This window comes from Rhinolophus sinicus, chromosome 4, assembly GCF_057876585.1.
Source record: "Rhinolophus sinicus isolate RSI-liver-muscle chromosome 4, RSI-T2T, whole genome shotgun sequence".
Lineage (NCBI taxonomy): Eukaryota > Metazoa > Chordata > Mammalia > Chiroptera > Rhinolophidae > Rhinolophus > Rhinolophus sinicus.
In genome coordinates this window covers 556,900-803,781 of record NC_142504.1, presented here as the reverse complement: position 1 = coordinate 803,781, position 246,882 = coordinate 556,900, and the positions used below count along the sequence as shown (strand labels likewise).

The 246,882-nt window shown below is 51.8% G+C and overlaps 9 protein-coding genes, 3 long non-coding RNA genes and 1 other non-coding gene across 24 annotated transcripts; 8 read left to right on the top strand and 5 right to left on the bottom strand.

Moving 5' to 3' along the window:
- Positions 1–12,426: 12,426 nt before the first annotated feature.
- Positions 12,427–12,527, bottom strand: LOC141567031 (small nucleolar RNA U13). Its single transcript, XR_012489431.1, has one exon. It is a non-coding gene; the product is annotated as a small nucleolar RNA U13 (small nucleolar RNA).
- A 1,283-nt stretch (positions 12,528–13,810) lies between these two features.
- On the top strand, positions 13,811–22,306 carry PURB (purine rich element binding protein B). The gene has a single exon (XM_019731561.3). The coding sequence runs from the start codon at positions 13,948–13,950 to the stop codon at positions 14,857–14,859; it is 912 nt and encodes a 303-aa protein (XP_019587120.2). The 5' UTR covers positions 13,811–13,947; the 3' UTR covers positions 14,860–22,306.
- Positions 22,307–29,963: 7,657 nt separating this feature from the next.
- Positions 29,964–39,767, top strand: H2AZ2 (H2A.Z variant histone 2). The gene is made up of 5 exons (XM_074312102.2): positions 29,964–30,116; positions 33,390–33,467; positions 35,756–35,869; positions 37,780–37,909; positions 38,580–39,767. Exons 1-5 carry the CDS (start codon positions 30,114–30,116, stop codon positions 38,639–38,641), a joined length of 387 nt encoding a protein of 128 aa, XP_074168203.1. The 5' UTR covers positions 29,964–30,113; the 3' UTR covers positions 38,642–39,767.
- Positions 39,768–43,926: 4,159 nt separating this feature from the next.
- PPIA (peptidylprolyl isomerase A) lies at positions 43,927–47,419 on the bottom strand. Its single transcript, XM_074312101.2, has 5 exons — positions 47,266–47,419; positions 45,273–45,303; positions 45,101–45,189; positions 44,712–44,884; positions 43,927–44,256 (listed from the first exon to the last, which is right to left on the bottom strand). Exons 1-5 carry the CDS (start codon positions 47,332–47,334, stop codon positions 44,124–44,126), a joined length of 495 nt encoding a protein of 164 aa, XP_074168202.1. The 5' UTR covers positions 47,335–47,419; the 3' UTR covers positions 43,927–44,123.
- Positions 47,420–51,484: 4,065 nt separating this feature from the next.
- LOC109447341 (uncharacterized) lies at positions 51,485–53,023 on the bottom strand. Its single transcript, XR_002137349.2, has 3 exons — positions 52,913–53,023; positions 52,688–52,786; positions 51,485–51,991 (listed from the first exon to the last, which is right to left on the bottom strand). It is a non-coding gene; the product is annotated as an uncharacterized LOC109447341 (long non-coding RNA).
- Positions 51,972–53,295, top strand: LOC141567006 (uncharacterized). Its single transcript, XR_012489404.2, has 3 exons — positions 51,972–52,338; positions 52,921–53,043; positions 53,159–53,295. It is a non-coding gene; the product is annotated as an uncharacterized LOC141567006 (long non-coding RNA).
- A 6,678-nt stretch (positions 53,296–59,973) lies between these two features.
- On the bottom strand, positions 59,974–72,959 carry ZMIZ2 (zinc finger MIZ-type containing 2). 4 transcript variants are annotated; one of them, XM_074341093.2, is made up of 19 exons: positions 72,805–72,959; positions 67,980–68,114; positions 67,729–67,843; positions 67,226–67,410; positions 66,874–67,063; positions 66,481–66,744; positions 66,206–66,337; positions 65,682–65,759; positions 65,316–65,484; positions 64,668–64,812; positions 64,372–64,582; positions 63,813–63,918; positions 63,511–63,659; positions 62,876–62,943; positions 62,541–62,609; positions 62,053–62,297; positions 61,632–61,798; positions 61,320–61,559; positions 59,974–60,661 (listed from the first exon to the last, which is right to left on the bottom strand). In XM_074341093.2, exons 2-19 carry the CDS (start codon positions 68,027–68,029, stop codon positions 60,554–60,556), a joined length of 2,691 nt encoding a protein of 896 aa, XP_074197194.1. In that variant the 5' UTR covers positions 68,030–68,114; positions 72,805–72,959; the 3' UTR covers positions 59,974–60,553. The 4 variants fall into 4 exon arrangements, with proteins under 4 accessions (XP_074197194.1, XP_074168200.1, XP_088653754.1 ...); XM_074312099.2 differs by having other exon boundaries at positions 62,541–62,606; XM_088797628.1 differs by lacking the exon at positions 65,682–65,759.
- An 11,114-nt stretch (positions 72,960–84,073) lies between these two features.
- On the bottom strand, positions 84,074–141,793 carry OGDH (oxoglutarate dehydrogenase). 4 transcript variants are annotated; one of them, XM_019731634.3, is made up of 24 exons: positions 141,767–141,793; positions 128,934–129,182; positions 119,299–119,490; positions 117,812–117,902; positions 112,694–112,738; positions 104,222–104,337; positions 103,504–103,658; positions 103,245–103,391; positions 102,748–102,838; positions 102,256–102,435; positions 99,861–99,989; positions 93,125–93,304; positions 92,684–92,836; positions 92,039–92,141; positions 91,748–91,876; positions 91,343–91,493; positions 91,000–91,127; positions 90,741–90,919; positions 90,405–90,476; positions 89,905–90,033; positions 89,253–89,325; positions 85,388–85,551; positions 85,143–85,297; positions 84,074–85,062 (listed from the first exon to the last, which is right to left on the bottom strand). In XM_019731634.3, exons 2-24 carry the CDS (start codon positions 129,153–129,155, stop codon positions 84,942–84,944), a joined length of 3,105 nt encoding a protein of 1,034 aa, XP_019587193.1. In that variant the 5' UTR covers positions 129,156–129,182; positions 141,767–141,793; the 3' UTR covers positions 84,074–84,941. The 4 variants fall into 4 exon arrangements, with proteins under 4 accessions (XP_019587193.1, XP_019587197.1, XP_019587196.1 ...); XM_019731638.3 differs by lacking the exon at positions 117,812–117,902 and adding an exon at positions 117,587–117,689; XM_019731637.3 differs by lacking the exon at positions 112,694–112,738.
- Positions 141,794–148,400: 6,607 nt separating this feature from the next.
- TMED4 (transmembrane p24 trafficking protein 4) lies at positions 148,401–151,650 on the top strand. Of its 2 annotated transcripts, none has more exons than XM_074312107.2 (5): positions 148,401–149,024; positions 149,448–149,548; positions 149,688–149,813; positions 150,075–150,221; positions 150,636–151,650. In XM_074312107.2, the coding sequence occupies exons 2-5, from the start codon at positions 149,465–149,467 to the stop codon at positions 150,783–150,785; spliced, it is 507 nt and encodes a 168-aa protein (XP_074168208.1). In that variant the 5' UTR covers positions 148,401–149,024; positions 149,448–149,464; the 3' UTR covers positions 150,786–151,650. The 2 variants fall into 2 exon arrangements, with proteins under 2 accessions (XP_074168208.1, XP_019587200.1); XM_019731641.3 differs by lacking the exon at positions 148,401–149,024 and adding an exon at positions 149,138–149,346.
- Positions 151,651–154,202: 2,552 nt separating this feature from the next.
- Positions 154,203–161,236, top strand: DDX56 (DEAD-box helicase 56). Of its 5 annotated transcripts, none has more exons than XM_019731640.3 (14): positions 154,203–154,355; positions 154,442–154,603; positions 155,189–155,349; positions 155,491–155,661; positions 155,778–155,868; positions 156,403–156,647; positions 156,914–157,033; positions 157,566–157,679; positions 157,756–157,850; positions 158,735–158,808; positions 158,886–158,975; positions 159,420–159,525; positions 159,963–160,036; positions 160,379–160,576. In XM_019731640.3, the coding sequence occupies exons 1-14, from the start codon at positions 154,296–154,298 to the stop codon at positions 160,454–160,456; spliced, it is 1,641 nt and encodes a 546-aa protein (XP_019587199.1). In that variant the 5' UTR covers positions 154,203–154,295; the 3' UTR covers positions 160,457–160,576. The 5 variants fall into 5 exon arrangements, 3 of the variants coding, with proteins under 3 accessions (XP_019587199.1, XP_019587198.1, XP_074168207.1); XM_019731639.3 differs by having other exon boundaries at positions 160,355–160,576; XR_016021000.1 differs by lacking the exon at positions 159,963–160,036 and having other exon boundaries at positions 159,420–159,655.
- Positions 161,237–173,799: 12,563 nt separating this feature from the next.
- NPC1L1 (NPC1 like intracellular cholesterol transporter 1) lies at positions 173,800–188,684 on the top strand. The gene is made up of 19 exons (XM_019731697.3): positions 173,800–173,984; positions 174,903–176,443; positions 178,268–178,368; positions 178,719–178,891; positions 179,060–179,188; positions 179,438–179,620; positions 180,078–180,192; positions 180,309–180,436; positions 180,799–180,936; positions 181,166–181,255; positions 183,323–183,513; positions 183,685–183,809; positions 184,368–184,494; positions 184,589–184,644; positions 185,001–185,151; positions 185,275–185,506; positions 185,604–185,717; positions 185,795–185,957; positions 187,493–188,684. Exons 1-19 carry the CDS (start codon positions 173,931–173,933, stop codon positions 187,663–187,665), a joined length of 3,984 nt encoding a protein of 1,327 aa, XP_019587256.3. The 5' UTR covers positions 173,800–173,930; the 3' UTR covers positions 187,666–188,684.
- Positions 188,685–191,397: 2,713 nt separating this feature from the next.
- NUDCD3 (NudC domain containing 3) lies at positions 191,398–229,960 on the top strand. Its single transcript, XM_074312109.2, has 6 exons — positions 191,398–192,152; positions 197,243–197,505; positions 209,746–209,878; positions 220,636–220,779; positions 225,319–225,507; positions 228,493–229,960. The coding sequence occupies exons 1-6, from the start codon at positions 191,961–191,963 to the stop codon at positions 228,601–228,603; spliced, it is 1,032 nt and encodes a 343-aa protein (XP_074168210.2). The 5' UTR covers positions 191,398–191,960; the 3' UTR covers positions 228,604–229,960.
- On the top strand, positions 209,885–213,939 carry LOC141567007 (uncharacterized). Its single transcript, XR_012489406.2, has 2 exons — positions 209,885–211,051; positions 211,326–213,939. It is a non-coding gene; the product is annotated as an uncharacterized LOC141567007 (long non-coding RNA).
- Positions 229,961–246,882: the final 16,922 nt, after the last annotated feature.

The window sequence follows — 246,882 nt, the reverse complement described above, 5'->3', positions numbered from 1 at the left end:
TTTCCACTTGCATTTGTCATTAAAACCGGGTGGGTGTCGTATTGCCCTTCCCCCTCTCTGCCAGGCCCCTGAGGGAGCAACCACAGTGGGACCACAGTGGCCAATGGCGGGCCCACTGCCTACAGGACCCAGGGGGGACAGTGGAGGCTGCAAAGTGGCTGCATCCAAGGGGTCTGTGCCAAGTACACCCCCAAGCAGCAGTGGGATCCCCCACCTATGGGAACTTCTCCCATGAGGGCACCTGGGATAGGTGGGCACCCATGGATCCATCTCAAAGCTCCTTGGGAGCAGGGGCCTCGGGGGGTGTCCCCACCAGAATCAACTTCCCTGTTCACTCTCCTCAGCACCCCAAATGTCCAAACCTGACTACCCTGGTCCCAGGGAATGATACTTCATCCACCCGTCTCAGGTACCCACAGAGAGGTCCAGTTCAGAGGCCTCCTTCAGGAAGACTTTCCCCAGCATTTTATTGTGAAAGTGTTCAAACCTGCAGCCCAGCTGAGAGAATCACACAGTGAATGGCCTAAATTCTCCAGCCCAGAGCCCACCGCCGACACTGATGGGCCCATCACCCTCCGTCCACAGCCCACCCATTTCTCTAGGTGCGCTCCCTGCTGTGCGCTCCCCCCAATACCTTCCCATTCACATCACTGAGGAGGTTTGCTGCCTATTTATAGACTTCTATTTTGACATAAAATTTACATTCAGTGACATCCTAGAATCTTAGCTCTCCCCCCAGTGGCTTCTGACAAATGTATCTACCAAGGTCTATTAAGATCCTGAATATCACCCTTAGTCTGGGATCACCCCCAATCCACCCCACCTCCTGCACCCACCGTTCTCACTTGTTTCCACCCATATATCCCTCACTTGGACCTCGTCCAGAGCTCCAGGCGCCACATGCGGGGCGCGGGCAGGCCACCAGGGGGCAGGCGGGAGGCTGCTGACCGGCCCAGGTTTCCGATTTCTCCGCCACCTGCTCCCTGTTGGCGCGGGGTTCTGCCAGCGCAGCTCCGGCTGGCGGGTGCTCTGTGCAAACACCTCCTGTGGCTTCACCCGAATACAATAGGCATGGGGGGCCCCTCTGGCTACCCATGGACCTTTCCAGAACACCGCATTCAGCAGGGGCCTCATGAATGGCAAGCTGTAGAGGCTCAATGCTGGCTGGGCTCTTGTTGGGGCATCTCTGGTCGGAGGTTGCTCCCCCACCCAGCCCAGACCCAGGGAGCAGAGGGGCACAGAGAGAAGGCCAACCCCTCCTCTACTAGAGGGCCCCAGAAGTCACTGCTGTGATCCCCACAACCATCATTCTCCAGGCTGCTGGGGTGTCACCCTGGCTTTTCCCAGGAACCTGGTTGAAAGCCTCTTTGGTGAAACTGATGTCCCCCCCGACACACACACACACACACACACACACAAAGGGCCCTGGGGGAGGATCTCACTGTGATGGGCCTTCTCAGGTGGAGGAAGGAGCAGTGACCCTTTGTGGGAGTTTGGGGAGCGCCTGGTTGAAGCAGAGGTGAGTTAGGAGAGGTGAAGGCAGGGTAGCCCCCTACCCTCCATCCCACCTGTGAAAACCAATGGCAGAAGCTCCAGGCCGTGGGAGGCTGCCAAGTGGGTCCTGCAGACGGTAGGGGCCCTGCCCCAGGGGTGTGAGCTCGGAACTACACTGAGCTCCCAGAGTTACAGCCAGTTACGAGCTGAATGGTGTCCACCAAATTCGCATGTTGAAGTCTTAACCCAGGACCTCAGAATGTGACTGCATTTGGAGCTGGAGTCTGTAAAGAGGTGATGGAGGTAAAATGAGGCCATGAGTGGGTCCTGATCCAATGTGACTGGTGTCTTTGTAAGAAGAGGAGATTGGGACACAGACATGCACAGAAGGGTAACCATGTGAGGACACAGGGAGAGGACGGTGTCTACATGCCCAGGAGCGAGGCCTCAGGAGGAACCAGCCCCACCAGCACCTCTGGGGCTTCCAGCCTCCAGGATATAAGAGAAGCGCCATCTGTGGTGTTTGTTACAACCACGCAGCCTCCCACCCCACATGCGTCTGTGAATGTGCCTCCTCCTTTGCCCCTTTGCAGCCCACCAGGACCAGGGTCAGGGTTCTGCAGATACACTTCCAGCAGCCTCACCCTCCATCCAAACGATGCCCCGTGGGAGGGGCCCTTCCTTTTGACTCCTGTCCAGCTCCAGCCACCGTCCCTGTGTCCTAGAGCCACTCAGCACGTCCACAGGAGTTCCTGGGAGCCCTGGCCGCTCCTGAACCACCAATGCATGGGAACCCAGCCCAGTACGTGGCACATGGACCCTCAACATGGGAGAGGAAGTGCTCCATCTGGGAGAATAAGAGGAGTGGGTGGGGCAGGGGACAGGAGGATGTTCCCGAGGCCACATAGTGTGTGGGACACAGGGCACTCGGGAGCCCACGTCACAGACTCTCTCTCCCACGCCTTGCAATCTTCTTCTCAAGCTGCCCCATGTAAGGTTATGTTTCTGATCTCTTAAAAGTCATATTTATAACTTTGTCATATTGCTAACACCACAGCGTGCAGCACAGATGAGCCAGAGAACAATCTGGAAAGGCGGGTGCCTGGTGCCACCTTGCAGATGGAGAGTAAAGAGCACCTCCATCGGGCACTGCTAGTAACAGACAGAACTGGCAAGCCCTCCGTAGTGACCACACGACACTCAAGTCAGTTCTGTCGGCTCACTGAGCTTGGTCTTCCCTAAGATTGCATAGAGATATGGCGACATGTGCAACAAGGTAGAGCGGGGAAAAGGAGAAACCTTTGTCGTCGATATAGGCTATCTATAACTACACACTGCAGTTTGAATGTGCAAGAGGTACGAGTGTTGCTAGAAATCAGGAGGAACCAGGGAATCAGGAAGAGGGGAGACAAGTGCATGGAGTGAGGGGACAGGGTAACGTGTGGGATTGTTTTCACTTTTAAATTTCTTTGAATGTTTTCACAAGATTTTTTTTTGCAAGATTTTATTCAATGATACTTTAAAAATATTTATATCTCCTGAATAAAACTTCCATTAAACAAAGAAGCAACTCAACCGGAGGCGGAGAAAGGGGATGACATCTGCCTGCGTGTCCCACCATGCAGAACAACACTCACTGGTGGATGACAGAGAGCATGACCCCACCCTGTGCAAGGAGCAGTGGGCTTTGGAGATGAAGGCACGCCTAAGACTCTGGGCCGTGGGGCTCAGCCTCGGTGCTGGGCTCCATTTGTGGGTAAATTCAGCCACGGCCAGCAGGCTCAGGAGCAGATGATGTGGCTGGTCTCCAACGCTGGGGACAGCCGGGGCTGGGGCTGGAGGGAGCCAGGGGCTGGTCTGAGCCACATGGAGTCCGAGATGGAGGCAAGATTGGCAGCTAGAGCCACCCGCACACAAAGTGAGTGAAGGAGTCCCATGGTGACAAAAGACCAGGGCTGGCAACGAGGGAACAATCCACCGCAAAGCAGTTATGTCTCAGAGGCCCATCCACACTCAAGGGCAAGATATAAGGGGGGTGGCAGTGGGCAGTGACTGAGCAGGAGCACAACTGACTGTGTTAAGAGTCCCTAGCCCAACTGAAACACGGGCAAAAGCCATGACTAGGCATTTCACCAATGAGGAAACACCTACGGCCAACAAGCAGGCAGAGAGCCTTTACCTCCTGGTAGGAAATCAGGGAAATGTCAACCGAGGTGCAAAGACAGTGTGCCCGTCAGCCATTCGATGGCAAAAATGAAGAATCTGACAATGCCCAAGGCTGGAGAACTGTGGACCAGATGTGTCTTAAACATGGCTGAGGGGAGTGGACCTGGAAAAACAACCTGAGAAAACTGGTTGGCTTTTCCTTCTAAACCCAGACATTCACATGCCTGTCAGCTCAGGAAATCACCCCTGGGAGGACACCTGAGACAAAGCCCCACACAGCTACCCCAAAACAAATTCCAGAGAGTCCCCCAGCCTGTTTGTGACAGCAGCTGCAACCATGACACCCATGGACAGAAGATGGAACATGGTGGTGGCATTTTTACACAATGGAATATTATACAGCAGTGAACATGAATTAACTCCAGCTAAACAAACCCCCCCCCCCAAAAAAAAAGTGTGGGCCGGCCTGGTGGCACAGGTGGTTGGAGCGCCATGCTCCTAATGCCGACTGACGATTGGCGACCGACTGCCTCAGCTGGGGGGAGCACAAGGCTCATAACACCAGCATGGGCCAGGGAGCTATGTCCTACACAACTAGACTGAGAAACAATGGCTTGAACTAGAGTGCGGGGGGTGGGGCAGGTGGAAGAAGGGGGAGGGAAGCATTAAAAAAAAACCTGGGGGGAAAAAAAAACTGAATCTTTGTAACATAATGTGGAGTTAAAATAAATCAAGTCCAGGAGACTACTTATGTGATGGCTAATTTTATGTGTCAACTTGGTCAGGCTTCAGGATACAGATATTTGATCAAGCACCAGTCTAGGTGTCACTGTGAAGGTACTGTTTAGATGAGAATAACATTTAAATCAGTGGACTTAGAGTAAAGCAGACTACCCTCCATAATGTGGGTGGGCCTTGTGCAAGCGGTTGAAGGCCTTAAGAAAAAGACTGAGGTCACTCGAGCAAAAGGAAGTTCTGCGTCCAGATGCCTTTAGACTCAAGATGCAACATCAGCTCTTCCCTTATGTTTATCTTCAGAACCCTGACTAATACAACTTACAATATGATTCCCTTTTTATAAAGTTAAAAAAATAAAAATAAATACCATATTTTCTTATAATTTAGGAGTTTGGTCGCCTCTGAGAGGTGGGTGATAGATTCTGGAAGAAACACATATAATAGGTTTAAATTATTGTCTGTGTTCTAGTTCTTGAGTTGGCTGGTAATTCAAGAGATTTTATTAAAATATTATTATTGAATGAACAAAGTAATAAATGATCAAAAGAGAGCCATCATGCAATGACTAATAATAAGAAAACATCATAAACCAAGGATTGTTTTTCTTTAATTTTATTGGGGAACAGTGTGTTTATCCAGGGCCCATCAGCTCCAAGTCGTTGTCCTTCAATCTAGTTGTGGAGGGTGCAGCTCAGCTCCAAGTCTAGTCGTCATTTTCAATCTTTAGTTGCAGGGGGCGCAGCCCACTGTCCCATATGGGAATTGAACCAGCAACCTTGTTGTTGCGAGCTCGCGCTCTAACCAACTGAGCCATCCGGCCGCCCAATAAACCAAAGATTTTGATCAATCTAATTCTGCATTGTGGGGACAAAGCCTGGAGTGCAGTTTCCAGCCTCACGGCCTCATGTGGAAAGGTGCTGGCTCAGGTAGTAAATGGCCATTAACTGTGATTGGATGGCCATCAGCTGTGGCTAGTTGGCCACCAGCTGTAACCAGTGAGCCATTGGCCACTAATATAACTGCTGTGGCTACGCTAGCAGCAAATGGGGGCTGGCAAGAAGATGGTGGCTGGCAAGCGCGGATTGCAGTTAGCATGGCGGATTGCAGGTAGCAAGTGAGGTTGGTTGGCAGAGAAGTGGACGGCAGGTTGCGGATAGTGTGGCTCCTGCTTCCTGTGTCTCCAACCCAGCTGCCAGTGAGAGTATAGTGGTGTGGCTCCCCTACCTATGGCTCCGTGGGTGTTCCTTTTTGGCCTCACCATGTCCTGCGTTCTTGTGCAGGGAGTGGGACTAGAGACCCTGCATGACACCCTGCGTGACATGAGTATAAAATAAAAACTTAACGTTATGCATCAGTGTGCCTGGAATGGTCTTCATTTCTAATATGAACATATGTACACACACCATACGTGTAAATTTGCATTTAAAATTTTGCATAGGAAAAACTCAGAAGGAAAGACACTGATATTTCTGGGTAGTGGGTGGCATTCTGAGTCATTTACATATTCTTAGTTTGCTTTTCTGTATTTTCCAAATGTTCTAAAATAAAAACATATTTTTTAAATAAAAGAAGAGATTTTTGTTTTGTTTTGTTCTTTTCCCCTTCTTCCCCTTCCCCACTCCCCACTCCAGTTCAAGCCATGGTTTCTCAGTCTAGTTTGTAGGACACAGCTCCCTGACTCATGCTGGTATTGTGAGCCCTGCGCTCCCCCCGGCTGAGGCTGTTGGTCGTCGGTCATCGGTTGGCCGCTCACAGCAGCCCACGGCAGCTCACGGGAGCTCACGCTGGCTGCCAGCAGACTTTTAAAAGGAGGAAAACTCACTGACTCCCTGGGATGCCCAGTTGTAACTCAGTTGTGATTGACTGACGTGTACTGTTTCCACACTTTACAAAATGGCTCAAAAAGACCTGGAAAGTTGAAGCTCATGCACTTCTTCTCAGTTTAATTCCATTAGATATTTACTGAGTGGTCACCGTGAAGGAGACACAAAGATGAGATGCAGCCCCTGGTCTTCAGCAGTCAGTAGCCCCTCTGTACCTGTGCTGGTCTTTTTCTGGACCATATGAGTGTAAACTGAGGGCACGAGGCCTTTTTCACTTCTAAATATTCCAGCATTTCCTAAAAGCAGTAACACTCTCTTGTATAACCACAGCACATTGATCAAAATCAGGAAATTAACATTAACACAATATCCACAGCCCTGATTGAGATTTCACCAATAATGCCCTTATGGAAAAGAGACGCCCAAATCCCACACTGCCCCACGTTCCTACAGACTGCCCCTCGCACCTGGCATTCTGTGACTAGTTTGCAGCCTGTGGCTTTGCAGACCCCCCTTCAGCATGAGCTGCTCTGCTGTTTCCCCAAGGCCAGTGGCACGCTCTGCATTTCCGGTCGGAATCTTACAAAGGTGGTGTGTGTCCTTTGCGCTCTTATCAGGAGACACCTGATGTCGTTGTGTCCCATTCCTGGTGACATCCCATGACCATGAGGTTAGGACAGTGGTTGCCAGCGCTCTCCCTTGCAGAGTTACTATTCTCCCCTTTGTAATAAACACGTACTTACAGGGAGGGTCTCTGAGACCAGGTGAATATTCACTCTACTCAACACTTTCACCCACTGGTTTTAACATCTATCGATGATTCTTGCCTCATCAATCATTACTATGAAAATGGCTAACTGATGTTTTTCAAATTCCATCATTTCTTCTTTATTTCTTATTGGGTTTCCTAGTTAAAAAAGAGTTCTCCCTTCTCTCATTATTTGTATCAGCAGGTGTACAAGGATTCTTATTTTAGTCAGTGGCTTATAATTGACAGCTATCATTATTTATTTGATGCTTAAATTGTCCCAGACGTATTTCCCAGCAGGGATGTCGTTTTTGACATCTTCCATCATGTTTTGAGTACTTACTTTCTGACACAAGATATTCTAGGCTTAGCTCATGCTTTCTCTCCTCTGGCCCTGGAATCAGACACTTCTCCCAGGAGCTCTGGTTCCTTTTACTGGAGAATCGTATTGAGAAAACAAGATCCAGGTGCTACTGGAGCATCACTGTTTCTAGAAAGTGTTTTGTATAAATACACCCGTGTGTGTGTGTGTGTGTGTGTGTGTGTATGTGTGTGTTTCTACGTCTGTGTGTTTCTATATCCATCTCGTGTTTATATGTGTGTGTTTCCATATCTACGTGTGTGTGCACACAGGTGTGTTTGTGCAGTAAATCCATGAGCTCATGCTGATACCTCAGTTCTAATCCAGTCCCATAGGCTTTGTTCTAGCCTTCCCCTTCTGGTTTGTAACTTCCTTCAGCTAAAGGTTTCTTTAAAGGCTGTGGCTGTAGTTCAAAATGCCGTCATTACTGCTGAGCCGGAAACCTCTGTCCCTTGACACACAGCCTTGCTTTGTGCCCAATAGACTTGGGCGTCTCCAGCGTGTCTAACTGGGTTAAGGGCAGGTAGAATCTGGCGGGGCCAGTTCTGAGCCAGTCGGCCTTCTGGAAGGTGTGGGGGAGGCAGAAGCAGAGTCCCTAGGAAGTCCCAGGGGGAGGATGAAGCTCTGGGATTTTCTGGATGAAACGAGAAGCCAGAACAGATGAGCATTGTCCGGCTCCATGGAGAGACCACAAGTGACCTCAGGGGCGCCTGGAAAGGGCACACCTGTTCCCCACAGCAGCTGCAAAAGCCCTGCCTGGAGGCTTTGTGGGCACAGCTGGCTCTGTGGAGCTGAGGGCAGCTGGCGGAGGCCCTTGCACCCACTGGGCCGAGGACAGGCCACCCCCCCTGCTGCTTAGGTCTGGAGTGGGGGGCTGCAGGCACTAGTGACCCGAGTTATGGCCTCCTCAGACTTGTTAGCCACAACAGCTGATACACTTTCTGAAAGCTCTGTTTCTAGGGATCCTGGTCCTTTTAAGGTTGTTGGATTGGGATTTCTATTCTCTTATCCAACAAACATACTCCTCGGAGAAAGACAAAGCAGGTCTGGGTTTTTCAAGCATGTGCTCTCCACTCAACTTTACAGAATGTGGAGCCCGTGGGCCCCCGAATAGCACAGAGTAAGCAAGGCCGCACCTGAGCGTGCACACATCCCTCCGTGATGCTCAGGGCAGCGCCCCTCAGCCTCTCACAGCAGGAGTGCAGTGAGGCAGGACAGTCGGTTCCGTCAGTCCGAGGACACCGGTATCTTCTGGAGGCTCAGGGGGCCACGTGGGAGTGCAGTGAGGAGGGGATGGACAGGTTAGAGCCTCTCCCAGCCTCTGCGAGGGCCCAGGAGGTTGTTTTCAAGGCCCAAAGGAGCTACAAGTCGTGGGGAGCTCCTGAGCTGATGGGTAAGCCACTGTGCCCCTGGGGCCCGAAAATCAACACAGGGAGTTGATTTTCTACCTCACAGAAGACAAAAGTCCCAGAATATACAGCAGGTGCGGGCTTCTGCCCAGCCTGGGTGAGGCAATCTCCTCAGACTGTGCAAGGACACACTAGCTTCCAGCCACACAAATCCAAGAAAACATCACTGCCAGCTTCAGCACATACCCGCTGCACCCTGTGCCCAGAGCGTCAGACCCACCTGCACCCGGGGAGGTTGGGGTCAGGGCCCATGGGGATCACCCTCATTACCAGTTTCTCCAAAACCCATCCTGCCTGCTTCCCACGTCCACTGTCCTCCTGGGTAGAAAGGGGCAGAACAGCCCAAGAAGTCGAACAATTTCTTATCATGCACAGCAAGACAGCTCGCTGGCGGTTTCCACTGATTTGATCACACACACACACACACACCCCACCCCTAGGCGCTCCAGGGCACGAGTGTTTCAGGCTGAGGTCAAGAAGTACCTCCAAACCCGAAGTGGGAGACAGTCTACATAGTAACTGGCCTTCACACCCCGGCGACGTCAACTCCAGAAAATGCTAGGAAAGACAGACAGACTGAGGGGTCAGAGAGAAAGGACGCGGCCCACTGAATGCAACAGGATCTTTCACTACAGAGGACATAGTTCACACGCTTGGCAAAATCTGAATCAAATCTGTCAGTTAGATAATAGTGTTGAATCTGTGTTAATTTCTTGATTTTAATCACTGTGCTCTGATTAGGCGAGAGAATGGCCCCGTTTTAGGAGAGATGTTGAAGGGTAAATGGGCATCATGTCCACACCTTACTCTCAAATGGCTCTGGAAGGAAAAATAGAAAAAGAGAGATGATGAAGCAGATGTGGTAAAATGTTAGCATTTGAGGTCTGGATAAAGAAGTATTATTCTTGAAGTGCTCTGCGAGTTTCAACGTTAAGATTAGCAGGGGAAAATGTATGCCCTGCAATGTCCGAACGCTTCCTCTTTCTCCCAACCTGGAACCAGGAGAAGGGGTTGGCTGTCTGAGACCACTGTCCCCAGTCCCTCACTCCCTTACCACCTCCCCAGCCCTGGCAAGGCTGCTCCCATCTGCTCCTGCAGCCCAAGTGGCGGGAAGCAGCAGGTGCTTCTGCCCCAGCCGTGCTGGATTCTCATCCCTCTGGCCTCACAGTCTCTGCCTCACACCCTCCTCACCCCGCAGCCTCACTCTCGGGCCCTGGAGTGGACACAGCCTTTTGGCAGGACCAGCCCCATCTTCTCTCCTCTCTATCAGGAGCCCCTGTGGCTCGCCTTCACTCCCCCTGGTCTCAGAAGAAGGAAGAAGGATGCCTTGTCATTCCCCCCAGAGAGAATCCGACCCTTTCCCTCCATGCCGAATCCAGGCCCTCAACTAACGACCATTTTCCCCAGCACCATGCCCCGAATGGCTCAGGTCTCTCTGGGCAGCCTTATGCTTCCCTCTGCCAGTTACTGTCCTTCTCATCCCTGTGTCACCCCGGCTGCCCCTCAAACCATACTGTCGATACATTCACTCATTAGCACTGTGACATCTGGCTTCCACGCTCCCCCCAAAGTGAGTGTCAAAGCAGGAGTTAGCGCTGGAGACTCGAGTGGCAGTGTCTGCCGCACCTCTGAATTGCTGTGTGACTCTGGGCACATTTCCAGGACGTGTGGGACGTGCACGTGCAGGCGCACCGTGAACTGTAACATCTGACCCCTCAGCCTTTCTCTCTCCCCATCTTGGTCTCCTGTCCCTGACTCCTCTACGCAGCCTCCTGCGAGCTGACGTCAAGTCCACCCTGCCCGCTGGCAGCTCCCAACCTGCATGTCCTTTGCTGCCCCTCTTCTCGACTCCACTTGTCTGGGTCGCACAGCTGCTTGGACATCGCCCCTTGGGCGTCCAGCCAGGTCCTCAAATTTAACACACTGACACTTACAGCCACTCTCATTTGTGCTGGATTTGCCAAAAGGCAGTCACAGCAGGTGCTCAGGCTACCAAGAAGTAATAAACTTCCAGGGAAAAATCTTGATATTCCAAAAATGTATCACAGCAGCTCGTCCTGTGGTGTGTAGTTTATTGTGAACTCTGTGGGGGAGGGGCGCCCAATACTTGCAGTGTCTGGGTCTCTGAGGTCTCAGTCCAGTATGCCCTCACCTCCAACAAGAACGTGTCCTCCCGGAACAGCCTTGGGAGCTGGTCACTCAGAGCATTCTCTCTAAAACCACCCTTCAGCCCTCTCTCACATTCCCATGTCAGGGTTTTAAATCTTGACCCTTCTCCTGCCTCAAAGTCCCACATACTCCCTGCCTCTCCACCAGCCACGTCCAGGCCCTGCTGGTTTGTGTCTGCAACACATCATCGCCTCCTAACAGAGCCCACCCATGCTGGCCTCTGCCATGGGTCACCTCCCCGAAGCACAAAGTAGAGGCATCGCGTCACACTCCTGTTTAACACAGCTCCGGGGACGGCCCCTGACTCAAGTCCAAACTCCCACCTATAAGTCAGGGCCTCTCTGATGGGCCCCAGTCTAGCTGCCTCCACTCTGTTCACTACCCCCTCCTCACAAATCCTGGGCTCCAGCTAAACTAGACTTCTAGCCATCTGGGAACAAATGTTCCCTCTGCCCAAAATAACCTACACCCATCTCCACCTGTTGTGATCTGTGCTTGAAGGGTTATTCAATAAATAGTACTGGGACAATTGGTCAGTTGAAGGAAATTTTTTAGATCTTTCACTTCATACCACACACCACAGTGTATTCCAGATAAACTAGAGTTAAATATAAGTATATGATATAATCACATATATTAAACATCAAACAGTAAAAAGTCTGAAAAAATATATGACTGTCGAATGAATATTTGAGAGGGTAGAAGATTCTAACCTTAAAAGCAAAGAATGAAATTTCAAAGGAAACAAAGCAATTGCTGACCTTGAAAAATAGCCAGCTATTTCTCCAGTAATATGGGTTTATTTGGGAACAACAAAGAATTGCAACTTGGGACATGCAGTCTAAAGGCAGGTAAGTCACCAGCAAGTCCAAAGAATAAAGAAGAGGAATGTTCTTTTATGGAGGAAAAAGAAGTTCAGAGGGTCTGTTGTAGACAAACAGTCAAGTGGAGGAAACTGGGAGTTTGAAGTATAGTGGATTTTCATTGGCTGAGTGGTTGCAGGGCAAGGAGATCCCCCTTCTTCCCGCTGGAGTAAGGTAGAAAAACATCTGCCCGTTGGAAATGGAAGGTACGGCTCTTCCAGGTTGGGATAATTGACGATGAGGGTAGGGCAGGAGAGCTTCCCACACAGGCCTTTACTCCAATGTAATGAATGTTTCTGTTTATTAATCTTCACACAATAAATCTAACTCTAAAATAGAACTTGATTCGTTAAAATCAAACTGATAAGAAGTGAACAAAGGGGTGGAGAGTCCTTTCCATAAAGGGAATGTTGGGATCCCCATGCAGGGAAGTAGTCTGGTTAGCAAGAAATTATAGAAGGAGCTGCATGGATGGCTCTCATGAAGGCCACGTGATACCTGACACCACATTCCTTCCCTTGGGATTCAAAATGTCCAAATCCTCTCCAAGATTGAAATGTCCAAGGCCCCCAAATTTCATGTCTTCCCCTGGATTCTCCTGTGTTTGGCTGATAAGCTAGTCTTCTAATTTTGTTTGATTGGGCCTTTCTTTTCACATCAGATGGGTAATGTGGCCATGTCATAACAAGGTGTTTGAGGGTGATGAACACCCAATAGAGTGAACACCCAATCATCAGGCTTATGAACTACAAAGATAATCTTACTGGGTCTTTTTATGAAACAGGAGACGAGGTGATTAATACTCAGGGAAAGCTTCCTCTGAGTCAGGTTATATGCTTTATATGCTTTATCTCATTTATCAACTATAAAACAAAATTGACTGGGCTTTCTGTCACCAAACAGGATTTTCTCGGGGGAAAAAGAAAGTATTGCAATCCAGTACGAGTACCCACGGCGAGTCACACGAAGAAAAAAAGCAAAAAAGCAGTAAGTCCCTTTCACAGAGAGGAAGAGGACGGCGAGGGGAGGGTTGTGACAGCCGCAGAGCCCCATGGGGAACCGTTTTCCCTGTAGGTTCCCCTGACGACAGGTGGTGACAGCCCCTCCTCCCCCGTCCTCCTGATTCCGGTGCAGGTTACGGTCCTTGCCATTCATTTTCTCGTACGTAATTCTTATAACAGCCCAGGAGACAGGCACTATCATTCCCATTTAACAAATGAATAAACAGATTAACTCAACTGCCCAAGGTCACACAGCTGGTGCGGGATCGGGCCCAGGACGAGTGACTCTCCCCGGCAGAAAGCCGTGGTTTCCGCCTCTTTAACGCATCCCTGTTTCTCCATATACAGTAGGACGCAGGAAACACGTATCTTCTGAGTTAACATGTAAAGTGGCGGTCAGTGCCTGTAACAGGTCTCGGTGACAGCCAAGGCCTTCCCTGAGCGCCCCGTGCCCGTCTCAGTTCAGGCCTTTACCACTGTGCCCGAGGTTGTGATGACGACGACAATGACAGCGACGTTACCGTGTTTCCCAGGCACCGTGCAGTCTGCGAACCAGAGCTGAGGGCACACTTCCTGCGCACCCACCGTACTTTAGGCTCCATGCTACACACGACTCACGGTGACTACCCAGCAATCCCAGCGGGTTGCTTTTGTTTCATTTGAGGGCAGGAGACCCCAGCATCGCCCCCCTTGAATGCCTCCGTGTAAAAGTGACTGTGTGGAGGCATAGCTCGTGTACCGTAAATGCGCTTATTTAAAGCCCACACTTCGACGGGTTTGGGCACATCTGTAAGAGCCGAACCACCACCACACGCGGCGTGCCCGTCACCCCCACGGTCCCCGCGGCCTTCCCACTCCGCCCCGCTCCGCCGTGACGTCACTGCCCTGCGCCCCGCCGCCGCGGCGGGCGGTGCTTCCGGCCGCCAGGACGCGGTGGGCGTGGCGGGTGGCGTCACGCAGGCGCGCGCCGGAAGCGGACGCGGGCCGGGCGGAAGTGGCGGGGCGGAGCGCGGGGGCGATGGGGGGCGGCGGCGGCGGCCGGCTATGAGCGGCGGGAGCGCGTGAGCGGGCCGGCGGCGAGGCTGGGGGGCCCCGGAGAGCGAGCCGCAGGGCAGAGGGCGGGGACGCGAGCGCGGCGGGCAGCGGGCGGCGGCCAGGGCGCGGCGGCCGAGAAGATGGCGGACGGCGACAGCGGCAGCGAGCGCGGCGGCGGCGGCGGGCCCGGCGGCTTCCAGCCCGCGTCCCGCGGCGGCGGCGAGCAGGAGACGCAGGAGCTGGCCTCGAAGCGGCTGGACATCCAGAACAAGCGCTTCTACCTGGACGTGAAGCAGAACGCCAAGGGCCGCTTCCTCAAGATCGCCGAGGTGGGCGCGGGCGGCTCCAAGAGCCGCCTCACGCTGTCCATGGCCGTGGCCGCTGAGTTCCGCGACTACCTGGGCGACTTCATCGAGCACTACGCGCAGCTGGGCCCCAGCAGCCCCGAGCAGGTGGCGGCGGCGGCGGCCGAGGAGGGCGGCGGGCCGCGGCGCGCGCTCAAGAGCGAGTTCCTGGTGCGCGAGAACCGCAAGTACTACCTGGACCTCAAGGAGAACCAGCGCGGCCGCTTCCTGCGCATCCGCCAGACGGTGACGCGCGGCGGCGGCCCGGCGCCCGGCGGCCTGCAGAGCGGCCAGACCATCGCGCTGCCCGCGCAGGGCCTCATCGAGTTCCGCGACGCGCTGGCCAAGCTCATCGACGACTACGGCGGCGACGACGACGAGCTGGCGGGCGGCCCGGGAAGCGGCGCGGGGGGCCCCGGGGGCGGCCTGTACGGGGAGCTCCCGGAGGGCACTTCCATCACGGTGGACTCGAAGCGCTTCTTCTTCGACGTGGGTTGCAACAAGTACGGCGTGTTCCTGCGCGTGAGCGAGGTGAAGCCGTCCTACCGCAACGCCATCACCGTGCCCTTCAAGGCCTGGGGCAAGTTCGGGGGCGCCTTTTGCCGGTATGCGGATGAGATGAAGGAGATCCAGGAGCGGCAGAGGGATAAGCTTTATGAGCGACGCGGCGGAGACGAGTCTGAGGGTGAGGAGGGGGATGAGGATTGAGACTTGCCGCGTCCCCGACGGGCCCCCCACCCCACCTCCATCCCCCAGCCCCCCCAGCTGAACAGCTCCTCTTCCTGCTCATCCCCAGTGATTCACCTGCCGGGGAGCAGGGGAGGCCCCACGGGGAGAAAACAACGTTTAAAACAATGTAGTTGATGATGAGAAATAACCATAAGAGAACAGTCACGGACTATTAGAGAAAAGCAGGGAAGTTGCAAGGAACTGACAGCAACCTGCGGAGACAGGACACAGCGGCTCTCTTCCGCTGAGCAGTTAGTGTCAGCTTCTGTTGCTTCCCAGCCGAGGTTCCTAAACCCATCAGGAGCGCCCTGGCCGGGACAGGTTCTCGCACACCACACCGGGCCCCAAGGAACACCTCTGAGGTCCCCTTACCCCTTGATGACAGCTGAGTATGTGTTGCACTTGGGAACTTGGTGGAAAGATGTCATCAGACCTCACTGTTGCAGTGTCTATCCCTTCTCCTTTGAAATGAGCATTTTGGATCTAGATCTTCATGGAATTCTTGATGAGAGAGGCCTTTGCAGTTTCTGGTACTGAGGGTACAGGTTTCATGAAAAGGAATGCAACTTGAAATCATCAGGGACGGGGCAGAAGAGGAATTCAAGAAGTCACTGGGGAACACAGCAACAAATTGCATCTATTTTATTCAGAATGGTTTTGCACGCTACCTGGACCCTGGCCCATGTCTTGTCTTCACAGAATTGTTTTCCAGGCTGCAGATAGGTTCAGGTGTCAGTCCTTGAACTAGAATCTGTTACTAAAATATTTTAAAAGTTGGCAAAAATTCTTGAAAATTAAAAAGCAGTTTTACATTGGGGGTTGCTGAGCTAGGCACAAGGAAAAATCAGGCATAAAGCACAAGGAAAAAACTGTTTGAGTGGACTGGTTGCTGCTCACTAAAGTTCTTCCCATGATCTCTAAACAGGGAGATCATTACCAAGAACTAGCTTAGGTATGAATGACAGCCAGATCCCTGTGGCTCCGTGGTGTGAGCCAGTGAATTGTGGCTAATTCGGCTGTTTTGGCCACTGGTTGGCTGGATTTTAAACCATAAAACTTGAAAAAGGAACAGTGTGGCTACAAGCCTGAGCTTTAATGGAATATACATCCTCACAGAAAAGTTGGAAGTAACCAAAACTGAAGTCTTCCTCTATCTTCAGTTGAATCTGTGGATTTGTTCAGATACTAAAGATCCTCAGGTCCAGAATTCCAGCATCATTTATTCTTTTAAAATAAATTTTTAAGAACTTGATCCACTGTATCAGTACCTCACAATCAAAGTTGGCAGATGATGGATGCGCGATTCCAGCAACGTGCCCTTTGGAAGCTGAAATCCATCCGCATGGAGCCGGAGTGAACACGAATGTGCTGACTATCTCCTGGAAGCATTTTTATACCATCTTGAAATTTCAACAAACTGTCTTTTGCCGGGTTATCCAGCTGTCTTTCAAGAATAAAAGTTGGGGTTTTCAAGGATCGCCTCTTCTATATTTTAACTGGATTTTCAGTAGAAATGGTTTTTACTAATCAAGTTAATCCCACCCCATCGAAAGGTATTCATTCCTAGAAATGTCACAGACCTAGGTAACGTTCACTTTGAGTCGAATGGGAGCTAATGTTCTTTCCAAAGTTTCAGGTATGCTTTGTGCGACACCTTCTCAACCAGGAGGCAAGTAACCCACCTCCACAATCTTAGTATTTTTTTTTAACTGCATGACTGCCCTTTATTTGAGCTGCCTTTTAATTTATTGCATACCCTTTTTATTATCTTATTTTGGTATTATTCAATATATACAATCTTTTTGTATTTATTGGGAAATAAGTAATATACAAAAAGGTCGTTTTCATGCATTGTGGCTGAGAGGGAGGGAAATAATTGTGTATATAAAATTAGGTTTTTTTAAAAATTAGACTATGATTCAGAATACTGTTAATCTTAGATTTTTTTTTTTTTTAAGTGGAAGAGCCACAAACATCGGTGCCCTTTTCAGACTATTTCTCTACTCATCGTCCACAGTAGACTTTTTAAACAGATTTTTTTTTAAAGCTTTTCTTTTTTAAAAATTTTTCTCCGTTGCAAAGAATGTTTCCTAAATTGTATGGGAGCAATAGTATTTTCGATGTTTTAATGACATCCATATACTTGTACTGTATTTTGTACCACAAGGCAGCTGTTTTCAATAATGTCCTGCTGTATTTACCTATGTGTTGAGTGTTTATTTCTTTGCTGCGGAGAACAAAACCCTAAGTAGTTTTAGTAAAGGAGCTGAGAAACTAGCATTAGGTTTGCAGAAACTGTTTAAGTTTCAAACTCTGAGGCAGCAATGAGAATTAAGGTTGCAGCAGTTAGTTGGCTGCTATAACTTCTTCATTTTCAGACCATGTACAATTCCTGTGTAGACCAACTTGCTTTCTTGCTTCAGCGGTGGTCCTGTTGCTCAGCAGCAGTGAGCCGGTTCAGTTTTGCAAAGGTGCAGTACCTCTCCTTTTTAAGGGGTTGGTTTATTCTTTTTTCTTTTCTTTTTGTCTGGCTGAATTGCAGTAACTAGCCTTGCCTTTCTATTCTGTAGAAATGACAGGGTCTTCACAATCCTTACCAGTGGCTACTAAGCTATAATTAGCTGAATAGAAAGAATGTGGAAGTGGTCTGAGGCGTATAGAGTATATGCCAAGAACACTGCCATATATGGAATCAGCTTTGGTTACCAGAGAAGTTTTCTTAGTCATTAGACCATAGAACAGTAATATATCATATGTAAATCTTTAGATATCAATTGGAAAATCCTCCGAAAAAAGGAGCAAAGAATGCATAAGCTATGTGTTGGAAAAGTAATTTATATTAAAATTTTGACCTGCCTATGTAAGAGTCAGTGGTAAATAAATGTCATAGTGGTGGGTTTTAAGTCTTAACCAATCTCAGAGGTTTGTTTCTCCTGCAGGGGCGGTCGATGGCCTCTCTTCCCACTGCAGGAGGGCTGAGGACTGATGTAGCATTTCACTGATCCTCATTCCAGTCACTAGGGACAATAGAAGTCTGCAAAACACAGAGACTGCACTTCTGATGTGTTCTGTTAAACGAGGCGGTATTAACGGGACATCTTGGAGAATTCGGTCGTAAATATGGCTTATTAAAGGAAATGATTGTTGTTAAATCCAGGCAGAAAATGTAGTGTTTTCAACCACTGCTGTGAACAGTGATTTAGGGCTTGTATTTTGACCTTGGCAAACATCCCAGCTAATGACATATTCAAAATCGTCATATTCCTGAGAAGTAGGGAAGTAAAATTCTTCTCCAATAATTGGTGGAATGTTCCTTTCTCAAACTGCTGCAGTTACAGAAGTGAGAAGTCCAATTTTAGGAACAGAATTGAAAGAGCAAAACTCTGTGACGAGATCCCAGGTTCCCTCCTGGTTTCTATTGTCCCTACCTGTCATTCGAGTAGAATGGTAGTTCTAGTCAGCAGAGGAAGTTGTCAGTGCATATGCCGCACCGAACACAGTGTAAATCTGCATGGCACCAAAAATCAAAGCGAAAACCAAACCAAAACCCAGACACCCTATGTTACTGTGGGAGGCGTGTAGGTGGTACAATGACTGGAGCTGTGATAGTCACACGGCTGCTTGTCAGGTCACTTTCCATAATTATTTACCGCAAAATGATTGAGAGGCTTCCAGTGTGGGCAGCCATTAACCTCCTGTTTCCTTTGTTACCTCTTGATCACTTTGCAGTAAATTGCAGGTCTTTTAAGAGATTCAAGCTTCAGTTTTCTCAAATCAAAACAATTATTCTGTCTTACCTGAAAATGCAGGGTTGTGGGCAAGAGAGGCGGTTATAGTAGTGCCCTCATATTGAGTGGTCTGTAAACGGCTGCACACCTCAGGCGCTCAAGTTGCTGAGGACGCTTTGTTAAATGACCTTGACTGGCTATTTACAGGGGGTAGAATGATCTGCACAAGGTATTAAAAGGTGACAGTTCATTGCGTCTACCTTGTTCTTGAGGTGAACGAAATTAAGAAGCTTGAGTGTGTAAGCCATGCACATAAGTATTCTTCACTGTAGATTCTGTTTTCATTTGAACCCGATTATGATACTTTGTCCAGTGTACAACCGATCTCTCAGTAGATATTCATTTGCAAATAGTGTGGCCTTGATCGGGGAGAAAGGGGAGGAGAGAAGGGACTTTGTAAAAATGACTCGTTGCCGAGTCGTCTGCAGCACTCTTAGTGTCTAATGTGTCTCCTTATTGATTGGGGAAATGTAATGTTTGGATCCTGGAGTTAGTAATCCAATTGAGTTGTCTTCTATTTTTAGGAAGTATCAGAATTGCTCTGATAAGTACAAAGTTCACTGCTTTGGTGTTCAAGCTCAGGTTGTAGAATATATATAATGGTGTAAAAATCCCACCGTTAACTCTTAAAAAGCAGTTTTCATTTTAGTACACCCTGAGTCACGTGCATGAGGCTTGTTCAGAGAGCAGAGCCTCCCATCTTTTTTTGCTTCCCATTTTGTACTTCATTGAGAACATGTGGAGTGATCTTATGTTGTATGTTGTCATTTTAACCCTAACATTTTTCTCAAGATAAGCACTTTTTGATCATGAGAGACGTGGAATCTGTGTGACATGTATCGTGGTTCCTTGGGCCCCGTAGATAAGCTGCTTGTGAAGATTGTTCTGACTGGTAGGAAGAGTATGGCTCATTGCAAATTAGAAAGTTTGTACTATTGATCCAGAATGCATTTTGCTGGCTTCCAGTGGTTGGAGAGTGACAGTGCTGCATTCACAGTGTAGTTAGTTACTTTCCCTTGAGCCTTAAGGCAACTTTTTTTTTTTTTTTTTTTTTGTCAACAGTGCTGAAATTAGAGTCAATGGATGAGCTGACCAGTTGTCAAGGTTGGTTTTAGAGTCCTGTAAGCCAATTAGCTATCTTCCTGAACAGCCACTATTCCCATTGAATAAACTGGATAATGGGTGTGGGGCTGGGGCAGGTGGATGGGGGAGGGGGAGGGCATTGTAGAAAAGAACCACATTTACCTTAAAAACAGAAAATGTTGATGCCCCGTTTGAAATTCCAAACATCAGGTAGAAATGGCAGATTGTAACTTCATTTCCCATTTTTAATCTAGAAAAACAGTCATTAATTTTCAAGTGTCAGACCCGAGGAGTGTCGAGAGCTCACAGGAAAAGCCCCCTGAATGGTGCGTTCTCTTGATACAACTAGCTTTCCTATTTAGTTAAAGTCACCATTCCCAGTCCTCAGTCTTAAAACTTAGTTTCATTACCGATGGATTTAACAGACTCATTTCAACAAATGTGGTCCAATTGCCAGTACTGAAAATTAAATTTAGAAAATAATAAAATTGCATCGTGAAAACTTATTAAGTAATTTCCAACTGATATCCGTATGTCTATCCATGTAAGACCTTTATGAATGTATTTTATATTTCCTAATGAAATAGGGAATATGCCATCAGTGTAATCACCTTTATTGTTTTACTTCTCACTTGAAAATCTGACTCATGCCTCTTGAATTAGACATTCCAGTTGCGAGAGGTAACGCCCTGTGAAAACAACAGCAAATGCCATGTCGTAGTTTCACTGCTCAGTAGGACTTCTAGTAAAGGGAGGACAGAGCTTTATTTGAAGCCCAAATGTTACCATTTTTTTCTACAGGTGATTCTAACAAAAGGTTTGATAAAAGAGAGACTGTCGGTGTAGTTAACATGAGACTTTGGGTCTTGGAGCAAGTCTCACTTTGCCTGTATCATATGTAAAATCTCCCTTGACATGGAGAAGAGGGCTGGGCACATCTCTCGCGTGAAGACACGTGGATTGTTGGAAAGAAAGCGATAGACCCGTCCAAGTTCATTGTCCATGAGCATATTGCAAAAGACAGTCTGTCTTTTTTATCCTACCTTCAATAACTTCCACAGCTAAGTCTGTCAAGACAACTAAGTTAGACCATCTCTTCCTTCTTAGAGACAGACTCATCCCCAGTCTTACCCTGTCGCAGCAACAGGCTGGTTCACAAGTCTGTATATTTGGAAATTGCATGGCAAGTAGTATATTTTTTCCCTTTTAAAATTACTTTTTCAGGGACGTATAACCGCAGGGAGAGTCCAAAGAAAATTGATAAACAGGATTTTACGGTATCACTAAGTACATTTGTATGTAGGAATTTGGGAGTTTCCTTATAAACTGTTCAGATGTGAAGCATAAACCCTTTTCTCCCAGCCCACCTGTCACCTCTGTACAGAAGCTCTGGATTCCTAGAAGTTAATGGATGGGCCAGGCCAGAAACTGGTTTTAAATGAATGCAGAGCATACTCACAAAGTCAACAGTTTTGCATGTTATGGTGGCAGGCAAGCATATTTGAGTTTTTTCAACGATTATCAATATTTGGATAATTAAGATTATTAGTGGATTTGGACGTCTTTTTTCTAAAGTTCTTGAAAAGGTAATAGGGATTTATTCTTCCTTTTGCACCTTCATGCAGGTGTTTTTCCACGATCTTTTTTTAAAATCCATCCGTCTCCTGTGGTGTTTCCAGGTAACGCTTTCCATTCTGTAGGAACCTGCCCGCCAGCCACCTCCCAGGGCTTCCTCAGACTGAGGCTTCGCTCTAGGGTGGGGTGGATGTCCTCCCAGTGGAGAACCCATAGCTGTGATTTCAGTGATGTCAAGCAGATCTCTGTAGCAGGAGACAGTTTCCTGATGTATGTGGACAAGTAGAGTTGGGGCCGGAGGTTACTTGATGGCGGTTTTGCGTTGTCTCGGTCTGTAAATACCCACATACTTGTGTTGTAAACCAAGTGTGTCCTATATGTGAATTTGTAGGACTGATTTCTGCTTCAAGAGAAGCCGCACCTTTCATTTTATAAGGTCCCCTCCACCTGTAACCCTATAAATATTTGTAAATAGAACACTGAAATTTGTAGTGATAGGATCAGTTTGGGAATATCTGCTGAGAGACCAAAAAGTTCATTTTTTTAAGTACCTTGGTTAAAGAGTAAAGATTATTCCTCCTATTTTTAAAAGAAGAATGCACTTTAACAAACAGCTGCATGGGCAATTCAGACAAACCCATTCAGAATCACACTTCCTGGAGACTGTTGAAAGCAGAGTCTCGTGGGCTGTTGATCCCACTGCCTGGAGGTTGCAGCTCACGTTGGGTCAGTGTCCAGACACGCAGGGCTTCTTCAGAAGAGCAATGTGAATACGGCCAGAAGCTTCAGACAGGTCTCTTAAGTGGCGGTCCCGTATTTACCACTAACTAGCAAAACTGACAGAAAAACTCACAGAGAAAGTTTAAGAATCCTTACTGCTGGTGTGTACTCCTTACAATAGCAGACTTTTGCAAATGGAGTTTTACAGTCTATATTTAAAAATTGTATGTTTGTAACAAATAAAGTATGCGGAAAAGAGACCATCTTGTGCTGGTGTCTAATTTGAGGAATTATCTGGGGGTGGGGAGGGAAAGGCCACACACCATCTGCTGAGGCTCACGTGGGCCTGGAATTGGCTGACTTCCCACTGAAATGACTTCCAAGCCATTGCACGTTTCATCTGAACGATAGCCCGTTCTAGAACCTCTGGGTCCCCATAACCCTTTTCTAGTTAGTAAGCAGTCTGCGGAGTAAAAGCAGCAAGTGAGCTTCATGCTTTGGTTCACTTCCAGACAGGCCCCTTGTCGCTTTCCTTAGTTTCTTCCTATTCTACTGGCTTTTCGGCCTTATCATTTCGAGTGGGTGTGAAGAAACTTCCCTCATGGCTCATCATCATAACTGACTTCTTAGGGAGGAGTACGTTGGGCCAGTCTTACCCCAGTGTTATAGGAAAAATAAAGTGTCTGTAGATACCAGCCATGGTCCCCAGTCTTCATCTCAGAAGCCCCTTTACACTCAGTTTACTGAAGACCCCCCCCCCCAAGGAGCTTTTTATCTTTTGGGGTTATGTAATTGATACATATCCTATTAGAAATGAAACCATTTTAAAGATCAAAATAGGTATACATTCCATCCGCTATTGCCAGTGATGCTATCACATCATTTAGTGTCCGGAAAAACTAAAGTGAGAATTAACATGAACAGGGCAAATTACAATATTAAGGCTCCCTGAGAGTCTTGGGGTTCTCCAGGGGTCAGCCTCAGAACCACTGAACTAGACTGGGACGATTCATCACACCTTTCTAAAGATGAGGGATGGGCTGGAGATGAGATTACTCATCCAGTTGTGCCTGTGTTTTCTCTCCATTAGAGGTTCTCGCTATGAAATAATTACTCCCACCCCCACACTGACTCTCCCGTGACTGCCCACTCTGGCCATCTGGCGGGATTTTCAGTGCTGCCTCAGAAGCACCTGGAGAGCCTGGACTAGGCCGCCCAGGCACTGCCCAGGCCAATGGGGTCAGAATCATGGACACAGTGTTGTGTGTGTTTCACCTTGTTAAGCTGCCCCGTGTGAATCAGGGATGAGAGCCTGTGGGGTCTTGTGTGTACCATGTTTCCCCAAAAATAAGACCTAGCCGGACAATCAGATTTAATGTATCTTTGGGAGCAAAAATTAATATAAGACCGGGTCTTATTTTACTATAAGATCGGGTCTTTACAATATAATGTAATATATAATATAATATATAATGTAATACTGTAAGACTGGGTCTTACATTAATTTTTGCTCCAAAAGACGCATTAGAGCTGATTGTCCAGCCCGGTCTTATTTTTGGGGAAACGGGGTAAGGCAGAGAGAGACAGGAAGGGCTGGGAATCTGCTAGAGGAAAACAAGCAGGACGACGGGGACCCCTTGAACAGGTGGCAGCACGTGGCCTTTGCCCCCTGGCTGCATTCCTGCAGTTCCTTCAGCACCACTTAAACCCCAAAAAGAATCGGCGGCATCGCGTGCAAGTGCCGTCCCAGGGCTTTGCTCACACAGCCACCCCAGTTACTGAGCGGGTCCCGCTGGCCTGCGTGGAGCCTGAGAAGCTGCATTTCTAGCAAGTTCCAGATGCGGCTGCTGCTGGTGGTCGAGAACCCACTTGGAGCCTTGCTGCAGAAATCACAAAAGATCTGGGGACGTTAGCCCACTTGTCGCCAACTGCGCTCACCCGATGCATTGGTCCTGCCAAATTTTTCAGCTGGATGTGAAGTTGTCACTGCGCATGAAGTTCTGGGTGCAGCAGCCACACCTCAAGGAATTGGAGTATGACTTCAGAGTTTGAATATTTTGTGAGTGATATTCTATCCCCGACTCTGTCGTAAACTAATGGTGTGACTCCGGGCAAGTGTCTTTAACAGGAAAAAATCCGTAAGGTCCTACAACAGTGTGGTTTCCTGGAGAAGCCACGGGGCCTGAGGGAGGTGAGAGCCACCTGGTGGTGAGCACTGAAATCTTTGGAATAACTGTGTGCCTGCTGGTCATTTGTGAATTCATTCATTCAATTATGGGGTAGCTATGTGCCAGGCGTTGCACTCGGTGTGGAAGATATGGCCTGTGGTCCAAATGGAACTGACAATTTAGTGGGTCGAGAGAATAGGAGAAAGCTTTCCACGATAACTAGGAGGAACTATGGTCCATTGGACAGAGGTATATTTGAGGTTAAAATGTTCTAGTTCATGTGAACCTGGGTCTCCAGGTGTAGGATGGGCTGCAGCTCAAACTTGCTAGACATACCTCCTTCCTCAGTAAAAGCAATCTCTAGTCCTAAGAAGCCACTTCCCCAGACCCCAGGGAGGAAGTGAGCCCAGCGCAGGTGGGAGAATCCGCTCAGAGCCCTGGTGTGTTCTTTCCGTTCTCCCTCTGGCATCACTCATCACACGTTAGGGCCTGGGAGGGGTGAGGTTCCACCGCTGGGCTGTGTACCCCGAGCTTTTGCAGCTGGTGGGCACGAGCGCTGAGCTCTGGCCAGGTCCAGTAGGTGTTCCTTTTCCCCGCCCACGATTCCCTCAAGAGAGGCGACAAACAGGTTTCTCTTGGAACCTGAGTAAACCAGTCTCCAGAGCTAATAAGCAGACCTCAATCCAAGCAACAGAATTGGTTGGCAACTTTGTTCCTGACCCAGGCCTTCTCCTCAGGAGAGAGGGCACTGTTGAAACTCTAAGATATAACTTCTCTTTGACTTTTGTGATACAGTGTAGACCTCTCAGCGGGCCCAATTCAGGTCTCCAGACTAGCTAGTGGCAAGAGTGAGCACACATCTAAACCTGCTCTCGCACCTGCTGCACCATACTGCCACGGAGAGAATAGCACTCCGATGCTAGGAGCCTGAGATGACACGTGACAGCGCCATGGGTACCCCGCAAAACTTAGCATTAGTTCTGATGCTTTCTGCAGAAAGGCCGCCAGACGTAGAAACTGGAGGACACACTCATCAGTGTTCTCAGGATATGGTATCTGAGACCAAAATTAAAATAGATCCCTGAAGTTAAAAAAAAAAAAGAAAGAAAGAAACATGCTGATTTGGTACATCTGTATCAGTGACCAAGACATTAGATGCTATGGTCTTCTATCAGAGTGAATAGCCTGGGACCCAGCCAGCACCCTCTGCATGTTAAAATCATGTTTCCCCTGCCAGAGCACAAATGGTTCAAAGTCGCAGTGCAGGAGGGGACTAGAACCAGGCAGGACTCAATATGAAATCAGTGACATGGAGCCATGTGGACCTGAAAATCATCCCTTTTATGCTATTTTATATTTTCCCCATCCTGGTGTCAATCAAGAAACAGCCAAGTTAATAAATAGGAATGAGATGTGGTCCATTTAATCAACTGGAGATCAGGATTCCCAAGGGTCATTTACACAACGGAGGTTGGAAGCGCAGACTGAGACCTATGGGTACAGGACTGGCCCAGACAAACCATCACACAGGCTCTCCCTCTTCTCACTTTCAGGGCTACCAGGAAGTCCTCCAAGGACCCCTAGACTCCCACCCTCAAAATTGTCCTGTCCTTTGCCTCATTTATTCAGTACCTCTCATAATTGGTGGGCATCGTTTTTGGCAGTTACAGTCTCCAAACTTTCTTATTATAAAAATGCACACTCAAATTCCAACAAATGTGAACAGTAGAGAATCACCGTAAGAAAAATGAATGTGCTCTTTCTCCAAACCCACTCCCTCAAGGTAAGCACTGCTGAACACTCTAGCATGCAGCCTTTTCAAACCTTTTGATAATTTAAAAAATCTCGACAGTGTTATGTGACTCTCACATTAAGGTATGTACTGATGTACTATATTGGGAAAAATTTGTATTAGCTTAATAAGTTAAACGACAGGGAAGTCATGTTAGGTATGTTGATGGCTATTTCCTTTGGTATTTTCTAATGTACATATCTTATTACTAACTGTGCCACAAAGCCAACCACTGTTATGCCAAAATTAAATTGAGAAGTAATTTAATTCTTCATTATTTTAGGTTCCATTCAATCAGGCAAATTCATCTTTAGTCATAAAATAGAAACTTGGGGGCCTCTGGAGTTCAGAGAAAACGTCTTTTTTTCATGAGTTCTGATGAATGGAGCCTTCACTGGTTACACGTCACAAGTCTGTTCTACTCTGTGTATTTCCCTTTTAGGTAAACAACATGCATTTAAAATTAGTCACTAAATGAAGTGATACTCTGAGGAGAATTCATTCAACTGGGTACAGGGATCCAGGTACCCTTAGCTTTTGTGTTATGAAACTATTGTTCAGTTTAGGAATAAGAAAATTTGTTGTTGTTTTTTATGTTATATGACCTACAGTGAGTTCTTTTTGTGTAAAAACAAAAGTCCTGATCCTATCCACATCTAGCTGCTTCTGACCTTGAAGCTGTGGCTTAGAATTCAGAGAAAGGCTTCATGAATATATAGTGTGTCCCATGCAATGCATAGTTCAGAACATAAAGGCAGGGTCCCCACCTCTAGGATAAGTAATATAAAAAGAGAAAATGTGTTCGGTTTTCAGGGAAGAATGGCAGAAAATAGTCTTCTGAGGGAGGGAAAGCTGTTGTCAGCAATGTGGAATGTTCTAGTCCAGCAGCTGCCAATTTTCTGGCAGGGAAAACCCAGCTGGCGATATTGCTCAGGCAAGTGAGTCATCAGCACAGCTCCTCATCTGACCCACACCTTTTCTAGTGGGGACTGCGAGTCTCTTTTGGATACAAATGCTGAGCTCTCCCAGACCTTTGTCAGCTCAGTTTCTCTTTTGTGGACAAGACTTAGGACAGGAACAAGTTTCCGGAGACTCTTGGGGTTTCCATTGCAGCATTTCTACACTGTGACTACCCCTCAGCCTTCAAAGGCCACACTCTGAAGGAGTACTTCATGTTATTTCCTGTCAGTCCGTTTTCTATGTGAATGAATGAATGCAAATTCTCTTTAAGGAGAGATTCAAACACCATTTGTTGAAAACTGCTTTCCCCATTGAATTTTCTTGACATCATTGTTAAATGTGAACTGACCACAGGTGCATGGGGTTATTTCTGGACTCTGAGTCTATTCCATTGATGTATGTCTGTCCTTATACCAATCAGTACACCATCTTGAAGGCTGCAGCTTTGCAGTAAGTTTTGAAATCAAGAAATGTGTCCTCCAACTTCATTCTTTTTTCAAGATTGTTTTGGCTATTCTGGTTCTCTTACATTCCCATATGAACTTTTGGATGGTCTTGTCAATTTCTACAAGGAAGCAAGCTGGGTCTCTTGCAGATCTTTAGTTTTTTCCTGTTAAGAAGTTAACTTTTATTGGCCATTTATTATATACTCGGTACAGTGCTAAGTACTTTTTCATATATTACTGAATTAGTGTTCACTCAAAACTGGTAAAGTAGGTACTGCTATTTTCAGTTTTACAAATGACAAAAGCCTTGGTAATATTAAATACCTTGCCCAGATCACACAGCTGGTAAGCTGAGGAGTCTGGGCTCAAACTCAAGTCTTTCCATAGACCATATTGACTATCTAAGTGGCTTTTTAAAGAAAAAAGTCTTAGTTAATTGGAATTAAATTTTTCTCAATTCGTCTATAAACTTGAAAGCAATCTATTTATAATTAAATGACAGATTATTTTTTTTAAAAAGTATTAGTATTCTTCCTTTCATTCACCAAGTAATATTTACAGGGTGCCTGGTACTGTACCAAGCGAAGGGTGATGACCTATAAAAGATTTCTGTGCACTGAGGGAACCAATACAACTCAGCATGATAAGGACGGATGACAGCAAAACACACTGGGGCTGCAGGGCACTTCGTCCAAGTCAGGGATGTCCAGGGAAGACGATCTGAAGAAAGTGATGTCTTTGCTGCCACTTGAAGGATGACGAAAAGTCAGCCAGGGAGAAGCTGAGACCAAGGGCTGTCTCAGGCAAAGGTAAAAGCATGTGCAAAACAAGATCGAGTTTAGGGTGTGGGAGGGTGACAGACAAAATAGGAAATGTGCAGAGGCCAGAAAATACAGGGCCTCTGCCATGCTAAGGATTTGGATTTTGTCCTAAAGTTGCAGATGTTAAGGAAAATACACTAAGAACTGTATTTTAGAAAGAGTGGAGGGTGGAATGAAGGACAGGGATAGCGCATTCGTTGAACACGCTTTTGCAGTGATGCAGGCGAGAAATGACAAAGGCTAACCTAAAGCAGTGGCAATGGACATGGCCAAAAGAAAACGCCAGACTCCAGATAGTAAATAGATGAGGTGGGAGGGAGCTGGTGAAAATCACAGCAGCTACACCAGCCTTCTTTCAGTTCCTTCACACGGACAAGTCTTTCTGGCTTCAGGGGCCTTCACACTTGCTTCCTTCCCCCTTCTGGACACCACCCACCCCATCTGCGTTACATCCCCTCTGCTTCTCCCTGTCCTTTCTTCTCGCACGGGCACCTACTGATTCACACACGTTTGCTACACTGACACCTGTCCCTGCCGTAAAGGGTTGGAAGGGCAGGGACATGCCTGTTTTGCTAGCGCGAGTCCCCACGATCCAGTGCAGTGCCTGCGAGCAGGAGCCACGCGGCGACTTGCGGAAGGAATGGTTCCCAGGCCTCTGCCTCCATTCCTGAGGCCGGAAGCACCAGAGGGGCGGGGAGAAGCACGGTTATTGACAGCTGACGCTATTAACTCCTAATTCTTCTCCCTCGTTTCCGGGTTTCCCGTTAACCTGGGCGCTTGGCTCCACAGCTCAGATTTCCCTGGACCCTCCTTCCTCACGCTCGTCTCCACCTTCACTCGCCGTTTTCCGCTTAGCTCAGCTCCTCGTCTCCTCGAACTCCAGTGGCTTCCCTTCTTCTCACGTCCCCACGGTGCTCCCCCGTGTCGGATCATTCACACTTGAGGACAGGGTCCGCCCGCCTGAGGACACACTCCCGAAATGCCAGCCTGGGAACCCCCGCGCGGTCGGGGGCCGCCTGCCCGTGGGCGCCAAGACACCGTGAAAAGAAGGAACGGCTTACGGCCGCAACGGCTGACAACACGACCGGAGAAGCCGGGCCGGCCTGGGACAGCCTGCGGGAACTGCCGTGAGCGGACACGCCCGCCCTCGCGCTGGTCCCTCAACGTCGCAGCGGCCGTGGGGACGCCGACCCCACTACCGGGCGTCCCCACGGCTAACGTAAAGCCGCGGGAAGGTGCTGAGGAGGGCCGCCGGCCCGGGAATCAGTGCCCGCCACGACGGGAGTCCCCCTAACACCAAGTCCTGGGAGTCTGTGAAAATCCCCCGGGAAAAGCGACGTCTACAACGCTTCCTTCCGAGCAGTTTTCAGAACCGGGAGAGCCGCCCCCGAGTACGCGCGGGAAAACAACCCAATCGCCCCCCGATTGGCTAATCCCGCAGTCGTTCCCAGCCGCCCGCCCCCTTGCTCGCGGGTGATGTTCCCATTGGCTAACTTCCGCAAACCTTACGCCCTCACTGGTTCGTCCTTCCGTTCGTCAGACTCGGGCCGTGGACACAAGCGGAGAGCGGCGGGTGAACTCTCTCCCCACCTCGCGCACAGGCACGTCTGTGTTGGGGCCGGAGGCCCCGCCCCACGTGCCGTGTGCAAAAACAAACAGCCGTTAGGGAGGCGGTGCCAGGGGCGGGATCGGGCTAGAAGTAGACGCGTGATTGGGCGGCTACCGGGGTTCAAACCAGCAAGGCAAGCAGCCATTGGCTGGGGCGGCGCGAGGCGGGCCCCGGTTATTGTCCGGGCTCCGGCGGCGGCGGCGGCGGCGGTCGGTGCTGCGGGAGCGGCGGCGGCGGCTCGGCGGCAGCGAGGGCGGGAGCGGCCGTGACCATGGTGAGAGCGGCGGGGCGGGCGGCGGGCTTGAGGCGGGCCGAGGCCGGGCGGCCTGCCGCCCCTCGCTGCCCTGCGAGCAAGTCCGAGTCCTGAGGGGTCGTTTGGCGCCGAGACGCAGCTCGCAGTGAAGAGCGTCCGGGACGGCGGGACTCGGCTGTTGTGAAGTCGAGAGGAGGGGTGCCGTGGCCGGTGCTGGCCCGTGGGCAGGAGCTGCCTTCCGGGCACGTTCTCCGTCACTGCGCGGCGGCGCCGGGTCTCTGCCGCGGCGGCGCCTGTGCTGAGGCCCCTCCACAGATTACGTCCGATCTGCAGAATGGGCTCGTGCTGCTGCTTGTGCCAGTCCTTGCGGGTTTCCAAGGTGTCGCGCGTTTCCTCTCCAGCGAGGTGCTATAGATTGGGAGTCCCTTTACCAGCGGCTGAAAATGCCGGAGGCACCGAGTTGTCATTCAGGCTTTTGAGGTTTTAAACTTGACGGGAAGTGAGCTTGTGTCAAAGTCATGCGAATTGGCTTCGTGGTATACAGTTTTCAGCTTTTTCTGAATGAAATGTACTCCATCTCTCTCCACAGGTGCGTTTTCTACCAAGATGCTCAACCCAGGTTCATCCCGATTCAGTTTCTAGTCAAAACTGTTGTAGTGCTTGTGTTTTGTTTTTCAGTCAGTCATCAGATTGTAAAATGAATGCAAAAGTTGGCGGGTACACGGTGTGAGGACGTTATGAAAAGAATAATTGTTCATTTACTGTACAATTTTATATTCACACGTATTTGATGCCATAAAACTTTGGTTTTGTTGAGAAGTTTACCTGCAGCCTCCAAATCTTGGAAATATTTAATGTGTTGAGGTTTTTAAAAACTGGTTTCGTGTCTACTTCCTTGAAAAGCAAATAGATAAAATGAATATGATGGATTGAAACACTAAGGGTAAAATTGCTTAAGACGAGTAAATTGGGAAGCCTGGGGTGTTTTGCAGTTGGTGGCTTTGATAGCGAGTTCTTATTTCCTAATTCAGTCATAGAGAGACGGCTATTATAGTTTTGGACTCATGCACCAGTTGAGAGGTTGTTAAATGTATTATTTCAGGGCAAATAGAGGTGAAAAATCTCTGAGTAATAAGTGAGAACATATGTTCCTTGAGCTGACCTCAGAAATCAAAATATTATGCAGTATCTTTTTCTTGTTTAGCAATATAAAGAGAAATTATTAAAATATACGAGACTTTTTGGGAGAAATCTAGAGATCCTCAATTCTCTCTGTTAAATCAGTCTCTCTTGCTATGTTGTTAAGTGTAAGAAGGAGATATGAATTAGTTCTTAAACTTTTTCCTGCTTCTAATACCTGCTACAGCCTTTTTTTTTTCCCTCATACAGTTTTCAGAGATAAACATTAAATCAACTTAGACATGGACTTAGGGGGACTATACACGGTTGATTTTTCGCTTAAAAATGTTAAGGAAAGCATTACAAAGGGAATATGCCATTTCAAAGCTTATTCTCTACTTCAAAAATATAGACTTAGACCCTCAGCTAGCCAATCTTGTAAACCAATTTCCGTCTTTAACTAGCTTTGTTTACACTGAAGAAATAATAAATTTAAGTGGTACAATTAAACCATCCAAAAGAGAACATTAGTTTTCCCTCTTCTCAGATCCGTTGTATTACCTCCATAGAGGCAAATAAGTTTTTGTAACTATTGTGACCTTCCAGAAATGTATGTGTACACACACTGTAATGCCCCATTTTTACATAAACAAGAGCTCACTGCCTTTGTACATACCTCGCCTTTTTCACCAAGAAATGTGTTTTGTGGATTGTTTCTATCAGCACACATCTGTACCTCATTTGTTGAAATGGCTGCATAATACAGTTAAGTCCTCAATGTTTGTTGGATAGGTTCTGCAGCTTTAAGCAAAACAATGCATAACAAATAATGAAACCAATTTTACCATTGGCTAATTGATATAAGCAAGAGTCTTTTGATGTTATAACAAATAATGTTGGCGTTATTCGAGGACCTGCTGTATTTTCATTGCATTTATAGACCATGTCCTGTTAGTAAATGTTAAGATTATTTGAGAAATACTTTTTTCTATCAATCGAAAGTATTTGTTTAACCCCTGGAGTATAAGTTTGAAAGCCTGTTCTTAATTCTAAAATATACATAACATAAAATTTAGCATTTGAAGTGTACAGTTTAGTGGCATTAAATACATTAACATGTAGCCATCACTGCCAGTCATCTCCAGAACTTTTTCATTTTTCCCCAAACTGAAACTCTGCCCATTAAACAGTAACTCTCCATTCCACCCCTCTCCCCAGCCTCTGGCAACCACCATTCTGCTTTCTGTCCCTATGATTTTGAGTAGGTAACTCATACAAGTTGAGTTAAATATTCCTCCTCCTGTGTCTAGCTTATTTCACTCAGCACAATATCTTCAAGGTTCATCCATATTGTAACGTGGGTCAGAATTTCCTTTGTGTAGCTGAATACTACTCCATTGTATGTATATCATATATTGTTTACCTATTTATACATCAATGGACCCTTGAGCTATTGTGAATAATGATGCTATGAGTCCTTGCTTTCAATTCTTTGAATATATACCTGGAAGTGGAATTGCTGGATCATATGATAATTCTGTGTTTAATTTTTTGAGGGCTTTTTTTCCCCCACATGCTTTTTTATCTCCTGGAAGAGCTAGGTTTTGAATATTTCTGTGGAAGTGATATATGTTGACTTTTTTTTTTTTTTTTTTTAATTTTAAGTGTGTTTTTCCAGAACCCATCAGCTCCAAGTCAAGTAGTTGTTTCAATCTAGTTGTGCAGGGCGCAGCTCGCACTGGCCCATGTGGGGATCGAACCGGCAACCCTGGGGTTACGAGCATCACTCTCTAACTAGCTGAGCTAACCGGCTGCCCCTACATGTTGACGTTTTAAAAAATTATTTCATTTGAAATATTTGTAGCATAAAAGTTATATATACTTAAAATTCTTCATTCAGAGATTTGAAAAATATGTTCAGATTTTTATAAATTTCATTTTAAATAAGCATTTAAGGTTTGACCTCATTTTTATATAAATTAATGGTGATATAACATGTATATTGTTAAGTATATTGTATGTATATTTGCTTTATTATTAATTTATATAAAACTGAGGGAGGAGATCACCTATATATTTTTAACTACCTAAAGTAAAACTAGAAAAAAATTTTGTTTCCTGAATAATTTTGAAACAGCATTTTCAGCTCTTCATCTGGAGCTTTTTTTCACATAGGCTGGAGGCAAAGCTGGAAAGGACAGTGGGAAGGCCAAGGCTAAGGCAGTGTCTCGCTCACAGAGAGCTGGGCTACAGGTAATGTGTCCATGTTGTAACGCATTATTTAATTATTTTCTTTAATGTTGTAATTCATGACCCGTAGATGTTTCATTAATTACAAAAATGTACTCGTATGACTGACCTTTAATAATGAGATTAATTGATCAAAATTTAGATCATAAAACAGTTGGCTTTTAATTTGTATTCTCTTCTTCCAAGTGAGAACAAGTTATGAAGAGATCTTATAATGAATTTGGTAATTTTGCTCTCTTAAAATCTTTTATTTCTAGATTATAATTATGTTCCTGGTTCTTTTATAAATTGTATCATATTGAAATGAGTATTCTGTGGTTTTTCTTTTGAAGAAAGTGTTCATAGTGGTGTGTTAACTTTCAGGATGAGATAGAATTTGGGGTAAAATAATGAACTATCCATTTAGTCCTCTGAATATTTCCCCATAGTTTCGGTTTTAGACTGAGTGATGATATATTCGAAACATTAAATATTTTCAAACTTTATATATTTGAAAAATTGCACCTTTAATCCACAAACTCAAAAGTTTCTGGATGAGTAAGAAATAGTCTCTACATACAAGAGACACTTTAAACAGGAAAGTTTGAAGGCCAGACTGTAAGCTTTCGGTTTTATCCTCTTGGCAGTGGTGAGTCGGTGACAATTTTTTAGCAAGAGGATGATCTGATCTAGGTGGCACTGAAGGAAGGGGGACAAGAACTTAACGGGTACATTCTATGTTTTAGAGCATCATGTAAATCTCAATTAGAATTTATTTGAAGGGTCCTTCATTTGAAGTGGGAGATGGAAGACAGATGGAGGCTATTGCAGTGGTTTTAGGAATAGGTAATACGTACTTGAATTAACGTGGGATGGAAAGGAATTGGAGTCACGCATGTGCTCCCAAAAAGTGGGAGGAGAGGCATAGAGTTGAAAGGAAAGTCAAAGGTTTCTTCAAGAGTTAGAACCGAAGGGACAGAGGCGTCTGTAATCGGGGCAAGTTAGGAGATTGAAGAATTCAAGTGGAGTCATTCCGAACTTCCACCAAAACAGCCATGTGAAAATGTCCAAAAGTTGTAGATTTTAGTCCAGCTTTCCAAGAGAGGTGATCAAAAGAATTAGAGATTTAAATCCACTTCTGTAAAATCGGTAGTTCCTAAGTTGAGCATGACAAAGGAACACACGGACATTGGCGGGCTGCTCAGAAACACAGAATGAGTCAGAAACAGAGAAGATGGGAGTAGTGAGAGTTCAGAGTTAGTATTAGAACTCTGATCTCTGCAACCCAAGAAGAAATGGTTTGGAGTCCTATGTGTCAGACAACACAGCAGTCACTGAGGATGCACCGGGGAAAGGCATGCAGCCTGCTCTTAGGGGCTGGGAATTACTTAGGGAAGGAGGAGAAACAACAAAAAAATCATGCCTTGTCTCCTAAGGATGCGATCTGGAAGTGGCTGATAGATTTGGTCATTAAAATGTCACTGCTGGCCTTCAAGGATGATGGTAAACAGAGGCCAAGTTTAGGAGAAAGTGGGTGACAAGAAAGTAAGGGTTCAGTATTTGCTTTTAAACTTTGCCTTTGGCAAGGAGCTATCTAGACTGTAAGGCAGCAGTTGCTATAGACTTGTGGAGAAGTCTGAAGTGAAGTGTGCAGAAGGAAAGGAGCCCGTGGAAGGAAGTAATTGGAGCTGCGGGAATGATGGAGCCGGTAACAGCATGAGGAGGGTCCATTAGGAAGGTGGTCGAGGACAGTCAAGGACAGACACACAAATGGGATTAGGGTCCTTTGGAAATGAGACAGGACCTATTCTCAGGAAGTGGAGAGAATGGGGTTGGTTTTTCTCAGGTCACCTCTTGAAACTGAGGAAAGAAGAATGGAGTTGGGACCGAAGGAAGGTGGTGGAGGTTGACAGTCGCTGAAGCCGTTGTGTGAAGGAGTTAACCAGACAAAACACAGTTAGTGGGTCATGCGGCACTGCAGTTGGTGACTGCACAGCACAGCTTCTCTCCGTTTTGTAAGGACGCTCCGTATCATGCAGAAATGAATTCACAAGACCCTATGGTGGTTCGTGGCTTTTTAACTTGTAGTCTTTCCTCAAGAGGGTAAAAGCAGGCATGAAGATTTGGGGCTGATGCCTAGGACACCACACACAAGCCCGTGGAACTGTTAGCTGTCAGATAGGATTGGCTTCTAATCTGGGTAACCACATTGTGGCATTTCATGTGTTACTCCTATTACTCGCCTTTGATTACACTTCGCAGTGCCATGTTAAGACCCTTGTGTGCTCCCACTCAGACGGCCTCTCTTTCAGTTCCCCGTGGGCCGCATCCACAGACATCTGAAGACTCGCACCACGAGCCATGGACGGGTCGGTGCCACCGCTGCGGTGTACAGCGCTGCGATCCTGGAGTACCTCACTGCGGAGGTCTGTGGGGGCATCTGTGATGCACAGAAACCCAGGAGGTGCCTAGGCCACACGTGGCTGAAACCATGGAATGAGGGTTTCAAACAAAAAACACACTTATGTTCCTTGGTTTCTTCCACAGCAGTTGTCGGTGTGTCTTAGTCAGCCTATTACCCAGTACCAGCGTCTACTCGGTTTTCAAGGGCTGGCAGTCAGTATTTTTAAGTGACATGACAAAGGAGTGTAAAGTGATTTAAATACTGTACTGTTTATTCAGTGAACTCTGAAGTATGTATAAATCAATAGGTGATAACCTTTTAGGTAATGAAGATTAGGGGTGGGGTAAATAAAGTTTGCCAGTGTGATACATTTTTTAAAAATCACAAATAGAAAATGAAATTAGATAAAAGACCTAATCATTTTGGTTGTATACATAAAATACTGTCTCTTGCTCAGTTTCACACTTATGAAGATAAGTTGATTGGGCAAGAGTTCTTGATTGTTGGGTCGTGGACCACCACTTCCTCCATCCCAACCCCACCCCTGCCCCCCGAAAACAAATGGGAAGCCATGAAACTCCTGCAACTATATTCCAGGCCAGGGAAATGGTGGAGACCGCCAGCCTAGCAGAAACAGAAAGGAGGTTTTCACTTGAGAAGAGAGGTGGTTGTGAGCTAGACTGAATGATTTAGCTTCAACCTGTGTGGGAACTGTCATTGCTGTGATCTCGCTCACCTCACCCGGTCATGCTTGTCCCCTTGGAGATTTAACGTTGAATACCAATAGTTTCAACTTGGCTGTCATGAACCAGGGATTCTGCATCGGTGGCCGTATGGTTCTGGTTGAGAACCATGCTTCCCTGTTGTTCCTTAGCAGCCCTCTGCCAGCTTTTGTTTAGCTGCGGACTTTTCAGAGAGGTATGCGTTTTGTTCGCTCGTGTTGGCATAGTCTTCTGGCTCAGAATGTTGAAGTACCATCTGAACTCCCATTCTCTTTATTCTTGGGAACTTTGATTACAGTTTATTAGGTTACGGTTAGACAGTAAACCTATACAAGCAGTCGTCATATTTTCTGATATTTGAGGGTTTTAAGTCATTAGTAGAAGTAAAGAAAATAATTTAGTCCTGAGTAGACGTAATCACTTTGCAATCTTGGCCACATGCTAGGGTCACTTGGGGAGCTTTCAAAAGATGCTGGTGCGCTCCGGTCAGAGTCCCAGGGACAGTGAACGGAGTGGGGACTGGTGGCTGGTGAAGCGTGTCCCCCGAGGCTTCCCGCTGGCTGTTCCAGTGAGAAGGCTCTGGAGTTATTTCTGTATTGCTTCCATCAAAGGTTTCATAATGCCCTGTATCCTGTGGAGGGGAAAATGAATAAAAAATGCATTTTTAGGGCCAGCTGGGACTTTGAAATTCCTCTAGTTGAGAATTTCCAGTGTGGAATAAAGAGCTTCTAGCTGATCACCTACAGGTTATAGGGCCCAGTTATGTTAAAAACTTTGAATAAGAAAGAAAGTTAAAAATTTTTAATCTTTCCTAAATGTGCTAAGAAATAAATTCCAGCCCTTAAGGGCTATACAGAAATAGACTACACGGAGATATTAAAACTTGTGCTGTTTCCAGATGTTCACATTCAGAATCTTGACTAAGGAATGGTATTCTCCCTGGTCCTTACTTCTTTCTGTAGAAGCAGCTTTTTGCTCAAGTTTCTAGCTCTTGCAAAGAATAAATATAAAAAGGCCAAATGAAGAGTTCTCTAACAGCATTATAGAAATATGACAAAGAAAAAAGATGTGTTGGTTTCTGTATATCTGTTGTGTGTTTTATGTATACATGCTATCTATAGAGACCGTTTCGGCTGTAATTGCGAGTCTACGCCAAATCCTTAAGCCTGTCACCCTCGATTTGATGTGTTCTGTCGCTGGTGCTCTGCAGGTGCTGGAGCTGGCAGGTAACGCGTCCAAGGACCTCAAGGTAAAGCGCATCACTCCGCGTCACTTGCAGCTCGCCATCCGTGGTGACGAGGAGTTGGACTCTCTTATCAAGGCCACAATAGCTGGGGGCGGTACGTACTCTCACCTCTTCAGCCTGGATGTTGTTGGGCATTCTATTAATAACATGTAATTCAGTCAGTGATCCAGTGCATTTGATTAGCCAACTAGGAAACTTAGAAACCTAAATTCTGCAAGTGTTGCTTTCTTACAATTCTAGGCTTCTTTTTATTATCTGAATGAATACTCTTTTCCATGTTCAAAGCTGACTTTTATTTTAGCAAGTCCTTTATCTAAACTTTATATATGATACTTAAAATAATTCCCATGCCCTTTAACCTATGTTTGAAAATGATCTTGAGAAATTGATTAATGTGATGCCTTTGAAAATCAGGGCTGAGATCACTGAAAGAGTCGGGATCAGTGAAAGTGAGATGTAAGTTGGTGTCTCTTAATCCTTTGTGGATCACATTTGGAAAATCTCTTGAAAGCTATGAAATCTCTTCTCCAGGAAAGCACATAAAATCACATCAGTTTACACACAGTTTCAGAGGGGAGGGTTTCCCAGCCCCCAAAATGGGGACTCCCTTGGTGTAGATGGTTAATCAGGATCAGCATGTTAAAGGGGACTTAAGTAAATGTCGCTCTTTGTGTCATTGCTTTCTCCTTTGAGGCACTGGAGTGGTAAGACGCAGCTGGCTCGAAACTTTTGTAATAACACCGTCTCCGTTTATTCCCCCCCAGGTGTGATCCCGCACATCCACAAGTCTCTGATCGGGAAGAAGGGACAGCAGAAAACTGCTTAGAGAGTGGTTTTAACCAACGCTCTTCTTCCCTGTCACTGTACTGTAACTGGGACAGAAGAAATGATGGGGACATGTGGAATTTTAAAAACAGCTAAGTGGAAAAGCATAGAGAATTACTGTAGACATGATAAAAGAAACATTTGTACGTTCTTAGACTCGAAGTTTGATAAAAGTTCCTTTTCATGTGGCAGCAGTTATATGTGGATTGGCTAGGTTTCTCCCACGTTTTATACAAAAAATGGAATTGATAAACCATTTTTTACAAAAATAATTTGTCTCAAAACTGTTCTGTTCGTGATGTGTTGGAGATATTTTGCTCATACTTTGAAATTTTTTTAAATTTCAAATCGGTTATATATTTGGAATAATCTTAAAATAGAAATTGGGAATATTGCTTTACCATGATTGATAGCATATTATATTGAATCTTAGGTGTTATTCATTTGTAGTATGCACCGTTATTTTACATACCACTAAAGAAAGAAAAACTGCCAGTTAAACCATGATTTACTATCAGTAATGAGATGCAGCCCAATTTCAGAGATGTTAGATGAAAAAGTGTTCAGAATTGATGAAATAGGATAATGGAATTATTTGATTTCCTGAGCACCTGATTTGTGGCAGGCCCTGTACTGAGTGCTTTACTGATCCAGAAATTTTGCCTGCACTTCAGAGATGTGAAATCAGGCTCACAGAAATTAACTGGTTTGCCAGAAAACATGGAACTCATAGATAAAAAATGGCAGAGCTAGGATACAAATCTAGATTTGCCTGACCTCAGAGCCCACACTCTTACCTAGAATTGAAGTTAATCAGTTTTCTGTTCTGAGCTTAAAATTCCAACTTTCAGTGGTCTTTCATTGATAACAGTAACATTCAGTAATTTGTATAATATTTTTAAAATTATTTTTCTTTGTCAGTTTCTAAGTAACTGTTGTAAAATTTAAGTTAATGTACCAGTTAATGGTCCATCAGAAAATTATATTTTTCTGCCTGGAAATCTTCATTAAAAAAAAGTTTTAATGTTTTATAATACAACACTATCAAAACAAAACTCATTTTTAAAACTTATTTTATTATGGAAATTTTCAAAGATACAGAAAAATAAAGAGAATAGTATAATGAACCCGTGTGCTCATCCTCCAACTGCAACAATTACCCTGTGGTCAGTTTTACTTGTGTCCCCACCTGAGCCCGCCTCCCAGTGGATTGGTTTGAATCCTGTTCCAGGCATGATTATTCCATGTCTGCATGCTTTAGCATCTCTCTCTCAAGATGGGCAATTTTAGACCGTAACCACAATATCATTGTCTTAAGACAACACATTTTATAATATGAAATATCCAGCTTGTATGCAAATTTCCGATTGTCTCAGTATTTTTTGTAGTTGGTTTCTTTGAACCAGGATCCAGACAAGATTTACATTTTACATTTTGCTGATAATTCTTGTTTCTTTTTAGTCTATAGGTGTCTCTTCACTTTTTTTTTTGTAATTTAATTTTTGAAGAAACTGAGTTACCTGTCCTATAGAATTGTCTGCAAGTGTGGATTTTACTGAATGTATCCTAATGGTATTTCAATTTTTTTCTGTTCCCTGTATTTCCTGTAAACTCTGTAGATAGCTCTAGAGGGGTTGTCACTTTTTTTTTTCGTAAAAATAATTCGTAGGTGATACTTACGTACTTCCTACTGTTGTCATGTCAGGGAGCTCCTAATTCCTGCCTGTCTCTCATCATGTAATGTTAGGAAGGGTGGTGGGTTTGGATGCTGCCAGCCCACTCCATCCACTGTGAAGTTCTCTGGTCGGCTTTTCCTGAGAGTTTTAGCCACCATTAGTCATTATGGTCTAGATCCAGGATTCCATTGGGAATTGCCCACTGGGGCTACCGTCATTCTTTCTGCATCTGAATTCTATAAAGAACTTTTGCTCTTTGCTTTACAAGGCAGGACAGGAAGAAAATTTCAGATTCTGATTGGATTATCTTGGCATGTATTTTGAAGAAGTTTCTATATCGAGAGGACCCACAGTTATCCTTGTGTGAACTTTTAGTTCTCAGAAACCAACGTAGCAATAGGGGAGAAGGCACTAATAGAGAATAAGGTTATTTACTGGAGTTGTCTAAATAATTGCTTCAAATATCGATTTTCTTTGGTAGTGAATCGATTTTCTTTGGTAGTGATTTGACTACCTACTGTGTCCCCAGGATTCTGTTTTCTAATGAGAAAAGCTGAGCAATGAGCCGTATGCTCTGGGCCTCACCCCCACAAATGGGTCCATCTTGCTTCATCTGTGCCCTCCCCGCTGGCTTATTTTAAAGCCTGTCCCAGCCATCACATCAGTTTTTCTCTAATAGGTATCTCTGAAAGAAAGCTTTCCTTTAGGTTTAACAGATCCAGCCTAATTACTTTACATCTAAAATTTGTTCAGTTATTCCAGACTTGTATTAAATGGCATGGCACAGATGTGTGGAGTGGCCCTTCAGAGAGGATGTTTTTAACAAACCGAAGGGACTTGGACCAGGCCTGGGAGTGGGATGCATCTGGGAAAAGTGCAGTGCACGGCAGCAACGTGTCAAATAAAGTCTTGAGAATGAAGAGTGATGTTTCTGAGTTACGACAACTGAAGAGGGAGTTGAAGTGGGACTGTGAAGTCACACTACTGCTTTGGTGCCTGTGGTTGAATGTATCGCTTGGTTCTTTCCTTAGGTGTAAGTGCCATACAACCTATGAGTTTCCGGTGTACGGCATCGTGCTTTAGTGTCTGTATATGTTGCAAACTGATCACAGTCAGTCAGTTAACAGCCATCACCCTACAGTTACAGAATTGTTTTTCTTATGATGAGAACTTTTTAAAAATCCCTTGGCGACTTTTTTTTTTCCTAGAGAATTTTTACAAATTTCTTTGACCCAAACTGAAGACGTTCTGGGGAGTCAGATCTCAAATGCTCCAGTGTGAATTTTGCAGCTTTTTTGTGATTGAGGGTAAGGAGGGATCTTAGCACTTTCAAATACCTAATACTGTATTATCAACTGGAGTCACCAGGCTTACTTTATAACTGGGACTTTGTGCCTTTTGACCCCTTCACCCATTTCCTTACCAGCCTCACAGCTGCTAATAATCATCTCTATCCATGAGCTTCGTTTTTGTTATTAGGTTATTTTTGAACTTTATTGGAACTTGAGAGTAACATCCATACGTCAAGACATGCCCCTCATAATATAGGTGCTTTATCAAAAAATACATCTAATTAGGAAAAAGCACTCCCATCTGGAAACTATTAAAATGGTGACCCTGGAAACGTCAGGGTAGAGGAGCCTGCAGGCCACCCTCGGTCATGTACTTGGCTCTTGTGCTTTGAAGGTCTTGCCTTCTTTACACAATGAAGGTCTATGGCGAACCTCCGTCCAGCAAGTCTACCCATCACATTTCTTCAACAGCCTTGTCCTGCTACAGCTTTCACCCATTAAGGGACACAAGGTCGCCCAAGAAAAACTGCAATTTGCCCAAATGCAGGTCTGAAGTTGAGGGCAGCTATCAGGAGGGCTGCACCTGCATCCATATTGGCTTCGTGGGGTCCTGAATTTCCCAAAACCCACAACATAACTGCTGCACGTCAAGTTGGGGGATAATCAGAGCAGTAGATAACCAATACAATGTGCTTCTCTATGTATGAGAGTAAGTTCATAAACTGGGAGAAATACAACAGGATCTACATTCAAGTCCCACACCATTCACTTACATATTTGCGTCTCCTCTGGGCCAGGGACTAGCCAAGGCACTGGGACTCATGAACAAGCGGGACAAAATCCCGGGGTCCACACTCCTAACTGGGCAACCCCATGAAGCCAAGTGCCCACTGAGACATGACTAATACTGCACTCGGTGCTGCGCCAGGCAAAGCACCACTCAGCTGCGAAACTGCCTCTGGGTGTTCCCTAGGGCCCTGGCAACAGCCTCCAAGCAGCAGCAAGGGCGGACAGGGTACTGGAAACCATATTTCACATATGCAGGTCTTGCTTGAGCCTTTTGCTCCTTAGCTCTTTGGTGCCTTTTTAACTAGGCCACATTACACGTGCTGACACCATAGGACTAGCTGCCAACTCCCAGCACCTGGGCTGCCTGCACCTCCAGAAGCCGAGGCAGGAACCTCCCTCCCCGGTTCCTCATAGTTCTTTGTCCCCAGCACGGCGCCCCCCCCCACACACACACACACTTGTTGGATCAACAAAAGCTATAAATGACCAGACCTAGGACTAGTCTGATCTCCTAGCTCACAGCTAGGACTAGTTTATCAAAGGGAACAAAGGTCAGGCTGACGAAACGTCCTCTGGGCATTGGCACCAGCAGCTCTTCAGTCCTCGCCATCATCCAGAGAACAGTAGTCAACTTAGGACGGAAATTCAGGGAGGCATGGCTGGCCAAGTGCATCAATCTCACACATCTACACAACAGGATTGTTGGGACAATGGAGCCCCCAAATGGGGATCAGCTTGCTGGGAGGGGAGCAGCAGGTGTCCTTGGTTTGCATCTCCACTGGATTGCCGTTCTTTGCATAACTAATCCCAGCACTGCATTTTGCACACTGCACTTGAAAGGAAACCAAGTTCACAAGGGGGGGGCCTCATCTCAACTAGGTTCTCCAGCTCAGGCAGGTCACCTTTGCACCATGGAGGCTGCCAGACCTCGAAAATCACCATGAGCAGTGGGTCTCCACAGCTCAGACCACGGGGAGGGGCCCTAACCCACAGGCAGATTGGTCACCAGGGGGCCTGGGGTTTCAAGGGTACTAAGACAGAGCCAGATGCCCTCACTCCACAGCACCAGGTCCCTACCTGGCCTCTCACCAAGATTCAATTGTCAATTGCACATATTAAGCTTTATTATAAACCTTTAACTGGTCATTACCTTCTCAACAGCACAGTAGCCCCAGGACCCTCCCCGAGCCTACAGCCTGACGGATTTCCCTCACTGTACGCACCGAGTATGTTCCAACAAGCTGGTTTTCAATTTGACAGCAGTAATTTTGATAGCTACCTCTGAAGATGCCATGTGGGAACTTCAGTCCTTGATCCAAACGGGTCAGTCCTTAAGTTCCAGCTCCTTGTTTGTTTCTGCCCCTGCCCACACCTTTAGTGTCCCACTCACAGCTTACCTTGGGGACACAGCAATATTTAATTCTCCTGTCAGGAAAGCAAAAAACCAAGTAACTCTGGAATTAAGCAAACATAGCTAGTATTGTCTTAGAGGTACCTACACCACCCCAACCCAAACAAGGGCAGACAACTGTTGTTTAGCTTTTATTTCATAATCATAAACTTAACTCTGCAACCCAGCTAGACTTGGAGGGGGCAAGGAAAATACGAAACCCAACGAACTGCAGCGAGAGCACAAAGATTATGGGGTGTTCCGAGCAGATGGGACAGGGATGCTCTCCTGACTACAGAAGGAATGGTCTGGTTAAGAGAAAACCAGTCAAATGCATCAGAGTTGTCCACAGTCAGCAATGGTGATCTTCTTGCTCGTCTTGCCATTCCTGGACCCAAAGCGCTCCATGGCTTCCACAATCTTCATGCCATCTTTCACCTTGCCAAAGACCACATGCTTGCCATCCAACCTGGAACGGAAGAACAAGCTCTACCAGCAGGAGCCAGAGGCAAAGGGGCGGCTGCATTTGCACTTAGATGAGAACAGTGCCCCACGCTCAGAACAGTGGCTTATCCAGCCTCCAACAATAGTTCCTGCTGAATAGTAAAACACTGGAAATACTACTTTATCCTTCCACCTAACAGAAAAGGCAACACCACAAATGGCTCAGATTCTCCAAGAGTGGTTAAGAATCACTAAATTTAGAACAGACCCCTAAAAGGGTCAATCACATCTGAGATGAAAGTATCACCCTTAATATGGAGCTAGCCAGCCAAGGGCCATTTCTCCATTACCACCCATCTTCTACCGCAAACCATCTGAACGTGTAGGAATGTGTGCCTTCTACCACCTTCAAGATGGAAACAGCACGGAAAGGTGGGAGCACTGTGTCCCCTGGTTGCCTTTGCTGGGCTCTGCCCTTACCACTCAGTCTTGGCAGTGCAGATGAAAAACTGGGAACCGTTTGTGTTGGGTCCAGCATTTGCCATGGACAGGATGCCAGGACCTGTATGCTTCAGGATGAAATTCTCATCATCAAACTTCTCCCCATAGATGGACTTGCCACCTGTGCCGTTATGGCGTGTGAAGTCACCACCCTGTGAATGGGAAAGAGGAACCTGTCACCGTTGGCAACACATTCAGAAAATACGCCAAGTCTGCAAGGTTCATACTTCAAAGTCAAGTTTAAACTGACTAGGTTTAAGTGGAACCAAAATGGTACAATTAACAGCTCATATGTACACATCCTGAATGGTACTGGCCCAATCCCAAATTAAGGCCACAACCCAAATGACAATCAGTCAATTTCGTACCTGGCACATAAATCCTGGAATAATTCTGTGAAAGCAGGAACCTTTATAACCAAATCCTTTCTCCCCAGTGCTCAGGGCACGAAAGTTTTCTAGTAAAAAAATAAAAAGTATATATTATGTATACAACGCAATTAAAACTGGACTACCTTTATTAAACTTAAAAGGAACTAACCTGCTGTCCTTGGAACTTTGTCTGCAAACAGCTGTAAGACAAAAATGAGTTAATTAATACCTGCTTACAAATTTTACTGCAAAGTACCCATGTCTTTAAGGGGCTTCTGAATCAAATTCATATTCTCACTAGAATAGAACGCTTCTTCAGTCATTACTCTGAATCTCAAAGAACTGCTCCAGATATCCTGGGAGGTTGGGTTAAGCAACATGAGACCCAAAGACATGCCAAAAATCCAGAGCCCGTTAAGACTCAAATAGTGTGAAGCTTCTAAAAACTGACTTAGAACTTTTAAGTGATATCACACCTACTTCTAAGCAGATCTATGACTTCTCAAATGTACGTCACCTCCCCCAACTGCAGCTGGAACCAAAGGACAAGATTTTCAGGAGTAACAAGCACTCCTGCTACATGATCGGGGTAAATTGCTGAAATTTAGTCACTGGTAACGAAAATGCTACTACCTCCAATCTGTTAACATAGCTTTAATGGATTAGATGAGCAGTCACTTCTTGGTTTCCAGGTCCCTTACCTAGTAGTGGAGTAAAAAATATCAAGATTGGTTTCTAGTGCATCTGCTTGGAACCTTTCCTTGCACGTACGTACAGAACATTTTGGCTAGAGACGTCTCAACAGCACAGAAAACATTTACAAGACCTTTCACAAAGACAGCTTAAGTATGTTATTAACAATCCCAGAGATCTGTGACGAATCAGCTTCGCACATCCCTGGATCTTACCATCAGGAAGACAGTAATTGAGCTTCTAAGGACTTGTACCTAAAGCATACGGTCTCTTTTTAAGTCCTGACTTCTCTCAACGCCTTGTGCTCTTTATTTAAATCCCTACCATTTCCCTTTAGACCTTTCCTAAAGCCCTTACTGGCAGTTTCCACCTCCATTCTCACAAGAGGACATGCAGGAGCTCCTGTCTCGTTTCCACTTAGCGCCCCGGCTAACACGACACTAACAAGTTACGAAGCATTAGGCTCAGGCCAAGTTTCCACGCGGGCCCTTGACAACGCTTAGGCAGCCGCGGATAACGGTGGGGTCGATTGGTCAGTGTCCTGTGTACCCAACCCCACAGCTCCGAGCCGGGCGCCGTGGACAGGAAGCAGCGATGGGAAGCCTCCAGCCCTCGTGACCCGCACGAGGGGGAAACCTAGTCCTGGGACAAGGTCCTGACCGCTCACCAGCCGGGCTTTGGACACACGCTCAGAACAGGCGGCCGCCTCCAGTCCGGCCCCTTTGGGGAGCGTGGGGCCGACCGCACTCGCCGTTCTGCGAGCACCCGAGCGGCCCCGCCACCCCGCTGTCAATGCTCCCCGCACCCTCGCGCCGGCCGAGGACGCAGCCTGGGCTGCAGAGGCCGCCGCTGCCAGTCCGGCCTCGCCCAGCGGCGCGGGGGCGCCCGGGCGCCTCCCACGGGCGTCGTCACCACGGCGGGAGGCGGGCCGCGGCCAGCACGCTTCCGCTCGGGGTGGAGGCGGGGAGGGGCGCCCAGGGCCCGTGTCTACTCAGCCGCACGCCTGTCACCGGGGACGCGGAGTCACGGCGGGCCGTCGCGCGAGCCCATCGGCCGGCGGTCTCCGGGGGAGGCGGTGCTCACCCCGTCGGCCCGCGCGGGAAAGGCGGCCCTCAGCTGCGGCCGCCGCGAGGAGCGAGACGAGGCTCACGAGCGCGCAGGGCGGCGCCCGCCGTCCGTTCGGGACGTTGCCAACCTGCGCAGCCCGTGGTCCGCGCGGCGGCCAACGGCTCGCGGTCCGAGCACGTGCGCGGCCGGAAGGGCGCGGCCGCCCCTCCCCCGCCAGCCTTTGTCTGCCCGCCGCCCCCGGCCTCCCAAAATGGCCCCTCGTCAGGAAATGGCGCCGCGCCGCCGCGCTCCTCAAGCGGGGCGCCCGCCCGGGCCCCTCGGCCGCCGCAGCCCCCCGCCCGCCCGCCCGCCCGGGCACGCCCGCCCCGGCCCACCGGCGCGCCGCCACCCGCCAGCCCGACCTCAAAGGAGACGCGGCCCAAGGGCTCGCCGTCGACAGCGATGTCGAAGAACACGGTGGGGTTGCCCATGGCTGAGCGCGGGTAAGTCCGGGCGGCGGCGTCTGGAAGGCAGCACGAGCCCCGCCGCCCGCCCCTCTTATAGCCTGCCCGACCCCGCCCACGGCCGGTCGCGCGCCTCTGCGCCGGCCAATCGTGCCCGCGCGCCGGTCGAAGTGATGGTTCGGCTGGCCTATGGGCGGAGACTACGCCTGGGGGCGGGACTACAGGCGCGCGTGCGCGCTGGCGGACGTAGGCAGGTTCCCGCCCGCGGGCTCCGTCGCGGCACTGCGGCGTGGGTTTGGACGCGGGGTGGGGGTTCGGGGTGGCGGGATGCGACAGGGGGGATGGGCGCCGGGTACGGCCCGGGTGGACCGGTGGGACCCCGAGCGGGGCGGGGGGCACGGAGACCGCCCTGTGGCCAGGGCGTGTCCCCATTGCGCAGAGGGGGCAACTGAGGCGACCGCAGGCCTCAAGGTCGCGCCGCCCGCCAAGGTCGCGCGGGGGCCGGCGCTGGCCGCGCCTCTTGGAGGCCTGGTGGCCTTCGGCATCACCATCTTCTCCAAATGCAGCTGAGGCGCAGCCGCCCCTGTCTGAGCGATTATGAAATGCTTCCCAAATGCCCTACTTTCCGAAAATATCTTGTCGCTCTGCTGGAATTTTCACCAGGAGGAAGACGTTGCAACAAGAGCCGGACGGGCTCCTACCTGTAAAGACCTGCACACTCTGCCCTCTTTTTCAATCTTAAAATCTCTACGCTCCCCCCCTTCAGCGGCAGAGCTGTGCTCTGACTTCTGGGTGAAAGACAAGACAAAGCTGCAATCTGAAGTCCCCCAGGCAAGGACACTAATGATACTTTCGTCACTAGTATTACATGTACTTATGTGACCGTCGTGTTTTGTTCAGAAAACCTTAAACGGGAAAAACATACCCTCCTTTGCCCATTACTTGCCGTATTCAGAATAGTACATACAGAGTATCAAACTCAATCTCATCACCTTCAAGATCAGGGTCAGGTGTGAGAAGCAGATAAGCCTTCCTGTTGTAGATGGAGTCCCGCATCTGGCATGTAGTCATTCATGGTGACATTTAAAGTTTGGTTTTGTTCCCACCCCACTGTCCCACTTACTGATGTGGAAAGTAAGGGTCCTGGATGTCCAGTGGCTTGCTCAGAGCACCCCGCTTCAGAGTGCCAGAGCTGGAAGCTGGGTGGTGGTTTTGTTCTCTCATTCCACGTCACCTGGTGCTTTGTGACCTTGAGGAAGCTGCCTGCCCTTATCTGGTGCAGAAAAAAATGAGCCAAGGTCTTCAGGCCTAAACTTCACCCCCAATCCTCTCGGCCCCCCCAACCTGAGAACAGTGAGGACCCCTAAGTGAATGAGTGTGGGGATGCCTAATGACGTCAAGCTTCAGGACTTCCCTCTCTAAGTCCTGCCTTCTCTTTACCATCCACGTGGTCGCAGGAAGTCCTAGGCCTTCTCACTCATCCCCACAGGATGCAGTGTGCGCACCCAGGAAAATCAGCAGGCAGATGTTTGTTTATCAGGGGGCAGCTACATTGTAGCAGCATTAGCTGTTGAACTGGACTTCCTAACAGTAAAAGCCACAGACAGCACAGGCCCTCCTGAATGCGAGGCCGTCCTGCCTTATTTGGATGATTCAGACCAAAAGCAAATCCAAGGGGACTCAAGAGCGCCCTGGTCTGGGTGGGGGAGGCCCGAGACTGCGTTCATGTTGCATGTTATACACAAACGCTCATCTCAAGAGGTGTCTGAGCAAGAGAGAATGTAACGGGAAGATGGATCAGGTTATCCAAAACTGTAAAAACGGACTCCTTTGGAGGAGCGTGACTTGTCTCTTGAGGGCCTAGCTTGGTACTTCTGCCATCTTGCTTCTGCTCTCAACTGGGTGGAAGCTGCCCCTGCTGGAACTGCCAGTGATGTCACACTCTGCAAACCCAGAGCTTTTTCCAGGCACCTTCTTCCCTGCATCAGGCACCTTCACCATCTCCTGTTTCCACAGCTTCCTTGATGGCCTTGACTTTTCTCCCCTATTTCTCCAACTCTGACCTTTTCCCCTTGAACTGTTTCTCAGATTTCTCCTGTATCACTTGCTCAATTGATCTTATTTTGTTTCTTACACACCTGGCATGGCAAACCCCATCCATTCCATGGCTCAGATTCTCAGGTGATTTCTAGACCAAGCTACCTCCCCTGCCCTCCTCCTATCCTCCCCCCTCCCCTGCCACTCCTGTCCCCTCCCTCCTCTTCCTCCCCTCCCTCTTTCCCTTTCCCTCTCCCTCCCCAGACCTCCTATCTGCAGTCCCTGCTACTACAGCTCATGCTTGGTCTTTCTCAGGCAGCAGCCTCCTAACTGGTTCCTGAGTCCCTGATTTTCCTGGTAATTCCAGAATGAGCATCCTCAAAGCCGTCTGATTTTGTAACGCCCATGCTCTACAGCCTCCTCCGAGGGCTGCTGGGCCCCAGAATGTAAGCAGTGGCTTGCTCCCCAGTCTCACTTCTGCCACACTGGGTTTCTCCTCACCGCCCCCCCCCCACACTGTGTTTCCAGGACTCATCCTTTGTCTGTGCGGTGCTCCCCCCACTTCTCCACCAACAAAGCCCACCCCTGTGGTCCTGGTGGAAAGCGTGCCTTAGCTTTCCCAGAGTCATGAGCCTGCAGCATCAAAACTCGGTAAAAGTGTGTGACTGCATGCATAAATCAGGTTAGTAACCCCACTAGTGGGTGATGAAAGGGCCAAGCAAAACCCAGGCTGGCATGTGTCTCCCCTGGAGAGGCTGTAATTCACACACACTGCCCAGATCCTGTGGCGTGCCGGTCAGCAGGCACCGGCCTCTGGACAGTCAGTGGGCCCAGGAACAAGTCCTCCCGTCTGTGTCTGCTGACACCTGCCTGCACCCTCACTTCCTGGCCCCACCTCTCCAGCCCAGCAGGTGGCCTGGCCTCATTGCTCCTGCCGCTCATTTCAGCGGCTCTTCATTCTGCTCCTCACGCCTTGGGATCCTTCCCAGGCACCAGTCCCTGAAGCATGCCCTATTGCCACCCTTCTCCTCACTCTTCACTCACTTTCAAGACAGACTGCACTGCCTGCCTGCACTTCTTTTCTCCTCGGCAGTCAGACTTCTGCGCTCACACCGGAAGCTCCCAGGGACCGCTGACTTATGGCTGTTAGCATCTGACCCCCACTGAGCTGCAGTCACCTGGCGCAGGGCTCAGAGTGCTGGGCGGCACATAGAGGAACCTTCCCAGCAGTGGCTCAGAGGGAGTTGGTTTATACACGAACATCCAGCACCCAGTAGGGCTCTGCGGCGAGGCCACTGCAGACCCAGCCTGTGCTGCCCGCAGGTCTGAGCCAGGCCGGTTGGCATCACGGACCCCGGTTACGTTAACTATACGGTAGCCTTTTTCTCTTTCTGACTTCTGTATGCATTTTCTGTTTTCACAGCTTTATTGAGATATCGTTTCCATATCATGAAATTCACTTGTTTTAAGTATATGTTCAGTGATTTTTAGTAAACTCAGAACTGTGCAAATATCACCACAGTCTGATTTAGAACACTTCCCTCACTGCAAAAGAACCCGCACCATTCTTAGTAATGCCCCGGCCTGTCCACTAACTACTCTTACAATTGTGGAGTTAAAAATTGATAGAGGGCCGGCCCGGTGGCTCAGGTAGTTAGAGCTCCGTGCTCCTAACTCCGAAGGCTGCCGGTTCGATTCCCACATGGGCCAGTGGGCTCTCAACCACAAGGTTGCCAGTTTGACTCCCGCAAGGGATGGTGGGCTGCGCCCCCTGCAACTAAAGGTTGAACACGGCACCTTGAGCTGAGCTGCCACTGAGCTCCCGGATGGCTCAGTTGGTTGGAGCACATCCTCTCAACCACAAGGCTGCCGGTTCAACTCCCACAAGGGATGGTGGGCTGTGCCCCCTGCAACTAGCAACGGCAACTGGACCTGGAGCTGAGCTGCACCCCTCCACAACTAAGACTGAAAGGACAACTTGAAGTTGAATGGCACCCTCCACAACTAAGATTGAAAGGACAACAACTTGACTTGGGGAAAAAAAAAAAAAAAGGCCTGGAAGTACACACTGTCCCCCAATAAAGTCCTGTTCCCCTTCCCCAATAAAATCTTAAAAAAAAAAATTGATATAGACTGGTGGTTCCAAATTGAAATATTACAAAGTTTATGTATTGAATTTTAACATTTAAGAGAACTTTACATTCGACATATTTAAGAGTTTATCAGAATTATTTAATAATTATTTAATGACATTTTAAAATTTAAAGTTTTCTTTTTAAATTGGACAATTAAGTACTTTAAAAGAAACCAAGTGTATTATATTTATGAATGCAGTTTAAATGTTAAGATGTATTAAAAGAATTCAAGTCAGCTATCCTCCTAGAGACTAATATGACATGCAATCTAAAGAACTACGTAGCTCTGACACACGACACGTCCGCCGTTAAAATATAACAAAATAACCCCTGACTTAGTCTTTCTACGTAAAAGCCGTAGAAGAGCCCAGATCGCCACAACAGGGGCCCCGGGGCCTTTGATCTTTCCGTCCTCAGGCTGGTCACTTCGCGGTGGTTCCTGATGGGGCCGCCACCTGCCCTCCCCTCGCTTCCCCCAAGTTCACGGTCAGGTTCCTCTGGCTTCGGAAAGACTAGGGGAGGGGGCGAGAAGCAGGAAGCGCGGAAGGCGCAGTGAGACGCCGGCTCAGTGGCGGGTTCTCAGCGCTTCCCGGAGCCCCGCCCGCGGCCCCCACCGTGGGCGCAGGGATCCGGGCGGGTAAACCCCTGGCCCACGTGCCGGTCCTGTCGGTGAGGAGGCGGGACCCCGACGCTTCGGGCGGGGACGCCACAGCTGATACACCAGCTGCGGGCAACCCAGCAGGAAAGGGATGGTGGGGCTGGAAGCTACCGGCTTCCCAAGCCCTGCTGCAGCCGCGGCCCCGGCCTCGGGGAATGTGGGGTGTGAAGGCGGCGGGGGGCCTCTGCGCAGCTGGGAAAGGTGAGGTCTGGTGCTTTCACGCTTTGCTTCCCTGTCTCATATGGTGGGAAATTTCCCTAACACGGGGAGGGGCACGGTACCCCTAAAAGGGATGGGGCCGAAGCTAACTCAGAATTCTACAAAGTACTGGATACTATGGTCAAGGTCATTATTTAACTCTCACAGCAGTGCTTTGAAGTACCTGTTTTCCCTAAAATAAGACGCGGTCTTATATTAAGGTTTGCTCCAAAAGACACAATAGGGCTTATATTCAGGGGATGTCATCCTGAAAAATCATGCTAAGGCTTATTTTTGGGGAAGCACCGTAGATAACTCCTATCCTCATTTTCCACAGAGGAAAGGAGCTCACCGAGGTTAAGTAACGTCCTTCGGGTCACACAGGTGCCGCAGGGTTGGCGCTCCTTCTACCTGGCTCTGGGTCCTAGGCTCCTCACCACGGCGCCTTGCCCTGAAAGTTTTAAAAATTGTGGTAACATATACATAACTGGAACCGTGGCGTGCCCAGTTCCACGTCATCGGCACATTCACGCTGCTGTGCAGCCATCTTCTCTGTCCACCCACAGAACTTTCTCACCTTCCCAGACTGAAGCTCTGTCCGGCCCCGGCATCATCCACTTTCTGTCTCTATGACTGACCGCTCTGGGGCCCCCTCACACAGGAACACCTCGCTGCATCGCGGGCTCGGCTCCAGACCACTGTGATAAAGTGAGTATTGTAATAACGTGAGCCACGTGGCTCTCCTGGTTTCCCAGCAACTGTTCGGTGCAAGAGGCCTCAATTTCAGCCTGTCTTGGCTTTCAACATCCTTCCTGTCATGCAGGGTGTCATGTGGGGTCTCTAGTCCCGCTCCCTACACAAGAACACAGGACATGGTGAGGCCAAAAAGGAACACCCACGGAGCCATGGATAGGGGAGTCATACCACTATATTCCCGCTGGCTGCTGGGTTGGAGACACAGGAAGCAGGAGCCACACGATCCTCAACCCGCCGTCCACTTCTCTGCCAACCGACCCCACTTGCTAACTGCAATCCGCGCTTGCCAGCTCAGCCACAGCAGTTATATCAGCGGCTAAGGGCTACCTGGTTACAGCTGACAGCCAACTAGCCACAGCTGATGGCCATCTACTACCCGAGCCAGCACCTTTCCACATGAGGCTGAGAGCCTGGAAACTGCTCTCTGGGACTCTGTCCCTACACTTCCTCACTCAGCTTCCTTGTTTCTAGGTTTTGATGTAAAGTGAGAGACCTATGACTCTTCCTTTCACTTGAACACCTAGAGGCCAATGTCAGGTTATGAAGGGGCCTGATTTCAACATTGTAGTGTCTCAGGGACTGGGGGCCAAGGGAGGGACAGAGGTTGGTCAGTGGAGCCGTCAGGACACACACAACCCCTATCGATTATATTCACCATCTTACATGGGCATGGTTCATGGCGCCCCCCCCAAAAAAAAAACCCAGCTACAATAGTAACATCAGAGATCACTGATCACAGATCACCATGACAAAGGTCGTAATAATGAAGAAGTTGGAAATATTGTGAGGATTACCAACATGTGACACAGACACACGAAGTGGGCACATGCTGTTAGAAAAATGATGCCCGTAGGTATGCTGGACATAGGGTTGCCACAAACCTTCAATTTGTAAAACACACAATAAAGTAAAGCCCAATAAAACAAGGTAAATGGACTCACGCAGTGCTTGTCCTTTTGTGTCTGGCTCATTTCACTCAGCACACTGTCCTCAAGGTCCATCCACATTGTAGTCCGTGGCAGAATTTTATTCCTTTTTATGGCGAAATGATATTCCATGTGTGTGCACAACTTTTTGTTCATCCATCCATCCATGGACACGGGCTGCGTCCGCCTCTTGGCGACTGTGAAGCATCCTGCTGCTGTGAACACAGGTGTGCAAATAGCTGTCCCAGGCCCTGCTTTCAATCCTTTCGCATTTGTAGCCAGAAGAGGAAGCACTGGGGGAAACAGTAATACTGTGTTAGCTTTTTGAGGAGCCGCGATGCTTCTCCCACGGCGGCTGCACCATCTTATGGGGTCCCCACCACCTGTGCATGTCGCTGGCACCTGCTGTCTGTCCCGGTGAGTGTGTGGTGGTCTCTCACCAGGGTTTGGACTAGCGTTTCCCTGGTGATTCGTGACGCTGAGCACTTTCGCATGGCTTGTTGGCCATTTGTTCAAGTCTTTTACCCGTTTTCAAAATTGGGTTGTTTAGGTTTTTGTTGTTGAGTTTTAGGAATTCTTTACATATTCTGGATATTAGTCCTTTGTCAGATATGAGATTTGCGAACATGTTCTCCCATTCTGGGGGGTGCTTTTCACTCTGTTGATGGTGTCTTGATTTTTTTTTTAAGCGTGTCCAGGTGGCGTCCATTGGCTGGATCTCACGTCCGGCTCACACACTCAGCTGTGTGGTGGGCGTGGGTCCTCCCACCGAAGGAATGTCAGCATTTCCCACAAAGCCCAGTTCCCTAAGCTGCTGGCATGATTTTGGCAAAATTTTCCCTGTGGTGACCATCTTGGCCTCTTCCCCTGAGGCTGGTGGACAGCACAAGGAAGGGGACACTAAGGTCATTCAGGGACAGCTGTGTCATGCACAGGGCCCAGAGCAAAATAAAATGTGGGGCCCCTGTTCAAAAACTGTCAAGCATTTCAAGGCACGGATAGCTGAGCATTCAGCCATGCTCGGGCCCTCTGAGTGCGGGCTCCTGGGAGGCTGCACCGTGGGTCATGCATCGGGGCCCACCCTGCCACTGCCTTTGGTGACAAAGCAGCAATCCCTGGGAGCCCCAGACACAGGGAACAGGCCTTAACAGTCAGATTGTTTATTTCTCTTCTTAGATCCGTCCACTTCGTTCTGCGTATTTTGAGGTTATGTTCTTAGATGCATACACATTTTAAATGAAGACAGAGAACCCTGCTGTCAGACATGTCCATTGATCTGACTTTCAGCTACATAGTTTTCAAGTCTTGAAGTTCTGCTAGGTTCTTTTTCAAACCTACAGTATCAATTTTCTGCAGTTTGGAGGTGAATACTCTTTGATTGCTTCTTCGTCTGATTAAGATTTTATAATGTTACTTTCCATGGAAGAATGGCAAGAAAATTGTGTCTTTTTTTTTAGCCTGGCTGATGGAAATTTTTTTCAGTATTTGTAATAGGGATGTATAATGTCCACTTCACACAGATTACCCCATTTGTGTCCTAAGAACAGAAGAATGTTGATGAATTCTATTTCACAAGATTCTCATTAAATAAATAAGTACATACTGCATTCATGATTGTATGTACTGTTTCATAGCGTGTGTTTCTAACAAGATAGAAATGAGAACTGAGTCCTCTATGGAAAATTCTGCACTTCTGATGACAATTGTGGCTTCTGAGGATGGTCTCTGGTGCCAAGAATTTGTTCCCCACTGTGGAAGCTTGTGGTGCAGGCCCGAGGGCACATTGTTATGAGGACTTGCCCTTTGACCGTACTCCTAGACTAGCACGGCACGTCCAGGTGTCTGAGCCATGTACACAGATACACAACACCCGAACTGAATGGATCCCTGACTCAGTTTCCCCTGGGCTGGATCCCACAAATGCATGGCAATCCAGGCTGCTCAGTATGAGATGATGGGCAAGTCAGAGTGGAAAGAGGAAGTGATCCTAGCTGATGTGGTCAAGCTTCCTTTGCAAATGTGACAAGACCCTGTGACACTGTGGCCGTATTTCGAGGGCTCCTCTGGGAGTCCCAGAGGGGCTGACGCAGATGGGGGCCTCAGTCTGTGCACTGAGCTCCCAGAGGGAGGGCGGACCAGGACACTGGCGCCAGACAACCCCGGGCTGCACGCAGCACAAACAGATGGGACCTGAAGTCACACCACTGGCTTTTCTCTCTGCTGACATAGCAGTGTGCCCGCAGAACTGCCAGGAGCCCGGCAGCATGGCCTGCCAGCCCAGCTTTGCTGTATATGGATGGCTTTTCCAGGTCCTGTCCTTCTCCATGCTTCCCCTTATTTCTTCTTAAAGTATAAATCGTGTGTACAACCTTATTGCCTCGTTGTATCACGAACATCTAGTCTGCCTGCTATCTTCTTGATGTGCTTTTGGGAGCAGGCCCTGGTCTGGAAGCCCCGTGACCCGCTCAGGTCCTCACTGCTGAGCAGTCTCTCTCCTGAGTTTTTTTTTTTTTCTTTAAACCTTTATAAATAAGTATGTAGTTTCCCTGTGAAAGGAAACCAAGATCCCTGGGAAAATGCTGGCCCCAAGTCTGAGGCAGGGAAAAAGCAAGGTCAGCCTGGAGACTTGCGCCAGAAAGCAGAGATCAAACCCGAATGGGCTGTGTCCAAAGGACGCAGCCCGGCACCAGGGCACCCAGCAAACTTGGGTCAACGTAAGTGTTAAGAAGAACAGTGACAGGTAGTGAGGAGTGGAGTGAAGGAATAACACGAGTCACCATACTCAGGCCGTTAAATCCTAAAATCAAGAAGGCGGGGCCTGAGGAAACGGTTCTGCTCTGGCTCCAACTCGCATGGGAACCTAACCGTGTGAACTGCTGGTCCTGTGCAGTGCCTGGATGTGCCTCAGACCTCCAGGATGGCCCGTAAGGCCTGACGACAAACAGAACATACATGTATCCAGACCACCTGACGGCCAGAGGATCCCCCTCCGGGACAGTCCAGAGACTACAAATGCAGGACTGAGTCTTCTCGAGTGTCCTTCTCATTGTAAGAACGCCAAGCTTTTCTTTCTTCTTGGGAGCACTCTGGGTATTTTCTAGTTGTGTTTGGGTTTGCAAACCCTAAGACCACCTCGCAGCCCTGTGCCACATTTGAAGTCTCAGCACCCAGTGGCTGGTCTCTCCTAGACCCCTTATCTCATTCTGCCAGGAGTGGCTACAGTCCAGGGCAGAACAAAAATGCAAAGATTTATTCAAAACTCACAAAGAATTTCACCGGGCGTTCCCCCAACGCAGACCTTTCTGCATGAGGGTCCTGTGTGACTTCGAGTTACATCCCCAGGATGGGCTCAGAAAGCGAGTGGATGGTCAGTGCCTTTCTGTGCTGGGTCAGTGAGAACGAGGGGACTCAGGTCTCCGTCCTACAGAAGAAGCTGGTCTGGAAGATGAAGCTCTGAGAGACACGGAGGGTCATGCTGGAAGTGCCTGCTGGGTCCAGCTGTCCCCAAGGGCCCACTGGCCCTTCCTTTCCAAGTTGGTTCTGAGTGGGCTGTTGTCACCTGCAGCCTGAGTTGTGGCTGACACAGCATTGCAAAGGGGTTCAGCAGGGTCCCCCCCAGCCAGAAGAGTCGGGTGTTGGAAGCTGGGAGGTTGTCAACTAACCCCACCCCTCTGCCCCACCCCAGACATAACTGAGAACATACACGGACAGCTTACAATTAAATGACAATAAAAACATGACCTTTAAGTAGGGTCAGTTAGCCAAGGGGTGCAGACCTATGATTCTACTACATCAGGTCCAAGGACAGGTCCAAAGACGGGAACTTAGGCTCTAGTGACAGAGGCCGGAACATGATGGCTGCGGGGGGAGGAGTGATGGAAATGTGTCTTCGTTGGGACGAAGGTGGATGACCTCAGAGAAGTCATTGAACTTAACATCTGTGCATTTCACTGGACGCTGACTTAAAAAAAACCACAATAGATCAGGCAAGTGGCCAAGAAATCCCAACATAAAAGGCAAACTGAAAAAAGGAAAAAAAGGCATCCCGGGCCAGTCAACCAGTCCTTGATCCTGTCCCGAGACTTCTCTCTCCAATGACTGCCCTGACCACCTCCTCTCACTGACCACCTGAGTCACAGGCCCAGCCTGCCTCGCCCCCGTGGCAGGCAGGATGTGCTGTCTCAGTAGCCACCCAGGTGTGGCGGGTGGTGAGGGGAGGGCTGCAGTGGGGGGGAGTCACAGGACAGAGTTGGGAGCCCAGAGCAGGAGCAGGTGGGGAATGGGGCCGTGAGCGCCAGGAACTGCCAGAGCAGAAGTCAGGACATGTCCCCTTCAGTGTCTGGAAGCGTGAGAAGCGTCACTGGAATTCTCGCAGTGTTCGTTGGAATTCACCTGAGCCACGAGTCCTAGCCTTTTCTGTGCTGAGGTTTGGTCACTGACTTCATCTCCTTACTCCTGAGGTTCATTCGCTATTTCTTCTTGGGTCAGGTTGGGTAACTTGTGTGTCTAGGGATTTGTTCATCTAGGTTATCTGATTTATTGGCACAATTCTGTAAGGTCGGTAGTAATCTCCCCTTTATTTCAGATTTGAGTCACTTGTCTTCCTAGTCAATCTAACTAAAGGTCTGTTCATTGTTGTTTCTCACAGAAACTTGTGCTTGTTGCCTCTCGTCTCTGCTTCCATCCTCGTCTCTCCCTGCACTGCTGCTTTCTCTAGTTCTTCTGGGAGTTATTTGATTTGAGGCCCCCCTTATTCAGTTACAGTTATAAATCTCCCTCTCTCACTTTCTTGCGTCTTGTACGTTTTGTATGTTGTTTTTTCATTCAGCTTAGTGCCCTGTAATGTCACTTGTGATTTCTTCCGACCCTCTGCCTGTTGGAGTGTTAATTGCCACACACATGAATTTCCCTTGCTCTTCTATTACTGACATCTAGCTTCACTCCACTGTGCTCTCACGATTTCAGTCTTTTTAGCTGCTTGGGACTTGTTTTGTGGCCTAACCAGGAGAATGTCCCCTGCACTCTGGAACTGTGCAATCAGCTGTTAAGTGTAGCTGGCGTTTTGGTTTTTAATTGCATAGTATGTGGTGCACACGAGTAGGACATGACCCACACTAAGGTGAAAACCCATGAAGCCACCACTCCCCTAGGGATCCGAATGCCACTAACACCTTCACTCTTCCCCAAATACCCTGTCCATCCCCACGGGAAGCACAGCAGGAACCCAGTGAGCCACACGCACGTCTGGTGTCCAGCTTTAGAAGATGGTGTCTCCTGCAAGAGCTTCAGGCCTTGCTCCTCTGTCCCGATTGCTCGGGGTCCACGGGGATGTCAGGGCCGTGGTCCCTGTCCCACTGCTTGCTGCCACGGCAGTCACCGCTCAGTCCTGTCCCTTTTGCCCCAGGACTGAGTAGCTTGCAGCCGTGGCTCATCTTCCCATCTCTCTATTCCTCCCAGAAGCACTCCCAATGCAACAGGCTGGGAGTGCACTGACGCAATGAGGCCACACGTGGAGGGCTGGGCGGGAGCGGCTCAGCTCTGGGCCGGGCTTCCGGGCAAACCCAGCCTGCAGTTCAGGTGCCCCGATCATGCAGCGCAGGGAATGTGGGGCTGGAAACACGGGCTGCACAGGGACAATCAGGGGTCACACTGGGACCCCAAAATGCCAAGGGCAACCCAGAGCTACCCGGATCGGGCACTTCCCTCCCCCACCAGAATACTGGAGAGGAAGATGGGGGCAGCCAGCGCGGGCGGAGGGCCCCTCCCCCGGCTCCTAGTCGGCTCGCCCACGCGAGACGACGACGACGTGGTATCTCCCAGTGCAGCACCAATTCACAAAACAGTTCTCCAACCGAAGCCAATTTGGAAAATTCCAGGGAGAGGCAATGTACCGAGAGCGGGGCTGGCCCTGGTGCGGGCGTGGGGGCAGGGCGGCGCTCAAGGAGGACCGGGCGGCCACCGTGGGGAATCCTTTAATGGAGGGGGGCAGGCGGGGCGTTGCCCACCCGGGGTGGCACGGGGTGGGTAGGTGGGAACACGGGACGTGGCTTTAAAAACGCTGCAGGGCTGACTGCACGTTTATAAGGGCACCTGGGTGGGGGGCGCCCGCGGGACCGGCGCCCGCGGGACCACCGCCCACGGCATCCGCTCCAAGCCGCGTGCTGTACCTCAGGCATCGCCCGCAGCCAGGGGGAAGGGGGACCCAGGGCGGCCGCATGGGTTTTGGGGTCATCTGGACACACGGAGGTTCTAGGGCGGGCCGGGCTCTGAGGGGCAGGACGTGAGGGTTCAGGTGGGGGTAACTGCAAGGTCAATGGCGGTGGAGGCGTGGCCCGGTCCAGAAGGGGCGGGGTGTGGACGAGGGGCGGGGCCGGCTCCACGGACGGGCTAGGCTGGGCTGGACTAGGATGGGCTGGACGTGGTCTCCCGAAAACCCCTTGCAGCCGCCAGCTGGGCGAGGGCAGGGCAGCTGCCCGGGTCCGGTCCCAGCCAGCGTAGGACAAGCAGCTCCAGGTGTGCCATGGGGCTGGGCAGGGTCAGTTGTTCTCGAAGAGAGACAGCAGGTCATCGTTGCTGTTCGCGGGGAGGTCAGGCGGGCCCAGGTAGGACAGCAGCTCATCAGGGTTGGTCAGTTCTGGGAGCAGCTGAGGACGACGAAGCAAACTGGCCTTGGACCTGCCTCACCCCTGCGGAGCCACCCTGCCCCCACGTCCCAGCCAGATCCGGGGTTGGGTTGGGATGTGGAGCGCCCCTTCTCCCCACAGGCCTGGCGCCTGAGCCCCTGTCTGCAAGGGGGAGCTCTCCCTGCAGAGGCAGTTCTGTGACCAGGAATCACTCATGCCAAGTTGCCCAAGGTCAACATTGGACATGCAGTGCCCACCTCAAGTGGGCTCCTGGGCCATAGGAAGCACAAGACTGTAAGGACCCCAGCGTGTCAACAGGGCAATGCAGAAGGTGGGACCCCAGTCCCTAGGATTTTCTGCTTTAGGCAGAAAAGTTCATGTTGAACTTCAGTGAGTTTCGTTTATTATGGTCGGGGGCCGTCACCTGTCTTTTACGCACTGACTTCACACCTGAGTTGGACAGGTGAAATCAGACCCTAAAGCTGGTATCGTCAGCTGTGAGGCCACTCTTCTTGGGGACTGTGCACATGCCACCATGGCACCCAGGTCCCCAGAGCTCTCCCTTGGTCTGGAAGTCACTGAGGTGTCAGTGTTCTCCCTTTCATGAAACATGTGGACCCAAAGAGTACAGAAAAGCAGCCCCCCCACCAGGCTCCCAGGCAGGCGGCCTGGTACTCACGTCCAGGGCTGGTTCTGGGGCCTCCCCTGCCCCAGACAGGTGGGGGCCCATCACGCCTGTGGCAGCATTGAAGGCCAGCTCGCCAACCGGGCCTGAGCTCACAGGGCCCAGGGGCTGCCGGGATGCTGGGGGAGGGTTCGGATGGTGCAGCTGGGGCCCTGGGGGGCCTCCAAGGTTTGGGGTGTGCAGCCCGGGTGGCCCTGGGTTGTGGGCCAGGTCCAGGTGACCCGCTGGTGCCATCTAAGGAGAGAAGGTTCTGGTAAAATCGCACCCTCACCCCCCCACACCCCCACCCTTAAGTCCGGCACTGACCTGGCCTGGGAGGCAGGAAGCAGATTTCTCTGTCGTCAGCAGGCTGCTGGGAATGTCGGACTGGTAGGAGATGGGTGGCCCGGGGGTGAACTCGGGAAGGGTTGGGGTGCTAGCTGTGGTGGGTGGGAAGGCGTCAGGGAAGGTCCTGGGTCCCAGGAAGCTGGAACCTGAGAGAGGAGAGCCAGGTCCTGGATGGGGCCCCGAGGAGAGCAGGCTGGCCGCGCACTGGCGGGACCGCTGCGCTCACCCACAGGTAACACTGGATTTCACGTTAGTCACTACTCGGAAAAGGGCCCTTTTTCTCATTGCTGCTGGGGGAACTGGCCTGCTGACAACGCGCACAAGTTGTGAGGGGACAGAAGTAGGACCCGCTATACCCACCTGGGATCAGATTGGGCCAGTTCATAGACGCTGCACTCACCCTGGCTGGGGTAGTCGCTGGGGGCTGGGGCAGAGGCAGACTGCAAGGGAGTGAAGGGGGCGGACCCCGGGCCCAGCGCTGCGATCATGTCCATCACGCTGGGCACGAGCGCGTGGGCGGGGCTCACGCTGCGGCAGCGCTTCAGCGCTGGCCCATCCGCCTCCTCCTTGACGTGCAAGTCGGGCTTCACAGGCACTGGCTTCCAGCTGCACGTGGGGTCAATGGTGATCTCCTCGCAGTCGGAGCTGGGCAGGGGCATAGGGCTGTCACCGCCCATCCTGCTGCCTCCCGGTCCCGGGGCAGTTTCTGGGCAGACCTTGCACTCAAATGCACATGCCACGTGTCCGTGGGATGCTGGCCGGGTGGGAGGCGGATTCTGTCAGCAGCCTGGCACCAAGCCGCCCCAGGGTGGTCAGCCGGCGTGCCTCCCCACCATCCCCGCCGCCCACTGCGGAGCACAGCCGCTGGCAGCGGGACGGAAGGCTTACTTCTGGATGTAGACCAGGATGCCCAGCATGTACTGGTCCACCTCCAGGCCCTCAAGCAGCGCCGTCCTGCTGTGGAAAGCAAAGGGCGCAGCTCAAGGCCTGACCCCACCTCACCCTGGGCACAGGCCTGCCACTTCCCAGCCCTGTCACTGCACGAGGCCGCCCAGCGTGAGATCACTGGTGTGAGGGGAGTCTGCGTGGAGATGCTGTGTGAGGTCTGGGCCCTGAGCTGCACTGTCCTAGTGTGTGCTGTGACCGCCCCCTCTGGCTGACAGCCTCTGAGGCTGTGCCACTACCACCAGCGCCCATGTGGGGACTGTCCCTGAGACACTCACTTGCACACGGGGCACCTCCAGGTCCCCCGCTCACAGTTGAGCTGCAGGTAGGACTCCAGGTCGAAGCACTGTGGAGGGGACATCATTTCTCACACTGGCCTGGGGCAACCTGGCCACACCCTGCCACCCAGCCGTGCTTCCAGACGCAGGGCTCCTTTCCTGCGTGTCTGAGAAGCCAGGGGCAGCAGGTTCTCACTATGCCATTGTCCCAATTGACCGAGACAGGACAGCTATGCAGCCCTCACTGGGACTGGAACACCGTGGGGCCAAGGCAAGACTGGGCAGCTGCGCGGACAGGGAGCCAGCCCCCGACGTGGTGCTGACAGGAGGGGCAGGGCACAGGGCCATGTGCACGCTTAGGGGCCACCCGGGTGACTTGTGCACATTGGTCCAGAAACGGAACCTATGTGATGCTCGTGGGGGTGTAGGACACAGCACCCACGTTCTCAACTCCCGTCAAAGCCACGGCCTCATGAGTGCAGCGAGGCTGCCATGCTTAGAAGAAACAGAAGCCCAGCCTGAGGGGACAGCAGGGGAGCCAGGTCCCCCCTCACTTGCCTGCCACGCGGTACTCAGAGTCTCAGCTGCTAAAGACAGACGGCGGCCATTCTGGCAAAGCCTGTGGTGCCACCCACCTGTATGTGGCGACAGTCGTGGCCGCGGGCAGGGAGCTGGATCCTGCGGAAGGTGACGGGGCACTTGAGGGACACCTTGATGGCCGTCTGCTCCACCCCGTCCTCTCCGTTGGGCCCAGGGATGGTGCCGCTGCTGAAGTTCCGTTTTACTGGCGTTGACAGGGAAAGGACTTGAATTCAGGGCCACCCACTGGGTCGTGACAGCACCGAGGGACCACCCAGAGCTGACCGCTGCTGCCTGTCCCAGGGGAGGCAGCGTGATCCCACATGGGTCACGGCCCTGGGGAGGGGTGGCCACTCACTCTTGGTGACGCAGTGTTCGGCGGGCAGCAGACGCTTCTTCAGGAGGCCCTGCAGCACGGAGCGGACTGCCGGCCGGTGCACCAGCTGCAGCACAAACAGGTGGGACTGCAAGGGACGCGTAGGTCAGTGGGGCGCAGGGCCAGGCCCGTCACAGCATAATTGCTCAAGGCCCCCGCCCACCCACTGCTGTCTACTCTGCGCACGCCCGGTACCAGGTGAGACCCAGACCCCAAGCCCCCGGAACTGCCTCGGGCTGCCCATCTGAGCGCAGCTCTCTGGGTCCCGGTGCCGGCTGGAATCCGGTGACCCGACAAGCACCGGGCCAACTGAGAACTCGGGGCTCCATGAGCGTCCTCCAGGGGAGAGGCGACTCAACTCGGCTTCTCTGTGATAACGTGAGCGTCAATCTAATGACCAGACCTAACAGGAAGCAGCAAGGGTGGCTTTAACTGGGTCCCTCTTCTCAAAAGGGTCAGAGGCTGGACCGAGCAGGAGTCTCCTGCAGGAGCGAGGCCCACGCCTGTTTCTCGGGTGCCTGGCCCAGCCCCGCCCACTCACGCAGCAGCAGGCGGTGACGGTGATCTGGATCGTGTTGCGGCCCGGCTGGCACACGTGCTTCAGGTATAGGGGCTTGTGGGAGGTCTTGTTGTCCCCGCGCTCGATGGTGAGCGGGGTGGCATTGACGCTGACCTGCACAGAGGCCGGCCAGTTGGTGTTCATCTGCCGGTCCTCGTGGTGGTAGCACTTGAACTGCAGCTCCAGGTCGGGCCTGAGTGGGAGGCCAGAGGCTAAGTGCCAGGCCGACCTCAGGGGCTGTGCGCGGCAGCGTGTGACCAGCGGGCTGGCGCGCTCACCTGAGCATCAGCGTCTTGTAGACGGAGTCGCGTAGCTGGAAGGCATGGTTGCTGACGGCCAGGTTGTGCTGCAGGCGGAAGGGCTCCAGGACCACCCCATCCCGCACGGGGAAGGTCAGCCGCAGCTCGTCACAGGGGCTGCCGCCTGGGAGCAGGCCGCCCGTCAGCACCACCCGAAGCAGGGCAGCTCGGAAGGGCCACCAGGCCGGGCGGTGGCAAGGGGGCTGCGGCCACCAGGTTGGGTCCGGGGCACCACCGCACCTGGGACCTTGGGCTCAGCCAACACGTCTGACAGTAACACAATCTCCTGGCTCAGGGTCCCCTAAATTATGACCCGAGAACATGCCCCAACCCACAAAGAAGTGCTTCTGGTGCTTTCGGTGGGGCAGCCGAGGGGGTGTCAACAGGCTACCTCCCATCACCCTGGTGTTCCAGCTAGGCTTTTAGGACCCCAACTATCGGGGTTCTGAGCCAGCAGTGGGCTTCAGGGCTCATGAGTCCAATCCCGGTTTTGTGTGCGTGGGCATTTTTCTAAAGAAGACCCACATCTGCAGCATCTGCAGAGAGGCCCATGGACAGACACACAGATAAAGGACCCGCCCCATGTTCCCTGCAGGACTCTGGGCCCCAGGAGCAGGTGACACTCACCGGGGGGTGATGGGTGTAAGGAGCTCACGCTGGGTTTGAGATCAGGCAGGAAGGGAGACTTGACCTCCTGGCTGGTAGACATGTAGGGGACGCCGCTGCCGGGGGTCATGGGTGGCGTGGGGCTCCCTGGCAGTGGGGAGCTGGGGTAGCCAGGGATGGAGCGGGTGGGCTGTGGGTTCGAACAAACAGTCAAGGAGGAATGATGGGGCTAGAGTGTTTCTGAGCACCCGCTGGGAACGGTCAGAACAACAGTGGGCAGGGGCAGCCGAGGGGTGCCCAACTGGGTGCCCAAACTTCCTCTTACCTGGGCGCCCTCTCCACACACCCACCCTGGGAGCCTCCCACCCTGTGCCCAGCTGCCCGTACCCCACTCAGGCCAGGCTGGCTGTAGCTGAGGCTCCCCCCGCTGAAGCCGGCACCCTGCCCGGTGAACTGCTCGGCGGGCTGCAGGAGAGAAAGCCGCGTGTGCCTGAGGCTCCGGCCGGGCCCTGGACTTGACCCTAGAAGAGGGCAAGGGGCAGGGGGCCCACCACACACATGTGCCCTGGCCTTTATTTTCTTCTTTCGATGCTTCTGTTTTCCAAAATAATGTACAGGGAGCACGTAGTGATTTCATACTTTAAGAATCATCACTACGGAACAAGGTGACCCCACGTTAGAACAGCTGACAGGGAAGCTACCGAGGGCTGCACTCTCACCGAGGGTCCCTTCAGAACAAGGGCCCCTCCCAGAGCCGCCCTGCACTACTCAGGACCCCCGTGAAGCTCCTGGCTGCTTGGTCAGTGAGCGTATACGGGCATCCCCAGCAGGCCCCGAATGCCTCAAGGTCGTCTGTGTCCCAGTGTCTGATGGGGCGGCCGCAGGCCCTGGAGGAGCTGGCCCTACCTTACCTTGTAGTGCAGTCCCGGGGGACCAGAGGTGGACAGGGGCAGCCTGTGACCAGGGTAGGAGGAGGGGGCAGGGGACTGCCCGGGGCCAGGTGCGTACTGGCCTCCTGGCAGGTACTGCTGCCCTGGGTACACCTGAAATATGAAAGAGGCGAATGCCCGTGGAGGGACAGGCATCAGGCCAGCAGTGCCCCCATCGGCCGGCCTGTCCTCGCACATGCAGACTTGGACCTCCCAGTGGCTCTGGGTGGCGCTCAGGGCGAGGCCCCGACACTCACCTCACTGGAGTAGGCTCTCTTGACCCCCTGTCGGGGCAGCGGCTGGGCCTGGGGGGGGCCAGGGTACCCGTGCTGGGACAGGCGCTGCCCTGCATAGAAGGGTGCCATGCCGGCTGCCCGAGCGGGGCTCATGCCTGCGGAGCTCATGCCAGAAGGGCCCATCAGCCCTCCCACGCTGGCAGGGTTCATGCTGCTAGGGACGCTGGGCCCCCGAGGGCCTCCGTGCTGCAGGAACTGGCTGTTAAAAGACTGTGCGGCCCCCATCTGGGAAGAAAAGAGAGGGGCCCTCGAGGCCCGCCCTTCAGCACCTGGCTCCTGCCCGCCCACGCCCCCTCTGCCTCCCGCAGCCTGAGTGTGGCTGGCCGCCTTCCAGAGCAGTGCCCGTGGCCTCACCGCTCCGTACTGGCCCAGCTCCTGGCCCTGCTTCTCCTGCAGGGCGGCCACGGTGGCCGTGGCAGTGGCTGTGGCGGTGGCAGCGGCAGCAGCCACGGCAGCAGCAGCCGCCGCTTGAGTGAAGTCCGTGGAGGGTCGTGCGGTGTGTGAGGGGAGGCCCAGGCCCCCCGGCCCCCCGGGGCCGCCATACCTGCAAGAGGCAAGGTGGCCCTGCTCTGAGGTGCTCCCCGAGGCTGTCCTTCCCGACCCCTGTGTGGGCTGTGGGAGCCAGCCCGTCCAGATCACTGTCATAGCTCCCAGGTGCCCGCCCCGAGCACCCCAGCACACCTGCCAGGCGAGGGGTCCCGCTTACCCGGTGGCGAAGCCCCCACGGCTATACACCCCCTGCTGCACGTAGCCCTTGCTGGCGCCGCCTTCACCAAATGCTGGCTGTCCCAGGCACTGAGGGGAGCTCAGGGCCGAGCTGCCGCCCGCCATGCCAGGCATTGTTGAGCTGCCGGGGGGGCTCCCTGCAGGGCCCATGGGGTTCCCCAAAACCTGCGAGGACGCAAGAATCACCAAAGGGAACCATGCAAACTTGTTTCACAAGGTGGCTCTTAAGTGCTGGAAAGGAGAGGCCTGGCAGGTGAGATAGCAGGCACAGGGGAGGAGCATGGGGAGAGGGAGGGGCCTGGCAGGGGAGCGGCTCGCAGGTGGGAGTGGAGGCCAGGTGAATACAGGAATGAATCCCAGCCTTGTGTGGAGGGAGAACTACTCTCCAGGGACCTGGACACCAGGAAGCTGTGGCTGCTTTCCCTCTGAGGCCTGAGCTGGGCTCTGGCAGCTTTCCGGGGCGGGGCCCAGGTGTGAGCTCACCTGGCTCTGGGCCGCGTTGCCCACTCCCCACACGGTCGTGACCACGGACAGCGATCCTGCGGGCTGAGTGGCAGTCTGTTGCCAAGGCACGGCCTCATAAGCAAAGGGACCATCACTGCAAGGAGAGAGGTGGCAGGGGGCCTGATCACGAGGCCTGGGAAGGCGTGAAGGCTGGGAGCAGAGGGGTCCGCTCTGTCACCCCACCCACATCCCTGTGGCCCGACAGGGAGGGCAGCAGGAGCCCCACTCACCCGTGTGGCGCAGGGGGCAGGGCAGGTTTCATGGGGTTCATGGGGTTCATTGGTTTGGGAGCAGCCAGAAGGCCAGGTCTGTGGGTGGCAGGAAGTGTCCCTCCCGGGAGTTGCCGTGGGCCTCAGCTGCTCTGGCTGCCAGGATGGTGGAAGGATGACGTTAGTGGAGGTGCAATGGGAACCCTGTCTGTGCCCCCACACCCGCCCTGCCCTCCTCTGCTTCTACTGATGGAGGGTGGGGCAGCTGAGACTGGGGTCCCGGGGGGGGGGGGTAGGGGGCTCAGGGCAGCCTTCCATTGCCTCACCCCAGTCTACCCACCCCCCAGACCCAGCCTAGAGCCAGCATTAACGCTTTCTTGTCAGGCCCTGCCCCGGAGCCCCTAGAACGGCTCTGGAAACAGGCTTTGGAATCCCAAACACTTCCCACACGGAGACCTGGACAATCACAAAAGCCAGGGACATCCAGAGCCCTGTGAAGGCTGGCGAGGAGCATGGGCCTGGAGCGCGGGGTGGGGCCAGCAGGTGGTGGCTTCCAGGCCAGGCAGGACAGGGATACGCACACAGCACCATGGGTGGGGGGTCAGCGAGCACCCAGGGACGTGGCCAGGGGCCAGCGGGGACACGGCAGCAGTGGCTGGCGCATGCTAGTGGGTCCCATGTGCCAGTGTGGGCACTTCCTCCTCCTGGGTAGGCTGGCTGGCCTTCCAGGCTGCCAACAACCCCGACACCCCCACAAGCCAGCCCTTCACTGACAGGCTTGGGGCCCTTGCTGGCTCCCAAGGCCACCTTCCACGCCTACTTCTGCCTGGCCTAACCAGAGGCGTGCTGGCTGTGGTTCTCAGGAGGTCCCCTGGGGGTCCCTCTTGGGGTTGAGGGTCATGCCTTTTACCTTCTAGGGCTGCAAGGCCTCACCCACAGACAGGACTCCTGGGATGTGCGCCAGCACTCCTGGTGCCTCCCTCAGGCCCAAGAGCAAGAAGATGGCCCCAGCACCCACCCAACCCCAAGGCTCACATTCCTGAGTGCTGACAGGCAGCAGAGGGAGGCAGGGTTCCCATCCTGTCCTCTGCAGAGTCCTGGAAATACGCGGGTAAGGGCTACAGTGGTGGTGGTGGTGGGGCTCTGCCTTGGGAGCGTGTGGCCCTCGCTGGCTCATCCCCCCAGAGCAGGAGGGGGGAAGGTGACCAATTAGGAGTGACGGAGGAGGCCGTGGACTGCTTGCCCCCCTCACGCTGGCCCTACCGCATCCCAGAGGAGTCAGGCCCCAGGAGCCGTCTTCCCCACTCCAGTGCGAGTCCCACTCAGGAAGCAGAGGCCAGAAACAGCGCAGGTGCTGGTCCAGAAGGCTCAGGGGCACCTGGACCAGCAGAGGCAGGACGGGGAGCCAAGATCGTCCAGCCAGACAGGGGAAGGCTGGCGACCCCAGTACCCGCTGCCCGACGCTGGGCCGGTGACACTGGGGGTGGGTGGAGAACTGTCAACAGCCAGAAACTCCGCAGGCCTGTGGGGGGCGGCTGGAGCAGCACGCAGGGTTTTCAGGACTTAGGGTGTCGGCGGCTAATTCAGACTGCTGTGTTGGCGACGGACAGAACACAGAAACGCCAAACAGACCCAGCTGATTCCTGACAAAGGTGTACAAACCGCACTGGGGGAAGGACGACATTCCCACATGTGGTGCTGGAGCAGCCGGACAGTCAGCCACAGGCAAGGCCTAAACCTCAGCCTCCCAGAAATCAGCTTGCAATGTGTCACAGAAGGAATGCACAGCACAACATGAGAAAACCTTCAGGGAGATGCGGATTTCTTAAGGAGCTAGGGCTAAGGAAAGGGTTCTTGGATAGGACAGCAAAAGCACAATCCATAAAAGGAAAACCGGAAAACTTTTGCTCTGTGAAAGACACTACTAAGAAGATGAGAAAACAAGCTATAGGCTGGGAGAAATATTTGCAAACCACGTTCCTGACAAGACTGGTATCTGGAATGTATACTAAAAAAACGTCCAGTTAGGAAATGGGCAAAGGACATGAAGAGATATTTCACCAAGGAGGTCGTGCAGGTGGCAGACGAGCCCAGGAGATGCCACTCAGCATCACGGGCCATGGGGAAATGGACATCAAAACTATGTGCGATGTCACTGCACACCTACCAGAGTGGCCAAGGTACGAAGCAGTGACACTGGATCCCTCCTGCACTGTGGGTGGGAGTGAGATGGTGCAACCCCTCTGGAAAAGTCAGCCGCTGCTTCTAAAACTGAGCCTGCAGCTGCCTCTTGCCCAGCAACTCACTCTTGAACATTCATCTTCAAGGACTGTAAACATGTTCATTTCTACGTGAATGTTGTACTCCTAACTGCTGAAGAATGGAAACCCACATGTCCTCCAGGGGTCAAGGTCACCCAAGTGTGGAGCACACACGTGGCCTAAGGCATAAAAAGAGTGAGCTGGTGCAGGCGTCAGCTTGAGAGACTCTCCAGAGAAACATGCTACGTGGAAAAAGCCAGTACCCAAAGGCTACACACTGTACGGTTCCCTTTATGTAACATTCCTAAATTGAAGAAATTACAGAAATGGAGAACAGACAGTGGTTGACAGGGGTTGGCGGGGAACGGGCAGGAAAGGAATTATCTGTCTGTCGCCTCATTCCCAGGCATCCTGCTGTGACACTGTACTACAGTTTTGCAAGATGTTACCGCGGGAGAGCCAGGTAAAGGACACACCGGGTGTTATTTCTTTTAACTGCCCATGAATCTAGAATTCTCACAAATAAAAACTGAGTTAAAAAACCACCAGCACCATCAGCCTGCTCTCTCCAGAGATGCCCATGGCACTCCTTTCCCACCTCGGAGGTGGTTGGTTTGGCTAGGCAGGGACGAGCAGGAGGCTGACTCCCAGGGCAGAGGTCTTCCATTCCGGGCCAGCACCAGAACCCCAGGGAGGGCTGGTAGGAGGAGACAGGGCAGGTGCAGGTGGCCCCTACACCACGTGAGTCTGGGGAATTCCGCCCCCAGGCCTCTCTGCTGTGGACCAGACCACAGACATTTCCAGTTCCCCCAGAGCTTACTCCGCGGGGGTGGTGATTTCCTGTCTGCACAGCTCCTGAACTAGGTCTGCTCTCCTCCCTGAGAAGACCTGCACTCCCCAGGTACCCCTGCAGGTCCCCTCAGGAAGGGAGAGGTGGGCTTCGAGCACTGATCTTCCTCCCTTCTCCTTCCTGGAGGCAGAGCTGCAAACCAGTCCCTGAAGGAACCCCTGCGAAGGAGTGTGCAGGCCCGTGCCTGCCTGTACCAATTCCAGCTGGAAGCCAGGACCCTTTGGCAGAACCGCCCTGGCATTAGGTCAGTCTACGAGGCCACAGGGCTTTCTGGGAATCAGATCACACCTTCCTGCAGAAAAAGCTACAGACAACTCACTACCTAGACCTCTCTTCCCCAGAACCTCAGAGCAGCTGCACTCCAGTCTCTTGCATGCCAACCAAAGACGGCCCCTAATGTGGGTCCACCCTTTATCACCTCCACTCCGTCCCCCTGCCTGGTCACCCAGGAGCAGCATGACCTGACCTCACGACGGCAGTGTGTCTCCTCCTCACAGGGCAGGGATTCACTGCCTCCAGCACAAGCAGGCTACTCCAGAGGGACGCGAGTCAACTGGGAAGGACACGAAGGTGGCTGCAAGTCCTGTCCCCACTACCTGCAAAGCCACAGCATTGCTAGAGCTCATCTAGAATGCCCAGGACCGAGCGTTTATGAGTGCCCTGAGTGTGGGACGTTTCAGAGGCTGGCTAGAGTTTGCTACTCTGAGCCTCAGTTTATACGTAAAATGGGTACGTGGTGGCCAGCCTAGGGCTGAGGAGAGGGGAGGACATGTGACCACCTTTATATCACCAGCCCTGGCTCCTGTCTTGGTCACAGGTGCTAGTGGACACTCCACGGGGAGGCCTGGCTGCCCGTGATTGAGCCAGTGACCTGGAGTCCTCCCCAGGAAGTCTTGCTGGTCCCTCAGGAGTGGCTCTGAACCTGTAGTCCGCCATCTCACCTTCCTCTTTCCTGAGTCCTATCCAGCGCGTAGCCATTCCCTGAGTGTGACGAGTCCCCACCACAAGGACCCACTGGCGGAGGTTAAGATTCCCTCACTTGTCCCGTTACCTCTCTCACGCTTCTTCCGGGGAGGCGCTCCGGTCTGGCAGGCCAGAGTCCGGTGCGCGCGTTCTCCTAGCCGACCCATCCTGTCTTATGCACTGAGTTACGCGCTCTGTGAACGTCCCTGTGAAATCTTCTGAGATAACAGACTCACGGACATCACACTGGTGTTCTGCAACTACGGGGATGAGGGCGTGGGGCACGGTGCGGGTGCAGGTCGGGGGTAGACGGGGCGCTAGGGCAAGGGGAGCAAGTCACGGGCTGGGGCAGGACACCCTCCTGCCTGAGCTGCAGTGTGTCCCCTTTGGAAAGGGGTGAACCTCGCGATCCACGGCTGTGGCTGCAAGGTCAGCGTCGCCGGGCCGGAGAGGACCTCAGCGGGCCCACGTCCCCGCGCCGGTGGGCGCGCACGGCCCGAGGTGAGCCCGCCGGCCACAGCGCGGAGTGGCGGCCGCTGGGCCAGGTCAGCGAGGCCGGGCAGCCTCCCGCACACCCCTGGGCGCCGGGCCGGCTTCCGGCCGCCACAACAAAGGCTCAGGTGAGGGTCGCCCGCGCGCACGAGCCGGCCGCCCGGGACCACGACGCACGCGCGGCCGGCCGGCTCCGGCGGCCTCCGAGGCGCCGCACCTGCCGCCCAGCACCTGCCGCACCTGCCGCGCCGCCGCCCGCACCTGCCCGCGGCCCGCTCACCTCCGCGCGGCCCCGCCCGGCCCCTCGCCGCCGCGGCCCCCGGCCCGCACCGCTCCATGCGCTCAGCCTGCCCTGCGCGCCGCCTGCCACCGCGGGGCCGCCGCCGCCCGCGCCATCGCGCCGCCGCCGCTCCCAGGGCACAATGGAGCCGCCGCGCCGCTCATGCATATGCATGACGCCGCGCGGCCCCGCCCCCAGGCCAGAGCAGTGGAGCCCCGAGCCGGCGCTCCGCGGGGCGGCCGTGGGCCAGGGCGGCATCCGCGCCGGCGACGGGACAGCGGGCGGCCGGGCGGGCCGGGGGCGACTTGAGCCCCCGCCCCCTCCACACCTTTCGGAACGCAGTGTCCACAGAGCCACCCGCGCTTCCTTCTCGCTCTCCCCTGGGGCGGGGTTGGAGGGGGGGCCAGGGCGGAGGAGGCGGGGCCTGCTTGGACCGGAGCTGGAGGAGGGACCAGGTGGGGCAGGACCGGGACGACGGGGGGCGGGGCCTGTCGGGAGAGGCGGGGAGAGGGGCGGGACTTGACAGGCGGGGCGGGAAGATGGGAGGGGCCTGGGGCGAGGTGGGGAGGGCAGGTGGGGGTGACCGGGTGACGTCGGGCCACTTCTGGGAGTGGTCTTGTAGGGAAAACCACAGGAACCTAACAAGTCGCTTTGCTCGCTGCTCGGCTTCCCAGAGCCGCCTCCATAGAAACGTTCTCGACTTCCCGCAGTTGAAGCAGCCTCTCTCTTTGATCAGTTCGCACCTTCCAAATGCTGTTGTTACCTTTTAAGTTATTCTCCACTTTTTCCTACCCTCCTTTAGTGTCGTGAGTGTGATGCGGCTATCACAGTAGCAGACTCACACACCTTTGTGTCTTTCCACAACGTCAGACTATATTAGAAAAAAGCCATGGATCTAGTCCTACTGACTGGGGCATTAACCGAGGTTGGGGCCAGAGCATAGTCTCCAATAGTGGAGGCAGAGCGGTTTCACATAGGAGAGTCACAGGTTTGCAAGCGATAGGGTGAGGCAGGGGAACAGGGGCTTAGGAAAGAAGGATAAGAGAGAGTCAGGTGTCCAGTGCGAGTCCCTTCGGTGATGGGGGACTCGCGAGTTCCCATAGCGTCGGGCGTCAGGCCGGCGGTGAGAGGGTCAGGAGGCGAGGCTTCAAGCGCTCCATGTGGGATGAGTGCAGGTGCGGCTCACAGCTCGTCAGCTGAGGCCTGAGGAGGAGACATCAGAGAGCTCTGATCTTACTATGCTCGAGGCTGGGAGCGAGCAGTCTGATAAAGCGTCCAGGTGGTCACACTCCACCCTGCGTCTGGAGCTATCTGGTTAGGGCGTTCACTGCGTATGCCTTTCACAGGATGCTTTGTGACTGACACAGCTATCAGTCATATTCAGTGCTCCATACATTTAGAAGACCACATTCTCTTGTGATTACCCACCATTTTTTGTGTTAAAATACACATAAAATTTACCACCTCAACCATTTTTAAGCACATTTCAGTGGCATTAAGCATACCCACATTGGTGCAGCCATCAGCACATCCACCCACAGAATTCCAGTATTCCTGCAAAGCCAATACCCTGTCCCCATCAAACACTGACCGCCCCTCCCCTCCCCCAGCCCTTGGCACCACCATCTGCTTTCTGTCTCTATGAATCTGACAATTCCAGGGACCTCGCTCATGTAAGTGGAATCGTTCAGTATTTGTCTGTTTGTGTCTGGCTTATGTTCTCAAGGTTCATCCATGTTGTAGCAAGTGTTAGATTTCCTTCCTTTTTAAGGCTAAATAATATTCCGTTGTATGTACACACCATATTTTATCCATTCATCTGTCCACAAATGCCCCACAATTAATTTTTGATATGGCTGAAATTTCTCCCTTCCAGGCTGTCTGAATGAACCCTGTGCTCTGTTTCTTTTGAGAACCATTAGTTCATGGAACACATGTGGTGGGCCTGCTGTGTGCCAGGCATGCTGAGAAAATGGAAGTAATAGGGGAGGACTTCCACAGATGCCATGACCCACGCCCCCCTGCCAAGCTGCACCTGTGCCCAGTCACAGCCTGCCCTGCCTCCGCCCGCCCGGCCCCACTTCCTGTCTCCAGTCTTTGCTCCATGCACCAGGCCAATGATGGCCCCCAAAGACATGTCTGTGTCCTAGTCCCCAGAGCCTGCGAATGTCACCTGTATGGCCAAAGGTGTGGCTAAGAACAGTGAGGGGAGAAGCTTATTCTGTACTATCCTGGTGGGTCCTGAAAGCATCAGGGAGAGGCCTGGGGACTTTGAGAAAGACACACAGGCAGCGATGTGATCAGGAGGCAGAGACTGGAGTGATGCAGGCCCCAGGCCAGGAAGCTGGACGAGTAAGGAAGGGTCCTGCCCTGACGCCTCCAGAGGGAGCGTGGCCCTGCCCACGCCTCGATGTTCGACATCTGGCCTCCAGACTGAGAGAGCAGGTTTCAATTGTTTGAAGCCGCGCAGTCCGTGGTCCTCTGTTGAGGCCGCCCTGGGACACTCACATACTCCTGCACTTGTTCCCTCTGGTTCTCGCTGCGGCCACTGTCTCCTGTCTGCATCAGGTCCATCTGCGTCTCCACCTGAAAGTGGTGACCAGACCACCCTTCTGGGACGTCTCATCTCCCTGGAGCCACCTCCCCGTTCTCTGGACTTGCTGTCCCTCCGCCTCCTCCCCACATACCCTGCTCAGCCTGTACTCACCAAGGGCGCCTTCTCAGGGGGCTGTCCTCCCCTTCCCTGCCCAGAGAAGCTGCCACCCCAGGCTCAGTCCTGGGGGCCGTCCTGTCTCCCACACTGTCTCTGCAGTGGCTCGTGTGGCTCTTAGCTCTGTCTATGTGAAAAGGACTCTCACGCCTCCCTCACCCCCTGAACCTGGCTGACCTGACGGGTCCACTTCTCTTTCTGATGCCAGTCTCCACATGTCCAAAATGGAGCCTCCCACCCCACAGGAGGGCAGCTCCTGCAGATTCTTCTCCGCACAGCCAGCCCTGCTGGCTCTCTTTGTTCTCAGTAACATCTTAATTGAGATACAATTGACGTTCCACACAATTCACCTGTATGAGGTGTACAGTTCAGTGGTGGTGTGTGTATTCAGAGCTGTGTAACCACCACCACAACCATCTTGAGAACATTTTCATCACCCCTAGAAATGACACAGGCATCAGCAGTCACTCCCCGGCCCCCACCCCAGCCCCCGGAACCACTAATCTCCTTTCTGTCTCCATGCATTTGCCTACTTTGGACATTTCCTGTGTCTGAAATCAGACAGTATATGGCCTTTTGTATCTAGTTGCTTTCACTCATCTTTTCAAGGTTCCTCCATGTTGCAGCAAGTGTCAGTGCTTCATTCCTTTTCCACGGCTGAGTAATATTTCACTGCAGGCAGAACACACGTTTTAACCACCACTAGGTGATGGACATTTGGGTTATTTCCACTTCTTGGCTGCGGTGAATGTTCACGTACAAGTTTCTGTGCGACATGTTTTCATGCCTCTGGGTCTGTACCTAACAGTGGACTTGCTGGGTCACAAGATAACTCGATATTAAACTTTGAGGCACCTCCACCCCCTTTCCCACAGTGGCTGCAGCATTTCACACTTCCACCAACAGTGCAAGAGGCTTCTGACGTCTCCACATCCTGTGTCTTTTTCATTACAGTCGTGTAGTGAGTGTGGTCTGTCCCATGGTGGTGCTGACTTGCACTTCACTCCTGGCGCTAATGCTGTTGAGGGTCTTTTCATGTGTCTGTCAGCTGCTTGTGTATTTTAATGGAATTAGTTGTTTTTATTATTGAGTTGTAGGAATTCTTTACATATTCCACACACAAGTCTCTTATCAAATATATGATTTGTAAATATTTCCTCTAATTCTGTGGGTTGTCTTTTCACTTTTTTTAATTAAAAAAATTTTAAAAAATTTTTATTGGGGGATATTGAGGAACAGTGTTTTTTTCCAGGGCCCATCAGCTCCAAGTCAAGTTGTCCTTCAATCTAGTTGTGGAGGGCACAACTCAGCTCCAAGTCCAGTCGCCATTTTCAATCTTAGTTGCAGGGAGCGCAGCTCACCATCCCATGTGGGAATCAAACTGGCGACCTTGTTGTTGAGAGCTCGTGCTCTAACCAACTGAGCCATCCGGCCGCCCTCACTTTCTTAATGGTGTCTCTGACTCACAAAATCTTTAACTTTTATGAAGTCCTATTCATCTATATTTCCTTCCATTTGTTACTTATGCTTTTCATGTCATATATAAGAAACTGTTGCCTAATCAAGGGTCACAAAGATTTATCCCTGTGTTTTCTTCTAACAGTTTTGTAATTTTAGCTCTTAGATTTAGGTATTTGATTCAATGAGTTAATTTTTGTACATACAGTGTAAGCTATGGGTTCAATTTTATTTTTCATATGCATATCCAGTTGTCCCAGCATCATTTGAAGAAAAGACTATACAGCTTTGTCGAAAATCACTTCATCATAATATAACATGGTTTATTTCTGGACTCAGTTTTACTCCTTGATCTACATGTCTGTCCTATGCCAGTCACTGTAACTTTGTAGTAAGTTTTGAAACTGGGAAGTGTGTGTCCTCTTACTCTGTTTTCCTTTTTCAAGATTGTTTCAGATAGTTTGAGTCCCTTGAATTTCCATATGACCTTTAGAATCAGCTTGTCATTTCTACAAACAAAACAAAACAAAAAACCCTGGGATTTTGATAGGGATTATGTTGAATCTGGAGATTAATTTGGAAAGTGACGCCATCTTGATGATATTAAGTCTTCTGCTGAAGAACATGGGATGTCTTCCCATTTATTTAGCTGTTCTTTAATTTTTTCAACAATAGTTTATAGTTTTCAGTGTATAAGTTTTGCACTTCTTTTGTTAACCTTATTCGTAAGCATTTTATTACTTTTGATGCTACTGTAGATGGAATCTTTCTTGATTTCATTTTGTTTTTTCATTGCTACTATATATAAGGACAATAGATTATTTTTTTTAAATGTTTTTTATTGGGGAATATTGGGGAACAGTGTTTTTTTCCAGGACCCATCAGCTCTATGTCAAGTCGTTGTTTTTAATCTAGTTGTGGAGGGCGCAGCTCACTGGCCCATGTGAGAACCGAACTGGCGACCTTGTTGTTAAGAGCACCGCGCTCTAACCACTGAGCCCACCGGCCACCCTCTTTATTAGTTTCAGGTGTACAAAACAACATAATGATTAGACATTTATACACCTCACAAAGCGATCATCCCAACTAGTCTACTACCCATCTGACACTACGTAGTTGTTACAATAATACCAATGACTATATTCCCTAGGTTCTACTTTACATGCTGTGTCCAAAGGAAACTTTTTTCCTTTCTTAAAATATGTATACATTTTTTGGCACCGTGTATGTATCTATGTGTTTATGTATAAGTGTGTGTGTGTGTGTGTGTGTGTATATATATATATATATATATATATATATATATATATATATATATACAGAGGATGTCAAAAAATGTATACACATTATAAGGAAAAAACTATTAAAATTGTAATAATACATACCGATAACAAAAGATGAATACAAGTCACGTTTGACTTCTGCAATTACAAGAGGTGCTCAAAGTGGTTACCATCAGCATAATTTTATTTACTTATTTTCCCCTTCTCCTGCCCACCCCTCCAGTTCAAGCCGTTGTTTCTCAGTCTAATTGTGTAGGACACAGCTCCCTGGCCCGTGCCGGTGTTATGAGCCTTGTGCTTCCCCCCCGACTGAGGCAGTCGGTTACCAGTCGTTGGTCGGCCTCTCACGGCAGCCCAGGGCTCATGGCAGCACAGTTCCAGGGAGAGCCATTGTTCATAATCTTAGCTGTAGAGGGCACAGCTCACTGGCCCATGTGGGAATCGAACCGGCGACCTTGGCATTAGGAGCACAGTGCTCCAACCACCTGAGCCACCCCATCAGCATGATTTTAAGTTTTTTCCTTCCTTAAAATGTATATACATTTTTTGGGCACCCTCTGTATGTATGTGTGTGTGCATATATATATATATATATATGCTATGAATATATACATATATAGTTGACATTCAGTATTATTTTATATTAGTTTCAGGTGTATAGCACAGTGGTCAAACATTTATGTAATCTATGAAGTGATACCCCAATAAGTACAGTGCTCATCTGACACCCTACATAGTCTTTACATTGACTATATTCTCCACACTGAATAGATTCTTGTATGTTGATCTTGTATCCTGCAATCTAGCTGACTTCATTTACTAATAGTTTTTCAAATGGATTCCTTAGAATTCTCTCTATATAAGCTCGTGTCATCTGCAAATGGAGATAGTTTTACTTCTCTCTTTCCAACTTGCATGTCTTTTGTCACATTTTCTTGCCTAATTGCCTGGCAAGCGCCTCTGGTACCACGTTGATTAGAAGTGGTGAGACGTGTCCTCACTTGGACGAGGCTAGAGCCTGGTGCTGTTTCCCAGTCTCTGCCTGTACCACAGGCCAAACAGCCAGAGGGAGCCTGTAGGGCATGTCGGCGCGTGTCACTCCTCTGCTCAGACCGGGTAGTGACTTCCTGTTGATGATAGCCAGATCCTCACCAGGGCTGCGCTCTGGGCCAGCAATCCCTCACTCTGTCACTGTCCTGGCTCACTATGCTCTAGCCACACTGCATGACTCGTCGACTCTGCACCTCTTCATCTCCGTGCATTTCCACTTCTTGTACTTTCCCCTGGGTTACTCCGTTCCCAGGTTTCCACGTGGCATCTTCCCTTATCTCCTTTGGGTCAGTGGTTCGCACATTTTTGGTCTTAGGACTTTGTACTCTTAAAAATTATTGAAGATTTCTGCTTCCAGGAAGATGGAACAGATGTACTTTTCCCTATTCTTCCTGCTAAGTATAACTAAAACCCTATAAATTATATATAAATAAAACATAAGTCCCTGAAAAGAGGAAAGAAAAAAAGGCAGACTGACGAGGGACCTCGGGACCCAAGGCACAACGCAGCAGTAACTTCCCTGAGGTCTCTTTTCCCTCTTATACCCCAGAATGGGTGCTGAACGAGCTGGCAACCCAGAAATGCCTACAGGTGCAGACCAAGGAAGTCAGCTCTCTGGCCAGGGGAGCAAGAAAGGGGCAGCCTAGTGGGACAGGAAACTTTTAGACAGTAACAACCCTACCCTGGCCAACACCACAGGAAACACTGTGGTGCCGCCTCTCTCCTCCCAAGCAAAGCCTGAGTGGGGAGCCTCCACCCTCAGCTGGCTTTACTGTGGCCGCCAGCTCCCCACACTGGGGTGGTGTCAGAGGACGACTGTGACAACCCTCAGTGGTAAAAGAAATACCAGTGGGGCAACCACACGGGTACAACGGCAGGATCCTCATACCCCTCCCATCCAGAGGGATGCAAGTGGAGGCCCCGTGGGGGCAGCAGCTACACCCTACTCCCAGCAGTGACAAGGAGACCTGCCCACAGCGTGTCACTGGAGGCCCAGTGGGGGACACCTACCTGGCAGTAATGAGAAGGTGCTCTCCCATCTCCTGCTGAAGTGGTGTAAGAAGCCATTTAAAAGAAGAGCTTTCAATGAGCTCTAGCGTTTCAAAATTCTTAAAAAGTCCAGTTTTCAATAAAAAATCTCGTGTCATACGAAGACTGGAAGACATCAAACTAAATTTAAGAAGACAATCAACAGATGCTGACACCAAGATGATGGAGATGTTAGAATTACCTGACAAAGATTTTAAAGCAGCCATTGTGAAAATGCTTCAATAAGCAATTATGAACACTCTTGAAACAAGTTTTAAAAATAGAAAGCCTCAATAAATAGAAGATGTAAAGAAGCAGCAAATGGAAAATTTAGAAGTGAAAAGATGTAATAACGGAAATTTAAAAGCTTACTGGGTAGGCTGGATGGCAGAATGGACAAGACAGAGGATCAGGGGGCTGGAGGAAAGGGCAACAGGCATCACCCTGAGCAACAGAGAAAACTGACAGAAAAAAAAGAAACAGTGCATCAAGGACCTGTTGGCCTATAACAGAAGCCACATCACATCCATGTTCATCCACTCCTGAGTGGAGAGGAGAAAGAGGGCAGTTGAAAAAGTACTCAAATAATGGCTGAAACTGTCCCAAATATGACAGAAGGCATAAACCTACAGATTCAAGGTGAGCAAATCCCAGTGATAAACCCAAAGAAATCAATGCCAAGGCACATCGTAAACTTCTAACAACTAAAGCAAATAAAAATTGTTCAAAGTAGCAGGACAATTCATATGAGCGGATTTCTCATCAGAAATCAAAGCCAGAAGGAAGGGTGCAACGTTTTTCAAGTGCTGAAAGAAAACAGCTGTCAGCCCAGAATCTGGCGTCCAGCAAGTGTCCCCGAGGAGTTAAGATGCAGTGAAAACATTCTCAGATGTAGGAAAGCTAAGAGTGTTTGTCACCAGCAGACCTACACTAAGAAACAGTTGAAAGCACTTCTCTGAACAGAAAGGAAATGATTTAAAATAAGAAAAAAACATCGGGCCGGCCTGGTGGCTCAGGCGGTTAGAGCTCCGTGCTCCTAACTCCGAAGGCTGCCGGTTCGATTCCCACATGGGCCAGTGGGCTCTCAACCACAAGGTTGCCAGTTCAATTCCTCGAGTCCCGCAAGGGATGGTGGGCTCTGCCCCCTGCAACTAAGATTGAACACGGCACCTTGAGCTGAGTTGCCTCCCGGATGGCTCAGTTGGTTGGAGCCTGTCCTCTCAACCACAAGGTTGCCGGTTCGACTTCCGCAAGGGATGGTGGGCTGCGCCCCCTGCAACTAGCAACGGCAACTGGACCTGGAGCTGAGCTGCGCCCTCCACAACTAAGACTGAAAGAACAACAACTTGAAGCTGAACAGAACCCCCCACAACTAAGATTGAAAGGACAACAATTTGACCATTGTTCCCCAATAAAAGTCCTGTTCCCCTTCCCCAATTAAAAAAAAAGAAAAAAACATCTTAGAAGAACCAGGAAGGAAAAATAATACCGAAACCAAAAATTGTTAAATAGAAGTTTCCTCCTCGAGTCTTCTGAAGGCTTTTTGTTTGTTTAAGGAGGCGCAGCCCACAGTGGCCCATGTGGGGACCGAACCCGGCAACCCTGGTGTTATCAGCATCACGTTCTGACCAATTGAGCCAACCGCCGCCCGACGTTGTTCTTAAGGCTACACTTCAGGCTAGGGGAGTGGAGGACCGCCAAGAAATCACAGCCCCAAGTCATGAATGGAGAGGGCCTGGAGCTCCCTTAGGCGACCAGGGTGACAGGCCAGCCACTGAGTCTCCTGGGCCTGGGGTACTCTGCAGACTTCTCTGCCAGGGCGGTCCCTGGGTCAGAGCAGAGTGGAGGGCAGGCCTCCAACAGCTCAGCCCACTCCAGCAGGTGTGGGGTGGGGAGAGGAGGGTGCCAGAGCAGGCTAGCTGTCCCAGCCTCTGCGTGACCCAGGCAAGCAGGGGTGGAGGCTTGTGGGGGGTGGGGGAAGGGAAAGGAGAGCCAGTGAAGGCCAGGGGGGAGGGGCATAAGGGAACCAACTCCATTGGTAACTTGAGTGAGTCCTGGGGTGTGGTGCACAGCATGGCCACTGTAGTTAAGGCTGTCTTGTTATTTCAAAGTTGCTGAGAGAGTGGATCTTAAAAGCTTTTATCAGGAAAACCTTGTAACAGTATGAGGTGACAAATGTTAACTACTCACTGTGGTGATCATTTCACAATCTATACAACACTGAATTATTGTTGTGCACCGGAAACTAACACATGTCAATCATAGCTCAATTACAAACAAGGCCCTGATGGAGGAGGGAGGCAGGGAAGGGATGCAGGTGGTGTCAGTGTGGGGGAGGGGAGAACCTGCGGGGACAGGAGCTCCACTCAGTGCCTCATTTCGGGTTGCAAGCTGTGGGTCCGAGGGCAGCCGTGGTGGGAAATCTGAGACGTTGGACTAGCTCTGAGGGTTTTCGTTTCTCTTCAGTCCAGTCCCAATTGAATATGACAGGGACAGGGAGCTCACTCCCCTAATTTAGGGCATAAATGATCTGACACTGACTCCAATTCCCTCTAAGGTGGAATCGCAGTGGGCAGACACTTGACCCTGTGCCCTGTGGATGAGGCCTCGGTCACCTGTGCCGTGTCCCAGGCTCCTCGGCCAGCACCTTCCTGGGGCAGACCTGTCACTCCTGGGGGCTGCAAGGTCCTCAGGCTTGGCCCCTTGGGAGCAGCAGATTGAACCTCTCCCCAGGCTTTCATGGCTGGTGTGGTGTCACGAGGGCCTTCATATCCAGAAGAGCCCAGGAACCTCGTCAGCTGTCCCATGCACACTTGTGTGCACACACCCACACACGCACACGGCTCTGGGCCCCTGGAATACATCTAAGCACGTGGAGCTCCTAGACTAGGAAGCCTCCTCCTTGGCACAGGCGCTTTTCCATTTCAGGAACCAGACTGCTGAGAACGTAAGCAGAACATGGCTAACCTGGGGCGCCTGGCTGCCCTTGCCCGTCCAGGGCCCATGAGCCCCTTCCTTCTCCTGGCATGTGGGCCGGCTGGCAGACCCAGAGCTCTGAGTGGTAGAGGCCTTCGCAAGACCCAGCGCGTCTGTGGCCCCTACCCTGGGGGATGCCTGGCTCCGCCCTGTCCCCACACACTGGAAGCAGTCACAGCGCCAGGAGTCTGCCTCACCTTGGCCTCTTAGCCCGAAAGCACAGCTGTCACATGACTCAGGGAGGGTGTGTGGTCCTGGGCCTCACCAGGGAGGCTCCGCCTGCACGGCTGCTGTCCCCTCAGAACTGGAGGACCCTCGGACAAGCCACAGGGAGCACACAGGACAAGGGACCTAGGTGTGGCCTAGAGAATGGAGTGACCACCAGGGGCCCTGCTCCAGGAGGGTAACCCATGTCCACACCTAGCTCTTTCCCTGAGCTCTCCCTCTGTGCTGGGACCCCTCCCGCAGAAGGCTAAGGCTGGGACGTTGTGGGCTCAAACAGTGGGACTCTGGTTGAGAGGGGACACTAGGGCTGTGGGGCGCTGCTGGCATGGCTGGCTCACTAACGGCAGATGTCCTGGGGGACCCACCAGGCACACCAAGTCAAGCACAGACGAGTCCTTCTCACTGGAGCAGGGAGGCTGAGAAGGTATACCGGACACACAGCCTGCATCGATGGCAGGAGGTCAGCAGGACAGGCCGGCAGAGCAGCGAGGGGCTGCTTCCCGGGAGAAGGGAACAGAAAGATGGCACGTACACAGGCCCATGGATAACTCAGTTTATGGGGCAAGCTGAATGCAATGCAAAATCGTTTTCACTTTTCTTTTAACCAAAATAAATAGATTGGGTAGGTCCCTGTGACCGATGAGGGGAGGGCTGCTCCTCAGCCTGCCCCTCTTCTCCTGTCCTGGCCGGCTGTGGCACAGCAGAGACCAGTGCTCCAGTGTCCACTGTGTGAAAGGGACACAGGAAAGTGGGCTGGCAGGCAGGCCAAGGTGGAGGTGACCGGGAAGCAGGGCCCAGACCAACTGCTGTGTCCTGGCCATGGGGCCGAGTGCTGCTTCCTGACCACACAGCCCGTGGCCTCCACGCATGGCCTGGGACCCTCCTGAGAGGCAGAAGTGGACACTGCAGAGAGCGGACCTGCCCTCTTTGAGCGCTGGCAGGGTCAGGCTGTGTCCCGCCAGCCACCCCTCGGCGGTGCCGCTGGCGGTGCGTGGAGGAGTGAAGCCCTGCCAGCCCCTCCCACCCCACAAGCCTCTGATGGCGCTGGCTCCTCCCCAGTGACTGAGGCTCTGCCCTGGTGACCGAGGGGTGCAGGACCCCTTGCTGGACGATAAGCCCATCAGGTGTGGGTCCTTCGGGTGAAGGTGGGCTGAGGCAGAGCTGACCCTCCCAGGAAACCTGTGGGCCCCACCCCCCACGCACCTCCGCCAGATGGAAGTCAGAGCCTGGGAGCTTCTGCCTGGGGGGCAGCCAAGCACGTGAGGGGTCACAGCCTAATCCCAAGTGAGTGAGGACGGTGTGTGTGGCGGGCAGGCAGGGGTGAGCGCAGCGCTGAGGCACTATTCTTTAGTAGAGAAGCGAGGGCAGTGGACATGGAGGGCAGCGGCCCAAGTGGCCGGCAGCATCTATGAGAAGTTCTTGAAGGCTTCCAGGTCAAAGGCCATGTCCAGCAGACGCTGCAGCTCCGTCAGGTGGGTCTTCTTGTTACCAGTGGCTGGGGCTGCTGCAGGGTCCCGGCCAGCATACCTGAGGGGTGACAGGGAGTGGTCAGCCAAGGCCAGCGAGGGGCCCCGCAGGCCGCCCACCGCCTGTGGGCCGCAACCTACCACACGGGCTTGGCGCGGTTGATGGTTGTCCGCAGCCGGGGCTTCACGTAGTCGTAATAGCCTTGGTTCTTGTGCTCCTCCTGGCACCAGGCCAGCTCGGCATTGGGGTACTTCTGCACCTCTTGCAGCAGCAGGTCGAAGGGGAACGGCGACAGCTGGGGAGAGGGCGGGGCCCCGTCAGGAGACGGTGCTCAGGGTGGCCAGCATCCCAGGGGAGAGCCCAGGGGCCGCGCCACCAGGCTCACCTGCTCGATTCTGGTGATGGCCACCTGCTCTACCATGTCCCGCGCTTTGCGCTCTCGGGTGAGGTCATAGTACACCTTGCCGGTACAGAAGAGAAGTCTCTTGACGTTTTCTGGGTTCTGGGCTGCAGGGCCATCTTCTGGGATCACCCGCTGGAAGTGGGTCCCTGTGAGAATCCCCACGGGCTTGGCTGAGCATTCCTAGGGCCTCCCACTGCTGCTGTGCTCGAGCGAGCACCCACAGGGCAGGGCTGTGCCACAGGCCGATGCCAGAGCACACCAGTCTACGGGTCCAAGGTGACCCCCCTCCCAGCAGCCTCTGATGCCCTTGAATTGTCCAGACTGAGAACCCTGGGTAGGACGTCATACGTAACAGGCCCTATGGGGACAGCCAGCCAAGAATGGGAAGTGACACTACTTCATGCTGAGAACAGCCCGTCTTAGACTTCGGGGCAGCTAGGAAAGCATGCCGTGACCACTGCTCAGACAACTCAGGAGTTCACAGACACCAAAACTCCCACAGCCACAGCAAATGTCCAGAAGCTCATGGTCAGAGCCGTGCCTGCGGGAGTAAGGCCACCTTCAGGAAGCTGCATCCAAAATGAGGGGCTCTCTTAGTGATATGCACACAACACGTGACACACTAGGATTAGAAGGAAACTACCTCCATACGGGAAAGGCCAGATGTGAAAAACACACAGTGAGCATCAGACTCAGTGGTGAAAGACTGGACGCCTTTCCTCTGAGATCAGGAACAAGACAAGGACGCCCACTCTCACGGCTGCTGTTCAACCCAGCACTGGAGTCCTCGCCCGCGCACTCAGGCACGGAAGGAAATAAAAGGCACTCAAATTGAAAAGGAAGAAGTAAAATTCTGATATGATATATGCAGGAAACCCTAAAGATTCTACAAAACAAACAAACAAACAAACCACGTTAGAACAAATAAACAAATTCAGCAGAGTTGCAGGATAGAAAATAAATGCTCAGAACTCAGTTGCACTTCTACATACTAACAATGAACAATCCAAAAAGGAAATTAAGAAAAGTATCCCATTTATAATAGCATCAAAAAGAACAAAGCATTTAGGAATAAACTTAGTCAAGAAGGTGAAAGAGTTGTACACTGAAAACTATAAAATATTGCTCAAATTAAAGATGACACTAATAAATGGAAAAGCACCTGTGTTCACAGACTGGACGATTTAATACTGTGATGTTAATTCTGCCCAAAATGATCTATAGACTCAGTGCAATCCCCATCAAAATCTCCTTTTTTTGCACAAATAGAAAAATCCATTGCAAAATTCATGGACTCTCAAAGAACCGCAAATAGCCAAAAGTATCTTGAAAAAGAAAAACAAAACTGGAGGATTCACACTGCCTGATTTAAAAAACTACTACTACAAAGCTACAGTCCTCAAAACAGTGTGGCTGTGGCATAAAAAGAGACGTATGTGACATATAGGAATAGACTAGGGCCCAGGAATAAACACTCACACACATGGTCAAATGATTTCTGACAAGACCATTCAATGGGAAAAGGGCAGTCTTTTCAACAAATGGTGCTGGGAAAACTGGATTATCTGCATGCAAATTAAGCTGGACCCTTACACCACATACAAAAATTAACTCCAAATGGATTAAAGATTTAAACATGTGAGTTAAAATTATAAAACTCTTAGAAGAAAACATGGGGCAAAAGTTTCAAGACACTGGATTTGGCAATGCCTTCTTGGATATGACACGAGGCAAAGATATCAAAAGAAAATATAAGACTACAAATTTGACTTTATGAAAATTTAAAAATTTTGTCTATCCAGACAACACATAGAATGAGGGAAAAGTTGCAAGTCATGTATCTGATAAAGCATTATTATTCAGCACTTAGAGAGAACTCCGAAAATGCAACACAACAAAATGCGATTAAAAAACGGGCAAAGGGGCTGGCCTGGTGGCTCAGGTGGTTGGAGCTCCGTGCTCCTAACGCCAAAGACTGCCGGTTCGGTTCTCACATGGGCCAGTGCCAGATGGCTCAGTTGGTTGGAGTGCGGACTTTCAACCACAAGGTTGCCAGTTCGACGCCTCGACTCCTGCAAGGGATGGTGGACTGCGCCCCCTGCAACTAACAATGGCAACTGGACCTGAAACTGAGCTGCGCCCTCCACAACTAAGACTGAAAGGACAACAACTTGACTTTGTATACAAATAGTCAACAAGCACACAAAAAGGTGCTTAATGACACTAATCACCAGGGAAATGCAACTCAAAACCACAGTGAGACACTACTTCATGACCATTAGGAGTACTAATATTTAAAAAAAAAAAAAAAAAATAGGGCCAGCACACCAGGCGCTGTACTCCTAATGCCGAGGTCGCTGGTTCGATTCCCACTCGGGCCAGTGAGCTGCGCCCTCTACAGCTAAGATTGTGAACAATGGCTCTCCCTGGAGCTGGGCTGGCGTGAATAGCCAGAGGTTGGCGTGAGCTGCCGTGGGCTGCTGTGTACTGCCGTGAAAGGCCGGCAGCCACAGTGAGCGGCCGGCAGCCACCAGCTGGCGAGAGCTGCCATGAGCGGCCAACTGACGACTGGTGACCAACTTCCTCAGCCGGGGGGAGCGAGCACAAGGCTCATAACACCAGCACGGGCCAGGGAGCTGTGTCCTACACAACTACACTGAGAAACAACGGCTTGAACCGGAGTGGGGAGAGGGTAGGTGGAAGAAGGGGGGGAAAAAACAAAACAAAAAACAAACAGAAAACAACGTGTGTTGGCTAGGATGCGGAGAAATGGGAACTGTGTGTACGGCTGGGAATGTAAACTAGTGCAGCCGCTGTGGGAAACAGTATGGAAGTTCCTCAAAAAATTAAAAATAGAATGACCTTATGACCCAGCAATCCCACTTCCTGGTATTTACGCAAAAGAACTGAAAGCAGGGTCTCCAAGAGATATTTGCACACCCGTGTACACAGCAGCATGACTCACAGTAGCCAACACGTGGAACAACCCAAGTGCCCACTGACAGATGGATAAACACACCACGGATTATTATTCCGCCTTAGAAAGGAAGGAGACTCTGACCCAGGCTACGCAAGCACGGACCGCGGGACAGTGTGCTGAGTGACATAAGCCCGTCACAGACGGACAAATCCTGTGTGTCCTTGTACAGGAGGCTCCTGCAGCAGTCAGTTCAGAGACAGACAGCAGATGTGGTGCCAGGGGTCAGGGACAATGAAAGTTCTGGAGAAGATGGCTGCAGAATTATATGCTTGCACCAATGCCACTGACATGTACCCCTAAACATGGTTAAGATGGTAAATTTTATGTTATGTGTATTTCACCATAATAATAAAAAAGTGGACAAAACAACAAGAGTTCACCTTGACCAAAGACTAAAGGGGGCTCCATGGCTGGAGGAAGGAAGTGGGCTCCCCTCGCCCCACGAGCCGGGGGATGTGCGGGCTGCTCCCACTGTGTTAGCTGCCTGCTGTCCACTGACCAAGTGGCCATCTCGGTGTCGTGGGCCTCGCCTCACCCTGGCGAGCAGCACGGTACTCCCAGGCCCTACTCACCCAGCGCCTTTCCTGGCCCTAGTGGTGAGCTGCCGCCAGCAGCGCCTACGCGGTAGGGGAAACTCTAAGCTCAGATTCATTTCGCTGCCCCTACAGCAGTCCTGGGGGCACCCCCAGGCACAGACCCACAGACATGAGACATATCTTGTCACCAACTCGCACGCAAGCTCCGATGTCCGCACTCCTGTATTCCAGTCTTTACCCAATGACCAAAAATGTGGCAGGGGACGAGTATGAGCCCCAAAGCCCAACCGAGCAGCAGCCTAGACCCCCAAAATGCCCGACCCTCACCCACCTGGAAGCATCTCGTCGAAGCTGGTCCTGGCCTCAGGGTGCCGCAGCAGGGACTTGGGGGTGAAGATGATTAACTGAAACACAGAACCACAGGCTCAGGTGGACCAGGTGCTAATGATTCCAGGAGGGGCCCCAGCAAGGCGCTGCCCAGGCCTCGCCCCAGGACGGGCCACCTGGTGCTGCCCTCCCAGCTCTGCGGTCAGGAAGAGCCACAGGTCAGAGGTGCAAAGAGGGGGTAATGGGCGGTGCTGTTTCCCCTGGTCCACCTGTGCCTTGCCTAGCCAGGCATCCACTCCTCCAGGGCCCGTCCCAGCCTGCTCTGAGCCCAGGATACCCCTACCCTGGACCCTGGGAAGAGCCCCGGAGCCTCTTGGCAATTGTCCTGTGGGCCCATGTGCACTTGCACTTTGACCCGAAGCTGCAGGGGGCGCTCCCACCCGACTCTTCACACACTCTCCTACTCATCCTTCAACACCCTGCTCAGGAACCCACTTCCTGGGGGCCCTCTGCTCCCTTGGCCCCTGTTAGGCACACCTCTCTCCCAAGCTCAGTGCATCACCTACGACCACCCGCTCATATGTCCGTCCTCCCACTGTGCTGGGGCCCTGAGCTCCTCCGGCCAAGTGTCTCTGAGCAGGGATACCCCCACTGACCGGCTTCCGGAAGGGCAGGAGAATCTGGCGACGCAGCACATGGAAGAAGTTGCCAGGCGTGGAGCAGTTGACAACGACCCAGTTACAGTCGTACAGCTGGTTTATATCGAAGTTGGCTTCATTGAGGTCCTGCAGCGAGAAGGGGAAAGGCCAGCGGGCGTCAGGCGCTGCGGCGAGCGGCCCTGCAGAGCACACGAGGGGCAGGTGCAGGCGCTGCCCTAGGGCAGGCAGGGCCCACGGCAGCCAGTGCTGATCTGCCTCACAGCTGACTCCCTATTGTTCTCTTTCAGCTCTTCAAGTCTTACTAAGACAAACCCACCCCCCTCCGAGTTCTTTCCTCTGAAACGTTTGCCTGAATCAAAACAGTTATTCTAAGTGCTTCCAGGAGGTAGGAGTGGGCAGGTAGGGGACAGGCAGGCACACGCTCCTCTAGGCCTCAGGACGACCCATCACCCTGCCCTGTGTGTTCCTGCGAGGGGCAGAGGCCTGCACTTGCTCACCGGCAGGACGTCTGGGTCGTCATTGCACATCTGCAGGAAACGCTCCGGCCGGGCGGAGGAATGCTCTGGGCCCTGGAACCAGACACACAAGTGACAGTTGGGGAGCTTCGCAAGTGTCGACAGCTGCTCTTATTAAGCAAAAGCCACTGTAGTTGTTTTCCTGCTGGCAGTTGTACCCTCCCCCACATGCAGGAGGGGCCTCTCCAGGCTAGGGCAGGGCCCAGCGCCGTCCTGGGTTCCTGGGTCCCGCGCGGCCCTGTTCTCAGAGCACGCTGCGCTGTGCTGTGGGTGGCCTGGGCTGCCCGCCTGCCTTCCGGTGTTGGGGGCTCAGCTCACCATGCCCTCCATGCCGTGGGGCAGCAGCAGCACGATGCCGTTCTGCCGCACCCACTTGGCTTGTCCGGGGCTGATGAACTGGTCGATGATGCACTGGGCCGTGTTGTGGAAGTCGCCAAACTGAGCCTCCCAGAGCACCAGGGCGTTGGGGCTGGCCATGGCGAAGCCCAGCTCAAAGCCTGCAGGATGGGGCAGTCAGGAGGGGCGGCGGGGCGGGGGCGGGGGTGGGGGCGCGGGCATCGCGGGGCTGGTTGCTCACCCAGGACCCCGTACTCAGACAGCGAGCTGTTGCACACGGTGTAGGGGGCCTGGTTGGGCCACAGGTGGTTCATGGGGATGCAGGTTTTCTTGTCCACGTTCTGGTCGTGCAGCACATGGTGGCGGTGGCTGCGGCAGGACAGCACCGGTGAGCAGGCAGGGGCAGACCCCCACGCGGCAGTGGCCGCAGAGCCACAAAGCCCCGCTCGTGGCAGAAGCATCCAGGTCAGAGCAGGGCAGTGTGTTTGGGGCCTGAGACGGCCACCTGACAGAGGTGCCCTGGGAGAGAAGGACCAGAGCCCCGCGCCCGTCTCCTGTGCTCTGGAGGGCCCTGCGCACCCTACCTGAAAGTGCCCCGCTCCACGTCCTGGCCGCTTAGCCGGATATGGATGCCCTCCTTCAGGAGCGAGCCGAAAGCCATGTACTCCGCCAGGGCCCAGTCCACGGTCCTGTTCTTCACCATCTCCCCACGAGTTTTCAAGATGCGGCTAAGCCCTGCAGAGACACACAGGGTGCTCACCGCTGCCCTGCCTCTCGTGACAAGAGCAAGCCTTGCGGGGAGGGTGGGGAAGAGGGCAGCTGTGACTGACGACCCATCCTGCCGCCAGTGAGCACCACACTGGGCAGGGGTGAGGGGAGGGGAGAGCTTCCCCAATTCAACCACCCCATCTTGGACACTGCGGGACGTGGTGGGTGGGGACAGGGCCCCTGCTGGAGAGTGCTTCCAAAGGTTAGGGTGGCCTCCTCACCTCCATGAATGGTGAAGTTCTCCACAGGCACGGAGCTGGCTACGTTCCCAATATGCATCAGGACATCCTCTGTCAGGCCCGTGGAGGGGCAGGACATGCTCCTGGGCTGCCCATCCAAGGTGAAGAAGCCTAGGACCAGACGGACAAGCTGACACACTGCCACACTGCTCCAGGAACGCCCCGCGGGCCTGCGTCACACTCCCGTGAGAGCGGCAGTCAGGGGTCTGATTCCTGGGCCCACAGGGCTGAAGGCGTGGGGGGAGGGATCCGCCGGTGCCGCCCCCCACTCACCAGGCCAGGGGGAGTCCAGCCAGTGCTTGATGTGCAGGATCTTCTCGTCCTTGGATCTGGCGAAGGCCTCCTCGCAGATCTTGTCGTACTTGGAGATCTCCTCCTGGTGGGCGGGCACAGCACAGCCATCAGGGCGCTCTGCACAGGACCCCGCCGCGCCACGCACAGCCCCTGCGACCGATCCGAGGCGGTCCGCCCCGTAGTCCCTTCTCCACATCTGCCGCTATCTGCTCTGCCTACTTTCTTCCAGGACGGAGCCGCAGCGCCCCCTCCAGCATTGCCGCGCCCCCACACCTGCCACGCAGCGCTCTGCACCGGCCATCCACTCGTCACCAAGCAGAACTGACCAGACACACCAAGCCCCCTACCTCGCTGGACCTGCAGCCGGCCCTCACCCCGGACACTGACCGGGCCGTCAGCTAGAAAGCGTGGGCCACGGCCACCGTGCTCGGGTCCCACCTCTGCCGTGACACTCCTCAGGCGCCTGCACGCTCCGAGATGTTACGCAGCGAAATGCTGTGACTTGTTAAGTGCGTCTCACGGTCGCACTTGGACTAGGAGCAGCTCTGCCAGCGCGAACACCGGCCCAGTGCCCGCTCCTGCGCCCCACTTCGCAGAGCCGGCGGGGCGGGCGGGCGCACGCACCTCGTACTCCGGCTGGTTGACGACGCCCTGCGACACCAGCAGCTCCGCGTACTTCTGCAGCACCGGCTTCTGCTTGCGGATCTGCTTGTACATGAGCGGCTGCGTGAACATGGGCTCGTCCATCTCGTTGTGGCCGTTGCGCCGGTAACATACCTGGGGACAGCCCGGGACGCCAGTGTCAGGGGCCACGGGATGCCTGCGTCTACCTCCTATAGAATTAGGGTCCTCTCTCTCCTTCACACTCTCCAATTGCTTTGACTGTCACATGAGCTAAAACGAGAGTGACCTGGCAATATGACGGGACGGGACCCAAACTACCTTCTTCCATAGCTCAGCTCATTTCCAGGCCGGAGACCCAGAAGCTCTTGGGAGGGGCTGCAGGTGACCCCAGGCCAGACCACCCTGAGTCCTCTCTCCACGACGGGGACCAGAGGCACTCACCAGGTCCACCACCACGTCCTTGTGGAAGGTATTCCTCCATTCAGCAGCCACCTTGCACACGTACATGACGGCCTCGGGGTCGTCAGAGTTCACGTGAAAAATGGGGGCATTCACGACACGGGCCACGTCGGTGGGGTAGGGCGAGGAGCGGGCCATGCGCGGGTCTGTGGTGAAGCCGATCTGCAAGGGACACACAGACTGGCCAGGGGCTACGGGGCACGCTGCTGGGCATGGGATTGGAGGGCAAGTGGGGGCCAGAAGTCAGGGCGGAGCCAAGGGCAGGTGGGGTCTGTGCAGGGAAGGGGCAGGCAGGACAGGGGAGTGACCAGAGCAGAGACAAGGGTGGGACTGGGCGTGGCCAGGGATGAAGGCGGGGCTAAGGACTGGCAGGGTACTTGGCCTACTCTGAGCAAGTCCCCAAATGGCTATTTAGGGTGGTTTTTTTTAATTGTTTAGTTTTTCCTATTCTGATAACAAAATTCATACATGTTCAACATAGAGTTCTGAAAACAGATAGTATAAAAAAATTAAACAGTTACCTATACTCCCACCAGCTGCAGTGTAAATATTTTGATGGTTTCCTTTCTAGAGGATTTTCTTTACATGCAATATATATTTAAAATGTCAGATCCTATTATCTATAATTCTGCACCTTGTCCATGTAACATTATGAGCATAATACTCCTCACCACTTATATGTACTAAAAATTAATTATATAGTTATAATTTTGTAACACGCATCTAAACACCATTGTTATGCAATACTTCACACACACAGAAAGTATAAAAGTATAATGACCACCCAGGAACTCATAACCCAACAGGAACAAATCCTACTTTCAGAACCTTTCATATTCCTTAGAATGAAGTAACGCATTTCTGTGCCAGCTGGCCCTGAAGGGAGGGCATCATTTCCCCGTGTTGTTATGTGTATTTCGTATGTCTCTAAACAATATGTAGTATCTTCTCAGGCTTGTTGGTGACTTTAACATTTTGCTATAATTTCAGACTTATGGAAGTTTAAAGAATACAAACCCCCCCTCAGAATCTTTCCTCAGACTCACCAGCTGTTTCCACTTTGTCCCTTTTACTATTCATGCTCTTTTCACTACACACCTACACACACACTTTTCCTGAGGGTAAGTTGCAGACCGTCCCTATTTCCCAAGACAAGTCAGAGAGCAGTGCTCAGCCCGAGCGATTACTATTATAGAACCCTGTCATCTGACACACAGTCTGTGTATATTCCATCAACTGTCCCAGTGATGTCCTAATGCTGTCCAGTCTTTCTTCCTTCGGTCCAGCATTCAATCCAGCCTATCCCCTGGCATCAGCTGTCACCTCTCTCTAGTCTTCTTTAATGTGGAAGCGTCCCCTGCCTTTCTCGATTTTTCATGGCAGTGACACTTTTGAAGAGTATTTCCACGTCTTTTAAACCATGGAGATATACACTCTACGTACCTTATGTGTGGTATTACCCTATATGCTATGCAAATCCTTTGCAGCTTGCTTGCTGTTCAACATTGGTTTTTCTGGTTCGGGCAGGTGGAAGCACGACCTCTGCTTCCTGAGGTGGAGCTCAGCAGTGCAGCTGAAGTACTAACAGCACGCACCGCCGCAGTTACTCATGCTCCCGTGGGCACATTTAGCTGTTTCCCGCTGGTGGTTAATGCACTGTCACCGTACACCTTCTGACACAGGTTTTCTCCAGCAAACATTGGGTTTATTTGCAGTATACAGGTGCACCCCTTATCTGCAGGGACTATGGTCTAAGACCCCCAAAGATGCCTCAAACTTTGAACAGTACTGAACCCCATCTATACTACGTTTTTCCTGTACATACATACCTATTATAAAGCCTAATTTATAAATTAAGCACCGTAAGAGATTAACAATAACAATAACATAGAACAACTGTTAACAATATGCTGTAATACAAGTTACATGAATGTGGTCTGCAAACTGACCTGATAACCTAGAAGGCTCCTGAGTGACTGTCTATCACAAAGGGCTGTTTCACATTCTGGGCAGGACGGCTGGAGAGCGACGTGTGCAAGTTCATCACACTACTCAAACAGCGCACAATTTAAAACCTACCAATTGTTTATTTCTGGAATTTTCCACTTAGGATTTTTGAACCGTGATTGACCACGGGTAACTGAAACTGAGGAAAGCAAAACCATGGGTAAAGGGGACGGCTGTACTCCTACAAAGGGAAAACTAAGCCACAGGGTGGGCACAAGCGTCGCAGACTTCTCTGAATACCATCAAACTGTTCTCCCAAGTGCCTGTGCCAGACACTCCTCCAGCAGCATGTGAGTGCCCTGGATTCCCAGTCACCATACTGGGGACTATTTCCCCAGGAGAGTAAATATTTTAACCATTATATAATGGTGCTTCCTACGGCTGGGCCAAAATTTATGCATAGACTCCTCTAATATTGGACATATAGCTTATTTCCTAATTTCGCAGCAATACAACTATGGTTTTGACACACATACAAAAATCTTTAGCCTCTGATGGCTTCCTTAGGAGAGAACCTTACAGAGATGAATCCTAGGTATGTTCTTAGAGACAGGAACAAGCAAAGCAGCTGCTTCCTTTCCTGCTACAGACCCACGGGCTCCTCACTGCGTCATGACCAGTGGTGGCAGAAGCAGTTGAGAGAGTAGAGACATTCCCAAACTGCAGTTCTTACAGAAGTCTGAGGATTCTTTATCGACTCCAAAGCTATGGTAACCAAAACAGAGTGGTCCTGACAAACACACTGGTCAGATCACAGGTGAGCCCAGAAATAAACCCTCACTTACATGGTCAATTAATTTACAACAAACAAGCCAAGAACACACAATGGGGAAAGGAATAATGTCCATAAATGGTGCTGGGAGAACTGGACAGCCTCATGCAAAGGAATGAAACAGGACCCCGATCTTACACCAAACACAAACTCAAAAAGCATTAAAGACTTGGACATGAGACCTAAAACCGTAAAACTCCTTTGCTTTTTGGCTTCTTGACACCAAAAGCAAAGGTAACAAAAGGTAAAAATAAACAAGTGGGACTCCATCAAATTAAGAAGCTTTTGCACAGCAAAGGAAACCATTAGCAAAATGACAAGACAGCCAGCTGAGTAGAAGATATTTGCAAATCATTTATAAGGGATTAATACCCAAAATATGTAAAGAACTCACACAATTCAATAGGTAAAAAACAATCTGATTTAAAAATGGGCAGAGGACACGAATAGACATTTCTCCAGAGAGGACAACAGACATGAAAAAATGCTCAACACCGCTAATCATCAGAGAAATGCAAATAGAAACCACAATGAGATACCACCTCACACCTGTCAGAAACGCTATCATCAATAAAACAACAAACAACAAGTGTTGGGGAGGCTGTGGAGAAAAGGGAACCCTCGTGCACTGTTGGTGGGAATGCAGACTGGTGCAGCCACTACGGAAAACAATGTGGAGGTTCCTCAAAAAACGAAAAATAGAACTACCATAGGATCCAGCAATCCCACTTCTGGGTATTTATCTGAAGAAACTGAAAACACTAATTTGAAAAGATATATGCACCCCTGTTTACTGCAGCGCTATTTACAACAGCCAAGATATGGAAGCAACCTAAGTGCCCATCAATAGACGACTGGATAAAGAAGAGGTGGTACATATATACAATGGAAGACTACTCAACCATAAAAAAAGAATGAAATCTTACCATTTGTGACAATGTGGATAGGCATAGAGGGCATTATGCTAAGGGAGCTAAGTCAGACTGAGAAAGACAAACACTGGATGATCTCATTTACATGTGGAATCTAAGCAAAACAAAATAAAACCTGAACTCAGCTACAGAGAACAGATTAGTGGTTGTCAGAGGGGTTGGGTGGGGTGCACAAAAGGGTGAAGGTGGTTAAAGAAAAGAAAAAAACGAAGGAAAGAATGTTTGAAAATTCGCCAAATTTGTCAAGATACGAACCTACATATTCAAGAAACTGAATGATCTCAAGTGAATTCAGTGGGGAAAGATAGGTTTTCCCAAAAATGATGTAGGAACAACTGGAATCCATACCCAGAAGAAAGAAGCTGGGCCCCTTCCTTGTGTCACACACAAAAGTTAACTCTAAATAGATGACAGATCACAGATGTTAAGAACTGAAACGATAAAACTTAAGAGGAAAACACAGGAATTAAAAAAAAAAAAAAAAAGAAAGAAAGAAAAAGAAAAAGCTAAGCAAACCCCAAACAGGATAAATCTAAAGAAATCCATGCCAAAAGATACACAGTTCAACTTCTGAAAACTAAAGACAAAGGAAAAAAATAACTTTCTCCTAAAGAAAACTCTAGGCCCAAAAGTCTTTTATTGGCAAATTCTACTAAACGCTTACAGAGCAAATATCAATTCTACAGAAACTTTTCCAGAAAACAAAAGAAGGAATACTTTCCAACTTATGAGGCCAGCATTAGCCTGAAAATAAAACCGAAGAGACATTACAAGAAAACTACAGACCAACATCCCTCATGAACACAGGCCCAAGAATTCCACATTCAAAAATCAATGAAAGGAACTGTCTCTGGGTGGTGAACACACAATGTGATAAACAGATGATGTATTACAGAATTGTACACCTGAAATCTATGTAACTTTACTAACAATTGTCACCCCAATAAACTTTAATAAAAAACAAAAAAAAAATCAATGAATGGAATTCACCATTAGCAAATCATACAATAATCTCAATAGATGTGTAAAAGTATGTGACAAAAAGCAAATTTCACTCATGATAAACACTGTCCACAAATTAGGAACAGAAGCCTGTTAAGGACATCTACAGAAAACCTACAGCTAGCATCATACTTCTCACATCGGACTGAAGACTGCTTCCTTCCTAAAACTGGGTGGGACAAGGGACCTGCACTCTTACCCACTTCAACACTGTGTTGAGGTCCCAGCCAGTGCAATAAAGTATGAAAAAGAAATATAAGGCATATATATTTATGGACTGGAAAAGAAGAAATAAAACTGTCTCTACATCATATGTAGACCACATGATTGTCTACATAGAAAATTCCAAAGAATTTGCAAAATACTACTAACTGTGAGTTTAGTTAAGGTTGTGGGATACGCAAATAAACTGTACAAAACATAAAACTAAATTCTACTTCTATATCCTAGCAGCAACTGGAAATTATAAATAACACCATTTATAAAAAGTACCATTTATAATAGCTCCAAATTAATAAAATATTTAGGTATAAATCTAACAAAACATGTTCAGGATCTGTATGCTGAAAACTACAAAATACCTGTGAGAGAAACAAAGAAAATCTACGTAAATGGAGAGATTTACAGTGTTCTCAAATTAGAAGGTTCAATATTGTTAAGACTGTGATTCTTCCCAAACCGATATATTCATTCTGCATACTTTTAATCCAAACACTAGCAGAATTTTTTTGTTGAAATGGACAAGCTGATTCTGAAGTTTATATGGAAAGCAAATAATCTAGAAGAGCCAAAACAATTTTGAAAAGTAACAAAGCTGGAGAACTCACCCAACTTGATTTTAAGACTGACAATAAAGCAACAGTAATCAAGACAGTGTGCAGACAATTACATCAACGGAACAGAACAGAGAATCAGAACAGACCCACATATACATGGTCAATTAATTTTCAACAACAAAAAAAATCCTTTCAACAAATTGTACTGGAACAAATGGATATCTATAAGCGAGAAAAAGAACCTCAAAACTCCAACTATCCAAATATAGCACAGACTTAAATATGAAACACAAAATAATGAAACTTCTAGAAGATGGGGGGAAAATCTTTGTGACCTTGGAAAGGCAAAGTTTTCTTAGATCTGACACCAAAAACACGATCCATAAAATAAAAAATTCATAAATTGGACTTCATCAACATAAAAACTTTTGTTCTGTGAAGAGACTGGTAAGAGAATGAAGATAAGCCACACACCAGGAGGAAATCTTTGCACAACCAACCCATCTCTGACAAGGGACTTACACCCAGAAGCGATAAAGAACTCTCAAATGCTAATAATACAACAAATACCGCCTCCCTTAGGCAAAACACTGACCAAACTCTTCACCAATGATACTCAGACGGCTGGTATGCCAGGAAAGACACCCACTGTCTTTGGCATCCAGGGAGATGCAGTGTAAACCACATTTATTAGACACAAATTCACACCAGTTGGTGAAATGCACCCTTGATATGGCTGGCAGAGGAAATAACAGATACATAACAGTGACAAGGAACAGAGCTGGACAAAGATATTTATGTACAAGAATGTTCATCTCAGCATTATTTAAAAGTGAAAAATGAGACCTAAAAGTCTAACAACATGGCAATGTGTATTTTATGAACAACCTATTAATGGATATTTCCATTAAAATTACTTTGAGTGTACAATGACATGAGAAAATAATGTGGTAAATAAGAAATGGATATAAAACTGGGTATACAGAACCCGTCTCTTAAAAACGAATAGCCATCTATATGCTTGCAGGCCTAGAAAAAGTACTTTAAAATATCACTATCTTAAAAAGGGTAATTAAAATCTCCCCACTTTCAGAAAGTTTTCTGTCATGCACATTTTTTGTAATAGCGTATTTTATTCTCAGGAACCATGAGCTGTCATTCTAAGTAAGGCTGGGGAGCAGAGCCCTCAGGAGGGAGTGTGACCAGACGCCGACCAGCGACCAGGTTACCTGGTTGTTGACGACGACATGCACGGTGCCGTGAGTCGTGTAGGACGGCAGGTCACTCAGGTGGAAGGTCTCGTACACGATGCCCTGGCCAGCAAACGCTGCGTCCCCATGCAGGAGGATGGACATGACCTGCAGACACACAAGGAAGTCCCAAATCTAACGGCCCAGACCACCACCGCCACACAGCACACTGGAGATTAAGTCACAACCTGCTTTTCAAAAAACATTTTTTGAGATAATTTCAAACTTCGAAAGCAAGTGGCAGGAGGGCCCTCCCAGCCCGACGCTACGTAGGGCCCTGGGAAGGCAGTGCTGGCCCAGCCCACAGCCCCTTTGGCTCCTCCGACACCTCGCCCATCTCCACATCCCGGAGGGGCCCGTGAGGCCCTCACGTCCTGACGGTCCTTTGTGACCAGGCTCAGGAAGGGTGCATGTCACGCCAGGAGATGCCCATGCCGGGGAGGTCTGCTCTGATCACCTGGACAGGCAGCCATCTCTCTTTCTCTCCCTTAAAGTCACCATTTCTCCTCGGTAACGAGAAAGTGGTGGGACTGTGAGGCCAACCTCTGTCTCCTGCCCCTAAGCGGCGCCTGGGGCCGCCAGGTGCCACGCCTACGTCTACTCACTGGTGTTTTGCAAGAGCCCCCTGCCCACCTTTTATTTACTTGGACCCCCACATGTGGGTCGTCCTTCAATGCTCACACTGCCCGGATGGGTCACGGAGCCCAGCCCCCCAATGTCATTTCCCTCAGGAGCCTGGCGCCTGCCCCAGGGCAGGGGACGGATGGTACTGAAGAGCAGTGTCTGCGTGTCGCTGCTGACGGTGACAGCGGCACTTCCAGGGCCACGCGCACGGGTATTTCCAAATCTCTGCCCAGAGCATACTGCGACGCCTCCAGTTCTGAGCCAGTGCCCGCCTGCGCCGCTGCCTCCGCCCACATTGAGACACTGGCCCGCTGCCCCAACAGGGCCCGCGCCCTAAAACACACCCTGTGCCTGCGACCACACAGGGCTAAGCAGCTCCCCCCGCCCCCGTCTGTACCCCCCGCCCAGGACCATTGGTGCGATCATCTGAAGACTTACTCCTTTTCAGGACGTTTCCAGCATTCCCAGAATGAGTGAGCGCTGCCTGAGTGGCTTCTGTCTTATTTATGAGTTCCGACATCACACAAAGCTTTTCGCAATCTTGTCCCCTCCCTGGCCCTGAATGTCCCATCAAGGACAGCAGAAATGCTGGAGGCACTGGTCATCAACTCCAGTCCCCCACCCCTCCCGCCCTGTGTCATCGGTGGCCCCAGGGGGTGAACGGAGGTGCCTTCTGCCTCCTTATAGTTTCTGTGGCCCCGTCCAGGCCCCCAAGCCCGACATCCTCCCAACAAGCCACACAAGTCTAGGGTGGGTGTCCATCCATGCGTGCACCACTTCCTATTCCCAAGGCTACACCGGTCCAGACTCCATCACCTCTGACGGCAGCCTCTCTCCTCATCCTCCACGCACAAGACTAATAGACTCTCGGTGTTTCAAACTAGAACCAGAGGCTAACATCGGTTCCACCTCTGAAACGTCTGACCCTCCAGGGTACCTGTGGGGCAGCGCCCGGCCCCACCTCCATCTTCACCCATATCTGCCATCTCCAGAGAACGTTCCTTCCTTCCTTCCCACCTCCCCACCCGCTGGTTCTTCACTGGGTGGGTCACAGGTGCTGCCTTTGATTCCGCTTCCGAACTCAGCACACAGCACAGCACCCCCACCCCCACCCCTGCTGCGGCCCCTCCCCAGCTTACCCACACCATGCGCTGTCCTGCCTCTTCACAGGGGTCCCACTTTCTAGAAAGAGCGAGACGCCTGAAGCGGTGCGGTGCACCCTCCCCAGACGTACGCCCGTCACTCGTAAACACTTGTTTTTGCTGCCTGAGAGGCTGAGGTGGTGAGGCAGCAAGAACTACACGATTTGTCACAAGCAGACTTCTGCCTTGAGATCAAACCAGGACAGATAACCACAATCCATCGGGACTTCTGTGCACGACAGGCTGGCCCAGCAGCGTCCAGCGTCCACACACACACCTGGAAAAGCCGTCTGCACAGGGCGCCACCCAGCATCGGCATGGCCACCTCTGCACACCTGTCCCTCAGACACCCACACTGTGCAGCCTTGCCCTCCTGCTCAGTGCAAACGCCTCTGTCCACGGGGACATTCTACAAGACAGGGAAGCAGACAGGTGCGGCCAAGCTCTGCTGTCACCACTCGGGGGAATGCAGGCCCATAGGCAGGATGCCACAACTGCTACTCTTTCCAGGTCCAGGCACAAAACTGCCACATCCAGAAGCGTGACGTCTGAGACGAGCCCGGGGCTGCGCACCACCCTGGACCGGCCGGCAGCCCCTATGGCCTTACCTTCTTCCCCTCGGTGTCCCCGCAGTAAAACTGCTCGGCTTTCGTCTTGCCCATCACCACAGGGTCGGCGGCCTCGAGGTGGGAAGGGTTCGCCACCAGTGACAGGGTGATATTCCTGTCGGTCACACGGTTGATCCGCCGGTGGTACATGCCCAGGTGGTACTTCACGTCCCCAGAGCCCTGCAGGACAAATAGCGAGGCTCGAACCTGGGCAGCACACGCCAGTCCTGTGGGTCACTTCTTCTCCCAGTACCCCATCCCCGGAAGGGTGGGAAAGCTCTGCCCAGGACGGCTCCCACTCAGAACACAAGGCTGGCCGTCTGACCTTGTGGCCGGCCCTCTTTTCTCGAAGAAGTCGGCCGCTGGCCACCTGCTTTGTGAATGGTACAAAGACCTCAGCCCTGCTGTCTTTCCCAAGAAGCCAGTGGAGCCAGCGTTCTCATATGGACTGGGGCTTCGTTAGAAGCTTCTAAAGGAAATCAGGCGCCTCACCTCATCAGCTGCCTCCAGCTTGGAATCGAACTGACAGAAAATCTGCTCCAGCTCCTTCCTGATGACGTTGGCAAGCACGTTCAGCCGGCCCCTGGGACACACGGGGGTGAGCCGGGCTGGAGCGGTGTCCCAGGCAATCCCCGCCCCACACCCTGAGGGACAGGAAGCAGCTGGCTTTGCTGCCTGAGAGGAGCTGAGACCAAAGCCACTGTGCGATACCCAGCCTCCGCTTGCCCGGCACCAAGGCGAAGGTGAGGCAGCAGGAAGGTGGAAACGTCTCTGCTCACGTCACTGAGCAGCCATCCCTCTGGGTTAGCCTCCCTCTGCTGGGACCCCAACAAGGGCATTCGGGTTCAACACAAGGCTAAGATGCCTGTCTGAAACCACCTGTGGCCTTGGGCATGACAGTGACTGCAGTGAAGGGGACACTGGGGCAATGGTCCCTCGGGAGCGGGGGGTGACTGCGGACCAGGCAAGCGCCCGGCTGCAGCAGGCACCTGTGCGGCATGCCCATGATCACGTAGTCCACGCCGTTCTCACTAGACTTGTCGATGATGGTCTTGAGCGCGGGGATCAGCACTTCGCAGCCTTCCAGGCCAAAGCGCTTCTCAGACGACCACTTCCGCTGCAGGAACTCCTCGAACCTGCACGGGAACCAGGCTGCCCTGAGAGCATGTCACAGGGCCAACACCGCTCCTGAGGGGCTGGGCCGCCCCCTCCCCGCTCCATCGACAGGCCCCTGAACACAGCCCACACCTGGTGGACCGCACGAGCCTGGCCAGCAGGGTCCGCTTCTCCTCATTGGTGAACTGCATGATCCCGGGTGTCTCAAACTTCTGCCGGATCCACTGGCACTGCTCCAGGTCGTTGATGAACATGAACTCCACCCCAATGTGCTGACAGTAGGCCATCTGTTCCACACACAGTCACGGGTGTCCACCCAGCTGTGCTGACCGCCCACATGGCCACACGGCGGGGGGGGAACAGGGCCTCCTTCGCACACACACTGGAGCCCACTGTGACGGGGTAGATTGAGGGGTGTGTGTGTGAGAAGTGTGCCTGTGAGTGTGTGAGAGTTTGTGTGTGTGCGTGTGTGTACAGTGTGTCCCGCAGGCTTATTGCCCACCAAGTCGAGAGAGGAGGAGGGAAAGCAGAAATGGGAAAATGAGGGAATGGGGTGGGGTAAGCAGCCTGTGTCTGGCCGGGGAACCAGCGGTGCCACCGGGCAGTCTGAGCTCAGGCATATACGCTGGGGACCTCCCACATCTGAATAAACCCCCACTGGCATTGGACCACACATAATTTTTTTCTCCTTTCTATGTCTGACTATAAAAATAAAAAACATGGATTTTTATCTACAAAATAGCATAAAAAGCTGCGTTTCCCTTACATTTAAAAAACGTAGGACCAAAGAAAAGCGGCCTCATGGGGAGGCCTCGTGCCAACAGGCTTCCTGGCAGCGCTGTGCCCTCACCTCCAGCCTCCGGATGATTTCCCGCAGAGGCAGCGCCGACTCCTGCCCGCCGATGAACGTGGTGGTTGGCAGGTGGAAAACCTTGTCCAGGTCAGACTCGTCCAGGCCGTAGAACCCTGCGGGGCGAGGAGACACGGGCACAGCCACACAGGGGCCACAGTTCATGAAAAGGGGAAGGGACTCCCCAGGGGAGAGAAAAGAGAAGAGAAAAATCATAAAAACCTCTGAGATACACAAAAATAAATACTATTTTAAAGCCAGAAACACAAAATTTAGCAACAAACAGAAGCTGAGAATATTATTGGGTGTCATAGGTAAGTGAGAACAAGGTTCATATAGTGTACCAACCATTCATAATTTAGAGGAAAAGGTATTTCAAGGTCCCAAAGACACCAACTAATTTTGGTTTGAAGACACTGGATAAATCAGTCAGAAAGCACAAATGAAAAATAGTTAAGGAGGGAATTTAAGCAGAAAATGAAGAATTCGTATAGAATAGGTCATATGTAACTTAGGTGGCAATAGCAGTCGTATGCAGTGACCGAGAGGAAGCTGGGAGACTGAGAAGGGACAGTCACCAAGAAGCTGATTGGTCTGCGGGAGGGCTGCCAGGCAGCAGAGCGAGGGTCACACAGCGGTCCCTAGGAGACGGTCCTTTCTCCGGGGAGGGCCCATTCACACCTTTTAGACCTCCTCTCCAGACTGTCCTTGGCAGTCCCAGATCTAAGTCTCACTCTCCCCAGCCCAGTACTCACACATGAGTTACCAACTAATCGCTCACTAGGGGACCAATCACTGTCTGACTGACTGCTCACTGGTCGACTAATCAGCATCTGACAGACTAATCCCTTAATAGTTAACTGATCGTTCATTAGCCGACTAGTCACAGTCTAGGGTTTCCGGGCGAGAATTCCCACCCGTTCTCAGAAATTCTTTTCGCTTTCCTGTTCCCAAATCCTGAGAAAAGTTGGTCGGGAAATTGGGAAAATCGGCTCCTTGAACCCAGGTGGTGGGTAGTATTGGCCATCACTTTGTGGAAACGATTCATCGTGGAGAACAGAAAACAGTTTATATCTCGGGATTCGGGAACGGGAAAACAAAAAAAAATATCCTGAGAACGGGCGGGAATTCCCCCCGGAAACCCTAGTCAACCGTTTAACTGATCACTCACTAGCTGACCAATCACCATCTGACCGACTAACCCCTCACTAGTTAACTAGCCGACTCATCACTGCTCCGTCCTGGAGCACTGACTCCGCGCAGGGCGCCTCCACGTCTGAAACTGTCTTTCAAGCTGAGAGGAATGTGATGGAAGGGCTCTTTCTAGGGCATTACGTGCTGGTTTCATGTCACAACAATAAGCTTCAATGGGGAATAGATTTGGAGGAAAACTGCCAAGTGACACCGCAGAGTCGGCTCCTACCACCCTGGACAGACGCCATTTCCTGGCCTGGGTGCCAGCGGTCACGAGCAAACACAGCTGCGTATCTGAGTCTCGGGGAGACATGGTGGCCAGGAATCGCCCACTGTGCCCCACATGCTGGCTCAGGCCCTGGACTACAGCCTTTATCTGGCTGATTCTTCGGGACCCATTTCTTTAGTCTTAAAGGCAAATTCTCAAATCCTTTTGGTTTAAGAAAAACGAAAGCAACTGGCTTTTTCTTGCGGGGGGTGGGGTGGGAGTGGTGGCTGGTGAGGCTCTGCACCGCTGCCAGGAGGACAGCCTGTCATGTGGGCCAGGTGACATGCACGTCTCTGGTCACTCGCAGCCCAGCTCGCAGTGTTTATAGGGGAAAACCAGAACCGGATGGGGGCACTTCTCCTAGAACGCTCCGCAGGGCCTCAGGATGGGTGTCCACCGTGTCCACTCTGTGGGGACACCTGGATCATGGCGGTGACCAGTGACATGTGTGGAGAAGCTGGCTTGCCGCAGCCTTTCAGCAGGAAGAGCCCTAGGCCTCACCATGCCTGCGGCTCTTCACTTCCACCCCCCGAACTGATCATTCAGGGCGGCTGAACCTCAACACCGCAGGCCCCGCTTCTGAATTCTTCAGTAATCTGAGAAATTCAGTCCACAGCGGCCGGCTTCTGGGAAGGGGGACAACACGTACTGCTCCCTATTCCCCACTAAGCACAACTGAAACCTTAGACATCGTATATGAGACTCCAAAAGGTGGAGAAGAAGGCTGACCAGTCAGAGGAGTCCTGGGTTTCCTCCTGGGCTCCCACGTCCCAGACTTGGGGCCTAGAACCTGCAGCCCAGGACTCCTAAGGTACAGACAAAAAGCCCCAACAAAATCTGCTCTACTGAAGGACCAGCAGAGGGGCAGCTAGCAGGACAGACAGTAACTGCTCGATTCCACCCAAATACACAGAACACACTGCAGCCTCATCCACACCCTTACCACACTACAACACACTCCTGTCTCCAATCCACCCAAGATTCTGAAGAAGGCCCAAAAGGGGGCCCAAATTTTCATCCCCTCTGGGAGGTAATGCACCAGCCCACTCCCCGACCCAGTGTCCACAGAGACCTTGGGGGACCGGGATATCCATCACCACCTGGGAGTAACTAGGGGGGCCCTTCCCACCAGAATGGTGACAGCTCAGAGGAGACAGCTATAACAGAGATTTAAGTAAGATTCCAAGTCTCCTAATATGCAAAATGTCCTGGTTTCAAAAAATAATCACTCACAAGAACCAGGAATATCTCAGGTTGAATGAGAAAAGATAATCAACAGACACCAACAGGACACAGATGTTAGAATTATCTGACTAAGATTCTCAAGGCGCCATCATCACTGGATTTCAGTAGCAAGTAGAACACAACAGAGACAAATGAAAAAAATAACTAAGACTCAGCAAAGAAACAGAACGTCTGCCCAAAACTAGAGATACAAAGAAGGACCAAATGGGAAATTCTGAAACTGTGAAATATAATAACCCCAATTAAAACTCAGGAGGTGGGATCGGTGGCAGAATCAGGGGCAGAGAATCAGTAAACCTGAGGACAGAACAACAGAAATTAACCAATCTGAAGAGCAGAAAAATGGACTGGAGAAAGAATGAAGAAAGCCTTGTGGACGTGTGACACTGTAACAGAAGCTCTCACATTCGTGTTGATGAGCCCCAGAAGGAGAGGAGAAAGAGGGCAGCTGAAAAAGGATTTGGCAAATAATGGCTGAAAACTTCCCAAATATGGCAGAAGACTGAAAGCCACAGATTCAAGATTCACGAACTCATAGGATAAACTCAAAGAAATCCATGCCAAAACACATCATAATTCAACTTCTGAAAATTAAAGAAAAAGTCTTGAAAGCAGACAGAGTAAAATAACACCTTACCTGGAGGGAAAAACACCACAAATGACAGTGGATTTCTCATCAGAAACCATGGAGCCAGAAAGGAGTGGCACCACACTTTTCAAAGCTGAAAGAAAAGAACTGTCTTCCCAGAACCCTGTATCTGGTGACAATATCTTTTAGAAATGGAGGGAAAATGAAGACAATCTCAGATGAAGGGAACTAAGAGAATTTGTCACTTTAAACGAATGGCTAAAGGAAGTTCTCCAATAGAAGGGAAATGATATCAGCAGGAATCTCAGACACCAGGAAGGAGGAAAGAACATGGAAAGCAAAAATATGGGTAAAGAAAAGAGACTTTCCTTCTCCCCTGTGGTCTTAAATTATGTTTGATGGTTGTAGCAAATTTATAATTCTAGCTGATATGGTTCTAACGTTACGTGGAGGAAACATTTACAACAACTATATTTTAAATGCAGAGGGTGAAAGGATGTAAAGGGAGGTGTATTTCCACACTTTACTTGAACTGGTAAATGATACCAGGAGACTGGGACAGATATGTGTACATATAAATGTCACACCTAGACAACTACTAAAAAGGCTAAAAACAAAAAAATATATGATAAAAAATACTATATGTAAAAATAGAATTTAAAAATATGGGCTTAAAAACTCACAGGAAGTCAGGTAAAAGCAGAGAAATGAAAAAGAGGACAAACACAAAATACAGAATAAAATGGCAGACTTAAGCCCTAACATATCAATAATTACATTAAATATAAACTATCTAAGTATACCAATCAGAAGACAGATTGGCAGAGTGGATTAAAAAAACAGGACCCTGGGCTGGCCTGGTGATTCAGGTGGCTGGAGTGCCCGGCTCCTAATGCCGAGGTCACCGATTCGATTCCCACACGGGCCAGTGAGCTGCGCCCTCTACAGCTAAGATTGTGAGCAATGGCTCTCCCTAGAGCTGGGCTGCGGTGGGCAGCCGGAGGTCCGCGTGAATGCTGTGTACTGCCGTGGTCTGCCAGGAGCAGCTGGTGGTCAGCGTGAGTGGCTGGCAGCCATCGTGAGTGGCTGTGTGCTGCCGTCGGCTGCTGTGTGTTGCCGTGGGCTACCGTGTGCTGCCAGGAGCAGCTGGTGGCCATCATGAACGGCCAGCAGCTGGGGAGAGCTGCCGTGAGCTGCTGTGAGTGGCCGACCAATGACTGGTGACCAACTGCCTCAGCCGGGGGGCAGAGGGGGAGCGCAAGGCTCATAATACCAGCATGGGAGCTGTGTCCTCAAGCCTGAGAAACAACGGCTTGAACTGGGTTGGGAGGGAGGGTGAGGCGGAAGAACAGAAGGAGAAAAGCAAAAAAAAACAGAACCCAACTATGTGGTTATCTATAAGAAACTCACTTCAAATATAATGATATAGGCAGACTGAAAGTAAAGGGATGGAAAAGATATATTATAAACACAATCAAACAAAACCAGGAGTGGCTACCTAATATTACTGTCAGATAAAGTAGACATCCGAGCAAAGCAAATTACCAGAGTCAGAGAGCGACGTTACATAATAGGTCAACCCACCCAGAAGACACAGCAATCTTAAATGTATATGCACCAAACAACAGAACCACAAAATATGTGAGCCAAAACTTGGTAAGACTAAGAGGATAAATATACAAATCCACAGTTATAGTTGGAGATTTCAACACCGTTCTCTCAAAAACTGACTGAAAATAAAGAAGGACTCAGCAACCATCAACCAACAAGACCTAATGGACGTTTATAGAACACTTTTACCTAAAAACAGTGTCCGTGGAAAATATGCCAAGACAATCAATACACTGGGCCATACAAAAAAATAAGCCCTCAACAAATTTAGCAGAATTGATATCATACATTCTCTGACCACAATGGAATCAAACCAGAAATTAATCACAGAAAGATATAAGAAAAATCTCCAAATTCTTGGAAAGTAAATAAGACACTTCTAAATAATCCATGAGTCAAAGAGACGAAGTCTCAAGGGATATCAAAACATACATAGAACTGAATAAAAATGGAAATACAGCACGTCAAAGTTTGTGGGACAGCTAAAGCAGTGTGAGAGGGAAATTTATAGCAATAAATACATACATTAGAGAAGTTTCTAGTCAGTCATCCAAGCTCCCACCACAAGAACCCAGAAAAAGGAGTTAAAAAAAAACAAAAAAAAAACTGCAAAGAAATCAGAAGTAAGGAAAATAGTAAAGACAAGAGCAGAAATCAATGAATTGAAAACAGGAAAATGAGAGAAAAATCAATGAAACATGGAGCAAGTTCTTTGAAAAGATCAATAGCATTGACAAACCTCTAACAAGACTAACAAAGAAAAAGAGAAGACACAAATTACCAGTATCAGGAATGAAACGGGTATCAACACAGAGACTGCAGACACCAAAAGGACAATAAGGGTATGAATACTGTGGACAACTGTACATACGTGCATTTGACAACTCAGACGAACCATTCCGAGAACAACACAAACTGCCATTACTCACTGAACAGGACACACATAATTTGAATAGATCTATGACTATTAAGGAAATGGAATTCATAAATAAAAACCTTCTGAAAAAGAAACCTCCAAACCCAGATGGTTTTGCTGGAGAATTCTACCAAATGTTTAAAGAAGAATTAACACCAATTCTACACAATCTTTTCTAGAACACAAAGTAGGAAGAAAACTTCTCAACTCATTTTATGAAGCTAGAATTACTATGATATTGAGACAAACAGTTAAGAAAATTACAGACCCATATCCCTCACAAATACAGATGCAAAAAATACATATACAGCTGCAGCAATATATGAAAAGAATTACATACCATGATGAAGTGAAATTCATTCCAGTAACACAAGCTTGGTTCAATATTTGAAAATCAATCAGTGTGACCCACCATACTATCAGGTTAAAGAACAAAAGTCACATGATCACATCAACAGATGCAGAAAAAGTATCTGACAAAATTTAACACCCGCTCATAATTAAAAACTCCCAGAAAAATAGGAACAGAGGCGATCTTCCTCAACTTGACAAACAGCATCTACAAAAAACCCACAGCTGTTCCTACACTTAATGGCCGCTGTCCCTAAGCCCAGGACAAGGAGGGACATCTGTCCTCACTGACTCAGCACAGTCCTGGAAGTGCAGCCAGGTGAAGTTGGCAAGAAAAGAAACGGCACAGACTGGAAAGGAAGAAATCATTGTTCCTGTTTTCAGATGGTATGACTGTCTACATAAAAAAATCCCAAGGAATCTCTAGAATAACTTAGCCAGGTCACAGCATTTCACAAACACAAGTATCACTTGTATTTCTCGATGTAAGTGATGAATACGTGGACATTAAAAAAAGTACTTAGGTGTGAGTCTAACAAAACATGTACGGCCTCTGTATGCTGCAAACGACAGCGAGCTGGTGAAAGAAGCCAGGACTCTGAATAATGGTAGACACGCGCCCGCCACGGTCTGCAGGCAACAAGGTACAGGTGGCGCGTCTCCCCACACTGATCTGTAGGCTCAACACAGCTCCTTCCAAAACCCCAGGAAGGTCTTCTGTAACGGAGACAGCTTAGTCCACAATTTCTATGGGAAGAGAAAAGCCCAAGAACAGCCAAGACAATTCCGAAAAAGGAAGGTAAGTACAGCAGTTACAGTTGTCAACATAGGGCAACATTGGTGGGGGAGTCCCACAGACTGAGGGAGAGAACAGAGAACCCAGAAACAGGCCCTGGTAGCTGCTTTTTGACAAATGTGCACAAGCAATTCAACGAAGGAAGGACAAACTCTTCAGTTAATGGTGCCAGAGCCATCAGACCTCCACAGGCAACCCCACCCCAAACCCAAACAAACCCCTTCACTTAAACTTCGTATCATATGCAGAAACTAACTCAAAGTGGAGCACACACTTAAATGTAAAATTGAGAACTATAAAACCTTTAGAAAAAACATGTAAGAGAAAATCTTTGGGATCAAGAGCTAAGGAAAGAGCTCTTAGACTTGACACCAAAAGCTCAGTTCATAAAAGGATTCATCAGAATTTAAACCTTGCTCCACAAAACCCCATTAGCCAAAGAAGGAAAGAACCCAAAGGTCCGTCAACAAGCGAAAGGTTAAAACCACTGTGAGCCACCCAGGGCCAGGGATGCTGCTGGAAATAAAGGAATAAACTGTAGGAAACAACCCAGATGAAACGCGGAAATCATGCCAATTGGAAAACGCCAATGACCAACATTAGGCATCGCAATTCCACTTGTCCAACATCCTGGACATGAGTTACAGAAACGGAGCAGAGTGGCTGCCAGGGACTGCAGGGGCGGGGCCGAGGGAAAGTGCTGCTGCTCCAGAAGAGCAGCTGGAAGGGACACACGTTGGTATCAGCACCTGCTATGACGTACTGCAGCTGACGAGCTGTGACCACTGGGGAACTAGCCGAAAGGCACACGGATCTGTTATTTCTGAAAACGGCCCATGAATCTACAGTTATCTCAAAATAGTAAGTTTAATGAAAACCAGAGTTTCACACTTACTAGAAGTAAGGTGGAGGAAAAGAGAACTTCTGAGAGAGGCCTGGCATGGCAGGAAGACTGGCCACAGGTGAGAGACAGCAGGCAGATGACCCCAGCACCCCACTCTGGATTCCTCAGAGGGGCTCTGCCCAGAGCCCAGGGTCCTCAGGGCTCCTTACTTCATTACGTTTTTACTGATACTTCAGCTGTCCCTCAAACACAGGGAGACCAAAAGGGAAATCTTGTCAGAGGAACGTGGGAAGCACAACCTGAGGGAATCCAGAGCCCAGCTAAAGGCCCCTCATGGACGGGGTGCAGCGTGCAGAGCGGTGTGGCCGCGAGCCTGAGCCCACGCCACCGACGAAGCTCAGCGATGCCATGGTGACACACGGGAGGTGACGATGCTCTCAGAACACAAAATGGACGGAAACAAAAATGCATGAGAAGCAGCTCTACCTGATGGTTAATAACTGAATGGCGGGAAAATCATATTTCCAAACAATCAACAAACTTCAGAACACTTGATAGAGTTGTGTCAACTTTCCCCACATTGCATGCTAGGAAAAGTCGCACATCCTGTTCCAGTGACTCCTCAGCTGCAGGAAAGAGAGGCTCAGGGTGTCCATACCTCCTACTGTTAGCATTCGCAGTCGGTCCTGGAAAACGGCAAGGTCTGAGAGCGGGGAGATGGGTGAGCGCGGGAGGAAAAAGACAGGTGAGTTAGTGAGGGCGCCCAACACCCCAGCCCTGCACGTCACGGGAGCACAAACAAGGTCACAAAGACACACACCGAGGGAAGGCAGGGTGGGGATGGTAGGACATGGTTGGAGAGCTACGTGGTAAACAGCTAGGGGGCGGGGAAAGGCCCTGGATGCTCGCTCGGCGGCCACTGGGCAGCGGCGTGAGTGTGCCTCCCCCATCCCAAAAAAGGAGCTGAACCATGGCTGTCCTGCTGTCCCGGGGACTCCAGACCCAGCGCACCTGGACACTTCGGGATGAAAACACTGGGGAAGAGAATGAGACAATGAGAAAGCCTCATTTTTCAGGCACCACTCCTCAGAACTGGGTATCCGGTAGTCTAGACCCTAAAGCTCAAGATTCTGCCGGATTCGAGAGGCAGGCAGGCCCCCATTCCCCATGTCCCCACTCAGAGAACGGAGGTGCAGGCAGGCGCTCAGCTGCCCAGAACACAACCCAAGAGCCCTCCCTCAGCTGGCACTTCAGTGCCGGCCACCACGCCTGGCAGGAAAGGACAACACCTTCTCCTGAGCCATCCTAGTCTGTCTTGCTGGGACGTGAATTGTCCCTTTGTTCAGCGAATTCAGGCCCGCTTGTCACCGGGTAGGCGCTCGGTGATCAGAGAGGGACCATGTTCACGTAACTTCCGCTAGAGCACATGGCTGCAATTGTTTCTTGTTAGTTACTGCTGTCTGGCTAGTCCATAAACTACACTTATCACAGGTATGTGGGCACAGAAACAACAATACACAGAGGGTCTGTACGACCCACAGCTTCAGGCACCCCCTGGGCATCTTGGAGTGTATGTCCGCAGGTAAGAGGGGACATCTGTACTTTTCAGTATTTTAAAAATGTGAATGAAAGACACAGACCGAAAGAGAGTAAAAGAAGACGTTCTGGGTGCCATTCACAGAGCACACAGGGTCCCAGCACCGGAGCATCTGAACACACGTAAGAAAATTCTGTCTGCTAGACACAGACGGGCTGGGGTTTGGCCGCAGTGCCTCCAGGGAAGCAGAGTACGCGAGGGGCAGGCACGTGACCCCAGGCCTGGGCGAGACTCGTCAGTTGGTCAGCTCCTGGGCATCCAGGAGGGAGGACAGCCTGGAGGAGGCATGCCCACCCTGCCTTAGCTCGGCCCTCGAGTCCCTTAGGGACCTTCAGCAGCCAGTAACGGCTACCTAACTGCTTTGTGCGCAGCAGGCCAGCGGAGACCAAGACCGGAAAGCTGACCAGGAAGCAGCTCTATTTTGAGCTGGCTTTTCCAGCCATGAGGGGCTTCAGGAGGGGGTGGGAGACTTCACCCCCGCTGTGCTGAGCCAACTCACTTAAGGAGTGAAAATGTTGTTAAAATTCGGGCTTTTAAATCGGCATTTAACTATTTAACTCAAGTTCATTTCCCAAGACTGATATTTGCAAACACTGTAAACAGGAGATGACACTTTATGCTTTCCTCCCTCTCATAGAATTTGTTTCCAGTCCTCCTTTAATTATGTGTAAATCTCAATCATTCTGTCATTGCGAGAAGCCACAGACGATGGCATCTTTAAGTTGGAACCTAACGCAAATGTTGCACTTGAAAGAGAAAAGGAAACTGAGGGCAGGAGTTAAACGGAGCTTTCGCCAGGTCCCAGACCAGTCAAGGGCAGCTCAGCTCAGACCAGAAGCCAGATGCCCCTCACCCCACCCCCACAAAGCCAGCTGGAGGCTGGCATAGGACCCTAGGCCGGAGCCAGACCATGGTCCACCTGCAGTCAGCTGGATTCAGCTAAGACGGCCACAGGAAGCACTGTCTGGACCTTTGCATCAAGAGCCCCACCCTGACCCTTCTTTAGGGCCACCAGGGGGCCAGTGCAATGTGTGCCCTGGGGTCTCACACTGGAGCTGCCAACTCTCCTCCAGGAAGTGGGATGGATGGGACAACCTGGCCCCTGGAACCTGGTCCCCAACATAACACATCTTGGGAAAAGACACCCATGCCTAGCAATTACCCGCACGATTATGGCACACAACCCACACCCAGCTGGGAAACTGTTCTAACTAATTATAAAATTCTAACTAAAGGTACCACCAAGCCCACCACCTCTACAATCTGGCTGCTGCATTCACAGAAGTCCCGCCTGTGCCAGGTCCCCAAGTCTCCCGGTGCGTCCCCGAAGCTGCGGGGATAATTTGAGACGTCAGCATAGGGACCTTAGGCCAGCACTTCCCAGCCTTCTCAAAATTGGTCAGGAAAAGTCAAGAATGCAGCAGAAACGATTTCACCCATTCCACTTTCTTTAAGGAGTTCTGAGTGGACAACAGCTTGCTAGCACCGCAGACCGGCTCCTACCCCCACCAACGCAGCCCTCCAACGAAAGTGCTCGCGATGGCGGGCGTGAATGTCACTTGAGCCTCAGTGCCCCATAGAGAATGAGAAATGGAGCTGCACCCACAGAGAGGGGTGGGCAGCCCCAGGGAACCCTGAAGGGAAGGCAAGCTTGGGAAGGTGGCGGGGTGACGGGACAGCTTGCGGCCACTCGCACACTGTGACACGGGGTCCTGGCCACCAACTCCTGTGTGATCTGGGCTAATACTCCATCGCTCCTCTGTTTCTGGCTATCTACAGGTGTCCAGCAGCCACCATGTCAGAAGGCTGAATAATCACACTAGCTCAGCCCTCCCGGGGCGAGTGAGCTCCAGGCCCCATTCTGAGGATGTATTTAATTCCGACACCACCTGGTGGACAGCTGAGGACATGGAGGTACACAGCCAGTCCTGGCAGAGCCAGGCTGCAGTTTGGATGACACGGGGTGTGAAAGCGCTCGGGGAGCTGCCCAAGGGTCAGCTCCCACATATGTCAGCAGTGAGACAAATCAAGGTTAATTTCCCTAGGCACGCAAACGTACTGGGCTTACACTATTTCCAGTTTTTCCACCTGAAGGAAGAATTTATCATGACTTTTACGTCACACAATTTAAAATTCCCAAGGTGAAAACGCACTTTTCTCCGACAAAGGGAGGGCTGCCCCCCCACTTTCTCCAAGTGCTTCTGAAGGGCTCCTGGCCAGAGGAGGGATTCTTCCTCCAAGGAGCACAGTACACTCTGGGGCCACTGCTGTGTCCCCAGGTTTATAATGCTCACCCTCCCTGTGAGAAGCACAGACACTTGGGACGCCATTCCCGAGGCGGATGCAACGCAAGTCGAGACAGCCTAGAAAGAACTAGAAGGGACGACACAGGCCCTGCCTCTGCCTCTGACGAGAGCTGTGTGCTGAGGAACTGGGCAGTGTCTGCCGAACTGACTTCTCCCCTTCACAGACTCATCGTCTATGCCCTTCAGCTGCAGCTCTGCCCTGACCTGACCTGTCTCAAGTGGGACAGAGGACAGCTCCGAGCTCCCCAGGCTGTTCTAATGGGACGACAACCACCAAAAAACGTGCACGTAGATACCAAGAAGCTGGCACCCAGGGATGCCACTGGGGGAGCAGGCCCCCACCTACAGATACTGTCCCTTCTTGTTCTGGTTGGATGCTCGGCCATGTCAGACACGGCCCAGGCCCCCCGAAGCACCGACAAGGGACCCCTGCGGGGTGTGGGCCAGGCCCCTCTCGGGGAGGACTCACGGTGCGCGAGGATACAGGAGTGACGAGCACAGGCTGTGTCAGGCCGGATGTCGCAAGGCTACGTGTGAGGAGCCTCCAAATCCAGACGCCGCAGAGAGAAGGCTGCCCCTGGGAGCAGAGCTGGCACCACTGACTAAAGCAGCAGGACTCAACACACGCCCCGCCTACAACCTGAACTGGCCGGTCCAGTCACGTTCTGGGGGCTTCTCTAAGCTTTCCTCCTGAGACGACTACAGCACAAGGAGAGTGGGGGAGACCACACGCCCACCGTCCACCGAAGAGCAGACAGGGCAGCGCAGACCGTGAACGCCGATGCTAGAGCCTGTGCTGTCTGAGACCAGCTGTACCTGCCTTGTGCCTGGCTTCCCAGGCCGTCACGTGGCCGAGCCCACAGGCGCACCTGGGCCCTGCAGAGCATGAGACCGTCACGCAGAGGAGGCGAGCCCCGTCCCCTCACAAGGAGCAGAGTTAGGCAGGGCGGTAATCAGGGCTTTCATTCGCATGCAGTGTCTCGGGAAAGCGGCCCATTTCAGAGTTAGCCACGTCATCATTCTGTGGTACAGGTTAGCAGCACGGTGACTAGAGCAGATTAACTGGAGGAAGCGGCTGCGGTGTGAGCCCAGCCACGCCCTGCACGTGACAGCGGAGGGGTGCGCGTGAGCGGGACGGCCGCCGCACGCCACACGTGCCCCTACGCACCGGGGACGCCTTCCAAAGTTTCCTGAGTGTGATCACCGGCATTTAAGAATTGAGACACCCAGTGCACAGCTCGCTCTGGAACTCGCCGTGTGTCAGAGCGGACAGATGTGGCAGCGGGCAGAGCAGCACTGTACTGAGCTCTGGGACCCGAAAGCAAACGAGCGAGTCCCGGGATTATCTTCTGACCCACCTGCCCAGGGGGGTCATCTTTTCCTGTGTCACAACCTTTTCTGCCCCAAATTTCACTTTCCAATTTGGAGACTGAGACAGTAGAGCTCATACCATCTGGCTGAAAAGCTGGGATGAGAATAACTTGCCCAAAACACACTAAGGCTGGCTGCATTACCAATCAATTTCAAGTGATCAGATCGAAGGAAACTTAAGAGTCTTTCCCTTCCGCCTGTGGACGTCCTGGCTACCACAAGCTGGGACACAGAGAGGAGCTAAGCAGCGCGGCGCTGACCGCTCCCAGGCCCTCACCAAGTTTGTCTGTGGATGAGATAATGTCAGCGGGCACGGACGAGTCCAGATCAGCATCCAAAATTCCCAGGGGGTCCAGCTGTGCTACATGGTGCCCTCGTATCTACGAAAGGGCCAGCGATGGAGAGGGAAGGACACACACAAAAGGACAGGAGAAAAAAAAGAGGGAAGGGGTAAAAAAAAGTAAAATTACATTAAAATTAGTGTTTACAGATTAATTCTCACCCACGTTTGAAGAAACAGTTACTGGAGCATCATCAAAATTTACACAACTAATTCCGAGAGGATCAAGTTTTGCAATGTGGTGACCCCTGACCTGGAAGCAATAACACAAGCAGTCATTAAGCAGGGCTCGCCAGCTGTGGGACAAAGTTACACGTGGTCAAACCTCCCGACAGCACCAATGAGCCCAGAGACAATGTTAACCTCCAATCGTCGGCTTGAAAAGCACGATTGGGCACAAACACACTTTCATAAAAAGGGACAAACTCCTCAGCTTGGGAGACACTTGGTTATCTAAAGAGACCCATGGGCTGGGGTCCTTACAGTGTCCCCGGATAAACAGGAATGGGCTCTGCCGAGCACTGTCACCCCTGTGCTGCCTACTCAGCTTAGAACAGGACGAGGCCCCAAGGAAGAAGGGGCGGCTAGTGCAGGGCAGGCACAGAGCAGTGTGAGGTGACCCGGGACCCGCCCGCCCCGCCCCTGCAGAGGCCGCAGGCTTAGGGCAGGTGTCAGACAAAGGGGAGCTATGACAGGGACTCTGGCATCTGACCTGAACTGTCTGAAAAACAAAAGGAGGAAGAGACCCTTTCTGAGTGTGTTTCCTGAAGTCCTGGATACTTTCCCATCTCCTGCTGGCATGTAAGAGGGAGTGGCCGTGGTGTGCCCACAGAAGTGCCCACTGTGGGCGGCACGTTAGAGCGAGGCCGTGCTGTCCTGACAATGTGGCACCTGCACTGAGGTCAGAGGACGCCCGACGTGCTGCAGAGACTGGGCCCGGAGTCCCCTCCCCAGGGGGATTCCTCCTCTTTGGAGCCACTAGCGACCAGGTGCTGAGGTCTGAGGCCCAGGCTCCCCCCATGCCAGGCGGCTCTCCTGGGACAGGCTCCTAAGCTCCGACAAAGGCCCGGGGACCAGGTCTGCCCCCTCCCCCACAGTGGGGCTGACTGTGAACAGGAGCGATGATGACCCTCCCTCACCGGTCTCTCCTTGGTCTGGGGGCTCTGCTGTCCCCCAACTCCACAGGTTCATTTCCTCCTGTCCTATTGGGCGCTAGCCACTGACACAGGGACAGCACCTCCCGGAGTGGCACATGCCTCCAGACACTGGCACTCCCTGCTACCAGGCACTGACAGTGTCTCCCTGTGCGAAATCTTCCCCGCCGTCTTATGGAAAGAAACGGGGAGCTGTTTCCAGGGCTGGTGCTAAGGCCAGAGGGTTTGCTCAGGGGGAGAGGTGGTCCTGGCTGCTTTCCTTTCAGCACATCCCGTTCTGCAGGCCCAGCCCCCCAGCAGCCCCACGGTACCTGGTAGGCCCTCTGCAGGCCCAGGCCCCGGCAGCGCCCGCCGTACCTGGTAGGCTCTCTGCAGGCCCAGGCCCCGGCAGCGCCCGCCGTACCTGGTAGGCTCTCTGCAGGCCCAGGCCCCCCGCAGCCCCGCCGTACCTGGTAGGCTCTCTGCAGGCCCAGGCCCCGGCAGCGCCCGCCGTACCTGGTAGGCCCTGATGAGCGACTGCACCGCCAGGTGGTCCTCCACCAGCTTGTCCACATTGGTCTGTGCCTCCACCAGGGGCTGCGCGCGGGCCGTGGAAAACAGGGCGCCCGGGCTCAGGGGGAGCGGGCTCTGGTAGGCGGTGCCTGGGGGCGCCCCAGCATTGGTGTTCCGGAAAAAGATGTCCCATGACTGAAGAAAAGGAACACACGTGTCACTCCACTGCTCACCAAGGGCATCGCACTCATTCTCAGCCAAAAAAGAACTGTTCTTGGCAGGCAAGCCACGTCCTGGTTACACTCGTCTCCCGGCAGGCTGGTTGGTGGCCTCCCCCTGCTCTGGTGAGCTGCCTCAACCCCCCAAGGGCAGGTCTCACGGAGGCTGGCCCTGCTGCCCTCAGGCCCTCGGGACGAGCCCAAGCCAGATGCCCTGTGGCTGCCCTTCCATCAAAACCCCCAAGGCCCGAGGCAGCCCAGAGGCCTTCCCACCCAGGCTGTCATCTGCAGCGCCCTCGGTCTTCAAAGCCCTGACACACCGCCTGCCTGCCGAGGGCTCTCTCCAGACCTGAGGCTCGGCACAGCCCTGGGGGGGGTGGGGGCCAGGCCGCCTTGCTCATGCCTTACTCCCCAGACACAAAAGCAGGACTTTGCATAAGAGGCAGCCCAGGGCTCTCCCTTCGGGAGCTAAGGGCTCAGGGAGTGCGGGCAGAGGAACTTTGAATCTGAGCTCTGACATCTTGGTGAGTTCCCTACCTTTCTGGGCTCAGTTTTTTCATCTGTAAGGTGAGAACAAAAACCCGTACTCCCCACAGGTCTGCTGAAAAGCCTGAACCGCGTACTTGAGCGCTCAGCACGCAGCCTGCCGGCAGTAACAGCCTGGTCAGCACCTCTCAGTGCTCACGGAACCGACCCGTTGACTTCTGCTTCTATGTTCAGTTATTTCACAGTTGAACAATTCAATTGATAATCTGTGTAGATACTGTGCATTACAATAATTTATTCATCTCATACAAAGGTATGAGTTTTTGAAAAAATATATTGGAGATCAGAGAAACTAAGACTTAATAAAATTCCACTAAAACAAAACAAAACACCCAACCTGTTAAAAATCAGGAAGTTTGGGAACATGAAAACACAGCCTTTCTTCTCTGCCACTGATTTTCTAGAGTCTACGATTGCCCCGTCAGTACACTCTGATCAGACTAGTTGGAGAGTCTGGAGAGAAACATCACCAGATTGCGCGCCACCAACATGCTGTCCAGATGTGCTCCCCTGCAGCTTGGCAGGGGCTCAGTGGGTCTCCTGTGTTGGGACAGGACACATGTACACCGGGCGTCCCCAGGAGACCAATGCCTGCTGCTCCCAACCACAAACTAGAAACCTCGCTGTGACCGGGCCGTCCACCTCACAAAGGGCAGTGTGGCCTCTCGCTGAAACTGTTTCTAGGGGAGCTCTGCGGAATGTTTAAAGCATCCTCCAGCAAGAACGCGTCCCCCTGCATCCAGGAACTGCATTAACAAACCCAAGCCCGGGTGAGAGTGGGGACCACACAACACAGAAATGCACTAAACAGCAGAGGAACACACTTTCTAGGTGACTTACAGCTTCATACCGATTTATTAAGGTGTTTTAACAAATCACACTCCTCAAGGTCTCCTGTTGTCGCCCTTCTGGTGGATTGTCAGTGTGCCAACTGAGATGGGCTCTCCCTGGACCTGCCCCGACGCCAACTGTTAAGGACCTCACGCCCCGGGCGCCCCTCTGCACCAGGACTTAGAACCTCGAGGCATTCATTCTCTCAGCCTCCCCTCAAGCCACTTTCCACCAACACTGGCTGAGCCCTGCTCCACTGCACACAAGGCCACCAGGGAGAGAAACTGACGACTCGTGACAGGAAGGACAGGCTACCTCAGTGTACCCTCCCGGGTGAGGTTAGGCCCCTGCTTAGCATACACCTGGTTCATGCCAGCGACATCAACGCTGACACACTTCCTGCAGCTTTTCCAGCAGCCCAAGCACGCTTCCTGGCTTCTGCCCCGGCATCCACTAATTGAGAGCCCGGCCTGCAGGGAGCCCCTCCAGTATGGCGGCTGGTGGGGCAGGAGTAGCCCAGCCTCACACAGCAAGGACCGACAGCAAGCTGCCCCTGCCACGTCAAACCTAGTCAGCTTTCTTCTCTACCCCAAACTAGCTCCAGCGCTGGCGTCCCCACCCTCCCATGTCCACACCAAGTCCTGCTCTGGACACACACCCTGGGGTTGGGCATGACCTTAAAACCAAGTAGCCATGGCGGCAGTGCCCACGACGTAGACTTTCTTCGAGCCCATGGCCAACGCTGAGGACAGGTCCAGAAACACAGGGGCAGTTGCCCAACAGCGAGAGCTCGGGTCAGGGTCCCTGCCGGACAGTGGCCTTGCGTCCTGATGGCACCAGCTGCTTATGGACCCAGAGCCAAAAGGCAAAGCAAAAATCACAACCTGTCCTCTCTCCAGAGAAACCAGCTCTGAGTAACAAGAGCAGCAGGTGCCTCCCTCATGGCTCTGAGCCCGGGAGTGCCAACCTCACCCTCCCAGGAGCTGCAGGATGGACACACAGCGCCACCAGGCAGGGACCCTGACCAGGGAGAGCGAATCTGGCAGTGACCCTCACAGAAACAGCGCCTCTCACCAAAGCTAGGGAACAATGACATGGAAAGAATTTCCAGGGCTGATGCCTGAGGGCACAGGGCCCTTTCAGCCCAGGCCCTGGGAGGGCAAGAGGTGCCACCGGGCCTCCTCTCTCTGAGCTTCTCTGGTGCTTGGGATAAAACTCCCGGTGATTTTTAATTGGCCGAGGACAACTGCACAGGGGCCCTCCTGCTTGAGCTGGAGGCAAACGGAACACTGGTTCATACGGGTACTCCAGGGAGCTGGGACCCACTGGGACAGAACTCGCCCCTGCCTTTCCTGCAGTTCATCCCCAGCGCACACACCCTCACGTGGCCCTCCCTTGCATGTCCTGGGCTAGCAGGTGTGGCCCTGCCTGGCCCAGCCCAGCCCTCAGACGAGGAGACCACACTAATGACAGCAAGCCCCCTGACCTGAAAGGTTTCCACATTTCAGTGACAGAAAGCTCTGGACTGTACACACCTGGCAAAACCCATGCACTGCAACTTTAAACGGTTATATCAAGGCCAGACCTGGGCTTTTGTGCGGGGTGGGTGCCTTCTGCGTCACACAGGGCCGGGCTGGTGGCATTCCTCCTCCAAGAGTGCAAGTGGGACACAGGCACATTGAACTGCCCAACTGCCATGTCGCACGACTAACTCAGTAAGGAAACTGTCCCCCTTGGCCTTCGACAGTCTGACACGCAGACACTCCGTCCTCTGCCCGCCAGAGCGGGAGGAGTTGGGACCTCGGCCCGAGTAGGTCAGCTCCCCCTCCCGGCAGGGACACAGGTGCCAGGATGCTCTCAGCACACGTGAGTCGTGTCCCCAGACGTGCGCAGAATGCATTGCATGAAGAGGTGACAGGGACTCAAAGGCTTCCTTCCACAATACTACTGGGGCTGCCTCTGCGCGGTGTGCTCTGCAGTCTGGGGACAGAAAAGGTCCTCGACAAGCTTGTGGCTCTCGGGAACAACAGGACAGACCAGGGGATGTGTGATTTCACAGCAGGTGCCAGTGCTGAGAAGTGAGGAGTGGTGGGTGTGAGGCCACATGGAGGGCACGTGGGTGAGCTGGCAGACAAGGCTGGGAGGGGGCTGGGACCATGTGGTGCTAGGGGCAGTGGTGCCAGGCGGGATGCCAGGGGTGGTTGTGCCAGGTGGGGTGCCAAGGGTGGTTGTGCCAGGGGCGGTGGTGCCAGCGGGCTGTCTGGCATGGTATCAGCTGTATGAACCCGGAGTGCCCAGAGTCCAGAGACTGGACCCCACCTCAGAGAAGTGCTGACCTTGGTAGGTGTGGTATTGCTAACCAGGGAATGTAGGTGTGAGCGGTTCAGTGTGAAACAAATGGACTTTGCCTATTTATTGTCACCAGATCACAAGAGTCTCAGTGCCAAGTCTCCTGGTTGTGGGTTCCCATCAAAGACCGTTCACGGAGGACTCCAGTTTCGGAGGGTGGCAAACACTCCTCCTGGCGCCCCTCACCTGCCCTAAGGCCAGCACGAGTGCCATCTGACATGCACCACTGAGCCGCCCCTGCAGGCTGGGTGAGACCAGGAAGTCACGTGCGCTATGTGCCTGGTCCCTCGCCTGCAGAGGCAGGAGGACACTGCACCAGCACAGCTCTTCACACTTTCAGAAGCACCTGTCCAGCACTCGTCTTTCCCACGAAGGGGACGATCAGAGCTTCACCTGGGTTACTACCGTGCAGTCCAGCTGCCAAATTCCACAACTCTGGGTTCTGACTGGCTGGACCATTTCCTCTTGTCCAAAGTCCCTCCCAATGCCACTCCTGAGGCTGCCCTGCTGTCCTCACCCCAGCAAGAAGCAGAGTCCTGCTCACGCACACCCTGATCACCCGATGGCCATCCAAGAATGGACCAAACCCCAGGTTCAAAGAGCATCACACAGTGACAAACTAATGACTGCCGGTCCACTCCAGAGCCCAGCACCGTCACAGCCACACTAAGTTCTGACACTAACGATGCTTTCTAGCTGCTAAAAACACAGAACTTGGCAACGTGTCGCCAAGGAAAGCCAATGCAAGCCATCTGAAACAAGGGTTTGGCCAGGTGAGGCCGTGTATTCAGTGCACAGGCATGGCTCCCTGAGCCAAGGATGGTCCCCAGTGACGCGCTGGCCGCAGGTGCCTGTCTGGCCAGCACTTGCACAGGGGCTCTTGCAGCTTAGAAAGTGCTGGCAAGTTGTGCACGAGGTCCTAAGTGCCAGTCCCTGTGACACGGCCCGGCTCCGGCCAGCAGGGAAGGCTGCCCCGCGCGGTCCCTACTCCCTGATGTGCCCTCTGTGCCCTGCACCTTTCCTAAAAACACTGTGTCACTGCCCTGACCGTCCTACCAGGGGGCCTGTGGTAGATGCCCACCCCCACAGAATGCACGTGCTGCCTTTCAGACCCCCCCGCCACCACACGGGTGCACCCAGACCCAGCTCAGAGCCCACCACCGCATCCACGAGGCACTGGATTGGTCTGCCTGACTGTCACCCTGGCACTGTTCATTCTGGAAGCAGTTAAAAGCGGGTGTCCTGCCTGGGTATTCCCCTGTCACGGAAACCAATCGGTCTGTGCTGATTAGAGCGGTGCCGTCCTTCCAACCCACAAGCAGTACGCTGGGAGGGCATCACCAAACACCCAGTAGCTTCTTGGTACTGTGTGCAAGCCGAGTTTCAATGAACAGTGATGTCAGCAAAGGGACGCTGCCTCGGCTCCGCCCCATGGGACCTACTGAGTGCAGGACACTCCCTGGTCTCTGCCGGGAGGTGGCGGCCCCATCATCCCAGGCCCCTCCCACACCTCCCACAGCACAGCTGAGCCCTGTGGCATCTAAGGCCTGAGCCTCTCTGCCCCTCCCCCCAGAAGGCACGGAAGGCAGCACGGCCCAGTGGCCTGTGGCACCAGGCGCCACACGTGAGGGGCCTGTGGAGTGGCTCTCACTGCAGCTGGTCCATCCATCCCGCCCGACGCCCGTCAGGCTCTCTGCATTTAGCTGTTGTTGAGCCTGTGGTCCCTGGCCCTGCCTGCAGCCACCTCCTGGCAGCCACTCGACAGTCCACCAAAGCCATCCTGAGTGCAGACTGTCCACACAGGTGAGGGCTCGGCTTCATGCGTCCCTAAGTGTGCAAACACACACCCTTTCCGGGAAAAACACTGCGCTGACAGTTGGGGAAGGCCCTGTCAGGAGGTCTCTGCAGCTGAGGCTCCTCCCGACGAAGGAAGCTCAGTGTCATCCCACTGAGATCCCACCAGGTACACGTGTGTCCCACCCGAGGCCAGAGCACAGCTGGAGTGACCCTCGGTGAAGCCGCGGCAGTGTCAGCTACAGAGGGAAAGGCACGTCACGCATCCTGTGCTGGGGACGAGCTGTGCCTGCTGTCCCCCACTTGTCATGTTCACTCACAGGAAATGACAGCTTGTGTTTCAGGAGCATGGCCAGCAGCAGAGCTGCCAGGGGGAGGACAGCGTGGCCGAGCTCCAGGAGGCAGGACTGAGTCCAGGACGTCTGCCCGAGTGGCAGGCTAGACGGCAGCGGCTGCTACACCCTGACAAGAGATGGATGCAGCGAACAAGGAGAGCAAGAGGCTTCCAGAAGTGGCAGAGGGCAGTGCAGGACAGAGGGCCCTCCCAGCTCGCGGCCAGGCCTGTGGGGGCACCTGGTCCTCTACACAGTCCTCCAGCCGTGTTTGTCCTCAACGCCAAGGGTACTGTGGCTCGGACTCTACGCGGTTGTCGGACAGAAATAAAGATGCTGCATGTGACTTGTCCCCAACATGGCCGAGACCCTAATGGGGGGGGGGGGGGCTGCCCTGGCTGCAGATTCCTGCCAGGTCAGGGAGTCGCTGGCTTGACAAGGTGTTTAAGCCTGGAGGACGCGTGGTAGGGGGTGGGGAAGGACCGGGCAGCAGGCAGGGGCTGCAGCTCTCAACAGCCGCAGTACTTGACCACAAATATAATGTCCACAATTCAACGTTTACAAATCAAACTTTTCGGGTGGCTGGTTAGCTCAGCTGGTTAGAGCGTGGTGCTAATAACACCAATGTTGTCGGTTCGGTCGCCACATGGGCCACTGTGAGCTGTGCCCTCCTTAAAAAATGAAATAAAAGTTTTCTTTAAAAACCGGGATATAACAATCAGCTATAAACCGTACAACCAAATGTGAAAAGGCAGCTTTAAGATAATCACAAAGGTTTGACTAATCCCCAAAAAGCAACCAGCACAGTCAGCTTTATTTGTGAAACAAGGAAATAAAGGGTTATCTCTACCAAAAAAAAAAGAAGATAATCACAAGTACCGATTACAGTAGAGGACGGCCTGTTCATTTTGTTAATTTCTCGTTAAGAAAACGCTCTACTAGCTGGAGCTGTGCCCGGACGTTCACGGCAAGAAGACACAGGTCTATGACCTGCCTTCATGAGCTCCTTCTACACAGACCAACAACCGGAAAAGCGAGTGTGGAGAGCAGCTCTTTAGAGCCTGCAAACTGCACAGAGCTGCCCATGGCGGGCGATGGCTCTCCTCACGGATGCTCGCTTTGCACTTCTCTCTACCATAAATTTGGAAACATCACAAAAAGTTTAAAAACTAACGATAGGAAAGCAGAGAGAAGAAGGGCGGGAGGGGGAGACGCTAAGTTTGTTCTGTTTCTGCCGGACTCGGAGAAGTTCGTGCTGGCTGTTCCCCAGGTGCTCTGGGGACGGAGGGAGACAGCGACCAGTCAGCACAGGGAGCCCAGCCCATCTCGACGCACACACGGGACGTCAGAAGGACACTCAACCTGACTCTCCAGATCTAATTCAGTACCTTGACCTGAACTACATGTTCTACAGCCAAATGCGGCCTTCTTAGTCAAGCCAGCCATTCCTAAGGCCTTCCTCCCTGGTCCCAGATGCCTCTGAAAATCTGAACAAAGGTCTGTGTCATGTCCCTTGGAACATGAGCCCTGGCAGGCCCAAGGCGAGGCACTCAGCCCCACTGTGCTGATGGGGGGGGGTTGGGGTGGGTGGGTGACTGCTGCCCACGCACTGCTTTACGCCACCCTGGCCCTCCCCCTCAAGAAGGTCTGTGTGCCCTGGAGAACCCCAGCAACAGAAGCCATTGCATAAAACGTGGCTGGAAGACGCGAATACGCGTGCCCTCACTGAACTGCAAAGTCCCTTTCTGAGATCCTCCACCCACTCCCACCTTAGAATCTCATGACGAGGTGCCCACGCTGACCCTCAGAGCCCAGGGACCTGACCTCCACCCTGGATTCTCCCCCTGCAGACCTCCCACTGTGCTGTCCCACCCTGGGGACGATGGCCACCGTGACTGCCCCCCGCCCCCCCAGCCCAAGGAGCCCTCAGGGCCTGCCCCGATGCCACGTAGTAAAAATACTTTTCAAAAAATAGGCAGAGCACAGAGGATTTTTAGGGCAGTGAAACTTCTCTGTGTCGTGGTCCAGTGCGGAGCACTTGTCACTATACATTTGACCCAAACCAGGGCACACACAACACCAAGCATGAACCCCGCTACAGACTATGGACTCTGGGTGACAATGACGTGTCTGTGCAGGTTCATCAACCGTAGCAAAAGTCATGACTCTGGTGGGGGTGGTGATGGGGGGCTGCATGTGGGAGGGGCTGTGGGAACTCTGTGCCTTCCTCTCGATTTTGCTGTGGACCTAAAACTGCTCTGAAGAATGAGTTTTTAAAATAATAATAATCGTAATGATATCAACACAAACATTACTAACGCCAATAACAAGGTACCTCAGGAATGGAAAAAAGGCTTTTCAAGGAGAATCACGCCCTTACACATCACTGCTGTAGGGTCAAGTCCCCATGAAAACCTCCCAAAGGCTCTGCAGGAGCCGCGGAGCTGGTCTGGCCCTTTCCAGGTTCCACCCACAGAACCACGGGACCGTCTCCACCGTCCTGAAAGCAGATTGTTCCCTCGTGTCCACCCAGATGTTTTCCTCTCTGAAACCAGCTGTAACTTCCGAAGACCTGCTTGGCTCCACACACAGGGCAGGTGTGGAGGAAGGAAAGCACAAGCCTGAGCACCAGCTAAGAGTCTGCTCCCAAGACCCCTGGGCTGAGTTACTCCAGAGACAAGCTTGCAACCACTGTCACCAGACACCTGCAGCCTGCACAGCACAAAAGGGCCGTTTGCACGGGCACGTCCTGCTCTGCAGTCCCATTTACAGCCCAGGAAAGACTCCAGAGGTCCCCTTGCTCAGGTGGCCATGGGCTCCATGCCCCCTCTGCTGAGCAATGAGGTTCGGGCCAAGAGGTGGCGCTGCGGACGAGACCCGCTGTGTCTCCAGCAGTCACGCGGGAGCATCGTATCTTAAATGTCACCAACACCTCAGGGTAAAGCTTATCCTCGGGGCCCAATGGAGAACCCACAATTCGCAAGGAAGGAAAAGATCAAACCAACAGTGACGACGCATCTCTGTGCCGACCCCTGCCATGTCCCACGCCTTGCCAGCAGGGGCGAGGAGCCTGGGCGGCTCGGGTACCCCCGCCAGCTCCCACACTGGGCCAGCTGCCTGGCATGGAAACCAACAGTAGTCATCCAAACCCACAACTATCCACTGGCCAAATGCTGAGGCCTGCCACCAGGGTGTCCTGCACTAAGCACGTCAGACGAGAGGCGCTCAGCCGGCAGCGCCTTCCAGGTGAAGACGGCAGAAGGGAGCCTCCGTGCAGTTTTCTCTCGAGTACAGAACAACAGGAGACTGCGGTGGGCACTGAGTGACACCAGTATCACACGAGGTCTCGGACGCTGGCTGGAGGAGGGTCCCCAGGCTGGTCCATGCTGGGGCTTCCTTTCTTCGCATCCCCACCCTCCAGCAGCCTTGCTGAGGTCCTGGAAGTGGTGCAAGCGCTTCTTCAGGTCCTGGTGGGTTAGTGGCCGCCGTTCCAGGGAGTGGTGCGTGTTGGCCTGGCGGCCGCCTGCCTGGGGCCACACACAGAGGACGGCGCTCCTGAGAGCCTTACCTTGTGAACGCTCTTGGGGTTCTCCAGCCAGGCGTAGTACATCTCCTCCACGTAGTTGGAGCTCGTCCCACTCAGGAAGGGCTCTGCGGCCACCGGCGCTGTGTAGCACCGGATGTGCCCAAACGTCCTAGAGGCCGCTACTCTGTTCCAGGAAAACGTCCTAACAGTCTGGGAGGCTGTCAGTGGCCTCAATGTGGCCGCACAAGTCCTTAAGTGAAACATTCTTGTCCAGAAGTTCCTCACAGCCGCCTGCACAGAAAAGAAGATGGGTTAGAGTTTCAGCAGGCAGGACTCCTGGGAAAAGCCGCAGGCTCGACTGGGGGACAGACTCCACGTGCAGGTGCGGCAGGTGGCCTGCTCCGGTGTCTCCATTCACAGCCCGAGGACACGGCTAAGTGAAGTCTGAGGGGCACACCCCACTGCACAGTGCAGACACGGGACGTGCTCTGAGTTCACACACCATGTAAAACAACCAGGAAAGGAACAAGGACAGACCGATTACGGATTAGACCAGGACTAACTGGAAAACGAGATTCTCTCCTCCACCCGGAAACTACTGAGTGCCTGCTGGGCTCATGGTGTTCTGGAGAAACAGAGAAGTTGGGGAAAATTCTCCAATAATTTATCTTTGAGCAGAAGAGAAAGAACATTTTAACAAAACCACAGAGAGCAGCGAGCGCCTGAGGCACAGAGTGCTAGCAGAACTCATGGGAGCGAAGGCGCAACCACCAAGGGAAGCTGGGAGGTGGTGGGGTGGGGATGGGGGGTGTTTGCAGGGCTGAAGGGAGGGCTCAGGAAGCAGAAAGACAGAGTGAGAAAGTGGAAGGAGCACGGGGACACGCAGGAGGAGTGTGGGGTGGGGACAGAGACGAGGGCCAGAGGGAAAGCATTCCTGCAGGTAGGAAGGACACGCTCAGCCCTCCTACCTACGCACTCTGGGCAGCAACCTGACAGGCTGGACTCTCCATGAGCCCACAAACCCCTCCATCCTACAGAGCACCCCTGAGTTTCTGCTTATGTCCCTCCAAGGTCACAGGGCCAGCAAGAGCACAGCCAGGCTCCCAGCCCAGGCTTCCTGACAGCAAAGTCCCTGTTCTCCCCAGCCCTTCAGTGATGGCACCCCCAGGCTGGAGAGGGAGAGAGAGGGAGAGGTCAGGGCTTAAGGGGAGGACAGCTTGGCTGAGACAGAGAGAGAGAGAGAGAGAGAGAGAGAGAGAGAGAGAGAGAGAGAGAGAGAGCGCGCGCCTATGCCTGAGCGAGGAGATGGGATGGATAAACCTATTGCTTCTGATCTGAATGGACCCTGCACTTGAGGTCATAATTCTACGTAATCTAACTTATAACTCTAAGAAAAGGAGCCATTTCATAAAAGCTGATTGCCCTCCGCACCATGCGAGTTTATTCGAACTGTTCCCAGGAGGTCTGGAGCCACTTCCAACAATCCGGATTGCCTCTGGGCAGGGACCCTGTCAGGAAGGGACACAGCAAGAGGGGCCCTGGGAGGGGAGGGGTGCCCGGGCAGGGGCTCCGGCTCACCATGGCCCTCTGCAGGATGCGGGCACCCAGGAATCTGCCTCGAAGCAAGCGGCCACCTGCACACCTACCTGGACGAGGTCCAAGCCGAGGCCTGTTGGCAATTACAGAAATGCACGTGCGTGCACTGTCCTCTCCACTGTAAGACCCTGCCTCTCGGCCTGAGATGATGAGAGTACGCACACGGGACAGTCACCAGCAGCGCATCTGGCTGCTCTGCTGCTCAGAAAACACAGGTCGGCACAAGGGAAACACAGGACGGGTGCTGTCAAAACAAGCTAAGCCACAAACACAGACTTGCTCCTTCGCAGTTAGCCTTCGGCTCTCGCTACAGAAGGCAAACCTGGCCCCTGTGGTTTTCGTACCTTAAAAGCCAAAGTTTCAGGTTACTTCAGTAGTTCTCCCTATGTCCACCTACACTTCAACTTGTCCCACAAGCAAATTGAAGGCAAACAAAGGGCCACCAACCCCTGCTACTGCTTTCAGCGCTGCCTTTGTATTATTCAGCCCCGAAGGAAATGTGTCTGTTCCCTCCCGTGTCATTATTCCCTAGGGGGCCTGAAACACTGACGGCTGGGCCAGGCTTCTCCTGGAGCCCAGCAGCACCACTCCACCAACCACCTGCCCCTCCAGCCGCGGAGATAACCGCACTACCAGGCGCTGCACTGACAACCACAAAGCCGCTCCCTCTACCTGTTCTGCCCGGAGCAGGCCAGCCGGCCGGTGGGACCCTAGATAAACCGCGTTTCTAGGTCTCCGGGGTCTGAGTCTGACAGCGCAGCTGCCCAGCACAGCTACCAGGACAGCCAGCAACCTTTAGACTCCCCTTGAGGCGAAGTAGAAGGAAAACTGCCTCAGCAGAGGCCTCGACCCCTGCCCCCAACAGGTGTGCTCTGTCCACGCCTGAGGGCCCCACAGAGCACGCACCGGGTTTACATTTCAGATTTTGGTAGACTTGATCCTGTCCTAACGAGCCCAGGGTCAGCTTTAACAACAGCACATCATTTGGTAGAGACACTCAGGTGTTCCAACACTTGCACAAAAGTTCTGGGTTGTCCAAAAGTTCGTGTGTTCTGATTTTTGGTTTAGAGGAGTATTTTTATTTAACAAGGGTGTCAAAAAAAATTCAATGGGGAAAACACAGTCTTTTCAGCAGATGGTGCCCAGACATCTGGACATCCACATGTCAAAGAATGAAGTGGGACCTCTACCTCACACCACACACAAGATTAACTCAAAATGGATCAAAGACCTAAATGTGAGAGCTAAAACTGTGAGACTCTTAGAAGTTGTATAACTACCAAGTGAAAATGGAGTGTATCTTTATGGCCTTGACTCAGGCAATAGAATCTTAGGAATCAAAAGTACAACAAAAGAAAAAATAGACAAATTGGACTCCATCAAAATAGAGACTTGTGTGCTTCAAAGGATGCCATCAAGAAAGAGAAGACAAGGGGGCCGGCCCGGTGGCTCAGGCGGTTGGAGCTCCGTGCTTCCTAACTCCGAAGGCTGCCGGTTCGATTCCCACATGGGCCAGTGGGCTCTCAACCACAAGGTTGCTGCTTCAACTCCTCAAGTCCCGCAGGGGAGGGTGGGCTCTGCTCCCTGCAACTAAGATTGAACACGGCACCTTGAGCTGAGCTGCCTCCCAGATGGCTCAGTTGGCTGGAGTGCGTCTTCTCAACCACAAGGTTGCCGGTTCGACTCCCACAAGGGATGGTGGGCTGTGCCCCCTGCAACTAGCAATGGCTACTGGACTTGGAGCTGAGCTGCGCCCTCCACAACTAAGACTGAAAGGACAACAACTTGACTTGGAAAAAAGTCCTGGATACCTGAAAATCATATAACTGATAGGGAATTTGTATACAGAACGTATAAAGAACTCTTATAACTCAATAATAAGAAAATAACCCAATCAAAAATAGACAAAGGATACGAACAGATATTTTTCCAAAGAAGATACACGAATAGCCAATAAGCACATTGAAAGATTCCTAACATCATTAGTCATTAGGGAAATGCACATGAAAACCACAAGATGCCACTTCACACAGACCAGGTATCATCAAAGAGAAAAGAGCCAGTGGTAGGAGCACGTGGACATAGTGGAACTTCAGACACCGCTGGTGGCCCGGGACCTGGTAGGGCCACCGTGGAGAACAGTGGCAGTTCCTCCGAAAGGCAAACACAGACTGACCACGGGACTCAGCAACTCCACTCCTAGGGACGCGACCTAGAGAAATCAAAGTGTGTGTCCAAAAACTCGGACGCGATTATTCCTACCAGCCAAACCGTGGGCATACCCGACGTCTACAAGCAGATGAAGGGGCAAACACTGAATGCGGTAAACCGTACGTCAGACAGCATTAGGCAACGAACAGGAGAGAACTACTGCACAGAACACGCTGCAACAGATGAACCTTGAACACACCGTATTATGTGAAATAAGTCACTCTCAAAACCCACATGTTGTGTGATTCCACTTATGTGAAATGTTCAGAAGAGGCAGCTCCATACAGACAGACATCCATGGTGGTTGCTGAGGGCTGGGGCAGGAAGGGTGGGGCAAGATGCGACCATTGACAAGTGTGGGGGTTCCTTCAGGGGGTGTGAAAGTGCTCTAAAACTAGATTACAGTGATGGGTGCACAACCTTCTAATAGACTGGAAACACTCGACCTAAAAGGGTGAGTTGTATGGCACGGAAATTATACCTCAATAAAGTTGTTTTTTTTAAAAGAAAGTGTCCAAGAAAAACGTAAGTGAAACCTATCAAAACTGTATTCCATTAATTTCAAGATGCGAGTATAAACCTGTACATTTGAGGAAAATAAGGTTGAAAATGTAAAAACCAAAGCGAAGCAAAATTTGTTTTTAAGGGTTCAGGGCCCTGCCCTTAGGAGACTACATGCTGGACTAAAGCAGGACTTCATCTGTACCCCGATCTTCCCAGTCAGGCCGCACACACCCTACCCAAGGCCACGGCCCGTACACAGGATGGGGACACGCCACTCCCTATGCCTATCAGGGCCACGTTGGCCAGGCAAAGGTCCTAAAGAGGCAAGTCAGCAAAACGGCCTGTGCACAGCCTGTCCCCAAGCGAGTCTCCCAGGGAGCGGCCGCGCACCATTAAGTAAGTGGCTGTCCCCGTGCGCTGCCTGACAACCATCTCCAAAGAACAACTCATCATGAACACGTTTTCTTTTTTTTGGTTTCAGACTCATGAAGCTTCTCGTGACCAACCCAGAAGATGATGCGAGCCGCACAGCTCTGGCTGCTGCCGCACCATGGTAGCTTTAGCGGGGACCCAAAGTTCAGATGAGAGCACAAACACCAACTCTCCCTTCAGACTGAGAGTTTCCAAGAACCCAGTGTCTTTCACTTGTGACGCTTCAGCAAACATAACTGAGAGGTAGGGAGGTAGTGAGGATCACTGTCCAACGTGGAGGCACTTTGCCACCCTACACGGAAATGGCCGAGCCTGTGGGCAAAGAGGCAGAGCCTCGAACTTGGGGCACTTGATCTGCATTCACTCCCTTCCCAGTCAGTGAATCCCTTCCCAGCCAAGGATCACTCTGCTCCCTCACAATGTATCTTCTGTAATTATGCTGCAAACATGAAAGCACTCTGCACACTTTAAATTTACCAGGAAAAAAGACCAACTAAAGATACCTCTTAGAAAGCTGAAGGTCCCAAGGCCAACCAAAATGCAACTTAATTTGGAGTGGGTAGCTGGCCTGATTGCTGGGAAGGACTCCACGTCCACAGTCAGAACCCCAACAAGCTTCCCTGTGCGGCCTGCAGGCTCATCTGTCCTGGCCCAGACGGCACCCCAAGCTGGGAGGTGCCCTGACTGCAATGCTCCAGGCTGCAGGGAAACAGGCACCTTTCAAAGGTGCTGCTTAGAGTCCAAAGTCTTCAGGCTTCGTGGCAATCAAGGCCATTTATCAGGATTTATTAAAAAATTTGAAAGCATAAACAGCATCTGTAGCCCACTAAATGTGGCTAAAAACATGACATGCTACATTTCAAACGAAACAAAAATAAGACTTGGAAAGATGGAGAGGAGGAGGCAGACTTAGAAGGGACCTTGGGGCCCAAAGAAAGACAGAGCCCTGAGTTCTTGGTTTTCTTTTTGTTATGTAATGTATATCCCAAAACAGGTGCTGGAGAAGCTAGCAACCCAGAAGTGCCAACTAATGTAGACAACCCACAACAAAAGCCAGCTGCCTCTGGCCAGAGGACCAGGACCAGGGCAGCCTCGCAGGACAAAACATTCTGAGACGATCACCACCCCACTGCAGTCAACCCCAACGGAAACACTTGGCCCGCCCCCAATGCACCTGGTACCGTTCAGAGGAGATCAAGGGCTTCCATTCCCACTAGGTGACAATGAGCCCCCCAGTGGAGGCCAAGAGGAAGCCTGGATTCCATCCTGCCCGGCAGTGACCAGGCAGCACTCACCTGCCCGCTTCAGTGTCAGAGGAAGCCTGCTCGGCTTTGTTCTCCTCAGAGATTTAAATAAGATCCAGTTTCTTAAGACCACATACAATCAAAGATCAATCACCACATCAAGAACCAAGATGACCTCAACTGAAACAAACAAAAAAAGACAATCTCTAGACACCAACACCAAGATGATACAGATGTCAGAATTATCTGGCAGAGATTTTAAATGAGCCAGCATCAAAATACTTCCACTTGAAACAAATGAAAAATTAAAAGCCTCAGCAAAGAAATAGAAGATACAAAGAAGAACCAAATGTAAATTTCAGAACTAAAAATACAACCAAAATAAAAAACTTAATGGATGAAATAAACCACAGAATGGAGGAGACAAAAGAAAATCAGTGAACATGACGCTAGAAAAGAAACCACCCAATCCGAACAACAGAGAAAATAGATGGGGGAAAAAAAGAGAAAAAGGACAGCCTCAGGGACATGTGGGACTACAACACAAGATGCAATGACGACATAAATATGTCGTCTGAATCCCAGGAGAAGAAAGAGGGAGGTGCTGCAGAAGTATTCAAAGAAATAATGGCTGAAAACTCCCCAAATCTGGCAAAAGTTTGTAAACCTACAGGTTCAAGAAGCTGAGTAAACACCAAACTGAATAAACCCAAAGAGGTCCGCTCCAAGACGCATCATAAACAAACTTCTCAGTGGGTTAGAGCGTGGAACTAATAACACCAAGGTTGCTAGTTTGATCCCTGCATGGGCCACTGTGAGCTGCGCCCTCCTTAGGAAAAAAAACAACAAAAATCTTGAAAACCACAGACAAACAACTTGAACAGCGTATTTCTCATCAGAAACTATGGAGGACAAGAGAAAGTGGCACCACACTTTTCAAGACTTAAAGGAAAAGAACTGTCCACCCAGAACCCTGCTTCCAGTGATGATATCCTCTAGGAAAAACTAAGAGAATATGCTGCCAGCAGACCTGCCCTCAATGAATTGCTAAAGGAATTCTCTAAACAGAAAGGAAATGATAGAAGAAGGAATCCTGCAATACCATAAAGGAAACAAGAACAATGGAAAGAACAAATATTGAGTAAATACAATTTCCTTCTCTTCTTGAGTCTTCTAAATTACGTGTGGTTGTTGAAGCAAAAATTATATGTCTGGTATGGTTCTAAATGAACATAGAGGAAATCGTTTAAGACAATTTTCAACAGGGAGGGTAAAGGGATGTAAATGGAGATATGGTCTCTGCACTATAAAATGACGACACCAGTGCACTGTGGTAAGTTGTGTCTATATAATGTCATACCTAGACAACCACTTAAAAAGCTGTACAAAGAGATACACTCAAAAACACTACATACAGATAAAGGTGGAATTTCAAAACAGTGTTCAACTAACCTACAAGAAGTCAGGGAAAATAAAACAAAGAAACAAACAAAACAGAAAATAAAGAATAAAATGGCAGACTTAAGTCCCACTACATCAATAACTACATTAAATGTAAATTACCTAAATACACCAATTAGGAAGCAGAGATTGGCAACTGTATGCTTGTTTACAAGAAACTAACCTCAAATAAAACGATACAGGAATGTTGAAAGTAGAACAATGAAAAATATATACCATGCAAGCATTAATCAAAGGAAATAAGGGCTATATTCTTGGTATATAAAGTAGACGTCAAAGCAAAGGAAATTACCAGACACAGAAAGGACCATTACATAATGCTAAGAAGTCCACCCACCAAGAAGCTAAGGCAATCCTAAATGTGTGTGTGTACACCGAACACATAGTGTGAAATATGTGAATCGAACAAATAAAAGTGAAAAGAGAAATAGACAAACCCACAATTACAGTTGGAGACTTAAACCCCCCCTTTCAAAAAGGATAGAACAACTAGATATAAGATCAACAAGGACAGAGAAAAATTTAACAAAAGTACAAACTACCACCACTCACCCGATTTAGAACACATAATTTTATAACCCTACAACTATTAAAGAACTTTAATTTGTAATTTAAAAAGCTCCAGGGCCAGTCCAGTGGCTCAGGTGGTTGGAGTGCTGTGCTTCTAACGCCGAGGTCACCAGTTCAATTCCCACACGGGCCAGTGAGCTGCACCCTCTATAGCTAAGATTGTGAACAATGGCTCTCCCTGGAGCTGGGCTGCCGTGAGCTGCCCTGAACTACCGTGGGCTGCCATGAGAGGCCAACCAACGACTGGTGACTGACTGCCTCAGCCGGGGGAGTGCAAGGCTCATAATACCAGCACGGGCCAGGGAGCTGTGTCCTACACAATTAGACTGAGAAACAGCGGCTTGAACTGGAGTGGGGTGGGGAGGCAGAAGAAGGGAAAAAAACAAAACAAAACAGAAACTCCTAAAAAAGTAATTTCCAGGCACAGATGGTTCACTGGGGAAGCCTACCAAATGTTTAAAGATAAATTAGCTGCAGGTCTACAGAATCTCTTCCAAAAAATACAAGAGGAGGGAATACTTCTCAATTCATCTCATGAAGCTAATATTTCTGATACCAAGCCCAGACAAAGACGGTACAAAAAAAGCTTTAAACTAATATCCCTCATGAATACAGATGAAAAATATGCTTAACAAAATATAGCAAAGAGAATTACGCAATATATAAATACAATTATATACAGTGACCTAGTGGGGTTTATTCCAGAGATACAAGGCTGGTTCAATATTAAACAAACAAACAAACAAAACATTGTAACCTACCACATTGACAAGCTCGAGGAGGATAATCACACGATCATATCAATAGATGCAGATACAGCACTTGACAAAATTCCACACCCCTTCATGATAAAAACTCTCAGAAAACTAGGAACAGAAGGGAACTTCAACTTGATATAAACCGTCCACAAAAACCTACAGTTAACATTATACTTAATCATGAAAGACCGAAGGCTTCTCTAAAACTGGGAACAATGAAGAATGTCCACTCTCATCCCTATTGACAGTACTGGAAGTTGTAGTCAGGACGATAAGGCAAGAAAAGGATCTAAAAGACATCCAAACCAGAGAGTAAGAAATGAACTACTCGTATTTGCACATGACATGACTGTCTATGTACAAAACCTCACGGAAGCTACAAAAACACTCATTAGAACTATAGTAAGTGAATTCAGTAGGGTTACAGGATACATGATAAACATATAAAAATCAATTGGTTTCTACATACTGCCAACGAACAAATGAAAACCAAAATTTTTAAAAACAGGAAATACTTAGTGTAAGTCTAACAAAACACGTGCAGGACTTGTATGATAACTACAAAACACTGATGAAAGCAATGAAAAAACTAAGCAAGTGGAGAGACATACTGTGTTCATGGACTAGAAGACTGTTGATTATCTCCAAATTGATATACAAGTATAATACAATTCCTATCAAAATCCCAGTAAGATATTTTTTGTAGATACTAGGTATAATTATTCTAAAATTTATATGAGAAGGCAAAGGAACGAGATTAGTGAAAATAATTTTGAAAAAGAATAAAACGGGATGAATCAATCCACCTACTTCAAGATTTACTATAGCTGTAGTAATCAAATGTGGTATTAGCAGTAAGATAGAAAAAAAGACTCATGGAACAGAACAGAAAACTAGAAAACAGACCCACACACGCACAACCAACTGATTTTTGATAAACATGCAAAAGCAATTCAATGGAGGAAGAACAAACTTTTCAACAAATGGTGTTGGTTGGATATCCAGAGTCAAAAAAAAAAAAAAAAAGAAAGAAACCACTCAATCTAGATTTTATACCTTACACAGAAATTAACTCCAAGTGGATGACAGATTACAATGTACACTGCAAGGCTATGAAACTTTTAGAAAAGTACATAAGAGAAAATCTTCAGGAACTAGAACTAGGTAGAGGTCTTGGACTTGATACCAAATGCACAATTCAAATTAATACACCAGACTTCACCAAATTAAAATTCTTGCTCTGCAAAAGATCCTATTAAGAAACTGAAAAGACAAGCTACAGACTAGGAGAAGATATTAGCAAACCACATACTGAACAAAGAACTAGTATCTAGACTATACAAGGAATTAACAAAACAACATTAAAAAAAGCAAATGATCCAATTACAACATGGGAAAAGATATGAACAGGCATTTTTCACTGAAGAGGATACACACATGGTAAATGTGCATATGAAAAAATGGTCAATATCACCAGCCATCAGGGAAACACACACTAAAGCCTCAATGAGACATCACTGCACATGTACGAGAGAGAATGGGTAAAATAAAAAATTGTAACATTACCAAATGCTGACAAGGATGTGGAGAAACTGGATCACAAATACATTGCTAATGGGATGTAAAGTGGTACAGCCAATCTGGAAAATACTTCGGCTATTTCTTAAAAAAACGAAACATGCAACTAGCTTATGAGCTAGTGATTGCACTCCAGGGCATTTATTCCAGAGCATTATTTATCAGTGTATGTGAAAACTGATGTTCACATAAACACCTGCATATATATGAATGTTTGTAGCAGCCTTATTCAGAATAGCCAAAGAATGAAAACAACCAAGATGTCTTTCAGTGGGTGAACACTTAAACAAACTGTGGTACATCCATAGCCTGTACGCATAAAAGAGAAGAAACTACAGATACAGGCAACAACCTACATGAGTCTTCAGAGAACGATGCTGAGTGGAAAAAGCCAATCCCAAAGGCTGCGCACTGTGGTGACAGAACTGCTCTGTATCTTCACTGTATCCGTGTCTGTACCTGGTCGTGATACTGAGCCACAGCTTTTGCAAGATGTTACCAATGGAGGAGGCTGGGTGAAGGGCCATTGAGCCTTTCTGTGCTATTGGTTATAACTGCATATCATAGATTGGTATGCACACTTTCTCAAGATCAATATCTCAATAATTGCACAATTATTCCAAAATAAAATCTAAAATTTTAGAAGGTTGATAGTGCAGTATTTTTTTCAAATGGGACAGATGAGTGAGACTGGTTAAAAGCAGCACTGATATGCATACGTGTATACATGTATGCGTGATATATGTATAATAAACACAGTAAATATTTGGTATGTAATAAACAGCATTTGGATTTAATCAACAGAAACTCATGCTTCTGAAATTAAAGTTAAACCTTTAAAAATACAGTGGTACCTCGGTTTTCAAACATAATCCGTTCCAGAATACTGTTCAAATTCTGAAACGTTCAAAAACAGCCGACAGCTAGGCCTCAGGATCTTGCACTCGGCGGAAGCTGCGTGACATGTCCAACTTCAGAGGCGTGTTGGAAAACTGAAGCCTTTACTTCTGGGTTTACAGAGATCGTAAACCACAATGTTCCTCAACCGAGACGTTTGAAAACCGAGGTACCACTGTAACTGAATTGTGATGACAGTTGTGTAACTGTGAATATGCTACAAACTACTTGTATACTTTAAATGAGTGAATTGTTCAGTAGGTGAACTCTATCTCAATACAGCTGCTAAGGCAAAAAAAGTAAATGAAATGTGAAAAGTGCTCTCAAAAAATAATCAGGATACTCTGATCTTTCTCCAGCTTTCCAAGATTTAGTCCTCGGCAAATCTGCAACGCTAGAACAGCACTGCATGTTTTCATAAGGGGCAGGTCTGCATAAAAACCTGTGATGTGCCACAGTGCAAACAAGGTTTCTCCCCAGCGCCCTCCTCCTAAAGCTGCTCAGAGCAACGCATCTGGCAGGGGGCCTGCAGTCCCTGCTGCGAAGTACAGCCCCGCCAAGTCAGGCGCAGTGAAACCCAATACAGAGTTCACACCTCGGCCTCGGAGTCACCGTCACCTCTCCTCTGTTCTGGGTGAAGGGCACACACGGCAGTGTCTCGTCTACTCAGCCAGCAGCTTTACACCAAGTGTCCTACACAACTCCTCTTACGTCAGGCAAGTTTGCGAAAGGGAAAAGGTGCACACCAGTGTCCTCCTCCAGGACGTGCATCTCATCGCGTCAACACGCGCTCCCACACCTCCTGAACTGCAGGGCAGACCTGCTCATCAAGGGCGTCACTCCAGCAGCACGCAGGGAAAAGTACCATGGGGCACTGATCACGGTGGGGTGCTGCGGGGAAATCCGCTTAAGGGTGTCCCCCCAAGGAGCTCAGAGAAAGGATGGGTACGGCGGGGTACTGAGCACGGCGGGTACTGAGTATGTGGGGTGCTGCGGGGTAATCCGCTCGCCGAGAGTGTCACCCCTGGGCGCAAGAAGGATGGGTGGGGTACTGAGGACGGTGGGTACTAAGTGCAGTGAGGCAGGGAGTCCGCTCAGGAGCGCAGGGACGGCGGGGGCAGGAGCCAACCGCGCACCGTTTTCTGGGCTGCGGGGCCCGACGTCCTGAGCCCGCAGCCGCTTCAAGGGCGCGCCGTCCGCCAATTCGTCCCGGCGCGCAGAGAACCGGGCAGGGCGGCTCCCACGTGACGCCTCGTCGACCTTGGGGATCACACCCGCAGTGGCTCCCGTTCCCTCACATCCGTCGCACGGCCCGCCCCCCGCCCACCACAGCCAATGGCGTGCCGCTCCGCGCCTCGCGCGACCTCTGCGCGCGCCCGCACCCGCCAATCTCCGCCCGCCAGGCGGCGCACGCCGCGCAATTGGACGCTATACTCGTCCGTCAGACCCCCATCCCGCCCACCTCCCCCGGTCAGCCCCGCTCCATCCAGTTTCGCTCCCTGTCACCGCCGCGCCGGCGACAACGAAGGCGCGGCAGCCTCGCCCTCTGCGGAGACTCCCGTCCCCTGCCCTACGGGCACGGAGCCGCCACACGGAGCCAGGTCCGGCGACAGCGCGCGCTTACCTTCCTCCGACTCAGCTCCACCCGAATGAGGCTCCGACGCCCCACTCCAAGGCACCAAACTCTCGGCCCCGCCCCGGCGTGTGTCGTCAACACGCAGCCCCGCCCCGGGAGAAGTCCCCCGGCCGTGCGGGCGGGGCCGTGGCGTCACAGAGCCGCGCCGCCGTAGTCTGCGTTGCGTCTTCGTGGGCCCTTGGCCGGTGCGGCCCGTGGGGTGACCTTGGCCGTGCGAGACCTGTCGGCGTGCAGGGTCTGGGAAGGAGTCTGCGCGTGACGAGCAGTGTCTCCTGCGGGGGGCTGTCGGGAGGCCTCTGAGGGACAGCTGAGCTGGCCGGATTGGGGTCGCAGGAAGGAAAGGGACCTCGGTCAGTGCCGCGCGCTCCAAACGCCGCGGGCAGTGGGCGGTGGAGTGGGAAGCAGGAGTCCCCGGGACGTTCTGGGTGTAAGCGGAGCCATGGTGGACACGAGAGGGTTTCCCAAGTGGGCAGCGGGAATACCATGGGACGCCAAGGCCTTCCGCGTGTATCGTGCCATTTAACCCAATGCAAGTGGCCATCCGCTTTAAGTAGTTATTTGACTGCTAAGAAAGAAAAAAAAACCGCTGTTAGTAAAACAGCTTGTTGATGGTAAAATACATTCCTAATTCAAAATGTGACAAAAAAAAATTGGATCTCTGAATTGAGGAAATACGGTAAATTGTAGTGAGTCGCATACTGAAAAAGTTAGTCCCTTGCAGTTCGTCAGTCTTTATTACAGCAAGGAGAAAGCCTCACTTCATACTAATGTGTCTTCAACACCATTCTTCTTTCCCTTTCTGACAAAGAGAGATCAGATCTTAGGCTCAAGACTTTTGCTGGGCAATAATATAAACTAGAATTTAAACTGCTTTGTCTTACTGATGTGTGACAGTTTATCTTTGATGTTTATGGCAAGTGATACTGGTTTTCCTCTTCAGAGCAATAATAGTTTTCTTTGTAATAATTGGTTCCATTTAAGACTGGATGTTAGTATGGGAAGGTGGCACCCAGATAACTGACATTAGGGAAATGCTGTTCCACATTGTCCAGAATTATTTCGTGTATATTTCCTACAACTTGAAGGCGAGGACTGTGTCCTGTGCTATAAGAGGACGGGACAGTGATATGACCCTGATAGTTGCATAGAGGACACAAATAATTGAATCTGGGTGGGAATTCAGACTGAGGGCTATGCCACCCCCTTGTGGGTGTGATCTACGAAGGTTAGACAACAATGTTCTGGACTCATCCTACAAAAAGTGCTACATACCTCATTGCTGAATGTCACTACGGTCACCTTCGAAGTACTCCCCTTGGGAAGCTATGCACTGACGCCAGCGCCTAGTCCACCCTTCAAAACAATTTCAGAATTCTTTTTTTCTGGAATGGCCATCAGAGCTGTCACTGTATCATACTTGAAGTCCTGAATGTCATCAAAATGTCTTCCTTTCAATATTTCCTTTATCCTCAGGTAAAGAAAGAAGTCATTGGGGGCCGGATCAGGTGAGTAGGGAGGGTGTTCCAATAACCCCTACTTTTGTTTACTATGTAAAAACTCCCTCACAGACAGTGCTGTGTGAGCTGGTGCATTGTCGTGATGCAAGAACCATGAATTGGCGAAAAGTTCAGGTTGTCTAACTTTTTCACGCAGCCTTTTCAGCACTTCCAAATAGTAAACTTGGTTCACTGTCCAGGTGGTACAAATTCATAATGCATCATCCCTCTGATAGCAAAAAAGGTGAGCAACAGCATTGCAATAAGTTCACAAACTTAACTGTCAAACCTTGTAGACTTAAAGGCAGTTAATTTCTAAAAGGGAAAGGCAAAGTAAGAAGTGGGGTTTTGTTGTTGTTTTTGTTTTGTCTTAAGTGAGGAGTACTGTATAAATGCTTGGAAGGAAAAGTTGGGCTGATGTGTGGGAAAAGGATCTGGAGACTGGGAGGTGAAGGAACCAAGGAACAACCTTAGTATGTTTTTTCCCTTTTTTAAATTGTGGTAAAATATAAGAAAAAATTTTCATTTTAAAGTGTACAACTACATTTTAAAGTGTGAATTATATTCACAATGTTGTACAACCATCACCACTATCTATTTCCAAAACTTTTTACTGCTCCAAATAGAAACTCTGTAACTATTAAGCAATAATTTTCCATTTCCCTCCCTTCTTTCTCCTCCCTTGGTAACCTCTATACTTTATAAATTTGACAACTCTGGGTACCTCATAAATGTGAATTCATGCAGTATTTGTCCTTTTATGTGTCACTTATTTTACTTAATATAATGTTTTCAGCGTTCATCCATGTTGTAGCGTGTCAGAAATTGCTTTTTATGGCTAAATATATTCCATTGTATGGCTATACTGCGCCTGGTCTATCCATTCATCAGTTGATGGACATTTAGGTTTCCAGCTTTTGGCCATTGTGAATAATCCTACAATAACCATTGGCTTAAAAGTATCTGTTGAATACTTGTTTATATTTCTTTTTATAAAACCTAGTAGTAGAATTGGTGTGTCATATGATAATTCTATGTTTAGCTTTTTGAGGAAGTGCTAAACTGTTTCCTACAGTGGCCACACCATTTTGCATTTCCACTAGCAATACATGTGGGTTCCAATTTCTCCACATCCTCGTCAATACTTTCTTTTAAAAAATAGTCATCCTAGTAGTTGTGAGGTGATCTCATCTTGGTCTTGATTTGCATTTCCTTAATGACTAATGATGTCAAGAATCTTTCATTTGCTCATTGGTCATTTGTATATCTTCTTGGGAGAAAAGTCTATTGAAGTCTTTTTTGAATTGGGTTATTTGTCTCGTTGAGTTGGAGGAATTCTTTATATATTCTGGATATTAATCCCTTATGAGATACATGATTTGCAAGTATTTTCTCCCATTTTGCACGTTGTCCTTTCACTTTGTAATGTTCTTTGATGAACAAAAGTTTTTAATTTTGATGTCCACTTTATCCATGTTTGTTGTTATTATTGCTCATGCCATATCTAAGAATCCATTGCCAAATCTGAGATTGTGGAAATTTACCCCGATGTTTCTTCTAAGAGTTTCATGGTTTTAACTTTCATATTTAAGTTGTTTATCCACTTCGAGTTTATTTTTGTAAATGATGTGCAGTAGGAGTCCAACTGCACCTGTTTCATATAGAACTCCAGCTGTCCCAGACCATCCGTTGAAGAGGTGATTCTTCCCCCATTGAATGGGCTTAGCACCGTCTTAGAAAGTCAATTGACTACATACATTGGGTTTATTTCTGGGCCCTCAATTCCGTCCCATTGGCCTGTGTGGGCTACTCCATTATGCCAGTACCACACTGTTGTGATTACTGCAGCTTCACAGGCTTTGAACCCAGAAGTGTCTGTGAGTTCTCCAACTTTGTTTTTCATTTTCAGGATTGTTTTGGATGTGTGATTTCCACATAAATGTAAAGTTCGGCTTTTCCACTTCTGCAGAAAAAGACTATAGGAATTTTGATGGGGATTATGTTGAATCTGTACATAGCTTTGGGTAGTAGTTACATTTTAACAATATTAAGTCTTCCAGTCCATGAACATGGGATGTCTTTCATTTATTTGTCTTCTTTCAGCAACATTTTGCAAGTCTTTTACTTTGGTTAAATTATTCCTACGTATTTTATTTTTAACTCTAGTAGATTGCTTTTGGATTCTTTGGATTTTCTATATATAGGATCATGTCATCTGTGGATATAGTTTTTCTTCCTTCCCAGTTTCGATGTCTTCTGTTTCTATTTCTTGCCTTACTGCTCTGGCTACAACTTCTAATTCTGTGTTGAGTAGAAGTGGTGGGAATGGGCACCGTTGTCTTGTTCCTGATCTCAGAGGAAAACTTTTCACATTCTTTCACCATTGAGTATGTTTGCTATGGGATTTTCGTAGATGTCCATTATCGTGTTGAAGAAGTTACTTTCTATTCCTAGTTTTTGGAGTTTTTTTGATGATGAAAGGGTGCTGGATTTTAAGTACCTTTTCTGCATCAACTGAGGTAATAATGTGTTTCTTTTCTCCTTTTGTTCTATTAATGCGTATTACATTGATTTTATGTTGAACCACTCTTGCATTCATGGGATAAACCCCACTTGGTCATGATGTATAATTGTCTAAATATGCTGTTAAATTTGGTGTATTAGTATTTTGTTGACTTTTACATCTATATTTATGTGGGACATTAGTCTAATTTTCTTTTCTTGTGATGTTATTGTCTGGCTTTAGTATCAATGTAATGCTGGCCTCACAGAATGAGTTATGAAGTGTTCCCTCTTCTTTAATTTGTTGGAACAGCTTAAATAGCATTGGTGATAATTCTTCTTTAACTGTTGGTAGATTTCACCAGGGAAGCCATCCATTCTATATCAGTTTTGATTCTTACTATGTTACTTTAGGTAATTTGTGTGTTTCTAGAATTTGTCCATTTCATCAAAATTATCTTTATTGGTGTGAAATTGCTATATTATCCTTTTTATTTCTGGTCAGTAGTAATCTTTACTTACATTTCTGATTTTAGTGATTTATGTCTTTTTGGTCAGTCTAGCTAGAGATTTGTCAATTTTGTTAATCTTTTCAGAGAACCAACTTACTTTCATTGACTTTTGTTTTTCTAATCTCTAATTTTTATAAGTTCCTTTTACTAGCTTTGGGTTTAGTTTGCTTTTCTTATTTTTCAGTTCCTCACTCAAAATATAAAGTTAGGTTATTGACTTGGTCCCCACCCCCACCCCCGCTTTCTTCTGCCTCCCCACCCCACTCTGGTTCAAGCCATTGTTTCTCAGTCTAGTTTTGTAGAAGACAGCTCCCTGGCCCTGAGCCACAGGGCCGGCCCCGTATCTTCTTTTTAAATGTACAGATTATGACTACAAATTCTCTGAGCACCACCTTTGCTGTATCCCATGGCTTTTGCTTGATACGCTTTTTCATCAAAGTATACATTCTGATTCATTAAACAAATATTTATACCAGTGTGGTTCTAGGTGATGGGGATATAGAGGTAAACACAACAGACAGGATCTATTTTGTCATGGAGCTGACATTTTAAGGTAAACCAAAGACATCAATTGATGGTCTGAAATCCATAAAACAGAGAACGGCGGTAACACTGCTTTAATTTTTGAATTTTATTTTAAATAGGTAACATATTCACATGGTTCAAAAATAAAAATGATGTTACAAGTCTAGTTTGCAAAGTTTCCCTTGTACCCATTACCACTCACCTCGTTATCTACTGGCCTTCCAGGAGTAACACTTTATTTGTTGGATTATGAGGCAACCCATTAGATAACTAATGGGTTAATGGCTGGATAAATGGCTTATTTTGTGTCTAGCGAAGGAAATGTACAAAATGGAAAGCAAGGAAGCCTCTAGAGACTACTAGAATTCTGTGAAAAGGGCACAGGAGACAATTGTTTTGAGACAATTTGAGAACATTAAAAAAAAGATAATCATTAAAATGAAATTAAAACACATTTCGTTTTGTTATAAATCCTCTTGCTATAGATTTACTTCTGTTTACAGGATATACCAGGGACAGAAAAACATGTTAAATGACATGAAGATACAAGCAGCAAAATCCAGAATGTAGAAAATTCTACTGGTCAAATGATAAAGTTGCTTCAATAAGTAAATAGCATCATAAAAGATAGAAAGGGAGTGGGAATTATTATGTCAAAAAAGACTTAGGAGATGTTTCAGTGACTGCATTAAATAGACCTTGTTTGGATCCTGACTAAACAAAGTTTTTTGAGAAAATGGGGGAAATTGAACATATATTAAGTATTAGATTACATTAAAGAGTTATTTTTAATTTTATTGAGTATGGTAATGGTATTTTTAAAAGTCTTTATCTGTTACACACACTGAAGTATTTATAGGTAGAGGGGTGATGCCTGGGATTTTCTTTAATACACGTCAGGAAAAAAATGCAGTGAGGGTTCAGTGAACCCAGAAAGGCAAAACATTTATTGTTGAACCTGGATGATGAGTGTATTTATGTTCACTATATTCTATTTTTACGTGTGTTTGGAAATTCTTAATAAAAAATTAAAAACAAAGCTTTAACCTTCCTTTGCTCTAATTCAGGCCCAATAAGTAACTTTCTGAGTGGTTTTCCTCTTCCTCTGTCCCACGAGAAGAGGCGCTGCCACTAGGAGGTGTAAGCCCCTTGTCCGAGTGTTCCTCGGTTTTCTTACCCAGATTTTTCAGTCTCATGTTGCATCCGCGTGTTCCAAGACAAGGCAGGGAAGTTACTACAGGAGAGAGGGTGGGCAACAGCAAACAGGTAAAATCACTTGAACCTGAATGAGGACTGTTCCCCACTGGATTTGGACAGATCAAACTGTCCACGTGACCGACAGCTGTGCGTGGCCAGAGATTGTATGAACAAAAGTTGAGCCAAATGCTAATACTGAAAAATCAGGAGAGTTCATACCAAAACCCAAATTTCCAGCTTAGAAATCCTAAAAAAGGGGCTTTCGGTCCTCACCACAGAACTGCTGCTGCTCAGGGAGCCTTGCCTTGTACGACGTATTTAACGCCACGAGGCTGTCCGTCTTGGTTCAATCCCAGCCCTTATGGATGACATGCGGCAGGCAGCACGTACAAAGATAAGCACGCCGAGGCATTTTCGGGGGTGGGGGGAGGAGGAGGGTTGTATTCAGCAAGGACCGTCCTCAGCACAGCGAACACTGGGCCCAGCCCTTCCCACGGGCCCGCCGGGGCCATGACCCGGCTTCGTGCTGCTCAACATCTCTGCGGGCCAGCGGAGGACCCGAACCAGGGGACAGGGAACGAGAACGACGCCCAGACTCGCTGACCTTGGGATCCTCCTCGCAGCATCTACGACCGCAGCCCAGAAGCCCAGCAGCCGCCCCTCCACCCGACGGGGCGTCTGAAAATCACCGCAACACAGGCAGCAAACCGCCCGCATTCTAACGTCAGTAAGGCCGAGTCCACGGAGTCCCTCTCCCCGGGGACGGGCTACAGCCGGGCGGCCGCCGCTCCCAGCGGGCCCGAACCCCAAGAGCACTGGTCCAGCGCCCGCCTGTCCGCGCCGACAGCGAGTCCCGCCTACTCGGCCCCTACGCCGCGGAACCCACTCCTCCCGCGCTCGCCGACCAATCGCAGGGCGGGGAGGGAAGGCCAGTCAGCGCGTGCGTACTCCCTGCCGGTCGTGCTGCGTCCAGTGGGAGCCGGGCGCAGGAGCGCGCATGTGCGCTGGGTAAAGGTGCGCGTTGGCAGGTGCCTGGGCCTGGAAGACCGGCGGTGGGCGGTGGTGGTGGTGGGCGGGGCAGGCGTCATAGCGCACGCGCACTCTGCGCCCGGCCGTACTGCGTCGCCTGGCAGCTGGGCGCAGGCGCGCGCGTGCGCGCCAGACTGAGGGCGCGCGATGGCAGGTGTCTGGGCCGGGCGGCGACGGTTGATGGGGAGACCGGCGTTGCTGCTGCTCGCGCTGTGCGCGGTGGGCGCCCGGGGGCTCTACTTCCACATCGGCGAGACCGAGAAGCGCTGCTTCATCGAGGAAATCCCCGACGAGACCATGGTCATCGGTCAGGCGGGGCGGGGGTGGCCAGGGCCCTGCGTGTCCCGCGGACGCGGACGCGGCGCCCCGCGGAACAGGCGAGTGGTAACGGCCGTGTCTGCTCCGCAGGGAACTACCGCACCCAGATGTGGGATAAGCAGAAGGAAGTCTTCCTGCCCTCCACCCCCGGCCTGGGTATGCACGTGGAAGTGAAGGACCCCGAAGGCAAGGTAGGGCCCCCGCTGGCCGCCCGGAGGCTGCCTCAGGCGCCCTTCAGCGAAGCCCTCTGCGGTGGACGGAACTCAGAGGGCGTGGGCTGTCCCTGGGGAAGTCAGCGCAGGTGCGGGCTTACACTGACTGCTGTTGCAGGTGGTGCTGTCCCGGCAGTACGGCTCCGAGGGCCGCTTCACCTTCACGTCCCACACCCCTGGGGACCATCAGATCTGCCTGCACTCCAACTCGACCAGGATGGCACTCTTTGCTGGTGGCAGACTGGTAAGAGCATTTCCTTTGGCTACAGCTCGGAATCTCTCACTTGGTTGCAAACTTTTGATTTATTGCCATCATTTGTGACACTTCATGGCCTCGTCACAACTGGGGAAACAGATGTTGCCTTCTGTCCCACAATCAGGGACAAGAGTGGGTCCCATAGTGTGAAGTAGACAGTCAGAGGCCCCTCCACTCAGACATTATAACCTTAGTGTTTCTGACCTCACGACCTTGGGCTCCATCCCCATGACACGCGTGTCCTTCTAGCGTGTGCACCTAGACATCCAGGTTGGAGAGCATGCCAACAACTACCCTGAGATTGCTGCCAAGGACAAACTGACGGAGCTGCAGCTCCGAGCTCGCCAGCTGCTTGATCAAGTGGAACAGATCCAGAAGGAGCAGGATTACCAAAGGGTAAGGGTGTATCACTGTATTGGGACATGGCAGCTGACCTTTGTACCCACTGCACCTACTAGCAGTTTCCACTTGGGGCCTTCCCAGTGAACTGTTCAGAAAATGGAACACAGGGTACAGTCTAGACATGTTTTTAAGCTCTGTAGGATAAAGCGAAGATAGGCCAATTCAGTCTAGCCATCGCTTGTTTACCGCAGGATGTTGATTGAAATGGTAGGAGCATGATTTCCATCCCTGCAGAGATACTTGTGGAGAGGCAGCACCTCACTTCTGTGGGTAGTCCCAGTGCAATCAGCGGTACAGGGGTGTTCAGTCCCACAGTTGAGTGGTCACACGAGAGGGAGGCATGGGCCTCACAACGACCAGGAGCGCTGTTCCCTGCACATTTAACCCTGGGTCCCTTGTCCCCTGCAGTATCGTGAAGAGCGCTTTCGTCTGACCAGTGAGAGCACCAACCAGAGGGTCCTGTGGTGGTCCATCGCTCAGACTGTCATCCTCATCCTCACTGGCATCTGGCAGATGCGGCACCTGAAGAGCTTCTTTGAGGCCAAGAAGCTGGTGTAGTGTCCTCTCTGCGTGACCCTCTCTCACCTAGTTGTCTGGCACTTTCCCCACCCAATACATTATCCACCTGGATAGTAAAGGAAAAAGCGAAACGGTATAAGCCACCCTGGTTCCATGGTAACAATGCATCCAAGTCAGCACTTGTTAACACTGGTTCTCAAGGATTCGGGACTTTGGGCCAAGCTTTCACAGGTGTCTTGGGGTTTGAGTGCAGTCAGAGCTGACCCAGGACTAAGTCTGCTTCTTTGACCTCCACTGATTCCCCTCCGCCCTGTCACAAAATGAGCAAATGAAAAGCCTCTCCTACTCCCGTAACTCTCTCTCCATCCACTTATGCAGCAGGAGACCCAAATGCCCTACCAAGGAAGCCCCACCTCCCTGCTCCCAGCAGCCCGGTTCACTCAGTGGCTTTGTGAATGTAAATGAGGGGCAGAGGCCCTAGATTGAAGTGTTTTTCTATATACTAGAACTATTTTTTGATAAATTATATATTTTCCTTCCTAGTTGAAGTGTTAACTGCCTGTGTTTCACTAGCTGAGAACTCCAGCAGTCCCCCTGCGTTGTTTATCCACATTTTTGATAATTACTGTGGCCGCTCTCAGGATTGCAGCGTGCCAGAATTGGATATCCCAGCTGCTTGCTATCAAGGCCTTATTAGAGGGCCAAGCAGAGGCTTCTCGGGGACCCCTGGAAGTTCCATCACACAGGGCCTCAGAGTAAGAGTGAGGTTGTGACAGGCAGGACACACCTCCCCTCCCTCTTCCCTTAACCTTTATTTAAGCTGTGGCAAATGTTTTCTTCGTGGGAGCCAGGTTTGGTTCTTTATTATATAGACTTTTCCAACAAAATAAAACATGTCGTAGTAGCTGTGTTTGAGATTAACTAAGGGTATGGGCAGAGGGGAGGCTGCTGGCCTGGACTGTGTCTGCAGCTGACCAGCTGGGCTTGGCCTGATAGCAGTCTCTGGGGATGCGGGTGGGTAGCCATTCACAGAGGTCAACCAAGTAGACCCATCAGCAAGGAACTGTATGAGGAAGTTAGTCCCAGATAGTAAGTTTAAACACATCTTACTACACTTCCCTCATGCCCTGCTGCTCTAAAACTTAACACCGTTAGTTGCCCGTTCTTGACATTTTATTTTATGGTTTTGTTTTTGTCACAACTAAATTCTTCCGTTTTTCTCTTTATGTCCTATACTATTCCACATATGTACCTCTTTTTACTTGTAAAATATAGGTTTATAGGCTTTGTCATTTAGTACTTTTGTAAGTATTTTTGAAATTCTACATATTCCTCCTATTTCTAATTCTGGATGGCCTTGTTAACAGTCCAGTGCGGGGAAATGCCATAACTGACATCCCAAATTCTTTGGATATTTAAAAGTTTTCAGTTTTCTTCATGTTATAGTCAACAGGGAAAATCAGATGGCCTTGGAACTAGTTGGCTGCGTGGGCCTCTGGCCTGAGGCGCGGGGAGTATGAGACATGTCGGGAAGGGGGCATGTTTCTGCTCTGTGGCAGTTATTAGAAATCTAGCAGCAAAGCAGAGATGAGCCTGGGCTGTGGTGGGACGGGGAACAACAAGAGCTGGGATGGGCTTCAATAGGTCCATCCAGCAGTAGACATGATTGAGTGCACCTCGATTACGCTAATAGATCAGTATGTCCTGGGTTTCCCTTGTGAGTTTGACAGGAAAGGGAATGAAATGAGGACAAACATGGGAGTGCATCACACTATACTGATGGGGCAGGTGGAATAGCGATCGATGGCTGGAGGGTGAGCTGACAGGTGCTCCCGTGGGGAGGAGGATTTCCGTACTGGGGTACCATTCAGACACATGATGGCCTACGGAATTCTGGTGACACCCCCATCCGTACTACCTTGATTTCCTTTCTGAAATTCTTTCTTAGGCCATATAACACCCTTACCAAACAGCCTTCTACCTCCTTACCACAAAAAAAGAAAAAGTTGGGGGCAGCCAGCCATTCTCACCTGTCATCCTGGTCCGGTCCCTAGCTCTCACTGGGACTAGCAGTCCCCATCTCCATCTTTTGATACCAGCCTCACTGGACCTGTGGTGCATGAACTGCTCTGTTCTCACCCTAAATGGTCAGATCCTCAGCTCCGGCACTCATGCAGGGCCCGTGTCAGAGTAGATGCAAAAAGGTCGTCTGGGAAACTCATCAGTACAGACTCCTGAGCAACATACAGGTCCAGTCTGATCAAGCTGGTTTTGTGTTTGGGGTGCTGAGGCAGGCAGGACAACGGCCCTCCAAAGATGTCCATGCGCTAATCCCAGGAACCTGCAAATGTGTTAAATGACCCAACGAGCATTACGAGTGCTGTCAGCTGAGTCAAAAACAGGGAGATTATCCTGGATTATCTGGCTGTGCCCGACGCCATCATTAGGTTCTTTAAAAGTGGGAGAGGGAGGCAAAGTAAGGTCACAGGGATGCGATGTGAGGACTCAACCCACCGCTGCTGGCCTTGCAGATGGAAGAAGGGGGCCACACTGGGAAAGGCAAGACAGGAATTATCCCTCTAGTGTCTCCAGGAGGGAATGCAGTCCTGCCAACAGCTTCAACGCAGTGAGAGACCTTGTCAGACTTTTCACCTACAAAACTATAAATAATAAATTTGTGTTGTTTTAAGCCACTGTTTACGGTAATTTATCACAGAAACAACAGGAAAGTAACACAGGTGGGAAACTTGTAAAAACGAGAATCCTTATTTCTAACCAAGCCGTGCAGGTAACTTGGGTAGCCAGGTTTGGGAATCCCAGATACACCTGTCTTCCTCTTTATCTCGTGCTAGTCACTCTTCCAGCCTTCAACCTTGTACAGTCCAATTGCTGTGGCCTGACCTTTGGACCGTCAGTGGCCCTTAACTTTAGCCCAGCCTCTCGGTGGTCTCTACCGTATGCTGGTACACGCACTGTCACTGGCTTGCTACTCTCAAAGCTGTTGTCCCTGCGTTCCCACCATTGCTCCCGGGCGCAGGACTCACCAGCGATTCCCGTTACTCCACAGCAGGCGACACGCCTGTTTTTAGGGAGTCACGGACGAACACGCCAATCATTGTGTTTGTTAGGGTAAGTACAGCCAGGGGGGCATAATGACTAGCGCTCTGCTGACCAAAGAAGCGCCAAAGAACGGGAAGCCATGAGCCTGCAACTGTGTACCAGCGAGCTGTCCGGCCCCCATCGGTGGGCGGAGGAGGGCACCGAGGGACCACACACGCGTCCGCGCAGCTCCGCCCTCGCCGGGAACCCTAACCCAGCACGGCCTTGGGAGGCAGCGTCAGGGAGAGGACAGGACCCGTGGGGCTCTCAGGAGGCCCCGAGAACCCGGCCCCGCGGCCGCAGAGCTCCTCCGGAACATCGGAAGCCTGCGCTCCAGTACTTCCGGGAGGTGATGGCTCCTCCAACGCTGACTGGTTGTTGCTTTGACCCGCCCACACGTCGTCACGCTCTTCCTTCCGCTCCTGCGCGCTGTCACTACGGAGCCCCAGCATGGCGGACCCAGAGGTGTTGGGATTCGAACACATGGGCCTCGACCCCCGGCTCCTGCAGGTACCGGGCGGGCTGAGGAGCCGCCCGGCGTGGCGGGGGCGGCGGTAGGGCAGCGCGCCACCCGGACCGCCTCTCGTCTCTCCTAGGCCGTCACCGACCTGGGCTGGTCGCGGCCCACGCTGATCCAGGAAAAGGCCATCCCGCTGGCCCTGGAGGGGAAGGACCTCCTGGCTCGGGCCCGCACTGGCTCGGGGAAGACGGCCGCTTATGCCATTCCGATGCTGCAGCTGCTGCTCCACAGGAAGGCGGTGGGTCGCGGGGGAAACCGGGAGCCCAAAGGCCGGGAAAGAAAACGTAGGCGTCCGAGTCCTGTTGTGGCCTCTTGGAAAGCCCTGTCGTCGTCCCCTACCCCCCCACTCCGCCCCCAGTCCTTCCCAAGCACCGGCTTTCTTTCAGTCCCGTACTCGGGAGGGCTGGCCTGAAACAACCTGGAGCTGTTGTGGCAAACGTTGTGGACTGGATTCAGGCTACCTGGGTCCTAGTCCAGGCCCTGCTACCTCCATTCCGTGTGTAATCTTGAGTATTTCTACCATAAAAAAGTGGGCACAGCTCTCTCTCCTACTTACAAGACTCTGTGAATCTCTAGCGCCCTAGCTGGTGCATTTCAGGTAACTTCATAACCATAAAGGAAGTTGTTCTTTTGTAGGGTCGAAAGGACCCTTCGTTCTGCATTCTGAGGTGGGAGAAGTAAGCGAGGGGTCGAGCAGAACACAACTAAGTTGTGTTGAAGTCACAATAGTTGGGTCAGTTCAGCTGGAAGACTTTGCAGGACGCGTCCGATGGCCACGATGACACGAACCGGCTGGCTGAAGCTCTAATCCGTGCTCTTGCAGACGGGCCCCGTGGCAGAGCAGGCTGTGAGAGGCCTTGTCCTCGTGCCCACCAAGGAGCTGGCACGGCAGGCCCAGTCCATGATTCAGCAGCTGGCAGCCTACTGTTCCCGAGACATCCGGGTGGCCAATGTATCAGCTGCTGATGACGCGGCCTCTCAGAGGTGGGTGACAGCAGCAGCGCTGGAGGAATGAAGCTGCACAGACATGTAGGGTTGGGCTTGTGTGCAGCAAGAAAGAGGGCTGGTCTGGGGTGAGGTCCTAGCTGGACCTTCTCCCCGGTGCTGAGGTGTTGCCCCCTGCAGAGCTGTGCTGATGGAGAAGCCTGATGTAGTGGTGGGGACCCCCTCGCGCATACTAAGCCACTTGCAGCAAGACAGTTTGAAGCTGCGAGACTCCCTGGAGCTGCTGGTGATGGATGAGGCTGACCTTCTCTTTTCATTTGGCTTTGAGGAAGAGCTCAAGAGTCTTCTCTGGTACGGGGGAGGCATGTGGGGCTGGAATAGGCTGCAGGGTCTGGAGCTGGTGGGAGACCAGCTGCCAGTTGGAGGTCTTAGGAGTTGCAGTCTGATGGGGCTCTGCTTTGTTTTAGTCACTTGCCGCGGATTTGTCAGGCTTTTCTGATGTCGGCTACTTTTAATGAGGATGTACAAACACTAAAGGAGCTGGTACTGCATAACCCGGTAAGTGCCCTGTGGAAGTGTCTGGAATCACGGCCAAGTGACACTCAAAGGACTTGATCCTCCCTTCTCAAAAGCCTTTGACATTTGGGGGCAGTACTTGTTATTGGTTTAGTATCCTAGTTCTGAAGCACTAGAAGCCAGCAGTCACACCCCCAAATCTAGAAATCAGATGTCCCCTAGGGCTCCGCCCACATCCCTGAGCAGGGATCCCCCAGGGGCAGAAAGGGCATCTTGGGGCCAAAGTTCTCTGCTTACGTGACCTCTGCTTTCAGAAAGGCTGTGCTGGAGGGCTGCCCCTCACTGCACTCGTTTGTCGTGCATTTCCTTTGTTCTGTGCCCTGAATACTTTGCATGCGGTTGTATGTCCTCCGTGCCCCACAACAGTCAGGTACTTTGAATTTGTCCGCTGGCCGGAGGTGCCGCAATGCCCTGCACTGACAAGTTTGTACATTGGCGCTGTGCTTGGCGAGCCGGGCGCTTGCGGGAGCATTTTTGTCCTCCTTTCTTTCCTGACCACAGCCTTTCCTCCCCCAGGTCACCCTCAAGTTGCAAGAGTCCCAGCTGCCAGGGCCAGAGCAGCTGCAGCAGTTTCAGGTGGTGTGTGCCACTGAGGAAGACAAGTTTCTGTTGCTGTGCGCGCTGCTCAAGCTGTCGCTGGTCCGGGGCAAGTCCCTGATCTTCGTCAACACGCTGGAGCGCAGTTACCGGCTGCGCCTGTTCCTGGAGCAGCTCAGCATCCCCACCTGCGTGCTCAACGGAGAGCTCCCTGTGCGCTCCAGGTGGGCCCTGCCAGGCATCGCGGTGACGTTCCCGTTTCTTACGCACTCAGGCCAGTGCTGGGCTTGACCCAAACTCAGTGACTGGCTCACAAATACAAGATACTCGTTATCAGTGCGTCTTCAACTGAGGGGGTTGAGCACAAACATTAAGTGGGGGAAGAGTTTAAGAAGAGGGAACAGTCAGAAAGGGTGATGGCTACAGTAGTGCCGGGGGTGTGGTGGCCGCCAGCGTGCTTTTGGGGCTAACTGTCCCCTCTTGGGCACAGGTGCCACATCATCTCACAGTTCAACCAGGGCTTCTATGACTGTGTCATAGCAACTGATGCCGAAGTCCTGGGGGCCCCGCCCAAAGGCAAGCATCGGGGTAAAGGACCCAAGGGGGACAGGTGAGTCCTTGTTTCTGTCCTTCAACCCTCCTTGGGGAGACTGAAACCAGAGTGCCTGAGTGGGGGGCTAGGCCTGGCTGCTGGCATAGCCCACGGAGCCCTGCTCGGCTCCTGAGAATGGAGAGGGTGGAGGGCACACGAGCTCTGTGGGCAGCACAAGGGGCAAGGCTGCCAGGGTTGTTGACACCCTGTCCTTCGAGGGGAGACAGCCCAGCCAGCAGGGGCTGTGCAACTGTGAGTTGGGGCAGGATAGTTCTGAGGGGAAGTGGGAGCCCCCAGTCTGTGTCTGCCTGTGGTGGTTCTCAGACCACCCTGTGGGGCAGGGAGTTCTGCCGTTGCCCCAGAACTGAGGTCAGGGCAAGGGTTTGGCCACCCCTGGTCCCCCAGCTCCTGGAACAGTTGTGAAGTTGAGAGAGTCACCCGTAGCCAAGTCCTGTGGCTCCATGAAGGCCCTGTTGGAGACCTTGCCAGTTGGCAAAACTGGAGAACAGCAGCTCGGGAGAGCAGGGCTGAGTGTTGTGGGTTCCCATAGGGCCTCCGATCCCGAGGCAGGCGTGGCCCGGGGCATCGACTTCCACCACGTGTGTGCCGTGCTCAACTTCGACCTGCCCCCCACCCCCGAGGCCTACATCCATCGAGCCGGCAGGTAGGAATGCTGGGGTGTGGTGGGCTGGGGGCCTGGACTGGGCCAGAGACACGGGCTGAGCTGGCTCTCCTTGCAGGACGGCACGTGCCAACAACCCAGGCACAGTCCTGACCTTCGTGCTGCCCACAGAGCAGCCCCACCTGAGCAGGATTGAGGAGCTTCTTGGTGGCGGTAAGAGCTAGGGCCAGGCTCTGCCCATGACGCCTTCGACCCAGGGATGATGATGGCAGCAAGGGCACTAGTGTCCCCAGCAGCCACCCCCCACTCGGTCTTGCTTGGGCCATGTCCCTCGCTCGCTCCTTGTGCACTTGCTGGCAGGCACCGCCCCCTTCACAGGAGCAATCCCAGGTCGAGCCATCAGATGACTACCCAGGGTCACTGTTACAGCCTGTCTCCAGGGGCAGATGGGCCAAAGGAGGCGCAGGGGTTTGGGGAGACGGGGAAGGGGCTGCACAGGGGCTCTGCACTGGCGCCTTTAGGAGGCCGCGCTGTGGCAGGGCAGCCAGGTGGTGCCCCAGGCTGTGGGGCGAGCCCGGTGCGGGGGTGGGCTGGGCTGTCCCCCCACAGGAGGGCCCAGATATGCTCCTTGTGGGGTGTCACTCCTGCCTTAGGTGGGGGCTGGGGACGGATGCTCCTCACCATGTGCCCTCGAGCCCCTGGGCTGCACTCCTCTGTGCCCTGGTTTCCTTGCCTGAAATGGGAAATGCCGGTGCCTCCCTGTTAGTTTGTCCGGGATGTCGAGCGGCCCAGTGTGCTGCTGTGACAGTGCTCAGGATGGGGTCTGACTGCGAGGCACTCCTCACCGCCCCGCAGCTGTCGGCATGGCTGCCCTTGTGGCCAGAGCGGCCTTGGCAGAGGGCAGTTGGGGGCGGGCCAGTATGTCGGGCACCCGGGATGTGGAGACAGTGGGCCGCCCTGGGCACTGCACCCTGGAGCTCCTGTCATGTGTGTTTGTGAGACCTGGGTTTCTGGCTGTGCGTGCGCTTGGCAGGGATGGAGCAGGCAGGGTCCCTGGCCGCCGGAGTGTGGGGGCCTCACTGCTGCCTTCTGCACAGAGACCGGGGCCCCCGCGTTGCTTCCCTACCAGTTCCGCATGGAGGAGATTGAAGGCTTCCGCTACCGCTGCAGGGTGAGTGGGGCCAGGGGGTGAGCCGTGGGGTTCCTGCAGCCCCCGGCCCAGCGTCCTGACCCTTAGTGTCATCCCAGGATGCCATGCGCTCAGTGACTAAGCAAGCCATTCGAGAGGCGAGGCTGAAGGAGATCAAGGAGGAACTCCTGCGCTCGGAGAAGCTCAAGGTGAGGCCGGGAGGCGGCAGCGCAGGTGGGGCAGCTGGAACAGCTGCCGTGTGCTAGGATGCCACGTGTCCGTCAGAGTGACAGCGTCTGTGAGTGGGCACAGTCACGTGTTCCTCACAGCATCCTGATTGTAGAGGAGGCACCTGAGCATCCATGGCAGGGCTTGCTGGGCAGCGCAGGGAAGGAGCAGCCTAGGACGGCGCTGGGGACGGGCGGTGCCGAGGGATGGGCTGCTGTGCTCCCGTGCACCTCAGGGGCAGGGAGGGAACAGTCTAGGATGGTGCCGAGTGACGCGAGCAGCTGCCTCTGGGAGTGGATGGGGTGACTGCCACAACAGCGATGGGACACCTCAGCCATTTAAATTCTGGGACACGGGGCCACCTGTGGTCAAAAGCCCTGGGAAGTTACAGGGACAGCCACCCTCAGCGCTGTCGCTTCCGGCAGACGTACTTTGAAGACAATCCCAAGGACCTGCAGCTGCTACGGCACGACCTGCCCTTGCATCCGGCTGTGGTGAAGCCGCACCTGGGCCACGTGCCCGACTACCTGGGTGAGTGGGCGCGAGGAGGGAGCTCCGTGTCACAGCAGCAGCAAGCCGTGTGCTGACAGTGTGGCCAGGAGGCTGGGCGTCCGCGTGGCCAGCGCTGCTCGGAGGCCCCGGGACCCGTCGGCACACTCAGGCAGGTGGCAGTGAGCAAAGAGGCCAAGGGCGGGGCGTGGGCTGGGGGTAACGGCCTGACACCTGGAGATGTGGGGGAGGCCACCTCTAACCAAGGCAAAGACCAAAGAGGAGTGGCTTAGAGAGCAGCAGTCACCATTATCCCACCCTGGGAAGGCAGCTCTGTGACAAATAGCTATGTGGCCACAGGCATCTTAACGTAGCCCTGGAGCCTGGGTCCCAGGTCAGGAAGGATGGGGGCCAGCTGGGGCGCCTGGAGGACGTGCAGGTGAGGAGGGTGGGGCTGCTGAGCCACCTGTCGCCTCCAGTTCCTCCTGCTCTTCGAGGCCTCGTCTGCCCTCATAGGAAGCGGAAGAAGCCGTGCCCCTCTAAGAAGGCCAAGGTATGTGCCCCGGGCCTTGTTCCTTTGTCTCCAGGGTATGCACACACATTGCCCTTGCAAGGGAGCGCAGCCCCACAACTGGCCCCAGACTTCTGTGGTCAGGTCAAGGTCGCAGGGCTGGGACTGGAGGCCACCTGCACATGCCGTGGAGCACGGGAGGACCTGCGTTTCTGTGCCTATTGCTTGCGGGCTGTGCGAGGAGGAAGGTGGGGCCCGGAGGGCTGCCTTCTGCGGCGAGCACAGCAGCTTCTGCCGTCGGCTCCTGGGCTGCGGGCCAAGTGGCAACAGCACGCGCTTAGTCGGTGTTGGCTTGGGCAGCTGACCTGCGACCTTGCCCCACAGAAGGTGAAGGCCCACAACCCACTGCGCAGCTTCCGGCACAGAGGAGAGAAGCACAGGCCGACGGCAGCGCCCTCCTGAGGTGGTCCAGGCAGCGGCGGCTGAGCAGAGTGGGGAGCGGGCCCCCGCCCCCCTGGACTGACGGGTTTTGGGGCCAGCCTGCTGGTTGTGCCTTAAGGACAATAAAGATTCTAGCTGCCCCGTGTGCCTCCTGCGGAGGGGGGCGGGGCATCCCTAGAAACCACTTCCAGGGGCCAGGCCTGGCTGCCTGCACGCCGTGCCCGCATGAGCAGCAGTGTAGCTCGGGGACACCCGCCCCCATCCAGGTCTCTTGCCAGCCCATAGCCACCCCTGTGGCCTCCCTGCCTGGGGTCACGCCGCCCAGCCCCCGTCCCCTCACGCTCAGAAACGAGGTCCACCCCCCCCCCCATGCCCTACATGGCAGAGTCAGCCTGCTGTCCCCTGAGCCCGCACTGCCCTGCTCGCGTCAGCCCTTGCGTGAGTCTGAGGTGGAGGGACTCCGTGTGTTGCGCCTGCGCTTCGTTCTTGCACTCCACGCCCAGGCAGCCCCCACAGGACAGCCTCCCAGCCGCAGGCCGGGTCTCCCAGCTTCTCGCTGTCCCGAGCAGGTGTCCTTGACTGCCCTCTGGTGCCAGTGTCAGCATCACCTGGGGTGCGGTGGGGGCGTCGGGAGATGGCCGCCACGCTGCAGTATTTGAGAAGGGATCCAGCTGTGCTGTCAAAACAGCCTCACAGGGACAGAGGCTAAGACCCCCGGTGTGCGTTGGGCTGCCACGTTTCCTGCTCATGTTATGTTCTGAGGACTTTAAGGGGCCAGGCCATGTGTGACGGGGTTGCTGCTTGGGTGGGACGCACCCGGTGTGGCACAGCAACCAGTGACACGCACCTAGGATTCCCACGTCCACCAGGAGCAGCGGTTACTGCAGCTGCACGAGATGGCGGCTTGGCAGCATCTGCCGGGGCCTCTTGGAAGTCACCCCACAGCGTGGGAGGCGCCGCGCTTGTACCTTTCCCCTCTGAGGTAGGCAAGCCGATGCCTGACACGGCTTGGTGATTCCTTGTCCCTCTGGCTCTGTCACCACCAGGACCTCCTTGCCCAGGAGCCTGCTCCAGTGCGGGAGATTGGGCACTTGGGGCTTTCCCTGTGATGTCCCTGTGAGGGGGACTCTGCTGTGTCCCCTCCTGGAGCTCGGCTGAGGACTAGTACCCCTGGGCTGACACCTGTGCTGAGCGTCATACACACGTCCTCACGTGGGAGTGCAGGCTCAGGAGCTCCTTGGCATGTGAGGACAGCTGCGGGCAGGTCTGCTCTGGCCCAGCTGTCCACCCCAAAGGAGGGGTGGTCGGTGCTGCTGGCTCTCTCCCCACCACGAGGCAGGTGCCATCGTAGGCCCTTGGGAGCTGGGCTGTTCCTGTGTACCTTCCCTGAGCTAGAATGGGCCAGGGCGGTGGAGCAAGTGTCTCTGTGTCCTGCACCTGCAGGGGGAATGTGTCCAGGGGCCCAGACAGCTCGGGCTCCACGTAGCCCCGTTACCATCCGGGGAAACAGGCCCTCAGGTTGGACATGTCTATCCGATGGTGAAACCTCTGCCGTTCACAAGCACGTTCAGACCACAACTGGACAGGCCCAGGGATCTGGTGCGCACATGATAGGTCCCGGGGGCCTAGAAGTGGAGCGGGCGGGGCTGCCTGCTGGGACAAAGCTGACTGTACAGGGAAGTCACAGGGGCTGACGGCAGGGAGGCCAGTGCAGTGCAGGCACCATCTCTGCCCCTGGCTGGCAATCACACCCTCAGGCCTCAATGGGTGCCGTGTGCCAGGCTCTAGAGGACATGGGTGGGCACAGCCCTTGCAAGGAGCTCCAGGAGATGGAGAGTCAGGTCTTGAATGCGCCGACCTCCCAGAGTCCAGGGAGCATCCACCTGTCCCACAGCCTGTAGCGGCCTGCCAGGTGCAGGCACTGGTCTGGAGCCAAAGGGAGCATGGGCAGTGCTTGAGTCAGGAGGAGTCTGGGGAAGCTGGCCGCCCAAGCAAGTGACGGGAAGGATGGGTGGGGGTAGCAGTCCTGACTGAACAGCGTGTGGAAGTGCTGTGGGGGGGAGGAAGCCCACACCTGAGGATGGAAAAAAATCAAAGCTGTCGTTGCCAAAGTCAGCAAATGCTGACCAACTGATTGACTTTTTGAAAATACAGTACTTGGTAAAAGCTACCAACAGGTGTGGGTGTTTTTTAAGCAGGGAGTGCCTTGATCAGGTGGCTGTGTAAATGTGATAACAGCCAGGAAAACTGTGTCTCTAGAAACCTCTGGACCCAGTGCGTGAGCCCATTCAAGTGTGTCTCCCATTCCAGTTACTTCCCCCCGCCCGCTCAGCAGTGACTCAGCTTTCATAAAATTGGTCGTTCTTGGGACTTTGGTCCCCAGGAGCGTGTCCACGGGAGGAAATGGCGATCAGCTCAAAATGGTGCAGGGAGGTGCCCCTGCCAAACTCCATCCTCTTTTCCCCAGAAATAAGGATTCAGACATCCTGTCCCACGGCAGGGGCTGCAGTCGCTTGTCCTGCGTCTATCACAGCCATTTTCACCTGGAAAAGGAAGAAGTCATTGACCAGGAAGGACAGGTGCCCTGGCCCAGCTTCCTTCCTGTTGTGCTGGCACCATGCTGGGCAGACTCCCTCCTCCCAGGACATCATCAGAGCTCAGTGTCTGTTCACTCACAAGTCCACCCACAAGCCTACTGGGAAGCAGTGAGTGTGGCCACAGTTGAGCTGCAGAGCGGGCACACTGGGGGACTTCCATCGTGCTCCAAGAGCAGCCTTTGTGACACCTGCGACATGCTGCCCAGCTTCAAGGGAGGGGCCTTGCCCTTGGCCTCCTCTGAGATCTCCATAAATGGGATAAAGTGCCCCCTCCGGGTATCCCTGTGTGGGGGACACCCCTGCACCCAGCTCTGCACACAGGCCCCTAATACTAGTGCACTTCCCAGGATGAGGTCTCAGCCAGCAGGGGCCAGGGCCTGAGAGTTTGCATTCCTAGCAGCCTTCTCCCCAGGGAGGCCGATGCTGCTGCACCCAGACCAGCCTCTGAGAGGCAAGCTTTAATATGCACGCACCCATCCCATTTTACAGATTGGGAAATGTTCAGAGAAAGCAAGTTGCCACCCCATGCCACCCAGCTCAGTGGCAGAGTGAGAGGGCGCTCAGGTCTGTGGGCCCCTATCGGGAACCCAAGGTGAGAACTGGGTTCAACCCTGTCCCATCCCTCCTCAGCCTCAGCTTCATCCCTACGGTGGTATGATGAGTGGTGTAACTTTAGCATAAGTATGTCCCAATCAGTATTTGTGATACACTAAAAAAGGATTCATTTATCTGAAACAAATCTAGCAGGTACCCTGCGTATTTCCTAAATTTCTAGAGCTTTTCTTGCCCAAGCACTGTCTCCTCCAGGAAACCTTCCTGGTGCCAAGTCTGGCTGGGCACCCTTTTCTGTGAGTAAATTTGGGGTTAATTTTGGTGTATTTCAGCTCTTAGCACAGTAGCACCTGCCCATCTCCCATTCCCAGCCAGGTGGTGTGCAGCTTGCACACAGCTTGGAGCCAAGTTGGAGAGGGGGTGGCAAGAAGAAGCCCACCCTCCAAATAGGGCTCTGCTCTGATGGCTGATTGCTGCTTCTGACCCAGAGGTGCAGACAAAGGGGGGGGGAGCTATTGTTGCCCCCTGCCCATTGTTGCAAGACCCTCTTCCTTTGGCTTAAGTGACTTCCAGGGGATTTAAAGGACCAGATATCTTTTATTTCCTCCATTTTTCCCCTTTCAGGAACCAGACATTAAAAACTAGGATGTTGAGCCGGCCCGGTGGCTCAGGCGGTTAGAGCTCCGTGCTCCTAACTCTGAAGGCTGCCGGTTCAATTCCCACATGGGCCAGTGGGCTCTCAACCACAAGGTTGCCAGTTCAATTCCTCGACTCCCGCAAGGGATGGTGGGCAGCGCCCCCCGCAACTAAGATTGAACATGGCACCTTGAGCTGAGCTGCCACTGAGCTCCCGGATGGCTCAGTTGGTTGGAGCGCGTCCTCTCAACCACAAGGTTGCCGGTTCGACTCCCGCAAGGGATGGTGGGCTGTGCCCCCTGCAACTAGCAACGGCAACTGGACCTGGAGCTGAGCTGCGCCCTCCACAACTAAGACTGAAAGAACAACAACTTGAAGCCGAACAGAACCCTCCACAACTAAGATTGAAGGACAACAATTTGACCATTGTTCCCCAATAAAGTCCTGTTCCCCTTCCCCAATTAAAAAAAAAAAAAAAACAACTAGGATGTTTAAAAACATCTGCATATACAGGGAAAATTACAAAGTGACTACACATGCCCAGGGAATGGTTCAGAAAAAGAGTTGAGAAGATCTTAAGTTTATACCTCAGGCTGATCCTTGGCACAGAGAGCCTAAGACAATGAAAAGTAAGTTAATGAAAACTGAAAACAAAAACCAACAAACCCTGGGGAATGGAAGAATCTGATTCCCAGATTTATGTTATTATTAGATTCAAATGTCCAGTTTTCAACAACAACAAAAATCACAAGGCATATAAAAAAAAAGGGAAATTGTGGCCCACTCAAAGTAAAAATCAATAGAAATGGTCTGAAAAAGATATACTAAGGCAAAAGCTTTAGAAGAACCATCTTAAAGATGCTCAAAGAAGTAAAGGAAGATGTGGAAAAGGTCAAGAAAATATTATGTGAGCAAAATGAAAATATCAATAAAAGACAGGAAACATAAAAAGAAACCAAAAAGAAATTCTAGAGCTGGAAAGTACAATAACTGAAATGAAAAGTTCACTAGAGGGATTCAAAAGCAGATTTATCAGGTACAAGAAAGAATCAGTGAACTTGAACATAGGACAATGGAAATTATTGAGTTGGAGGAAGAGAAAGAAAAAGACTGAAGAAAAGAAAATGGAGCCTGAGGGACCCATGGGACACCATCAAACAGACCAACATATGCCTCGTGGGAGTCCCAGAAGGAGAGGAGAGAGAAAGGGGGCAAAGAGAATATTTGAAAAAGTAATGGCTGAAAACTCCCCAAATTTGATGAATGACATGAATACAAACATCCAAGAAACTCAATGAATTCCAAGTAAGATCAACTCAAAGAAATACATTATAACCAAGATACATTATAATCAAATTTACAAAAGCCAGAGAGAATCTTGAAAGCCACAAAAGAAAACCAAATTGTCACATAGAAGGGATCCTCAAAAAGATTATGAACAAATTTCTCATAAAGATCAGAAACTTTGGAGACCAGAATACAGTGAGCTGATATATTTAAAGTGCTTATATTTTCAAAAACCTATCAACAAGAATCATATCTGGCAAAACTGTCCTTCAAAAGTGAGGGAGAAGTTAAGACATTCCCAGATAAACAAAAAACGAGGGAGTTCGTAACCACTAGATCTGCCCTGCGAGAGATGCTCAAGGGAGTCCTGGAGAGTGACATGAGGACAGGAGACAGCTCAAAGCCAGTTGGAGAAATAAAGATCTCAGTAAAGATAAACATATGGGCAATTATAAAAGCTGTATGACAACAGTGGTTTGTAACTGCACTTTTTGTTTTCTATACGATTTAAGAAACTACGAAATTTAAATAAAAATTAGTATAAAAGCTAGTATTACTGTATTTTGGTTCATAACTCTAAACGATTTCTACATAATTTAGGAGACTAATGCATTTGAAATAATTATGTTTTGGTGCATAATATGTAATTTAACATATAAAGTGTAATTTTGAGACAGCAATAACTGAAAAGGGTGGATACAGCTGTAAAGGAACAGAGTTTTTGTATGCTATTGAAGTTAAGCTGCTATAAATTCAAATTCGAGTGTTGTAACTTTAGCATGTTAAATATAATGCCTACGGTAACCAAACACACACACACAAAAATAGCTAATAGAATACACATTAAAGGGAATGAGAAGGGAATGTAAGTTGCCCTAATAAAAATTAACTAAATACAAAAAAAGTCAGTAATATAGGAAATGAGAGACAAAAAAGCTGTAAAGCATATAGGAAACAAGTAATTACCAGTAGTTAAATTTAAATATAGTAATCTCTCCAATCAAAAGTCAGAGTTTGGCAGAAGGGATTAAAAAACATGACCCAACTATATGATGTCTATAAGAAACCCACTTGAGATCCAAAGACACCCACAAGTTGAAAAAGAAAGATAGGAAAACATATTCTATGCAAACATAACCAAAAGAGTGGAGGGGGGGGCTACTAATATCAGACAAAATAGACTTTAAATCCAAATGTTTACAAGAGATGAAGGACATTATATATTAATGAAAGGTTCAGTACAGGAAAAATGAGTATGTATAAACATTTATGCACCTAATGACAAACATCAAAATCTATGAAGCAAAAATGGACAGAACTGAAGAAAGAAATAAAAAGTTTTACAGTAATAGGAGAGTTCAGTACCCCACTCCCAATAATGGATGGAACAACCAGACATAAATAAGGAAATAGAGGACTTAAGCAACACAATAAATGCATAGATCTAGCAGATATATGCAGAATACTACATCCAACAATAACAGCACACACATTCTTTTCAAATACACATGGAACATTCTCCCTGATAAACCAAGTGTTACGCCACAAATTAAGTCTCAACATTTAAAAAGCTATGATATATATTGTCTGACCACACCTCAATAAAGTTAGAAATCACTAACAAGGAAAACTGGAAAATTCACAGACTTGTGGAAATTATACAACCCACACGTTTAACACAACCAATGGATCAAAGAGCAAATCACAGTGAAATTAGAAAATACTTAGGAATGAAAATAAAAACACAACATACCAAAACTTAAGGGAGGCAGCAAAAAGGGGTTCTAAGGGGGAAATTTACAGCTAATAAATGCTAACATTAAACAAGAAAGATCTCAAATCAACAATGTAACTTTACAGCATAAGAAACTAGAAAAAGGACAAGAAACTAAACCCAAAGCTAGTAGGAGGAAGGAAATAACAAAGATTAGCACAGGAATAAATGACATAGAGAATAGAAAAATAATATAGAAAATCAGTGAAACTAAAAAGTTCATTCGTTGAAAAGATCAACAAAATCAACAAACCTTGAGCTAGGCTGACTAAGAAAAAGAGAGAAGACTTCAATTACTAAATCAGAGATGAAAGTGGGCACATTATTACTGATTCTACAGAAATAAAATATTAGAAGAGAGAACTATGAGCAATTGTATACCAACAAATTGGATAACCAAGATGAAATAGACAAATTCCAAGAAACACAAAAGCTACCAAGACTAAATCATGACGAAATAGACAATCTGAGTAGATCTATTGACCTAAAAGGAGGCTGAATTGGTAATAATAATAATAACCTCCCAACAGAGAAAAGTTCTGGCCCTGATAGCTTCACTGTTGAAGTCTACAAAACATCGAAAGAAGAATTAACACCAATACTCCTCAAACTCTTCCCAAAAATTGAAGAGGAAGGAACACTTCCTAACTCATTCTATGAGGCCAGCATTGTCCTGATACCAAGGCCAGAAAGATACAAGATAAAACTATAGAACAGTATCTCTTGTGAACATTGATGCAAAGATTCTCAACAAAATACTAGCAAACAGAATTCAACACATATTAAAAAGACTGTACACTGTGACTAAATGAGATTTATTCCTAGGATGCAAAGATGTTTCAACGTGTGAAAATAAATCAATGTAATTTGTCACATCAACAAAGTGAAGGAAAAACCCACATGATCATCTCAATTGATTCAGGAAAAGCATTTGACAAAATCCAACATGCTTTCATAATAAAAACTTAAAAACTAGGAATGGAAGAAATACCTCAACATAATAAATATCATGTGAAAAACTCGCAGAAAAAATACTCAGTGGTGGAAGACTAAAAGCTTTTCCTCTAAAAACAGGAACAAGGCAAGGATGCCCACCCTCACCACTGTTATTCAACATAGTAAGTACTAGAAGTTCTAGCCAGAGCAGTTAGGCAAGAAAAAGTAATAAAAGTTATCTTAGTTGGAAAGGAAGAAGTAAAATCATCTCTGTTTGTAGATGACATGGTCATATTTATGAGGTGTGATCAACATATACACTGAATGTTTAAATTTAAAAATAAAGTATTATAGTAAAAGACACATTGCCATTAATCCCCCCCCCCAGAATACCCCCCTTGCTTTGAACATACTTATTCCATCCTTCTTGCCACTTTCCGAAGCCAATTCTGGAAGTCCTCTTTCGTGAGTGTCTTTTGTCGTGCTCTCATGGCTGCCTCGATGTCCTGAATCATTTTGACTTTGGGAAAGAGCCAGAAGTTGCATGGTTCCAGATTTGGTGAATAAGGTGGACACACTGTAATGATTTTATTTGACAGAAATTGCCGTATACCAGAAGTGATGTGTGACACAGAGCATTGTCATGATGGAGAATGAAACTGTTTGCCCATTTCATGTTAATGCATTGTTTGTGATCCATGATTTATGGCACAGTTTAAAACACACCTCAAACCGTAGCTCACACCTGCCTGACTGCATCAAACAAATTGAAACTTGTCACACACTGTTAACTAAGGTTCAATGTGCCACTTCCTGTATTGAAGCTCCCTGCCTTTCCATTGGATGACTCAGCAGCAGCATTCCGTGTGTGTGTGTGTGTGTGTGTGTGTGTGTGTGTATTGGGGATGCCAAAAAATGTATACACATTTTAAGAGATGTTATCTATGCTCAAGCAGTAGTTTGCTGCAATCAGAAGTGTCTGGATGCTGATGGTGACCACTTCGAGCACCTCCTGTAATTGCAGAAGTCAAACGTGACTTGTATTCATCTTTTGTTATTGGTATATATTGAGTATTACAATTTTAGTACAGTTTTCCTTTCTTAAAATGTGCATACTTTTTTGGAGATATCTATATCTATATTACGTCTATATATCTGTTAGAACTAATAAATTTAGCAAAGTTGCAGGATACAAAGTCAACACAAAATCAGTATTTCTATACAAGAACAATGAACAGTTTGAAAAGGAAATTAAGAAATCAATTCCATTTACAATAGCATTTAAAAAATAGAATAATTAGGAATTAAATTCACTGTGGAGGTGAAATTCTTGTACACTGAAAACTACAAAAAAAATGCTGAAAGAAATTAAAGGAGACAAATAAGTGGAATGACATCCAATGTTCATGGGTTGAAAGACTTAATATTGTTAAGATGTCAAAGTGATCTACAGATTCAGTGCAATCCCTATGAAAATCTCAATGACGTTTTTTGCAGAAATGGAAAAATCCATCCTCAAATTCATATTGGAATCTGAAGGGACAATGAATAGCCAAAATAATCTTGACAAAGTTAGAGGATTCACGTTTTCTGATTTCAAAACTTACCACAAAGCTTGGTAATTAAAGCAGTGTGGTGCTGGCATAAAAGCAGACATATACACAGACCAATGGAATAGAGAGCCCAGAAATAAACCCTCACATATACGGCAAATAATTTCTGACAAGGGAACGAAGACTATTTTGTGGGGAAAGGGTAGTCTTTTCAACAAATGCTAGGAAAACTGGATATCTACATGCAAAAGAATGAAGTTGGACCCTGACTAATACTAGATACAAGAATTAACTCAAAGTGGATCAATGACCTAAACTTAAGAGCGAAAACTATAAAACTTGCAGAAGAAAACATAGGACAAAGCTTTATCACATTGGATTTGGTACAGATTCATTGGATATGACACCAAAGGCATAGTTAGCAAAAGGAAAAATTTGATGTGGAAACATTTTAATTTTGTGCATCAAAAGTTACTATCAACACAGTAAAAAGGCAACCACAGAATGGGAGAAAATATTTCATATATCTGGTAAAGAATTAGTACCCAGCATATAGAGAGAACTCCTAACAATCAACAGAACAAACAAACAAGCAAGCAAGCAAGCCTGATTAAAAAATGGGCAAAGGTCTTGATTAGACATTTCTCCAAAGAAGACAAATGGATGACTAAGAAACACATGAAAAGGTGCTCAGCATCACTAATCAGCAGGGAAATGCAAATCAAAACCATGGTGAGATACCGCCTCACAGCTATTAGAATGCCATCATCAAAAAAGCAGAAATCCACAAGTGTTGGCAAGGAAATGGAGAAACTGGAACCTGTGCACTGTTGGTGGGAATGTAAAATGGTGCAGCAGCTGTGGGAAATGGTATGGAGGTTCCTCAAAAAATTAAACTACAGCTACCATATGACCCAGCAATTCCTCTACTGGGTATTTACACAAAAGAACTGAAAGCAGGCTCTCAAAGAGATATTTGCACCGTGTTCTCCGCAGCATTGTTCACAGTAACTACAGCCCAAATGTCCACCGATGGATGAATGGATAAGCAAATGGAATATTACACACAATGGAATATTATTCAGCCTTAGAAAGGAAGGAGATTCTGACCCAGGCTACGTAAGCACGGGCCGCGGGACAGTGTGCTGAGTGACAGCCCGTCACAGACGGACAAATCCTGTGCGTCCTTGTACAGGAGGCTCCTGCAGGAGTCAGTTCAGAGACAGACAGTAGATGGTGGGGCCAGGGGCCAGGGATGGGGGAGGGGAGTCAGTGTTTAGTGGTATAGGATTTCAGTTTTACATGATGAAAAGAATTGGCAGAATTGAGGGTGCCAATGGTCCAATGGTTGCACAATAATGTGAATGTATTTAATACCACTCAACTGTGCACTTAAATGTGGTTAAGGTGGTAAATTTCATGTTTTGTATATTTTACCACACAAAAAATGGCTACACAAAGAGCAGTGGCTGTCGGGCTGCAGGAGGGAGGGGTGAATGGGGCACAGGGTTGGGGGTAGATAAACTATACTGGGTGATACTGTAATGGTGGGTGCAGGGCATCACATACTTGTCAAAACCCATAAAATGTCCACAGGCAGGAGTGAGCTCTAATGTAAACTATTGACAAGTTAGCAACGTGTCAATATTGGCTCATTGATTGTGAGCCACGTGTGGCAGTAATACAAGATGTTCCAACAGGGAGAGTGTGGGCCTGACAGGTAATCGTGGATGCTCGGCTTTCTGCTCAGTTTTTCTGAAAACATAAGACTGCTCAAAAAATCAAGTCTATTAAGAGAAACCAAAGGCTTCGCATTGGCCAGAACCAGCCATGGAGCCACTTGACACAGCGGAGGCTGGGAGAGCAGGGTGTATCTCTTCTGGGCTGGGGACATGCTTAGGAAGGTGCCAGTAGGTGACCAGACCCCACATCTCAGCCTGCAGGCTGCTCACCGCCATGAGCCACAAGTGCCAGCAGACTGCTTGAACCCACGCTGGTCAGAGCCCTGCACACACCCAGCAGGGATCGTATCACCCAGGAGCCGGGGCTGGCCGAACAAGGTCGCCTTACCAGACCTCAGCCTGGCTGGCAGAGCCCGAACACCCATGGAGCCATGCAGCCAGCCAGCCACAGGCGGCCTCCTCCGGCCCCTCTTCACCCCCTCCTGTGCTCAGTGACTGGGTTCAGCCTGGTTCCCCCTCGGCCTGCTCGAGCCTATTCAAGCTCACTAGTCATCAAGGAAAGTTGCAAATGAGGCATCAGGTTCCAATTACTAATTTGGGAAGACTGAGCACAGATAGAATGCGCACAGCAGGGGAGGCTGGTGACCGGCACCTTTGGCTCTTGACGGTGTCAGCCGAAAGAACATCATCCCCTGAGGAATCGATGTACCGGAACCTGATAATGAACTTCTCCCTGTGTCCTAGACTGCTCGAGGGAGGGGTAGACGAGCTACGCACTTGGGGTCATAAACATGGCACTCTGACACACTAATCATGTCTCTAGGATCGGGGTGTAAGAAAATAAATGCAAAAACAAGGAAATAAGCCATTAACCAAAAACTTACTCATCATAATGAAATACAGTAACCAGCCAATGGGGGAGATCCGTCGTCTAGAGGACACACCCAGCGATGAGCGCCCAGCCTTGCGGGCACCACATCAGAGGGGCCAGGCCAGTGAGACTGGGCGAGTCCGCCCTGCGTTTTTGCTGCCTGTCTGGGCTGCGCATCTAGGGGGTGCCCCCAGGGCCACCCTTGGACTGACAAGTGCCACAGGGGCCTGGGGCTGCAGCTGCAGGGAGTGTCCTCAGCCAGCGCACGGTGGGGGAGTAGGCAAGCGGTCTCATCCTTGCTGCCTGGAGGGCCCAGGTGTGCCCCCCAGTCTCCCAAGGGCCCTGGGGAGCCTGCTCTCCAGTGCACCCTGGTTGGCCTCCTGCCTTCCCCTGGCTCAATCCTGCTCCCCTGCTAGTGCCATCTGGGGTCACCTCCCAACCGAACTGTTTGCCCTGGAGTCCCTGTCTCAGGTCTGCAGCTGGGGGTACACCCAGGAGGACAGAGACCCCACGTGGGGGCTGGGTCTCAGCACCTGCCAGCCAGGGAGAATGGCCTGGACCAAGCTCATGGTGATCACTGCACACGGGCAGGCCTGGCCTGTGGAAGCTCCTCTCCAGATTCAGGGCTGAGGGGTGGGCCCCAGCCTGCACTGGCCCTCCCTACCCCCGCCTCTGTCTTCCCGGGAAGGCACTTGGGCAGCTCCCACAGGGTCAGGCCAGGGTCCATGAAGGAGACCCGGAAGACAGCAGGTTCCTTTCCGCACCTGCCTCCAGCGGGTGGCTGCATGGGGATGTTCCCTACAGGCTGCCCTTACCAGCTCAGCCTTGATAAGGGGACCAAGGTCTGGCCCATCCTGGTGATAGGAAGATCCCTATCGGAAGGGAGCAGAAGCTGAGAACCAAGCACCTGGGCCCAGGTGGGGCAGCCGCTGCCTGCATTCCCAGCCAGGGCTGGGGGAGGCATGGGGGGGGGCAAGGCTTTCCCTTCTGGGACCTCTGTGCAAGGTCAGACCCCAGCATGCTGGCCTCCCCCTCCACCCAGAGGAGACTATTGTCACTGCGTCACTCTACCCTGAATTGTCCCTTCTGTTATCAGGCTGTTAATATTAATAACAGTTGCTAAGGATGACAGTACAAGGGTGTGCCCACCCAGAGTTGGCCTTGTCCCAAGAGGGGGATGGGGACAGTGGCGGTCTGAGGCTGGTGGTGTTGGGGGCATGTGGAGGGGTAAGTGGAGGTTCAGAAGGCCACGCTGAGCCCACCCACCTCCATAGCACAGGCTCAGTGTGCGGCTGTGGCAGGGCTCCAGCTGGCTCAGCCCTGGCTTAGGTCGATTTGGAAAGGGTGATGGTGAGACCTCACACCTCCATTGGGAGACTCATCTAAGAGGGTGGGGCCAAAGGTGGGAGGGGTGAGCCAGGTGGATCATTAACCTGCTGAAGGTCCAGGAGGCTAGGGCTCAGCGTCATTGGTCCCCAGCCCAGTCAGGCCAGGCTGTCTCTGGCAGTAAGCTGACCTGTTTGCGTCCCCTGGAGCCAGCCCTTGGCTGTGTCCGGCTGTCCCGGTGGCCAGGTCCCACTTCCCTCTAGTCCCTTCCTGGTGCTGGGATGGCAGAGGCCGGCCTGGGAGGCTGGCTGCTCTGGGCCCTGCTCTTGCATTCGGTGAGTCTGATGCCTGTATCCACTCCCGCTGCCTCCCATTGGGGGTGGCAGGGGCTGCTTGGTGACAGTGAGGGAGGGCCTGGGTCTGGGGGCTGGGCTTTGGGCAGATGAGGGATCCCAAGCACCCAGAGGAAGGGTGTGGGTGGGGGTCCTGGGCTGCCCAAGTCTCCAGGTCATGGGGTTAGAGGGACACAAGGGTTGGGAGGGGGCAGCTGGACTGGGTGTGACTGAGTATCTCCCATCCCTGGTTGGCTGTGGACACTGTGGCCTGAGGTGGGGCAGCTTCCCAGAATGGCACACTGGACTCAGCATCTGGGGCCCCACCCCTCATGTTTCTCTCCCACTTGCACATCTGGGAGGCTGGTGAAGGCTCTAGGCCCCAAGCTGGTGAGGGCAGGGGAGGCCCTGCACGGAAGCCCAGCAGGGCCCCTGGCCTTCGGCCTGGCTTGCAGCTTGGTTGCCATGGTCGCCAGCGGCCTTGTGCTCTTGTGCACAGGGCCTGGCGCCCACTCAGCTCCTTGGAGTGGGTCCCGGACCTGTCCAGGGGCAGCGTTTCTTAGCAGGACCCGGCAGCGGCCTCCAAGGGTCTCCCCACCCGCCCCTTACGCCCTGGCCTGACCTTGCTAAATGCAGATTGGTGGGTCACCTCCCTTTCTCCAGTGACCCAGCCGCTCAGGATGAAGGCCTGGCTGCACCCATCCTCCTGTAATCCCAGACACCACGGGGAGTTCCCCAGTGCCGCTCCGGCACCCCCTCCCCCAGGGCTCCCTGGCATCCTGCTGCGGGTGCCCACTGCCCATCCCTCCTGCGCTGAGTCCTTCCCTGATCCCTCTCCCATTCCCCCCGTCCCTCCCCCCTCCCCCCGCCCCCCAGTGTCCTGACCCGCTGGGCCCATGCTAAGGCTGCCCTGCTCCGCAGGCCGGGGGCGAGCTGTACACGCCCAAGCATCAGCCGGGCTACTGCGCCTTCTACGATGAGTGCGGGAAGAACCCGGAGCTGTCCGGAAGCCTGGCCTCGCTGTCCAACGTGTCCTGCCTGTCCAACACTCCTGCCCGCCACGTCACCGGCGCCCACCTGACCCTCCTGCGCCGCGTCTGCCCCGGCCTGTACACCGGCCCCACCACCACATACGCCTGCTGCTCCCGCAAGCAGCTGGTGTCCCTGGAGGCGAGCATGGCGATCACCAAGGCCCTGCTGACCCGCTGCCCGGCCTGCTCGGACAACTTCGTGAGTCTGCACTGTCACAACACGTGCAGCCCCAACCAGAGCGTCTTCATCAATGTGACACGCGTGGCCGTGCGGGGGAACAGCGAGCCCCCTGCCGTGGTGGCCTACGAGGCCTTCTACCAGCGCAGCTTCGCGGAGGAGACCTACGACTCGTGCAGCCGCGTGCGCATCCCCGCGGCCGCCTCGCTGGCGGTGGGCGCCATGTGCGGTGTGTACGGCTCCGCCCTCTGCAACGCCCAGCGCTGGCTCAATTACCAGGGGGACACGGGGAACGGCCTGGCACCCCTGGACATCACCTTCCACCTGTGGGAGCCCGGCCAGGCCGCAGGGAGCGTGATGCAGCCTCTGGCCGGGAACATTACGCGTTGCAACGAGTCCCGGGGCGATGGCGCGGCCGCTTGCTCCTGCCAGGACTGCGCGGCGTCCTGCCCTGCCATCGTCCGTCCCCAGGCCTTGGACGCCACCTTCCGCCTGGGCCGCATGGCGGGCGGGCTGGCTCTGATTATCATCCTCTGCTCTGTCCTCGCCGTGCTCGCTGCGGTGCTCACTGCCTTCCGCGTGCAGCCCAGTCTGGCGTCCTGCAGCTACAAGGGTGGGATGCCCGACCGCAGAGCAGACCCCAGCCTCTCCAGCAGGCTCAGCCTCTGGACCCACAACTTCCTCAGCCAGTGCTTCCAGAGCTGGGGCACGTGGGTGGCCTCGTGGCCACTGACCGTCCTGGCGGTGTCCATTGCTGTGGTGGTGGCCTTGGCCGCGGGCCTGGCCTTTATAGAACTGACCACGGACCCCGTGGAGCTGTGGTCAGCCCCAAACAGCCAAGCTCGGAAGGAGAAGGCTTTCCATGACCAGCATTTTGGCCCGTTCTTCCGAACCAACCAGGTGATCTTGACGGCGCCTCAGCGGCCCAGCTACAGGTACGACTCTCTGCTGCTGGGGCCCAAGAACTTCAGCGGCGTGCTGGCCCCAGACCTGCTGCTGGAGCTGCTGGGCCTGCAGGAGCGGCTGCGGAACCTGCAGGTGTGGTCGCCCCAGGAGCAGCGCAACGTGTCCCTGAGCGACATCTGCTACGCGCCCCTCAACCCGCACAACGCCAGCCTGGCCGACTGCTGCATCAACAGCCTCCTGCAGTATTTCCAGAACAACCGCACGCGCCTGCTGCTCACGGCCAACCAGACGCTGACCGGGCAGACCGCACAGGTCGACTGGAGGGACCACTTCCTCTACTGCGCCAAGTGAGTCCTCCACGGGAGGGGGCGCTGCTGGGGGCGGCAAGGCCTCTGCAACCAGGCCAGGTACACAGCTGCCAAGGGGTCGCTCCTCCCCATGCCTCGGGTGGGGCTGCCGCTCACTGTAGCAGATGTGCACATGGCTATCGGGCCTCCCCACCTCCCGTTCTGCAGGGCTCCTGACACAGCAGGAGTATCCTTGCACTTTTCCGGTTTGCAGGTCACAGAGCACTGATGGCGCTGCTCTTGCATCTGCTTCTGTTTCTTCTTTGCTTCTGGGCGGGCCAGCAGGGCTGTGGGAAGCTTGAGAGTGTCTTTGGTCCAGGGCAGGGGCTGTGGCTGGTCTCAGGCCCCCATCTCTTGGGCTGGGTGTCCCTGAACAGGCCACAGCCACAGCCCCCCCCACCGTTTGCCATGGTGCAAACTGGATGCCAATAAGGCCCCTGGGCCTCAGCTGGGACCACCCCCCCCACCCGGAGGGAGCAGGTGGGCAGGTGGGATCTCTGAGGTTGGAGAGGGCAGAGGTCCCCAAACGCCTGATCTCAGGGACCCCTCGCGCTCTGACAAAGGGCTGACGACCCCACAGAGGCTTTGGGCGGAGGTTTGTCCTCCGACATCTGCCGTGTGAGAGGGAAACTGAGTAGTGACAAAATATTAGTTCTTTAAAAATAGCAATATAAGCCCATTACATATCGACACAAATGGTATATTTTTATGAGAAAATAGGTACATTTTCCAAACAAAAAAATCATTGATAAGAGTGGCATGTTTGCAAATCTCTTCAGTGTCTTGAAGGAGCCAGATTCAGTGTCCGGTTCTGTGTAATGACAGCACTTGGCTCACCCCGCAGCCCGAAGAGGGAGACGTGTTGACCGGCCTTTCCTGGTAATGGTGCATTTTCTTTGACACTGCACCAAAACGCAGCTGCTGGTCTTTTCTTAACCATTACCTTCCATGTGGTCTGGAAACCACATCAGTGAACTTTTGTATTTCACACAGTCAAGAGCAAAAGAAGGTAAAAAAGCCAAGAGCATCGTAGCGTCATGAAAACACTTCTGGCTTGCCGACAGGTCACCCTTGCAGGGCCACACTGAGAGCCCTTGGAATAGAGGGCAAGCCCGTCTGGGTGCTTCCTGGAGTCTGTTTCCTGGGCCGCTAGGCCGCCCTCAGAGCTGCAGGCCAGAGGGGAAGCTCCGACCTGGGCTCCCAGCCCTCACGCTGGCTTTATTCTGATTCTGGACGCTCACAACCACTCTTGGGAGGTCCAATGAGCCCCATTTCAGAGACAGGGAAAGAGAGGCTCTGTGCAGTGTGATGAGCTGCTCAAGGTCACACAGCAGCCAGGACAACTGGTGACCAAAACACTCACTCACCCAGAGCACTTGGCAAAGGGGCTCTGTTGAAGGGTGTGGAGACTGGCCTACGGTCAATGGGCTTGTAAACTGTCCACATGAAAGAGAGAGATCTGACTCAGGGCCTGGAGGGTTCCAGGTGGCAGGAGGAGAGGCTGAGGGCACCGTGAGGCCTGTGAGGTGGTTGGTGGTCAGGACTCAGGGGCCATCCAACTCCATCCCAGGGGACCATGTGTGATGCTCGCCTACCTGCCTTGTCCGGGATGCGATGGTCATGGGGCCTGGAGGGTCCAGGGGTGTGAGGCGAAGTGAGCTCAGGCGCCCCAGTCTGGGGAGCTCTGGTCCCCTCTGCACTGGGCAGTGTGCAATTTTGTCAGGACAAGCGGTTCTGACCACAGGGTCAGGCAATGGTGCTGGGACACTGGGGTGGGGCAAGGCCATGGGAGTGGCCCTAGAAAGGTTCTTCCTCTCGCTCCAGCGCCCCACTCACCTTCAAAGACGGCACGGCCCTGGCCCTGAGCTGCATGGCCGACTACGGGGCCCCTGTCTTCCCTTTTCTCGCCGTGGGGGGCTACAAAGGTAAGTTGGGTGCCCCCAGGGGAGGCCACAATGGGGAACATGGAGCAGGAGGTGGGAGTGCTGATGGGCTTCGGGCTGTCTGGGGTGGCCGGGCTGGTGGGGGCCTGGTGGGAGGCCACAGACCTGCTTGTCCTGCCTCCTTTCCCAGCCACCAACTTTATCTTCTCCCAAGGCTGTTCCGATTCCCTGGTTTTGTGCCTGGGTCCACAGGAGTTGCTTTTGGCTGAGAGACAGAAGTGGGGTCGGGTTAGACAATGACTCAGATGAGGGAGGTGGGGGAGGGATGCAGCTGGAGAGGGGGAGGGGAGGCAGGGGTGCACTGGAGGGTGGCTGAGTGTTCCTCCTCCCAGGGAAGGACTACTCTGAGGCGGAGGCTCTGATCATGACCTTTTCCCTCAACAACTACCCTCCTGGGGACCCCCGGCTGGCCCGCGCCAAGCTCTGGGAGGGGGGCTTCTTGGAGGAGGTGCAAGCCTTCCAGAGGCGGACTGCCGGCATGTTCCAAGTCACATTCATGGCGGAGGTAAGGGCTGCAGGGCCCCCGGCTCAGGGACAGCCCCGCTGACTTTGGGTGGGTTCCCTCTCTTGAGTGACCCTGGGCCTGGGCATCCTGCTCAGGCATGCCTGGGCATGCCGCCTAGTGGGGTCCAAGGCAGTCAGGGGTCAGCGGGTTGGTTGGCTGTGTCCGCAGCGCTCCCTGGAGGACGAGGTCAGCCGCACCACAGCCCAGGACCTGCCAGTTTTTGCTGTCAGCTACCTGGTCATCTTCCTGTATATCTCCCTGGCCCTGGGCAGCTACACCAGCTGCAGCCGCGTGCCGGTGAGCAGGGGGAGGGGCACGGCAAGGGGCACCTAGAACCTTCCCAACCAGAGCACCTTGCTGCGAAGGAGACACAACACAGTGGCTCCCCTGGGGGACACCTCCCAGAAGCATCCCCTGCTCCCTGACAGACCCCACCTGTGAAACACAAAACTACTGGGAAAGTGCCTTGTGAGGTGCGGCCTCCTCTTGCTTGGGGTGGAGCTGATCACCAGCCCTACAGCAGGAGGCCGACCAATCCCATTGCAGGTGGATGCCAAGGCCACACTGGGCCTGGGCGGGGTGACCGTGGTGCTGGGAGCCGTCATGGCGGCCATGGGCCTCTTCTCCTACCTGCGCGTGCCCTCCTCCCTGGTGGTCCTTCAGGTGGTGCCGTTCCTGGTGCTGGCCGTGGGGGCCGACAACATCTTCATCTTCGTCCTGGAGTACCAGGTGAGCACGCCCATCCCAGGCCACCTGCGAGGTGTCCTGAGCTTCCCACATCCTGCCACGCGGTTCACCATTCACGCAGAACACAGTGCTTTGCATTCACTCTGTCCTGCGTGCGCCCCGGTTCTGCCTGTCCGCCAGCCACATGCCTGTGGTGAGGCGGTCACACGGCACGTTGGAGCCCCTCTTGACACGCTGCCGTGTGGTGTTCAGTAATGGAGTCTCTGCTGTTGGTGAACACTGAGGATCCCAGCGATCCTTGGGGCAAATATGCCACAGACACCCCGAAGCACACCCAGCAATCCTCTGCGCCGGCCCTGAGAAGAGGGCCATGTGACAGAGCAGTGTCAGTGGGCTCTATTCCGACTGGGGAGGGTCTCTGGGTGATGGCGTGGTGGGGGTGAGGGCCTGTGCCAGCTGCCTTGGCGGGCCTGGACCCATTCTTGCTGTCCCCACCCAGAGGCTTCCGCGGCGGCCTGGGGAGCAGCGGGAGGCCCACATCGGCCGAGCGCTGGGCAGCGTGGGTCCCAGCATGCTGCTGTGCAGTGTCTCTGAGGCCATCTGCTTCTTCCTGGGTGAGCCTGCCAGCCCCACCCTGCGCGAGGAGGCTGGGAGGCCGTGGGTGGGGGAGCCCCTCCCTCTGCACCGTGTCAGCAGGGGCTGTGCCCTGAGACTCAGTTCCGGCCCCCAGGTGCCCTGACGCCCATGCCTGCTGTGCGGGTCTTTGCGCTGACCTCCGGCGTGGCAGTGATGCTGGACTTCATGCTGCAGATGTCGGCCTTCGTGGCCCTGGTGTCTCTGGACAGCAGGAGGCAGGAGGTAGGGGGCCATCCCAGCCCCACCTTGGCCAGATGGGGCAGCTTCCTGCTGCAGAGAAGGCTCAGAGTCGGGTCGCAGTGGGAACTTTGTGCTGGAATGGTTGAGTCCCAGTGTCCCACAGAAAAGTAATTTTGTTTTGGTCATTTTGGGGAATGTGATCAAACTTGCTAAAGTACATGAAGTCACGAAATACAATATAAATCAGACGTTGACAGGGAGCTGCTGTTGCAGAATTTGAAAGTGATTTGTCAACATAGAAAACAGAAGCAAAGGGGACAGCACACTGGTGTCCCCATGGTTCCTGGGATGGAGGTGGTCCCGGGGGTCTGCTTTGGGGCCACCAGAAGGGCTTCTCCCCCCAGGCCTCCCGGCTGGACGTCTGCTGCTGCATCCGCACTCGGGAGCTGCCTTCGTCTGGCCAAAGTGAGGGGCTGCTGATTGGCTTCTTCCGAAAGGTCTACGCTCCATTCCTGCTGCATCGGGTCACGCGCGTGGTCGTGGTGAGTGGCCGGGACCAGCAGTGTGGTCCTTACAGCCCCGGGGCAGGGGCTGCACAGCCTGGACCTCTGCTTGCTCAGGTCCAGGTGCCGAGGCACAGGGTGGTGGCGGGTGGCTGGGACTCAATGGGCCCAAGAGCAGAATGTCCCCAGGTCACCTCCCACCCCCTGCTGACCAGGCGGGGAGGGGCACCGTCACGCGGGAGACCCTCACTGGCGCTTCCCTCCTCAGCTGCTGGTGTTCCTGGCCCTGTTTGGGGTGGGCCTCTATTTCATGTGCCACATCAGCGTGGGGCTGGACCAGGAGCTGGCCCTTCCCAAGGTGAGCTGCGCTGTGGCCTGTCCCCCAGGGGTGGAGAGGGTCTGCAGCACACAGCAGCTGGGTGGCCTGGGCCAGGGGTCTACTGGGGGTGCAGGACCGCTCCCCATGTGGACCAAGGGAGAGGGCCTCATCACCAAGCCCAGGCCACGTGAGGCAGATGGCCAGGCATCTGGAGGGGGCATGTGACACAACTATACAGGCAGAGTGACCATCCACTGGCTGAGTCCCTGCCCTGTGCAGCCCGAGGCACAGCTCCTTCCTGATAGATGTTGAGGGTTGGGCGCTCCGGGGCAGGAAAGACCTCCCAGAGGCTCTGAGAGGCTCCTGGCCAGAGCAGACGTTTGAGGGGGGTCCAAGCATGTGTAGGGTTTGCAGAGAAGGCAGCAGAGTGACAGGACTGACCTGTGGGAGTGACGGGTGTGTGGCGGGGTGGGGAAGGTGCTGACCACCTGGTCAGGGCTAGCACATGGGCTTGATACCTAAGAGGGGACAGGGACCCACTGCTTGTCTGGGTGTGAGGGCTGGTGGCTGTGAGCAGCACGTCTTGGTGCCCAGGACCCAGGGGCCTCAGACAGCCAGGGCCATTCTTGGGACGGTGACGGGCCTGCCGTTGGAAGGAGCCCAGCCTGGATAGTCATCTGCTGGTGCTGCTGGCCTTGGAAGTGACATGATGAGGGAAGAGTGGATAGCGGGACAGCACCTTTCAGTCGCAGGGAGTGAGAGCCGGCAGCGAAGCCAGCAGCACGTGCAGTGACCTTGCCACCCACAGTCACCCCTCACGGGCTGACAGTTATTTTAAAGTCTTCGTCCAGGACACCCGCCATCTGGTCTTTCTCCACGGTAGTGTCATTGGTTTATTTTTGTTCCTAGGTATAGGCCATACTTGTCTGATTCTTTGTATGTCTTGTGGGTTTTTTGATGAAAAATGGACATTTGAGTCTTATCATGTGGTAACTCTAGAGCTCTAGAGATCAGATTCTCCCCCTTCCCCAAGATTGGCTTTTTTTTTTTTCTTTCCTAATTTGACTATTGCTGGTGTCTTCATCCTGGAAATTATCCTGAAGTGTAAAGTTAAAGTCTTATTAGCTCTTTTCTGAGCCTTGTGTTTCCCTGGGCTTTTGTGATGACTTTGCTTTTGAATTTCCTATTCCTTAAATATCCAAAAGGAGAAAAAGTGGAAAAACAACAACAACCCCAAACACCAATAAATCAGGCATTTTCCCTTTACATATCTTGGAAGTCACTTCAGCCTGAGGTGGTGGAGGTCGCAATGGCAGCCTGACTCTGCTCACCACTGAGATCAGAGAAGCAACCGGTGGTCAGAACCCAGATCCCTGACATCCAGGGGTGGGGTCCTTAGAGCCCACCCTGGATCCTGCAAGCTGTGCGCAACCTGCTCCCAGAACCCATGTGGCCGCCTTGCCAGGACGGGGACTGGGAGCTGCAACCACGCTGAGCTCAAATCGACCCAAACTAACCACAATCCAGCAGCCACGTCTTTCCCTGGAAGCTTCAAGCTCTCACTAGTCCCCAGAGTTCCAAAATAATCGCACAAGACAGATGCTGCCAGCGCAGGTGTTGTCCGCTGGGCAGACGGACCCCTGGTGCTGCCTGCTCCTCCGTCTTCCGTGATGTCACTTTGAAGATTTATGGTGCAGGAAAGGGGCAGGCCTCAGGGTGTGCTCATGGATGCTTACAGGTGCACACGCACGTGGGCTGTGGTCACAGACCAGCCTGGTAGACTGGCTGTGCCAAACGGGATGATAAGCAGGGGTCAATTACACGTACGTGCGTGTTTGTGTGTTAGTGTGTTCACGTAGGCTGGAGTTTGTAATCTGTGTTTGTACCTCCTTGAGTGTATTCTGTGCGTATTCCTGGATGTGTGCCCCTGTGACATGAGCTTCTGTGGGTACACCTCTGTGAGTGTACACCTGCGTGAGTGTGCACCTGTGTGTACCTCTGTGAGGGTACCTCTGGGTGTACCTGAGGGCACGTCCATGAGTGTCAGCTGGAGCGAGCCCCCGGGGATGCATCTGGTCTGGCCTTACTGACCGTCCTTCATTCCAGGACTCCTACCTGCTGGACTACTTTCTCTTTCTGAACCGCTACTTTGAAGTGGGGGCCCCAGTCTACTTTGTCACCACCGGGGGCTACAACTTCTCCAGCCAAATGGGCATGAATGCCATCTGCTCCAGTGCGGGCTGCAAAAACTTCTCCTTAACCCAGAAGATCCAGTATGCCACCGAGTTCCCTGAGCAGTGAGTTCCCTGCCCACACCCACGTCCGTGCCCCCACTCACTCTGGTCCCCTTCCTGCCTCTCTGACCCCATTCTGATGCCCACTTGCTGCCATGTGCCTGGGGAGGCCCAGTGTGGGTACTGGACCACTGGAAGGACCCGCCTGCCTGACCTCCTCTCCCTGACACTCAGATCTTACTTGGCCATCCCCGCCTCCTCCTGGGTGGATGACTTCATCGACTGGCTGACACCGTCCTCCTGCTGCCGCCTTTATGCCTTTGGCCCCCATAAAGACGAGTTCTGCTCCTCGACTGTCAGTGAGTGAGAGGCCTCTGGGGGCTCCTGGCCCACCACAGCTTGGGGAAACTGAGGCAAGAGAAAGGCAAAGAAGGGCGAGGCTCCTTGAATCCCTCATGCGCTCCTACAGAGTCAGTTGGGGTGGGGGCACCAGCTCAGAGCACATGTGTGGGTGACTGGGCCCAAACGGTGGATGCCCAGCTGGACCACCAGTGGCTCCTGCACGTGTGTCCCTCCTGAGTTGTGCCCACGGGCTCTCACGGGCAGTGGGAGTCAGGAGGGAGCGAGGTGGCACGTGGCCCTGCCCCTGGAGCAGCTGCGTTTGTAGGTGGAGTGGGGAGGCCCTGTGGGGCTGTTTCTCTGCCCCACACTTTCCTTCCTCACCTGACCGTGGGGGCCAGCAGTTTCCATAACAGAGAGGAGAGCCCCTCAGTTAGAGAGAAAGGCAGAGTGCTCTGGAGCACACGGGCTTCTGTCGCCTGCTAGGGGCACGTGCCCGGGCCGTGAGGGCATGGGCAGCATCAGGGGCCAGCGGGCTCTCCGGGAGCTGCTGCCCAGAGCCCCCGCTGTCTTTGCAGCCTCCCTGGCCTGCCTCAAGAACTGTGTGAGCCTCACGCTTGGCCCCGTCCGGCCGACGGTGGAGCAGTTCCACAAGTACCTTCCCTGGTTCCTGAACGACCCGCCCAACATCAAGTGTCCCAAAGGGTAGGCTGGGTGGGGTGCCCGCTGCGGAGGGCGGGGCCGTGCAGGCCTGGGGAGCTGGTCCCGATCACGCCTTTGCTCTGTCCCCACCTCACAGTGGCCTGGCAGCATATAGCACCTCTGTGGATTTGGGCCCCGATGGCCAGATTCTAGGTAAGTGCAGCTTCTACGGATGCCCAGTTTCCCATCTTCTCCCCTTGCTCCTCCATGGAGGCGTCTAAGCACCTCCTTGGAGGTCGGTTACTGGGCTCCTGGTCCCAGGCTTCACCCCTGCATGCCCTGCTTCCTCCTCCCCACCCCAAATCCACAGACCAGCACCTGGGACCATTGGCCCTTCGCTCCATTTGTCAGAGGCAGGGCTGCAGTGAAACTAAGCTGCAGGCCCCTTGCCGCAAATTTATCCCGAATCCCAACACAGTGACGGCTGAGTCCTGAAGCCAGGTCCCTGGGAGTCTGGAGGGCGCAGGGAGCGAGCTCTGACCCTGGCCTTCCTCTCCAACCCGCGGCAGCCTCGCGCTTCATGGCCTACCACACGCCCCTGAGGACGTCACAGGATTACACGGAGGCTCTGCGGGCAGCACGGGCGCTGGCGGCCAACATCACCGCCGACCTGCGGAAGGTGGAGGGCACCGACCCGGCCTTCGAGGTCTTCCCCTACACGTGAGGCTGGGGCCGGCTGCGGGGCGGGGCTGGGTGGGGTGCCCCACAACGCAGGCCCGCGCACTGCGTTCTCCTCCCGAAGTGGGCTCGGGAGCCCCGCCCGCATGACAGCCGCCCCCGCAGGATCACCAACGTGTTCTACGAGCAGTACCTGACGGTGGTGCCCGAGGGGCTGTTCATGCTCAGCCTCTGCCTGGTGCCCACCTTCGCCGTCTGCTGCCTCCTGCTGGGCATGGACCTGCGCTCCGGCCTCCTGAACCTCTTCTCCATCGTCATGATCCTGGTGGACACCGTGGGCTTCATGGCACTCTGGGGCATCAGCTACAACGCCGTGTCCCTCATCAACTTGGTCACGGTACCGAAGGGCGCAGGGCCTCACGGGCACACCCCCTTCTTTGCAAGGGTAGACGCTTTCCCTGGCCCTTTGGCGCTGAAGCCCCCTCTGCCCACAGGCAGTGGGCATCTCTGTGGAGTTCGTGTCCCACATCACACGCTCCTTCGCTGTCAGCACGAAACCCACCCGGCTGGAGAGGGCCGAGGAGGCCACCATCTCCATGGGCAGTGCGGTGAGTGGGTGGGCTGGTGAGGAGCCCGGGGCGGGGCCGCTGCAGCATGCCAGCTGACAGCTGCCTGGGACCCCTAGGTGTTCGCCGGCGTGGCCATGACTAACCTGCCTGGCATCCTGGTCCTGGGCCTGGCCAGGGCCCAGCTCATCCACATCTTCTTCTTCCGTCTGAACCTGCTCATCACGCTGCTGGGCCTGCTGCACGGCCTGGTCTTCCTACCGGTGGTGCTCAGCTACCTGGGTGAGTGCCAGGCCCCCGCAGGCGCTGCCCACGCTCAGGGAGCAGCCTCAGGCACAGTGGGGCACTCGTCCGTGCCCCCGGGACAGCCCAGCCGAGAGCATAGGCGCTCCTGGTCTGTGAGGTTCTTCATTGTAACACATGGAAACGTTTTTCCTTGTCAGCATACATGTGTCTCAGACAGTGTCGGTGGCTATAGGCTCCAGGCCTTTTAACCCTGACCTTCCGCACGAAGCGCATCCCACGCTGAGCGGTGCCATGCAGGTGACACGCGCACACACAGTGGGGCAGACACCGCACAACAGTGCTGCGTGTGAAGTGCTCAGAGCTTCTGTCCCGTTCTCTCACCCACTCACACGTGCTGGTGTGATCTTCACACCTGGTTTTGTGCCTCTGATGGCTGACAGCTCAGTTTGGAGGCACATCCTATAGTATGGATGAACCGCGGCCCGTTGAACAGCACACAGCCGCTGGTCCTTAGATTTTTTTCGACCTTCCCGACTGTTCCTGCTGCCCATCCTGTGGCTGACTCTGGCCCCGCCCTCCCATGTCCCCTCCAGACAGTCCAGTCCTTGAATTGTTCATGGCGACTGTCATAGCCCTGCAGAAAGGTCACCATTTCAGTTTCTACCAGTAACATCTCTAGTGCCCACTCCTGTTTCCTCCTGGAGCACGGTCATTTGTGCCCACCCTGCGATTTCAAGGAGCCCCAGGGTGAGGGTGTGGCCCCGTGTTAGGGTGGGCAAGCGGGCAGCAGTTCAGTTTCCCCAGGTATGGTGATAACCATAGCGGTAACATGGGAGCAAACATTTGCAGAAGGCTGTTTGTGCCCCAATATGTATAAGCCTGTCCTCCTAGCACCCCTCCAGGTAGGTACTCACAGATGGGGAAACTGAGGCCGTGGCCCAGTCACAGGGCAGCGCCAGTGCCCACCCCCGGTACCCCAGTCTTTTGCAGGGATTTCCTGACCCTCTTGGGAAGGACAGTGTGTGTTGGGGATGGTGGGTGGGAGGTGAGCAGCAGTCCTGGGTCGGCCTCTGGGAGGACCCCAGAGTGTTGGGAGGCAGAGAAAGAGGAACTCGCAGGTCGCACCCCTGCAGAGTGACCCAGAACCTCCCTGCAGTGTGGGTCCTTAGGCAGTGTCCCAGAAAGGAGAGTGACAGGCACAGAGGCCCTGGGGCCACTCCCTGCCCTGAGTCTGTCAGCAGTGAGGACCAGCTTCTCCCAGCAGGGAGGGCTCGCTGTGGTGTGAGCATAGGATGCTCCCGGAGAAAGGAGAGGGGGATGCACAGGCTGTGGGGATGTCAGGGCTTCCCCTGCCAGGTCATGCTGATGGTGGGGGGTCTGTTCTGGAAGGTGGAAGGTCAGGGGGTTCGGCGCAGATGACAGCTGAACTGGCTGCTGGTTTTTCGGGGTTGCGTGGAGCGAGGGACGGGGTGCAGTGGGGGGGCTTACGGCTCAGTTGTGGACCTTTCTTGGCTGCACCGCCCAGCTAGCTGCCTCGCTGACCGTGGTCCTCTCTGTCTGTCCCTCTGCAGGGCCTGAGGCCAACCCCGGCCTGGTGCTGGAGCAGAAGCGGGCAGAGGAGGCGGCCATGGCCAGGATGGCTTCCTGCCCAAAGCACCCGTCCCCGATGAGCCTGGCCGAAAGCATCTACGTCAACTACAGCTTTGAACACCCTGCCAGCTGTGAGGTTGGGCAGACATCGTGATGCAGCCAGGGCCCCAGCCAGGCTGGAGAGGCAGTGAGGACTCCCCGGTGGGAACGTTGACCCATCCTCCCCCTCAGGGGAGGTGCCAGCCTTTGAGGCTCTTCAGCGTCCCTGAGAACGGACAGCAGGACCCTCACCCTGGCTGCAGTTTCCGCAGAAGGCCAGGGAGAGGCTTCCTGCTGGTGGGGAGGGCAGCAGAATGTTCTGGAAAACATACTGTGATGGATTGACCTCACTAGAAATGGCACTTGGTTTGACCTCCAGCTCCAACCATTATTAAGACCTCCAATGGAGGCCGCCAGTGTGTCTGCAAGGCTGCGTGAGCTCCTGGGGACAGGAGAGGCTGTCCCTGTGGGAATGCCCATGATGGGCACCTTCTAGCCAGCAGGTCCCTGATGGGCCCTCAGCCCTGGTAGCAGGGCCCTCGTTTCCAAAGCAGTTGGCACAGGATAGTCGCCTTCTCCCTGAGACCTGGGTCTCGGGTGTCCAGGAATAAGACACACTTCTTGACAATTGTTCCAGACTCAGAACTCTCCCATAATCGCCCACTTCCTACCCACCCCCCTCCAGTGCTTCTGGCAAAAAAGTCCTACCATGGTGCCAGCCTTTAAGGCTCTTCAGCGTCCCTGAGAACGGACAGCAGGACCCTCACCCTGGCTGCAGTTTCCGCAGAAGGCCAGGGAGAGGCTTCCTGCTGGTGGGGAGGGCAGCAGAATGTTCTGGAAAACATACTGTGATGGATTGACCTCACTAGAAATGGCACTTGGTTTGACCTCCAGCTCCAACCATTATTAAGACCTTCAATGGAGGCCGCCAGTGTGTCTGCAAGGCTGCGTGAGGTCCTGGGGACAGGCCGGCCCTCCCACCGCTGTCACATGCCTGGAGCACCGGCCAGGGCCTCAAAGCAGCCCAACCCTGGTCCCATGAGGTGTAGACCGAGGAGTGCACCTTGCTCAGTGCGTGCACACTGGTACTTAATAAATGTCTATTGAGGAGAAATGGTGTTTTATGTCACATGTCTTATTCTGGCTGCCTCTGGGTTTAAGATAATTTTTGTACGTTACACAAATACATGTGGAAGGGTGATTTATGGAGATGTTAGTTTGTGTTTTCCCCTCCCCTTCTGCGAGAAAGTAGCCAGGCCATCATGTGCCCTTCCTTAGAAGTGACTTTTAGAAGCGGAGGCAACTCCCCCACAAGCAGGAGGCACAGAGCCTCTGTGCAGGGCCCTCAGCTGGGAGTATGGGAGTATACAGAAATATGTGTCTAAATACATGCGGCTACGTGTACATACAGAGAGTTCTATCCGCAGCCATCTGCATCTATATTGGGCTAAACGCAAGCTCACTCTGATGCCCCCAGCTCTAACCCACCACCACACGGATCACTCCAGGCTCCTCCCTTGCTTGTCTGTAACCAGCCAACAGCGAGAAGCCTGGCTCCACCTCCCACACCACTGCCTCAGTGGCTCATTTCCGCTGTGCAGATGCACGATTTTCAGAATGGATAACCCTGCGGAAAACATTAGAATGAAGTTTCCTCGTGCAGTCCCTTGGCACCGCCCACTCCATTCATTTCCGGTTTACCCAGGTCAGCATCTCCATTCAGTGGGGCTGTCTCATACATTGGTAATAGATTGTTTTGTCACATTCCGCATTCTGTTCCAAGCCCCAATCTCTGGATTGTTTAAAATTTGTGCACATTAAGGTTGTTCTAGGTGCTATAAACGTCTCTGGCTTTGACAATACATGTGCCAAGTGTCCAACAGCAGTCTCGACTACCACAGCTTCACCCATCCCACTTTTCTTCACACCCAAGCCCTGGCAAACACTGCTCTGATTACTGTTTCCACAACCCCGCCACTTTTCAGGATGTCATACTGCGTGGCAGCCTTCTCAGACTGGCTTCTACCTCTGAGCAATACGTTTTTCAAGATCCACCAACATCACTCTGCTGCTGGGGTGCTCATTCCTTCTTGCTGATGACAGTGTTTCAGTATGTGCATGGACGAGTGTGTTCATCCATTCATCTCTTCAAGGGTGTCTTGGTTGCCTCCAGTTTTTGGCAATTATGAGTAAAGCTGCTATAAACATCTGTATGTTTTCGTGTGGACAAGGTCTTCAGCCCAGTTGGGTGAATACCTGAGTGTGATTGCTGGATTGTATGGTAAGAGTATGTTTAGCTTCCTCCTCACTTTAAATATTTTATTTACTTTTTGAACAGGGAATGCAAGCACATGGTACCGACTTCAAAGGCGGCCTCCTCTGTTCTGTCCTGTTTCCCGAGTCCCCTCTGCAGAAGCAGTTTCTGTTGACCTCTTGTGATGCTTTCAGATGTTATTCAAAACCTGGAAATGGCTACATGTCCTTCCCAAGTCAGACTGAGGCATTACGTAACAGGCCCATCCCAGGACTCCCTAATTCTCTAGGGCAGCGGTTCTCAAGAGTATAGTCTGTTGACTCCGGGGCGGTCTCCAAGATCAAAGTAATAAATGCGGTTATTTACTTTTTCACTGTATAGACATTTGCAATGATGGCACAAAAGCAACGGTGGGTAACACTGCTGGTCTTAGCAGGAATCAAGGCGGTGCTTGTGTGTACTCGGGCTGCCGTAAGAAAGTACCACAGACTGGGTGGCTTAAACAACAGGAATTAGTTTTCCCACAATTCTGGAGTCTGGAGTCAGGATTGGTGTCTGGTAAGACCTCTCTTCCTGACTCAGATGTGGCTGAAATGCTGCTGTCTGCACACGTGGCCTTTCTTCTGTGGGTATTCAGGGACACTGTACCTGTGTGTGTAGAAGATCCATTCTAAGCAGGACAGACCAATGGATATTGGTGTGACAAAGTAGGAAACATTTATTGATATGTTTCAGATTCCATATTGCACCTAACCTCTAAGATAACTACCACTAGCTGAATTTGGGTGTAGTTTCAAAGAATAATGAAGTTATTTGAAAAGACAATAAAAACAGTCCTCTCATTTACAGCCGCTGACTGTGAGCTGGGCTTTCTTCATATACATCAATCCCAAGATATTGCTGCAGGGTTCGGGGCAGCCGATGTCAGATCCTGCTGTCTTCTCTTCAGCCAGACCCTGAAGAGATTGAAAACTGTAAATCTATGCTACTCTTTTCACTAAACTTTTCTTGCTTTGAAGAACAGCTTTTCATAAAAATGTTAACATGTAATGTGCTTTTCATAGACTAAAAATGAATATTTTAAAATTTTGTTTTAATTCCCAATATGGTAACTATCAATAAGCATAACCCACATGAAGACTACCGGAGTCTTCAGTAGGTTTTAACAGCATAAATGGGTCCTGAGTCTAAAAAGTTTCAGAACCACTTCTCTAGGGCAATTTGAGTTTGACTTTATTTACAATTCCTTGGAACCCATACACCATGAGGATATATGTTAACTTGCAGATCTGAGTCGTTGAGATGCGAATCATTGCTTATCTACTAGAAAAGGTAACCTTCGGTTTTACCATCATGTAGGACACCAGCCAGCTTTGTGTCCAACCCAACAACCTGGCTGTTTTCTGTTAGGACCCAGTTCCTCCCAGTGCTGCGAACCAGCTTTATCACGTCACCGGTGACTTCGTTAATTAAACTGTTGAGTAAAATCTTTGACACTGTTTTTAACTTTTGTCCTTGGACAACACGTGGGGCAGGCGTATGTACACCACGCACACGCACGTTTCCCGACGATGGCACCGCGGCTGTCGCGCACCGTCCCCACGCAGCACTCGGGCACGCACGCTACGTTCTCCCTTCTGCTTGCGACGCCACCTTGCAGTTCACTCGCCCTCTGTCGTTAACGGGGCGCACGCCACCCGCACGCACGCACGTTCCTCCTCCCGCCCATCAGCGCAAGGCTCGCGCGGTCGCGCCGGGAAAGCAGGGATCCGGGCACCCGGGCGGTCGCGCGACCCGCAGACCACAGGGCAGGCCCGGGCGACGTGGTGCCGCCCCGCCGCACGCTTCCGCCCGTTTCCAACATGGCCACGGGGCGCCCTCAGGCGCGCAGCCCCTGGCCCGCTGGCGTCTAGGAGCCACTTCGGGGCCCGAGTGCACCCCTCAGCGAGGCAGCCCGGGAAACCAGCGGGGCGGCGGGGCGGGGCCAGCGGCGAGACCGCCCAGCGCAGAGCGGCCGCCGGGCCGGCCGAGCGCGGACCGGAAGTTCCGCGGGCGCGCCAGCGGCGGGGCCGTTACCGCGGCGCACCGGAAGTGGCCGTCGGCCGGCGTCCGGGCCGCGCCTGCCGCGAGCGCGCTGTCCTCCTGCCGGCGACGCCATGGAGCCCGGGGCGGCCGAGCTGTACGACCAGGCCCTGCTGGGCATCCTGCAGCACGTGGGCAACGTCCAGGACTTCCTGCGCGTGCTCTTCGGCTTCCTCTACCGCAAGACCGACTTCTACCGCCTGCTGCGCCACCCGTCCGACCGCATGGGCTTCCCGCCGGGGGCCGCGCAGGCGCTGGTGCTGCAGGTGACGCGCGCCGGGCGGGCGGGCGGGGGGGGGGGTGGGGCGGGCGGGGGGAGCCCCGCCTCCGGGCGCCCGATCCCCGGGACCCCCGACCCCCGGGAATTGCCGACCCTCGCGAGTCCGCCCTTCGCTCCGCTCCCGGCCTCAGTTCCCCCTCTGGCGCTTCCCCGGACTCTCCTCCTGGGGCCGGGGCTGCGAGGAAGCAGAGACGCTGGTCGCATATCAAGCTGTCCCTCTGTGGGAGCAGGACTGGCTCTCGACGGCCTGGGTGACACAGGGTGCGCGTGGGAGTCAGACGCAGCACACCCCGCTCAGGGCCAGCTTGGCGTTCGCAGCCCAGGAGCCCCGGCGGTGCCAGGGGCTGCCAGTCGGGGAGTGAAAACGAGCCCCGCGACTGCCCAGGCCACAGACCGGAGGAGGGAGGGAGACTGTGACGACTGGTGGGTGCGGCCCCCTCGTTGGAAACGTGCCGGCCCAGGTCCGAGACGGCACATTGGAGCGTATGTCTGTACATCCCAGGTTACGTGTATTGTATGTCTGAGGTCCCGTGAACACTCACTGAAGCTGACTAGGTACCTGGGAGTGTAATAAGCAAGTCCTTGCTGATCCTGTTTGCACTCAGCCGAAACAGGCAGAGGTGCACCGTGGTTTGGGTGTTTAAGTAATGGTCTCTCCTTGTGACACTTGTTATAGTTGAGAAGGAAAAACACAGGCAGGAACAACTGTGCAAGGCCAGTTGTGTGGCAGCCATGGAAGGAAAGGAATAGAAAGGATGGTTTGGAGTCAGAAAGGGGAGGTGGGACTGTGATGCGATGACAGTGGGCCTTCAGTTGAGCGTTGAGCCTTTGGGTAGGAACCTGAGAAAGTGGAAACGCAGGTGGCACCTCCCACAGTCCTCTGGCACGTCACAGTTTATACAGTGCTTCCCAACGTGACCTGAAGTCTTGCTGCAACCTGTGGGTTGCTCGGGAGTTTCCCTGGTGCCTGAGGAAGAAACCAAAGCTCACAGTGTTTTAGTAACTAAAGATGATACAGTCTAATGGGGGGTAGAGTTGGGTGTCAATTTCAGAACTGAAGGCTCGTCCTCATCCTTCCAGTGGCCTCGCACCGTCTGACTGAGGGTTCCTAGCAGGCCCTGTAACAGTTTGCTACTTTCGTGGACAGTCCTGGGAAGTAGATGCAGTTGATGTTTTTGGCAGGTGAGGGTGCTAGCTCAGCAAGGCAGGTGATTGACCAGACTTGTAGAGCTGGAACTCAAAACTTCGTTTTTGTGATTCCAGATGTTTCTGCTCCGTCATTTAACCATTCCACGCATGGTAGGGTGGGAATGCTGGGATCTAGGGTGAGTGCAGCTTGCAGAAAGGGTGTGGAAGAGAAAGGAACAGTTATTATGGTGGGGGTTTTACAGGTCAGGACGTTATCTTACTTAATGCTAACACAACCTGAAAGGTTGGGCTTTGCCCTTGTTTTACAGATGAAATGACAGGTAACTCATTTATCTGGTATCTACATGTAAACCTACTATGTTCACGGTTAAGACTTGGTGACCAGTTTAAGTGGAGGTGAGAGCAGAGCAGGGCAGGGCAGGGACGAATCAGAGATGACCCAAGGTTTCAAACTTGGGCGGGTGGAGTAACGATAATGCATTAACTGTACTGTCACTTGAGTTTGGGGAAAAGCCTAGTTTTAGACAAGTTAATTTGGAGTCGTAGACAGAAGCCCCTGCCCCCAGGCTGTTGGGTTTGGGACTGGACCTTGGGGCGCCAGAGACCTGGGTGGTTTGAGGGAGAGAAGAGCTGAAGGTGGAGGGTCGGGAAGGGAGAGGAGAAGCAGGAAGCTGTAGAGTGGGAGGGGTGGTGTAGTAAGTGTCACAGAAACTGAGGGGACAGTTTCCAGCACAGTGTGGAGAGGGGTTCCGTTTCTGGAAGTGGTTCCTGCCCGTCAGTATTGCCCAGGAAGTTTACCAAAGCAGACATTCCCTGGGTGTCTTGGTTGGAGGGTCAGGGTGACTCCTGGGAGCTGTCCCTTAACTGCAGGGGCGTGTGGCAGGACATCTGTGAAGCCGGGTTCAGCACCGCACAGTTTTGTTGTGGGTGGGACACCAAGGTACTGAGCGAGGACAGGTTTCCAGTTACAAAACAGCTAAGCCGTGGGCTGAAACGCACGGCTTAGGGTGGTAGTCAGTGCTGTTGTGACAGCGTGCCACGCGGCAGGTCATGGCAGTGGTCGTGGGGATCACTGAGGGTCCAGCTGTCAGTCTCTGCGTATATACCTGAAATGAATAGGGTGCTGTCACCTGTGCCTCAAAAAGAAAGAAAAGATGCCGGGTCAGAGCTAGGGACTTGGTACCACTCAGTGTCACCTCCCAGTGGTACTGGATGGCCTCCTGACCTCACTGTGCTCATCGGCCTCTGACTTGATGGCAAAAGAGTGCTTCCTATGGCCACCCCACCTGAGAGGAGGTGCTTGGGGTCTCTTCAGAACACAGGCAAAGAGGGTTTGGATGGGAGTGTTGGGGTGCTCCATTCGGGAACTCAAAAGCGTTCCCTGATAATTTGGGGGGTGGTGTAAAACTGGTCAGACTTTTCCTCCTAATTGTGAGGGCTTGCACAGCCTGGATGCGTAGCCAAAGGCCACTCATCAGGAAAGATGCAGGCGAAAAGTGCGTTTCTTTCCGTGATATGTTAGTGTGTTCTAAGAAAATAGTTCAGAATGACATTTTGTTTGTTTTCGTTGACGCTGTTTATCTGGGAGTCTCTCGCCAGCCTGCGTGGGAGAAGCCCGCCCAGGAGAGTTCTGGCTCCATTTGTCCCTCACGGAGCTCGTGGGGAGATCTTGGGCCAGTAACTCTCCGCTGTCAGTTGAGAAGGTTGGTTGGAGGTCATAGATGACTCTTCTGGCCCTGTGGTCCGCGACTCTAGAATGAGTGAGAGCTGGGGGTGCTGGTGAGCAGGGCAGGGCTGCCTGGGCCCATCAGGCAGGGTCCGCAGGGTCCCGGCTGTTAGAGGAGCCGTGCTGTTGCTGTTTTTGTGGAATAAGAAGAAGGTCTGGGGTGTCAGGAGGATGAGCAGCTCCAAGGGCAGAGGGTCAGGGTCACAAATGTGGAGGCCAGAGAGCTCAGGTGTCAGAAGGAGGAGCGGGTCAGCATCGTCTCCTGTCTTCAGCCTCAGGCCTTTGTCTCCCCGCTGCGTCTGTCAGTGGTTTCCTTTCCTCTCTCACTGCAGGACCTCTGGCAGGCAGCTGCCCTCGGAGCGCGACTCCATGGCCTTTGAAACGGCAGTGCTCCTGTTCTTGGCGCTGTCATAGGTCTTGAGAGACTTTGCCAAACGTTTGGCGTGGCTTGGTGTGTTCGTACCTTCTTCAGTCTGTGCCTGCTCAGTGCACAGGACACGATTATTTAATGTCGGGGTATGTCCTAGCCTTTGGAAATGGACTCCTGCCCACTGGTAAAACATTTGGGGTTTTTCTTTTATCATAAGACAACTTTTTTTAGAGCAGTTTTAGGTTCACAGCAAAATCGAGGGGAAGGCCCAGAGTTCCCACAGCCCCTCCCACATGCAGCCCTCCCCAGAGTCATGACCTTTGATACAGTTGATGAACCCACACTGACATGTCATCGTCACCCCAACTAGCTTTAGAGTCACTCTGGGTTGTGTACGTTCTGTGGGTTTGGACAAATGCATTGTGTCACGTGTCCATCATTACAGTGTCACACAGAGTGGTTTCACTGCCCTGGCGTCCTCCATGCTCCCCCATTCATTTCTCCCTCTCCCCTAAACGCTGACCCTTTTACTGTCTCTATAGTTTTGCATTTTACAGGATGTCACATAGTTGGAACCATTACAGTGTGCAGCCTTTTCAGACTGTCTTCTGTCACTTAGTAACATGCACTTGAAGTTCCTGCGTGTCTTTCCGTGGCTGACAGCTCGTCTCTGTAGTGCTCTTTACGTCCCTCTGTCTGGATGGGCAGTTTGTCCACCCACCCACTGAAGGACATCTCTGCTCCTAGTTTGGAGAGTAGTGAATAAAGCTGCTCTAAACATCCGTGTGCGGGGTTTTGTGTGGAGTTAGTGTTCAGTGCTGTTGGCAAACACCAAGGGGCACGGTGTCTGGGTGACTGGCAGTCTGCTCCCACCGTGCTCCTAGGTGCGGTCTCCCAGCCTCCTGCCTTCAGCAGCCACAGGGACTTTTTCTTGAGGACCCCGCCTCTGGAGGCTGTGGTTTCCCGAGGAACACGGGCCTGCCTTTCGTTGAAGGTCTGACCAGACCCCTTCCTTCCAGGAAACCCCTCCATGTTTCTCTTAGCAGCAATGCTCGTTTGCCTCATTGTGAAGGCCTGGCGGGTGTGACCTCAGCCTTTGCCGTCAGGTCGTCATGTGTGGGTCTGTCCTGGCTGCACTTCCAGGGTTATGTGTGCCCTTGGACGTGTTTGGGCCATGTTTCATGTGCACTTCCTGGGGGGACAATCCCAGCACTTTTATGGGTGTGACCGTGTCCCAGGAGAGACGGAGGCAGGGCTGGTTTACCTTCTGCGTTTGGAGAGAGCGGGAGCTGTCAGTAGGAGGCCGTGCTTTGCGCACCGCTGGCACATCCTGGAGGTTTGTTGGGCTGAACTCCCAGCCTTCGGAGACCCAGGCCGCCGAGCCAGGGAGGCCGCTGCCAGCCGCGCACGGTGCCTGCTGCTGTCCTGCGAGTGAACTTCAGCTCCATCTCCTCTGCCGTCTGCCGTCTGAGCTGTGGGCCTGGGCAGCGCTCAGTACCTGGGCAGCGAGTGCTTTGCACGGCCGCGCAGCTGGACGGCACCTGGACAGACGGGCTGAGGGTGATGGCGGCAGGGCCGTTCAGTCTTGCATCGTGAGGCGACAAGTGGGGCTCCTGCGGCCGTGGCTTGTGAGGCCTCCCTGGTCAGGTTGGAGCTCCCCCAGGAGGGGACACTGCCTGCCAGAAGTCGGGCCAGCCGAGTGCGTGTCCCCCTGGCCGGTGGCGGCGCTGTCCCCCTTGCTGCTGTTCCTTCTTACTGCGTGTTGCTGCACCAGCCTCGTGTGGTGCACTCTGGAAGGTGAGCTCATTGGTGCCTGGCTGTTTGCTTTCAGGTGTTCAGAACCTTTGACCACATGGCCCGTCAGGACGATGACAAGAGGAGGAAAGAGCTGGAGGAGAAGACGAGGCGGGAGGACGAGGCGGCTGCGGAGCAGGAGCTGGCGGCTGGCCCCACTGCGGACACGGATGCGGACACGAATGCGGACACAAATGCAGACACAGCCGGGCCCGAGCAGCCCGTGCGGAAGGAGGCGGAGTCGCTGGGCGCAGACGTGGGCGCTGTGGCGGTCCCGAGGGAGCCCCCAGCCCCCCCTAAGTAAGAGCTGCTGCTTTCTCACTGGGCCCAGGCAGCGGTGGGTGTGAGGGGGCCTCCCTGGTACTACCCCGACCTGTCTCAGCGTTGCCTGAGCTCTTCTTGTGTGCAGCTGCGTGACAAGGCTTTGTGGCACAGGGTGGCAGGGCAGTGGCCTCAGTGTCCTCCTTTTTCTCCTGGTCAGGTCAGGCCAGACCCGCCTGTCACACAGCCATGAACACCTGCCGTTGGGAGACTTGCCCCAGTCCTGTTGCCGCCCTTCCTGTGGGGGCGTGTGCCCACGGTCCTCTCCGCCTCAGGGACCCCTGGAGAGGCCGTCTGATATGGGGGACTGCGCACCCAGAGCCCGTAGACACTGCCACCTGGGAAGTGTCTTCCCTTGGGCAAGCCATGTCACCTTCCCGCATCTCCTGTGAAGCGGAGGTGGTCACAGCATCTCCCTCATGGGTTTTGGGGTGACAGTGAACCTGGCCGAGAGCTGAGTGCCCATCCAGTCAGGCCCGGAGCCGTGCTCCTCACTCTCTCTCTCTGGCTTCATCTCCTGTCGGGGTAGGGGTGTGGGTGGGGCAGCCCGTGGTCCTTGTGTATGAGTGTTGGAGTCGGAAAGGCAGTGCTCCTCTCCGCCGGCAGGTGTCGCTGTAGCTGGGCTGGGCTGCCTCCCGCTTTGCCTTTAGAATCACGAACAGAATTCCTTAGAAGAGAAAAGGGAGAAGGTGGCACCGGGAGTAATTGTGTTCTGGAACAAGTGTTTCTTCCCTGGGAGCTGGGCCTGGATGAGGGACAGAGTGCTCCCACACCGACCTACTCAGTGGCTGTGTGACCTGGGTGCAGCCCGCCTGTCCCTCTGCCGCCCAGGGAAGGGGCCCACAGAGCCGCGGAGGCTGTCGGACTCGCGGCTGCGCCGTCCCATGTGGGAAAGCCTGGGGAACAATGCTGCTTAGAAAGCTGCTCCCTGCTGTCCCTCCCTTTGGGTGGCGCGGACTTTGTGTCGGCAGTGGCTTCACACTTTGCCTAAAGTCACAGTCAGAGGTAGGGCCAGAGCTGTTGGGAGCTGAGGCGGTAGGTGGCGGGCTCAGTGGGCTAGACGGGGTTCCAGGAAGGGCAGCCACTCCTGGCGCCTTCAGGACTGGCACCACCAGCTTCTAGGTGAGTGAGTGTTTCCTGTAACACTAAAGAAGCGTGACTTTTATGCCAGCTCATTTGCTTCCATTGGAAAGCGGCTATGCATCTCCCAGGACGAATTAGGAAGAATCTAAACTCAACGCGAGAGCAGACAGTATATCGAGCCTGTGTGTTCTCGTCACCAGCTGCGTTGTTTCATCAGTGTTTAAACTTCCAGCTTTCACTTAATAGTCTAATGAACAAACCGTAAGAGGTTTGTTTACATCTACAAATAAGGCTCCACTACACATCGCTTATTGTTGACCCTCAATTTCTCTCCTTTCCTCAAAATTGATCTGTCAGAAAACTCAAGTTGTTTGTGGGCTGAGTCCCAGCGCTCATGACTGCTGACTTGTCGTGGGGCAGTGACCGACAGCGGGTTTAAGGTGGACGTTGTGGAAAGCTGCAGTGTGTGATGGGAGTGAGTCTCCCTAAGGACAGCAACTGCCCGTGTTTTCTTCTGGAAAGTGTTTCATAGTGTATGTATTGTTCTTGCTGCGTGTGCTGCACCCTCTGCGTGGGCTGTTAGTCCATGCTGGGTCTGCCTCCGACAGGGACGGTCTTCCTGTGGCCAGTGCCCTCCTCCTGGTGGGCGTGGTGGCGCCGTGCCCAGGGGCGGGTCACAGTCAGGTCTGGCACGCCCGAGCTGGAGGGGAGCAGGGGCTCTGCCTGCAATTCTGGGCTTTAAAATGCTGATTTCTGGGCCCGCCCCAGCCCCAGGAGAGCCGATTCTCCTGGCCTCGGTGCGGCCGTGGGGGGTCTTCAGAAGCTTTCCAGGTGACTGACTGTAGCTGAGCCATCTCTTGATGGCCTCAGAGCTTTCTACCCTGTGATGTCACATCTCATGAGCCCCTGTGGAGAGTATAATGGGGTTGTCCCCAGTCTGCTGCTGTCACAGTGGTGCTGCTGTGGAAGTGGCATGTGTGCTTCTCGGAACACGTGCTCGGATATCTGCTGGACCTGTTCCCAGACAGGGATTGCTGGGGTACAGGGTCTGGCAGTGTCGTTTGGTGGCTGTGGCTAACTTGGCCCCAGACAGCCCGGCAGTTTGAGCCACCTAGGTGCCCGCTGGCGTCCCTGACCCACTTCTTGGCTGCTGTTAAAACGCTGTCACCTCATTGGTTATATTTGAAATGCCACTCACTGTGTGTATGTCGGAGTCTGACTGGCTTTGTGATGTTTCTTTGTTTTTCCTTTTCTGTGTGTTCACAGATACTAAAGCATTTGTGTCTCTGTGCCATTCTTTCCCATAATGCATCTGACACCTGAGGTCGAAAGCTTCATCTCCCCTCCCCCCAGGCTTTTCTTGAACATTAATTTTTCCAAATAAAAATTCTGTTGAAACTTTCACTGGGAATACGTTAAGTTCATGTTTGGAGTTAGAGAAAATTGATATCTTCACATCCTCGAGTCTTTCTGTCCAAGAACGAGATGTCTTACTTATTCGAGGCTTGTATGTTCTGTAGAATTTGACCGTTTGTGTTTGATAGGGCTTGCACACCAATACTGAATTCTCTTCCTGGTGCCTAGTAGTTCCTCAGTTGATTTTCTGAGGTTTTCTAGGAACAGAGGCTATTTAGTATTTATCATACAGTTTTAGTAACTACATTTAGTAGTAAACTCCATCCATTTTTAACATGCAGAATCTTAAGTATGTAACTGTGTGTATTCTCCCCATCAAGCTTGGTGCCTTGAGCTCCTGGAAGGGTGGAGCTGACAGCTGAGGAGGGAGGGGTGAGGAGGGGTGGGATCTGCCAGCCTTGGCCACAGGGGGTCTGAGAAGTGGAGGAGCCAGTGGGTGGAGTCCCAGAGGCAGCCTGTGTCCGCAGGTGAGCATTTGCAGCCATGGACTGGATGAGCTCACCCCGGCCGGGCTGCAAATGGGGAAGAGGCCCAAGGATTGAGAGCTGGGGCATCTGTCTGCCCAGGGGGCCGGGAGAGCAGGGCATGTGAGTGAGGGGGTGCAGCCCGGAGCACGTTGAGCCCGCTGCGTCACACTTGCCGCTGTAGCGCTCTCTGCCTGCTCCCCCCTGCCCCTGCTTCTGCGGTGGGCTCTGCCTGTGGCCGCTGGGTGGCGACCCCTCCAGCCTGTCTGTCCTTGTGTCTTTTCCTCCCTGCCAGTTCCTTCCCCAGGAGTCAGGAGCAGGTCGATTGGCAGGAAGTGATGGAGGGCAGAGCCGCGCCCATCTTGCCCATGTCCCGGTGCCCGGAGCGTGCCTGGCATGCAGGTGGCACTGGGTAACTAGCCGGACAAAAATGATTCTAGTTAAAAGGCACATTCAAGGATGACAGACCTTTGAGTTTAATGTAGCTGACCAGTGCCCTTACCCAGGAGCCCTACGCCTTCTCGCGCCTTCTGACTCGAAGGTCTTCGCACCGTTAGCTGTCGCCTTTCATGGCACCTCAGTGCTCTTTGCTCTCCCTCGTGCTCTCCCCTCTGTGCTGAGAGGTTGGCACTCGGGCGCCCGAGGCTGTGAGCATTGCTGTGAGGGAGCTGCAGGAACCCCGAGTTCCACGTCTCTATAGTGAGCAGTGAACTCACGCGGGAATGGGCTCCTGGGAAGCCCCGTGGGGTGTGAGGGTGGAGGCCGAGCCACCAGCTGACCTGGGGCTGGGGCCTCAAGCACAGCGGCTTCCTCTCCGAGTTTGCTTTGGGGACCCTGGCATGGGTCGTCCGGAGTGTCTGCTTGGTTGTGAGCTGAGGGTCAGACAGGGAAGCGTGCGTGCTGAAAGGTCAGGTGTGAGTCTTTGATGCTACGATGGAGTGGAGCCTTTAATGTCTGTGTACTTTGTGGTCTTTAAAACACTTCCCATTTTAGATAATTCAGATCTACAAAAGAAAGTTGCAAAAATCATTCCGAGAATTCCCAGCGTCCCCAGCTGCACCCAGAGGGCCTTCCTCCCGGCCCTGCGTCTGGGCCACGCCTCCTCCGTCTCATCTCTCATGATCTTGACACTTACCTTGCGGACCTTCTGGGTAGACTGTCACTCAGTGTGTCTCGTATGTCTGGCTTCTCACTGAGGTTCTGTCCCCTCTGTAACTCCTCAGGGTCTGGGGGGGACACTGAGGCTACCGGCATCTGCTTCCTGTGCTCGCGCAGTGTCCTTAGCCGCGTCACGCACGGGGCGGGGGGGGGGGGGCCCTCCCCGCACTCCCTGGGCTGTGCTGTGAGAAGTGCACTCTCACTCATTCTGCATGCAAGTGTGTGTGTCGGTGCTCAGTTACGACCCACCATCCTGTCATGTCACTCGGTGTCCCTTCAAGGGGACGTGTCCTGTGACATCGGCACCATTCCCCAAGCACTTCTCTGTGTTCTGGTGGCCCAGGCTGCTCCTGTCGCCCGCATGTGGCTGTCCTGCCCCAACAGCCTCAGCTCTGGCTGGAGAGCTGTCTGAGCCAGGAGCCAGCTGTGCTGTCGCTTTGGCGTGTCCCCTGCCAGGCCTGCTGGAGGCCCATGTCCCCTGCAGCTGTCCTCATCATCCCCCTTTCTCTCCTGCCCTCCCCTTTGGAGTCAGACACCCTGGTTGAGATGCCAGCTCTGGCACTACTCAGCTGTGTGAGAGGTCACGGCTCTCAGAGGGGGCTGTGGGGTCAGTGAGTGCTGAGCGTTGGGTACACGTGAGCGTTTTTGGGGTGTGTGGACCTGCTGTGGGGCCCGGCAGGTGTCATTCAGGAGGTTCCCCCATGCTGCTCACCAGAGGTGGGTGGGGATGGGCGTGGGCAGTCCAGGCCTGTGGTGGCCTGGGCTATTCGGGATCTGGGGGAACCTCTGTGCTGACTGCTCCGTGGGGGGGATGGCTCACAGCAGGCACGGCCTGGGGGCCAGCGAGGGACCATTTGGAAGGAGACCAGCCGGTGACCGTCAGGTTTGCACTGTGGTGGCCCTGAGCCTGGACACTGGACAGAATCTCCTCCTCGTGCAGAGGGGCAGTGTTCCTGGCCCTGCAGGGGTGGGAGACAGGTCTGGGCCAGCCCCTATGAGGCTCTGCCCTGGCCAGAGTCCTGTGCAGGCGGGGGCACTCCCCAGACCTCCCCGTCTGCTGCTGTCAGCCATGCAGTGAGCGCGCAGGTGCAACTAGCTGTGACCTACAAACACTGGAGCGTTTTCTGGGGAGGGCTGAACAGTGGAGGGGGAGCCTCATCCCCGGTGCCTATGCCCCCCAGGGGGACAGACTTCCAGGTCATTTGCTCTCGTTTCTGAAGGTGCCCACGGCCTGGCAGGACGGGTGCTGCACAGGGCGGGTATAGCGACCCCTCACCTGCTCCCTGCGGCCTCGGGGCTCCCTGTGCTCGCACTGGGCAAGGTGGTGCAGCTCCCCCAGGGCCTCTGCATTCCATGACAAGCAGGGTGTCTGTCCTTTAGCAGTTTCTATCTGGGCATCTTCCGGGAGACGTGGTCAGTGGGGGGTTGTAGGTGTCAGTTACATGTGTGTCCATCTGTCACAGGTCATCACGCAGTGGGCATGCTGATGACACAGGAGGGCTGCTTTCGTTTAGTCACCGTGACTAGAGCCCTGGGAATTATACCTTTTCTGTGCCATTTCACAGCAATTCATGAAATGTTTGTGAGCAAAATGTGTCTCGATCTCTGCCCAAGTTACCCGAATGTCCCTCAGGGACACGGGTCATGCCCACTTTTCCCAGTGTCATGCACGTTCTGAAAGATACCTGTTTCGGAGCGACGGACACCACCCAACATGCTCTGTGCTTCCGGAAAACCCCCAGGGTCGTCTGCCTGCCCAGCTGGCTGGCCTGAGCACAGTGCTGTTGGCTGTCAGCGGTTCCCATGGTCACCTGCTCATCACAGATGTGGTCCTGGGCATGGGCGACTGCAGAGCAGGGTGGCAGTGCCCCAGGACCTGCCACGTCACAGCTGTCTGGTGGTGGTTGCGAGGCTTCCCTCCTCGGTGCCCTCCATCTCGCTGCTGGGCTGAGGGCGTGGCCCGGTTGTGTTCTCGGCTGGTGCTGCTGGGCCAGCAGTGCTCACAGGCCTCGCTCCCGGGTTCCAGTGACATCACTGGTGCCTGCCCTCTGCTCGCACTGGCTGGAGGGACCATTGGGGGTCCGGGGGCTGACACAGAGACTGTGAACAGGAGGCGTGTGCTCAGCCTGCCCTGTCCTGTCCCAGCTGCTGTTCCTGGCAGCCTGCCGCAGACAAGAACAGAGTACTATCTGCAGAGACCAGGGCTGCAGCAGCCTTAGCACCTCCGTGGAGTATCGCTACTGCCTGTCGCTGTGGCCGGTCCCTGCTGGGCGTGCCTCCCAGGTTGAGCTGTCGTCCAGCGTGCAGATGGCCACACTCTGACCAAAGCCCCGGTGTGTCTGGAAGCTCTCTGTCGGCACGAGTCTGAGCGTGCGCATGTGGAGTCGTGCAGGCAGGTGGCCCCGAGGTCACAGCTGGGCCTGAGCAGTCCAGCCACCTGTGCAAATTGGGGCTGAGGCCAGACCACCTGAGCTCGAGGTGGGTGCACGTGTCACCCACTGCCTGTCAGCCCCCCGAGTGAGGGCTGTGTCCCCATGGCACCAGTAGCTGGCTTTGGGGACCTGGGGCAGGCGAGTCCTCTATGACTTGATGTGGGTGACATGCTTCTTGAGACTGGCAGGTTGGCGCTGAAGACACGGGGCCTGATTCCCCACTGATCGCGTGACTTGTGCTGGAAGTCCTGCTGGGAACTGTTATGCAGGAGGACACGTGGGAATGACACAGCCAGAGTCCCAAGGCCGCCGTTGCCTCACTGTGGGGGAGGTGTGGCCGGCACCGTGCACCCCCACGTTCAGACTGTTGTGAAACACGCCTTGGCGCTGGTGGAAAGCCCTCCGCTCGCCGCTGTTTGCCCCAAAGCAGCAGGAGCAGGAAGTGATGACCCTCTAGATAAAGCAAGTGGGCAAACATCACCAGGATCTGCTGTGTCGGGCTGTGAGCGCTGCAGCCAGCGGGGAAATTACACAGACGGAAAAGGCCCTTCCATTTGCTTTTCAAAATCGGGGTGTTGGGGAAATAGGGGCAACGGGGAGGAGGAGAGAACGCAGCCGCAGACGCAGAATCGACCAAAAAACGTTCAGGCCGCCAAGTGTTCAGTGGTATGTCCTCGTTGCAGCCCTGGCTGAGGTTCTGCCTCTGCTGCTGATTGTAGAAACGGCTTCTGTGCCTCAAACACTAGGTCCGCTCCCTCCTCCCTGGAGCCACCCCACACTCAAGCATTACAGCGAATTTAGGTTTTAACCAGCGCTCTTTTCCTCTGACGGGATGCATCTTGTTATTGCTTCTCTACCTGGATGTAGTAAAGACACTTCCCTGTAGAAATGTAAAGTACAGTGTTCTTTTCTCATTTAGGTTGAGTTTTGTGCATTGGCCCCGTTTGTCAGGCAGCCCTCCTCTCCCCGTTCCCACCCTGATCAGGACTGGGGCAGTTTGCTACCCGAGTGCCAGCTGTCTGCAGGGGCTGTGTCCCCTCCCCTCGTTTTTCTTCCCCCTCACAGTCATCGTGGTCATTCTTGACGTCCCGCTTGGGCTCCATTTAATTCTGGGCTTGTGTCTTTCCTGGACTCCCCCTCCCTCTGCGTCAGTCTGGAGGCTGTCCCGCCCTACCCCTGCCCAGGGCAGGATGGAGGCGGCCAGTCCCAGGTGCCGTCCTGAGCCTCCTCCCCGACACTTGGCCCAGTGGCAGGAGCCCCTCTCATTGCAGATGTTTTATTGATTAAAACTGATTTCAGAAGATTTTCTTTTTTTACTTAAAAATATTTTCTTTGAAAAATGCCAAATAAAAGAAAACAACTAACCCCCAAATTCCAAAACTACGTAAGTTAATTTGAAGCCCAGCTGGTAAATATTTCAGGCTTTGCAGGCCGCTTGTCCTGGAGCCAAGAGCAGCTGGAGATGCTTTGTAAATGGATCGCTGCTGCTGTGTTCCAATAAAGCTTTATTTACACAACAGGCTGGGCTGTATTGGCCAACCCCTGGCCCACAGTGTTTCAGGCAGTACCTCAGTAACACTTCTAGAACAGAACAGGTAAGCCTTACATCCACTTGAAAACAGTTGGCTTTCTCAGCCCTCAGTACAGAGCCATTCCTTCTGGCTCAAGACCTTTTACCACCTTGAGCTCCCCGGTGTCCTGGCCTGGTCCCCTGGTCTGCTTGCCACACTGCCTCTGGCAGTGCTGGTCAGCGTGCTGCTGGCGCAGTGACCACACTGTCCCTGCCCAGGTGTCTCTTTCCCAAAGCCCCTCACGCTGGCAGTGCAGGCAGCCTGGCACTGACAGATGACATTTTGCACCTTTCTGCTTGGGCTGGGTGCACATATTTCCCCAGCTTGCGGTAAACACGGCGGCCTGAGCCTCCACCAGCTCCTGTCCCTGGGCCCAGGGAAGGCCCACCACCCCTTCCGTTCTCTCCTTTCCCGTTTTTCCCATTTTTACTTTTATTGATCTCTCTGCTCGGATGTTGAACTTTGTCAAACCCTTGTCATCTGAAGCAGGACTTGAACTTATCAAGGCTGTTTTGTTTTCTGATGTCAGTGTCAGAGATACAGACCGGGTGGCTTCAGAGCCACCTGCTGTGTCCCAAAATGTGTGTGGCAGACCCAGAAACCACAGTGGGCCTTGCTGATAAGACATGGTGTCATACTCACCTCGTGTAGAACAGTTTCAGAGACCCATGAGGCCACAGCCTGTGAGTCACAAGTGTGATGTGAGGTGGGTCTTTCAAAGTGAGAGTGTGGGGGTCCTGATAGGATGGGGTGGGGACAGCGGGGTTGGTGGCACTGAAGCTGGGCGTGTAGGTCAGTCGAGGCCAGTGGCGCAGTTGAGCGTTCTTTGGGGAAGCTACTGGCTAAGGAGGGTAGGGGACGAGAGCCAGGGGCGTGGATGTAGCTTCTGGCACGCACCTGCTGAGTGGGGGTTCTGTTTCACCTTGACTGGACCTCCTGGCCGTGTGTGGCTGTCCCCAGTAGGCAGACACTGCACTTCTGAGTGCTGGTTTCTCTGGGCTGGTTATAGTTCAATTCGAAAGTCTACTGGGTAGGGTACTGAAATAGTCAAGCTGGTCGTAAATTTTCTGATTTTGAATGACTAGGAATAGAAAATTGAGTTAGAGGCTAAGAATTCAGCATTCTTCAATGGATACATTTATGGACTAGATTATCTAATTTTTGTTTTAAAATGTATATTTCACATTTATGTATTTGTAAAAATTGGAATGCCTCTTTCCCTTGTTAAAATAATTAACATGATTTAAGAAAAACTTTCAGTATAACAGTTCCACTTTTAGTTGATTAAAGAGTTTGTAGTAAATATCGGCTGACCATCTGCAGATTCTCAAAGGTGCCCCTAAATTTGGATTAACACCCATCAAACTACTCATGGGCATATTATGAGACTCCAAGTACTTTGCATCATTTATGTGATGTAAATACAGAACCATCTCATATTTTTAACTACAAAATTAATTTTAAAATGTGGAAAGGAAGTTTTCACAGTGTACTTCTTATGAGACTTTTTTGTTAAACCAAGCCTTCCTGATGGTTGGTGGACAGTCTCCTGGCGGAGCTGGGCCAGTGCACATGGTGACCACGGCCAGTCCTGTCCTCCGCTGGCCCTTCTGTGTCTTTCAGCTGGACTTTATATTTAGACAAAATTCTGGTCAAGAGAAGAGACTACACAGGAAACCAAGGCTGAGTGCAGAGGGAGTAATAACTCCAAAAAAGAGAGATTAAAAATTTAGGAGAGAGCATTCTTAACACTTTTTTTTTTTTTTTTTTTTAGATTTTATTGGGGAACAGTGTATACTACCAGGACTTTTTTTCCAAGTCAAGTTGTTGCCCTTTCAGTCTTAGTTGTGGAGGGTGCAGCTCAGCTCCAGGTCCAGTTGCCATTGCTAGTTGCAGGGGGCGCTGCCCAACATCCCTTGTGGGAGTTGAACTGGCAACCTTGTGGTTGAGAGCCCACTGGCCCATGTGGGAATGGAACCGGCAGCCTTCGGAGTTAGGAGCATGGAGCTCCAACCGCCTGAGCCACCGGGCCGGCCCCTGGAGAGAGCATTCTTGGCAGAAGGATGCGCGAGTCCCCTCCAAGCTCGGGAAGGGGAGAACCTTTAAAGACCTGAGACACTTAATTATAGTGATAATCTAGCATCTTGAAGAAAGTAGGGAGACAATTTGTAATCCAGGGGAAGACCTTTGTAAACTACAACACCAACAATGAATTCTTATCAAAAATACACAGAGCACTTACCTGAACCAGGCGAAGGACAGACAGGCGATCAGGGGTCTCCGGAATGAGTCCTGTGGCCAGTGAGCACTGACACGCAGGGGAATATGACAGGGCCGAGCTGCCTGCTCACTCATGGTGTTTAATTGGCAAATGGCATGTTGGAGCTGAGCTGCTGGGCATCCTTGGAAGTCGGGGCCTGCCTGTCTCTTAGTATGGGCCCTGACTCACCACCCACCCAGCAGGTCCTCTCCTGGTTATGACGCCAAAACAAGCCCTTCCAATTTCAGATGACACAGAAGGGGACAGCATGTTGAGCGCCACCAGCTCCCCTGCTTCCTCCCATAGCATTTCATGATTATTGTTTCAGCTCTCGGTCCCTACCCCAACTTCACTTGTGTGTCTTTTTTGTTGGTTTGTTTTTAATTTTTTAATTTTTTTAATTGGAGAATACTGGGGGACAGTGTGCTTCTCCAGGGCCCATCAGCTCCAGGTCATTGTCCTTCAGTTCAGTTGTGGAGGGCACAGCTCAGCTCCAAGTCCAGTTGCCGTTTTCAATCTTTAGTTGCAGGGGGTGCAGCCCACCATCCCATGCGGGGATTGAACTGGCAACCTTGTTGTGGAGAGCTCGCGCTCTGACCAACTGAGCCATCCAAACAGCCCTCTGGCAGCTCAGCGGCAGCTTGTTGTTTTCACTCTAGTTGTGGAGGGCGCAGCTTACTGACCCATGTGGGAATTAAACCAGCAACTGTGTTTTTCAGAGCTCGTGCTCTAACCAACTGAGCCATCTGGCCGCCCCTGTGTGTCTGTTTTTGACAAATCCCAGAAATCACAACATTTCACCCATCTTCAAACTTAATGTAATGACCACAGCCTCCAAATCCATCGTCCCTTTGTCATCCAGGGCCCAGTGTGTGTTCAGCTTTTCCTGATTGTCTCAGAATGTCTTTACAGTTGCTTTTCACGTTGCAGATATGGCATTGGCTGCTGTGTCTTCTTCCTTTGGAATAACCCCCTTCTCCTCTCTACGCGTCTTACTTGTAAAGAAACTTAGAACTTCATCTGCTGTCATTTCCAAACTCTGGACTTGGCTGCTGGCATGTTGACAGCTGTGATGAACGTGGTTTCTGCCCGTCCTGCTCCCTATAGATGGTGGTCAGATGGGGATGGCGTGGATGTGATGCTGCTGCGGAGGCACCTGTTCCAGATCATTCCATGTGCAGACTCATGTCCCATTGTGGTTGCAGATTGTGATTTTTTTCACCCTGTTATATTTTTTTCATGTGTTATCTGGAACCCTTATAGAGGAACTTGGCTTTCCCGAAATTCTGGTTCCCGCAGAACCATTTTACGTACTAATTTTCAGACTGAGTTGGACGCTGGTCACCAACTTTTATGGCACATGTGCTACTGCACTTTATCTCCAACTTCAGCTTCCCGGCGGGCCTGTCTGGCTAGCCAGCACTGGCTGCCTGGAGTGCGGGGTTCCCTGGGCTGTAGGCCGTCCTCCCCTGAGCTGACGGCCGGCTTGAGCGGAGGGACGCTGCGTGGCCTAGGGGAGAGCGGAGCAGCGACAGGCACCACCGACGGGCTGCTTTTATCCACAAGGCTGTTGGCCAGGGCACTGGCCTAGCTTCTAAGCTCCGTGAGGACCGCAGGAGCAACGCTTTACCTGCCATGAGGGAGCTGCACTCGGGCGCGCCTGTAGGTCTCCCCTTTATCCCCCCCCCGGGGTTTCCCGGGAGGCTGAGTGGGTCAGAAGTCGGGCTCAGAGATGCAAATGCAAGCGAGACTGGGCAGCGCTTTCAGAAGAGCGGGAGACCCGTGCTTGCCCATGTGTGTGCCATGCTGCCATCTGACCTCTGGTTCTTTCTCAGGGGACAGGAACAGTTCCAGAGGAACCCCGACAGCTACAACGGTGCTGTGCGCGAGAACTACACCTGGTCGCAGGACTACACGGACCTGGAGCTCAAGGTGCCGGTGCCCGAGCACGTGGTGAAGGGCAGGCAGGTAACCGGGCCCTTCCCGCCGCTCATGCCGCTCTCCTCCGCACGGCTGTTGCCCGTCTTCTCCCTCCCAGGTCTCCCCTCCATCACCCCCACCTGCCTGTTGAAGCCCGTCAGGTCAGGAGTGGGGCGTGCCCGGCCGGCTCGCCAGCTTCCTGTGCTGTGTGCATAGCGCCTGAGATGCGTCCTTCTAATTGCAGTGTTCTCACCTCCTGTATGGCATTTAGTGTCCACGGAAGACACGACCAGTGGGCAAGGCGGCTTCAGTGCAGGAGAAGTGTGGTCCCCAGGGCAGAGCAGATACCCGCAGTTCTGTGCTCGGCTGAGCTGGCCTCTGATCAGGAGGCCACGTCCCGTGGGGCTGTCACATTCACAGCCTGAGTGGACCTCCAGCTCATTCGCATCCTTTCGTGGGAGGGAGCCAAGTCCTGGGGAACCCCACTGAGAATGACATGATTTGTAGGTAGTTGTAAACAGGTGGGCTTCACTGTAAAGAAAAAAATCCTTGTGCAGTGTGTGAAGTGGCCTGTCAGCTTGTTGTGTCCTCAGTATAGAACACTGGTTGTGCCGCAAACTGTGTCCACACTTCGTCCTCCTGAGGCCCTGCAGCCAAGGGAGTAATCTGTCATATTTTATGGGTGAGACGCTGAGGCCGCAGAAGTCACTGGGTCATCCAAGCTAATGTGGCTCTTCAGCGCACGTCCCAGTCTTGTGCCTCGCTCTCCAAGTGAGGCTTCGTGGGTGACGGCTGAGTGAACTGCTGAAGCACGGTTCGGTGCCAGGAGTCTGCTCCCTGCGCTCCACTCCCCCCTCCAAGTGAGTACCGCTGCTCCTGTAGAAAGGCCCCGGGGCACGCGACATGCAGGTTGGGCTGCATTTATGTCTTCTGGAATCACCACCACGTCACATGGCCGCAGCTTCTCCTGGTCTGGGTATGTGTGCAGATCCAGGCTAGGCGGCTTCCGAGCCTCGCTGGTCCCTGTGCTGAGGCTCCAAGCACAGGTCCCTTGCTGGCTCCCGGGCTGCCCCTGAGACAGGCCTGCCATGTGCAGGAGTGAGGTGGGGCCGCCGTCAGCACCACTGCTCACTCCTCCCTTCCTCCCTCCCCCACCCCATCCCAGGATACGTGCCAGGGCTCGGACCCCTGGTCCCTGGACTTCAGGATCCAGTTGACCAGGTAACTAGTGGTCATCCCCTGGGAATCGCTCCTGCTGACCATGTCCCCGCCAGTCGTGGTAGGCCATGGTGGGGCACGCTGGCCTTCCTGCCGGCTGCTTTGTCCAGCGTCTGTTAGGGTGGCTGAGGGTTAGAAGTTGATTTCCACTTCATTTTTGGTCGGATTGACTTGTATGCAGCTGAATAAATTATGAAAAGTGTTGGTGACCATACTTCATGCTTCATTGCTGGCCGAAAAAGTTGTGGCTTCCTGGTCTGTCTTCCAACTTTTCCAGGGGCTTCTGGAGCTCTCTCTAAGGACGCCATTAAAACCAGCCTAAAGCCAGCAGGGGACCCAAGTGCCCTGATAGCTCTCTGTACTTGCCACAGCCGCCCAGGAAAGCTGCCCCGTGAACACGGCGTGTCCCATGTCCACGCTAGTGATCAGGGTGTCGGTGTCATGATCCTGCTCTGCCACAGACAGTGTGTCCTGAGGTCCTGCCTTTAGTCCCATTGCACTCAGGGACGGCTGTCACATGCCTCTCAACTGCACTTGCGACTGACTGCTGGAATGGTGTGCCCACTTCCATGGCAGCTCACAGCGGCACACAGCAGCCGGTGGCAGCTCACGCCAACCTCCGGCTGCTCACGGCAGCCCAGCTCTGGGGAGAGCCGTTGCTCACAATCTTAGCTGTAGAGGGCGCAGCTCACTGGCCCGTGTGGGAATCGAACGGGTGACCTCGGCGTTAGGAGCATGGCGCTCCAACCACCCGAGCCACCGGGCAGCCCCAGGTTTTCTTTGTTTTTCAAAGGTTTTTATTAAGATACAGTATTACATCAGTTTCAGGGGTACTCCACAGTTATTCAACATTTGTACACCGAAAGAAGTGATCGCCATGATGAGTCCAGCAGCCATCTGACACCGTCCCACGCTATCACAATGTTATTGACCAAATTCCCCACGCTGCACGTTACAGCCCCATGATTTGTTTTATACCTGGAAACTTGGACCTCTTATTCCCCTTCACCTTTTCCTCCCCATTTTTAATTTTTCAATTACAGTTGACATTCAGTATTGTTGTATATTAATTTCAGGTGTACAGCATAGTGCTTAGACATTTATGTAATGTACACGGTTGAATCTTTCTGTTTTTCCTTCAATAGTGTTCCTCTCCCATGGCATTCTTTTTATACTGTAATCTTCCAAGAATTCACAGTCTCTCTATTTCTTAGTGATCTAAGTGTTTCAGTCATACTGCCCTTTTTTAAAATTTGGGGAGGAGTTTATTTTGCATCTCTTGGCTTTTGCCATCTCTTGGTCTAAGGTTTTTCTTAGTTGTCACCTTTGTTCTGGACTGGCTACCTGTCAGCAGTGTTTATTTTGGTTTTTTTCCTTGGCCTCTGGTGATTGCAGCTGCTCAGCGGGTGGGCTCGCTTGCTCTGGGCTATTGGTAGCTCTTCCTGGAGGGGTGCGGGTGGGAGACACTGCCTGTTGGTGGATGGGTCCTGGCCCCCTTCTCCAGCTGCAGCCTTGCCTCTCCTTTACTCACTGATTTCTGTGGAAATGGACTTGCCTCTCAAGTGTAGTGGGGGACAGATGAGGGGAGACTGCTCTGGTGGACCTCAAGGAAGAACTTCTCAAAACTGAGCTGTGGTCTGAAGCACTAGCGGTGTGGGTAGGTCTGCCTCGGGAGCCTGGAGCAGGGGTCATGACATAGATGTTGGTGTGATGGCTGATGTCAGCTGTAAGAGTGACATCTCATTGAACCATAGGATTTTAATGCTGGAAAATTGAGGACTAGAGATTTTTAGTCTAACCTCTCATTTTGCAGATGAGAAATCTCTTGGAGATGCAAAGTAATGAGGCCCCGGCCCCCACCCCCGCCCTGCTTGATCAGTCCTCTTTTGAGTGGAAAATGTCATATTGTTACAGAAGTCATGCGTGGATGACATTGAGTGACAAGTGAATTAATTTCCTCCTAAATGTTCTCCTTCCTCTGGGAGATTGTGGGTGGTCGTTGCTGACTGGTGAGGTCCTGCGTCTGGCTGGTGGGCTCACGGCCATGAACTTTTGCTGCCTCATAGTTCACTTTGATCTTCTTATCCCATTAGAGAGCTTTATCTAAATTCTAATGGTTTCTAGTTTAATTGTTATGGAAGTGAACTCATGGAAGGTCCCATCTCATTTGTCACTAGCTAGCAGCCTAACAGAGTAGGAGTTTTATCAGTTGAAAGTGATCTTCTATTGTATTTGATTAGGTAGCAGCACTCCCAAATGCAGCTACGAAGGAACAGGTAGAACTTGAAACTGAACAAAATCAGGGAGATAGAACTGATGCCGAAAACGACATTAATGTTGATTTTTAAAAACTGTAATTTTAAGAAAGTGGTCTAGGGGCCGGCCCGGTGGCTCAGGCGGTTGGAGCTCTGTGTTCCTAACTCCGAAGGCTGCCAGTTCGATTCCCACATGGGCCAGTGGGCTCTCAACCACAAGGTTGCCAGTTCAATTCCTTGAGTCCTGCAAGGGATGGTGGGCTCCGCCCCTGCAACTGAGATTGAACACGGCACCTTGAGCTGAGTTGCCTCCCGGGTGGCTCAGTTGGTTGGAATGCGTCCTCTCAACATCAAGGTTGCCGGTTCGACTCCCGCAAGGGATGGTGGGCTGCGCCCCCTGCAACAACGGCAACTGGACCTGGAGCTGAGCTGCGCCCTCCACAACTAAGACTGAAAGGACAACAACTTGAAGCTGAATGGCACCCTCAACAACTAAGACTGAAAGGACAACTTGACTTGGAAAAAAGGCCTGGAAGTACACACTGTTTTCCCCAATAAAGTTCTGTCCCCCTTCCCCAATGAAATCTTTAAAAAAAATAAAAAAAAAACACCCGAAAGTGGTCTAGCATATCCTCACCATCTGCTACTGTCATATGTGGATAAGGACGGTTGGGGGTGTTACTGGGTGTTCTGGGTTTGAGCCAGTTGCTACGTTTAATTACAGACGTGGTCAGTATAAATGGCTTGTAAATGTGGGTGTGTTCCTCGGGCATTTGTACACACAGTGCGTTCACGGGTGTGTTTGACCTTATTTCCTGTGCAGAAGGGAACACAGCTTGCTGGCATCGTTCTTGGTCCTAGAGGGGCCTCATCAGCACGTCAGGGTGACGGGCGCTGGCCCCCAACAGGACCTCTCCCTGCTCCTGAGCTCTTTCGCAAGGTGTCTGGACTTCTGCTCCTGCATTGGCACCACCGTGCTGTCCTTTGCTGGTGTCTCAGCACTTGTCACGTGGGATGAGGCCATCTCTGTGCTCCCCGTGCACCCACATGCTCCCCAGTCTTTTCTGCTATGCCCATATGTGGACACGTTTTCAGTTCTCCTGGAATGTGTCGGTGTGGGTCCTGCTCCATGGTTCACCTTGGGAGGAGTTTGCTAAACTGTATTCCAAAGTGCTTGCACCGTTTTACATATCCAGCAAAAATACGTGAGGTTCCTTTCTCCACATCCCAACATCTGCTGGGTCTGTTTTTGTTTCGGTTTGCTTTTTGTTGCCACCCTGATGACTGTCAGGTGCTGTCTCACTGCTTTTGGTTTGTGTTTCCCTGATGACTGATGATGCTGAGTGTTTTTCGTGTACTTACTGGCTACCTGTGTATCTTCTTTTTTTTTTCTTTCCCCTTTTTCCGCCTCCCAGCCCCCCACTGCCCCACTCCGGTTCAAGCCGTTGTTTCTCAGTCTAGTTGTGTATGACACAGCTCCCTGGCACATGCTGGTGTTATGAGCCTTGTGCTCTCCCCGGCTGAGGAAGTTGGTCAGCCGCTCATGGCAGCTCTCACCGGCTGCCGGCCATTCACACTTGCTGCCTCCCGCTCATGCTGGCTACCGGACAACTCATGGCAGCACACAGCAGCCCACGTCAACCTCTAGCTGCTCATGGCAGCCCAGCTTCAGGGAGAGCTGTCGTTCACAATCTTAGCTGTAGAGGGTACAGCTCACTGGCCCATGTGGGAATCGAACCGGGGACCTCGGTGCTCCAACCACCTGAGCCACCGGGCTGGCCCTTGTATGTCTTCTTTGGAGAATTGTCTGTTCAAGTCCTTTGCCCATTTTAAAATTGGGTTGTTTGTCTTTTTATTGTTGAGTTATTGTGTTCTTTTAAACTCTTGATCTTATTATACCTTTATTAGCTAAATACCCTGCAAATATTTTCTCACATTTTGTGAGTTGTCATTTCACTTTCTTGAGAGATAGTGTCTTTTGAAGCACAAAAGATAATTTTTATAAAGTTTAATTTAGTTATTCATATATGTCTATTTGTTTTTGGTTGCTTGTGCTTTTGGTGTCATCTACAAAACCATTGCTACTCCAAAGTCATGAAGATTTACATGAGATGTACTTAGGTTGTCTTTTCTGTTTACTTTCACTGGGGCTTTGTTTCTTCATGTGGGTTCAGGTTACCATCTAGTCGCCTTTTATTTCAATCTGAGGGGCTCCCTTTAGTATTCTTTTAGGGCTTATGCGAGAACATACAGGCCTGTGAAGGATGAATTCTCTCTAATGAATTGTCTGGGAATGTCTTAATTTTGCCTTCATTTTTTTTCTCAAAGATGGAGAATTTATTCAGATAACATTTAAGGATTCACGTATGCTACATTAGAATAATAAGAATTAAAGGCAGAAATCTCACTTTGCCTTCATGTTTTAAGAATAGAATTGTTGGGTGCAGAATTCTTGGCTGACTGACTGTTCCCTTTATTTTAGCCCTGTGAATACTTCATCCCACTGCCTTTTAGCCTTCATGGTTACTCATGACAAATTAGCTGTTACTCTTGAATATTTCTTGTGTGTGGCGTGTTGCTTTCCTCTTCCTCCTTTCAAGATTCTCTCTTTGTCTTTGACCGTTTTGACACCTTGATTTTGATGTATCTAGGTCTTAATCTCTTCGAGTATGTTCTACTTGGAGTTCCTAGAGCTTCTTGGATCTCTAGATTAATTTTTTTGGTCAAATTTGGGAAGTTTTCACCCATGGTTGTTTAAAATATTTTCTGCCTTTTCTTCCTCTCCTTCTGTGACTCCCATTGTGCGTGTGGTGGTGTGTTTAGTGACGTCCCTCAGGTCTCTGAAGCTCTGGGTTTGTGCTTCTTATATAAGGTTGAAATAAGAAATAAGATTGAAATAAAAAATAAGATTGAAATAAGAAATAAGATTGAAGTAAGAAACAAGATTGAAATAAGAAATAAGGTTGAAATAAGAAAATATTCAGTCTCTTCCTCAGACTGAATAATCTCAATTGTCCTGTCTTCCAGTTTGAAGATTCTTCTAACTGCCTAAATCTGCTTAGAAGAGACCCTCTAGTGCATTTTTAACTAATTTTTTTCCTTTTGAATTCCAGACTTTGCCTTTGATTCTTTAAAAAAAAATTATATCCATCACTCTATTGCTCTTCTCTCCTTACGAGTATTATTCACATACTTCCCTTTAGTTTGCATGTGGTTTTCTTCAGCTCTTTGAGCATATTTACAACAGCTGATCTATAGACTTTCCACTAAGTCCACGTCTGGGCTTCCTCAGGGACAGATTTTATTGATTGCTTTTTTCCCTGGTGCATGGGTCATCTTTTCTTGCTTCTTTGTGAGTCTTGTAATTTTTTGTTGAAAACTGGGCATTTTAAATAACAGTGTCACAACTCTGGAAATCAGAGATTCCCGTCTCCCCATGGTTTGTTGTTTGGGGACTTGATGTAATTGTTCTTGTTTGTTTCTGAACTAATTCTCTGAAGTCTGTGTTTTTTATTATTGTGTGTGGCCAGTGACATCTCTGCATGGGCAGCTTAGTGGTTGGCTAATGATTGGACAGAGATGACTGGTTGGAACCGGTAAATCTGTCTTTGTCAAGAGGCTCCATGTCCTCATTGGGGCGTGCCTTTAACGCTTGGCCTTCCAGCACAGAATTCTGCCGTAGCCTTCACCACCTGCTCATGCAGAGTCTGAGGCAGCCAGTGGTGAGAGCTTAGGGCCTTTGCATGCTTTCTCTGAGCATGTGCCCTCTGCACTCCCAGGAATATTTCCAAGTGCTTCAACATCCCCGTGGACATGTTCCCCAGCTTTTTCTTTCATTTGCCTCCATTGTCATCCATGACCTCAGTCAGCTGCGAAGTTAAAACACTTGCCTATAATTGTTTTCAGCACTCCCTGGATAAAGGGTTTTCTGAGTCTGCTCAAAAACAGACAGCCTTGCAAGTGGGGTCTCCCTGGGAACTGTCATACAGTCAGATAATGGCAGTTCTTTGGAACGAAGCTTTGAAAGAGCTGCATAGCCATGCACTCCCTCTGGTGGCTGCCAGGCAGCACCAGGAACGTGGGCTGCCGAGAGGCTGGAGAGTGAGGATGGGTCTAGGGCAAGTAAAATGTCACAAAGCTCGCGGTTCTGGCCAAGACACAGTTGTTTTTCTTGCTACCTGGGTTTCTGCAAACCTTTGGTTAGTTTCCAGAGTTCAGAAAAAGTGGATAATTGATCATTTTTGCAGGTTTCTTCTTGCTGTTTTGGAAGTCCTTACTCTACCATTTTCACTAACCCCTTTGGATGAGGAATTTCTTGTGTAGTTTTTGTTTTCCTGGAGTTCCTTGCTGCCTTTCTTCGTCTCTTGTCAAAAATAGTATGCTTTTGTCCTACCCTCAGAATTACCTAGACTCTCAGCCGTGCTCTGCATTGTGTAGAAGTCACTCTCTTCCTGAAGATCCCTCTCTTGAAAGCCCGCTCACTGCTAACTCGTCTGTCCTGGTTATTCCTGGTTCTGTGGTACGGCTTCCATCTTGGGACGTCCGTCACTGCACTGGGTTAAGATCCCTGCTTTGTGGATCCCTGCTGGATCTTCCTCTCCCCCCCACCCCCAACTTTGTTGAGATATAATTGACATATAACATGGTATTGGTTTAAGGTGTACAGTGTTGTGAAATGATCACCACAATAGTTTAGTTACAAGTTTTTTCTTATGATGAGGTCTTTTAAGATTTCGTCTTTTAGCAACTTTCAGATATACAGTGCAGCATGGTTAAGTAAGTCACACCCCAGGCTGACTCATCTGATGACCAGAAGTTTGTACCCGTGATTCCTTTCACCAAGGAGCTTCCTCTGTTTGAGTTTTCATTCTCATTTTGTTGTAATATAGCCTCACGTAACTTGCTCAAAATGATATGTGGTAAATACAGAGTTCTCGAGTGTCTTAACCTGTAGCTATGTTAGCCTTTCACTTGTTTCATAGTTTGGGTGTGTGTAGAAATTCTAATGAAAAAATCCTCCCCTCAGGAGGTGGAAGGCTCTTACACCCAGTGTTACTCGTCCTACAGACTCGTCCATTCAGGTTCTTAGTAAGGAAACTTTTTTCCTTCTCTTTGGAACTTTTCAGACCTTTTTAAAATGCTTGGTGCTGTGAAATTTCACACGTTTGTATAATTCATCTTTCACTCTGCTTATCCCTCAGTGGGCCCTTTCTGCCTGAAGACACATTTCTCTTACGCCCTGGCAATTGTCTTGTCCCTGTCCTACATTCCGGAGGCCGCGTTCATTGCCTGGACTGGTCTTTGTCTCTACCTGGATTTCTTTGATTTTATCTTCTAGCTTTTCTATGGAAAATTTTATTGCTGACACTGCATTTTAAGTGTTTTTTCCCTGTCTGGTTCTATTTTCATGTTGTTTTCTGGCTCCACCGGTGTCCCATCTTCTCAGGTCTATTGAAGGTGCACACTGGAAACATTTCAGAATATCCTTCCTTCCTAGTTAGCTCTGCAGTTTTTTGTTTCATTTTCTTTACCTCAGTCTGTCTTTTCGTGTTGCTGGTTTCTTCAGAGGACACACTCCTTAGTTCTCTGTTAGGTTTTTTATCGAAAAGTGTGTTTTCCTCATTCTTGTGAGTACAGGCCGGTGTTGACTTTCTCTGTTCTGAGTCTGGGGTCTGCTCCTCCTGGCGCCGCTGAGAGCCGAGGGTTGCTGGGCCGGCCTTGCTTCGCAGTGTGTGGGAGCTGGGCACCCAACTGGGGCCCTCAGGCTGCTGGTCTCTTTGTTTGGAGCACAGCCAGCAGTGGGTTCCCGTCCCTTTCATTGGCACAGCTGTCCCGAACTGACTGAGCTGCTCCCCCTCAGGGGTCTTCTGTGCCTGCTGTCAGCTGGAAGCCCCATGAGGCCGTGGGCTCCCTGAGGCGGACCTGTCACTCGTCCCTGTACTGTCCTGGTCTTTTCTCCTCTGGCTTTGTTCCTGTCATCTCTGGGTCGCAGAGGTCAGGAGACGGCCACCTGTTCCCAGAGCGTCTCCTGGTGTCGTGAACCGGACCTCCAGGAGTTATCCCCTAGCTGGCTTCCCCTTGGAGCGTTGGTCCTTCCCGTGTCAGCTTGCCCACATTGGGACGTGACTGTTTCCCGCACGGCTGGCTGGGAGAGTTGGACTTGTTAAAAAGAGCTTGCTCTGGGCTGAGCCTCCCCCTGCTGGCCAGGCGTGTGCTGCACACCCCCGTCCACAGCTGGGGACATTGGTTGGCCCTCGAGGGTCTGGATCCTGTGGGTGTGGGGGTGGGCGTGGGGTGGGGGTGAAGCTAGGCTGTGGCCCTGGCTTTGCAGAACCAGCCGAGTAAACAGTTAATCCTCCCGGAAGCTGGGTTTGTGTGGAGCCTGTGTGGATGCAGTGACATGGTCACTTACTCTGGGCAGCACTTTTGTCCCCTCCTCTCCTCCCTCACGTCACAGCTCAGGAAAGTCGTCTCCCCCATGTCCATCTTGTTTATGGGATATTTAACGCCTCACAGAAGCAGGTGCCACTGACAAATGGAAACTCGGATTTGACAGTCCTGTGACTTAGAGGCTTTCTTTTCAAGCTGTTTGTAAGCATTTAATGAGCACTGCCTGCCAGTGGCCTCGGGCGTTAGAAAGGCCAGGTCCCCTGCAGTGGCCACTCGTTTCACACACACATTATGCAAATACTATGATGAAAAGACTTCTACATTATAAAACACAAGGATTTCAGAATTTAAAAAGAGGAAGTGAAACAAATAGAAATAGAGTCCTGTGTGCTTTCCTTGTCCTGTTACTGACCCAGTGACTCCTGGGCACACCGGCTTTGGCGCCTGCTGCCAGGTCCACACAGGACGGAGCCCATGCCCAGCAGCCCCCCAGTGTGCTTATAGAGACCAGAGAGAGGGCACCCCAGCGCGAAGTCCCAGAGAAGGGACAGAGCTGGGCTTGTCGAGTGGGTTTCCCAGGGAGCGGACAGAACCGAGCACCCGGCCCCTGGGGAAGGCTGAGCCTCAGAGGCGGCCCGGGCTCCTGCAAGGTGGCAGGTGGGACGGGTGCCCGCCTGCCCCTGGGGTTTGGTCCCCGGGACTGCAGAGGGCCTCGTGGAAAAGCAGCACTGGCACACGTCTGCATCCCACATGTCAGCCAGTCTCATTGCTTAGAGTGACCATGTGCCGATTTTCTTGTTCCGAATGCCTGGTGACTCGAGGATGTCTTGCGTCTTGTCCTGTGGTCCTTGGCCAGGTGCCTTGGGAACCATCGTCCCCTCCCAGAGCATACCTAGGTCGCCACCTTCACACATGAAATGATTCTCTTCTGCTCTGTCGCAGGTCTCGGTGGCCCTTGGCAGCAGCTCCATCCGGGTGGCTGTGCTGGAGGAAAATGGGGAGCGTGTCCTGATGGAGGGGAAGTTCACCCACAAGGTCAACACCGAGGGCTCTGTCTGGAGCCTGGAGCCCGGGAAGTGCATTCTGGTGAGTGCGGGCGGATGGCAGACCCAGGGGAGGGGCTTGGCCCTGCACTGGGGATCCCAGCCCACGAGCTCTAGAGACCTCGCTGTTTACAAGCCAAATGTTCCGTGTGTTCCCGATTCGATGACTGTTTGCCGGTGACATGTGGGGCCGTGCAACTGGGTGACACTGTGCTCTGGTATGTGGAGAGCGTATGGAACAGCTGCCGAGCCCGTGCAACCCTGGGGGCAGAGCGTGGCGCGAGGTCGCCAGGCCTGGCTGTGTCTCGCTGTAACACCGCAGGACCTCCACTCCCGATACCGTATTTGGTGGCAGGCCCTGTGCTGGGCACCCGGTGATTGTGGGTGGAAAGGGCCCCCAGATGTCCTCGCCAGCCCCCGGGACCTGTGATGGGACTTGGCTGCAGATGTGACAAGTGCAGGGTGTTCTAATGGACTGCATCCTGGGTTACCCGGGTGGCTTGCAGTCAGGGATAAGTGTCGAGAGAAAGAGGTAGAGATTTGAGACAGGAGATTTGAGGAATGAAGTGAAGTCGAGGCAGGGGTTGGGGACACGTGGCCACAGCCCTGTCCCCTGGAACCTCCAGAGGGAGCATGGCCCTGCGTCACTGTGGTCTGGGAATCTGGCCTCCAGACTGTGGAAACAGGTGTCTTGTTTGAAGCCCCGCGTGCAGTGCTGTGTAACGGTGGCCCCGGGACATGGTACAGGCCTCACCTGGCAGGGTTGTAGGGGCCTGTGGGACAAGGGTGGTGACTCAGGTGGCTGTCACCTCCCCAGAGTCCTTGGTCCTTGGAACCTCTGCCGCTCACTCTCAGCCGCCCCTCCTGAGCTGTGGACCTGCGTCAGCCACGCCCAGCAGGCTTTCAGCGCTAGCAGGGGTGGCAGCTAGAACCGGGCTACAGCTCTCACCTCCCTCCCTCCCTCCCTCCCTCCCTCCCTCCCTCCCTCCCTCCCTCCCTCCCTCCCTCCTTCCTTCCCTCCCACATGCGAGTGTGTTAAACGCGGCCTCCTGGTTCTCAGCCTCCCCCGTGTGCCTTCATGCCAGAACCTGCATTGGCTTCTGTCCTTGTTGGTCCTTCCACACAAAGCTGGCGCCCTCAGCCCGTGGACGCTGTCTGGTCAAGGTGAAGCTGGTCTTCATTGATGACAGGCTCACAGGTCACTTAGAATTGGCACGGTGGCCACAGACTGTCACAGGCCGTGGCCTGCCTGCAGCTCCCTCAGGAGCATGAGTTTCTGTCCAGGCTATGCCCCCATCCCCTGGATGGTTCCTTCAGATGATTTTCTTACGTTACAGGCTGACTGTAGTCCTTGGCCATTGGCCACGGGCTACCCCCGAAGGTGCCACAACTCGGTAGTGTCACCAGCCCCCTGTGTGCCTGCCAGCCCTGAGCCCGTTCATTTTTCCCCTCCTGCTGACTTGTGTGCCCCCTTTACTCATTCCTGGCGGTTTTCTTTATAGTGAGCATGTGCGTTTCTCCATGAGGCTCACCGTCTTTGTTCCCTCTCGTTGGTGGCCTGGAGGCCACTGGCCCTGGGAGGCATGTCCTGTATCACTTGCCACCTTCTTCACAAATGCAGGTGGGATGGTGTTAGCATGTTGGTGACAGCCCAGAGCTCTGGTGGAAGGGTGTCCCTGGCAGGGAGCGAGGCCCTGGCCCTCGGTGCCTGCGCCTCCGAGACCCTCACGTTTCTCCCTGTGCCCGATCCTTGGCATTGTCCCTAGCCCCGGGTCCCAGCAGGGAAGAGCGCAGGTTGGGAATTATGAGGGTGGGAGCCCGAGGCAGCACATTCTAGAGTGTTGTTGAGAAGTGGCCCAGGGAACGAAAGGGACGTGCAGGAAGAAGCGTGGGCAGGCCGCTCTTGCAGTGGACGGAGTGCGCCCTCCCCGTCCTGCCGTGGCCGTTGGGACACCTCCTGCCTTCCAGCCTGGTTTGTCTGGCTCCTGCAGTGATCTAATGTTTAAGCTTAAGAAAAGAGTTGGCAACACCAAAAACCGGATTGCTCGTCCAGTGCTGCCCTGGGCGCATCCCGAGAGGCCAGTGGTCAGACTGGGGTCCACTCCATCCCCGCAGCATGGCTGGGGCTGAGCGGGTTCCCTGATCTTGTGTGCCCCCCCTCCACAAAGTACCACCCACAACTCACGCAGGTCCCCTTGGCCCAACCTGAACCCTGGGACACTGGCTCCTTGAATAGAAACAAGGTTCCATGATGTACAGGAGAGGGAGGTGAATGCTGGGGAGTCACCGTCTGGGGTGTTCTTGTTCATGTTGAGTTCAAAGTTTCTACGAGGATGTTCTGGGAAAACTAGCCAGTGGCCTGGGGGATTCCCCCGAGAAACCGAATCTCCGCCTGGGACCAGATGAAAGGAGCCTGGAGGAAGGCAAAACAAGGAGGGCGTGTGTCACCAGGTCCCTGAGCACCACATAATTAGGGACAGGCGTGACGGATAGCCTACGAGACGCTAGGCATCCAGGTATCAGTGCTGAGGTTAATGGGCGCCGTCACGGAGCAACAGGCCCTCGCTGGCTAGTGCACGGCACCTGCTGGGGCCAGAAGCAGCGTTCCCCACCATCACCGCTGGGGTGGATGGGATCAGGCAGGAACACCCTGTGGACGCCGCCAGGTGACATGTGCCTGCAGGTGAGCCACCCAGGAGGAGCGCAGCACCTCCTGTGCAGTGTTATGTTGGGGTGCTTCCCTGAGTTTAATCATGGAGGAAACACTGGATGAACCCCAAGGGCAGAGCAGTCTGGAAAAACAAAACATTAGAAGACAGAGTCTGTAGAATGTTCCAGACGAAAGAAGAGAGGACCACACACACACACAGGCGGCCTGGACTGGATCCTGAGTGGGACAGAGGCAAGGCAGGCACAGTCATTAAAGTGCTTCCATGTCCTCGGAGGGGAGGCGCTCATCGAACAGTAGGGGTGAAGGGCCGGGGTGGTTCAGAAACAATGCCGGGTTCGCACCGTGTTACACACTCAATGCGGTGACGTGTGCACAGACAGTAAAGTGAGGCTGTGTGGATCTAGGGAAGGGGTGTTTGTGCTCGAACAAGTCTAGTGACTTACAAGTTTGGAATTACTCCAAATGAAATGTTTTCAAGAATGAGATTGCAAATAAGGGCACGCAAGGGTGCCCAACATCACGTGTTGAGATGTGAGTTAAAACCCCAGCGATGTGTCACTTGATGCTAGAAAGAACCAACAGTACCAGGTGCTGGCGCCGCTGCAGGCGGGAGCGCGGAATGGCGACCAGAGTGACGGAGTCATGAGGTCAGACACGCCGAGCGTGGGGCCCAACTGGGCGCTGACCAACCACTGTATGCAGGCATGCGGCCCAGGGTCAACGTCCCTGCCGGGAGCAGAGCGGGCACGCAAGGCTGCAGCCACATGATGCCATCAGCGACAGGCAGTGTGGACAGGACCAGCAAGAAGGCAAATGAGCGTCGGGTGAGGGGACAGGGCGCCCGGGAAGGGCCTGGGCGGCTTGAGGACGCCAGGATGTGCACACAGGGGTGGATGGATGCACTGTGTGCAAACTGCCTCCACAGCCCCGCTTGGAAGAAGCCACAGCATGAAAGAGCCCAAAGCAAATGTTAAACCATCAGCCGACTTCATCAGAATCGTTTCTAGACCGGGACCCTTGAGCTTCATTCCAAGAACATTTTCCCCATGTCCTTCTAGCACTGTGTCCACACTGTTCAGCCTGATACGGTGTCCTCACGGGTGTCACCTGTGTCCCCATGTCCTCCATCCAGCCAGTAACCCTTTCCTCAGAGTGAGTCACCTCCCTGCCCTCCTGCACGACGGGTCTCATCCCGTCAGAGTGTGGCCAGTGCAAGGGGACTGCCTGCCAAGACACCCAGTGAGCCCGGCTGCTGGCCGCTGACCACGGCAGGGTGCGGCCTGGGTGCTGCCCGTGTGGTCCTGAAACAGGTGCCCTTGGCACCAACTTTAGGCAAAGCCCCAGTGTTCTGCTCCTGTTCCCATGGTGCTGTCCCCACCTCGGAGTTCTTCTGTACCCCGAGCCCCCTCCCCGGGCTGTGCCGTGAGCCTGGGTGTGGGCACTTCCCCTGGCTGGGAGGTGAGCCACGTGTGGTGGTCGCAGGACTGGAGGAACCTGGCCAGGGACGAAAGCAGGAAGGTGCCTGGGCATCGGGGGCGGGGGGCTCGCTATGGGCTGAGCGGGTGGTGCCCGGGTCCCAGGCCCTGAGCGGGCAGGTGACGGGTGCTGGGCTTGGAAGCAGCCAAGGTCATCAGGGCGGTAGGGGGTGGCCTGCAGGGGCTTTTGGAAGGACATTGAAAAAAGGGCACGTTTGGGGTTGAGCCCCGTGGCAGCTCGGGGAGGCTGTGATGGGGGCCAGGAGTGGGCGGTGGGTGGCTCAGAAGTCTGGTCAGAGTGGGCGGGGATCCTGGCGGCGGAATGGGTGTGGGGTGACACACAAGGGGAGACCCCCAGGCGCCCCCAGATTGTAGTCCTGGGGCGTCTGAGCCAGGGCTCCGTGCTGCTCACTGACCCGTGTCTGCCTGTGCCCAGGTGAGCCTGAACAAGGCAGGGGAGTACTGGTGGAGCGCCGTCCTGGAGGGCGAGGAGCCCATCGATATTGACCAGATCAACAAGGAGCGCTCCATGGCCACCGTGGACGAGGAGGAACACGCCGTCCTGGACAGGCTCACCTTCGACTACCACCAGAAGCTGCAGGGCAAGCCGCAGAGCCACGAGCTGGTATGCCTGGGGCTGCAGTGCAGGGGGGACCTGTGGGGGAGTGGGCAGGGCGGTGGGGGTGTGCGGTGTCGATGGCGAACCTCGCTGCAGGGCAGGACTACCAGCTGGGTCCTGACTTGGGCAGCTCCAGCCTGGTCAGCTGGTCACAGCCGGGAGAGGGCAGTGGTTTCACACCTGGACAGAGAGGGGCCTGTGCACACAATCCCAGTTGCCCGGCGTGGGTTTCCCACTCACAGGGGCTCTGCCCCAGGGCCAGCACAGGTCGGACCCCGAGGACCAGTGAGCGGGAAGTCCTTCCGAGTTGCTGTGGATCGTCAGAGGCCTGAGAAGTCTGTGTGGCCAGAGGGAGGCTGTGGTGTCAGCAGGAGGTTGGTGACAGGGGAGGAGGTTCACGTCTGAGCAGTGCAGGGAAAGGACTAGTTGGATGAGTGCAGGCGTCTCCCGTATCTGTGGGGGCACATTCCAGGACCCCAGTGATTGCCTGAAACTGTGGACAGTACCACCCCTGTTCTGCTGCACATTCAGCTTCTCGCTTACAGGAAGCACCTTAGGGCTTCTCGTTGGCGGCTCTGACCCGCCAGCATCACGGCTCTTGCACTTTGGGGCCATTATTCAGTAAAGCCGTGAACACAAGCACCGTGACAGTCGATCTGATCACTGAGACGGCTGCCACGTGACTGCCGGGCAGGGAGCGTGCAGTGTGGAGATGCTGGACAAAGGAACATTCACGTCCCAGGCAGGATGGAGGACAGCTTGAGATTTCATTATGCTGCTGACAGTGGCGCACAATTTAAAACATAAATCGTTTCTTTCTGGACTTTTTCATTTAACATTTTTGGACTACGGTTGACCACAAGTAACAAACCACAGAAGACAGAACCTCAGATGAGTGTACATGACTCGATTCTTCCTTCTGTTGTAATAAGTGGACACGGGGAAGAAAGGGCTGCTTTTCTCAGGTTGATTTTGGGTTTCCCATGAGCCGCAGTAGTGGGGGAGTTGCTGGGCACTGATTTTGTTCCTCGTGCGTCAGACACAGGATCCCCATCCCTAACGCTGGTCCGATTCTTGGGGGTTTCGTGCGGCTCCTGCAGACTGGCCAATGATTGCCCTGGGCCCACCGCCTGGGGGCCTGCAGGGCGGCCTCTGTGTCCTCACTGCACGCAGGTCGGGTCGCGTTGGCCGGGCTCCTCTTCACAGTATGAGCTCTGGGCCCTAGCAGCCCAGCCGGGGCTTGAACCGTGAGCTGGCTCCAGCCTCTGTCCTCCTTCCCTGTGTGTCTGAATCTTCTCTTGGTCCCGCTCCTGAACCCACCAGGGCGGACAGGACGGGGGCTGGGTTGAGGTCGGCTGTCGGGAGGGCCTCGGCCTGTTTAGGCTGCGCCGCATTTGCCCATGGCCACTGGACGAAGAGCAGTCTCAGTGCTGGCCCGATGGGAAGGGTCCTCGTGCAGCCATTGGGGGTGCCCGTCTGGAAGTGGGTGGGCACGGAGCCCTAAGGCCCGTGCAGGGAGCAGGAGCCTCCTGATCCGGAAGGATGTGAAGAGGACCTGGGAAACGCTGTGCTTTGGGTGGAAGTCCTTCTGGAGGACTTGCCGTGCATGTGCCAGCAGCATGCTGACCTGGCTGAGCTCGGCGCCTCAGACACGAGTCCAGGACGGGTGGTGCACGTGGCCCAGGGTCCTGGGTGGCCAGGGATCTCCTTGCCCTTGTTCCCTCGCTGGAGAGGTGACTCGGGTGGACTGTGCTGAGGGCCTGGCCCTGCGGCAGCACTGCTGCCTGGGCCTCCAGGGCTTCTTGGGGATTCCAGAAGGAGCCTTTGCAAAGGTGGCCCCCTGCCTGGCGGTCCACGTGGACTGTCCTCCCCACGTTCCGGCGGGGAAGTGTGGCCTGGGAGCAGATAGCGGCAGGAGAGAAGCCACAGGTGTTGTGACACTTGGTGGCGCTGAGGGCTGCACAGCCACGGATGTTTCAGCCAGAGTTCTGTTCCCTGGAGGAAAGTGGGCCCCCAGGGAAAGGAAATTGGGCCACATGTCCGCCTCAGATGGGGGCTGTGGGGAGGTGGGGCGGCCTGAGGAATAGGTGGTGGCGATGCTGCTGCGTCGTTTCCTGAGGGGCAGGGGCAGGACCCGAGGGGTCACGGGCGAGGGCTGCCCTTAGAATGCGAGTGACAAGGGCAGTGCCACCCGGGGACGCTGCCTGCTGGGGCTGCGGCTGTGAGCGACAGCAAGTGTGCTCAGGTGGGGTGCAGAGCGGTGGCAGGCCCAGGAGGACGATGTAGGTGGAGGCCTGGCCCTCATCCCCCCCTGCCGGACACCGGCCCCTGCTGGCAGCGGATCGCCACGGGTGTCGTCTGTGCCACCATGTGAGCCTGGTGGTGCCTGGACCCTGCGTGCCCGCCGCCTTTTGAACAGCGGGAACTTTCCCTGCACTCAGTGTGTGGGTCCTGGCCCTGCGCTGGCTCTCCCTCGTTTCTTGGGGTCAGAAGGAGGGGGGTGACTCCAGCTGGGGATTTCACAGAGGAGGGAGCCTACAGCTGGGGCAGTACCTCCCTCGGGTGCAGTGTCCTGCAGTCCCCTGGCACAGGCCACACTACCCAGCCTGCTGCTGCCCCTGGAGACTGCATCTCCCCGACGGGCCACCCTGGCTCCGGGACTGGAGGGTCCCCAGCGGGATCTCCTGAGGTCTCCCTCTGAGTCACGGCCTAGGTCACCCTGGATTATCTGAGGGTACAGACCTCGATGCCACCAGCCTTCTCCCTGGGCCGTTGGAGTTTGGGCAGAAATCCTGGGTGAGAAGGAACAGCAGCTCTCCCATGAAGGTGGCATGAGCTTTGCTGGTGACAAGATGGAGGTGGGATCCATGCGGGGAGCCTGTGTCACGTGTCTGCAGCCACCCCAGGCGGGTCCTCTGGAGGAGGAAGCAGAGTCCTGCTCAGACGTGCGGGCCTGGTGATTGGGCTTAACCTCTGTGTTTTCTGTTGTAGAAAGTCCATGAGATGCTGAAGAAGGGGTGGGACGCTGAAGGCTCTCCCTTCCGAGGCCAGCGGTTCGACCCGGCCATGTTCAACATCTCCCCAGGGGCCGTGCAGTTCTAGTGACCAGGAGAGGATGCCCTCGCCGTGCCCTTCCTGCTGGGACTCGCTGTCTGGTGGCCTCGCCTTCCCTTCTTTCAAGGGCGAGCGGCCTCCCCTGCCTGGTGTCTGCAGACTGTTCCAGAGCAGGGCGGGCCGCCCGGGGTGCCCAGGACGTCCGTCCCAGCAGGCGCAGCTGGGGCCTGCTGCCCATCCGCCTGCCCGCTGTTGTGTGTGCGCTGCTTGCTGTTCTTGTGCTGGGCGGCGGGGGTGGGGATGCATGGCGGGGCGACCCCTGGCAGCGGGGCCTCTTGGCCTGACCTTGTTGCGTGGTCACTGCAATCTCGCTCATTTGTAATGTCTAGTGTCACGGAACAGCCGAAACCAAGCTCCTCACTGGTTCTGGATGTTGGGAGAAAGTCTTGTGGCCACAGGCACAGCAGGACCTCAGACCTCTTACCCGCAGCCCTGCCTCCGCCCCCAGTGCTTTCCTCTTCTCAGACCTGGTTGTCACAGTGAGCTGGACCGGGTGCCCTCGGGAGACCACAGTGCGCTGGCAGCCCCCAGGTCATTCGTGGAGGAGCCCAGACCACACCACAGCGCTCCCAAATCTGCTCCCAGCTGGGGCCTGCAACCTGGGCACCCATGTCCACACGGCTCGGCCCGCTGGGCTGCAGAACGAGGAACCTGTATGGCAGATGGTCCTTCTAGAGGCTTCCACCTCCAGCTGCATGGGTGGACTGGCTCATCACTGTCATGTGGGCTGGCTCATCACTGTCATGTAGGCAGGCTGCTCGCCAGGTGGCTTCCCTGGGTCCCTGGAAAGCTTTTGGTCACTGTGATGTCATCCTGGGAGCATGGACACCAGGTGGCTGGTGAGCACGTCACAAGGGGCACATGCTGCGTCTATTCAGTCGTCACCGAGTTGGTCCTGGGCCTTCAGGGACCCGTCAGGGACCCAGGCCTCACGTGTACATCTGGTCTCCTTGTCCCATCCCTTTGGGGGTCTCCCGGAGTGATGAGGTGGGGTGTGGTGCCTGACCTCAGCGATTTGGGAAAACTTCGAGAGCTGTGGACTCTGGTCAGCCGTCTTTTTACCCGATTTTATTTCAAGTGTCGCATCTCTCCCTACCCCGCCGGCTGTGACAGTGGCGCAAAGGCCTCTGGGAATAGCAGGCGGTTTCGGTCACCAGGCTGATGACGCTGCCCTGGGGTCTCACGGGCACCCTCTGCCAGTCGCTGCCGCTGCTTCTGCCCTGTTTTCTCTCTGCAGACGCGGCAGCAACAGATCGGCCCCTGAGCTCCGCCCGAGGATAGCGGGCGCCCGCCTGCGAAGCCGCCGGTCTGCGTGTGGGTTTGCAATAAATCTGTATTTAAGCGCTCTGCGTCTGTGACTTGTGCTGCTGAGATGCTCTCCATGGGGTCGTTCCCGAGTTCCTAAGTCCGTCCTGAGCTCCGCGTGCTGGCGGAGCCCACAGCTCCCAGAGACGGCTATAGCCATAGGGCTAGTGTCCATCCCCAGCAGGCGAGCGCAGAGTTCCCGACGCCTCCGCCCAGGGCCTCTGCGCCCCATGGGGGAGGTAGCTCAGGGTCGGGCGGGCCGCAGGACAGGAGGGTGTGACCCGCTGGCTGTTCCTGCAGACCCTCCAGGAGCCAGAGCAAGCTTGGCGTCCTCGTCCCCTGGCTCGCACTCGCCTCCACCAGACCTTCACTTGCAGTCACTGGAGACCCTGACAGACAGCCCGCTCTCCTTCACGGACCCCACCCCTGAGGGGACTGTCCTGGGCCTGCTCCCTTCCCGTCTCTAGGCAGGAGGGTGACCTGGCCACACCTTCAAAATGTTACTGTGGTCAATACACGTAACAACTCACCATCCTTGCCGCATTCAGGTGTCCAGCCTAGTGGCATTAGGCACTTTCACACTGACGTGCAGCCATCGTCCCATCAGCCCCACACCTTTTTACTCCCAAGTGAAACACAACCATTAAGGAGGTTTTAGTTCTCTGCTGGCACTGAAAACAAGCTCATACAGAAGCCGCGGGTTCTGGGCTCCCTCGGAAGGGTGGAGCCAGGCAGTGCTGGGTGCGTCGTCACTGCGTGCTGTCACTGTGTGCTGCCCCCCACAGCTCCCCCATTCTGGGTGGTGAGGGCGGCAGGGAGGGGGCACTGTGCGGCGTACCCCCAGCCAGCAGCAGCCAGCATGGACTGACCAGCCTGGACTGGAGCTGGAGGCAGATCTGGGAGCCAGAGTCCCAAGGGACAAGATAGCTGGCTTGGTGGTGTGGAGAAGGGCGGGGCGCCCTGGGAGAGGGGTCAGGCCAGGTGGGGTCCAGGGGCAGCGAGGTGAATGGGGCACAGGGCCAGGTGAAGGGTGTGGACAGGGTGCTGGTCGCTGGAAGGAGAAGAGAGGCCCCCTGGAGTTCTGGGATTTGGACCCTGTACAGTGGGAGGGCTGGGCAGAGGCGGGCAGGAGGCGCGTTGGCAGGGAGGGCCCACTGTGCACACGACGGAGGCCCAGAGCTCACCTTTGGGTGCTTTCTGGTCTTAGGCCTTTGTCCGCCCAGGTCGGACGGGGAGACATCGGGGTGAAAGAGTTGGGGGTATGGCAGGCGGAATAATGCTCCCTAGAACCTGTGTCACCTTCCAGAGTAAAGGGACTGCAAATGGGGTTCAGTGAAGGAGCTTGAGATGAGGTGGTCCTGGGCTATACCAGGGGACCCCCATGTCACCAGGGTCCTCACAAGGGAAGCATGAGGGTCAGAGTCACAGAAGGAGATGTGACTGTGAACCAGAGATTAGCGTTCCGAGCTTTGAAGATGGAGATGGAGCCGCGAGCCACGGGATGCGAGCACCTCTGGAGGCTGGAGAAGGCAGGCAGCGGGTTTGCCCCTCGATTGCGGACTTTGACCTGCAGGTCAGAGAGCAGATGTTTGGGTGTTTTAAGTGACAGTCTACACAGTTGGTTAGAGCAGCCCCAAAACTGCCCTGGGCCTCGGGGGCACAGGTGATGGAGGAGTTGCCTGATGGCGGTTACTTACGAGAAATGACAAATTGGCGAACTCATCCTAGAAAAAGTGCTGGAATATCACTATGGTCACCTTCGAAGTATTCCCCTTGGGAAGCTATGCACCAACACCAGTGCCTAGTCCACCCTTCAAAGCAATTTTGGAACTTTCTGGAATGGCCATCAGAGCTGTCATTGTATTACCCTTGATGTCCTGAATGGCATCAAAATGTCTTCTTTTCAGTATTTCGTTTATCTTTGGGTAAAGAAAGAAGTCATTGCGGGCCACATCAGGTGAGTAGGGAGAGTATTCTAATACCCTGGCTAAAAACTCCCTCACAGACAGTGCCGTGTGAGCTGGTGCATTGTTATAATGCAAGAGCAATGATTGTTGGCAAAAAGTTTAGGTCGTCTAACTTTTTCATGCAGCCTTTTCAGCACTTCCAAATAGTACACTCGGTTAACTGTCGAGTTGGTACAAATTCATAATGAATAATCCTTTGATACCAAAAAAAGGATAGCAACAACATTGCAACAAGTTCATGAACTTGTCAGATCTTGTATGGCCAGCAGAAACCAGCGTGGCGATACGGTCCTCTGTACCTTTCACTGACAAACCAGCTGACCCAGCCCTGGGTCCAGACCTGACCACCCTGCCCCTCCATCCCTGTGTGGCCTTGGTGAGTTCCTTCAGTGCTAGCCTTCAGTTGCACTGAGCTTGGAGAACCCCAAAATTGAGCTTCCATCTGTGGGGTTCTGGCAGGAAAGGTGCCACGTGCCATTGGGTTCTGGAGGTTTGGTGAGTCAAAGGGAACTGAGTAGAGCCTGTGTTAAGGGCACTTTTCAGGGGCTGCAGTCACAGAGGGCCCAACTGCTCGTCCTGCCCTCCTGCTGGCTGACCCCTTGGGTGCTGTGTACGTGGGTGAGCCTGGAGGGTGCAGAGTGTGGAGCCGGGTTCGAGAAAGCCCCACAGAGAGCGCGGGCTGACTTCCCCTTTGAACAAACAGTTCTAGACACGTCTCTGGCTTTGATTTTTATCTTCTTTTGAAGCTTTGAGGAGTGCTCTGTGTTCCCTGCGTGCAGCTTTCCCCAGTGGTTGCAGGACATCAAAACCGGGGAATGGATGTGGTCCAGTCCACTGACTAATATTAGAGTGCCCCCAGTGGGTGTGCGAGTACGTGTACGTGTAGCTCTGCTATCTGTTGGGTTGCCACGGGCTCTCTAGCCCCTTGCCCCGACCCCTGGGAAGCACCAGTCTTTTCTGTCTAGTGTTGACAAGCCGTGTGTGTTTGTGCACACCGGCATTTTCGCTCAGTAAGCTGCTCGGGGATCCAGCAGTTCTCTCCTGGATGCTGGTCTGCAGTCTGTTTAACCATCCACCATTGGGGGACATCTGTGCAGGTTCCATGTTTCCTGTCGCCGGTAGAGCCCTATGAGCGTTCTTGCCGTGTTTTGTGTGAGCGTGCGTCTTCGTTTCCTTGGGGTAATACCCAAGAGTTCACTCGCTGGCTCGCACATGTAAGTGCACGTTTAACTGTGTTAAGAAACAGACTGGCTTCCCAGGTGGCTGCACCTTGTCACCGTCCCGCCAGCAACAGAGGAGATTTGGGTCCTTCATGTCCCCACAGCACCTGGTGCTGTGATAGGCAGGATGAGTGTCCCCGTGCTTCTCAGAACTTGTCCGCAAGACGAGTGAGCGGCAGCAGGTTTCAGGGGGGAGGCAGGAGTTGGTCCCAAGGTAGGATGATTCCGGACGAGCCGGGCTGGCCAGGGTAATCACAGGGCCCTTTAGATGTGGAGTGGGGACGGAGGCCTAGTGTCCCAAGTGCTGCCCTGCGGGAGCCCGACCGGCCATGGCTGCCAGCAAAGGTGGAAAACGCCAGGAACAGGGTCCTCCGCAGAGCGTCCGGCTGATTCCAGCCCCATAGGAGCTACCTCGAGCTGCTGACCTCTGGCTGTGACACAATAACTGTGTTGTTTTGAGCTGCTAAATGTGTGGTAATGTGTTACTGCAGTAGGAAATGAACACAGGCGTGTCAGTATTTGAGCTTGAAGCATTCTGATGTGTGTGCTGGTATCAGAGTGATTGAATCTGCATTTCCCCGATGGCTGACTGGATGGCCTTCTCAAGCGCATGTGCTATCCTTATAGCTCTCTGGTGAGGTGCTTGTCAAGACTTTGGCCCATTTCCTAATTGGACTGATTGTTTTAATGTTAAGTTTAAATTGTTTTTACATATTCTATATAAAAGTTGGATATGTGATTTGCAAATGTTGTCTCCCAGTCTTTAATTAATCTTTTCATCCTTTAATATAGTCTTTCTCAGAGCAAAAGTTTTTAATATCAATGAGGTCCAATTTATTATTTTCTTGTATGAATTATACTTCAGTGTGAAGTCTAAAACATCTTTGCCTAGTTCTAGGTCTCAAAGATTTTCTCCAATTTTTTTTCTAGAAGGTTTGTAGTTTATGTTTTACATTTGAGCTCATAATCCATTTTGAGTTAATTTTTGTATAACGTACGAGGTTTAGGTTTTTTTGTTTGTTTGTTTGTTTTGCCTATGGATGTCCAATTCCTCCAGCACCACCTATTAAAAAGGCTCCTTCGTCAAAGATTAATTGGACATATTTGTGCGGATGTGTTTCTGAGTTCTTGGTTCTATTCCTGGATCTCTGTGTCTACCCCTCCACCAAGACCACACTGTCTGGTCAGTGTGGCTGTATGATCAGCCTTGACATTGAGAATGTTATTCTTCTTCATAATTGTTTTGGTTATTCTAGGGTCTTTCCCTGTTCATATAAATTTTAGAATAAGCCTGTCTGTATCTACAAAAAGGAAAAATCTTGTTAGATTTTGGTGAGAATGACATTAACCTATAGATCAATTTAGGAAGAGCTGACAGCTTTCCTTTGTCGAGTCTTCCAGTCAATGAACATGGTATGTCTCTCCAAGTATTTAGAGCTCTTTGTCAGCATTCTGTAAATTTCCTCATAGATTCTGTACATGTTTTGTTAGATTTGTACCTAAGTGTTTTGTGTTCTTTGGGTCAATTGTCAATGTTATTGCATCTTTTATTTTGGTGTCCTTTTATTCATTGTCAGAATATAGAAATGAGTTTTGTTGCTCTTGTATCCTGTGACCTTACTAAACTCATTTATTAGTTCTAGGAGATTTTTGTTGTGTTTTTTTGCTTTGTTTTGTAAACTCCTTGGGATTTTATTTTCTATGTGGTCAGTCATATTGTCTGCAAATAAAGACAGTTTTATTTCTTTCTTTCCAATATGGATGCCTTTTATTTATTTTTATTTCTTTATTGCAGTGGGTAGAACTTCCAGTACTATGCTGAGTAAGAGTGGTGAGAGCAGACTTCCTTCACTTATTCCAGAACTTAGAAAATGTCCAGTTTTGACCATTAAGTGTGATCATAGCTTTAGATTTTTTGTAGATGCTCTTTTTGAAATTTACCTCTATTCTTAGTGTGATGATAGTTTTATCATGAATGGGTTTAGCTTTTTGTCGAATGCTTTTTCTGCATAAATTTATGTGATAGTATGGTTTTTCCTCTTTAGCTTGCTGATACGGTATGTTACAATGATTGATTTTTCAAATATTGAACCAGCCTTGCATTCCTGGAATAAATCCCACTGGATCTGCACATTGCTGGATTCAATTTGCTAATATTTTGTTGAGGATTTTTTGTTACAGTTCCTAAGGGAATGGTCTGTGGTTTTCGTGTGTCCATATGCATGTGTGCTCTTTTTTGGGTTTGGTATCAGAGTGATCCTGGCCTCATAAATGGAGTTAGGAAGTGTTTTTTCGTCTCATATTTTATAGAAGAGATTATGTAAAATTGGTGCTGATTCTTAAGTCATCTGGACTTACAGATTTCTCTTTCTTAAATTTTTAAATGAAAATTCCAATTACTTTAATGGTTATATGACTATTCAGATTAGCTATTTCATCTTGCCTGAGTTTTGGTTTGTATTTTGAGAAATTGGTCCAGTTCTAAATTGTCAAATTTATGAGTGTAAAAGTGTTCATTGCATCCTCTCGTTATCCTTTCAATGGCTACAGGATCTGTTATGGTACCTTTCGTTTCATTCCTGATACCGGTGATTTGTGTCTTCTCTGTTTTCATCTTTGTCAATCTTGGTAGAGTTTTATTAATTTTATTGATTTTTATTTTTGAAAAACCAGCTTTTTGTTTCATTAATTTTCTCTATAGTTTTCATGTTTCATTTTATTTTGTTGATTTCCACTCTTTTGTATTTCTTTCTACTTCCTTTGGGTTTATTTGGCTCTTTTTCTAGTTTCTTGAGGTAGAAACTTAGGTAATTGATTCACAATCTTTCCTCTTTTCTCACACTTTTTTTTTTTTTTTTAAATAGCACAGCTCACAGTGGCCCATGTGGGGATCAAACCGGCAACCTTGGTGTTATTAGCACCACGCTCTAACCAACTGAGCTAACTGGCCACCCCGGTCTTTCCTCTTTTCTAATTTAATACTGTAAATTTCCAACTCATGCACTGCTTTAGGTGCTTGATTATTTATTTTGTTCATTCAGTTCTATATATCTTATAAATTATTTTTTCAGAAGTGTGTTGCTAAATTTCCAAGCAAGATTTTCCTGTTGGCTTTTCTCATTGATTTCTATTTTAATTCCATTACAGTCAGAAGGTATACTCTGTGATTTTAGTTATTTTAAATCTGTTAAGGTTTGTTTTATGACTCAAGATATGGTCTGTCTTGGTGAATGGCAATGGGCACTTGAAAAGAATGTGTATTCTGCTGTTGCTGGGAAGAGAGAGTTGTAGGAATATAAATTCAATCATGTTGGCTGATAGTGTTATTCAGTTCTTGTATATCTTTGTCCTTTCTCACTTTAGTAGTTTTATCAATTGCTGAGAGTGGGGTTCTTGAAGTTTCCAACTTTATTGTGTATTTGTCTTTTTCTCCTTCAGCTCCACCATTTTTCCTTCACGCACTTTGAAGCACTGTTTTTTGGTACATACATTTAGGGTTGCTATACCTGTTTGGTAGATTGACCTTTTTATCACTGTGTAACGTCCGTCTCTATCCCTAGTAATTTTCGTTGCTCTGAAGTCTACTTTATCTCAGCTTAATATAGCCACTCCAACTATATTAATATATATAATAATTTTTTATTAATGTTTACATGATATTCTTTTCCCATCCTTTTACTTTCATTCTGCTTTGATGTGAGTTCCTTGTAGACAGCATACAGTTGGGCTATGTTTTTTATCTATTCTGCCAACCTGTCTTTTAATTGGTGTAGTTCGACACTATACATTTAAATTAATGATTGATACGTTAGGCTTTAGTCTACATTTTATCACTTGCTTTCTGTTTGTTCCCTTGTTTCTCATTCTTCTGTTTCTTTTTCCTTGCCTTTCTGTGGATTTCTTGAATGTTTTATATAACTCCACTTTGATTTTTATTTTTTAAGGATATCATCTTAAGTAGTTTGTACTGGATGCTCTACATATTTCTATATACATGTGTAACACATCACAGCCTCCCAGTGTTGACAGCTTCTCACTTTGAGTGAGTATAGAAACCTTACTCCTGTTATGTCCCTTTGTGCTCCCAGGTTGTAAAATATAATTGTTGCTAGTATTTCTTCTACGTTGAGGACCACATCAAGTGGTGTTGCAGTTTTTGCTGAATAAAGAAATTAATGAAGTGAAGTAGTCTGTTACGCTCACCTTTGTTTTTACCTTTTCCGTTGCTCTTTCTGTTTGTAGAGTTTTCTTTATCCGTTCTTTAAAAATAGGTCTGATAGCAGCAAGTTCTCTTTGTTTTTCTTCATTTGGGAATAACTTTATTTCCCCTGCACTCCTGAAGGATTCTTTCACTGGATATGGAGTTTGCAATTGACAACTCTTTTCTTTCAGTGCTTGAAAAATATTGTGCCACTCACTTCCAAATGCCATGGCTTCAGGTGAGAAATCGGCTTTCATTTGAATGGTGTTTCTCTATAGAAACACGTCATTTCTCTCTGGCTGTTTTTAAGTTTTTTTTCTTGTTTGTCTTCAGTTTTCAGTAGTTTAATTGTGATGTGTCTTGGTGTGGTTCTCTTTAGGGTTTTACTATTTGGAGTTTGTTCTGCTTCTTGAATCTACAGATTTATGTCTTTTGTTAAAATCGGGATGTTTACAGATGTTATTTCTTTAATTAATTTTCCAGCCCCACGTTCTTTCTCCCTGCCTCTGGGACTCCCGTGGTATGAATGTTGGATCTTATGCATGTTCCATAGGTCTCGGAGGCTCTGTTCTTTTTATTTTTTAGTCTATCTCCGCTGTTATTCAGAATGAGTAAATTCTATTGATCTGTCTTCAACTTTACTGACTTATCCTCTCTCATGTCTCCTATGCTACTGAGCTCATCTGGCAAGGATTTTAATATGGTTCATTTAGTTTTCAGTTCTATAATGTTTATTTTATAGAAAACATTTATTTTGTTAAAAGAAACATAAAACTTCTTTGCTGAGGTTTTCTATTTCTTCATTTGTTTCAAGAGGTTTTGCAGTTGCTTGTTGAAGCACGTTTATGATGACGGCTTTAAGATCCTCCTCAGGTAATTCTGACGTCTGATATATCTTGGCATTGGTGTCAGTTCATTGTCTTTTCTCATTCAAGTTGTGGTTTTCCTGGTTCTTGGCATGAAGCAGGAGTTTTGATTGTATCCTGGATATTTTGGTTGTTAGGTTAGGAGAGTCACAATCCTATTTATGTTAGCAAGTAGTCACCCTTCTTAGCTTCAACATGTAGGTTCTGGCCTGCTTTTGTGGGTTGTGGCTCCGGTGTTTAGTGTTCAGTGTCCTTGCATGGTTTCATGGCCTGCACGGGCGGCGTGCTCCCACTGGGCCTGGGTTCATTGTATTGGGTGGAGGCAGGGAGATAGGTGCCATGGTGCTGCGTCTGCTGGGGTGCACAGATCACCGGCCCTGTCCTGTTGGGCCTCCCTGATCCCGTTCTTTGGACCAAGGGCAGCATTTCCTGTTGTCCGTCTGTCTGTCTGTCAATGCCGGTGGCAGTGCGGGCTGCAAGCCTCTGGCCAGCCCCGGGGTCTGTGGAGATAAAGAGTCCAGGGGCACACGGCCTGGCTGCCTTCGTTACAGCTTTCAGAGTCCTTTCAGGGAGTCTGTTGGATTATCCAGGGAGGGGGAATAGGAAAAGTGAGTCTCTGCCATCCTGTTCCCGAACTGGAAGTCTAGTTCTGGGAGGTTTTACCATCACAGTATTTTCTCTGCAGCACCATGATGGCTCTTAGATGACGACTTGGCAGATGGCAGCTCACACGGGCAGCACTGGGGCTTCAGGCTGCCGGACCTTCTGATTGCTGTGTCCAGACTTCTCGCAGCTATCAAAGCCCGCCACATGCCCGCCCACGCAGAATAGGGACCTTCAGCCTCCGTCTGATGGTGCACAAAGTGTCACGGGCTGCTGCAGCACAGCACAGAAAGCGCAAAGGCTCTGACGTGGAGAAAGAGGGTGAGGAACAGGAAAGAGGCAGTGAGGGCAGGACATGCTGTCCTGGGCTGCCATTCCTGTCGGCAGGCTCTGAGGACCCCGTCCCCATCCCCAGGGCTCAGAGAGAAGGAAAGGCAGAGCCAGCATGGGGCCAGGAGGAGCACTGGGGGCGGGTTCCCCATTTTCTTAGCCTTCCAGCCCTGGGAAGAAAAATAGCAGTTTGCAAAGTCAGCTACTAATCTTGTTGCTGCGTAGATTCCAACCCAGAACTGCCATCTTGTGCTGATGTTGGCTGAGTGGCCTTTCCGGGGAACCTTCCTCAGCCTTAGGCCCGGATCTCAGAGGACGCTCAGGGAGAGGGGGTCCTGCCCATGAGGGGACAGCTGGCTATTATCCTCTTGCCAGCTAGACAGAATGGGACACGTCACTGTGGAGGGCCGCTGGCCCCTGGAGGAGTCCAGCTCCACGGAGGATCTGTGTGGAGGCAGCACTCAGGGCCGGGTCCTCCCACCGGGACCTGGTGGGGAGACTGAGTGCAGGAGGTCACCTTGGTGAGGAGCCCTGGGGGTTCCGTCCCAGGCAGAGGTCCTAAGGCCTGAGGGACAGGACCCCATGGAAGGAACCTTCTGGGGAGAGTGCTCCCATCCCTGCTTGTCACCGAGGCAGGGTCTGACCCCTGAAATGGTCAGGGTGGAGGTGAGCAGGCAGGGGCTGCCTGGAGCCCTAGGGGACTGAGTCGTGGGGGCGGGGGTGGGGTGTCGAGGCCGAGCGCCAAGCCCCAGACAGAAAGGCTGGGAACTGCTGACGTGGCCTCAGTGAACACAGGTGTCTTGATGACAGAGGTGATGCCAGGGCAGGTGTGAAGTGGACAGACGGCCACAGAATCCCACTGAGGGTCTTCAAGGGCTGAGACAGGGAATGCAGGGCCAGCCGGGCTCCTTGGTCCCTGGGCTCAGCCGGGTCCTGTGTCTGGTTTGGGGACCTCGTCTCCGAGCCTGCTTTCGCACCCACACTACTGCACTGCTTCCTCTGGACCCCCTCTCTGCTGGGAGGCAGGGAGTGAGAGAGGGCTCAGGGCCCCAGGGGCCTGGCAGGGGCAGGCTGAGCAACCCAGTCCAAGGCCACCCAGGGTTCACACGACAGTGGCACCAGCCAGACTGGCTCTGGGCCCCAGTCACACTGAGGAGGCTGGGGTATCCCCAGGGACCTGTATGCTGCCTGTCAGCCAGCCCTCACCCACAGCTGGCTGCCTTCTCCTTTCTGGCCTGTTTTCAACCTCCTTTTCCCAGGATGGCCACCCGGGCCACCTCTCTAGTGCCCCTGCTTACAGGGAGGCAGGAGGATGCTGGCGCCCCTGTCCCAAACTGCCCCCCCCCAAGTGCAGGAAGGCCATGGGCTCCCTGTGGACTCTGTGCCCAGGGTCTGCTCTGTACAGACAGCTTCCCACCCACAAAGAGGCCTCAGGCAACCAGCCAGGGCAAATCTGGGTCCCAGAGAAGTCGCCCACGAGGACATATGCTCACACCACCCCAGATGGGACCCAAGGTGGGCTGGTCAGCAAAAGCCCGCACCCAGCCCAGGCTGGCCCGGCAGCAGGAGGACACCCAGACGCCTTGCCAGGGGCGGGCCGGGGCCTGGCACCTCCCTCCACACGGAGCAGCGCTGGGCCTTGGCCTCACCCAGGCACCTTTGGGCCGCCATGCTCCTGCCTCCCTCGGGCCTCCTCCATCTATCCCCAGGCACAGAGGCAGGTGCGGGGCTCCTGTCTGTGGCCTGTTTCACTCTTGTGACTGATTTGCCAGGATTAAGGAGCTGACAGCAGTGTTTGGGCTTGGGGCCAAAGTGGGAGAGAAGATGACGGCAGCAGGCCATTTATTACCTAAAGTGTGACACGAGGAGAAAGAATCTGGGCTGGGCTGTGCTTGATTTAGAACACTACCCTGGGGCAGCCACGGGGGATGGGGGTCAGTGTGTTTGCTCCCCTGGAAGCAGGAGGTGGAGCCGCCAGGCCTGTCCCCGTCCCACAGGCCACCAGCTGTTCTTTTCGTTGGTTTTAATAACAGCTTTATTGAGCATAAGATTCACCCTTTTAAAGTGTACAATTCAGTGATTTTTAGTGTATTCACAGCATTACACAGCCATCACCATTAAGTTTAGAATATTCTCATCACCCCAAAAAGAAGCCTTATACCCGTTAGCATTCACTCCCCGCCCCCACAGGCCCAGGCCTCATCAGCCGCGAGTCTACTTCCTGTCTCTATGAATGTGCCTGTTTCATAGGATGAAGTTGGACTGCTTCCTCACACCACGTACCAAAATTAAAATGGATCAACAACTGAAATATAAGACTTAACGCATAAAACTCTTAGAAGGAAACGTAAATCTTCATAACTTTGGATTAGATAATAGCTTCTTAGATATGACACCAAAAGTACAACCAAAAGGAAAAAAAAAGATAAAATGGGCTTTATTAAAATTAAAAATTTTGTGCATCAGAAGACATTATCAAGAAAGTGAAAATACAACTTACAGAGTATAAGAAAGTAAGGCTTCAGTCTCCAGAATGCAGAACTCCACAACTCCACAACAGAAAGACAGTCCACCTAAAATACGGGCACGGGATTCAGCACACCTTTCTGCAGAGGGATGCACAGATGTCTGATGAGCTCCTGAAAGGAGCCCAGTATCACGGACAATAAGGAGATGCAACAGTCACAGTGAGAGGTGCTTCTCACATACTAGGATGGATGTAATTGTCTGTTTAAAACAGGAAAGTAAGTGTTGGCGAGGACGTGGGAAAATTGGTACTTTTGTGTATTGCTGGTGGGGATGAAAAATGGTGCAGGTGCTGTGGAAATCAGTCTGGCAGGTCCTCAGAAAGTTAAACACAGAACTGTCATATGACCCAGCAGTTCCACTCCTAGGTATATAGACCCAAATGAATCAGAAACAAATGCTCCAAACAGACACTTGCATATCTTTGTTCACAGTAGCCTAAAGGTGGAAATAACTGAAATGTCCACCAACTAAATAATAGATAAACAAAATGTGGCCTATGCATGCAATGGAATATCATTCAGCCATAAAAAGGAATGAATTTCTGACATACTACAATATGGATGAACTTCGAAAACACTATGCTCGGGAAATAAGCGAGACACAACAGGACAAATAATGTGTGATTGCATTTATCTGAAATACCTAGAATAGGAAAATTCAGAGACAGGAAGTAGATCAAAGGTTGCTAGGAGCTGGAATGTGGGTGGATGGGGGTTATGGCTTCACGCTTACAGAGCTTCTGTTTGGGGGGATAAAGTTTTGGAAATATGTAGTAGTGATAGTTACACAAGATTGTGAATGTACTTACTGCCACTGAATTGTACACTTAAAGATGGTTGAAATGGCAAATTTATGTTATATGTGATATGTATGTGTTATGTGATATTTATGTGTTATGTGTTATGTATATGTTATATGTGATATTTTATCAAAATAAAAATTTGAATTTTTTTCTATGTATTTGGCTGCAGGGGATAGAAAGATTGGCAGAACATGTTAACTTACGCCTCTAAGCCTCAGTTTCCACATCTGTAAAATGGGAATAGACACATTACCTCTCTCATGAGGTTGCTGTAAAAATCAAATAACAATGCATGTAACTATTATACCTAGCACAATGTCTGGCACATAATATGGGCGCCATAATGGGGAGATGTCATCATTAGTTTTAGTATTTTTACTCTGTCCAGACATATCCAGTTTTATGCCATCTATAAAACGATCCTTCCTTGAGTTTCCACTTCCAGCTATGGTGGCCAGACCTCTGCCCCCACTGAGAACAATGAGAAAATCCAGATGAGAAAAAAAGTGGTTTGAAAGCATCAGTAGGCTGCAGCCAACCAGGAATTGAGGAGCTGTGTTTCCCAAGAGAAGAGACCTGGAGAGAGGTAAGCCGATATTCTGCACACCACTGACCCCTCTAGGTATTTACCAATTCCTGGCTTAGAGACAGAGGCTAGAAAGCTGACCATGGGTTGACGACTGCCCAGAGGCTGGAAGCACAAAATTCCATTTCCCCTAGAGCGTTTGTGTCTATGTTAATACACATGGTGAGAAAGTCAGTGGAAAGTGAGTGGAGTTTTCAACAATCTCATGGCTATGAAGAAACAGGAATGGGAGTTCAGCATCTGAGGGTGGGGTGGGACTAGGGGCTGCACTCTAGGAATGGGCATGAACTAAAGATAGGATGAGACGTAGGACTGCAATCCTGCCTCATGTTATTTGAGTTGCGATAGTCTGCCCACCCTCTAGCTTTCCCCAGAGGATAAGGTGAACCCTCTCTGGACAAAGGTAATAGAATCCAGAGCCTCTCTGTTGTCATGGACAATGTCTGTTACACAGAATTCTCTGGGGTCAAGAGACTGGAGAAAGAGGCTGACAAGTCCATCATTTCATTAAGAGTTGATTAAGGGAACTTGCACACGCAGTATCTGAGACAGACGTGGGTGAGATGGCGTGGGCAAGACAGACGTAGGCAAGAAGGCGTGGATGTCCTCTGTCCCTTCCATCCCCCCCCAACTCTGTGTTTTTTAGCTAAAAGCAGTGAGTCTACATGCTGGGAAGGAATGTGTGTTTAAGGGGCCAGGGACTGCCAGGTACTGAGAGTCTTTGGCACCAGAGCCAGTTAAGAGACAGATAATGTCAAGGGTGTGCCTCGCTGCAGAGTTCTTGTGTACATTCCCAGATGGGTGGGTGGGAGTCAAGATGGTGGATTAACTTCCAGACGAGTCAGCTCTGTCTGCACAGTGTCCAACACTCAATTATAAGTTACTAGACATACCAAGAAAAAAATCAGGAAAAATCTTCAGATGACACATATATTGGAATTATCAGCTCAGACTTTAACTGTTATTAATATTTTAAAGAAAATAGATAAGATAAAGAATTTCACTAGAGAAAAAATGTATAAATTCTAGAGCTGAAAACACAATGATTGATATTTATAATACAATTGATGTGTTTAAGATGGAACACAGAAAAGAGAGGATTAGTGGAAGTAGATTGATAGGATTAGTAAAAGATAGGGGAGTAAAAATGTCCATGCTGATACACAAAGATGGAGAACAGATAGAAAACACAGGTGCATGTAAGACACACATAGGACACATTGAAAAGTTCTAAAATATGTACAACTGGACTGAAAGAGAAAAAAATGGAGCAGAAGTAATGTTAGACATAAAGATTGATAATTTTAAAAACAAATGAATGCTACCAGTCTACAGATTCAAGACACTCACTGAACCCCAAGCAGTATAAATACAAGACAATCTTAAAAGGAGCCAGAGCAAAAAGGAGTGATGACAGAGTAACTTCAATGGAGTAACAATCAGACATAGCAGACATTTCAACACAAATGAATAATCAGAATGCGATAAAATAACATTTTTAAAGTTCTGGAAAAAACTGCCAACCTATTAGGTTGGTGCAAAAGTAATTGAGGTTTTTGCAATTTTTAACCTTTTAAACCACAATTACTTTTGCACCAACCTAATAGAATATTATAGAATTTGGTAGCAAAAATATCCTTCAAAAATAAAGGTGAGGGGCCGGACCGGTGGCTCAGGCGGTTAGAGCTCCGTGCTCCTAACTCCGAAGGCTGCCGGTTTGATTCCCACATGGGCCAGTGGGCTCTCAACCACAAGGTTGCCGGTTAGATTCCCGCAAGGGATGGTGGGCTGCGTCCCCTGCAACTAGCAACGGCAACTGGACCTGGAGCTGAGCTGCGCCCTCCACAACTAAGACTGAAAGGACAATAACTTGACTTGGGAAAAAGGCCTGGACGTACACACTGTCCCCCAATAAAGTCCTGTTCCCCTTCCCCAATAAAATCTTTAAAAAAATAAAATAAAATAAAAATAAAGGTGAAATGAAGGCATTTATATTTTTAAAAAAAAGTGAAAATTAAAAAATGAGAGTCTTCATTGAGGCAGAATACCTGCACTAAAACAAAACAAAACAAAAAGTACAAGGAGTTCTTTCTAACCCCAGATAGAAACATGGCAATAAAGAGCGATGGATGGAAAGGGTGAATGTAAACGAATATTGACTCTCTAAAACATTAAATAATGCCTTCTATGGTTCAAAATATATGTAAAAATAAAACGCATGACAATAATAAAAGAAATGGAAAGGACGAACATGGAAATAGAGCGTTTTTAAGGTCTGGAAAGGGTAAAAAAAAAAAAAAAAAAAAGGGTGGTAATTTATGGTAGAACCTAACAAGTAAAGGGTGCTTGTTGCCATCAAGTGTAACTTTGAATAGTAAGAGTGTAAATAGTAAATAGTAGGAAAGGAATGCATAACTACCAGGCTGATAGATGGGGGAATGGAATGATAAAAAAAACTTAATCCTCCCCCCAAAAAGGCAAGAAAGGAAAGGATTAAAAGAATATAAAACAGGTGGGATAAATAGAAAACAAAAATCACAAAGTAGGTATACACTTAATACTTCAGGAAGTATCTGAAATGTAAATGGACTAAATACTGCAACTATCAGACTGAGCAAGACAATCCAAACAAAACAAAAAATTAAACTGTCGCTACAAGAGGCACATCTTAAATGTAAGGATGCAGAGAAGTTGACAAAGGGATGGAAAAATACAAAGCAGGAGTGGCATGGGTCCCTAAGACCACTGTCAGGCTTGGTTCACTAGGACTCACAGGACCCAGAGAGCGGTTATATTCACAATGACGGAAGGAGATAGACTCAAACCAGCAAAGGGAAAGGGAAAATCCCAGGAGAAACCATGCACCAGCTTCTGGGTGCCCCTCCCCAGTTCAGCTGTATGGGACACGCTTAATTCTCCCAACCCTAATGTGTGATGACACAGATGAGGCTCCGCCAGCCTAGGAGTCACCTGAGCCTGGGTGTCAAGGGCTTTCACTGGGAGTCACTCGCACTGTCTGCATGACTCACTCGCACTGTCTGCATGACTAACCTTAGCTACTCCGTCTCCAGTCCCCAGAGGTCGAACCGAAACAGCAGAGCCCAGGGCCTCAGACCGTACGACAGGCGTTCATGACGAGCCGTTAGCATCAGCTGTCTGGTCGTATCCATCAGCTGGGGCCGCCATGACAAATACCACAGGCTGGTGGCTTACACAACAGACACTGACTTTCTCGCAGTTCCGGAGGCTGGAAGACCAGAATGTCAGCAGGTTTGCTTTCTCCTGAGGCCTCTCTCCAGGCGTCTCGCTGTGTCCTCACATGGCCTTTCCTCTGTGTGTGTGCATCCCTGGTATCCCCTCCGTGTGTCCTTAGAAAGACATTAGTAAGATTGGATTAGGGCTCATCCAAATGGCCTCACTTGAACTTGACCACCTCTTTAAAGGCCCAGTCTCTAAATACAGTCACATTCTGAGGTCCTGGGGATTAAGGTTTCAACATATGGATTGGGGGAGGAGGGTGCATTTAAGTTCAAAACATCTTTCAAAGTGATACAGTAGGGCCCAAGGCCTCAGGCATACAAAAACACTTTTTTTAGGCAGGATATTCCGAGGGCTCAGAGGCTATTTCCCAGAAGCCAGTCCAGGGTCAGCCATGTCTTGGAATTGGTAGGGTTTCGGTAAACCAAGTGTGACGTGTTAATCCTTTACTGCACACCATACAAGCACTAACCAAAAGAAAGCTAATGTAGCTATACTATCAGTAGATAAAATAAACATTAAGAAAATAAGGATAACGAGAGATAAAGAGGGACATCATGATAAAAGGGTATATTCAGTAGAAATATACAAAAGTTTTAA

Bases quoted from the DNA above. Each gene is read 5' to 3' on its own strand.
- OGDH (XM_019731638.3), bottom strand. From the start codon at position 129,155: ATGTTTCACTTAAGGACTTGTGCGGCCACATTGAGGCCACTGACAGCC. The intron at 104,338-112,693 runs GTATGGACACCC...CTCGCCCCGCAG, and splicing joins GCGAATGCTAACAGTAGGAG to GGTTCTACGGCCTGGACGAG. The intron at 85,063-85,142 runs GTAGGTTGCGGC...GTCACCCCTCAG, and splicing joins AACCGCGCCAAGCCCGTGTG to GTATGCTGGCCGGGACCCTG.
- NUDCD3 (XM_074312109.2), top strand. From the start codon at position 191,961: ATGGAGCCCGGGGCGGCCGAGCTGTACGACCAGGCCCTGCTGGGCATC. The intron at 197,506-209,745 runs GTAAGAGCTGCT...GTTCTTTCTCAG, and splicing joins GAGCCCCCAGCCCCCCCTAA to GGGACAGGAACAGTTCCAGA. The intron at 209,879-220,635 runs GTAACCGGGCCC...GCTCTGTCGCAG, and splicing joins ACGTGGTGAAGGGCAGGCAG to GTCTCGGTGGCCCTTGGCAG.
- H2AZ2 (XM_074312102.2), top strand. The intron at 35,870-37,779 runs GTCTGTGGGGGC...GGTGCTCTGCAG, and splicing joins TGGAGTACCTCACTGCGGAG to GTGCTGGAGCTGGCAGGTAA. The intron at 37,910-38,579 runs GTACGTACTCTC...ATTCCCCCCCAG, and splicing joins GGCCACAATAGCTGGGGGCG to GTGTGATCCCGCACATCCAC.
- PURB (XM_019731561.3), top strand. From the start codon at position 13,948: ATGGCGGACGGCGACAGCGGCAGCGAGCGCGGCGGCGGCGGCGGGCCC.
- DDX56 (XM_074312106.2), top strand. From the start codon at position 154,296: ATGGCGGACCCAGAGGTGTTGGGATTCGAACACATGGGCCTCGACCCC. The intron at 154,604-155,188 runs GTGGGTCGCGGG...GTGCTCTTGCAG, and splicing joins TGCTGCTCCACAGGAAGGCG to ACGGGCCCCGTGGCAGAGCA. The intron at 158,809-158,885 runs GTGAGTGGGGCC...GTGTCATCCCAG, and splicing joins GCTTCCGCTACCGCTGCAGG to GATGCCATGCGCTCAGTGAC.
- TMED4 (XM_019731641.3), top strand. From the start codon at position 149,187: ATGGCAGGTGTCTGGGCCGGGCGGCGACGGTTGATGGGGAGACCGGCG. The intron at 149,549-149,687 runs GTAGGGCCCCCG...CTGCTGTTGCAG, and splicing joins TGAAGGACCCCGAAGGCAAG to GTGGTGCTGTCCCGGCAGTA. The intron at 150,222-150,635 runs GTAAGGGTGTAT...TGTCCCCTGCAG, and splicing joins AGGAGCAGGATTACCAAAGG to TATCGTGAAGAGCGCTTTCG.
- ZMIZ2 (XM_074341093.2), bottom strand. From the start codon at position 68,029: ATGAACCCCATGAACCCCATGAAACCTGCCCTGCCCCCTGCGCCACAC. The intron at 62,610-62,875 runs GTGAGTGTCTCA...TGCTTTCCACAG, and splicing joins TGGAGGTGCCCCGTGTGCAA to CAGGACGGCGCTGCTTGAGG. The intron at 61,799-62,052 runs GTGAGTGCAGCG...CTCCTCTCTCAG, and splicing joins CAGCGACTACCCCAGCCAGG to GTTCCAGCTTCCTGGGACCC.
- PPIA (XM_074312101.2), bottom strand. From the start codon at position 47,334: ATGGGCAACCCCACCGTGTTCTTCGACATCGCTGTCGACGGCGAGCCC. The intron at 45,304-47,265 runs GTCGGGCTGGCG...TTTGTCTTACAG, and splicing joins TGGGCCGCGTCTCCTTTGAG to CTGTTTGCAGACAAAGTTCC. The intron at 45,190-45,272 runs GTTAGTTCCTTT...TTTTTTTACTAG, and splicing joins CAAAGTTCCAAGGACAGCAG to AAAACTTTCGTGCCCTGAGC.
- NPC1L1 (XM_019731697.3), top strand. From the start codon at position 173,931: ATGGCAGAGGCCGGCCTGGGAGGCTGGCTGCTCTGGGCCCTGCTCTTG. The intron at 176,444-178,267 runs GTGAGTCCTCCA...CTCTCGCTCCAG, and splicing joins CACTTCCTCTACTGCGCCAA to CGCCCCACTCACCTTCAAAG. The intron at 185,152-185,274 runs GTGAGGCTGGGG...CCGCCCCCGCAG, and splicing joins TTCGAGGTCTTCCCCTACAC to GATCACCAACGTGTTCTACG.